Source organism: Sceloporus occidentalis, unplaced genomic scaffold (genome assembly GCF_023333645.1).
Source record: "Sceloporus occidentalis isolate IW3139 unplaced genomic scaffold, rSceOcc1.0.p SCAF_3, whole genome shotgun sequence".
Taxonomy (NCBI): domain Eukaryota; kingdom Metazoa; phylum Chordata; class Lepidosauria; order Squamata; family Phrynosomatidae; genus Sceloporus; species Sceloporus occidentalis.
In genome coordinates, this window is record NW_028316983.1 from 116,214,850 (window position 1) to 116,503,207 (window position 288,358).

General features: G+C 41.4%; 4 protein-coding genes across 7 annotated transcripts; 1 reads left to right on the forward strand and 3 right to left on the reverse strand.

Moving 5' to 3' along the window:
* Window positions 1-998: 998 nt before the first annotated feature.
* On the reverse strand, window positions 999-2,330 carry IER5 (immediate early response 5). The gene has a single exon (XM_089515904.1). The coding sequence runs from the start codon at window positions 2,288-2,290 to the stop codon at window positions 1,688-1,690; it is 603 nt and encodes a 200-aa protein (XP_089372030.1). The 5' UTR covers window positions 2,291-2,330; the 3' UTR covers window positions 999-1,687.
* Window positions 2,331-14,699: 12,369 nt separating this feature from the next.
* On the forward strand, window positions 14,700-35,598 carry STX6 (syntaxin 6). 2 transcript variants are annotated; one of them, XM_089515906.1, is made up of 8 exons: window positions 14,700-14,888; window positions 21,374-21,543; window positions 22,130-22,224; window positions 25,944-26,006; window positions 27,114-27,236; window positions 28,711-28,817; window positions 30,533-30,627; window positions 32,088-35,598. In XM_089515906.1, exons 1-8 carry the CDS (start codon window positions 14,854-14,856, stop codon window positions 32,159-32,161), a joined length of 762 nt encoding a protein of 253 aa, XP_089372032.1. In that variant the 5' UTR covers window positions 14,700-14,853; the 3' UTR covers window positions 32,162-35,598. The 2 variants fall into 2 exon arrangements, with proteins under 2 accessions (XP_089372032.1, XP_089372031.1); XM_089515905.1 differs by lacking the exon at window positions 14,700-14,888 and adding an exon at window positions 15,427-17,443.
* Window positions 35,599-43,885: 8,287 nt separating this feature from the next.
* Window positions 43,886-102,398, reverse strand: KIAA1614 (KIAA1614 ortholog). Of its 3 annotated transcripts, none has more exons than XM_089515907.1 (11): window positions 102,259-102,398; window positions 95,630-95,735; window positions 90,275-91,273; window positions 81,707-81,770; window positions 73,873-74,016; window positions 69,827-71,544; window positions 66,163-66,349; window positions 55,023-55,299; window positions 53,367-53,485; window positions 52,194-52,378; window positions 43,886-45,788 (listed from the first exon to the last, which is right to left on the reverse strand). In XM_089515907.1, the coding sequence occupies exons 3-11, from the start codon at window positions 91,245-91,247 to the stop codon at window positions 45,595-45,597; spliced, it is 3,861 nt and encodes a 1,286-aa protein (XP_089372033.1). In that variant the 5' UTR covers window positions 91,248-91,273; window positions 95,630-95,735; window positions 102,259-102,398; the 3' UTR covers window positions 43,886-45,594. The 3 variants fall into 3 exon arrangements, with proteins under 3 accessions (XP_089372033.1, XP_089372035.1, XP_089372034.1); XM_089515909.1 differs by lacking the exon at window positions 102,259-102,398 and adding an exon at window positions 96,480-96,525; XM_089515908.1 differs by lacking the exons at window positions 43,886-45,788; window positions 53,367-53,485 and having other exon boundaries at window positions 52,199-52,378.
* Window positions 102,399-107,445: 5,047 nt separating this feature from the next.
* On the reverse strand, window positions 107,446-240,777 carry XPR1 (xenotropic and polytropic retrovirus receptor 1). Its single transcript, XM_089515910.1, has 15 exons — window positions 240,520-240,777; window positions 224,535-224,586; window positions 182,770-182,871; window positions 174,665-174,888; window positions 171,349-171,498; window positions 167,116-167,199; window positions 164,948-165,029; window positions 157,242-157,429; window positions 153,254-153,433; window positions 149,414-149,579; window positions 148,568-148,762; window positions 124,263-124,429; window positions 122,751-122,890; window positions 117,755-117,976; window positions 107,446-113,877 (listed from the first exon to the last, which is right to left on the reverse strand). Exons 1-15 carry the CDS (start codon window positions 240,586-240,588, stop codon window positions 113,817-113,819), a joined length of 2,082 nt encoding a protein of 693 aa, XP_089372036.1. The 5' UTR covers window positions 240,589-240,777; the 3' UTR covers window positions 107,446-113,816.
* Between the last annotated feature and the right edge of the window lie 47,581 nt (window positions 240,778-288,358).

Genomic DNA, 288,358 nt, shown 5'->3' on the forward strand with positions numbered 1-288,358 from the left:
GCAGAGCCACTGTTGGGCAGTGTTGGACTGGGACTTGGAAGAATTAGGTTCAGATCCCCAGCCAGCTAAGAAATGCACCTGGTGACCTTGGGCAAGTCACTTTCTATCAGCCTAACCTACCTCCCAGGGTTGTTGTGAGGATTAAAGAAGGGAACATATGCTCTCCCTAGAGAAAAACAGACTGTAACCATATAAACACCAACACTGCACATTCTCTCACCATAACAGAAACATCAGCCAGCAATGAAATACTACTCAGTAGAGCCCTAATTTCTGACACTATACTTTTTGATGGAGGCACTTCACAACCACTTTTTTCCATGTGGTCCACTGAACTGTAATTCATAGGGTTTAGCAAACCAGCGTGGTGTATTGGTTTGAGCATTGGACCACAACTCAGGAGACCAGGGTTCAACTCCTTGCTTGGACATAAAAATCCCACTGGGGGACCTTGGGCAAGTGATACGCTCTCAGCCTCAGAGGATGGCAACAGCAAACTCCCTCTGAACAAACCCTGCCAAGGAAACCGTGTAATAGCTTTGCCTTAGGATTGCCATAACTTCTGCCATGGCTCCATCCTACAGAACCCTGGGATTTTTAGTTTTGTAAGGCACCACCACTCTTTGATAGAGAAGGTTAAGACCTCGCAAAAACTACAAATCCCTGGATTTCATAGGGTGGGGCTACTGCAGTTAAAGTACAGCCAATCTGGTATAGTGCTTTGAGAACTGCACTGACTCAAGAGACCAGGGTTTGAGTCCCTGCTCAAGCATAAAAAGCCATTGTCCTTGTCAAGTCACACACTCTCAGCCTCAAGAGGATGGCAATGTTGCCTCCTCTGAACAAATCTCGCTAAGAAACCCCCATGACAGCTTTGCTTTAGGGTTGCCATGAGCCAAAAATGACTTGGAGGCTCACATCAACAACAACAAGATTAGCAGAGACCCCCCCTTTTTCCACCTCGCAATCCCAAACACTGCAAAACACAACGACAGCAGTTAAGCAATGTCAAAATACTTTAATACGTGTCGCACACGCAGGAAAAGTTACGTTTCCATACAAAAACACGGACCCACAACTAATGGAAGAGAACACGGTACAAAGGGAAAAAAAAGTCCATGAAGACCTTCTTTCTTTCTTTCTTTTCCTTCCCAACAGCCTTTATAGAACAAAGGCGGTCAGGAGTCAACCCCAGCCTCCAGGGAACAACTCTGCCAACACAAGGCGACAACAACAACAACAACACACCTCCGACACACAGCACCCGCTGGGTCTGGTCTGAGTTTAGTCAAGTGCAGAGGGCTTTGGGTAGCACCCTCCACTCCCAGCACAACTGGCAACTTCCAAAACGTCTCTTCTTGGCTCCAAAACAGAGTTGTCTCCTCCTCCTCCTCCTCTTCCTCTTCTCCTGTGTGCCTTGGAGGGAGAACTGGAACAAACAAGGGGGAGCTTGGTTCAGACGAGGCGGAGGGATGGAGAGCAAGGCTTTCATGCAGGCTGGGAAAGGAGGGCAGCAGCAGCAGCAGCAAGAGGAGCAGAGGCGGGAAAGTTCAAAGTCCCTCCTCCTCCTCCTCTTTTCCAGTCTCTCTCTCCGCCTCCAGGACTCGAACCCAGAACCAGGCAACCCCAACAAGCCCTGTCTGTCTCCCTCCTTTGCATTCCTCCTTCTAAACGTTCCCTGCAGGGTTCAGAAGGCCACGATGGCGGTGCTGCTCCAAGGGTTCAGGTTCCTCAGCACTGACTCCTCGCCGCAAGCCGCCTCTCCTCCTCCTCCATCTTCATCTTCTTCCATCGGCCTCCTCCTCCTCCTCCTCGGCTTCTTCCCCAAGAGTCCCGAGAAGCCGGAGCCGAAGATGGTGATGAGGTTGGCCACGTTGCCCGTCTCCATCTCCTCCTCTTTCTCCACCATCTCCTTCTCCTTCTCCATCATCTCCTTCTCCTTGCGGGGCCTCTTCAGCGGAGACACCCCCAGCGACGAAGGGGCTTCCTCCTCCTCGGTCCCACCGGCGCTCCGCTTCCTGGGGCAGAAGGGCGACCGAGGAGGGGACTCCCCCCCGGAGGGAGAGGGACAGCCGCAGCAAGGCCACCGCGGAGGAGGAGGACCCTGCTCGACCTCGGCCAAGAAAGCCTGGCGGGCGCTGCGGAGGACCAGCGAGACCAGGAGGTTCTTGTGGAGCTTGACGCCGCCCCGCTGGCCCCGGGCGCTGTACATCTTGCCCAGGGAGATGCTCACGATGCGGTGCGCTTCCAGGCGGCACTCCGGAGACGAGGAGGACGACGACGCTTCCATGGCGGCTCCGGAACGCTCACCTCTTCATGCTTCTCCTCCCGCCGCCGCCGTCGAATGGAGCCCGCCCGCGCCAAACGCGCGGCTTTTATACCGCCGCCGCTCTGCGCCGCAGCCAATCAGAGCGCCGGGATGGATCGTGAATGTCGTAGCCCCGCCCTTGTCTCCCAGCGCGCGCGCCAGCCGCCCCTCCTCTCGGCCAAAGGGGGCGGGGCGAGAAGGAGGGAGCCTTAAAATTTGTTTTGAACGCGGAGGGCGCCCCAACGGCCAACCCTCAAGATGGACGCCTCTTAAAAGGGGCGAGGCGTTCGGGGGGGGGGCCCACCTGCAAAAATGTCGCTGTCAAAGGGCTCTGTGGGAAGTTGGGTGTGTCAAGGCGTTTTTCTGACTGAGGGAAAGCCTATCCTGGGTTTTTGTGGGGTTTTGGGCAAGTTTTTTTTCCAGAAGGGGTTGGCCATTGAAAATTGAGAGGCTGAGAGAGTGTGACTTTAGCCCAAGGTCACTCAGTGGGTTTCATGGCTGAGCAATGAACCGAACCCTGGTCTCCAGAGTCATTGTCCAACACTCAAACCACTAGGCCACACTCTTAGTATCCCTTACAAAAGAGCCAGGAGGACAGATCACTGTCATGAAGCACCTATCATCTGGCTAATATTTTATCCCAAACAAAAACAATTTAGAAGAAGAACTTAACCAGAGAATAAGGCAAAGGTGCAAAGAAAGCACACTTTTTATGTTTTTGATAAGATTTAATATAAAACATCAACACCATCATGGATTGACAGTTTGGCTCAGTGTCAGAGTCTGGAAAAAGTGTATTGTTGTTGTATACCCCAAGAGCAACTATGGCCAGCACAGAAAACTGATGTAAATTCTTGGCCGTGTAAACATGCCTGATAAAACATGACACACAGTCAAAGTACTTCAAGGATATAGCTGTGTTAGTCTGTAGAATCACTATGAAGACAGATCTTGTAGCACCTTTGAGACTCAATGAAAGAAGGTGGCAGCATGAACTTTCGTAGACTTCGGTCTACTTCCTCAGATGCATTTGGTGGAGTGGAAGCTAGGGACAGACATATATACATGTCTGGTTTGTGAGGATGTCAATTCAAATTACAAATCTTTGTGTGTGGAAATGAGTCAAAATATTTGTGTGTGTATATGGATATGTGTGTATGTTTCTGTACACACACCCAGTTAGCCCTCCATATCCAGTGATTTTTTTATCCATGGATTCTGTGGCTTGAAAATCTCTTTGAAATAGATAAATACCAAAAAGCAAACCTTGATTTTGCCATTTTATACAACAGACACCATTTCACTATGGCATTGTATTTAATGGGACTTGAGCATCCACTATGTGTGTGTGAAAGAGAGAGACTTCTTAAAATGTGTAATGACTTTATTTCTCATTACCAGGTGAATCCTTTCAATAATAATAATATGTGATGCACATCAGAATCATAAACCTAGAGACAAAAACCATAAATGTGAATTTTTATTACAGCTACAGACACGCTACCAACCACTTGAGGTGCCACGAACCTTCTTCAATGGGATAAAAAAGACAAGGTGGAAAAGCTGGGATGGAAAATGAGTTATCGCATTTGAGTTGAGTAACAATACCTTGAGAACAGGAAAGGCGGACTGGGAAGGACAGATAACGGAAGGAAACAATCCCTTCCTGAAGAAAAGGCATGAAAAATGGTAGTTAAGAAGACAGGACAGTTATCAAGTGGCGTCCTTCCTTTTCAGGTGGATCTCATCTTGGCAGGACACAGCATACCTATTGTCACAACTATAGTAGCATATTTTGAATTACCTTCCAGGTTGTAAATCAAGCACACACATTTTCCCACAAAACATGGTGTGAGATAGGTTGTTGTAGGCATTGTGTCAGTAAAGCACTTTAGCCTAACTAGAGTTAGTCCCATTCAGTTAATGGGATTTATAGGAAGATGTTCAGGCAGTAGATTCAATGAGTATACAGTTGGCCCTCCTTATCCACAGATTTTTTTATCCATGGATTCAAGCATCCACAGCTTAAAAATATTCCCAAAATACTTTGTTTAAGGAGCTTAGGGAACCATACATGGCTCCACTCCTTTATTGTCACTACAATCCTACAAGGAAAGGTGAGATGTAGTGACTGGCTCATTGCCACTCACCAGAGCATCATAGCTGAATAGGAATTTGAATCTGGATGTATTTGACACTCTGCTCAATACGGTGCTGCATAATGGCTTTCTTTTGTTGCATAACATATCTCACCTTCTTACACAGACCAAACAGAAGCTGCAAAATTAATAGGGTTGCCATAAATCAATAGGCAATTTAAAGGCATATAACACATAAATACACCATAGCTACCCTTCTATTCTATTAAAGGGCTGTTGTGGGGCAAAAATGTAGCTTGGGTTGCCTTGGAGGAAAGGGAAGTCATAAATGTCATCAGTAAGGCCAGTGGTAATGAAGGCAGGCAAGACAGCAGTGAATGAGGATGTCACTGGTTCATCCCTGATCTCTGCAATTGCGGAAGATCCCGTTATTCAAAAAAATGGCTGCTCCACAAACACTTTGACGACAGAAGAGAAGCGGGATGCCTCAATGACGTTTTAGAAGTGTGACACACGCTATCACACCTTCGTGCTTTAGAAATACCAGGAACATTTTGCCCACGCTAAGTGCTTCTGTGTGATAATACCCTAGGACTCTTGAGGTCAGGGTTTGATTCCCAGCTCAGCCAAAAAACAACAACAACCCAACCCTGGGTGACCTTGGGCAAGTCACACCCTCTCAGCCTCGGCGGCGGTCAATGCAAACCTCCTTTGAACAAAGCTTGCCAAGAAAACCCCACGGGGTCTCCATAAGTCGGAAACGACTTGAAGGCCCACAACAAAAGACACCTTAACATGAACGGTGTTGAAAACCCAAGGCGGCTGCTTTCTGAGTCTGAGGAACAGAGCGAAATGCACTGTGACACAGCCATCTTAAGAAGGCAAATGTTTTGGTACTATTCTCTCCCCGCTTTGTTCCTGTGGTTCTCATCCCTTCATGCCCAGACTGATGTAATGCCTGAGTAAGTTTCAGACAGAGTTACTCAATCACATGGTTCCTTGGGAGGCCAGAGCCCTTTTGGGTGGCTTTGTTGTCTGTCTGTCTCCTGGCTTCCCCCTTCTCTTCCAGGGACAGCTAGAAAACGCAGCCTCTGTGTATGTGTGTGAGCTTGTGTTGTGTGTTGCACAGGCTCACACGTGCCAATGTTTTCTCCCAGGCAGTGCCTGCGATTGGTCCAGGCTTGTTTCTGTAATGCTGTGCGCCTCCTGCCTCTGTGCAGGGATTGGGTGGAGTGGGGTCTGGAAGAAGGTGCATAATGCACAATGCGCTTGCACACCCAGCCAGGCACCCTTGGAGATGCTGGGGGCTGAATAGCACCACACATCCATCACCCTTGCATTGTCCTCTCACTGTGGAGCTCCCTTTCCAGGCCTCTTTCCCCCCTCCTCAGGTCACAGGGGGACAAGGCAGAGGCAGAGGGGTGTGTGTGTGTGTTTGTGTGTGTAATGGGTGTAGCCATGTTTGCTAATCTCTCCTGGGATCCAACTGGTCTGGAAGGGTTGCACTTGCACAAACAATTCACAATCCACCTCCTCCTCTCCAGTGGCTCAGCTGCTGTTTCCCAAAATAGCTCCTCAGTGGAGGCAGGCGGGGAGGCAGAAGCTGAGACAAAGGTGGCATTTTTCATTTTCAAAAGAGAAAGAGAGGCAGAGCAGTGACCCCCTTCCCGCCTTTTATATATACAAATATATATATATATTTGTATGGAGACTGCAGAGCAGGTGATGATGGAGAAGGGGAAACCTTTTTACAGAAGGGAATAAATCAAATCAGCCCACCCGCCCAAAAGGAAAACAAGCCATAGTATGAAGAGCTGTGGGCAGGAAACAGCTTTTGGGAGGCCTTCCCAATTGCAGAAAGGTGTGCCCCATGACAGATTTGTGGTGCTTCTAAATTTGGGTTTGTCGTTCACTTGAGAAGTCATGTAATGGCAGGGGAGGATGTAATTTAATTCAGTATTTGTGGCCTGGAATCAGGATTCGATTCCCAGCACGGGGACGGCCATGAAACCCACTAGTGACTGTGGCTGTATTACACTCTCTCAGCCTCAGGGGAAGGCAATGGCCAACCTCTTCTGAACCAATCTTGGCAAGAAAACTCCAGCATAGGTTGGAAATGACTTGATGTTATACAACACATACCCAACACACATCAAGGCTGGCCAAGAAGCCACTGTAAGGCTTGTATGCCTGTGTGGGTCCCTACACTTTTGTCCAGAATCAATGCCAATGGAGTGACAACAAATCTATAATCCGGAGTGAAACATTTTGTTCTGTTGCAGTTGCAGGAGGGAGAAGACACTACATACAAAGGTCCAAAACACACTTCTTTCCAAATGCTCCACATCCCAGTGGTTAGAATTAGAATCAGTAGAGTATTTATGTGCAGCAACTCACAACACAACTCACCATTAACCTGTGGTAATTCTTGAGTGTCCTGCAAGATACAATCCTGCCCACTAGTTTAGGTGGCTTTTTAAAATAATTGTATATATTTCATGGTCAAGAGTTAGCAAATCACTCTGATTCATGTTAGTTTTGCATGTGTTTACAAATGCATTCCATCCTGTTTCATATCAACCTGTGAACTTAGAAAGAAACAGCCTCCACAAATATTCTCATGTAAATACTTTAATATGAATTCATCCTAACATTTTGGCACACATTTTTGTCAACATTTTTAAAACCCAAGGACTGTGTCACATAATATAAAGAGTGTTAAGTGTTCCAAGCTGCATATTAGCAGAGGAAGTACAGATCGGAAGAGTTCTCTTAAACATGCAGACTGCACCAAATTTTCATCTCCATTTTCAGATGCAGTCTGCTTCCCATTACCAGCTGCTAATGATAACCAAAAGCACAGGGCCTTTGTCTTGTGCCCTGCTAGATTTTGGGCATCTAAGAGGCACCTGGTTGACAACTACTGGAGATAGTATGTAGGACTTATGAACCCTTGGTCTGATCCAACAGGGCTTTCAAAATATATTCTTAGTTAATGTTTTCAGCTGAGCCTTTTCAAACCAATTTTAAGTTGGGTGGGCAGTGGAAATGACAGGTATATGATCATGCAGTATTTCAGGGGCAATGTGTGTTGGAGTGTAGCTCCCATCTCTTCAAGTACCATATATACTCAACTATAAATCGACCTCATTTATGAGTCGAGGGCAGGTTTGGACCCATAATTATGGATTTTGATATGATTCGTGGATAAGTCGAGGGTAAATTTTAGGGCCATATAACATAGGATGTAAAGGATGAAGCAAAGGAAAACAATGCCAAACATCTTACAAAATTCCAGAAGGCATCACTGTTTGTGCTCATATTAAAAGCTGGATTGATGAGAGAATAGAGAGAAGTCAGTGCTTCCAGGACAGATTGCTCTCTTGCTTTTTTCACCAGGGGATTATTCCTTTTTATATAAACAAAATATAAAATACTTACATTGACCCATGGATAAGTCAACTCAGGTTTTTGGGGTCATTTTTTTGACTAAAATTTCTAGTCGTATACATGAGTATATACAGTAAATGTAGCCAATACAAGGGATGATGGGATTGTTGCCCTGGGTCTAACTCTATAGCACTAGTATTGCACCAAAGGCACATACCTCTGTGTTGGTAGTTGACAACAAAGAAAATATAGAGTAAACATGCAGATCATAAATTCTGTATCGATATCTGTATCATACTGTGTTTTGCCCCCAAATACATTGCTTTTATAACATCAAATCTTTGTTTTGCTCTCCAGGACATTTCTGAGGATGAAATAGGTCCAGGGAAGGTACCCACAATTAATATTCAGTTAGGGGGTTTTATTAGCTCAATTGAAAGCAGCAAAAGAGCTCAGGCAACTGAAGTGGAGATCTAGCCCTAGCATACTGGGTCTAAAAATAGAACTCCAGTGTTAAAGGTTCAAATTAGTTTTATTTATTAATCGGAAGGACGACACCAACCATGCAAGGACACTCTCTCAGACACTCATTCCAAGAAGCAACGATATTGAAGGCTGTAGCAGACAGTGAATTAAGGGGCACAGAGGGCAATACTATAGCAATTCCAGCTCCATTCAGAGGGACATCATGAAGTGGTAGTGGCTGAGTAAACTGTAGAGTCAAGCAAGATATAGACAAATGGGTTTGTCTGACCTCAAGCAAGACCAAATTGGTGGTGCACAAGATAGCATATTTATAACACAAAGCCTATCCTGGGACAGAATTTGGGATTAGAGTGGATTTTCCATGAGAGAAGAATGGGAAGGGAAGTTGAGAATGGCCAGACAATCAATGCAAGTATCCTTAGACAAAGAATATTGCTCCAAGAGGGACGTGCTCTTGGCTTTCTGTTTCCTTGCAAATATGACGTTTATCATCCTCAGTCACTCCCATTAGTAAAAGGATTGTGAAGATTCTCACCTTGATCGATCTCCCATCTTGATCGATCTATGTGCTCTTGCACCTCTCCATGCTGAGCCTTCCAGATCCCCTAATATGGTTCCAGATCTCCATAGGTGGTATGGCTGTTTCCTTGCGCTGGGGGCGCATTCACATCTACGGGGCTTAATAACATCCCTTTATTAACTTAATATCAAAAAAAGACTGGGGGTAAGAGAAGGATGGATCTTTGGGTAACAGTAGTTACAGTCTCATATGATTTGTAGAAGGGGCACACAGAGAATCAGGACAGAATGGCTGCATTCAACTGTCACAGTAAATATTGTTTATTATTTAATTATTAAATTGATCCAATGCTCTGTAGCCGGGTGCTAAGCAAATGTTTAAATCACCCCTTCAGTGAAACAAGTTAGCACTGTAAGAACCAATAACACCCGTTCCCAAAAAAGAGGCTACATACACATTTAAATTAAGCAGCAATCACATAATACAATAATGCTAGGCTAAAATAATCATGAATTTTAAAATTTAAGATGTTAAAATAATTAAGAGAAAAAGACCTGGTGAACAAAAGGACCACTTGGTAGTGGAAAGGTGTTGGGTGTTGAGTAAGGAGAAGATTCCACAAACAGAAAACGTTCTTTCTCATATCCTCGGTTGTAGTGGCACTCACAGAAGGGCCATATAAACCATGATTTATTGTGACAGGAATCACCTTGCTCTTTACCGACCCTCCCCTTCTCTGTTGTCATATGGTGGGAGAAAGAAGGTTTCTTTTTGTATTGTGTGAGTCCAGCAGAGCCTCTCCTCCCACAGGTATTACCAGAATTGCAGCCAACATCTCCCCCAGATTTTTCTGTACTCCACTGCCTCCCTTCTTCACAATACAACAACTAAATAATTACAAAGAAAGGAACATTTTGTAGTGCTATTTTAACCTTATGCAGGGCAAAATTAGAAAATGGAAGGCACGATTTAAAAAAAAAAAGTATGTGATCGAGTTGAAATACTTATCGTTGTGCTTGGACCTTCTCCATCTAAAGCCATGGAAATCTTTACAGCCTGCGGCAACCTTGCGAAAAGAAGACACTGCCCCAGGGCTCTGAACAAAAACCTGTGCCCAGCCAACTTGATTAGGCTGCTAGAAGTCGTCGCTCTGCCGAAAACGCCAGGGCAGTGGTCTTCTAATAAGCACCATCTGTGGCACACATTTTATTGTGGAAACCAGTTTGGGATTCCAGAGTGTCTGTGGAGATTAAAGACTCCCCTCTGCAAAAGGTTGGCAACAAAGATCTTTCCTTAACAAGCTCACTGCCATGGAAATAACTTTTTAAAGAATAAGATCAGAGGCGCCAAAAGGATGAGACAGAAAAGGCTGCTTAAGCTGCTGAGTCTGTTTCTATTTCTTCCGTGATGGAGTACCTGGTGCTACAGCTGCGCATCTTCATGGTTCTCTGCCTCCCTTGAGAGCATGTCACAATAATGAGCAGAATCCCATCCACAGGAGACTGTCTTTGAAATATTCTGTGTGGTGCCAATTTATATATTTTTTTCTAATGTGAAGAGAGGGAAGATGTCCCCCCGTCCGTGTTTAAAAGAAGGGCCTTAGTAACGTATTCAGCTTCCAATAATCAAGTGCTTTGTGACAATGGAACACCTGAGGGAGACGACAGTAGGCCAAGCCTTGGGAGTTCCACTTCAGTTCACAATGAAAGCAAATAGGTCAGGCAAAAACTGAACAAAGGGAGCCAGGATGACAGAAGGTTCCATGAAAAATCAAACAAGGGCCCAGCAGTCTTGTTGCTCTAACAAAAATGAGGGAGGGGGAAAGAGGCATGAAGGGACCATTTTTGCTTTTTGCTCACAAAAGCAATGGAAGTGTGGCTGACTGTGACCAGCAAAAGAGGGGAAGGAAAGGACCTAAGTCTGTAACTAGTGGTTTGTGACCACAATGAGGGGAGAAAAAAGACACTTTGAATTTGGAGATTGCATAGAGTTGCTATCTAAAGTGTAGTACAAACTCTGATGCAACCTTGGTGCCGAACGATGAAAGCTGCTTGATGGAGAGCATGGTGGAGGATTAGTAGTTTAGGCTACTAACTGGCTACTTGACTTTAGTGTGCTCTCCTCGTGTATTTGTGACAAAGACACCATCATAAGTCTGTCTCATTGGAGACACTTTCTTTATTGTCATAGAGTTTCTATATCAAAGTATAATAATTCAGTTATTGCATCTGTAAAAGAATTTCCTGCTGGACAGAGTTATGCCATCTTTCCAAGGACAGTTCAGAAATTATTTACAATGCAATAAAATTGAACTTCCTGTTGAATATTCTACCCAAACTGCTATGATGCACTTTTCGAAAGATGTTGAGTGGAGTTCTGAAGCCACATCAATAAAGACAGAAATATAGGGGGAAAATAAAGATACCAATGCATGAAATGTTTACAAGGCTAAGAAAACACCATGATAGGGTTGCCATAGGCCTGGGATGACTTGAAGGCAAACAATAACAACAAAGGAAGTCCTATCATAGAGTTTTCTTGGCAGCATATGTTCAGAGGAGCTTTACCTATGCTTTCCCCTGAGGCTGAGAGAGTGTGACTTGCCCAAGGTCATCCAATGTGTTTTCGTTGCCAAGTGGGGATTACAAATCCTGGTCTCTCAGTACAACATTCAAACCACTGCAACACAATGGCTCCAAGGCTGACCAAATTCTATCAGATTAAATGCAAGGATTTTGGTTTAACTCTCATGTAATAGTGTTACTCAAAAGGGTAGAGGGAGATTTAAGGTCTTCAGCAACAGGGACAGCATTTTCTTGATATCTTGGGGAAATTCTTAGCTCAACAGGAGGCCTGCAAGAGCTTGGGTAACTTAAGTAATTTTCCACTTATGTATACCAGTACTAACTGCAAAGTGACCCTGGTTTCAATGAATAAAAGAGTTTTATTTAGAAGTGTGCAAAGGTACATACACCAGATCAATATAACTTCAGGAACCATACAAAGCAAACAGAAAGAAAGGTGTGAAAGGTTGAATAGTAAAAAATTGGGAGTTAGACAAGATTATAATTACCAGTCCTGGTGAGAGTTCCACAGAAGATGGAGAATTGCTGAGACAAAGTTGGAGGGTGATACAGACAGTGGAGCTCCAGTTTGTGTGGCAGAGCCTCGCTCTGTAGCAGCTTTATTTGCAAAGTTGCTATGTGTGGAGTGGATATTTGTATCCTGTTTTGCACCTTGAGGGGTATTTAACATTCCCACATGGTGTAACAAAGACCTGATGGTCTTCCTATGGAATGGACAATAGGATTCCAGAATGACTGATGGTGTGACAAAACATTGATTGGATTTGAGACACTCTCTGGATGGTTGGATAGGAAGGGGTGAATAGGGACACAGCCCAGGATGAGAAGGAAATACAGTTTTTAAGTGCTTTGCTTCAGGACTTCCTCAGTCCCGATTGCAATAGGATATGTGGAGAGACTCGGGGAGATTGAAGGGACCAACAAACACATTTAACCGTTATTTAGTGCTCTTCAGGTCTTCCACATGTCCTTGGGCCAGCGTGCCTTTCCCATGTGAAACTTCCTAGTGTTCCAAAGGTCATTGTGACTTTATAAAAACATGTCTAATCCTAGACAGCAAAATATGAGAATATGAAACCTAATATTCAGCACGAGGGTTGTAGGGTATGCTAACATTAGGATGAGACATTTTACTGTTCCAGAGTTGGATCTTATTTTGGGAGAAAGGCAGGGTATAAGTGTAATAAATAAAGAAATAAGTGTTCCACAGAACAAGACCTATCAGGCAGGCATTCCATGGCATTGTCACTTGTTCAGTGTCCCCTGATTTCAGCCATCTGCCACATACAGTGTTGTTGTCTTGTAACCCTGTCAACAAAAAATGTCTGGGGTAAAACTTGTCCCACACTTGGAGTAAAAAGAAACATACTGGGACAAAAAATGTCCCATTCCGAACCATGCTGTTGCAAAGCAAAATTGATCTTGTTAACAATTTGTGAAGCCCATTCAAAAGAAACTGAAATGTCATCCACAGAGGGCACAATAAAATATACTGAAATCAGGAAATTCAGTTGAACACATTTTCCTTTCTTTGATGAAATTTTGTTCTACTTTTATTCCCTCTAGTCTTGTGTTTTCTGACTCTCGGGGTTAATGTGTAAAATACGCAAGATCCCACACAGAAAAGCACTCCTTCAGACGTGAAGCATTTTTATAACTTGCAATATCCAGGAATCCTCATTGACTTTTTAAAAAAATACCCCACAACTCACACAGTGATTTTTTTTTAATAGTGCATGAAGGATTAATGAGATGTGGATTATTCTGAGGAGTGGGACATGATTTGCAACACTGGTGTTCTAAGTTTGTTCTTCAGTTCCAGAGATTTGCGTTGAAGTTGTGACTATTCAACTTGCATACAACCAACATATGTACGTTGTTATTCAAAACATTGGGGGAAGGATTGGGGGTCCTCACCAACTGTATCAGCATCTCCTTAAATGTTTGGGGAACTGCTTAGCTCAAGTAGACTTGCGTGAGGCTGGATAACTTTGAGGATCATTTCCACCTACTGTATTTATACCAGAATTAACGATTGGAGCACCCCAAGGTTGGTGAATAAAGAAGATTTTTATTTAGACATATGCAACAGTGCAATCAAACCAACAATAGTAATTCAAGCAGCATCACCTTACAGAGCTAACCAAAACAGAGATATGGAAGTTGGATAGCAGAGGCTTAAGGCGTAATATTTGCCTGCCAAAGAGGAGGCTATGGAAAGCGGAGTGTGGCTCAGACAGTGACTGAGGGCAACGCAGCGAGTGCAAGAGGCTCTCTGTGCGCACTGCGTTCTTCCTCAAGCAAGTTAAGGAGCGACTAGGGATTTTAAACCTTAATGTAACTTTTATCACAATATTTTTAAACGCTTTATATTAGGACTGTGAAAGCCAGTACGCCAAACCTCCAACCTTCTTTATTTCCTGATTGCAAAAATGGCAATTGCACCTTAACTGGTAATAACTAGTTGTTATTAGTTAGTAATTATTAGTTATTAATAAACTAGTGGTTGGACTAGTTTAATCATTCTGTTTAATGCATGTCATTTATCTATTTATTTTTTAAATGTTTTTAATTGTACTTTTTGTTTGTTTGTTTGTTTTTTCATTGCTGTGAAGCCGCTCTGAGTCCCAGTCCTGGGAAAAGAACGGGATATAAATGAATGAATGAATGAATGAATGAATGAATGATTAAATAAATAACATATCATGAATATATTTATATATGTATATTCTATTTACTGTAGCAAAATGCCAGCACGCACAAGGCATTTCTTTATCACCACATGAACCACTTTTCTTAGCCAGGCTCAAAATGGAGGGCATGGTGGAACTCCTCCTGGACAGGAGGGGCTGGAATGTAGGACGTGTCTTGGAAAAAGGAGGACACCTGGTCGTCTGGGTCCAGAGGAGGAGTCCCAAAAATGTCCTCCATTTTGAACATGATTTAGAGGCATGGATTTCTTTCCTTTGCAGTGACATAATATTTGGTCACTCTTTCTAGACATTTATAGTGTTTTAATTTTGCTGTTTTAGATGATTTGTAAGCTGCCTTGAGTCCTTGTACTGGCAGGAAGGCGGGGTATAAATAAACACAGACATATTATTGTTGTTGTTATTGTTATTGTTGTTGTTATTATTCTCCTCTGTCAGAGAGAGAGAGAGACCACAAACTACAACTCCCAGAATTCCACTGGACGCAGCGATGGCAGTGGCAGCGAGGGGCGGGGCCCCCGTGGCTCCCCTGTCACGTGACGCGAGGCCTTCTCTTTCGTCCAATGGGGAAAGCCGAGGGCGGCCCCGGGTCACGTGAGAGGGGCGCCTATGGCCGTGGAAGCCTGCCGGGCGGCAGGAAAGAGTGGGAGGCCGCCGCGGCAAGGCGAGGGAGGTCCTCCTGGCCGGCCCAGCGGAGGGCGCGGGGGAAGCTCCGGAAGCGTAGCGGCGCGTCGAGGGGCGCCCGAGGGAGGCCATGTCCATGGAGGACCCCTTCTTCGTGGTGAAAGGGTGGGTGGCGGGAGAGGAAGGGGAGGAGGAGGAAGAGGAGGGACCCCGGGCGCCCCTCAGCCAAATGGGGGGCGGAACTAGGGGCAGCCATTTCCTCGCCCCTCTCAGCCGCCTCTCTGAGCATTAGCCAGGCCCCAGACTCAGGGTAGTAGGAAGCAAGGAGGGCGGGATGGGACACACTAAGACCAATGCCAGCCCTTGCCCATAGGGAATCATTGGGGAATAGGGTCAGAGAACCCTAGAGTTGGGAGAGAGCCCAAAAAGGGCCCTGATCCAGCCCAAACCCCTTATTCTGCCATGCAGGAACTCTCAGTCAAAGCATCCCCATTGACAGAGGGCCATCCAGCCTCTGCTTAAAGACCTCCAAGGAAGGAGACTAAAAGGGAGTGTGTTCCACTGTCAAACAGCCCTTACTCTCAGGACGTTCCTCCTAATGTTGAGCTGAAATCTCTTTTCCTGGAGCTTGCATCCATTGTTCAGGGTCCTGTTCTCTGGAGCAGCAGAAAACAAGCTTGCTCCCTCCTCAAGGTGACATCCCTTCAAGTATTTAAACAGAGCTATCATATCACCTCTTAGCCTTCTCTTCTCTGGTCTAAACATCCCCAGATCCCTAAGGCATTCCTCATAGGGATTCATGGTTTCCAGACTCTTTACCATTTTAGTATTCCTCCAAGTTCTCAACAATCTTTTTGAATTGTGGTGCCCAGAATTGGGCACAATATTCCAGGTGGGGCAGAGTACAGTGGCACTATGACTTCCCTTGATCTAGAGAGACACTATACTTCTATTGATGCAGCCTAAAATCGCATCACTTACTCATAGGGATACACTGGAGAATAGGGAAACTATAGGGGAATACTTGCTTATAGGGAATCATTGGGAATTGCTTGCCCATAGGGAGACATTGGGGAATACTGGCCCAAAGGGAAACATTGGGTAAGTATTCAACATTTCTCTATTGCCAAGTATTCTCCAATAATTCTATATGGACAAGCATTCACCAATGATTCTCCATGGGCAAATAATCCCCAATGTTTCCCTATGGAGAAGTATTTACCTATGATTCCCTATGAGCAAGTATCCTTCAACATTTCCCTATGGGCAAGTACTCCCCAGTGTTTCCCTATGTTTGCCTATGGGCAAGTATTCTCCAATGATTCTGTATGGACAAGTATTCCCCTATGTTTCCCTATGGGCAAATATTCTCCGATGATTCTCTATGGGCAAGTATTCTATGTTTCCCTATGGACAAGTATTCTCCAGTGTTTCCCTATAAGTATTCTCCAATGATTCTCTATGGGCAAGTATTCTATGTTTCCCTATGGACAAGTATTCTCCAGTGTTTCCCTGTGGGCAAGTATGGTTTCCCTATGGGCAAGTACTGTCATTTGTTTTAGTATGTCCCCATGGAAATATAAACCCATGCCGCTTAGTCAGGCTCCAAGGAGGAGGACATTTGGGAATTCCTCCTGGACAGAAGGCGATTGAAGTTCGGATGTGTCTTGGAAAAGGAGGACATGTCTGGTCTCCCTGCCCTAACCACAAAGGAGGACAAGTGTAGGGCATTCAAGAGAAAGGGAGGGCCTGATGGAACAAAACCTAGGAACACTCATATAAATGTAGATTCATGTTTATAAATGTAAATCTGTGCTTCTTAGGCTCAAAATGGAGGACATTTTTTTTTAAAATCCTTCCTGGAAATGTAGGACATCTCCTGGAAAAGGAGGAAGGCCTCTGATCACCCTGGCGGGAAGGGAGTTTGGGGTTTTATTTGCACTGGGGCTCCCATAATCCCCCAGTTTTGGGAGCTGTAGTCCCAAACTGTAACTGTTCTGTGAAACAGTGTCTCCTTCTTTGGAGGTTTTTAAGCAGAGGCTGGATGGCCATCCGTCAGGTAGGCTTCAGTTGTGAGTTCCTGCATGGCAGGGGTTTGGACTGGATGGCCTTTGCGGTCTCTTCCAACTCGGTGGTTCTAACTTGCCTTGCTCTCTGCTGTTTGGGAGTAGTCCTCCAAGATCTCAGGGACAGTCCCCTGTTGAGGGACCTGAACTCTAGATACAGAGGTCGCCCAAGCCAGGCTTATTTGCTCAGCTGCCTCCTAGACCCAGGCCATTTATGGGCCACATTTATGGGTCTCAGGCAGAGGCCCTTCACATCTAAATCATTTGGTTGGCGCTGACCAAACCCACTGACTTATAATTAATTGACTGGGTTTGTTTTTGCTGCTAGATGATGTGTTGGTGGTAGATGTAGATTCTATTGATTTTTTATTTAGAAACAGGGTTAAGACAAGTTCATGGAGGAAAGATTTGTTGCATATCTATCTCACCTGTTGTTTAAGGCAAGATGCATGTCGTCGTCGTCGTCCCCCATTTTTTTGCACCCAACAGTCCTCTGGGGGGGTGGGTGTCAGGACAGGAGGTAGTGGTTGCCCCAAGGACAGTGAAAGATTGACCCTGAGCCTGCCTAGTCCTTGTCCAACATTCACCACGTCACAAAGCTGCTTATCACAGCTAAATGAAGCCTCCATGCTCAGAGGCAGTGTACATTTCAAGGTGATTTATGTGGAAAAACAGGTGGGAAGGCTACTGGTTTTCTCCCTCGCTTGTGAGATTTCTGCTTACGTCTGATGTTTGAATACAGCTGTGTCCACACTGCAGAAGTAATCCAGTTTGCTTATCCAACTGCCATGACTCATTGCTGTAGAATTCTGGAAACTGTAGTTCTGTGAGACATTTAGCCTTCTCTGTCAGAGAGCTCTAGTGCAACAACAAACTACAGTTCCCAGAATTCCATAGTATTGAGCCATGGTAGTTAACTGTGGTGTTAAAATGAATGATTTCTGCAGTGCAGATGCAGCCTGGGTGACTCTTTGGTATGATCTAGCAGAGCTGTTCTTAACTGGTTTTAGAGTGGCTGGATGAAAAGTGTTAGTGACACAGGAGAGAAAACCAAGTGGAAGGGGAAGAGACTTGTGCTGTAATACCACACTATTGGTGTCTGAAATCAGTTATATAGGTATTTCTCATTGAGTTCAGTGAAATATTAAAGTATGCTTTTTACTAGACTTCATGTAATCAAGTAGGTAATAGCGCACACACACTAAGGCTGCAGTTCTACATTATGAGAGCATAGCATTACTATCTTCTGGGGAATTACCCCCATAAAAATAACGTGTTGCAACATATGTTCAGGAATGGGTCCCATTGCACATTTGATAAGCGCAGATTACCTTTTAGAGTGTACACATGTGCAGTGGTTCTACATGCGCAACTCCACTTTCTGCTGCCATCAGCTGATTATGGCCATTGTGCAATGCTGAAATAATTGCTGTTCCTGTGTTGCACAAGTTACCTGTAACACATCCAGCCCTCTCCCTGCAGTGTTACAATTCTACTGTGAATAGCATCACTTTCCCATTATTGAATGTACTTCATTTTGTATGTATGAAGATTCGGTGTTTTGTCTCCTTTTCCTCCTCACATTAAATTAATTGTCTTTTCAAAAAAGCGATTGATAAAACTTACATGCACAAGGGCCATTTACTGTGTGAATAAAGGTTTTGTCTATAAACCATAGTTTTATGAATCCACATTTCTGTGAACGTTTTTCCGAGTGGTTGGAATTAAAGGCTAAAATGTGATTGCTTGTTGTCTGAATAAGTTCACAATCATTTTCCATCCCTTGTATTTGCCATTCAGTATACATTGTTTATTCTGGTAAAGATTAGTATGTTGAACTGGTCTATAAACAGGCCACTGTAGGGTTTTCTGTTTCCCCCATAGGAGACCAAGGTTTGCCTGGTATGTTCAGTATTGATAGAGGCATGCCACTATACTACAGGCATGGTATTCAACTTTGGGGATGATCAGCAGAATTTTACACATACAGCTGAGCTCCATGAATTTTGAGCTAGCACACTTTTGCTTCGCTAGATTCAACTGTCAGGTAGCTGGATAGAAGAAAAAAGTTGGATCCACAAACTGAGGTTGTAAAGGCAGAACTTTATATTCATCAAAGGTTAGCAAGCAATTGTGAAATAGATTGTGGCTTTAATAACAGAATAAGAAGGTTATTTCACAACCAAATGTAGTCCTTAACAAGGTCGTGAGTGTTCAGAGATGTTTGTTGGATGTTTGGGGAAATGAAGGAATAAGCCATTGTTTGTCACAGGATGATGATTTCATGAATGGAAAATTTCCTGTGTAGTGGAAATGATGTTATGGAAAGTGAAGCAGAATAAACATATCATCTTGGCACATCAGGCATTGTTTAGCCATAACAAAGTGGGGTAGGCAAGACCATGCTTCACATAAAGCTTTTGTGGTAAGCTGTCACTGACATGTTTATTGAAATCCTGACTAACACACTCACTACCTCTACCATTTGATTTCTAAGGATAGTTTTTTTGGTTTGCCTGGTATTATTAAATGCACACACCCTTCATCTGCCAAAGTGCCAGTTTATTCTGATCTGATGTTTCATTTTCCCTTCAGACACACCAGTGAAATAACAAAGAGACAACTGTTTGAGTATGAAAAATGAGGAAGGAAGCAGAAAGGAGTCTTGTAGCACTTTTAAGTCTACCTGATTTATTTTAACATGAGCATTCATGGATTACGATGTTGTGAATTGTAACCCACAAAATCTTATGCTACGATAAATCAGATGGTCTTTCTTTCCTTTCTTGTTGTCTCTGTTAAATCTATTTTACAAGCTTGTCTAGAATGAGAAAAAGTCAAGAATAGAGCACATGCTGCTTAGAGGAAGCATGTTAACACCAGCATGGAACAGAGATAGCTAGAGGTAAAGGACAGGCATTGGATTTTTGTCAGTGTCAGAAAACTAAAGGAGTCAGGTCTAGGTGTTGTAAAACGGTATTTGTAATAGCTTCTTCCTGCCAATAGAGAAGCGAGCATGGATAGCTATGATTAATGAAATAATGATCTTTAATGTCTAAAAAATGAATCTGACATTTTCTACCTGAAAATGGTTTTTACAAGGCTTCTAGACTGGAGCGGGGAGACTTTGGTCATCTAGACATTTTAGACTTCAACTTCTGTTGGTCCACTCAGTATAGGCCATGATAAGGGGTTAGAGCCACCATGGTGTAGTGGTTTGAACACTGGACTGTGATGAGACCAGGGTTTGAATCCTGGCTCAGCCATGTAAACCCACCGTGTGACCTTGAGGAAATCACACTCTCTCAGCCGTAGAGGATGGCAGTGATAGATCGCTTCTAAAGAAACTGGCCAAGAAAACCCCATGATAGACTTAGGGTTGCCTTTAAAAAGGTAGTTAAGATGGATCTTTTCCGGCAGGCCTTCTCTGGTGGATTTCAACAACTAATTAGACTGTCCCTCTGTCTGTTTATAGCCTCTACTATTACCTGTCTGTTTTATAATTTTAATTTAGGTTGCAATTTTTAACCCAAAATATTTTTAGACCGATTAATTTGTTGGTTTTGTAGGGAATGGGGATTGTGATTTTATGACTTTGTGCTTGTGATTGATATTTGTTTTTTGTTGGAACCCGCCACAATCCGAAAGGGAGAGGCGGCCTATAAATAATAATTATTATTATAAGTTGGGAACAACTCGAAGGCACATAATAACACAACAATGAAGCGATTACTGAGATTGAGGTCCAAAACGTCTGGAAGGCTAAAAGTTTTCCACTTCTGCTCTAAAGCCACCATATGCACTTGTGAATAATAAGTTTTAGTCTCTTTAATCTGTGAGCAACTGTTGTCCTCTAGATGTTTCTGGCCTATAAATCCCATCAGCCCTGGTCAGCATATTCAGTGGTGAAGGACTGTGGGAATTGCAAATCAAAACTATCTGGAAGGCCACAATTGCCCACCTCTGCTTGAGATTACTCTTCATTTTTCTATTTTCTTCTATTTTCATGATAGCTATTTTAAAAATATTTCCTTAAGGACCAAAAGCAAGTTAAGCTGTGTATGTTGATCATTCCTCCTGCCCTGTAACACTAGTGGGCCTAACTGATACACTCATTTAGCATACCTTTCTCTGTTGTTTTATAGGTGGGGGGATATAGCCTCCAATTTAGATATCAGCTAGCCTGTGATGTAGACATAGGACCAAATTAGCACAATCTCATTTACTTTGTCTCTAACTGACAAAGAATAAACAAACTGCACTTTGATGCACATGGCTCCCAAAACATGTTCCTTTTGGTGCATTGTGAAGGATTACACACACAAACACACCCCTTTTCTGTGTGCAGCAAATCTTCCAACAGGAGGGTATATATGAACTGGCCCATAGTCTCAGCATAAATGCACCAATGTTATCAAAGACCAAGCTTAAAATAGTTTATATTTGAATGCAGGCACGTAAGGATAAGATACTTATAAAAGTTCAAAATGTTTACGGATAGCAAGTTGGTATCCTTTGTAGTGATGATGAGGTTTTATTTCATTTTAAATAGTCTTTAATTTATATATTTTCTTTTACTTCCAGGGAGGTTCAGAAAGCAGTGAACACTGCCCAGGGGCTGTTCCAGAGATGGACAGAGCTCCTGCAAGATCCATCCACAGCTACAAGAGAAGAAATTGACTGGACCACTAATGAGCTAAGGAACAATCTAAGGAGCATTGAGTGGGATCTTGAGGACTTAGACGAAACTATTAATATCCTTTGGGTTCTCTGATCAATTGATAAATGAACCTGGTTAGTACTCATCCAGGAAACCTGATAATCTTGACACTTGTTTAATCTGATAAGTATGTCTTGGTATAATGGAAGTTGGAGGTGTTGCTGTGAGCAGAAAGTTACCTCTCTCGTGCCTCGAGTTATCCTGTAAAGTCCCTTTGGATTTGCTCTCCTTTGTCTCGTCCTGTTCCATGTATTATAGTTACCAAAAACAGAACGTTATTAGGCAAAGATATACAATAGCTAAGGCATAATCAGCCAGCTGAGAACATTAAATTGTTCAAATACAATCCGAAGCAATAAAAGTACTTTTAATATTACATGTCGGTTCAGAGGAACCTAGAGCAGTGTATTAACTGAAAACAGAAAATAGAAGAATCATATTAAAGGAGCACAAAAAATGTACATACACTTTCTAAACAAGTTCTAAAAATGGTTTATGGAATGTACTACTACTTTGGTTTTTTTTTCCTTATGCAGAAAAATGATTATTTTTAAAAGGCCATGTTAATGATTATTAGGGCAATCTATGTATCAGACAGTTTCCTTAACCAGCTATTCAACGCATTGTTGAAGCTAACCCTCGGAAGTTCAACCTTGATGCGACAGAACTGGGTATAAGAAAATCCTTCATCGCAAGCACACGACAGGTGGTCAGGGTAAGGCATTTGAGGACATAACCATATTATACAACAGAAGTCTTGATTACTTGTTAGAGCAAAGCAACCTGTAAGTGTCTTTGAGATGAAGAGGACGTATGAACACGAAAGCTCCCACAGCTGAACACGAACAAATGCAGAATATTGATTGTTGAACATGTCTTTTCCAAGGACAAGTCAGGCAAAAAAGAACTAACAATAACTATCTGTGTTTTAATAAACCCTGAGTGTTTGGTCATGAATCCATCTATTTGTCTGGACATTTAAGAGCAGTTAGTTGGTGCTATAATAACCTTGCTGATTATTGTTTCTTGGTCTCATTTGTTGTTTAATTATTGTGGTCTTGTTGAATGTTCTAATGCTGTTGTTCCCTCCCCTGGATTTGTGATATCAAAATTCCTATGAGATTTCCTAAATGTCCTATGAAGAGTAGGATATAAATAAAACTAGTAAATGTGGGAATATGTGGGCCTTTATCTAAGATGTTTTTCTGTTCAGATACCTTGAACGGACTAGAAATACACAACAAGGAGTCCTGTTTCGGGGTGTGATCAATTTCCTCCTTCACTCCAACATAGAATCTTTCAATTTTTCTTCTGTCTCTTTGTTGGAACAAAAACTTGGATTAAGGCTATATTGATAAGTTTCCCCTAAAGTCTTATTTGCATTGTATCCTTTGACTGCTTTTGGTACATCTCTCTTAACTTATAAATACCACTCCATTTCTCCATAGATTTTCATTTTCTGAGTAAAACACTAATTACCTGACTGAAAATGTCCGATTCCTTTCTACATTTACCACATATCCAGTATTGCAGTGTTTGTATGTTCTATTTCTTGATTCACTATGTCTAGCTTCCCCTGATTCATGCTTCTCACATTCCATGTTCCTATGATATGCACTGTGCATATGTATTCAGAATTTACTTTCATCTCTGAGCACATCAACAGCTGAACATCCTTTTGGCTTCAGTCCAGTTGTGTCATTAGCCACAGTGCTACATGTAGTTATCCTCTGTTCTTCTCCTGAGCTCACTGAATGTCATCTGACCTGGGATTCTCATCTTCCGGCACTATATCGTGTTTCATTTTGATTGTTTCATCCTAGAGTTTTTGGGGTAACAGACATTCAAAAGGGGTTTACTGTGCCTCCCTCTGTGCAGTACAGTGTACCCACGTTATATGCAGGCACGCTTTATGCGGTTGAGCATACGCGCTCAAGCCGCAGGGCGCAAGGGGCGGCACGTCCCATTCAAATGAATGGGCATGCGCACCTGTGGCGCCCTGCACGCCACCACTGCACCACACACGAGCCCCACTGTTTCTAATGGGGCTTGAGCATAGGCGGAATTCGCCTTACGCAGCAGGGTCCAGAACGGATCCTCCATGTAAGGCAAGGGTGGACCGTACTAGCAAGCATTAGCTATGGTGCCACTGATGTTTGGGAGATCCTCCACCAGTGTCACCCCCCACTCCTGCTGCTGCCCAGTAGCTGTTTGCACATTTAATCTGTTTCCCAAATTCCTCATGCCTCACAGGAATACACAGTCCCACCAGCATAGAAAGGTAATGCCATTCACAATGCCCATTGGTTAAAAACTACACAGCTAACCATTCTTTGTTTCTAAGTCCTTAGTACACTTGTTTGAATGATTCCTAAGTATTTCTTACAGAGCAATCTTATACATGTCCACTCTGGTCCAAAACACACTGCAGAAATAATCCAGTTTAAGACCATTTTAACTGCCCTCACTCAGTGCTAGGGAGTCCTGGAAATCGCAGTTTGTTGTGGTACCAGAGCACTCTGACAGAGAAGGCTAAATGTTTCACCATACTACCGTTCCCAGAATTCCCTAGCATTCAACCAGAGCAGTTAAAGTGCTCTCAAATTGGATTATTTCTGCAGTGTGTTTTGGACCTCTGAAGGAAGAAGAAGAACAAGGAGAAGATATTTATGCTATTTATTTATATCCTGCCCTTCTCCCAAGGCTGGGACTCAGGGCGGCTTACATTAAAAAAATCATACAGTTAAAAACATACAAAAATAATATATTAAAATAGAATTAAATTACTATAATAATTAAAACAAATTCAATGCTAAAATCAAGTTTAAAAAGATTAAAATGCTTAAAATACATTAAAACAATAGGGCAACACCCCATCACATGCCTGAAAAACTTTCTGTTTTAAAAGCTTGTCTAATCAAGTAGCCCTTAGCCTGCCGGTGGAAGGATAACAAGGATGGGGCCATTCTGGCCTCCCTGGGCAGGGAGTTCCAGCGTCTAGGGGCAGCCATGGAAAAGGCCCTCTCTCGTGTCCCCACCAACCGTGCTTGTGATGGTGGTGGGATGGAGAGAAGGGCCTCCCCTGAGGATCTCAGAGCCCAGGACGGCTCATATAGGGAGGTATGGTCTGACAAATTGCCTGGACCTAAGCCAAATAGGCTTTATAGGTCATTACCAACACTTTGAATTGTACCCAGAAACAGACTGGCAGTTAGTGGTGCTGTTTCAACAAGGGTATTGTGTGATCTCTATCACCTGCCCCTGTTAGCAGCTTGACTGCAGCTCTTTGGATCAGCTGAAGTTTCTGAACACTCTTCAAAGGCAGCCCTATTTACAGTACATTATAGTAGTCCAAATATGATGTAACCAAGGCAAAAGTGATGTAACCAAAGATCAATTCCTGGATGAATTTGTATGGGTAGCATCACTAACAACCTTGATAATATAACTTTTGTGTGCTAAAGTGTCCATGGAAGTCTGTCTGTGGACAAAACAAAGCAAACAAACAGCTTCATTTATATACCGCTTCATACTGAACTAGCAGTGTCTAAAGCAGTTTACAATTTTAAGCTAATTGCCCCCAACAAGCTGGGTACTCATTTTAGCGACCTCTGAAAGATGCAAGCCTGAGTCCTGACTAGTATTAAACTTGCAACCTTATGGCTTTGAGTGAGTTGCTGCAGTACAGGCATTTAATCACTGTGCCACCAGGGCATCAAGGAGTTGTTCTCACAGTTTTTAAATGTGAACAGATGAAGATATGATATAAAGGCTGAGATCATCTAATGGCTTTGCATTGTGTAAATATTACAGAATTGTGTATTGATTGTGCTATACAACACTTGTGTTGAACGGCAACATTGCATAGCTGAAAGTAGACCCAAATATGTAACCAAATGTACAACCAAATATTTTTGTTTATGCAGATACATGTGTACATGTGCATATGCATGCATATCTATATCTGCATGTGCAGTGGCACCAGATTCACAACTCCACTTCCACAAACTTGAACTGAAAACAAATACTCTGCATCAGATAAAAATGTCCAGCTGCTTCCATAGGGAAATCTATGTATGTGTAAGCCTGCATCTACATTGGGAATTAATGCAGTGTGACACTGCTGTAACTACCATGGCTCAGAGCTATCACATTCTGGGATTTGTAGTATCGTAAGATAGCATTCTTTGTCAGAACTCTGGTGCGTCAAATCCCACCATTCACTAGGATAGAGCCATGACACTTAAAGAGGTGTCAAACTGCATTAATTCTGCTTTGTGGCAGCACCCTATGGCACCAAAAGGATTGTGGCCATTTCCTGTCCTAGAGATAAAGCAGTTTTGCTTTGTAGACCAGTATATATGTTAGTTATAATCACCTTATAATAATAGTTTTTGTGTATTTGTGTTTTTATTTTTGTTTTTAATGAAATAGGATATGAAGGACCAGATGTCAAATACTTCTGTTCAAGCTCTGGCTGAAAGGAAGAACAGGCAGGTCAGTATATTGCTAGATTGTCTAGTAACTTGACTGCAGAATATACTAGATGTGGTTGAGGCATCTGTACTAGATGTTTCATGTTTAAATATTGTGCATTAGGCACACTTCTAAAAGGAAATCTAATTTCAGGTTTGTTAAGGCAGCAATATTTACAATGCTATACAGAAGATTTCTAATGTTTCTACAAAGGTTGGAACATTTATGGACACTGGGGTTCCTTTATAAATTCAGCATAACGTTGTAAGAAGGAGTTTTTGTTCAGGCTAATCTTTCCTGACAAGGCACATGCCCAAAGACAGTAACTCTGCCTTTCTAAAAATAGTCATAGTTCTTGCAGAGCATTCATTTGTGTGAAACAGCAGCAAGAGCTCCTTTTTGTATCTCCCCTGGGGTGAAGCAGTTATAAATGAGAGCAATGCCCCCCCCCCCCCAAGTTCAGGATGATGGTGGTCTAGGGGGTCTCATGTCTTCAGGATGCAAAACAACAATCCTATCCATGGAAGTATCCATACTACATGATTGTCAGTTTTGTAGTATTTCAATTGTCATGGCTTCTTTCAGTAAAATCCTGAGATCTGATGTTTTGTGAAATACTTAAAGGCCTGTGGCAGAAAGCACTAATGCAGTTGTTGAAGGGAGTGTAGTAGAACACTCTAAATCCTTCAAAGACTACAAATCACAGGATTTCATAGGATGGAGTCATGGCAGTTAAAGTGGAATCAAAGTGCTACAATTTTTGAAGTGTGGATGCACCCCATATGTCTTTACAGATGCATGAGCCAATCTTAAATGAGTTTTGGTCCCACATGTTAAAGTTTCAAACTGTGGCACATTCTTGAAAATGCAGTCATGTCTTGTTTTTTTGTTCCTGCACCACCAAAATTAAACTCTAGAACTTAGGCTGTAAAAATGGAGCTCTCTTATTGAACATTTGTTACCCTTCTTCAGAATCTGTTTAACTAGAACAAAGACTTTAATTGCCAACGTTCCTCATATGGAGGAAAAGTCACTTCCATCACTGCTCAGAACTCTATAGTGAAAGAAGCAATCCTCATTTAGTCACCACATTTAATTTTTATTTCTCATTTATTCATTGATATATAGGTACTTCTGGGTGAAAGTGCAACTCATAACTGGAGCTCTGTGCCTGACAAATATGGCCGTTTGGATCGTGAAATGCAGTCTGTGAATTCACACTTCATTGAGGAGCACCAGGCACAGCAACAGGTAGGATATTTCCTGTGTCTCATCCTATACAGTCTCTTTTTGGCAACTTTGTGTATAGTGCACCTAAAGGTGGAGTGGGGGAAAGGCAGTTTTGTTGACCAGATGCCAACTGACTACTAGTGTAATTAGGATTTGCAGTGAAGGTCTTGCTGTAAGAATGTCATGGGATTACATTGTGAGATTCAGAGCAGGCACAAATTGCAAATCCCCAATTAAGGAATAAGTATAGGGAGAACAGAGCAGGGAAGAGTAGCAGGAAGTTGTAAGTGATAGAAACAGAGAGGTTAGGGAGGATGTCTGGTGGTTGTATAGCTGCCAGGTTGAGGAATTCACAGAGAAACAGTGAGGAGGGCAAATTATACTCTTTTCTCTCTGTTGTAACCCAGGGCAACAGGAGCCTGAGCACTCTTTACTTTAATGCTGAGATACATTCATCCTGCACACACCTGGTGTGTTGATATTCAAATGACTAACAAGGGTTGAGGGATATGGACAGCTTTGGTATTAACAAAATGTGTGAAATAACCCCTTTCTTTTCTGGCTGCTCGAAGAGCCCAATTTTCAAATCTTATTTCATCAGCAAATAGTTAATACCCAAATATGATTTTTGGGGTGCAACAAATCATATCTAAATAACATGCGTAGCTTTCTTGTACCTGTTTGGATCTGTTGTTAGCAAAGCAGGAATAGGCAGCTGTCTATTCAGAGTTCCTATCCAGGTCCTATGCATGGTCCCCTTATCCCAAATGCATATTCTTCCCCTTTACTATTAGCATCAGCCACTACATGCCATGCACACACCAGCAAAAAGGTTCTCTGAACCCATCTTTCCATAGCATCTTTCAAAGAGGCCACCTTTTTAATGTAAGTCTGTAGGGATTCACTCCTGCCAGTTCAGGATCCCTTTTTATGCTCCAACATTTTCTAGGGGCATGAAGGCAATTTTGCCATGTTCCCCCCCCCCCCCTAACTATCTTAGACCCCAAAGAAGCCTCTTTTTGCTAACAAAAAATGATCTAGAAGCTGACTTCCAGGTTATTTCCTGTTATTAAAAGCAACCCTCCTGTACCTGTCCTACTGAGAGCCAAGGACCTGCCAAAAGTGTTCCCTTAGAGGATGCTTAGGGGGCAAAACCCCAATTTTTTGCAGTGGCTATGTGGAGGCACAGGTCACCAAATTTTAATTGTGGACCAGTGTGCTCCCCTAACCTCTTGACAGGTGCCCAGTCTGATTTAGAAGGGGGGAAAATCTGATAAGGGAATTTGAACCATATGTTTTTCCCTTTGAATCTTTTGGGGGTGGGAGGAGATTTGTTTTTTCTCCTTACAGGTAGTGTCTCCATGCTTAGGAAATTAGGATTGTTTGTGTAGGAAGCTGCAAGAGACAGTCTGGACACACAAATCAACTGTAGCTGGCAATGTGATGGTAACTATATAAACTCCTCCTTATCCCCATTCCTGTTTTTGGCTACCAGTTAATCATTGAGCAGCAGGATGAACAGTTGGAGCTGGTCTCTGGCAGCATTGGGGTATTAAAGAACATGTCCCAGCGCATTGGAGGAGAGCTAGATGAACAAGCAGTGTAAGTACTCAACACATTTTAGTCACTCAGTGCACAGTATATATCTCTTTGTTCCAGCCTCCTTGCAGTAAACGTTCACTTTGTTTTTGACATTGTGTGTCATGGTTGTGGGCTTCCCTGAAAACAGTGATTGCCCACTATTGGAAACAAAGGTCCAGAACACACTGCAGAAGTAATCCAATTTGAGACCGCTTTAACTGCCCTGACTGAATGCTAGGGAATTCTGGGAACTGTAGTTTGGTGAGACATTTAGCCTTCTCTGTCAGAGAGCTCTGGTGCCACAATAAATGACAATTCCCAGGATTCCCTAGTACTGAGCCAGGGCAGTTAAAGTGGTCTCAAACTGGATTATTTCTGCAGTGTGTTTTGTTCTGGATTAGATTCACATTTGGTCTGTCCCACTAGAAACTCCTCTTCAGTTCTCAACCAGCACCAAAAGCAAGCAGTTTAGCTCAGTTTAGTAGGGAATGAAAAATAGATGTTTCTTTGAAATGAGCTTTGAAATGAGCTCTAACAAGTGATGTATTATCTTTGTGAAGACAAATTTCTCCCTATAGGAAAATTCATAATCTTGTAGAACTTAAAAAGTAAAACTGTTGGTCAGATTTTCTTAACCCAGCTGAAAAGGTTAACTGTTCCACAAGTGCACTAACTTCTTAATACTGTCTCTGTGTTGTCAAACAACTCTTGTCCAAGATGTCTTATGAGAAGAGAAATTAGTGAATCTGGAGGTTCACTTAACTTTGGTAGAAAAGTAATTTGGGCTGACTAGTTGTGAGTAGGCAAGCGGCATGAGCAAGGTTAAAACAGCCCCTGTCCCATGCAAGGCTGGCAATTTTTCACCAGTGCTTTACATTTAAATCCAAAAGCCATCAATACCATTGAAAAACAGGTATGTGTGTTTTTCCTGCAGCTTGTATTTTGACTCTGAGGCTTCCTACAGGCTGTTTTGTGGCTGTTTAGTGAAAAGATCAGCATGTAGAATATAGTGGTTATCAAGGATCTAACCCAGCAGAAGATCTTTTAGATTTTTGCTTTCTTCCTTAAAGTGATACTTTAAAAAAACAGACATAGAAGGAGCCAGTTTATTTGCCTTTCTCTCCTTCAGGGAGATTTGAAACAGCCAGCATAGATCAGGCTAACACGTGTTTCCTCTATACTTCTGTAGACTATACTAGAGACGTACAGTTTGCCAGCCTTATTCTGTGTAGCCGCTGACATCTCCTGTTCATTTCCTTAAACATCATGGAAGCAGCAGCAGCCCCATTCTAGAGGGGCAATAGAAAGTGAGGAAAGAGTAGTGTGCATGTGAGCTTGGAAGCTCAACCATGGAGAGGACCAATTGGAGTAGCAGTGGGCTTCAGAAAAATTCCCAATGGCCAGGTAAGGAGAGGAAAGTGAATGTGTGTGACACCACACACACATGCACTTCTGCATTTCTCTCTCCTCACTTTGCCTCTGTGGACAGCAACTACTGCCTCTGTGAGGATGATGGAAAAGAACACAAGATGCAAGGAAGGCACAGAGCCCTGAGGGAGAGAAGCAAGGGAATGGAGGGGGGTAGTAGCAGGGAATCAAAGATTTTAAATGTTAGTAAAATGTGTGTTTGTGAGGTGTCCTCCCCTTACTAATTTAAATTTAAAATTAAGTCTTAAACTTTAAAAATTAGTCTATTGCTTTGTCTGACACTCTGTCCCCCCTTCCTGTGGTTCCAGCATGTTGGATGATTTCGCTCATGAGCTGGACAGCACGCAGTCACGACTAGATAATGTTATGAAGAAGCTTGCAAAAGTATCCCACATGACCAGTGGTGAGTAGCACAGAATCTAAGAGAAACACGTTAAATCTCCTTTTTTTGCAGGGGCTGAACTAGCAGGCCTCAGAAAAGCTCTCTTTGGATTTTGCTGGCTGTGGGATTCCAGGAAGTCAAGGGTAATTACTTTAGTGCAGTGGTTCACAACCTTTTCTACGCCCCACATGCCTAGGAAATGTTTAATTAGTGTTTGCACCCCCTACAAAAGTACTATCACATTTGAAGATGAAGTCTAATTTCTAATTTTTGAACTACAAATTGAACCACATACAATATTATGGGCAAACAAACTGAACTTAAAAGTATAAGCTTAGAACACAGTGCATTAAATGTAGATCTAAACTGAGCAATTAGATTCTAATTTATTTCAGAGGGGAAAATTGAGTGATGACTTGTGACACTCAAGGACACAAGCCACTCTGTCACACCACCTGAAATTCCATTTCGCACCCCCTGGGGTTGGGAACCCTGCTTTAGTGGCTTTTCAGCTTTCTGACGTCTACTGATTTCTCAAATGTTCAGTTTCAGTTGTGACCATTGTATCCTGGTGTACCGATCAGCCAGTTAATCTAAAAGGTCACTGTGAAGCTTGGTGAGAGGCAGATGTCTTTGTTTTCCTAAAACAATATGAGTGGAACTCTTCAAATTTTCAATCCCACATTTTTTAAATGTTATCTTTTAAGGATTCCAAAAGCAATAGCTCAGTTACATTTGAAAGGTGGAGGTGTCTAAATCTTTCAACAGAGTAGCAAGTAAAGACCTGGTTGGGAAGAATCGTTTCTTTCAAAGTGAATTCCACGGAAGCCTTGGGAGTTTGTTAGCTTACCAGTAAACAGAAAATCAGTAATGCCCCCCCCCCCCCCAAACAGCTTTGCTACCATTGTAAATCTTCTCTTGTAAAAATTCAAGTGGAGGAAAGTGCTGAGAGTGAACTAAGGCATTCTTTAGCTTCATTTGGGGTGATTGTGAGACCATTTGAAATGTGTTGTTCCTAAAACATGCTCAACAATCCTCTATATACAAAAATTCCAAACAAGCATGGAAGGCATTCCTTAGAACAGAGCTTCTGGAAACCATTACTGTAGAACACTGGGAAAGGGCAACAAAAAGAAATTAAAAATATTTTCTAAACTATGATGAGATTTAGGTTGGTTTGATTTTTAAATTAAGGGATGGCCAAAAAGAAGATATCTGTCAAACCCTTTAGATGTATCACCAGCAACATTTTGTGGAAGATTTAATGTTTAGGCAAAAAAGGGAGTTTATCATGGAGCATAATTTTGTTCCAAATTATTGTTCAAAATAAGTTATATTGAAAACATTCTCTATCAATATCACATTATCTGTTACTTCTGAGTTTCTGGGCTTTAATATGCTAGAGCACTACTAAATGCAAAGGAATTCCTTCTTTATCCTTCCTGAAAAACAGAGGACTAACCATACATACTCTTTTGCAGATCGGCGACAGTGGTGTGCAATTATCATTCTCTTTGTTGTTCTGCTGGTGGTGATTATCCTGTTTTTTGTGTGATGACAAATTGGAGCTCAAATACTTTAGCTAGCTCCTTTCTCAATGAAATCTCAGACGCTCTTCCTGTCCAACAGAGAAGATTCCCATTATAAAAACCATGTCTTGGGAGCTTGATACTGTGCTCCTCTGTGGATGGACACCAGTGGCATGACTGAATCTCATGGTTCTTCTGCTCATAATCCTGATCAACTTGCTGAGGAAATAATAGAATACTAACAAATGCCCAAACTGTGCTGTCACAGGAAGCACTTCCTGCAGGTTTTGAACACGGCTGTTTTTCTGCGCTTTTCTCTGAAGCAAGTGGATTGGAAAGGAAGGAGCCATTTCCATCCTGTTGCAGGTGTGAACCATTTTCAGGAAGTATTTCAGATGCCTTTCTTCTCCTTGTAAAAACAGAACTCCTGGCAGTGTTAAAAGCCACATACAGACACAACGGCCCTTGTGGGAAAGCATTCAGTTGCCTCAGAGGATTCTCTTCATAAGCCAGTTTACACAGCACTGCCCTGCAAATAATCATGGAGCTACATGGGCCAACAGTCACTAAATTCACACTGGTTTTTCTCCAGAACATTATTGTGCTATCAATCCACGAAGGCTAAATACCTCTGTACCCAATGTTAAAACTTCATAGAGTGATACACATTTCATGTCAAGCAGATCTGGTTCTATAGCAGGCTAGGAGAAACCTTGGGCAAAATCTGCTATACATGTTTGAATTGTACCTATACTGTGCTATCATGCCTCAGGCTGCTGTAGTTTGACTTCAGTTTTCAGAGCTTTAACCTCAGTTTCATTACACTGCAAAGTGGGAAGCCAGTAAGCTTACTGTAGCTAAAGTCTTGCTTTTTTCTGTGAATTATTTTTGGCTTTGAAAGTAAGCCTGGTGAGAAGAGATCTTAACCCATAGGGGGTCTGTTCCCTCTGGATGCTGCTTTTCACTAACAGCTGCTTCTGTCTGGTGACTGACTGTGTCAGGTCTAAAATTTAATAGTTTAAGGGAAAGGTGGCTGTCAATCAGACAGGGCATCATTCTCTCGTGTGTATTAAAACATGTACCTATTAAAGAAAGGTACATCTTATTAGATGTACAAGCATCCACAAAGATATCAAGAATTGCACTACCATGTTAACAGTAATAGTGAAGCTGGTCCAAAGCAAAGGGGAGTCACAAAGAAAATGAAAGCTAGTAATTCCTGATCTTTTCAGTCCTGTGAGGATGAAATAAATTGTCCTCCACAGTTTTAATGTATGAATCATGTAGGATAGGTAGGAACGTGGTGTGGCTGAAACAGCCAGCACTTCTTCCTTTGAATAGATAAGAGGGGTTTGGCCTCTTGGAGCTTGTGGGAATGCTTGAGTGAAAAGATGAATGATGATGGGCAGCCAGAGAGGAGAAGTCTCATTGCCTCTACTGGCCTGCAATACAGAGCCATGGAAGCCATGGAAATAATCCAAGAAAACATAAATTCATACAGGCAGCAGACAAGTTCAGTTGGCCTAGCCAGCTCACTCCATGCCCTGAATGCCCTAGAAGTTTCTTTGGTATACTGGGGTTTATGGAAAGGTGGAGAAAAGTCTCTCACTGGGCGAGTTCCTATAGAAGGGAGTTTCCTGAAGGTAGAAATTCTGAACACAACTACTTTACTGTGTCATTAAGCTTTTTTCTCCTTCCCTTCCTCTTCATCTCATCCATGATGAGTGGTCAGGTATCTCCCTCCAACTTTCTCTGTGTTGCAGAATGTCTGCTTTGTCTAATACCCTCTGAAACAGTGTCAAAAGCCTGGAAGTCCACTTGGTGGTCTGGAATTAATCTCTGTCCTCCAGCCCATCACTTGCAGAAGTACATTCAGTTTCAATGTTCATTGAGGCAATTTGTACACAGTAGCAAGAACTGAGCCTAGCTCTGGTCTTTTAGCATTCCACTGCATCGTTCCTCTCATTTTTATTTCTTACTTTTTTGTAGCATTTTGTAACATTTTAAATGGATTGCTTACACTCCACCTCCTGTATAAATACTGTAATGCTGTCTACTGTATCTCTTAGTGACTAAGTGAATGAATGTTGTTTTCCCCTTTACATTTGTCGTTAATGCAACCCCCGTCCCCCATCTAAAGAGGGTAAGAAAAGTCTCTGTGGCTCTCAGTGTCTCCCTTTGAGTGGCTGCCTTCTTAGTGCTGCTGTAACAAAGGGGACTTTTGTTTGCCTCAACAATTCTGGTCTGGCTGGTACTTCAGAACAGGCAATGCTTTTGTTTTGAACTAAATTCCATAAAAATACGACTTCTAGACATGAGGATACCAATATCGAGACTTGCTTTCAAAACAGTGTACAAGTGCTGTTCATCCACTCTATAGGGACCCATCCCCTTTCACAAGAAAACTGCTCATTTTAACATCATACTGTTTTGTTTGTGCCTTATTGAGAGCTTAAAAATTTAACTGCTAATGGGATGAATCCTGCAAAACTGTTACACATGAGCAAGTTATAGGAAAAGACACCTGTTCCCAAAAAGTAAAGCATGACTTTAGATTGGTATTAGTGGCCCATAAGATATGATGCTGAGAGCCAGCATGGCATAACAGTTTGAGTGTTGGATTATAACTCTGGAGTCTAGGGTTTGAGTCCCAGCTCGGCCATGAAATCCACCTCTGAACAAATTTTGCCAAGAAAATGATAGGGTTGCCATAAGTCAAAAATGACTTGAAGGCACACAGCAACAAAAACAAGAAGGTAACAATGCTGGATCTCTGCTCTGGGAGTGGTTGGATCATTTGGTCACATTTACTGCAGAGAGGTGTCAGATTTACTTGCTTTTGAAGGAGGTTGCTGGATTTATCCCTGTATGAATAAAACTGCTCTGGCCATGCCTTTCATTCTTTAAACTAAGTTGTATAAGTGGTCTCTAGTTCTCTTTCAGAAAAAGTGTGCCTCACTCAACTGTTAACATTTTGGAAATGTGCAAAGCCCATGGCTTCTGTCACACTACGTAATTTAAGGACAAGGAGGTACATTCCAGTTTGTTTGGGGGGGGGGGGGGATCAACAAATAGACTTTCTTGACCTGCTTAGGCAAAGCCAGTGTGTTTTGTACAGCAACCGTAATTCATCTAACACTGCTTCACTGTTCCATTATTTTACAGATGTAAAGAAATTTAAGAAGCCAGTGGCCTATGTAAAAATAGCAGTAATAGCCAGCAGTTATGCTCCCTAGTTGTAGAGTATGCACAAGCTTAGAAGGTGAAATGGGTAGAATGTGGCTTAAGCCAAATTGTTCCTGTCTTTTCACTATTCTGGGTTAAGTTAGTATTGTGTATGGCCTCTTCACTGAGGCCTTTTAAGGTGCCGTGAAAGGAGAGGAAAGTTGTGTTTGCATATCCACTGGAATCCATGGGAATTTACCAAATGTTAGGATCACCTTGGATAGTGGGGGGGGGGGGGGGGGGGATTCTTGATTTTTTTTCAACTATCTTTTAGTCCACCAACACAGGGCGACCCCAGACAACCATGGTAACACATGGCAAATAATCCTGTGCCCATTAGGTGAAGAGAGGCATTGGCAAAAAGGACCTTTTTTGTATAGAAGAGGGAATGTTGGTGTCTCTGTCCTGCTGAGTTAGTTCCCTTTGGTTGAAGCTAATGTAGCAAGATGGCTAAGATCATGAGCTGGAGATTGAGGAGGCTCCAATTCAGATCTTTTCTCAGCTATGAGTTCGTGAGAATGCCTTATGCAAGCTGCACCTTGCCTCAGCAGCTGCAGTTTAAGAGCTGCAAGGAAGAGCTTATTCTGTCTGCATCAGCCCCATATATGTATTTTTAGCTGTTTGTAAAGAAAAGCAAATGAGCAAGTAGTTGTGAGGCTCAAAATTTTATTCTTCACCCTTTAAAAAAGGAGATTCATTATTCATAAACATGTAAGAAGGGATGTTTTTAATATATTTCCTGTGGAATTGCTGGCAGTAGGTCATCTGGGCATTAATAGACCATTTCATATGACAAATTAATCAGGCATGGTGTTTCTGGATATGGTGCTATTCTGTGTAATGTTAACATATCACTTGGTAGGAAAGGAAAAACAACCGAATGGGAAAGTGTTTGCCATTTTGGGTTTCCTACAGATTATCATCCACCCAAAAAACCATGTGGGCAAGGTAAATCACTTTTGGGGGGAAAGTGCTCTGGGCTGCTATGTAAGGTACTATGTACATACATAGTACTGCACAAATAATAATGCACTTCAGTTACCTGCCCACATCACTTGAAAACTACGCTGAATTAGCAGAGCACTCAAACTTGCTCAAAAAACATCTGTGGATACGCACTGAAATGCTCTGTGAGGAGAACTGTTGGCCATCATTTCTGATGGGAGAAATGGTGATAAGTGACTGCAGCACATTCAGGTGAAAACCTCCAGGCGTTGTCAGAGGAAACCGTTGCAACTAAAATAAATAGTGCAATTATGAAATTTTGTCATCCACTGTTTATTATTCATGCTGTCGGAATCATGTTATGGTTACTTAAAAGAAACAAAAAAAAAATGATCTTGCTACAGTATTAAAGATGGAGATTGACTTACCACCTATTGAGTTTGGTTGCTTTTCAATGGGTGGGAGTTTTGCAGCTGCTGGGAAGGCTTGAGAAAAACTGGCTTTGATTTATTTTGTTCCAGGTCTAGGCATTTAAGACATTGGACATCAACCATTCGTACTGCCTTGGTTTGATACCCACGCTTATTCCAGGGAGCATAATCTTCCCCTGCTTCATTTTTTTTTAAAACAAAACAACTTTGAATCCTGTGGGGTTAGTCATAAAGGATCTGAATTGAAACCAGGGCATCCTCTAGGGACAGCTATATGTGCACCCACATATACATTCATCAGCATTTCAAGACATTCTTCTGGGATTCCTAGTAGTACTTCTAACCCGATTATTTATTTCATACCTTTTTCCCAAGATGAGACCCCAAGCAATACATGTTAAAACAAAATAGCCCAGACAGTATATAATAGAGCTTTGCTTGGAATAGGATATGAGAGGCTAATCTGGGTTAATTGCAGTTAATGTGAAGGAGAAAACAATATACAGAAAGTTTTCTGGGGGGAATTTCTGCTGAAGCAAGAGTGGCCTGCTACAAAATGGTCCAAGGTACCCTCAGCAAGAGGACTCCCGTGTCAAAGTCCCTGCCCACTCTTGTCTTTTCCCAGGATAATGGAGGACTCCAACGGGCCCCATCCTCCCCTAGGTTTATTTTCCCACTAAATTTCCACATTCTTTGACTCTGGCACAGTGCAGAGCATGCTTACTGGAGAGAGGTTTGGAGGGATACATGTTTTGTGCTGCATATTTTGTTGTTCATTGACATATGCTAATGCCTGGCACCAGTTTCTCAGAGGACCCATTTTGGTTTTACCATCCTGTTGGCACTCAGCAACTACTGACAGAGACGGGTCTAGCTATTGCGAGCAGGGGGAGAATGAGGGCATTGCCCTCCTCCATATAAGAATTCTGCCCCATCACCTACAACAAGAGAGCTTACTTCAAAAACAACAACAACAACAACAAAATCTGCCTGCGATGATTCCGCTTAAATTCATAAACACAAAAACCAGGGACGTAGCATTGCAGAGTGTGAAAATCATCCACTCCTAGGACCTCTTTACATTGCTGTGTTCACATCCCCTTGGCTACTTTGCATGCCCAAAGGAGGTTTCTAAATACTGAAGTTTTAAGTCACTGCAATAGTAGAAATTTGGAGACTGAAGGATCATTTCATTGGGAGGGTGCAGAATTCTTGTTTGGGACAGTAATGTCCTCCTCCCGCTGGGCAGACGGACTATTAGAACCAAGAGTGAAACTTTAAAAACTTTGTTCCAGATCTTGCCCACCTAGTAAACCTCTCAAGTGGCATCCCTGCCCTTGCCGCCTCCAATGGTATTTCTGTCAAGGAGAGCCACAGCATCTGAGTCAGAGCAAGGCGGTCTCCCCGCCTGCACCAGGCTCCCTTCAAAGTGCCATTCAAGGGGAGAGTGGGAGGCCTTTTTGTGCTGCTTTACAAGCTCTTTCTTGAAATGAAAAGCACCACAAGAAGCCCAGAGCTCTCTCCCTCCCCCATAATAACACACTCTCCCTCCCACATGCACATACACAAACACACTCTTCTGGGAACTGCCAGGCAATCTGTCCAGACACCCTGGAGTCATTAGCATTGGCCTATGCGATTCTGGAGGGAAAAGGGAGAACAAAAGCCAAAGTTACTCATCCTGGGAGGAGGGTGAAGGTTGGCCCAGCTGGGAGAGCGGAGGCAAAACCAAGGCTCGGCAGGTGGCTCCTTGGCTTGGCTGCTAGCCCAGAATGCTTGGGCACCAAGCCTGGCTCCTGCTGCCTCTGTCCTCTGGCTCTGTCTTGTGCCAACAGGAGCCATGGGCAACTGGAGCAAGATGCTCCCTAGTTGGCTTTGCCAGGCCTGTGGGAAAAGCCAGCATAACAGGGAGTCCCATTTTGAAGGAGTTACTGTGGCAGCTACAAAATGTGTTGTGGGATAGCAGGGAGGCATGCCTGAAAGGAAGGGATGAACAACTTTCACTGGCAAAGCACTAGCAGCTGCCTCTTCCCTGTGGCACAAGTAGTATAATAGAACCGCAGAGCTGGAGGGGACATTTAATCCAATCCCCTGCCATGCAGAAACACACAACTAAAGCACTCCTGAGAGAGAACCGTCTAATATCTGTTTGCAGACCTGCAAAGTAGGAAAATCTACCATCCTCCATGGCAGTCCATTCCACTCTTGAACACTTGGCTCTTACTCCCCCCACCCCAAGTTAATACTGAAGCATAGGGCTGTCCCCTTGTTCTGTCACAAGAGGTAGGCCTTGGTGGTGTCACGCACAGTCCCAAAAGTACCAAGTCTAACAGGAAACATTTGTTCTCTCTCTCCCATACTAGGGCCTCAGAGTCATCCACTAAAACTGAATTGTCAGAGATAAAGGGAAGCACTTCACACAGTGCATTGTTGAAATGTGGGATTCACTGTCACAACTGTATATAAAGTGATCTTGTAGCCCCTTTGAGACTAACTTTAGAGGTAGTGTCAAATGGGCTATAAGATCTCTTTCTATACCAGTTGTACAGACTAACACAGCTGTATCTTTGAGTTATGTACATAGTCATGGCTGCCAGTTTGCACTGTATGGAAAAGGGATTGGACATAGGAGTGTGGCTCTGGCATGGCTTTTGGACTCTTAAGATGTATGCATCTTTTAAACAGCATACCTCCAAAGTGACCTGAGAAGCAGCTTTATTTTGGCCTGTCTGTTCGGACCCATAGATTCATCTTGGGTAAGCCACTGAGCCTTAAATTGCTGTTGTAATGATTGTCCAGGATACCCCATATAAGCGGCCAGAGCTCCTCAGAAGAACAGCAGGATCAAGTGTGAAGAATAAAAGTAAGGGGGTTAGGATCCTTCCCTTCACCACAAAATGGCATTTAAAGATTTCTAGGGGCATCCCGTTAAAAGGAACAACTGGAAACTACAATAGACCAGTTCAATGAAAAGACTGCTAATAAGTCAATTGGAAACACCTAAAAGCAATATAAAGGCCTAACATTCAGAATCAATTCTGTCCTATTAGAAACCAAATTCTCTGAGCCTACAACAGAACAGAAAACCAGAAAGGCTCCCCTAGTCTTAAAGAACATCTAACTATCAACTTTGGTACTTAATACCAAATATAGTACCTGGGTTGTTCTCTGAATGGTGAAAGCTGGAGAAATTGTGGTGCAAAAGGCACCTGTTTATCTAGGTTTTTCCAAATGCACAATAGCAAATAAAAGTTAATGTTGACCCAAAAATTGGATTACTCTGTTTGAAAATCAGTGCAGATCCCTCAAAGATAAATAAATAATTAGCTTTTTTATGTTTAGCCGCAAGGCTTGAAATCACTTCAAAGTGGAAAACTCTGAGCTGTTTATCAATAAAATCTTGGTCAAAATGGCTTTGGAGTGTCACTTTGATGGGAAAACTTAACTTCTTGTCTTTGACATATGAGTGACAGAGAAACTTTTCTTTTTTTTGCAATTTGGTTTTCTTTTATTGACTTCTATTAATCATTCTAATGATTTTATTGCCCCTCTTAAATCACGCATCAACATGTAGAATGATGCTATTACTAAGAAGGACTCAGGTAGTGTATTGCATATGATGCAGATTTCAAGACTGTGCTGTGCTTTGTATATCATCAAAATGGATATTTGAAACATGTTATTTGGTACTTTATCTTTGTGACTGTTTAAATAAAGTACAATAAAGTTTTATTTTTTTAAAAAAAAGATAGGGGTGAGATGGAGGGCTAGTGTAGAAACCCACACACTTAACCTTAATAGTATCTTGCATTTTGAATTGAGTATGATCAAGGGGCATTTCATGTCTGAATATATATTGTGTGTCTGTCTCTTTTGGTATGTTCTTAGATCTTAACCCAAACAAAATGGTTACAGCATCTGCTTGGAGAACCCAGGCAAGGCCAACTAGAGGTTAAACTCCAGCTGTTCCCTTCCTTCCTTTTCAGAAGGGAGCACTTAGAAGCTCTGTTGCCCATCTGGCAGGAGCATCTTTCTACTGTGACCTCTGGCTGAAGCTCCCCCCTTGCCTGCATCAGTGCACAAGTGATAGTGCAGGCACAGATCAGGATTATTAAATATCCCCATTTGCTAGAAGGCCAGCTGTGGCAGTCAGAGGAGAGAAAAGGGGAGAGGAGAAAGACCGTCATATATTCTCCAAAATACATAAGAAAGTATCTATAGGATCAGCATTAGCCCAACTGGTCCAGAACAAGTAAATGACCCCTACTTAAGCGCCGGTGTAATATGTTGGCTTCAAACACCCATTCACCAAGGTAGCTCTCATGAGTCAATCTCCATCTCTCAAGCTAACCTATCATACAGGGTTGCTGGGGAGGAGAAGAAACATGGATCCTCCTGTTCAGTCCCTTACAGCAAGGATGACAATCATGCAGCCTTCCAGATGTTGATGCACTGCAACTCCCAGAATTCCTCACCATTGACTGTACTGGCTGGGACTGATAGGAGTTGTGGTCCAACATCTGGAGGGACATACGATTCACACCCTCGCCTCAGAGGAAAGTCACAGCCTTAGAGGAACATCACACTATTTGTCACATTTAGCTGCTCATGCTCCAGCATGAGCAAGCCATACCCAAGAGCTGACCTAGAATTTCCCAATGCCATCCAATGAGGCTTACACTGTAGCCATGAAGACACTAATTTCCTTCCTTTAGGTATTTGGGCAGAGACAGATCAAGCTCTGCTGGAGCCTTAAGCTGTGTCAAAATTAAAAGGCCTCCAAAAAGTGTGTGTTATAAAAAGTATTATCAAATAAAACTTGAAATTTAGTAATTAGAGCTTTTGTTTCTATATTGTGAGAAAGGCGGGATATAAAAAAATAAGATGATGATGATGATGATGATGATGATGATGATGATGATGATGATGATATTCATCAGCCTAACATATACTGATGTCCTAAACTGTATGTGGGATAGGACTATGTGACAGTCTTATTCAAGCAGACCACTGAACAACCATCACCAGACCATGGGGTGCAACATCCAACTTCTTTGCTCACCTTTGGTAACAGTTTCTCTAGCTCGGAGGAGGAAATCACATAGTTCTCCAGATGTTGGATTGCAGCTCCCAGCATCCCCCACCATTGGCTATGCTGGGACATGCATTATCCCCATCCATTCTGTAGTATACCTAACCATGAAGCAACATGTGTATATGGTAGGCTTCAGCCTGAGTGAGTTCCCTACCTGTGTAGCTGATAGAGATATATCCTGGAGTCACTGCAATCTGTATAGTCTTTCCCAGCTGAGTACAAGCTGGCCTTGGGTGCAGTGGAGGCTAGCTTTTCCCCACAGCTTTGGAAGAAAGCCTTTGCTGGCTGGCCACTCAGAGTTTAAAAGCTGCCCAGCAAACTTCCCTTTATTCAACCATTCATTGCATTCACCTGAGAAGGATCTCAGAGAACCCATTTCCCCAGCTTTTAATGGACCATAGCTTAGAGCACTGTGGATAGCAGTTGTGGGTTCAAAGTAGTGCTGTCAGCTTTTCAAAACAGCAATCAGGAACAGTCTAATTTCAAGATATACAGGGCTATTAACAAATTTGTGTTCTAAATACAAATTAAAATATCCATTTTAGTCATGCTTTTCTGCAAAATTAACATATTGTCCACATTTCTGTCTTTATGAAAAAATAAGCTGTCCAACCTTCAAATAGGAGGCAGCCTTTATAACAAGGGATTCCTGCCAGACTTATAAAGGAAACCTTTCCAGCCCCTCAAATCAAGCATGTCCCTTATAAAAAGAGACACCTGGCAATCCTAGTTTAAAGCCACATCCAGGCCATGTAGACCTTTAAGAAAGTGTAACTGATCCCCCCACCTTCAGGGAAACAACAACAACAAATGGCTCTGTACCTTCTCCAAACAATCCGATTGTTAACACTGTCCCGTCACAAAAATCCAGAAATGAAAAGCAGCATGATGATTCCATGTTCACCCCTTCTTAAAAGGTTTTCTCTTGTAGGAAAAAATGGTGGAAGAAAGGAAGGGGAAACACAGGAGGGCTGCAAACTGAAAATGAGATAGACATGTCATAAACTTCCAGGAAGGTGACCATGCGAATTAAAGCCATGTCTAGAAGCATGCATAGCAGGCAAAACATGGTAAGGGTGTACCACTTGTAGTGGAAAAGCAGGGTCTGAGTAGGGAAAGGAGCTTAACAGTCTGGATAGTCATGAGTATCCCTGCACTACCCAAGGCCAGTTGCTCTCTTTCCCAGTTTGAAGTCCACCACAGTGGGTTTGTGAGGATAAAATGGGGTAGCCTAAGACGTTTCACCCCAAAAGTAGGGCGGGATAAAGACAGTGAAGTAGTACAGGTGTTGGTCAAAGGGGTGCCCCACACAAGTATATATTGTATCTGATACGTCCTGGCTGTATTCCTCTTTAAGACCATCCCAATCAATGTCATTACTTTTCCAAAAGCTCTGGTAAAAGCCCCCCCCCCCCAATAAATTCTGAATTTGTCAGTGCTGAGGAGCTCTTGGTTTATTCATTGCATGGACTGGAATCCTGCTTATCTACACTCTGTAGGGAAAGAGCAGCTGTTAGATTTTTCTGTATAAGGCACAATAATTTTTTGAATTCCTTCCTTATTCCTCCCAACAGGGACAGGGCCATGTGTTATCTCAGGTAGAAAGTGTTCACAGACCAAGAGGGCAGACAGGATCTGTGGAGAGCAGAGGCTGCTATGCCCATGTGCCTGGCTTTCAGAGGTTGCAGCCTAGCCCATCTCCTCCGATAACTCACCCACAATGCTTTACTTTGAAGACACCTCAGAGCAAGGTATTGCTGAAACTGCTGCTGCAGAACAAAGTAGTGGATATGGCTTACCAACCCCCACCAAATCTTCTTTTCCACATTTCACTTCCCGCAGAGCAGAGCAATGGGGAGAGGGCCTCCCACTATATTTCAACACCTCTCACATTCTACAGCCAAAGGCAGTCAGCCATGGATTAAAACACAGAAATTCCTAGGTTCCCCCCTAAACTTCACATTGTTTGTGTGTGTCGCCCTCAAGTCGCCTGTTGACTTAGGCCAACTTCATGAATTCCATAGGGTTTTCTTAATTCAAAAAGCTACTTTTCCATCTAATTGAGGCCAAGAGCATAAGGTTGTTTAAAAAAATAATTTAATCAGAGAATCATGACGAACCAAGGTAGAGAGGCTACCCAGTACTGCCAAGAGCAGCTCATGGCAGTACACACACAACAGCTATATCACAACAGAGACCTCTCCTGTCACAATCAGGTCTTCACTGCAAGGCTCAGGAGTGAACCTGGTCATTTGAGCTGGTGGGAATCCAAGGCAGTTCCAAGACAAATGATTAAAAAAAAACCAGTAAGAGCATATTCAGGCCACATTCTCCCTAGACTGGTAAGCCTGATTTTGAGCTGTACCATTTCAGACTTGCAGGCAGTTCACATAACAGAATGTTTCTCCATACCAAAAGTAATTTTTAAAAATTACTTGCATGCCAGAAGAAAAGTTTTCGGCTACTCTTTTCACCAGACTGATCATTTTCTATAAAGAAACTAATGAGCATTCAGTTTACATGAAACTCACCTGTAGTCTGAAATGCTCCAGACCAAACACAGTTTTACTATGTCATGAGAATGAGGACATTGTCGTGTGCTAAACTTGATGGATGGACAAGAATGTGATGGCCAGGCTACAGTGCCTTGTAGGGTGATGGGGCTGCCTGGCCATTACTCAGAAAGCTTCCTCAGAAGTGAACACAATACTTCAGCAGGCCCTTGAAACTGGGGACAGTTACCAATCTCCTGTTCGTGGACTGCTTCTAAGAGGACAAGCCAGGGTCTTCTTCAGACAGTCAACACTTGTGAACATAATGCACAGAAGCAGATGATCCTCAATAGAGTGCGCTGAGCTCTTACTGTTAGGAAACAGAGTGTCAGTGCAAGTACAGTAGCAACAAAACTTATTTAAAAGTGATTTAAACTTTTGTGGCTCCATAACAGGACAACAAATGATACACAGATCGGAAAGCTGATATTTGCAGTACAGAGGTGCCTGTTCATAGCACAAAGAGAGACCAAGAGCTGGCCCAGTCTGAAATAACAATCTTCCGGAGAGGGCAATGTCTGCTTTCATCTAGGGATGCTGTTACCATAGTTACCCAAAACAGAGTTGACGGCCTCTTAACTCCTGGAAGCTTCCTGAGGAGAATATCTGTTGGCAGTGTGTTCACATTTTGCTTCAGCATGTGGAACAGATGCATTTGAAGAGATGTAATTTGACGAAGGGCAATGCTCATAGCAAGGACAAATTGTGAGCCTACATATCTTTGAAGAGCCCTTATGTACCCACTTGGCCTACTGTGTTTAGAATATTGATTTAAGATGATCCAGTATCCTTCAGATTTTAAGGGGGAGAGTGAGGACTTGGGGAGGTGGGGAGATACTGTTCTAACCAGCGCTTTGTTAAATGCTGTCCTGGTCACTTCATCCCACATGTGCAGGAAAGCAGGTCGGTGCCAAATCTTCCCTGCTAGTTCCTGTTTCTTGGCAGTGGGGGTGGGGAGAGGGAGAAGGGCAGAGGGAGAGCCATATTAACAGATAAAATATTTAGCATGTACCAGCTTGCAACACAAACACAGCCCACAAGATTGGGCTGTGCCACTGCCCAAGTCCAGGTCGGAAAGGCATTGATAACCGAGATGTGAAGTAGGCTCTGCTCAAATTCCCAGGCAGGCCCAGTAGGCACTGGAGGCTCTGTGTTGTGCAGCAATAGCTTCACCTTCAAGCAAGCCCCTGCAGACATCCTGGGCTTCTTTACTACCGCCGAAGAGGCCTCTGCCTCAGCACTCTAACTGAGAGGGTGTCTGCCCACAAGAGAAGTTCATTGATTTGGGCCAGGCCCAAACCAGCCACCTTGGCACCATTCACTTCTAGTATCTCATCCCCAACTCCTAGGAGGCCTGCATAGAGCTTAGCTGTGTTGGGGTCTGCCATCTCTTGTACGTAGATGCCTGCCAAGAAAAAAGAAGAAGTAACTATCGCATAATGAGAATTAGAAGGACCATCATCATCATCATCATCATCATCATCATCATCCTTCTACATGTACAATACATGGCCAGAGCAGGCATTTTCATATGCAAAGTGGCAGGAGCAGGCTATCTTCAATTAAGTTTGGCAATGCCCTTCTAACTTTCAAAATAAAGGCTGGAAATTCAGGGAAGAATGAGAAAGTACTCTGCAGTACCCTGTGACTATTAGAATAAAATGGATGCCAAGTGGTAAATAAAGGGAGGTAGAAACTTTGAGACAGACAGCGATGCAAGCTGCAGTTTCTCTTGCACTGAGAAAGAGAGGCTGGACACTGGTATGGGTCAAATGTGATGGTCAAAAGGTAAGCCTTCAGCTGGTCACTATCTATGCTATTAGCTATTTTATACTTGAGCAAAGGAAAGCAAACTGTTAATCAACACACAAATGCATCAACACAGGAGGAAAGGGTTCTGATATGAGGAGCTGGATAATAGCAGGGAAGGGTAATGTTTATATCAGTAAAGGAAGATTTTATCTCTTTAGCAGCCGAAAAACTTTCTGGATAGGGGGAGAGGGAGTAAGAAATTAGAATCTGTCTGGCCTGGCAGCATCCCAATTGATCACTGAAACCTTCTAGGGTGGAGACAATGCCTGAGAGGCCCAGGGTTAATGCAATGAAAACATTCAATTTTTAGAACTAGCATGCTCATGGCCAGGACAAACAGTGGTCATCTTAGTCATAAATACTGCAACATTCCCAGAAGCCTGCTTGGGAAAAGAACCTGGGAACATCTGTTTTCAGTTACTCCTGCCATTTGACCTACTTTTGGATAGTGTTTATTTCAAAAAGATTGACAGGGGGATTCTAGTGCAACAAGACCCTTGGGAGAATTCTGGAATCTGAATCTGCTCCAGGGCTGTAGGATATGACATCCCAAAGTGGCAAGTGCACTGAGGGCAAAGCCTGGAAAAAGTGCAAGCCCCACAGTCAGCATGGCTAGTGGCCAATAATTTTTCCAAGCTGAAACTGAGGCTTACAGGAGCATGATGATGAGCCCAACGCATTAGGGAATATATCAAGTGTCATGCTTCCTAGCAGCAACAATAGTCTAGCTGAAAGTACTAAGCAACAGCACAATCTCAATTCAGTTTCACGTTAGACAAAGAAGTGAACTTCTTAGAGCCTTGGTGGCAGGCGAAGCCATTTCTGAGGGCACATAGAGAGATGAGAGGTTGGGGGGAAGAGTAGGAATAGGCGAGCACCTATTCCTCGCCTTCCCCCTGCCCTCCCGTGCCTTCAGCTGTCTCCGGGGAAGTCTCACCCCCGGAAGGTGGAAGTCCCATCCCTGGAAGTCCCGCCCCCTGGCACTGGGTAACACCTAATGCAGGAATGCTTTTGCATTTGGGCTCTCGGTCTCTGAAAGGTTCACCACCACTGTCTTAGAGTATAGGAAAGTGATGATTTCAATCTGCTTGTCTGATTTCATCTCCCACAGATTAGCACTCCAATATCTCTGGTCCAGAGGCAGAGCAACAAAGATAATTGTGGCATGTCAATTTAGACATTATTCCAATCTGTAGCAAACTATAATTTTAAAACCTAGTGTAAAGCTTGTGATTCTGGGTGATGCTTGAATTGCATTATGGAGATGGAAAGTATTTCCAAAGTAATTTCTAAAGTAGCTAAAGTATTTTTAAAGAAGTTATGTGAGTACAAGTGCAGTCTAAAAACAAAGATGAAGGAGACTCTCAGGCTCCCTATAAATGTGTGTGTGTGTGTGTGTATGTGTGTATTACTCAACCCAAATTCAGAATCACTTTGTAGAAGCAAAGTCAAAACTGGAATTTCAAGAATGCCTCTTGGGGAAACATTATGTTTGAAAACTAATTGGGCGCAATCTCTGTTTTAACCCCTTGTACCTCTACAGGTCTCCTTCTTTTTCTGGGATTAGCGCCATCCCACTTTCCTTTTACAAAATGAAAAAGAGGCTGAAGTGAGGCAGAGCAATTGCATAAGCAAAGGCAATCTGTTAGAAAGAGGCATAACATTATCTCGCTGCTCAAAACACTGAGACCACTAACATAGGAAGTTCTCATAAGGCAGTACAATAGGACCTGTTCTGGCCTATCCCTTTGTCAGACTAGCTGGCTTCCAGTGGATGGAACTTGTGGTGGTGCACAGAAGATGAATTCCTATTTGAGAGGCTATTAATTCAGTAAGCGTTACAGACTAAAGTTCTGATAAACTGGCAAAGAAAAGGTCTTTTTTTGCCTTTTCTTGTTGGGCTCTATTGGTACAGGAGGGTGAACTGCAATGGGGTTGGGACCACTTTTCAAGTTGGCCATGTACTTGAGGGCTACACTGTTGTTGTTGTTTTTAAAGGCTTTTTAAAATATGTTGAATTAGCTACACACATGCACATGATTTAAAATCAGCTGAAAATAATTAAATGCTTTATAGTATTACATTTATTTTTTAAAACAAATTTTTTACCATAAAAGCTCATTTTTTTACTATAAGTTCATACTTATATTTATTTGTAAGTGAACGTAAAATGTATGTAAATTGAGTGTAACTAATCAGTATTGAACCAATAGACAATGGTGAACTTTGTTCTTTTTACCATGAATTTCAGTAGCAAACTTGTACTTGTGTGCCTTAAAGTTGCTTCTGAAATATGATGGCTCTAAACTGAACCTATCACAGGATTTTCTTGGCAGAATTTGTTCAAAGGAGGTTTGCTTAGCCTTCCTTTGAGACTAAGAGAGTTAAATGCCCAACGTCACCTACTGGGTTTCTATGACCAAGTAAGGATTTGAACCCTGGTCTCCAGAGCCATAGTCCGGTATTCAAATCATTATACCACACTGACTCTTGTAGCTTGCTATGTCAGTTTTTTGAAAACTGGGGAGTACTGAAAGACAAAAGAAAGGGCTGGGGGAACATGCCTGCCCCATTCAACAGGATTATAGCAGCCTTTCCTTATTATTTATTTACTTAGAATATTTATAGTGGCCTTCAGTAATATCCTGTGAAGAAATCAGAGGACATAGGAGAAGCCAGAATGAAGTGGTCAGTATTTAGAACAAATTCAGTGGGCTTGGAATTCCACTATTTTTAGGATACAGCAAATGATGTCCATCCTGCCTCCCCCTAGAATGCACCTGATCCAGGAGCCATGGAGTCTAAAAACTTCTGTGAACATGTATAAATGTCCACTGAGTCAGCATGCTGCGGTGGTGGTGGCATACTCCCTACATTGTGTATGTATAAATTATTTCCTTTGCAAGACAATCAGTTCTACCATTTCACAAGAAAAGGGCTGCTGTGTTCTGCATGGGTTGGCTGATGCTTGTTGGCATAACAAAACCCACATCTATCACTCATCCTGAGAGGAGGTTGGCAAGCTGTTTCCAAATAATTTTTCTTTTAAAGGTGTTTACAAGTGACAAATATGTAAATTGTTTCAGTGCTCTTTTTAAGAAACAAAAAGTGCATTTCCAGGCCACTCTGGTGAGATGGAAAGAGAGAAGGCAGCATAAAAGCATTTATTAATAAGTTTTAAATTGAGAAATATTCAGATGATGCCTCCTCTTTTCACCTATTTGAAAAGGTCTGGAGCAGATCAGCATGTAGACCAGTGAGGAAATGACAACTTGAGCTTCCAGAAAGACACTCTTGCAAAGAGAAAAAGAGTTCAGATCAAAGAGTATAAAGAATGGTTTATTTCTGGGGGGAAAAGATGCATAGCTAGACTTCCATATACAAGAAATGTGAGCCAAACAGGAGCCTCATAAAGGATCAGACTCCAGATCTTTGCAGAAGTGAACTTTGCAGACAGTGGACTTGTTTATGCAACAGAGTAATAATTGGTGCTTTTATTTATTTTTTTCTAAACTGGAGTGAGGGGGAAGAAAAGGCAAGAAGCAGAAAGTTGATGGGATTCATTTTCTGAATTATGGATACAGCAAGTCTGAAATATTGTGATGAACAGAGAAAGGCTCACAGACAAAGAGCAACATGCCATGCTGTATACTTAGGTATACAGCCTTAAACTTATAGAGATAGTGAAGCCGGAAGAGCAAGAAGCCCTGAAAAAGACATCTAATGCCCTTCGATCCACTTCAACCACTGCAATGTTCCATAAGTGATTATGCTGAATATATATATTAATCTATAGTTACTTCCACACTAGCTGTTGTTGCTTTTTACTTTATGTCATTCACTCACTCAATTATCCTTGAGTATTGAAATGATACGGCTCCCAAGCAATGTTTTCTTATGGTCATCTCACTTCCCCTTCTCCTTCTCCCATAAGGGATCTCATGGCAGTGTATATAGAGTCCTTGGGTTGTCTCCTGGCAGTGAACAAATCTAGACTTGCTTCATCTCAGCAAGCCTGCTGCATCCAATGCCCCCAGATGATGTCTCTAGATTGGTTTTGCATGTGAGAACTCACATAGCACCACTGCCATGCTCTCTCTGCCACAGAGTGAGAGGGCATTTGTAGTTTGTCCTGGCCTATGTCCTTTTGGAAAAACCTGGTGATGATATCTTTTCCCAAGGATTTCTGCTTTCTTGTTGTTTTATCTACTTTGTTATCATCTGTTATGTATAGTGCACCTATCCTGTCATGATAACTATCCAGGGTGTTTATTTGCCATTTTAAAAATACAGTAAAACTGGATCCATATTCGGTTAGGTCCACTGAAAATCAATGTGAAGAATTCACCATGACTTTTTTTAATTAACTGAGAACTAAGTGCATATTCCTTAGTGGGATCTAGTCAACTTGTGCATATGTGCAGAAGTAGAATTCTTTTAACACAAAAGCAAAGTGATTATTTTACGTGTGTTTTGTCAGCTTCAACAAGGTAGGGATGTAAAGAACAAATATACTGTAAGTATTAAAACCAATACTTGGCCAGGCTAGCCCTAAGTCTTTTTATTCTGTGGTTTTAATTCATCTTGTTTATTATGATTTTATGTTTATTATATATTGTAGTTCAGTGATTTAGTGTTCTTGAAATATAATACACTTGTCCCTCCAGATTCACTGGGGTTAGGGACACAGAACCCCCGTGAATGTGGAAAAACCACAAATAACAAAAACACTATGTTTTTCCCTGAGAGAACACCTCTCTAGGAATCTCTAGGTCCTCCAGTACAACTCTATGATCAACATCTGCCAGACACTGACCACAGAATTGCACTGGAGGAGCTACAAATGCCTAGTGGACTGTTCTCTCTAGGTCCTTCAGTGTGACCTTTGGTTAAAGTTGACCATAGAGTTGCGCTGGAGGACCTAGATATTCCTAGAGAGCACCATATTAATAAAATCCGTGAATAATCAAAGCCGCAAACATCAAGACCACAAATGTGGAGGAACGCGTGTACATTTATGAAAACAAACAAATAATGTTCAAACAAAATTCTCAGATTGCAATTCCAACCTGCACATTTCTCTGTATAGTGCCAGCTCACACAAAGGCACTTTTGCAGATGTCTTTGTAGTTTTAAAAATGTGAAGGGGGTTACTAAATGTGAATATGGTTACCAGCACTGTGCTAAAATGCATTTATTAGATGTGGGATATTAGCAAGACCACATGCATGGACCACACTTATACTATATAAACTCATGCATGGACCACATTTATACTATATTTATACTTCCAGATGACGGAAATTGATTGTCTTTAAAGAAAGTTCCTTGTATGGCAGCACAATACATTATCTCCTATCTCTCAAACCTGCCTCTGGACTAAACTAAATGAGACGTTCAAGATCTATGATCAGATATCCTATCTCCTTCCATTTCTTTCAAAGGTTGGATGCTATGGAAGAGAAGGTATGGTTGGAAAGAGAGTATCTGTGAGTTGTTTGTTTGGGTATAATCTGCCCCCAAGAGCCAGCATGGTGTACTGGCTTGAGCACTGAACTACAACTCTGGACTGGATGACCTTGGCAAATCACATTTTCTCAGCCTCAGAGGAAGGCAAAGGCAAACTCCTTAGGAACACCAGAAGTCAGAAATGAATTGAAGGCATACAACAACAATCTGGCCCCCTAGGCTGATACAACTGGCCATCATGTTATAAATTGGAGGATTCTGTACATTTAAAAAGTCCCTAAGATCTATAGCTTAAGTAAATGCATGTTTTCCCTAGGATACAGTTGAAAAGGTATATACAAATTATAAAATAAAATTAATAAACATCTGCCAGCACTGGGGGTGGGGAGCTATGCTAACCAGTAGCATGAGCACACATAATATAATTTCCAAAACCCAGAGACACTGCAATAAAAAATTAAGTTGTGAAATAATGATATAAATATTCAAGATTTCAAAAAATAAAAAAAAAGATCACACAGAACAATACCTGTGTCTGGACGGCCATTTCCTGAAGAGACACGAAATCCAAAGTTTCCCTGAGGAGAGCGCTGCAGTTCTAATTGGCTAGTCCCATCTGGAAAAACCTCTACCACTCGGCCAACAGTTCTCACTAAGTCTGGGGAACCAATGTCCTCCACGCTCAGAGAACGGCGTTGTTGGGACCCTGCTTTGCTGGAAGGAAGGAAGAAAGGAAGAAAAGAATCTGTATGAGCTGAAACACGAGTTAGCAAAGTACATGGCTACTGTATACTGTTCCATGGCTTGGTTTTTAGCTTCCATGCCTTGCTTTTTAATGAATATTGGTCCTAATGCATTCAGTGGAGTTTATTTCCAATGAAAAGTGCCTAAAATAGGAGAATTATTATTCCCATTTTCTTCCAATCCTACTCCAAGAATGCTATTTCTTATCTCTAGTACACTTGACTGTCAATACAGGTATCAATATTCTATCCATCATATTCTTCCATGCCTTAATGAACACTATCAGAATTGCTGCCAGAATCTAAATTCACATCTGAATTTGGATAGTTTATTCTCAGAGGTTTAACCAATTCAGGCTAAAAATATGTAAATAATCATTTCTAGAAGCATATGGTTTTAAATGACATGTACATGCAGCAATGTAAGCTGTACATGATGCTAAAGATGCTGGAGGAATGGCCATAAGAACAGTAGCTTTTCCTTTTATTTAACTAACGTTAGATGAGTAGTATGCTTGAATTTGGGCAAACTGCAGTCAAACTGACCCAGGGAACAAAGTAACTTTTCATGAACCTTTTTCTCTTAAGCAGGGGTGCTAACTGTGACCCTCTATAAGGTTTTCAATTGGCTAGAGTTCATGGCATAAAATTAAATGAATGTATTGAATGCAGAGATACGCATTATGATGATAAGATATAAAGTGTTAACTGGCTAGAAGACAAAACATATTACTTGTCTGAAATCCACAGTTTAGAAAAGTTACCTTTTAAACCACATTGCCCAGAACTCCTAGCCAGCAGTGGCCATACTGGTCAATGGATTTTGGGAGGTGTTGTTCCAAAAAGTAAATTTCCCACACTCTCTAAGGATTCTGTAGGACCCAGACTTTGCAGGAAGAAGTGGCAAAAGGGAAAAGGTCAGGGCCATAGACAGCCACTCTCAACTTCTTCCACCTCACCTGTTAGGATTGGCTTCATCTTCCCCCAGCAGATACAGACTAGACCTGTCAGTTTTACCCAATAAGGATTGCAAATTTTGAACAGAAGAGGCTTTTCTTGGTTGTCTGAAAGGTGACACCTAGTGGGAAAACACAATTACTGAAAGTCAGACCAAGAGCAGAATGATACAGAATGAACGTAAGCAAAATTACCATTCAAAACCTTAAATAATTTACACACGCATTGCCCAATGTCTTGCATATTGGCCTCTTCAAGATGCAGGACAGACTTGCTTTTATTAGAAGATTTTAAAGGACTGTAGATTTTTTAACGTACTCATATTCTGGGAAACTACAAATAACCCTATTGCCATAACGTATAGCCAGGTTATGCAGTATCAGGCAAAATGATATGAAGATTTTAAAATGCAAGCTTTAATAGCAGCCACGGAAAGCGAGCCATAACATAATGTGGCACAGCAACACTTCTGAAAGATGCTCAGCCCCTTGGTGATTCTCCAGGGGTTTAAAGAAAAAAAATCTTGGAAACCGGAATGGTGTCACCAAAAACCATCTGCCTATAAGCCACTGTGTTACAAACTTGGGAAGCAGACAGATGAGCCAAAGTGGGCATTTCCAGTCAGCTAGGATGTGGTTCCTCATTCAGCCATGGAAACCCACTGGGTGACCTTGAGTGAGTTACACACTCTCAGCTCCAGAAAAACCTTTGATAGGTTTGCCTTAGGATTGCCGTAAGTCAGAAATGACTTGAAGGCACACAACACAACAAACAGACATTGAAAAATAGAACAGAATTATGAATCCCTAAATGTGCACGACAAATGAAATATATGTATGAACATATACATCTTGTCTGGTGATAGAAACAATCTTGGTCAGGATAGAGAATTCACCTCATTTGTTATCCTGTACATCTTGGTGGCTTTAACTGATTAATCATAATTCCTTACAGCAGTGGGTTTTTAAACTTTTTGTCTTTATTAATCACTTTTTAAATTGACTCATTTCCTAAGAAATTCCCACAGAATCAAAGCATATTGCTGAGGATTCTGGGGAAAGTTCTAGGTTGCATGCTCTGAACTACTGTGCTTCATTATTGCTCCCTCATGAAATGACAGTCTGACACTGAACTGTGGTCTTCAGCTGAAGAAATGAGACCTACTTTAGGGTCATAACCTCATCTAAGATGGATTGTACCAACAACACTACCACAACACAAAAATATATAATAAAGAATTAAGTGGCCATGTGTTAGAGATGCTTTAGTGGTAAACTTCCTTTACTGGCAGCATGTAGGACTAGATGATTCTTGCAATTTCTTCCAACTCTACAATTCTATGATTCTGTGAAGACCATTAACCTAGAAACCCTCTTAATATCTATGTGACTATATATTCGAAAACTTCCTAATATCCGTGTGACTATATATTATAAAGTGTGTGTGTATGTGTTTTGAACATGTGCCGGAGGAGTGCAATCAATAGAGATGGGTAGTTTTTCAAGGACAACTTGCCCACCATTATTCCCAAGGGGAATAATGTCTCATGTCTCCCTAGAATGTTGTTTGAAAACAATCTTACTAAATTAACATAGGTTCTTGCTCCATTTTGACAACCCAAATCTACAGCAACTAGCAAACATACACTTTTAACTCACAAGCCGCAAAGATTGTAGGGAAGGGGCTTTCTTCAATTTGGGTGAGCTGGTAATGCCAGGGCCTGGTTCCTCAGTGGGTATTGGGGTTCCTGGCTCTGGGGCACAAATCTGCTCCATACTGTAACACCGGAACCTGCCCAGCTTCTGCTTGGTGTTCTGACTCAAAGTGGTGAAGAATTTCTTTAGTCCTGATGTGGAGGAGGAGGAGGAGGAAGAACTACCCCCTTTCTTGGCATATAGCTTCTTCTTTGGCTCTGGGTAGATTTCTAAGGGTTTGCTGGAAGATGAAAGAAACCAGACGAGACAGTTATGAAGCAGGAATACTCCCAACTTAATTTGTCAGACTGTAATAAATGAGTCATGGCTTTACAGAGAATTCTAGGGCTTGAAATAAGGAGCAAATTTACTTTATATCCCAACTTCTCCCTGTATAGGATCCAAGGTGATAGAAGCACCATATTTGTATTCAGATTCATCATATTACATGAACATCTTGGGGGCTATAGCAGTCATACACTGCTTTAACTTCTTACTGCACTTCAAGTCTAAAACTGAAGAGGCTTTTTTAATCTCCTTTCCAATGTATAGTGGCAAAGATTTTCATCACAGAGAGGCCAAAGGACCAAGTGATATTACTCTATTCCTAAAGAGAAGCTAGCCAATTTTTCTCAGAAGATCAGGTTTCACGGGATTAATCTTTTTCCCTCTTCTATTCTGTATGGCCCCATTCCCACTGGGCATATAAAGCGATGTATTTCGCTGCGATTATGACTCGGATTTTTTCCCCCGAGTCATAATCGAATCTGACCCATCGTTCCCATTAAAAACGGGTGCAAACAGTCCCGGGGTTTTTTACCTGTTTTCGTTCCCATTGGTGTTTTCCCTGTGGTAATTTGTAGTGGTTATTCTCCCCGTTCCCATTGCCCTTCCGGGACCCTTTTTTTAAAGCAGCTGTCAATCAAGCGCTTAAGCACTTGGCATCACGGCCAATCAGTTGCTTTACTCCTCCGGGAAAGGGAAAAGGGAGCCTCTATTCATCCTAAACTTCTTTGTGTCCCAGGCTCTTCTGTGTCTCCCCAGACTCCCTCTGGAAGAGAGAAGGAGCCTCTATTCACCCCAAACCCCTTTGCGTCTGAGGCTCTTCTGTGTCTTCCCATAGTTCCTCTGGAAGAGAGAAGGAGCCTCTATTCGCCCCAAACCCCTTTGCATCCCAGGCTCTTCTGTGTCTCCCCAGACTCCCTCTGGAAGAGAGAAGGAGCCCCTGCTTCCCACTCCACCAGGGGAAAGGCTATGCGAACGTGAGAAAATGGTGCCGGTAATGCAGGAAAGAGAACAAGCGGGTGACACTCCCAGGCACTGCTCCTCCCATCCCCAAGTTCCCGAATCAGACACCCTTTCATTCCCATTTGTATGCCGCAAATCAGACTCAGGAGGCACAGGAAAACTTGATGAAAGTGCACTGTTAAATTAAACCGGTTTATCAATCACTGATTCGGGGTTTTTCAAGATAATTCGATCACATGGGAGTCAGATTCGAATTCCAATGGGAACGATTATCGGAGCAATGCGGATCGAATGCGTGCTCAAATGGGAACGATGCACCCATGATTTGCATCCTGATTCGCATTATAAGCCAGTGGGAACACGGCCTATGTCTGAGATGGTATTATGTTATTTCAGACTGCAGGTGGAGAACTACCTGTTAGAATGAATGATACCATAGAAGGAGGGTAAAGATACAAAAGTCAATCTTCTGTTCCACCAGCTGTTGTTTTGACACAACAATTATTTTGCAAGAAGAATATCTATATCTATGATCAACTTAAACTGAGTATAGTTATTCTGTAGATTGAATGGCTATTATTATTGAAAGAGTTTAATATATTAGGTATCTGTGCCAAAGGAATAACTATTACTTTGTGTAAAAAACAGCCTCTGGTCTCTGTTGATAACTTTGCAATGTTTATATAGTTCTTATGAAAGAAAATAACAAATCTTCTTTACATGCACTATCCTAACTTCCATCTGAAAATATATTCACATACAGGGCTTTGGTATCTTGCCCCCACCCCCGCCCCCTGGTTACTTCCACTAAAACCTGAAATGGTGCCTCTTATTGTTTCATGGCAAATACGTCTGTGTTTGAAAGCTTGCCACCCATTCCTACTTGTCTAGATAATCTTATCAGACTTTCCTTGTGATCAAAATCACAAGGGAATAGGAAATGCCATTATGCAAAGCATTAATCACCAATCCTTTTTATGAAAAGAGTCTATATAGAGAGTTGAGTTTAGAAGATGTTTGATATCAAAAGGAGGTCTGGTATGCTGGCCTGCTCCATAATGGGAGATCCCAACTAAGGTTCTGAAACTGTCCTCAGTTGTGCCTACAGAACGCTATTATTTTTACAGCACTATTAATACCCATGAGACTTTATAGGCTTATATAAGCAAAGACAAGACCCTGCCTCAAGAATCACATGAAAAATTTTACAGTAAAGGGAGGACAGAGACAAGAGAAATGAGAATCAGGAAAATTTCCTTTTTTTGGATTACACTCAGCCCTCCGCATTTGCAGCTTTGACTTTTGCGAATTGAATTATTTGTGGATTTGATTAATATGCTCTCTCTGGGAATCTCTAAGTCCTTCAGAGAAATTCTGCTGGATATTGATCAGACTTGCACTGGAGAACCTAAAGATTCCTAGAGAAAACACTTCTCTAAGCATTTGTAGGTCCTGCAACATGATTCTATGGTCGAATTCTGGCAGATGTTGACCACAGAGTTCTGCTGGAGGACCTAGAAATTCCTAGAGAGGTGTTCTCTCAGGTTAAAAAAGTACTGTTTATTTATTTGCAGTTTTTTCACTTTCATGGGGGACCTGTGCCCCTAACCCCAGTGAATGTGGAGGGACAAGTGTATAACTCACAGAATTGGAGCTGGATTGGTAATGCCAATCTTAGAAAAAGCACCTTTTCCAAGCTCTGTAGGAAGACTTCCAAGATTTAAATGACAGCAACATATAATTGAAACTGTGGATTTTGAAGATAGATTTGAGGCACAGAAGGATAGAGAAAGAGATATAGTACCACCTTTAGGAATACCAAAAGAGGTGCAAGCCACAAGTGTGGCCCCATGCATACTTTTTTCTTTTCTGGCTAAGACAGTGGAGTGGATAGCAAAGAACATCTTATTCTCTTTTGGAGAAATAGGAATTGACTGCAGTTACAGAAATCAATATCTCTCTCAGAACCAGGATGACAGCATGACCTTCCAAACATTGGTTCAAAGGCCCTGCTTCCAACATGCTCCCCCTATGGCTCACATGCTTTCTGTCACATAACTGAATGGGAGCCAGTAAAAACTGAGTTTATCTGTCTATCACTGCCCCTTCACCTGCATGTTGTTATCATGGGCTTTTTTTCTTGGCATGATGCCCCAGTGTGACCGATTTTGTCGGTTCTCAAGAGTTAATACAGAATACTGAGAACTGGCTAACAATTTAAAGATTAGCAAAACAGCTATTGTTTCAATAGGGACAGCCTCCTCTTGCATTTTTTATTTCTCAGCTCAATAATCCACCCACACCATGTAAGGTACCTGACTGTTCCCAAGCATGAGGGTAGCCCACTCAGTGTCAGGATTAAGCACTGCAATGGTCTTCCTAAGGAACAATCCTTTACTTTCCCCATCTCAAGAGTGAATGGGAGCCCACATGGCACTTTAAAGGGATGCTGGCTAAGGCACTAGCAGTGTGATGACTACTAAGCCCTAATCCCCAGCATCAGCTGCTGTGGATCAACTTTCAGCACTTTGGCATAAGGAAATGATCCTTCATCTGCCTAGCCTCAAAAAGGCTCATACCATTTCTTTCAGAATTTTATGGGACAAGAGTCCAGACAACCATGTCTTCTACTTGTTAACTTTATGGTCTCTGTGCCTCACACAAATGGGAACACAGATAAAAGAGTGGGGCAAACCACGATTACCAAAGCCATCACAATGAGATTAGAATGCAGCCAGCCTTGTCTTGGAGGAACTTGGTGAGGTCTCTCTACTGGTATAGGAAGGCAACAATTCTTTTACTACCACCCCAAAAGCCTTCCTAATATGTGGATTTTTCCTACTTTCTCATTTCATTATCGATCCCTGTTGTATTCACTGCTGATGCTCTTACAAACCCCTATATGATTCATCTCTATTACAACCTAACTTGGCAGTAGTATTACCAGGGCTGCACCAATTCAGACTAAATGCTGCTGACGCTGAAGGGATTTTGCATTTGTTTAGTTTATTTTTTTTACCAGCTCAAATTAGATGACAGCATGGTCTGAACTAAATGCATGGTTTATTTTGTTAAATGTGCATGTCTTGGCTAATAAGTTAGACATTTAAAACTTTGTATTGAAGGAAACAATAGGGTAGCTTTATAAAATTTTAGACATAATCCCTGGGTAAAATAGAAGAGGCTTAATTTTGAGGACCAAGATGTGTAGCCATAGCAACAAATTTCTGGGGATGTTGGCAGGAACAGAGAAGCAGGTCAAGGCAGATTTCAGGGAGGCAGAAATGGGAAGGGTAACTAGATTCAGAGACAGCTGGCAGAACCAAAAACAAGGCGTTAGCTGGCAGCAACAGTGAAAAGCTACAGCTAAAGGGGCATTGCTGTGAGAGCAACAAACCCACCTGGATCTGGGTGAAGGACAGTTGCAGCAAAAAAGACAATGGAAGAGAGGTTGTGACAGAAAGCAGAAACACAGCAAGCCCTTTATCCTTACGAACAGGGAGCATTATGCCTCATTTTACACCCCCTGCTACAGTATTCCTCAGTGCATACAGGTGCAGCATTGGGAACCAGCTAAGAGCAGATTAGGATTGGTGAGCAGAAATAAACAGGTAGATCTGTCTCAGACTAGGAAAAATCACAGACCTTCCTCGCCCAGTAATGTCTGCTCAGACAATGTCTGCAGCAGCTTTAGAAGGGCCTTAGGCAAAATTGTTTCCAATAAACTGCTTCTCTTGATCCTATGAAGTGAAGAACCTGGTGCCTTCTCTATCAAAAGCAAATGCTAGAGTTACAATATTGCCTCAAGATCTAATTTCAACCCCTTGCTTAGACACTGGGTGGACATGGGAAAGTTTTTCACAGTTTAAATCAAACTTGCAGGATTGTAGAAAATCCATAATGAGAGAAACAGGGGTTCACATTTTTCTGTTGGCCACTCTGGTCACGGCAAAGCCTGGCAAGCACCCAGGTCATAGCAGCAAGCCACCTGTCCAGCTTCTGGGCCATTCCCTTGGGGAGGTATATGGCAAGGGAGGGGGGAATATGAATGGGCTTGGGTGCTACTGTATGTGTAACTGTCAGAATGAATCCATCTACTTCTGTAGGTTCAAGGTTAGGAGGAATGCTGGTCATTGGTCATGGTCACAAGGTGGTATCACACTGTCCAAAGTGAATACAGCAAGCCAAACTCTTGCAGCCTTGCTAATCCCATACAATTTAGAGGGATGATAAAATGTGATAAACAACAGAGTGCAGCCATACTCCAAAAGGATAAATGTTGAACAATGTTAAATTGGAATGTGGGCAAACATGTACAACCATCTTTGTGTCATGATTTTAAAAACAAATAAGGTTTAGAAAAGTTTCTTTGTTTTTTAAAAAGAATTTTCAAATTATGATGATAACAGCAAAGACAGCTCCTGATACGTCACAGTTCCTCTCTTTGACACTTTGGAAGCTTGTTTATCTTTTCTCTTCCCCCATATTGTGCATTATCATGAAGAGTGAAATATTGGAGAAAGCATGCAAACTAGGTAGATTGAAAGATACAAGTAATTAGTTCATTCAGATCACAGATTATCTAGAATAGGCTTTTTCTGGCCACCTTGAGAGATCTCAAATAAAACTGCCAATGGAAAAAAAAAATAAGCACTGCATCTTCTTGCACTCTGTAGAGGTTCCCGATCCAACATGAAGTGGTGACATTGATGAAGGCTTTGCCCAGAATCAAGACCTGGCAAGAGAAGTAGCATAATAGGGGTTGCCCACTCAGGTTGGATATTTTGAAAAAAATGGGTCAGATTTTGGGAGCAGAGGAGCTTTAACTGTTCAGTATTTGATCTGATAACCTTCTAGGGAGAGAATGCCGATGTATCCACAATATTCTCTGTGATGGTGTAAGTGCTTGAAGTAAGGATGGGGAAGAAGAAGAGAAATCATTGTTTTCCAGTACAGAATCTTTGTTTGGTTGGCTGACAGGTTTTGGTACTAAAACCAATGTTGTAGAAGCACACCCAGAAGCAACATAAAAATCAAAATCAGTATCAAGGAAGCAAGTAATGATTACAATGATAAAGGTGCTACTAAAGTAGATGAGACAGATGGAAAAGGCAGATCAGCAAGCTGAAAGGCTTGAAGTATTGGTTTCGAGCTCAGCTTCGGTAGGACACTTGGTATCAGAGCAAAATAAAGCAAAGTAAGAAGATTAGAGTTCTGCAACTATAATGGATGTGGCATTGTTGCAGATGGCTGGCACTAAACTCTTACAGAGATGATGGAATACAGGGGTGAAGGTGTAACTCTTCTTCCTCCATACATTGGGACCAAACAGAGGAATAACCTTTTATATGGGGCCTTAACCCTGGAGACTGATGGGTAATAGTAATTATTATTATTATTATTAATTTATTTATACCCTGCTCTTCACCCAAAGGGCTATCAAAAGGCTAATATTCTTGACAGTAATCTTCCATCCCCATATAATCATCATGAGCAAATCCACAATGATGCTCCAAACAAACCAAATATGGGGAGTAACCCCTTGAATATTCATATTCTCTCCTATAATAAGGAGGCCGATATTGCTCTTGGTACCAAGGAGATCATAGAATCATAGAATCGTAGAGTTGGAAGAGACCACTAGGGCCATCCAGTCCAACCCCCTGCCATGCAGGAAATCCAAATCAAAGCATCCCTGACAGATGGCCGTCCAGCCTCTGTTTAAAGACCTCCAAGGAAGGAGACTATCACCTTCCGTGGAAGTGCATTCCACTGTCGAACAGCCCTTACTGTCAGGAAGTTCCTCCTAATGTTCAGGTGGAATCTCTTTTCCTGTAGCTTGCATCCATTGTTCCGGGTCCTGTTCTCTGGAGCAGCAGAAAACAAGCTTGCTCCCTCCTCAATATGACATCCTTTCAAATATTTAAACAGGGCTATCATATCACCTCTTAACCTTCTTTTCTCCAGGCTAAACATCCCCAGCTCCCTAAGTCGTTCCTCATAGGGCATGGTTTCCAGACCCTTCACCATTTTTGTCGCCCTCCTTTGGACACGCTCCAGTTTCTCAATGTCCTTTCTGAATTGTGGCGCCCAGAACTGGACACAATATTCCAGGTGGGGCCTGACCAAAGCAGAATACAGTGGCACTATTACTTCTCTTGATCTAGACACTATACTTCTATTGATGCAGCCTAAAATAGCATTGGCCTTTTTAGCTGCCGCATCACACTGTTCACTCATGTTCAACTTGTGGTCTACTTGGACTCCTAGATCCCTTTCACACGTAGTTTCATTCAGCCAGGTGTCACCCATCCTATATCTGTGCATTTTATTTTTCCGCCCTAAGTGCAATACCTTACATTTCTCTGTGTTGAATTTCATTTTGTTAGCTTTGGCCCAGCTTTCTAGTCTATTCAGGTCATTTTGAATCTTGATCCTGTCCTCTGGGGTATTAGCTATTCCCCCTAATTTGGTGTCATCTGCAAATTTGATAAGTATGCTCCCAATTCTGTCATCCAGGTCATTGATAAAGATGTTGAATAGCACTGGGCCCAGGACAGAGCCCTGTGGGACCCCACTGGTCACTTCTCTCCAGGATGAAAAGGAGCCATTGTTGAGCACCCTTTGGGTTCGGCCAGTCAACCAATTACAGATCCATTTAACAGTTCCTTTGTCTAGCCCACATTTTACAAGCTTGTTTGCAAGAATGTCATGGGAAACCTTGTCAAAGGCCTTACTGAAATCAAGATATACTATATCCACAGCATTCCCTTCATCTACCAAGCTGGTAATTTTATCAAAGAAAGAGATTAGATTTGTCTGGCATGACTTGTTTCTCTGAAACCCATGTTGACTTTTTGTGATTATGGCATTGTCTTCTAGATGTTCACAGACTCTCTGTTTAATGATCTGCTCTAGAATCTTTCCTAGAACTGATGTCAGACTAACTGGACGATAATTGTTAGGATCCTCTTTTTTCCCCTTTTTGAAGATGGGGACAACGTTTGCCCTTCGCCAGTCTGCTGGGATCTCTCCTGTTCTCCAGGAGTTTTCAAATATGATTGCCAATGGCTCCGGATATTACTTTTGCCAGTTCTTTTAATACCCTTGGATGGAGTTCATCTGGTCCCGGAGACTTAAATTCATTTAGATTAACAAGGTGTTCCTCTACTATCTCTTTACTTATTCTGTGCTGAAATTCCCCTATTCTGTCCTCTGCTCCATTATCCTCAGGTTGAGCACCCTTTGCCTTTTCTGAGAAGACTGAGGCAAAGAAGGTGTTGAGTAATTCTGCCTTTTCTCTATCTCCTGTTAGCATTTTGCCATCTTCTCCACGCAGTGGCCCTACCGTTTCCTTCTTCTTCCTCTTGCTGCGGACATATCCAAAAAAGCCCTTTTTATTGTTCTTAACCTCTCTAGCAAGCCTGAGTTCATTCTGCGCTTTAGCTTTTCTGACTTTACCCCTACACATGCCTGCTATTTCTTTGAATTCCTTTTTCGTGATTTCCCCCTTTTTCCATTCCTTATACATGTTCCGTTTCAAACTTAGCTCGGTTGAAAGTTCCTTAGTCATCCATCCTGGTTTCTTGAGACACCTCCCGTTTTTCTTTCTCACTGGAACTGTTTGAAATTGTGCCTTCAGTATCTCTCTTTTGAGAAACTCCCATCCATCCTGAACTCCTTTATCTTTTAGTATTTCTGACCATGGAATTGCCCTCAATACTTCTCTAAGTTTACTGAAATTCGCTCTCCTAAAGTCTAGGATGCGTGTCTGACTCTGCCTGGCTTCTCCTTTCCACTGTATTACAAACTCCAGGAGAACATGGTCACTTCCACCTAATGATCCCACCACTTGCACCCCATTAACCAAGTCATCCTTGTTGGTTAGGACCAGATCTAAAATAGCTGACCCCCTTGTTGCCTCTTCCACCTTTTGGACCATGAAATTGTCTTCCAGGCAAGTGAGGAATTTGCTAGACCTTGAGGATTTTGCTGAGTTTGACTTCCAGCAAATATCAGGATAGTTGAAGTCGCCCATCACTACTACATCTCTCTTTTCTGACTGTGTGGTCATCTGTTCTAGAAAGATATCATCCAATTCCTCAGTCTGACTTGGGGGTCTGTAGTAGACTCCCACCGTAACACCCTTGTTGTTTCCCTCCTCTTTGATTCTTGTTTCCCTCCCCTTTGATGCCTAATGGGACTTTGAGCAGGACAGCATTTTCAAAATGAGTCTTGTTTCAATGCAGCTGTACTGAAACTGAGGATTCGTCATGGTGTGAGGAACCTTTTCAGAGCTCACTCTTCGTATAAAAAGCAATAAAAACAGCATCAGGCAAATCAGACTAAGGTTGTTGGTACCTAGATGACAGGCTCTATTATCTCCCCAGCCTGCTCACAGCAAGCCGCAACAAATTGATGTTGATCAGAGATGATCAATACTAAAGACCTGGCACATGCCCTTTACTTCTTACTGAAAGCAAGGTACTCCATATTCAATCCAAACTTTTTTCTTAACACCTTTTTTTGGACACCTTGGTTCTTTTCTTTTTGGTGGCATCTTCAGAAGTAAATTCATAAGACTTATGCCTCTTCCTAGAAGAAACCTCCAGAGGCCTTCCTGGAACTGCAGGGACTTCTTCATGAGAAATATGAGGTGAAGTAGCAACCAATATGGGTGCAGTACAACACGTGCTGGTCAAAACATTTTGTGTCAGTGGTGCAAGAGTGAAGGTGGTGCCTTTCAACAATGACATTAAAACTAAAGTAGCATCAAATGCTATAGATACTTTAATTGCAGTTTTCTACAGTAGACAAGGCAGGAGTTTTAGCAACTAAATCAGCTGAACGTAAGAGCCTCTTCCCAAGCAACCAGGCACAGCTTAAGCTGTCTTTTTTTAAGCCTTGTTTTGAAAACCCATGGCAAATGGAGCAGGATTGGCTCTTACATCCTTCCCTTAAATAATAAATAATAAAGATATTAAGAATGCCAATCCAAATGAATAGTCTTATTTTCACATGAAGATTGTAACTTAAAAAGTGTCTTAGAGGCTGTCTGCTAATATAAGAAAAGACAGGAGAAAATCTTTTCTCACCACAGTGAAAAGCAACCAAATAAAAGAAAATGTTAATCATAGAACAAAAAGTTAAAATTTATAAGGTGAATTGTTCAGCAATGCAGAAAACGTTCCTTGTGTCACTGCTAGCGTGGTGAGCAAAAAGGAACTGGGGAGATTTACCTGAGGCACACTTAAAGACACGATGTTAAGGCAGTGAAGACAGGGTTCCCACCAAAGACCGTTCAGTTCTAGAATGTTGTGAATGTATGCAGGTGCCACAACCCATTTGTGTGTATTCATACAGACCATGAAGAAGACCATGATTCACATTCTCCACATGCTTTTCTGCTATGTCTTATGCAGGCAGGGTGGCTTTCTCAAGAGAAGATCTTTCTTTATCCATGGAGACTCTCCACAGCAATTTGAATCTTGGAGAATGAGAGCCCCAAAGGTTCTTCATAAAGCCACCCTCCACACAAAAAGGAGCGGACAGGCACAGTCTGGAGAATGTCTTAAACCAGGCTTCTCTAACCTGGTGCTTTCCAAATGTGAGAAACAAAAAAGCCCATCACCACCAGCTAGCTAGCACGAACACTTGCTTGGGAAAGGCTTAATCGCACTGACAAGATTTTAACTTTGGAAGGGAAATTCGAAGATTGAGTGGAAATTTCCAATATTAAGGCCTTGGGGATGCTAACAGTAGAGTCCTACTTTAGAAAAATGAGATTTCATCGCATGGCTTGCTCCATAAGCATCTGTGCCCCCACTTCCTGATAATGCATATCATCTTTACTTACCACTGGACTGCACTTGTTTGGGCTGACCTTGTCTTCTGTGCTTCTGTTACTGGAGCTTCTCTACTAATTGATTGAGCACAAGTGGTAGGGTTGGTCTCCTCAGTTGTCAGGGAGAGATTGATGGCAGTAAAACCAGTGGCACTGGGATTAACAGGGGGAGCACCAAATGCTGAGGATGATGGAGTTCCTGCATCAACACAGACACACTTCCATTTACTGCTCTTGGATAATAGACCTGTGCATTCTGCAAGCATGACAGAACTTAATATGTAACAAGACAAAAGATCTTATGTCAGATGATGTTCTGTCCATTTCTGATAAGTGAATGGAGTACCCTTTAGTTTTATATTACTGTATATGCCCATGTATACATCTAGGATTTTAGGTCAAAAAACTGACCCCAAAAAACTGACTCTTCTTATCCATGGGTCAATGTAGGTACTGTACTTTAACTTTAAAACAAGGAACCGTACCCTGGTGAATGGCAAGAGTGTCATTTGCCCTGGAAACACTGAACCCTCTCTATTTCCTCATCCATCCAGCCTTTAGTTTGAATACAAACAGTTATGCCTGCTGGAATTATATAAATTCTTTGGCAATGTTTTCTTTTGCTTTGTCATTTACATCCTTTGTTAAATGCCCCTACATTTTACCCTCTACTTATCCATGGGTCATATCAAAATCTATAATTCTGGTCCCAAAACTAGCCCTCAACTTATACATGAGGTCGACTTATAGTTGAATCTATATGGTACCTTAACTGCCATGTTTTCCCCTAATCAGAGATGTGGAACATATGACCCTCAAAAGTAGCTAGATTACAACTCCCACCATTTGTCACCACTGGCTATACTAACTAGGACTGATGGAAGTGCAGTCCACTGACAACTAATTTCCCACCTCTCCCCTAAAGAATGCTAGAGAGATATAGCTTTCAAAGGGCACTGAAAAATTTGTTAGAGAACCTTTGCTTCACTCGCTTCCTCTGAACTAAAGTTCCTGGAGTTAACTCAAGACATAGATCAACAAAACAGTTTATCAATAACATAAGCATTTACTTTAAGGCAGACTTAAAGCTTCTGCATTTGCAGAAAATGCCAGACATAGAACAGGCTGAGCCTCCCTTATCCAGAATTCTGAAATCTGAAATCTCCAAAACCCGATACATTTTTCATGGGTGGCTAAGATAGTGACCCCTTTGTTTGCTCATAGTTCATTGTACACAAATTTTATTTCACGCATAAACTTATTAAAATATTGTATAAAATTACCTTCAGGCTATGTGTATAATGTACACACCACACTGTGATAGTGCTATTATCCCACTTTAACTGCTCTTGCTGCCTCCTGTCAAATTCTGGAGTTTATAGTTTGGTGATATATTTGAGCTCTGTGGCTGAGAATTCTAAATGCCTCTCCCTAAACTGCAAATTCCAGGATTCCACAGGAGGCAGCCATAGCAGTTAGAGTGGAATAATAGCACTATAACAGTACAGTATAATATTCAGGATATGTGTATTTCATGTTTAGAGTTGGATCCCATCTTCAAGATGTCTCATTATGTACATATATAAAAATACATGTATTCCAGAATCCAGAAAAATCTGAAATACATAATGTTTCTTAAGTACAAGTTAAGTATAAGGTATACTTAATCTGTAGTGAGTAGGAAAAGATCAGAAAGTAAGCCCTAACTACTGTTTTTATATCCTATAATTTCAGGAACCTTTCTGTCAATATTTTTAAGGCCTATCTGCAGATCTGATTATTAAGAATTTTGTGGTACATTTATGTTAAAATAGTATGTACAATGGGCACACCACTGTAATTTGGCAAATACTATATCCATTAAAAGTGATATGTGCATTGCAGACTATAAGCACAAAACAGCAGTGTGGAGTTTTGGTTGTGTCCTTCTATCGATCACTACTCAGACTGTAGGACACAGAGAACTCAGGCAGTTCACTCTGTCTGTCCTAAGAATTCTCTCCCATTGAATGGCACTCCTCTGACTCACCTTGGAGGACCAAAAACAATTGCAGAGAATTATTTGGGGTGGAAGGAATATGTCCAACATGAGCAAAATATGGGAGATCAAACCCTCCCTAGTGAGATAGTATTGGTAATGTTTGCCTTCAGTTAACACCTGGAAAAGATATTGAACAATACTACACTAACCTCAACATTTATAAGAAAATATGACTTTACAAGTGTAAGACAGGGGCCGGAACAAGACCGGACTTAAAAGCCCGCTTCTGGGAGGCTTGCAGGCACGGCATTTTAACACCACACGCCTTCAAGACTCCCAGAAGCCACCCACCCAACCACATGGGGGCAGTTTCAAGACACTCCGGAGGCACAGCATTTTGACAGCGCATACCACTGGAACAGAAGTTGCGCCAGGGCTGCCTAAGGAAGCCGCTCCCATGTGGTTTGCTTAGCAACTTCAAGGCATCTTGATGATGTGTGGTGTCAAAAAAAGTGCCCCCAAGCTGCCCAGAATCTTTTCCATTCCTATTTGGGCTGGCAGTGGCAGGCGCCTTTGTGACCACAGTGTGTGTTTGCCATGGTCCCGAGGCATCTTCAGCGGGGACAGCTTCAAGCTGCCCCTTCCTGTTCTGGCCCTAAGACCTATTACATTTCCACTTATCCCTGGAAATGAAGAAACACCATAGACCTATTTAGGCAAACCCACCTTCATATGTGATTACCACACTGCAATGGGAAGAGGGGAAAGACTGGCCCTGCCATTAGGCTGAGTAAGACAGTCCTCTAAGTAGCTCTATTGGGAGCATCATCAAAGGGCAGTAAATTGTTCGGTGTTTACATTATTATTACAGTGAGCTCTCCACATTCACTGGGGTTAGGGGCACAGGATCCCTGTGAAAGTGGAAAAACTGCAAATTTAAAAAAAAATCACTATTTCTTTACTTGAGAGAACACCTCTCTAGGAATCTCTAGGTCTTCCAGCACACTCTATGGTCAATATCTGCCAGAAGTTGACCACAGAATAGCACTGGAGGACTTGCAAACAACTAGAAAAGAGTTATCTCTACGAATCTCTGGGTCCTCCAGCACAACGTCTGGCGGACACTGACCATAGAGTTCCACTGGAAGACCTAGAGATTTCTAGAGAGATTATTCAAATCCACAAAAGGCAAAGATGCAAACATGAAGGGCTGACTATACTTATTTTTATCATTGGGGAAAAGAGACATAGTGAGTGAATTTTCACTTCAGGGACTAAAATAACATTATTGGTCTTATATGCCATATAATGTGATTAGAAGTGGGGTGCCATCTGCTGCTCTAACTTTTGGCCACAGTGGGAAGCAGAATACTGAACTAGACGGACCTCTGGATGGAACCAGCAAAGGTCTTATATTGAAAAGTGGGTCGCAGTGTGCATCTCCTCTCACAATCTGACCTTTTGCTTTTGTTTATCCGCTCAGTCACTAGCCACTTCAAAGCTATTCGTAAAACAATCTAAACCTATGCAAAACTAATTTATGTACAGATTAAAACATGAAAATAAGCAAAGGCATGCATGTTAGAATGCTTTGAACGGACCAATCTTACTTGCATAAATTAGCTTAAGAATGTGATATCTCTTGCTGGAGAGCCTCCCCTAGTGCAATTGTCAAAAGTCAGCATGATTTCTTACCATGTTTTTTCCTCATCTTCTGGCTGTCCTGGAATTGTTCTTTACTCTTCACCATAGAAATCACTGAAGTTTTTGACTGGTGCTTTGCATGGGTATTATTGCAATTATTAGTGGATAAAGCCAACAACTGACTCTTAGAAAGCATCTTTGGGCTTTGCATGCCACTCTGCTCCTCTGTCTGAGACACGCAGGCATGCTGAATATTGTGAAGAGAACAAACTGGCAGTTCATTGGCTTCTTTCACCTGCCCAGGATCCTGAACATCCAGCTTGTAGCTGCCTGTTAAAACAGCTCTCCTGTAAGGCATTGGGGAGGAGAGGGCTTTTCCTGTGGCAGTGAGTGTAGGTACTTGATCTCCTAGGTTGAAGCTGGCAGCCACTTCCTTATTTAGCTGCTGAGAAGGATCCTTTACTTGGCTTAAGTTGTTGGTTGGCCTGTGACTAGAGCTCGATTTTCTGTTAACAGAGTTTGTTAAACTATCAGGAGCCAGATAGGAAGGCAACTGCTGAGAATTGACAGTGGGTATGGGTTCCCTAAATTGGGCTTTGGGTCCTTTCATGTGCCCTTGGGCTTTGCCTTTCTTGGCCAATGGATATAGATCTACAGGTTGATTGCCTCTGGTATAGACTTCCGCCTTGTTAGAAGCTATTTTATTTTCTTGGCTTTTTATTTCAGAGGCTCCCTTCACATTATAATTGTTTGCTTCATTAGCACTTAACCCAGTTTCCACTTTGTTAATGCTAGGCACATTATCTTGGAATTCCTCATTATGGGCATTGTAACTGGCATTCCCCCAATGCCTGTCCCCCTTATTCTTCATACTCTTGGTTTCCTTCTCTGAAGAACAAACTGGCCTAGAATCTGGACCAGGCACACTGTGCCACTGACTTTTGAACATTGACTGTTGACTATTAGTACCGGTACCAGCTTCTTCGCTGTCTGTCCTGTAACTATCTGATGTGTCAGTGGTGCTATCTAAAGCTGAGTCAACATCATCTATACAAGTCACTTCCCCAATATAAGTTTCCTTGATGCGTTCTGTGTAAACACGCTGTCGAGAAGGAAGGATCCACAGTGGAGTTCCTTTGGGACCAAGAGGCCTTGTTCGGGTGTCCTCCTGAGAAGCACTAAGCACCTTGTGTTCATTGGCAATGCCTAGATGTTTGCTTCTTTGGGAGACATTACAAGTCATATGCATGTCATTCCTGGTTTGATTTACACTGACATCAGGGTTCCTGGCTGCCAATTTGTTGACATAAGACCCACAGGCACTACATTTCCCTTCTTTGTTGACCACCAGAGGCATTCCCTTCTCAGAGCGCCCCCTGTTGCTTTGATGAGTGAGTGCCCCTCCTGCCTGCTCTGTGCTCTGCTCTTCCCAGACAGGCTTACAGATGCCATTCTCTTTACGCTGGAGGTCACCATTGATATAATCTGAAAGATCCGGTTTGGAGACCAGTGGGCCACGACCCAGAGATAAGAGAACTGAATCCAAGACTCGCTTCTGACGTTGCTGAAGACGTTCCAAATAGCGAACCTCAGCATCCCGTGCAGATTCATCCTCAAAACGCACACGGGATGGGGATGGCCCTCGTGTCCTCTGCTGCCCACAGCTGGACTCCCCACTTGACGAGTCACTCAAGTTTCCACTGGCATGGGGGTCTCCATCCTTCAGAACAAAATTCTTTGCTTCTGCAGCAGAAATTCCACAGGCATCCCTGAGGCACAAAATAAAGAGAGAGGAAATATGAACATGGACTCTGGAGGTACCACTTTCGTTTAACGAAGAATAATTAGGAGCAGATGTTATTCATGAAGTGTGTACCAAAGCTGAATCTCCTTCTACCAAGAAATATTGCATGTCTCCAACTGTCTGCTGGTACATCACACTGACATGACATGTATTCCTTTACATCGGGATCCTAATTATATGCCAATACCTTCTTCAGCTGCATTTGAAAGATAGCAGGAACAACTAGCTATTTAGAGGATATGGGTGTGCACTCAGTAGGGGGGGTTTCAAAAAACCTATTATAATCAATCCAAGGGCTTCTGTTCTACAAGTCAATGATTTGAGTTAAAACTGTGAAAAGCAGCTGCTAGCAAATTATGGGGCGAATGGGACAACAAATGGTATTAAAATGCAACCCTATTATATTGAGTACAATTTTAATGTATGCAAAAGCAGATCTTTGAGTTTTTCTCCTCTTCTCTGGCAAGAAAAACAACAATAACATAGAACAGCTAGTGATAATTCTCAGAGGAAAAAGAAACAGTAGGCTTTACTCTAGTAGGAATGAATACCCATAAGCCAGTTTGGGGCATTACATCTCTGAGAGCCACATTTGATTCTAAGATCCAGGTGTTCATTTTCATGGGATCCTAAACATCTCTGGTACTTATAATAGTACATTTTATTTTACCTGAAGGTAACTGTGGGAAAAGAAGAATATGTAACAACTGTTTGTGTTGGCCAAGGGAAATTATTATTGGTAGAGGATGGAATATGTTTTGTTTTATTCTTCTTCTTGTTGTTAGCTGTCTTCAAGTTGACTTTGACTCTTGGTGACCCTGTGAAAGAGACATCTCCATGACCCCTTATTCTCAGCCTCTCTGTTTAAATCCCGTAAGTTCAGGCCTGTGACCTGCTTGACTGAGTCTAGACATCTGACCTGTAGTCTTCCTTTTTTTCTACTGCCCTCTATGTTTCCCAGCATTATTGTCTTTTCTAATGAGTCATTGTTGTATTCTATGGGTTGTTTTTTGTATTGTTTCACAAATGTCACAGATCTTACTGTTGATGCCTTTCTAGTTTTCATGAAATAAAAAGTGAATCAGTATAATCCTCCAGATACAATAAGTCTGCATAAGCTTCTAGAATGTTTGACATAAGGGAAGAACAATGTGCTCTTCTGCTTTATGATAATCTTTGATGTGCTGGGCATGTGAGAGTGCTTGTGATATGCACTTCCAATGCACAACTGAAAATAAGTATACAAGTCTGTTTAGCATTTTTTGAAACAACCCGTGTCATATTCCCCACAATGGCTGCCCAAGGATTGAGATCTGCTGGAGCAGCCCTCTTCTGCATCCCATCAGATGAGGTAGGGAAAGTGAAAGGGCCTTTTTGGCGGTGGCACTCTATTTGTGTAATGTCCTCTCCCTTGGCAGTCTGACTAGTGCCAATCCTAGTTACTTTTCAGAGCATCAAGTCAAGAAATTCATTTTTATTGAAGTGTTTGGAGACTAATTAACTCTGTGTCTATGTTTGTGTGTTCTTTTAAACTCCCCTTTAAAAGTTATTTTAACAGGTCTACCTTCAAAGCCATTTGAAATGTTTTGTCTTCTTTCAATTGTTTGCTGAAATTAGTTTTAAATTATCTGCACTATTTATATTATTTTATTTGTTTGCTGCCCTGTGATCTCATGATTAAAGGGCAGGATAAAATATTTAAATAAATAAATCTATACCGGAAGCCATCTAGATGTCATAACTGTGCTCATTTTTTTCTGAATTTTATTATAAAAAGTCATTCATCTCACAGTTGATAAATTGTAACATTTCACTCATCTTTCACCCCATTCTGTGCTTATAGTCAATTTAAATGTCTCCTTAATGTCACAGTTCAGGTTCCATGTACTTCATTTTTTGAATGGATAAACGTATCTTGTAATTCTGGGGTGTTCTATATTTTTAAAATTCTTATACAAGACTTCATATCTAAACATTTAATGAAAACAAGATAGTATCTATCAACAAGAACTAAACAACAGTATTCAATTTGCACATCAAAAGGTACAGTGGCGTTTATATGATATGGCGGGACCATGCAAGTGAATCATTGTGAGAAAAGGTATGAGTAGTTTAAAAGTATGAAAAGTATAAATAGGGAAGAATGCATTTTGTGTGCAAGTAAAGTGCAAGTTCAAACAGACACACACACACACACTGCAAATACAACAAAGTCTCCTTGTTGCATTCATTTTCCCTGCTCCCCCCCCCCCTTGAAAGCACTGACCACCCTGCATGAAATTCTTGGTCTTACCTCCTCTCTTGGGAGAAAGTAGGCAGAATGTTATGGCTAGCTCGGAGGGGGTTCGTCCTGGCCTTCATACGCGCTCTCTGCAGCAGTTGCTTAGCCTGCTCATGCCTGGGGCTCAGCTCCAGCTCCTGGTTGGGAACAAAGGCCCTGCAGGCAAGGCAACAGGGAACAAGGAGTGGGGGATTAGGAGAAAAAAATAACAAGGATTAAGAGTGGTTTAGCAGTGACGGAGACAGCAGCAGCAGCATAGTGAACAGACAACATGCTCAATGAAACTGGGTTTACGGCCCTTAGAGAAGAATGAGTTGACACTAGGTGGCATCTTACTCAGCTACATCAGTACCACAAGGGATATCAAGGTACACCGGTGATCAAACTGGCCAGGATATACAGATGTAATAATTCACTATTTTCTTTCTCAAAAGAAGCAATAAGTAATTTCAGAAATTTTCTTCCTGTTAGGAGAATGTCTTCAAAAACTGACAGTCAAGACAGTCTTGACAGTCAGTTCAAGACTTATGCTATGCAAAATTTGCATGTACAGTCGGCCCTTCTTATACACAGATTTTTTATACATGGATTCAAGCATCCACGGTTTGAAAATGTTCAAAAAAAGTATAAATTTCAAATGTAAAACTTTGATTTACCATTTTTTAGAAGGGACACCGTTTTGCTATGTCATTATACTTAATGGGACTTGAGCATACACGGATTTTGTTATACACAGGGGATCTTGGAACCAAACCCCAGCATATAACAAGGGTCCACTGTATTTATTTTGCACAAGAAGTTGCATTTACAACACTGCAGGCAAATCCACATATGAATATAAGTTGCCAACTACATATAAGTTCCCAACTACAGACTTATAAATTCCCAACTACATATAAGCCATATAAGTTCCCAACTGCAGATTTTTCTGTGTATCAAACAGCATTTTCTATTTTCTTTGCAGAAAATGCTGTTTTCTGCACACAAAAAACCACAGGTGAATTTTATGCAGCATAAGTCCCAAACCATGAAGATCCTTGTCAGTCCAGGATTCTTCTTGTCAGAGTTTCTCAAAACTGGACATAACACAATTTAAAAAACACACCTTTTCAACCCCTTTTTTCAACCCCTTTCAAATAGTATTTCCATCCATACTGGGAATGAGCAACTATGGGTAACAACATAAAAACAGCCAGCTAATGATCCTAAGTGGCCATGCATATTAACAAAAATTGGAGAGGGGATCTTTTGCACTGGAGTAGAAAACTAAACATTATTGAAAGAAAACACCTTTATAAATGGTTATAAATAGGATTTATAGATAACTACAAAAATTCCTAACATCCTAAGCTTTGAAAGAGATACACAAGTATTCATGAGGATAAAAACTTTTTAAAAAAACCCAAACAATCCTGTGCTACATTGTGTCTAAGGAAAACTTTAAAATTTATTCCAAGCAAGGGATAGGAAGGGGCATGAGTCATATGGCGCATATGATGTCAGAAACATTAGCACCATCTTGAGGGGGAGAGAGGCCTGTTATGTTTTATTTTGACTTTGGATTATTGTATTGTACTTCCTGTTGATCTAATTTGGAAAAGCGGTATATAAATAAACATTATTATTATTATTATTATTATTTAGCACAGGTGCTCAGAACAGCCAAACACATCTCAAATGAGTTGAGCATTAGTTGTGTGGCTAGGTGCTAGCTCTGGAGTTTCAAGTATTCCTCAAAGAACAACAACAAAAACTACAAATGGATTTTACCACAAATAATGGGAAGACAAAAAAGTGAAAAAAGTGAAATATCTACAGTGAGTGATAAATGCTCCATACCGCAGTGCCCATATTTTCAAAGAAACTGCTTGATTACGCCGCCTTAAGGTTCAATGCAAAATCAGCTCCTCAAAGCAAATACACACATGCTCACAAACCGATGCAAGCCAGAATATTGTTGTTGTTAGCTGCTCTTGAGTCGACCTCGACTCATGGTGGCCCTGTGGATGAGACATCTCCAAGACTCCCTGTCTTCTTCCACTGCTCTACTTAAGTCTTGCAGACTCATGCCCATGACCTACCTGAATCTAGCCATCTGTTGTATAGCCTTCCTCTCTTTTTTTCTGCCCTCAATCTTTCCAGTATTATTATCTTTTCCTAATGAGTCATGTCTTCTTTTGATGACCAAAGTATGACAGCCTCAATCTTGGATTCTAGGGATATTTCAGGCTTGATCTGTTTTTGCTGCCCATGGTATCCTCAGCACTCTTCTCCAGTATCGCATCTCAAATGAATTGATTTTTCTTTTTATCCACTTTTTTCACTGCCTAGCTCTCACATCCATACATAGTGATGGGGAATACCATGGCTTGGACAATTCTATATACGCAGCTGTATATCTTTACTCTTTAGGATCCTTTCTAGCTCTTTCATGGCTGCTCTTCCCATTCCAAAGTCTTCTTCTTATCTCTTGACTGCTGTCTTCATTCTGATCAATGTTTGATCCAAGGTATGAGAAATCTTTGACTATTTTAATTTCCTCATTGTATAATTTGAGTTTATGTAGATCCCCCATGGTCATTATTTTTGTTTTATGTTCATCAATAAGCCTGCCTTTGTACTTTCTTCCTTGACCTCACTTAATAATTGTTCCAAGTCTCTGATGTTTTCTGCCAGTAATATTGTGTCACCTGTGTATCTTACATTGTTGATGTTCCTTCCTCCTGTCTTCACACTTCTTTCTTCTAAGTCTAACCCTGCTCTTTGTATGATGTTTTCTGTGTACAAGTGGAACAAGTATGGTGATACAGTCACCTCAGGCGCACGCCCCACTCAGATGAATGGGATGCGCCACCCCTTGCGTCCCCCTCGCGGCTCCCTTGCAGATTTCAGCATATGCTGAAAGCCGCGTATAACACAGGCACAGTGTACTATGCAGCCTTCAACTACATACACACAGCCTTGCTTGGCTCCTTTGACAATTGGAAACCATTCTGTTTCTCCATAAATACTCTGACCAAAAATCCACAACAAACTTCAGGTGATACAGAAAATTTATTGAAGGACTTGGGAATAAGTATTCTTGCCACGTCTTTGTCGAAACTGAGGGTCCCAAATAAAGTCAGAACCTTAAAATTCCCCAAACCCCTCCCTTTGAGTTGATACCCTACTCTTCTGCCTTTGATGTAGAATCCCTCCCTTTGATCTGTAGGAGGAAAGGAAGGGGGGTTTGATCATTTGGTTCCTGGCTCTTCTACCAAATAGAGATCTAAGGCTGTATACAGGTTTGGTTTCAGATTCCCAACAACCCCTCATAAACTGCCTAACTGCCATGCCCTACGTGACCATGCTCTACGTGACCATCCGGCTTAGTCCCCATGGCGGCATTCCTCCCTATTCTCAACGTTACTGTCTATCTATCTATCTATCTATCTATCTATCTATCTATCTAATTGGCAGAATACACCCTGAATGCTTGACTGAAGGTGGATTCTGACAGTTCTAACAGTGGCCTCTTGTCCTGAACATAGCTTTCTCATCAGAACTATCAAGTATATTGGTACTCCCTTGTCTTTGAGAACATTCCATAGCTTTTCATGATCGATTCAGTCAAAAGGCTTTGCTATAGTCCATAAAGTACATTCTGATTTTCTTTTGGAATTTTTTTGGTGTGCTCCATTAGCCACTGTATGTTTGCAATGTGGTCCTTAGTGCTTCCATTTTTCCTGAACCCTGATTGCATCTCTGGGATTTCTCTCTCCAAATGTAGTTGGAGTCTGTGTTGCAATGTTTTTAGAATTATTTTGCTTGCATGGGAAGTTAGTGCTACGGTCCTGTTGTCCCTTTTGTCTCTTCCTTTGTGGATGGGGATGTATATTGAGTGTTTCCAGTCTGTGGGCCAGTGTTTTGTATCCCATATATGGTGGCATATTTTAGTTAATACTACAGTTGATTCTGTATGTGTGGATTGTAGCCGTTCAATTGGAATATCATCTGTTCCTGGTAATTTGTTTTTCCCAATTTCTCTTAATGCAGCTTCCACCTTGCTTTCTAGAATTTGGGTTTCATCTTCATATGATTCTTCATTCCATTCAGAATATTCAGCCAGAATATATTAGGCAAATATTTAATGCTTTTTACCACAACGAACATAGAAACATAGTTCTTCACTACAACCACAAACAGAAGAAAATATACTTTCTACAAATGTAGACAAGGTCTTAAGTTTTGCTTTAAAGTTACTGCCTCGAAACATGTTGTTGTTTCTATTCAAAAATACTGACTTGCACCATGAAGACTTTGATCACTGGTTCACTCTCACTTAAACAAGCATTTGTTTCTCTTTTCCTCCTCAAAGAAGGTCAGAACGGTATTCGCAAGTTTCTAATCATTTATTCTCATAACCACCCTCTATGACAGACTGAGCAGAGAGACATTGACTGACTAAAGATCAGCCAGGGAATTCCACAGGTGAGTATTTATTTGAATTTAGGATTCTAGCAGTGAGTCCTGTGCACATTTACTAAAGAATAAGGTGCACTGAATTTAATGAATAAAATTCAATTTATCTGAGCAGGATTATACAAAACAGTGTCTCCAGTTTTTATACCAAATCAGCTCTCATTGGTAACATCTTCTTATACTGTCTACTTCAAAAACCCATTTTTTTCGTGATACATACACAAGCTCTTGATCTCTTGAGAAGTGCTGTACAGTACATTCCGTATCCTGTTCATTTTTGTACACATCCTAGAACACTAGAAATGTGGGTGCCATCAACCCTCACTTTCCACTTTCAACATATGACCCATTTTCCTTTTCTATCCGCCTCCACTCAGCACATCAACATGCTCACCCAGAATTTCCTTACTGGCCCCATCTATAATCCTGGTGATTATTTTAATCAGCTCAGAGCGTCACTTCACATGGCCTCACTTTAACTCTTTCAGCACAGTCTCCACAGGTTTCACCGTGCACAACGAAACTACTGATTATTATTTGCTATTTGACATTTTTAATTTGTTGCCTGTTTTATTGAACCCTTTCCTGTATTATGTATTATTTATATGTATTATACCATTATTTCTTAAATTGTATGCCATGGGCAGGTTTACTCTTATCTATTTTACTGTTTGTATGTACAGCGCTGTGCAAATCTACAACACTATATAAATAAATAAATAATAATAATAATAATAATAATAATATGCACAAATATTTCTTTTCAGCTTAGAAAACACAACAAACTTCTTTGTTTATAGACAGGACATCCTCCAAACTTTCTACTCTGCTTAGACCTTATGTATGAGTGGAAATCAGCAAAATGGCCAAGAAGTCACACTACAGCATCAGATGCACCCAAAAGTGCTTCTATTTGCCTTATAGGACAAAGAAGGCAAGGTGGAGAGGAGTCATATCCTCCCACAGGCAGACCTTACCCAGACAAATGCAAACCTTTCAGCAAACAGAACACAGGAAGCCATATTTCGCCCCAGAGCAAATTTCTCCGAATGCAAATGCATGTGGTGAGGCACTTTAAGAAAAGTGAACAACAACACCAGCAAGGCAGAAGGCATTATATGTGTCTGCTTGAAATGGTCAAGAGATACTACCTTCATCATGAATTTAAAAACATTTAACCCTGTAGGAAAGATTCCAGGAATTAGAAGGAGGCGCAGTGAAATACCTCACCAGAGAACATCTCTGCCCATAGGGAAGATATTGATATCCTCTCCTTAATATTCTGCTTTTATTTCTAAACTTCCTCAGAAGCATTTATTTCCTTACATGTAGAATATAAATGCATCTATTTACTAAATCAATCAATGTTCCTCATTTGAATTTGTGCAATGGCTATGAGCCAGGTCCTGGGTTCAAATATTACTTCAGGAATAAATAAACTAGTATTGGATTTAGGAAGGAATGATTATGAAACACTTAGGGTATTAGATTAAAGGTAAAGGTAATGGTAGGTAAAAGTCTGAGAAAGGTATAGGTTTGTGTAATATTTGTATTATGAAAATAAGGATTATTGTGATAATAAGGATTTGATGTATGATGTTTTTTATAATTTGATTTTAAATGTTTTATTTGTTGGGAAATAGTGCAAACAAAGATTATTTTTTAAAAAAGAGAACAAATTAATCAGAAGGTATTCAGGAAACCATAATCTCCTAGTATGAGTCTTCCAGAGCCACAATGACCTATTTTACAAGATTTTTACAAAGATTATTGAGAATGAAAATGAAGCATTTTGACCACTCAAAAGCATTGTATGTATGTAAAGTATTTCCCAATCTAATAATAAGACAGAGATTTACAAAACAAAGCAAAACATAAAATGTACAAATGTATTTGAAGACATGCAGATTCAATTCTTAAGTTTTTGCCATTTGGAAAATGATTTCAGATATGATAAACCAGGACTTGTTTTGCTTATTAAATATTAAATTATTAGAAATAGAAATTATATGCAACTGAGATGGAACATTTTAAATCATCCCCCCTCCAAGGCTAAACATTATCTAATGCCCCTGTTAACCAAATTATTCACCCTGTTTCAATCTTCATACAAAACTTAAATCATGTTCAGAAATCAGGGACAGAAGTCAATTAAAGGGTTGGCAACTCAGGATAAGATATTAAAAAAAGGTACCAACCTATTGAGTGTGGAGCAAGCTTGTTTTCTGCTGCTTTGGAGACTAGGACACACAGCAATGGATTCAAGCTACAGGAAAACAGAATCCACCTAAACATTTGGAAGAAAGCCTCCTTCTTTGGAGGTCTTTAAACAGAGGCTGGATGGCCATCTTTCAGGAGTGCTTGAGTTGTTTATTCCTACATGAAAGGGGGATGGATTGGATGACCCTTGTGGTCTCTTCCAGCTCTATGATTCAATAGACTTTATCTTATGGGGAAAATCAAGGATTTAAACAGCTATTATCCTGCGAAAACTTTGCAATTGCGATTAACATTTTCACACGACGTCGTGATTAAAGTGCCATCATCCTGAGAATAAACCCCGTTTATCCCGTGAATGATTTGTTCCTGTTTATTTCCTGTTTATTGACTGTTCATTCCAGGGATAATGGCTCTTTAATCACAATGTGTGTGAAAATGTTAATTGTGACTGTGCGATTTTCACGGGATAATCACTGTTTTAAAACCCCAATTTTCCACGTGTGATAAAGTCCTATGTAAACACTCTCATCTTTGTATCCATAACAATTTGTTCATTCCTTTTTGTTGTTTAACATTCACTATAAATATGGTTTGAGTGCTGGACTACAACTTTGAAGACCAAGGTTCAATTCTTCACTTGGCCATGAAATCCACTGAGTAACCTTGGGCAAGTCACATGCTTTCACCCTCAGGCAATGGCAAACCTCCTCTGAATAAATCTTGCCAAGAAAACCCATGAGAGGGCTAGTGTCGCTATAAGTCAGAAATGACTTGAAGGCAAACAACAGCAACAACAATAATTAGCTAAGCAGTATTCATGATAAGTTCTGTGGTCATTACATAGGCTAGGGATAGGGAACCTCTGGCTCTCTGAAGTTCCAGATTTCCACTTCCAGCAGCCCCAGCCACTATTAATAACCAATGAAAAGGAATTATTAAATTATGAAATGTTTGCAACGCTGTCTCTGTGTGGACTATTATCAAGGAGAAAACCACTCTGTGTACATGGTCTGATACAAATCTATTCAGGTAATGTATACATCTGAGATGGCTAGAGTAGAGAAAAGTGTTTATGGGGAAGAGTCTGCATTCAGTTACAATGGACTGTGGTTCCTTTTTCTAGCAATGAAATAGGACTGCCTCCCACTTCGTGCTGTAATCTTACCGGTAGCCTTCAGAATCCTGCAAGGATACACCAGAATCCCAGTCTACATCGTTTGCCAGAATCCCTGTAGACACACAACAAGAGAAATACACAATCAATTTTGTATATCTGAACAACATGAAATATAGCTGGAGATGAAAAACACAGCTCTTCTAAGGAAAGGACACTTCATCTCAGTTCTCTTCCCCAGCTTTTGTGTCCAAATCTGCAGTTCTGTAAAGCAGGAATGTAATTCTTTACCAAGTCTCTTCTTGGAGGCAGCAACAAGTAACTGAAGCCATTTTCTTCTCACTGTGAGAAAGTCTTTAAAAATTCACACAGTTTTCAAGGCTATTCACAATTTGGGACTTTATCCGCATAACATTCACACAATGTTGTTTTGTGCAGGAGACAGCATTTTCTGCATTGAAAATAATATTTCAGTGCAGAAATATTAATTCCTTTGCAGAGTAAAAGTGTAATTGGAGCTTTGTTCTGTGTAAAATTCCATGTGGTTGTTTGGTACAGAAAACAGCTCTTTCTTTTTGGAAAATAATATTTCAATGTAAAAATATTAATTCCTATGCAGAAAATATTGTTTTCTATACAAATCAATCATGTTCTAATTTTATGCAGAACAAATCCCCAATTACAGCTTTTTCTGTGCAGGAATTAGCAGTGGCACTAAAGAAGCTTCGTGCCCCGCCACCTTGGTATCCAGCCCTCCTCCCTGCTGTGCGCTGTTCTGCTCATGAATAGAGAGCATCACACAGCAGTGAAGTGAGCAGCACCCTTTTGGCCCCATCCCCAGAAGCCCCCCCCCCCAAAATTCCCAGGAGTCTTGCCCCCTGCACCAAGTGACACCCTGGGGGGCAATGCGATTGAGTGGGAATGAGCTTCCCTTGCTTCCTCAAACCAAGTGATTCAAAGTGCAGAATACTGGCCACTGGACCTATCACATTTGCCCATTCATGTCTTAAAGCGTGATCTGGATTTGCAACTTATTGTTTGGACTTTTGCTTGTTGTTTTTTAATGTTGCTTCTGGCTCCAGCAAATCTCACAAGATATGAACATAGAGAGTAGGAAAAAAGGACTACACAAGTATCCCCAAGCGAGATCTGCAATTTTTTCTTTGTTGTAATGGGTTTGCTCCCCAAACTGGGCCCATGGTCATTCCCACCCTTCCACCCCATGGCACCTGTACTCTGCTAGTGCTCCAGTACAGAATCTGGATGTCTAAACACATTAATGCATGCATTTTTAATTCTTAAAAAGAAAGCTTGAGGCCTCACTGTAACCACCATGACCTTTAAGACAAGTAGCCTTGTCTGGAAAAATAGGCTGGAAGACACTTGCTGAGACACTTGTAAATTGCCTGATTAGCCAACTAGCTGAAAACATCACAGACTTGGAACAATTGCTAAGGAAGTTCAAGGAAGAAAGTGCAAAGGCAGGCTTACTGTTGAACATAAAGAAAACAAAAAGAATGACTACAGAAAACTGATGCAGATTCAACCTAGACAACGAGGAAATAGAAATAGTAAAAGAATTTTCATACTTTGGATCAAATATTGATCAGAGTGGGGACTGCAGTCAAGAAATCATAAGAAGACTAAGAATGGGGAGGGCAGCTAGGAGAGAACTAGAAAATATCCTAAAATGTAAAGACATACAGTACAACTGAGCACAAAAGTTAGAATCATACAAGACACTGTATTCCCTATTGCCAGGTATGGATGCGAGACCAGGACAGTTAAGAAAGCGGATAGGAAGAGAATTAATTCATTTGAGAATTAACTGGAGAACAGTGCCGAGATTACCATGGACAGCCAAAAAGCCAAACAAAGCAGGTCAAATCAGAAATCTCTCTGGAAGCCAAGATGACAAGATTGAAGCATACTTTGTACCACATCATGAGGTACTTTGGCCACATCATGAGGAGGAATGACTCACTGGAAAAAACAGGGAAGGTAGAGGGAAGCAGAAAGAGAGGAAGGCCACATGCCAGATGGATGGACTCTATTAAGGAGGCCATGGGTATTTGCAGGGCCTGAGCAGAGCAGTGGAGCATCAGAAGTCTTGGAGATGTCTCATCTACAGGGTCGCCATGGGTCGAGATCAATTTGAGGGTGGATTACAACAACAACAACAACAAAGCTGTCTAGGCCAGCTTGCTGTTCTCCTAGACGTTTACCTGTGCCAATCAACTCGCCATACTCCTACTTAGAATTTTTGTTCTGAACAAACATGTCAGTCCCCTTCCCAGTATTTTGGGGGCACATCAACTCTTTATTTGGCAGACAAGATTGGTGTAGATAAACACCAGTGTGGCACCACTAATTTTCAGCAGTACATGTAAGACACAAATGAAAAACTTATGACTTCAAACATACATGAACACACATCAGGAAGCCACAATCCAAACTCAGTTCCCAGGAATAGGCAAAAAATTGTAGCAATTCACATTATTTCTTGGAAAAGTTCTCTTTGTTCACATAATTTGTTTTTCAATTGTTTTGCTCCTCTCCAAGTGGGAGTGGCTAGAGATGTGAAGAATTCTCTGTGCTGACTCTGTGGGGATGCCAGTGTCAACATTTCCCATTCCTTCCCCTCAAATAATCCTAACACCCAAACTGTACAATGCCTTACTAGGCTGATATAATCCTTCTTAGAATAAAAACTTTATTCTCTGTTTCACTTTTTGGGCGGGTTATTTTTCAATAATGTTGAGTTAAATACAGTGCAATAAAATATGTGTGTAATCAGCATTGCTGCTTTGGAGAAAATAGAAAATATCTTATTTATTTCATCTCATTTCTGAATGCTTCTCAAAACACAATCTAATATACATTTATTATTGATTTCAGAGAGATATACTCCCAGGTAAATGCTCTTAAGATTTCAGTTTTTACTCTTGGTGAAAGCAAGGGTGAGAGGCAGAACAAGAAAGTTCAGCCACAGCAACAGGGACTGGGACTGCAATAAGAATTCCTGCTTTGGGACAGAAAAAAAACCAAACTTATCTGTCCTTCATTTTATATTTGAGGGACAATCTAATGCCCTTTGATTTCCATTTATATCAGTGGAACTTACTCCCTCCTGCACTCAGGAACTATCCCTTCTGCCCCTTCCCCTAACAGGATGGAAAGAGAAAAACTGAAAGGGATCCTGTATATGCACACACTAATTTCAGCAGAGAAAGCATAATCACAACAACTGATTTCCCTCCAAGAAATGAGGGAGGGAGGGATGGGGTAGGGTAAGCAGAAAGAGGAATATGGTGGGGGGAAACAGGAATTGCTGCTTCATGAAAGCTCTCATGGTGTGGAAAGGTGTGCAAGGGTGTGCAGACATAGGCCAGAAACTGTGGCCAGGGCAATGAGGGGAGACAAGACTTGCTAAGGAGGTAGAATGTCATCAATATGGGAGGAGGAGAAAATGGAATGAAGGATTTGGGGAACAGTAAACCACATACCCCAAAGAAACAATGGACTTTATCACACGAGGGAAATAGGACAAAATGAGGTTTAAACAGCCAATTATCCCATGCAAAACGCGATATAGCATTTAAGATTTTTACATGATGTCACTATTAAAGAGACAATAAAGAGGCCATAAAGAGGCGATAAACAGCAACAAATCATTCATGGGGAAATCCTGAAAATGGTTTATTGCTGTTTATGGCCTCTTTAATAGCGATGTGTCTGAAAATCTTAAATGTGATATTGTGTATTGCATGGGATAATCAGCTGTTTAAACCCCCAATTTTCCCTGTGTGATAAATTCCAATGGCAGTTGGAATTACTTTAATTTTTTTTTTACTTTTATCTTCTGAAGGAAAAGATGCTGATGAGAACCAATGACTCTGGATGTTTGCATGTAATGTGAATAGAGAATTTAAAGATGCAAACGCCAGTATATCATCATGTACAGTTACCATAACTTTGAAAATTTGTCCAGTATCTACTACATGAAGCGAGAAACTAGCCTAAGTTAGGAGCAGATAGCTGTGGGAATAAAGTACAGTCCGCCCTCCGTATCCATGGATGTGCCATCTGCAGATTCAAGCATCCACAGATGGCAAGCCTGCAGTGAAATGGTGGAGGAGGAAGAAGCAGGAGAAGGAAGAGGCAGGAGGAGGGGGAGAGGAAGAAGCGGGAGGAGGAAGAGGCAGGAGGAAAAGGAGGAGGAGGAAGTGGCAGCACAGGAAGAGGCAGGAGGAGGAGGAAGTGGCGGCAGTGGCAGAGGCGGCCACTTGCCACCAGCCCCACCACTGATGAGAGCAGAAGGGAGGGAGAGAGGGAGGGAGGATAAGTCCCATTGTTCCCAATGGCGGTGTAGCTGTGTGGCCGCACCACCATTGGGGACAATGGAGACATGAGCATCTGTGGATTTTGATATCCGTAGGGGGGTGGAACAGATCCGCCGCAGATACCGAGGGCTGACTGTAGGAAACAAAGCATGATCAAAAACTATCTAGCAAACTGATAGGTGCTACAGAGTTCCAAGTATTTTAATACATAGTCTGCATATGTTTACAGTTAGGTCCAGAAATGTCCTTTGTAAGAACAAAAGAAAACAGGAATTTGTCATGAATTCAAGTTGTGTGCCAGATACTAGATACACACAATACTGTGTGTGAATGGTGACGCAAGCCGACAGGCAATGTTCAACCCACTATTTATCCAGTGGTCATCTCTGTTATTAAGCCAAGGGAGCCAGTGTTGTCAAAGACAGCTCTGTGGTCATGTGGCCAGCATGACTGCACAGAATGCTGTTGCCTTCCCACCGAAGTGGTACCTATTTATCTACTTGCACTTCTACATGCTTTCAAACTGCTATGTTGACAGAAGCTGGGACTAGTGACGGGAGCTCACTCTGTCTTACTTGACTGAAATTTCAGGATTAAGACCAAACTATTAACTAAGGTAAATATATACACATTAGACTGTGATGTGGATAGGACTGCAATCAGCATTATTTCTGGATACATCCAAATTATTTTTGCATTAGCAAGATGTCAAAATAATAGGGAAGTGGGGTATATGGATGAAAGGTCTAAGTCTAATTATGATTATTATGGTACATAGACACAAACTGCATACAGTAAGTAGAGTCTGAGGATCAAAACAAATTAGATGCTGTGCTCATAATTAGAAGCTATTAGCATGTTTTCTCATCAGTAACCGCACTGCTTCAGAAATACAAGTCTGGGCAATCAGATTTGCAAATTAAGCTTGTGTTTACCTTCAACAAGCCATCATATATAATGCTGATGAATTATCTCACATTTCTATACCTATATTTTTCCCCTTCCTGGCATTCTCTGGAAACTTTTTGCTACCTACAAACTAATTTTTTTACACATTTTTATCTCTTTATAAGGGAAAGGAAGAAATAAAAATGTTTCACCATGAATATTCTACTATTCTTTCAATAGTAAGGAGTGTCTTTTTGTAATTCTTCTGTCTAAGGTAAAAAGAATATAAGGGAGGAATGTAGATAGGCAGATTTTCCCTCTGCTTTGCATTATAATAGAATCAAGGAAATGAGTATTTACTTATGGTTTCCTCCAGCTTTCACAGAAAACTAGATAAACAGGGGAGATGTTCCCCCCCCCCAACACATTTAGAACAAACACATAGTTTAAAGAATATATATGTATATATAAATAAAGAAACTTCACAATAATCATTGTCTGCCTGGAAGAATGATTATTTCAGACCAGTAGCAATTGTTTGATTTCTAAGTCTGCATTTTGTACAGGCTTATCCACCCTTCTCTTCTCATTCCTCAGCAGGTGAAACCGAGTAGTACCCAGACAGTTTTCGTTTCAACACATGTTGGGTATGTTGATCATGGCTTTACCTATTAGAAAAAGTCTTCAAATAATCAAATAGAAATGACCCTTCCCTTTGCTAACTGGTAAATGCTGTGATGTGCACCGGTTGTTATCAAAGTATCATAAACTGGAATGTATTGAAAGGGGGTCTGATACACCGCTCCTCCCAAATAATATGTTCCTCATAATGTAGCTTTTCCTAAACAATAGACAGGCAAAAATGGCTCTGGAAAGGGTTTGTTTTGCAAAGAAAAGGGGGAAAAAAAGAGTATTAGATGAGGCATTTCCAAGAAACTGTATGAAGAACTTTCTCTCAATTCATCTGGCAAGAACAAGCTGTAACACAATCTAAGAAAGGACAAAGTGTGGACATGGGTAAGCAAGATGCTCTGTTTGACTGTGGCAAGAAGCTGAAATGTGGCATTGTAGGATCCTATGGCTAAAACAAAGCATAAGACATGCAGAATACATGTCTTGAGAGAGACATATCATGTTTGAAAGAAATAACATGTTTTCATGATCAAATAGTATTCATTGCATAAAGGAACAGTCCTTCACATTACAGGTTCTGCATCCTGAAATATTCACTTTGAAGAATAGCAAGCAATTTTTGCTTTCACTGTAACCACTTGCCACTGCCTCTGCCAATCATATGTTCCTTCCTGTTACAGGGAATATCCACTATTCATTTATATGGGAGTAAATCAAGCAGTGCAACTAAGATATAGGTTTCTCCCTGATGATCCCAGGGCATGTTTAGTCCTCTCCTCGCTATGCGCAAGTCAACTCCAATTTACTTTGTCCCACATAACTTACTGTGAATTCAACTTGTTCCTATTTTCACATTTTCTTTTGACCACACTGGCATGAAATGGAACTTTGAAAACTTTTTTGAGGATTTTTTTTTTGGGGAAGGGACAATTAGATAATTACACATCAGGAACACACAGAAAGAACATAAGTTACCTGAAAAGGTACATTCTTTGACTGAGGGACTGTCTACATAGGTGAAAAAATGTGTGTTTATTTCACTTTCAGCTCTCTTGGAACAGACGAATGTACCTTTCTCACAATGTACCTGTTTCACAATGAAATTGCTTCTTTCACATTTTAAAATTCTCTTTTTACGCTGCAGTTTTAGGGAGGAGAAAGATTGTTTACATGTTTATCAGGATCAGGGTGCAATTAAGGTGGGGGGGCTAGCTGAATGGCTAGACTAGTCTGGCATGCTTGGTGTCTGTGTCTGTGTCTCCTCTGTGTGTGTGTGTGTGTGTGTGTCTGTGTGTGTGTGTGTGTTCAGGGCATAGTAACTAAAGGCTAGCTGGGCTTCTGAGAGATCCCCTCCATCTTTGCAGAGGTTGGGGCACTCAGTTGCATGTGCTCTCCTTCGCTCATTCATGCATTCACTCACTCAGGTGAAGCGGGAGGAGGAGGAAGTGGGCAGCCTTATCTATCATTAGTTCCATTTGCTGTGATACACTTTGATGAATAAAACTGCCCATCTCCTTCACTGCGTCTGCCAGCAATGGAGCACTTTTCCCTGGTTGCTACTGCCTCATTCCCACCAAACCCTTGAGGTAGCCCCTTAATGTCTGTGTCTCCTTTGTGTGTGTGAGGACCCGAGAGAGAGCCTTCTCAGTGGCTGCTCCTTCCCTGTGGAACTCCCTTCCACAGGAGACTAGGCTGGCCCCCTCACTGCTGGCCTTTCATAGGCAGGCAAAGACATTTTTGTTTAAACAGGCCTTTTGAGATTTGGCAGGCTTGGTTTTATTGGGAGATGAGATGGTTGGACTTGGACTTTTTAATTTTAACTCTGTACGTTTTTTAAAAAAAACTATTTGAAATTTTTATATTTTTATGGTTTTAATTGTACAATTTTATCTTATGTTTATATATGTTTGCCGCCCTGGGTCCCATTTTGGGAGAAAGGTGGGATAAAAATAAAATAAATAAAATAATAATAATAAAATAATGTTGTTTTACTTTGGAGCAACTTCACCAGCAAGGCTCTGCTGGAGATGGGGTGGCAGCAACCTGGTGAAGCGTTAAATTGCCTGCACTCAGAGAGGAGGAGATGGACAGCTTCCGTGTGTGCATAAGGAGACATTTAAAAACACATTTTAAAAAAGGAGGGGGAAAGGATTAAATGTGGGAGGCAACCAATCAAACTGCAAACTGGCAAGACTGACATGTAAATAATAAAGCTATTGGTTGCTAGGTTTGGGCATGCCAAGAAGAAATAGAAAAAGTTCACTCCCTTTGTACCAATTTGAATTTGGACACAAATAGAAGTGGCAGGCAGTACAAGTTAAGTCTGGTTTATTTCAAATTGGTGTGGCACTAATGTGGGGTCATTGTGGACCAGGAAAATATGAGGTGAAACACCTTTTATTTTTGGTCAGTATAGACAATCCCTGAGTGAGTCTTCAATTTTTCTTTTAGTGAAGCCTGTAACTGTGGTGTGATCTTTATAGATTGTAAGCTTTTCTGTCTTACAGCCTTACATGAGAAGATGCCTAATATGTCCCTTGCTCAATTTCTCTCCCTCTCCAGGATATATACAGGAAACAGAGGAAAGAGAAAGCAATGATTGAATGGGGAGAAGGAAAAGATAGATGCTATGGCTCTCAGGTACAGTACTTTCTAAGTTCTTCCTGTATATCTTCCTCGCTTTGTATGCTCACCCCATCCCCAAATTACAAGAATAAATCACTTTCAACAACTTCACCCCCTCAAATACACATACCATTACTGGGCTCATCATTCCCAAGGACTGAGGTTTCCTTCTTGTGATGATGTAGAGTATGCAGTTCATGTGAAGAGTAGCTATTAAACTGTGACATGCTCAGCATCTCCTGGAGGATAGAGCGGTTCTTCTCCACTCTTTCTGCCAGGGACAGGGAGGTGGCATTGCTTCCACCACTGCCAAGACTATCCCAGCTCTCTGTCCTCCACAGCCGTCCTGTTGTCACCATCCCACAAGTATCATTTTTGCGGACAGACGAACAGCTTTCCAAATCCCTGGCTTGAACTAGATGGTCTTCTCCACCATTCACTTTTTCAAAAGATTTTTGGAGGCAGGAAAGGTCCTTTAAGGAGCTAGCACCATAGAGACCACTTCGGGATGTTCTTTTTGTAGTTTTTCCTACATAGCCTTTTTTATCCAGAATATTTCTTTCTGGAAGCCTACGGAACTCCTCAGGTGAACTCCAGGCAATGTTTATAGATTCTTCTTCTGTCTTAGATCCTTTCAGATTGTCAAAATCATTGACATAAGAATTTCCTGGGATTGATTCCAATGATTCTTCCTGCCTAGAATGTGGATAATAGTCAGTGCTGTCCAGCAGCACATCTGTCAGGTACGTGCGAATCTGAGCCTGCGGTTCCACTACTGCATCCTGAGAAGTAGGATCTGTTGGCGACTTCCCCTTCCAGGCCTTACCTTTCTTCAGAGAAGCCCGTTCCTGGGATGGTGCTTCAGCTTGCCTGTTAATGGTATTCTTCTTCTCTTTTAGTGCTTTGACTTTGGATTCCAGAACGGAGGTGCCCCTGCTTGGATCCCCTGAAAGCCCAACTGGAACCCATGCTGGCCCATTGGGGCAATAATTGTCTATATCTTCAGGACTCTCAGGGTGTTGTTTGGATCTAGAAATATTTTTTACACATTGTTTCATGCTTTTCAAGACTTTCCTCCTTTCAGTAGAGAAATTTCCATCCATGTTTCCACTTCCAGCAGGCAATGGACCTTTCATGACGAAACAAGAAAAGCAATGTGAATGAATCCCTGCTTCTTGGCCAGGGGAAATTCTCCAAAGTTAATGCATACTAGAATGGGTCTACTGCTTCTCTCTCAAGAAAGACACATGCAGTATACACCTCTCTTATACTTTTGCACTCAAAATACTAATAACTATGTATTATAGCCAAAATTCTGCACAAAGTAAGTCCATTCTCTAAAATATATATAATTTGTGTACAACTGTATGTTTATTGGTTGTGGGGGCACAATTGCAAAAAAGCAATCACCTCAAGGAGGCTACAGATTACCCTCTTTCTGTCTCATCTGTTACTGGTTCTCAGGTAAGTCTCAACAACTGAATACTCTCCCCCCCGACACACACACACACCAACAATAGGCACATATGTAAAGGCTGTTGGATTTGTTGTTGTTGCTTTCATCCAGATAATATTGCAAGCATTGCCTGATTTTTTTTAAAAGGTTCTTAAGAAAAACACAAATGCATCAAAACACTGAGCACATGCCCAATGATTTTCAAACTTATAAAGTCAATATGTACCTACAGTAAGTCTCACAGGATCCGTGGGTCTGCTCCAGTTCAAAGTAACAACAGGATGTAAGCTCAAGTGCTGTCTGTGGCTCAGATTAGCCTTTCTTGATTTATAAATGTACAACTTATCATTTCACCTATACAGTCCACCCTTCATATCTGTGGAAGATCCATTTGTACTTCCCCACAGATAAAGAAAAACATGGGACCTTGAGTCCCATTGATTTCAATGGCTGGCGCAACATGCATATGGACACGAACATGGACATGTGCATGTGCTGCCATTGAAAGCAATTAGGCTTGCTGTCTGTGGATGGTTACATCCGTGGATGACAAGCCTGCAGATATCGAGGGCCTGATGTATTTTATTAACTAGGTGGAAGGAACTGGAAAAACCTCTGAGTATTCCTTGACTAAGAAAATCCTATGAAATGTATGGAGTCATGATAAGTAGACATGTGTCTTGAAGATACACACACATGCACACATCTAGCTTCAAAGATTGAAAATGAGTGGGGAGGTGTTGGGGGATGAACTTTGACTACCATAGCGTCTGAATATTAAAAGACCCATTGGTTGCCAGAAACTAAAGATTTTTCAGTTCTTCTACCCCACCAAGAGAATCAATATGGTGTAGTGGTTTGAGCGTTAGACTAGAAGCCTGGAAAACAGGGTTTGAACCTTGCTCAGCCATGGAAACCCACTGTGTGACCTTGGATAGCTCACATATCAGAGGAAGGTAAAGACAACCCCCTCTGATCAAACTTTGCCAAGAAAACCCCATGATTGGTTCACCTTAGAGTCCCCATAAGTCAAAAATATCTTGAAAATATACCAGAATCCTACCATTACAGTTACCAGTTACTCTAGCCATCATGGGCTAAATTTATTTAACTGTGTCCACAGCATGCTTCAAACATTTGGAATTCACTCTGGAAAGGATTGTGGAATAGCTCATGGATGGGGAAGTAGGGACAGAACAGAGGAGGCATTAGGAGCTTCTTTCCCATACTGGGTTATTCCAGCTGTGCAAAGCCAACAAGCATGGCAAAAGGAGTATCTTGGCAATAGGTACTTTCAGCCTCCCTTTGGTATTACCCATGATATTGGAAATTGATTACTAGTCTCTTATTTGCAGGAATCTTTGAGTCAGCACTCAGTTAGTGAACTGAAGAGACCCAAATGTACATTTAGGTCTATCTCAATCTTTCAGAAAGCTGCCCCTTAAAGATTAACAATACTTCTCTCCTTTCAAAACAGTTATTTTTGTGCAATGCACACAGCTAGGTAACATCCGGTGAGTAAGAACATAGAGATATGAATTCCATAATTACCCACCAAAACTGTATGTTTTCTATAAACACGGGTACTACTAAGAATTGCACACTGCTTATTTTTGTTATGAGTATGGAATCTCATCCTTCACAATGCCCTAAAGGCATTGGGTTGGAAAGGATTCAATAGCATCACCCAGAAAACAATTTACTGGATGTTTTGGGATGTGACTGGGATGGTCCACAGTTTTCTGTGGGGATAAAATACTAATTCTTAGTTGTTGTTTTTTCAAACTTTGTTTAGTTTGTATTTGCACCATGCACCTTAGCTAATAGTATTCTGTGCTTATAGAACACTTTGGGTGAAATAGAATTCATTCTCTTAAAGAGAAGACTAGTCTTCTTAGTATATAATCTCCCATATGACCTCCAGAACACTAAGGCTTTCTCTCAGTGCCATCACCATCACTCTGGGAGAAAGGCAGCATATAAATGAAATAAATAGATAACTACAGTTGGCCCTTCATATACACTGATTTTTTTATACACCGATTCAAGCATCCACGGTTTGAAAATGTTCAAAAATAGTATACATTTCAAATATCAAACCTTGATTTTCCAATTTTTATAAGGGACACCATTTTGCTATGTTTATATATTTAATGGGACTTCAGAGTGGGGAGTGGGAGAAAGCAACTGCAGTCTGGATGTTGCTGGAAGGATGAGGCTTCCTTTGCCTTTTTAGAAGGAAGAGTGTGAGGGGGAGGAAGAAACTCAGATCTTTCTGTCATTTTGAGGAAGAGATGTCTTTTACCTGCTAAGAAAGGGGCATGAAGGGGAGGAAGAAACTGGAATCTTGGAGCTTGTGTTTGGCTGGAATGGTTTCTTCTCCTTGTTTAGGTGTGGGACTTCCTTCACTTGGCAAGCCTGCTGGTGACTGCAGGAGATGTGCTGTCTTTCCTCCTGTTGTGTTCTCTGCACCTGCTGCAGAAGGCCTAGCAGGAGATGTGCCTCTCACTCACTCATCAGAGGTGCTTTCTCCATCTTGGAAACCTGCTTGTGAAGGTGCAGCAGAAGAGGCAGTCTAATGCCAAACCATCTAATACAGCCAAGCCCTCTAGGGATCAGCAGTTGCTGTCTCTTTTGGTCCCTCTGTAGAGTATCTGCAAACATCTGCAGCCTAGAAAAGGTAAGCTCTGACATTTTATGCAATAAGCCACTTTAATTGCTTGTGGCTTACATAAAGTTATTAATTTTATGGCTCTATCAGAACACCTTCTCCTGGTCTCAAATGATACCCAGTGAAACCAGCTTCCCCATTTACATCAGTCTCAATTTAAAATGCAGGTCCAGGAATACAACTCCAGTGTATACTGAAACACACCTATATTTTAGGATGACAATATATGACCTGCCCTGGGGGTGCCAGGTAAAGCTACCAGTCGAATGATGGGTGTGACTGGAAGTAAAGCAGAGATCCTCAGAAAGATTCTAGAAGCAATGACAAGAGAAAGATGAAGATGGTGTAGCAATGCAAGAAGTAGGCTGGCTTTGAGACATTATAGGGATAGTGTTCTTTGAAATCATGGTGAGGATCAGCTCCTATTCACAACTATGTTTGAATCATCAATCCTTTCAACAATTTCATCCCTCTGACTATGGGCTACTGCTGTGATTGGAATAACAAACTGAGCATTATTCCAGTGAATAAAACTATGTAAAAGAGTGACTCTCACAGGAATGTTATAAGAAGAAAAAGAAAATAGGAACCATTTCCATCTGATCATAGAATCATAGAGTTGGAAGAGACCGCCATCCAGTCCAACCCCCTACCATGCATAATATTGTTGGAGTGTATGATTGAAACCTCAGTTTGGCTTGTGGGGAGGTTGCCTTCCAAGGCCAGCTCCAGAAATGGGCAAAGACACATGTTTGCCAGGACCCAAGCAATGGGACAGCTGACCAAACAGTTCCACCATCCTCAGTTTGCATAAACACTACAGAAAAAGCAGAACAAGAAAGCAGAGTTCTTACGCACAATGTACTTCAGGTTAAGAGGTGTATGGTGTGTGTGTGTGCCTTGACTGAGGTGCCACTCCTATCCCCAAATCCTTTATCTGACACTTCTTGTCTCTCATTCTCCATCCAACCCTCCATTCGAATTGGCAGAAAACATTTACATCCGTATGCCCTGGTGGAGCAGTGGTTAAATGCCTGTACTGCAGCCATTCACTCACAAACCACAAGGTTGTGAGTTCAATCCAAGCCAGGGGCTCAGAGTCAACTCAGCCTGACATCCTTCTGACTTTGCTAAAATAAGTACCCAGCATGCTGGGGGAAATTAGCTTACACTTTGTAAACTGCTTAGGGAGTACTTAAGAGCATTGATGAGTGGTACAGAAATGTACTTACTAGTGCCATTGTTATGCCTTTGAAGGCAGGAGAATGCAAACAAATTTCACAGGAAGAGAAGAAGGGAGGTCACTGTAGAAGAGCAATAAAGTTACTACATTCTGAATAAACCAAAGGAATACATACCAAGCCTCCTTGGATCAGCAGCAACCTTGCTTCTGTGAGGGAAAAGGGAACTGCATCGATGTGGGCAGCCGTGCCACAGAGCCGCCGTTCTGCGAAGACATTCCTCCTAGATCCACCCAAGCAAAATAAAAACATTTAAAACACTGTGGAAATCACAACCCAAAATCCAGGCTGAAGTTAGTCATCCCATCTCTCAAGGGTCCTGAAAAGAAGAGCAGCCGATGAGGCCTAATTGATTTATGACGCATAAGATATTTCTTCCGTGTGGCTTCTTTTTCTCAAACGTTTGGGCAATGCTTTTCTTTTAGCAGCGCACAGTATTCGGACCAATACTATAAAGCAAAACAGTTTCCCCTCTCAGACTCCTTACAGTCCAAGAGACGGTAGTTCGTATTTTTTTTAGTTTAGTTTGCTTTTAAAGCAGTGCTTATGAAACTGGAAAGAAGCCCTAACTGAGAGAGAGAGAGAGAGAGAGAGATGGCCAGCAAGCGAAGGAAGGCAAACAGTCTTTTTTTTTGCAGAAGGGAGAAATCAGACACAAGGAAGCCTCAGAGCTAGGCCTTAGGAAAATGAAAAATACGGTTTCCTGCTTTCTGAGTGTGTGTCTGAAAGGAAGGAAAGGAAAAGGAGGGGAGAATAACTCAGCTGGAGTTGGAGTAACTAACACTCCTCAGCAGCAATGTGACCTCCCTTCTCTCCTCTCCTCTTTTCTTCTCCCTCCCTTTCTCTTTCTCTTTCCTCCCTCCCTTGGCCTGCCTTTGCCTCTGCTTTCTCAAGCCAGCTGTGCACAAGGCAGGCCTTTGCCTTGGGAGCTGGAGCTGGCCCTATAATAATGCAAGACGCCGCATACCAGGGAATCCAACCCAAAACCACGGCCCTTGCTGGAAGGAGGCCTGCCTCTCTGGAGTGTCATGGAGGGACCTGTGCAGTTGCTATGGGCACCAACCAGCCCCAGAGAAAGGGAGGCCAAGGAGAGGAGGAGGAGGAGGAGGAGGCCTGGATGGAAATGGGGGAGAAAAGTGTTAGGAAAAGGCTCAAATTAGCTGAGAGCAAGGGGGAAAACACACACACTGAGTATGTAACTGTACACTTCAGGGCCAAGGCTACCCCCCTTCCTAGTCTACCAGAGGGAAATTTGGAGAAAGAAAAGTATGTGGAAGAAGAAGAAAGGAGGAGAGGGGAGGCAGGGCCAGTTCTGGCTGCCATTCAGGAAGGCCCCCCTTTGTTTAGTCTCCATCTTTGCAGGGAGCTGGGTTGAATTTTAAGCACCGTCGGAGACCCACTTTGGGATAAAAACAGAGCTTTAAGGATTCTGATATGATTAGGATACGTGTTAAATCAATTTTTATAGTCCCTGTATTTACGGGGTGAGCAGGCATCCTCACCGCAGAGGAGGACAAGGCGCTGCGAAAAGGAAAAGGGAGGACATGGCCAAATAAAGGTCCAAAACACGCTGCATAAATAATTGAGACCGCTTTAACTGCCCTGGCTCAGTGCTAGGGAATCCTGGGAATTATAGTTTATTAGTCCAAAACACACTGCATAAATAACCCAGTTTGAGACTGCTGTAACTGCCCTGGCTCAGTGCTAGGGAATTCTGGAAACTGTAGATTATTAGTCCAAAATACACGGCATAAATAATCCAGTTTGAGACTGCTTTAACTGCCCTGGCTCAATGCTAGGGAATTCTGGGAAATGTGGTTTTCTGAGACATTGAGTCTTCTCTGGTAGAGAGCTCTGGGGCCACAGTAAATTACCATTCCAATAATCCAAACTGGATTATTTCTGCAGTGTGTTTGGGACCAAAAAACTACAAAACACTACTATAAATGTAAACTCATGCTTCTGAGTCATGCTCAAAATGGAGACAGAAGGCTGAAATGCAGGACAGGTGCTGGGAAAAAAGGAGGTAATCTGGTCACCCTGTGAAATTTGCTTCAGTAAAAGGTTAGGGTTTGGTAACAACAGGGGGGTACGACCTGCAGATTCGCTTCCATACTTTATGAAGAGGTTAGCTCTTTATAAACATTCTTACAATAGCTATGTTTACATTAGTTTACAATAGGCCAACACTTATGCCTAACTTTTTGTAATTCTCCCTTTAAAAATGCTCAGGGCATCTTACTATTTCAGTGTCAAAACCAACAATAAAATGTTAAAGGGGCTGCAGGTAAAGTGTTTCCATTAACCATTATGAGAAATTATAATGAACCACTGGCTAGGCAAATGGATACAGGAAAAATATATTTCTCTGCACCATGGAAGAAGCTGCTCAAGAAGGTACAAAAGGAGCCTCTCTTGGCAGGGAGTTCCAGAGTCTATCATCTAAAGAGGGTTGTCAGTCCCAAGCTGAAACCAAATGCCCCTTTTGGCAAAGCCAGAGCAAGGGATGGAGGAGGACCAAGAAGGCACTTGAACAAAATGAGCAAGTCAGTTACAGTTGGCAGCATAGCTATCCACACATTGGAGCATCCGCTGCTCACCATGCCCCATATTATTTAATGGTAGTGCATGCTTGCAAATGTGCTGATGCACATACTCACACATTCTTACAATGTGTGACTGTCTGCACCAGTACGTTTGCAAGGCTTGTGTGGTTGTGTTTTTTCCCATCGTTAGGGGAACCTGAACCCCTTCAGATGGGAAGGGTCCACTATACAAAACTCTCATTTTCACCATAGAGCGATTATTCCACTTTAACTACCATCCTAAAGAATCCTGGGGCTGGCAGTTTAGAGAGGGGCATGTACCATTTTCACCTTTCCCTAACATCTGGAAGATGAGGAGGGAGAAAAACCTGGTCTCTAGGTGCAGCAATGACAGAGAGTGGGGTGGCCACATTCCCTGTAGTCATCTGGCTCATACAGAATCAGCTGGATGTGGAACTGGCTCTCTTTCTCTAGCTCAGAGGAGTCTAGCAGTTCAGGAAAAGAATCAGAATGGAAAGCAAAGACTGTAAGCCACCATGCCATACCTTGAGCCTTATAGAACTACAGTCTGACAGAATATGAAATTTCAGACCATAGCACTGGCTACAGTGGCATCCCCACTATTATTGTCAATTGCAGGCTACTGGGAAGATAGTGGCCAAAAGGACGTACTTGGCCCTCTCCTTCACAGTAGCAGCAGAGGTTTCCTCATGAGGAGGTCTCTGCCACCATGGCAAAGCCAGGGGAAGCTTGTTTGACCCTCTCCTTTGCTGCTGCAGCAAAACTAGGAGGATCGCAGTGTGAAGAGGGTCTGACTGGGTGTCACACCTCTTCTGAAGTGTCACCAGGCGTGGGCCACACACCCTGCACCCTCACATGATACTGCTGACTCGATAGAATATAGAGTTACGGACAGCATGATAGGTAACAGCCTCTTACCTAAAACTGCTCTTTGCCAGTGGCATCACTAGGAGGTACGTTGGGTTCAGACCACACCAGGTGACATCCTAAAGGGTGGTGACACCACTTCTGCTCAAACACCTGTATTTTGGCAGAAACATTGTGGCATTTGCCTGTATCTCTTCAAAAAGCTTTAAGAAATGGTGGGAGTGATGTGAACCTCTGTGGGAGAAGAAAGGAGCTGCCCCAGAATTTTTTTAAATTAAAATTTCAAAATTTTAATTTTTTAAAAAAATATATTATTTTTAAATTTTCTTTAAGAACATTACATTTTAACCCAGTCTTCACTACATATATGTAAATATATTTAGGTTATGCATATAATATTATAATTTGAAGGTATAATTTTAATTTTACTAGTAGTTTATGTTACAACTATTAGATTACATTCAGTGGTGTATGTGAATTATGATTTATAAGTAACATTAGTGCAAAAAAAAAAAAAGCATTACTAAGGATTCTGTATGGTGTGAAATGGGAGAAGGAGATCAATGAGTAACCACACTGAGTGATACCAACCCTAGGGATGCCACTACCCTTTGGTACCCCAAAGGACAGAACAGACAAGTGCACTGTCTGACACAAATCCTCAAATGGAGCTTCCTACCACATTATCTCAAAATTATCTTTTCCCTTTCAAAAAAAAGAAAAAAGAAAAAAGGGAACTTCCCACCACACAAGTCATTGTACAGAATAATAAAAACTAGTCAATTTATTTTGCCATAACAGAAATTCTACACGTATATCTACCCTTGGCCCATAACAATAACAATAGATTAACACCAAAAAATTCACTACCTTTTCATTAGACCAAAAGTCTGCTGCCTAAGGTAACTGAGGCCTCACTTTACCTAATGATAGGGCTAGGTTTTGCTTACCCATTTCCTTGGTCTGGCTACTGCAAACAACAAAAAACGTTATTTCACTATTGTTACAACTGGACACAGTTAACCAGCGGAATCAAGTAGCTTCTATCTTCTTCACTTAAAGAACTTGCTAAGGAATAGTGGGAGTTGAAAGTTGCTTGTCAAGATAATCTCCCATGTTCACATTCTGGTACATAATAGAGGCTAATGCATAAAACCTACATTAACATTTTCTGATTTTATATATTGGATGCAAACAAATTTTGAATTTTGGCCTTGTGGATCAAGGTATTAAGCATATGCATGAAGAAAGTGGCTGCTAAAAGCCTCTCTTAATTTTGCCCCCCCCCCCCAAAGAATTCATGCTGACCTTCTGTCTAAATCAGTTGCTGCTGACATGAGGCAAAGTAGTATTCTGCATCCATTCCTGTCCAGAGATGCAACTATCCATCTTGTGCCATTATGGAACTATAATCATAGCAATTGCAATAATAATAATAATTGGAATATTTAGTGGAAAAGATTGACTTCCTGCTTCTCTAAAGTAAATGAAACCTAATAATTACTACTGTTTTCCTAATCAGCCCTGTCATTAGATAGCATGAGATTTCCTCCTTTCAGGTGGTAGATATAGGGAGGCAGCCACGGCAGTCATAGATGTGCTTCCTAACTCTCACCTTTCTGAGCCACTCCCAGTGAAGGCAGTGATGCTTGCTGATTGACTTTGGTGGCCAGCCTACTCAGTTCCTCCCAACAGTGTCAAGAGCAGAGGCCCAATTGAGGAGCAGCAAGCCCAGGCCATGAACTGAGTAGCATCCTATGCATTGTTCTGCACATGCAATTGTTCTGCACTGTGCAATTCTTCTGTTTTGAAGAATACAGATGGTGAGCAAGTAATAGCCACGTGTTGGAGGTCAGAGCTGCTCTGTGCCATGCACCCCTAAGCTAGCCTGCTGCCCTCAAATGCTATGAAGAATGCTTCCCTTTTGCGGCCCCATCCCCACTGGCTTATAAAGCGGATCAAGACGCGGATTATGGAAGTATTGTTCCCATTTGAGTGCGCATTCGATCCTCATTGTGCCGATTTCGTTCCCATTGGAATTCGGATATGATCCCCATGTAATTGATTTTTTCTGGGAAAACCCAAATCAGTGGTGGATAATCCGGGTTAATTTGACTGTACTTTTTGGGAGGTTTTTCCTGCACCTCCCGAGTCTGATTCGGGGCAAATGAATGGGAACGACAAGGATGTCTGATTCAGAAAAAAAATTCAAGTCAGAAACGCAGCAATATAAGCCACTTTTTTGCCCAGTGGGAATGAGGCCTCGATGATAGTTTCAAACACTTGTTTGGGGAGATTCTGGAACAGAGGAATGAATATGACGCCATCTTGTCCTTTTGCAGCAGAATACCTTGGCCACAATCTGTCTTCAGCTTTGCCATATTAAAAATACCACAGCAATAGGTGCAGCCTCGACACAGTAGTCATGTTCAATAATTGTTGATATTTGCCTAATAAATTATGACTTATGGTGACCCTAAGGTCAACAAGTCTTTGACAGTCTGAAGCACTACATCTGCATTATCTTGCAAGCTATACACCTATGCTGTCAAATAAAGCATATTATAGCTATGGATATGGTGGTTGGGACCAACAAGGTGTGATTATTATTTTTATTTATTTAGAGAGTATCATCAGTATGCACAGAGCTCTACAGAGTAAAAATGGATAGGGCCTCGCTCCAGTGTAAAAGCACACAGGGGAACAGCAGAAGGTGGTAGAGAAATGGAAGTAAGAACAATATGTGGTTGTTTCAGTTGCATGTGCTTAGGCTCCATTACAGGCTGGGTTACAACAGGAGTGCATACATGGGGCTTGTATCAAAGACTTTTTAATTCAATTTGAAATGGGGAATATTGATTTGATGGGCCTTATCTAGTGAAAAGAATAAACTGAATAAGAATTTTGTTTCAAAATGCAGTTAATTTTTTCTGGAAAGTGAAAAGCTGTGGGACAGTGCAGACTTTAAATTACAGATTGCATTGTCCAATGTAAGTTAAGTAACTTTATTGCACTAGTATATGGTGTTGAAGGGGTGAGATTTGGAACTACAGTGTCATAGCATGCCTGTTGCATGACTCCCCAAAATCACATATTGCTCTTCTTAGGTTTTGAGATTAACAGCTCACTGCCTACCTTTTTGTAGCTCTACATTTTTAAACGCTGCCATATTGGGCATACTCAGGTCCATAAATAACAGTCCAAGAATTCCCAAAATGTAAAACAGTTCATCAAGCAGTGTTCATTCTCCTTCTTTACTTCAGGGTAAGGAGCAGAAACAAGGTATGCATGTTGTAAAGAAGTAATTCTTACCTGAATTAGCTATCATGCAGCCATCCCAGTTAAATCCAACAGCAAGTTTTGGTTTGCTGGGAATGGAAAGAGAAGGCAGGGTGAATATCACCGAATGTAATAGAAACCTTCAGTCTTTATTCTAGTTGCTTCTCCTGCATTGTTCATTGCAACCATTGCTGCACAGCATCTGTCCCAAGTTGCTGTTTAAGCTGTAGCTTTTGATATTCATGATTGGTTTCATAATCCTGATCAAAAAAGGAAATCGCTAGGATTATGAAATTGTTTTAATCCAGCGCTGCCCCATACATAGCTGTTGACTTCAGCGTATCAGGAGTGCAGCACTGGATAGGCACTCCCTTTAGTACCCCCTTCTAAAAGTGCTCCCCCAGACACCAGCTGCTTCACAACAGCCCCGGGGAAATTGTGTGAGAAAATGAGGCATGCCTCCCCGCCCCTGGCCTGGCCTTTGCTAGCTGGCTCCAGTAGCAAAATAGAATGTTTCAATTTCCGGTCAAATCTCATCAGACAGAAGGAAACCAGGGATTGATTTGTCACTGATGTTTGCACAGATGCTATTTTTGTCAGAGGATATATGCAACAGTCTAACAGGGAAGATTACAATGTTTGGAGTCGCTGCTGTGGTAATTTAATGTGGTCTTATAGCTGTATGAGACCCTCTGCCTAATTTCAAGAGCTGCCCGCATGGGATGAGAGTGAAGGGGTGGCTAAGTGAGAGTAATTAATCATTAGTTTTGGAACTAGTTGGTTTCCATCCAACATTACATACTTCTGCAGGCTTACTCATGGCATATTGACCTCTTTGGTTAACAGCATTAATGCTAGGAGACTGTTTTTAAATAGGAACACTTTGCAACCGCTAAGTGAACAACTGTATTTTCCTTCCATGCTTCATTTGATGGTCCCTCCTCAGCACAGACCACTGCTTGAGACAAAAGCACCACCACAATAAGCCATTGAAGTATTTGTTTCAGGGGGTCATTGCACTGCACTGTTAACATTTCTGCTGTTATTCTCCAAAGAGGGATTTTAAAGTTCCACACACTTTATAGTTAAGCAATTTTTTATTCTCATCTGCTCAACCCAGCAAAAATAGTTCTGGTTTTAATGGAATTTTACCCTTAAAATTGGAAAGTGTTACACTACATGATCTTAACCACTAGAGTGTTATATGCTCACAAGTGGAAAAGCTTGGAAATTCCAATGGAAGAAAACTGGATACTGAAGGTCCTGGAAATAGTGGAAATGGAAAAGCTTTATATTCTGATTAGAGAGAAATCTGGGGGCGGGGAGGATGAGAGTTGTTTTTAAATTTCATTAAAAAAGATGAAATAAAATATTTGTTGGTTTTGAATATTGATGCCTACTAGAATCAAAGAAGTTAATTTCATTAGTATTTCTAACTATAAGTTGGGGTGTGTGGGGACTAATATTGTTTAGTTTCTGATTTTAGAGAAGGGGTGGGGGATAACAGGGTAGTCAGGGATAATATTTGATCATAACATAGTTTTTCTTGAATCTTGTTTATGGTCTTATATGTTTGTAGTGTATTGTAGAGTATATTTATGTTTGTTGGATTTGTTATACAGTGGGACCTCAATATCCTCAGACATGCCATCAGCAGATTTGAGCATCCGTACATGGCAAGCCCATGTTGTCCCCAATGGCAGTGCATGCACATGGCTGTGCCGCTATTAGGCACAGCTTCCATTGTCCCCAGTGGTGGTGTGTGCATGTGGTCGCACTGCCATTAGGGACAACAGGATTTCACCTGAAGTCCTGCTGTACCTAATGGCACCATAACCGCATGCAAGCACCGCCATTGGGGACAATGAGACTTGGGTATCCACGGATTTTGGGATCCATGTGGGGCGAGTCCAGAACAGATTCTCTCATGGATACCGAGGTCCCACTATGCCACATAATCATTTATGTGCTGTTCTTTTCCTTGTGTTTCCTTTTCTTTCACTTATATGTTCCATGTATATTGTGGAATGGACACTCACGAGCTGTCCACAAAGTCCCCCACTTCCAGTTCCTCTCACGCCTAGTGGACAGACATTTTAAATCACTGCCCAGTTTACTGTCTCTTCTGTTGTGAATTAATAATTACATAAAGAGAAATGGCTAGGTGTATCTACAGCTGCTATAGATTGCCGCTGCCAAGTGAGTAACTGTCATGGGCATCCCCACCTTCTCATCCTAGAGACAGGAGGGGAATGACCACTCCTTATCCCTCACAATTACTGTTGAATCTGTGCTCATGCATGTAGCAGCTGCTGGCATACTTCCAGTGATTGCCATCATTAGGATTCTATTTAATATAATTGTTACTGTCTGCCCCACTGCTGCAACCTTACAAGTTAAAAGCATTCAGTGCTAATTTTCTGAAAACAGCACTTTGCAGACTCAGTGCAGGAAGAGAGCTTCCAGCGTTCTTCTGCTGTTTCTGCAGGCTGGCAGCTACGGTAGTGATAGCCATGTACACAGAAGCCTACCCCCGATCCCACATAATTTTAACCCTTTCTGCATTTATAAAAAATATCCAATCACAGCTGTACATTTCCTCAACCTCACTTGCACACTCCCTGTAAACATGTTTTAAGGGTTAACTGTTTTAATCATGTTTTTAATTATAGTGAAATTTAATTCTCTTTTACCTTTTGTAATCAATGTTTTAACTGTTTTTTTAAACTATAGTAAACCACCCTGGATCTTATTTTGGGAGAAAGGTAGGTTCAGTGCAATCAATCAATCAATCAATCAATCAATCAATACTTTTGAATTATGCAAGGAGACTGTCCTATGCAGTAAGCCCTGTGTATTAGACAAGCATTACTAGCATGAGGTACAAACTGGAAATTTTACATATTCTGACTCTTTTAAAGGCATGCATTTCTCACTGTTGATGCCGGTATGAGTTATTTTAGATATCGGTAAACGGGAAGTGAGGAATGCTACTTACCTTAACACTTTCCTTGCAACATAGATTGTCTCCAGTGCCCAATTAAAGCTGAAGTGTGAGCTGCTTTGACTTTTTCATCATGAAAAAAATCCAACACCTTGCATTTGGAAAGGAAATCTGAATACAGCTCTTGGGAGCAACTGCACAAACATAGCCAACCATTTTACATGTAATACTACAGAGATGCCAATTTGCTATCAGGCATGTATTTGCAAGGGAGCCAAAGCCAATCATGGTTCCCTGACAAACATACTTGTGTGTAGATGTTTCCAACTAACAATATGTTGCACCATATTTTACTTTAGTGGCTCACCGGTTAAGACACTTACTCTGACAAATGCATTCAGCAGTTCAGCAGTTTGAGACTCAAGTGCTGCAAAATGGAGCGAGCTTCTGTCATTAGTCCCAGCGCCTGTCAACCTTGCAGTTCAAAAGCATGTAAAAGTACCACTTTGGTGGGAAGGTAACAGCGTTGCAGTTATGCTGGCCACATGACCATCAGAGTAGTCCTCAGACAATGCTGACTCTTTGGCTTAGTAACAGATGAGCACCGACCCTACAGTTGGACATGACTAGACAATGACATCTAAGGGGAAATTTTTACATTTAATGTACTGAATCCTTATTGTTTGTTGTTGTTAACTGCCCTTGAGTTGATCTTGACCCATGGCGACCCGATGGATGAGACATCTCCAAGACTCCCTGTCCTCAACTGCTCTGCTTAGTTCCTGTAAATTCATACCTATGACTTCTTTAATAGAGTCTGACCATCTAGCACACAGCCTTCCTCTCTTTCTACTTCCCTCCACCTTTCCTAGCATTATTGTTTTTTCCAGTGAGTCATGCCTTCTTATGATGTGGCCAAAGTACAACAGCCTCAGTTTAGTCATCTTGATTCTTGGGAGGTTTCTGGCTTGATCTGCTCTAGAACCCATTTGTTTGTCCTCTTGGCTGTCCATGGAATCCTCAGCATTCTTCCCCAGCACCACACTTCAAATGAGTTGATTTTCTTCCTATCCACTTTCTTAACTGTGCAGCTCTCACATCCATACATGGTACTGGAGAATACAATGGCTTGTACAATTCTAATTTTCATGCTCAGTTGTATAACTTTAGGATCTTTTCTGGGTTTTTTTTTTATAACTGCCCTCCCCTTTCTTAGTCTTCTTATGATTTCTTGACTGCAGCCCCTGCTCTGATCAGTGTTTGATCCCAGGAGTAAGAATTATTTTACTGTTTCCGTTTCCTCATTGTCTAGGTTGAATTTGTGTAAATTCTCTGTGGCCGTTATTTTTGTTTTGAATCTTTGCTGTTCACTTAATTTATAAAGCAAAATTTGCTTGAATGCTTAAATACCATTAAAAGCTGCAAATCCTATATCAGTAGATATTTCAAGGTTTCTGTTGTAGAAAAGGAAATACAGTAAGTACAAAATAGTCTTATAGCAGCTTTGACACTAACTGAAAGAAGTTTGTAGAATAAGCTTTTGTAGACTCAGACTACTTCAACAAATTTTATAGACTGGTTCTATGAAAGACTATGCTACAAATATCATTCTGTCAGTCTCAAAGCTGAAGGAAGTTTATTTTGTATATTGGTGCAGACCAACATGGCCATATGTTTGCATACAGTGTGTACAAGTGAAACCCACACCTGAAAGATTTCTGTTTTATATAACGTAGGGGTCAAGGAGAAAGAGAAAAAGGAGGTGAGAGATTATGGCTAAACCCTTTGGGACTAATTTTAACCTTTAAAAAGGGCATAGCAGTTCTAGTAAGATCTGAACATGAAGGATTGCATAGATGCCCAACACTATCATGGGAAGTAACTATGCTGTGCACTCATCTTCACTGTAGTGGACTAGATTCAAATAATAACAGGTATGGCATGCAAAGGACTATTAGGAAAGCATCTGCCAAGGTGATCACGCAATACAAAAATTGTATTCCTTGTCCAAACTCCATAATCGAACATTATCAGCCTTTTCTGTTTAAGGAAACATGTTGAACAATGAAAGAAATCTACTGTGTGTAAGGCTCATTGAGATCAAAGAAGCATACTTGAAATTGACAAATCCTATTTGGATACAAAAGACTCACTTCAGAATAATATCTTCCCAGCTGGACTGTGCCCCATGTGATCAACCTCTATGTGTTCAAGAATAAAATTTCACAACAGGAATACACATACATACCCTCAAAAACAACAGAAGAGACAAGAAGTAATTGGAAAACAAAGCTTGTAATAATGAAAAAGACAGATTAATAAACCAATCACTTTTTTCCTTTTAAAAACACAAACCACATTAACTTTTTTTTTTAATACAACCATCTAGGAACTATGAAACAGTACCACATTGTGCATTTTTAAACCTACTTATCAAGAAAGTTAATTCCACACTTCAGAAAAGTCTTATATCCATTGGGGGGGAGTAGGGGAGGGAGAAGGAGACAGCTAATAGCGCAATCACAGAAAACATCATCATGAGTCCAAGCAAGCGGCAAGTCTTTGTCCTCACCTTTTCCACTGAGCCAGAAGAGGCATGGAAAAGGTATAGAGAAAGGAAGAAAGTAAAGAGAAAAGCACCCACAAGAGGACGAAATCACATTCCATAGTTACTTCTGACACCTACAGTTCAGGGCTTCATAGTATATAATCATCATTTAGACCAACACACTGGAAGGGTGAAAAGGAATGGGAATGAGGAAGAGGCCAAAGAAAGCAGCAGGGCAAAGTTGAGAAACAGAAGGCAAAATCATTGCCACTTCTAGGCCCCATCAGAGGAATCTTCATAATATGAAACTACAAGCTAAATAAGTTGGGAACAGATTTGAGGTCTAGAACGGCAAAAGGGCTCACCTACTGGCCTGTACAGATTTACAGGGAATTACATTTCATAGCCTAGTTATCAAACCCGCAGTTCCCTTTACCCCCACATCTACTCCAGTGGTGCAAGGGGTGGGGAGTGGTTCTACACACCCCAAAAAAGAAGTGCCAGAACTCCTTTAGCACCCTGATTGGGTTTTCATTATACATTAGTAGTAGAATGGGGTCATCTATCCTGCCTCCAGGTGAGTAACATCCCTCTGGACCAATTTCATTGGTGGGATGATTAGGGAGCGGCATATTGGACAGAAATGTTATGGAAGCTATCTTTCCTTTTCTTTCCTTACTTAAAGAAATCTTTCTCCCTTTGCCCATAACCACCTGAGCAGGAAATATGAACATTTGTTTAAGGCAGAATGGTCCTCCCCACACCCCCTGATCAATGGCTTGTATGAAGGCAAGAGGATGTTGAGCTTGAGTGATTATCTGATCCAGCTCAATGCTTGTAAAGTCTAACTGATGCTCAGAAAAAGTAAGAGACAGCAGAATGGTTACACTGCTATGGATCCTAACCCCCAAGATTTACTTTCAGGGGCTGCACCTTGGCACACATAACCACTAAAGTCCTGAAAACATTGCTTTAACAGGGTCTAAAATCAATCGTTTCAGCTCATGCTCTGGATGTCCCTGTTGGAAAACTCTAGCATTCTTTGCACTTGGAGGGAAGGGAGTTATTACAAAGAACAGCTGTATTTTATAGCTGGAAAAATACCTGCCCTGGTTGCATTCTCTGTCCCCCAAGTGCAGATGTACAGTAATGAAATGCTTTGTCGTCAGTAATGTTTCCATGGTTCCTCATCGATAATGTTCCATGGGAGACAAAATTCATCTGTAAATGGAACAGTGAGCCACATCTGTGTGGAGAAGATTGCAAAAATCTAGATCAGTGGCTTTCAAACTTCCTATCCTTCAAGGAACCCTACTGCTGAGCAACACTTGTACACTACATTTGATTTGGGAGAACACTCTAGGGTACTGATAGTCAACCTTTGGTCATGGAGATATTCTGGACTACAACTCTCAGAAGGCCCAGGCAGCAGGGCCAAAGGCTAGGAAACAGTTGGTCTAGAGGACACCCATAAGCATGATGCTTGCAAACACTGTTAGGTTTTACTGTTATCTGACATGAACATAAGGCAGCATTTGCCAGCAGCACTTACAAGATCAAATATAGAGGACAAATTCAAGGAAATGTGTATGCCATTATGGAAATTCTCAGTGAGGAACTTATGCTTCAGAGTCCCTGCATCCTTCAGAAGTCATCTAAATAAAATGTTTCTCCTTTCAACAGAGATTCTCTTCAGTGTCCGAACCAATTCATCACAGAGTTTACAATAGGGATGGTAGCAAGACAATCAATTACTAGATCCTATGCAAGTTATTTTAAAAAAGTTTTAAAATTGCAGCAAACACAGAGTCCCTGCTTGCTTCTGACAGTCAAAAATTAATGAAGCAAGATACTAGCAAAATTGTGAGTACGAAAAGATTATTCTAAAATTTCTTTGCTATATGCTGCAAGCGAAGCCTAATTGCAGAGATACAGGAGGAGTCCAACTGCTCCCCACAATCTGGCAGCCATCACAAAGGATAGGCAGAAAGCTGCCAAACACATTTGAACTGAGACAAAACAAACTTGTTGCCTGAAGACAAAGTGCAGAGGTTTCCTTTGAAAAAGAAAATGTAGTGAGAGGGCTTCCGTGCACCTTCTGATATGATGCTTTTTAGTGTCTTAGCACAAGGCAAATTCTACATTTCTGCTTTCATTTCTATGACAGTTAAAGTTGGTTTCAGAAGGTTACTGTTTTCCATGGAGTTCATCAACATTTTTTTGGTCTCCCTGTTACCTCAGATCACACAAGTTCTGTCAATTAAAAAAAATCCATAGCACCGGTTTATCCAAGTCGGATGTTGGAGAAGTGTACATCAAAAGCACCAATCCCTCTTTCAAAACACCTTGAACTTAAAAAACAAAAAAGATCTACCTACCTCAGAAGAAAGAGGGCATTTCCCCTAGCTTTCACTCCAGGAGGAGAATGGGAAAAGTATCTTAGCTATCCTACTTTTCTACCTTTCAGTTTGAACTGTATCAAGGATTCAGGGGAAACTGCTTTTTGTTGCAGTTTTGTGGGGCTGTGAATGTTCACCACATGAGTTTCCCATTCTGTACTGATGATCTACTGTATGGTCTATATTGGAGACGTTCTTGAGAAGACTCATTCCTTTAAAGAGATTTCAGAATCATGAGTGACTCATTTAAAAAATATCTGAAGCAGGACCTCAAAGACCTAACTTGCAGTGAGATCATAATGACTCAGATGAAATCTGGAAGAGATGAATCTCAACACTGATTTGACCTCTAAGTCCCTACTTCATACCCACTATTAAGAAATATGAGATATCCAATACTGAAATACAAATTTTTGATCATGCATAATAGGATGGAATACCCAAGGTTACAGTGGGTATTCCACTCATTGGAGACACCCATATTCCTAAAATCGTAAGACTTTAAAACAATAGCACAATGGCACTGATCCTGGATTTTGTATTAAGAATTTGGTTAAGAATACTCCTCTATGTTGATATCCAAGACAGTAAAGGTGGTACAATTTGCTAGACATAAACATTCCAGAAAGAACTAGATATATTGCACTGGAGACAACAGCATTTCTGAATGAAAGAGGCACTGTTGCTTGTTACATGTATATCCATCTCTACAATCATGAAGGTCAGGAGGGTATTTCATATTTGTAAGTTTTCAAAAACTTGTTTGACCTGAGGCAACACTGCAACAAAATGAACTCTGCACACACCAAATACTTGACTCTCATCCACCATTTTCAGCTTTCTTTATAACAACTTGCTGTTTCCAGCCATAGCCATTCAATTGATTCTACCTCAGATAGTTTGCCTGTTAAGATTTTGTAGTGGCAGCCTGCACAGTCTTAGTCCACATTCTGTCAAATTCCTCTGCCAGATTGCAGTTCCTCTCCTGTGCAAATTGGTAAGTATTTCCAACATCACATACACTGGGTTGGAAGAAGTTATAGGTGAGACATGATTTGCTGATTGCCATCCCACACTTTCACATTTCATCATATTGAAATAGACAAGTAATTGCCATTATTCTCATTTACCAGTTTTTTTAAAAATCCTTTGAAATACTTATAAGGATATCTTCATTGCAGATGCCGTGTCTAACCAAAAAAAGGCATGGCTAGATTGGCAGCTACTGGTCCCAAAAAGAGATCCCACTTCTGGGGACCAGAAGCTGCCAACCTACCCATGACTTTTTTGAATATGTAGGATTTTATACAAGCCTATAGTCTGTCCTATTGGAGCAGCCTCAAATACCAAGTGAATCTTGTTACAGGACAGAAAAGTTAATACACAACCCCATGTTTTCTGCCATCACCAACATGGCCTTCCTTAGGCTTCTAACAAATTAAAACTTGGTGTTATTTTCCAGGCGATCTTTTGAAAAGTTAATACACATTGTTAAATCACTGATCTAAAGTCTAACTTTGTGGCTCTCTTGCCAGCCTAGGGAGTTGCAATTACCAAGTTCCTCTGAATTATTTTGCTTTGTTTAAGATTAACAGATTTAAGTCTTTAATTCCTCTGGGCTACAGGAATGTTATGCATGCTATTTTCAATGTCCTACAGATGTAAGTCTTGTGAATGATTGGGGATAGTAGGTGGAGACTAAATGGGTAAGTATGAGCACAATTATGAACCTGGAGAAAGAGACCAAAGAAAAAATCCTCCTTGCTTAAAAGTGTGCCTCTGATTTACAATCCCAAGGCGATTCCATGGGAGAAATGAATGAGCAAGACATGACACATGAAAGGGCTAAGAAGGAGACAGAACAGTCCTTGCTGTAAAGTCTTGGATTAGAGACAGACCTAAGGAAAATTGAAGTAGCTTCTCCCACTATATGGTGTTGACCTCACACACGGCACAAACTGTGTCACAGAGCACAAATAAGATTTCATTTGCTAACATCCAGCACAAATGCTTGGCACACACAACACAGGCTTGCGACTACAACGAGCGGGTATGGTCATCTTAGACATTCATGCTGCTCTATCCTACGGGCTCTGGAGGCCAATATGGAATTTTAAAAAAGAATAATCAAGCTGGAAATTGTTTCTAAAGAATTTCCTAAGCTGTAAGGCCATCTACCCTAAGTCCAACTAGCAATGCCAGTCATAATGCTTGTACAAGTTAGGCCTAGCAATCAGATGGAAAATGAATCTTTTGGGTAGATAGGGTTAAAATAAATGAAACAAAAGCTAACCTGAGGATGGTCTTGGCCAATGATTGTCAGACGAGGCTTTGCCAAAGTATGGCAGAAGTTTATTTTTTATTTTTTTAAAAAAAAAAACATTAAAGAGCCCTTTCTATTGCAATACCAGCTTCCTCAGTCTTAGGAGACTACACTGCCTCCTGCTTACCTAAGTGACAAACTCATGTGTGTCTGCCTGTCTCCCATATGAACTGATGAACCCACCGTTCTGTTTCCCCAACAAGGCAGACCTTTTCCTAACTCGTGTTCCTCTATTACCTACCTGAAGTGAATGAAATCATACAGGAGCTCCCGATTTTAAAAGATGGGATGATATCCTACTCAGCTCAATAAAATGAAAACCATTTTAACCTACAAACAAAGGCTTTTGTTTTGTTTTGTTTTTTTGCATGGGTATCTGATGTACTGCACTGGATAAGTTTGAACTAACCTTTCTCCATCAGAAAACGGAAGATAATTGGTGCTATTGCTCCACAGTTATACATATGTGGATGAACTGGCTAAGAAAGGCGCCCAGCTTTCTGAGGGACCACCAGCAGCAACAAGTAAAACCCACTAAAGAAACTTTGGTTTAAATTAAACAGAAAAAGAAGAAACATAAGACAGGTTAAACCGGTGCAAGTTCTCTCATCCAAGAGGTATTTTAAAGGGCTTAACCTTGCAGCAAGAGAGATCCAGGATCTACATCCCCTTCCCCCCCTGCCACTTGCCTTGTTTTTAGGGAGTTACCACCTTCATTGCACAAGACTCAAAACCATTCTTGTATGGTTGTTAACTATCATAAATAATGTGAAAACTATGTGCAACAAATACATCATATTTCAAAAAAAAATTATAAGAAAGTTACATCAAATTAAAAAGTAGCTTCGTGAATGAAGGTACTGCTCTAAGTGCACTTTCCCGGCAAGTGCAGCCAGTGCCTTGGCGCTGGATATGAAGGATAACACCAAAAAACCAGAGCGCGAGCCAGAGTTAAAAACGCAGATCCAGTTTCAACCTGTCAAAACTGGACTGAGCAGAGACCGAGTGAGTTCTCGGTAGAGTCCCATTTGGGAGTCCCGACGATGCTTCTTCATCCAGATTATTTGTCCTTATAGAGATTGTAAACAATCTTTAAGACAGTTCATTCCTTTAGTGTCCCTCTGATTGGCAAAACAAAGTTACATTTTATTTTAAAAACAACAATTCAAATTAAAACCAGAAGAAAAGAAAAGAAAACACAGTGAGCTTGGTGGAGTCCATAGGATCCGGTCCGGAAGAGCTCAGAAAGTGTGTTCAGATTTTTCTCCTGTTTTCCACAGAAATTACACCAGAGGCTGGGTTGGTTTGGGATGGGAAAGGGGAAGGTAGTAAAACAAAAGAACACAAGGGATGTGGAACTTGGTTCTGTGGGTATTTTCATGTGTTTGCTTCGTCATCTGTGTCTTCTATTAACACCTTGGTGTCACGGGATTTGGACCTGCAAAAACATAAATTTAAACGATGCTGAAGAGAAAAATGTTGCCATGCAGGATCAGAACACAAGAAACAGGCAGAGGCTTTTGGCTCTGCATAGTCAGCTGTTAGGCACCAAACTAATAGTGTGTATGTTAACAGCCCCCTCTGCTGGGTAGCTGCTCATATGAAAAGAACACACAAACCTTTTATGTCAACATTGGAGCATATGGCCCCACAACAGAAGCAAAGGTGAGTGACTCAAATCCAATTGTTAGTCCCACCTGGAAAAGATCCACTGTATCAAAGAGAACTTGTTAAGTCAACACGTATATAAGTTCTACTGGTTCAATGGGTCTGCTCTAGTTGGGAAAGTAACAATCTGATTTAAGTCTAAATTATCTATTAGACCAAGATCTCCATCCCACCCCAAAAAAGCTTTTTATAACCCATGACCATGAAGCACAAGTGAACTGGCATTTAAAATTTGCAGTATCTCCACTGAATAATTCCAATTTTTTAGTACCTTACATGTCTTAATTATGAGATTATGGATGATGGGACAGAAGGAATGTACCTATCTGGCTACAGTTTAAGAAATACTTTGAATATGACACAGTGAAACTGCCAGAGCACTCAGTTTTGTAACACTGCAGAACTTAAGTATATGTAGACCTGACCAGATACATGCTGACTGGCACTGGGTCAAACCATCACAAAAACAGTTTGACAAAAGAAACTACGTAGTAGATAAAAGTAAAATCTCTACATGAATTATGTTATATAGACCAAATTTAAAATGTTTCAATCTTTCTGGTATTCTCTTTAAAAATATTCTTATTATAACACAATGTAACAATAAATAAAATCTACACAAACCCAAATAGAATGATATAAAAGTGATTGTAAATTTTAAATGCTAGATTTTGCTAAGACAGCTCCCTTAAGGACTTTCCCCTAATATCACTCATTGCGAACAGAAAACGTGCAGCCTTTGCAGCCAGACATCTATTTTGCCCATAAACATGCAGATTATGTTTTAATAGACAGCTATATATACATTCTTCTTCTAAAATCTGATGCAAGTGTTGTTCCCTCAGTGCATGAAGCAAATATGATTATATGTACAAATTCTTCCGCCTGTTTTAAACCACACAGGCACCACCAGGATATTGACTATTCCTGCATCTTTTCACACAGCTGAAAGCATCAGAACTAAATGAACATTAATAAAGCTTGCCCTATCTTTGAATTCCTGCCAATTCTTTTAACGACAAAAAGAAAAAGAGTAAGAGACATTTGTGTACAACAGTGATATTTTAGAATCTGATACAATTTTTGTAGTGAGTTGGGCCTCTACCATCAGGCAGATGGGTTTTGGAGTTCTTCTTCTCAGCCAAATATTGACAGCTATCCAGTGGTGAGAAAAAATTAACTTGCATTAGTGACCTTGTTGGATACTTTTTGCATTCACTTTGAAGTTTGCAGCTGGAAAAAGTTATGAAGAATGAGCACAGACTGGGGGGAGTGAACTTTTCTGTTGCTAACCTGCTTGCCAGTTCATATTGTTATGCGTGGGAGAGGAGGTGCACCACAGCCCAAGTACTACCTATAAATTACAATGCTGGGGAATTTGACCACTGGTCAATGAATAGCTTGGATAGAATTTGTTGGGCAGGGGGCAGTTCTACCATTGAAAGGAGATGCTGGACCTATCAGTGAAAGGGATGGAAAGCTTCTCTGCTGTGTATCATTTGCTGCATCATTTACCTATAGCAATATTACCTATATCAATAAAGTGTATCAGTGTTTATCACAGAAAGAACCCTTGGAAAGGCCTGGAACAAGACAGCTGTTTTTCCGTCACATTTCTGTCTCAAATCTTTCATGCCCATTCCCAGAAAAGCATAATGTCACTACAATAGATGAAACACCCCTCTTCGAAGAATGACTCTTCATTTCCTCGAAGGACCACAAATATAATTAAAATAGTTTTAAACCAATAGTTTCACATCTTTGTATATACTAAGTTTTAAATTTCTGCTGTAACTAGTTCAATTCTATATAAATCCAAAGAAACAGAAGGGAAAATGTTACCAATTGCTGTGGGGCAACTTTCCTTTAACATAGTTTCAGTGATGGTACTATTAGAAGAACATCCCTAACATTGCTAAAAAAATTGCAATTTTTGTTTATGGTTATTTATATTCAAGTTTTTTCCACTTTCAATGGTGGGGCCATGCTCCCAACCCCCACAAATAGGCAGGGCAACTGTAGTCATATTTTTATGAAGATTTTTTGAAATGTGAAATGTTGCAGCATTAAATGCAAGCTTGAGGGAGAAAAGAGTGTGCTAAAGTTATAAACTGCAGCAAAAAGGGGGGAAACCCTATTAATAGTCATCAACACAGGTTAAACAGCCAAGCCAATACCATTAATAAAACATCATACCCTGCTTCAATTAAGCTGCTTTATGAAATTTTGATGTTAAAAAACTCTGGGCACCTATCAACTAGATGTGCATCCGACAGCTGCTGAATGTTGCTTGAGTATGTTATAACTTCTACACTGCACTGCACTATTTACATAGCAATTTAAGGAAATAACTGTACCATCTTCTGGGATATAGGAGATACTGTGAGGCAGACAGAAGTAAATGAAAAGCAGTGGTGCCTATAGACACTGTAGCTGGACACTGTAATATTCAGAGAAATGCAAAGTTCTGGGTGGACATCAACTGTAATGTTAAACTCGATGTCACATGGACTGGGTGTATAGATGTTAGCTGCTTACTATGTCCCTGATAAGGAAACAAGGTATGTAAATGTGTTTGAACAGATTAGGTAAAAGAAAGTAGCCTTGCTCCCCTGTCACATACAGACTTCACACTTTGAGATCTGTGTAATCTGTAATATGAACCCCCTTGCTGGTTTAGGTCTCTGTAGTCGGGTATCTTGTTTTCACACTGGACAATGAGATGCCTGCAGGAACAATAAGCCTCACTTGATCTCACTCTCTAGCAACTGGTACTAGTGCCTCTGATCCAGGAGCTACAGTAGTATGAAAGCATTTATAACTACATACTATTCAAAGTTTGTGTGTTAAAACTCTCTTAAAATTAGAGACACTGCATGACACCCTCTGCAACCAAGGAATTCTTTCATTAAATAAAAAGTCAAGCCAATTTTGCTCACTGTAAATTAATTAATTAATTAATTAAAGTTGTGCAAAACTGGTTAGACAATTTTAAATGAAACAATTCCTTGGCTGCAGTGAATGCAGTTACAATGGTTAAAATTATAACCTTTAGCTGACATAAATGATTTAAGCTTCTGCCTAATAAAAATGGTTAAATCAAACAGCATCTGCACAATTTGTGTAGTTTAGTTTGTTCATTTTGCCTCCCACAGACTTATGGAACCCAGCTTCATAGGGCTGTGTAATTTTGAGATCACTTCTTAAAGAGTGCATTGAATAGCATCTTATAGTACATCTAGAAATGATCAAAATTTAGAAACTTCTTTGAAGTGGGATGCGTAAAGCTCCCACAGTTACATTCTGAAACAGTGTAAACTTGCAAGGATTGTATCACATGCTTGTTCTCAATGTTTCCAATTGCTCATTCTTGTCACTATGGACTGAATTAAGTGCTCTTCAGATAACGGTAGCTTTGCGTTAGCTTACTATATTTCTAAGCTTAATGAATTAACACTGATTCCTTCTTCTTTAGAAAAATGCCTTAAACCGTAATTAAGTAAGCAATGCACTTCCTTGTTCACAAACTCTAGACAAGCTGGGTGTCAGAGTGTGGTTTCATACAGCCATATTTGTCTCAGTGCTCATCAAGCTGAAGTTCAGTTCAAAATGGAAATATTTATGCTACTGATCAACAAAATACATACTGTGAAGCAAGACGTGGTCTATGCAAGGACACACTCTGGCTACGCTTCCAGGCCCGATTTTTCTGGCGATTTCGGACACCATCCTCCTGGTCCATCATCTGTTCAAGCAGGGTTTGATCATCTGCATTTAGTGGTGCTACTGAGATGTCCCTGACAGCTCGGAATTCACCACAGTTGTTCAGGTGCTCATTCTCCAGTCGGAAGAAATTCCACACAAACCGCCTAAGGATATAAAGACAACAGTAAGCTAAAAAATCAAATTAAAAAAGAAAGCATTCATGTAAAACTTTCCTTTCCATTACTGAAATCCAAGAGAAAAGCCATATGAAATAAGAAAGCCATTAATAGATTAATATTTCTGCTTCTCTTAATATCAGATCTCCGTAACAAATTCCATAGCCACCTGATTAATATAATTATATGGCAACCTATTTTTCTCATGTAAGATAAAGACAATTTGCATACCTGTCACAATTACTGTTGTGTGCACTCACACAAATGAGTTATGTGGCAAAGGTACAGTGTGTTTATGGAGTCTTTGTCAAGGACCTCTATGAGTCATATAGTAGTGGCTCCTAGCCTCGTTCTCATAATAGTAAGCATAGCCTCACTCATAACGAGTGTTGCTAAGCTGAAGACCTGCTGTACCTGGAATGATGGGATTCAGAAGAGACTGACTGAGCATTCAGCACCATGGCATTTTGGTGCCTGTGAGGCTTATGACTTTTGCAGAGCAGACAGTGCACCCTGGAGTGGGACCTGAGCAAAAAGAGCACATGCAAGATCTCAAAACCAACCAAGAATGGGACTGGCAAAAAGAAGATTGATGTGAGTGCCTTGAAGGTGGAGCCGATATATCTAGTAAAGGTCTGGATGCTGGAGACAGCCTAGCAGAAGGCTCTTGTCTTGAAGGAGGAGATGATACAGTCACCCTCCCAGCTAGTGAGAATTCCAAGATTTCACCCTGTGAGAGAGTACTGTGAGAGAGGACAACCACCACTAAGTCTTCCACCATGTGAGCGGGTGAGGCTTGTGACTGCATAGCACACAAGTTGTCTCAGGACACAGCTTCCTGAGTCTGCTGAGAGATACCTTCTTGGCTGTAAGAAGCAGATTTGGACTGGACATGGGCTGTTCAGTACAGACTGAAGAGACAGACTAATGGTGCTCCTTAATTCTCAAATACTTTTTTTATTGTGCTTCTTCTTAGCCACTTCTAGCTCTAAGGACCTCCCTGGCGTTGGGGGGGGGGGGAATGTACATGTATGTCACTTGACTATCTGAACTTGCATGTGCAACCTTGGGAATGGTGCGGTTGGTGTCAGCCAGTTATCATTTTGCCCCATGTGAAGCAGAAGATCCCACCAACAGGTGTGAAGCAGACTTTGGGTATTGTTCTGTTATTTTGATGCCAACAGCCATCAATGTTGATGGTCGAGCAGATTTTTCTGTGCTGTTCAGCCCGAAAGGAGTGTTTTTGACTCTAACCCATTATTCTTTCTTGCTTGGGGTGTACAGGCACAAGAGTGGATGCAAGCAGAGACCACATGCGCCTCATCCAAGCATCTTAGGCATCTTCAACGTCCATCCTGTCCAGGAATTTTGGTGCTGCAAGAGATACACTTTTTGAACAATGTCAGGGAGAAGGTAGGCCCTGAGGTCAAGTGGGACATTGACTGCCAAATGCTAGATGGTCCATAGAATTCTAAGAATTGGCAAAGCCAGAGTTAAAGTGGCGAATGGCATAAACAAAAGAAAAAGTAACGAAGAGCAGTTCCTCACAATGCTGCAGCAAATGAAAAGGAACTAGTGGTTTTGGCAGGATGTCCCATACATAGGGTTGCTGGAGGTGGGCAGGGCTACTGCTAAAATACATTTATTAGTTTTTAGAATGTCCTGAATGGAGTTCTGCGCAGGCGCAAGATTGTGTGAGGAAAAGAGACGACAAAGAACCAGCACTTCAGATGTGCCAAAAAACAAACAAATTTTCAGTGTAGTGACGGCTCCCATGCAGTGTTTACCTAGAGGAAACCTTCCCCACTTTCTCATGAACCTAAATGGCACAATCTCTTTGCACAGTAACTTACTACAAAATAAACACATGTATAAAGTAGTGAGCATCTTGGAAGAAAAAGTGGAACCAAAATGCCAGATTACAAAGTATTGCTGAACAGGGCTGACTGAGGCCTACAATAGACAAAAACCCAATGTTGCTTAAAAAACTACATGTTAGGAATAAATACCTGTAACTTGCTGATCTTTTCTTTAATGTGTACATTCTCATTAAGTGTAAAAAAAATGCAACAACTTTTTAGAATGTACTGTGAATGTACTATGTAGTATTTTACATAGACTAAAGTTCCACAGGTATGTTTAACTGCCATAATTGCTGTTGATGGAAATACTGCAGTTCTCTTTACCAGGTGTCTGAATATTCTGGTATATTCTGAAAAATTGTGCAATGAAGAAAATAACACAGAATGGAGGGCTCACTGTACAAGAACGATTAGGAACAAGACAGAGCAATAGGGTGATGTAGAAGATATTAATGATTCCCCTCCCAATTATGTATCATGGACCACACAGCCCACTTGATTATTTTATTGTTAACAATGTATTTCAATTGACAAATTTTAATTGTAACATGTTTAATTCTTTTTTAAGGGGGGACAGGGATATTATATGTACAATTTATTGTATATTGGACTGATTTTTAGATGTAAGCCGCTTTGATTGTTTGGCAACAGAAAAGCAGGGTGTAAATAAAGTTGTTTTGTTATTATTATTATTACTACTACTACTACTACTACTACTACTACAAGCATCCACAGTACATCCTCTTTAGGATTGTGAAATTAATGGGCAGGTTTACTCGTATCTATTTTATTGTTTGTATGTACAGCACTGTGCAAATCTACAGAGCTATATAAATAATAATAATAATAATAATAATAATAATAATAATAATAACTGGTGGTCAATTTATCTGTTATGATATAAGTCTTCTGTCTCCCAAGGGGGGACCACTCACCAAAACCCTTACTGTTCTATTGTAGGTTAGCTGGAGTTTCTGGGTATTTTTGAAAGATAGCCTCATTTAGAACATTTTTGGCCCAAGACAGACAGGCCAAAAGCGCCGTCTTGCCACTGAAACTAGGGGTCCCGAGCGCACAGCAAGCACACGCTCCAGAACCCTAGCACATGCCAATGGCGCATTGGTGACGTGCAAGTGGTGGCCTAAGTTCTTTTTGGGGCGGAGGGACGCCGGGCAGTTTGGCTGCTCCAATGTCCCTCCGGAGGGAAACAGGCCACCTCCAGTCCAGCCTAAATCACAGGTATGTACCGGGCCTCAGTTAATGTAACCTGGAAGAGTGAGAGCCAGTGTGGCACACTCTACAACTCTGGAGACCAGGGTCCAATTCCCAGCTCAGCCTCCTCTGAACATATTTTGCCAAGAAAATCCCACTATAGGGTTAAGGTGGCCATAAGTTGGAAATGACTTGGAGGCACACAACAGCAACAACAACCTGGAAGGAAGATTACATGTGATACCATGGCCAGGTCTTTTCTCTCCGTAAATGGACACAACCGGAACACCAGCAATAGCTGGGCAAAAGAATCCTGGCCACAAGATCTAGGAGTCCTAGTAGACCACAAGTTGAACATGAGTCAACAGCGTGATGCAGCAGCTAAAAAAGCCAATGTGATTCCAGGCTGCAGCAACAGAAATATAGTGTCTAGATGAAAGGAAGCAACTCTATTCTGCTTTGGTCAGGCCTCACCTGGAATACTGTATCCAGTTCTAGGTACCACAATTCAAAAAAAGATGTTGACAAGCTGGAGCATGTCCAGAGGAGGAAGGCCAAAATGGTGAACGTTCTGGAAACTGCCCTATGGGGAGAGACTTTGAGAACTGGGTATGTTTAGCCTGGAGAAGAGATGGTTAAGAGGTGATATAATAGCCCTGTTTAAGTATTTGAAGGAGTGTTATATTGAGGATGGAGCAAACCTGTTTTCTGCTGCCCCAGAGAATAGGACACGGAACAATGGACTCAAGCTACAGGAAAAGAGATTTCATTTAAACATTAGGAGGAACTTCCTGACAGTAAGAGCAGTTCGACAGTGGAAGACACTCCCTCGGAGAGTGGTGGAGTCATCTTCTTTGGAGATTTTAAAGCAGAGGCTGGACGGTCATCTGTTGGGCGTGCTTTGATTGTGTATTCCTGCATGGCAGGGGGTTGGACTGGATGGCCATTGTGGTCTCTTCCAACTCTATGATTCTGTGATTCCTATTTTAACCGTAAAAGATCCTACCCAAAGTCTCTTATTACACCCAATAACTATTTGTGTTTTTAATGTCTCTTTCTACAATACTACAAAGCTAGAAACATGCTATTATAGGTTTTCGGCTTCCTAGGTTGTTCATTTGAGTGAGTGGGTGCAATTACATTTCTATACCGCTTATCAGTGCACTTCAGCACTCTCTAAGCGGTTTACAAAGTGTAAGCTAATTGCTCGCAATAATCTAAATACTCATTTTAGTGACCTCGAAAGGACACAAGCCTGAGTCAACCCTGAGCCCCTGACTGGTACTGTACTCAGAACCTAATGGTTTGTGAGTGAGTGGCTGCACTAAAGGCATTTAACCACTGGTGGATAATATGGATAAACAAAAAAGCGGGTTCTGTATAAAGGCAGTAACATGTCACTTGTGATTGCCTTGAAAGTCTTTCAACTGTAGTTCATGCATCTTCTATCCTTCTATCCACTATCTTGAGGGAGAGAAAGGCAAGCCAGCTCTAATAGGCCTCCGAGGGAGAGCAGATCGGCTGAACTTTCCCCCTTCCTCACTTCCATTCCCTTCTCCTTTTGTGTCTTGTCTTTTTTAGATTGTAAGCCTGAGGGCAGGGAAATGTCTAATTAACAAATTGTAAGCCGCTCTGATAGCCTTGGCTGAAGAGCGGGGTATAAATAAAATAAAATAAAATAATCTTACCGGAAAACCTCAAGTGGGGCGAACACTGTAGCAATGATGTCCCCAGCATGAGGGTGGATTTTCATGGCAGTGAGAGAGATCTGGATAGTCCATGCAAATCGCAAAATCACATCCTCTACAATGGCACAATAGTAATAGGCCTGAAGAAACACAAAGAAAAAGGAATTTTTACATAGAGTAAGGTTATCTCCCAGATCCATAGCCTCCAAAAAAGTACAGAACAAAAGAGGTATGCAACCCTCTATTTGCGTGCATACTTACTGTATATATTCATGTATAAGCCTAGAAATTTACATCAAAAAATTGACACAAAAAACCTTATCCACAGGTCAATGTAAGTACTGTATCTGAACTCTTATTTAAAAAAAGAACCATCCCCTGTGAAAAGCAAGCATATAATCTACTCTCTCGTCCATCCAGCCTTAAGAGTGAGCACAAAGAGTTATGTCTGCTGGAATTTTGTAAGTTCTTGTACATTGCTTTGCTTTGCTTCATCTTTAGATCCTTTGTGATATGCCCCTAGGTTTTACCCTCGATTTATCCATGGATCATATCAAAATCCATAATTTTGGTCCCAAAATTTGCCCTTGACTTATACATGAGGTCGACCTATATTTGGTAATATGGCCTCTGTGAAGGTAAAACAGTCATATTATTTTGCTGCTAGATATAAATGTAGTTCAGGAATTTCTGAGATGAAGTTCTAACAGTTCAATGATACATGAACAAAAATGGTCATCAAAGCTTCACTTCTTATGGTTTGACAGTGAGCTAGTATGCTTTTTACTCCAGTGTTGTTTTCTAAATAACCTTTTACCATAGAGCAAGGAAGTTTCTACAGCACAAATGACCACACCTGCTCAAAAATAATGTAGACATCTGACAAAAGTTATATACACGATGTTTCCAATAAAGCAGATTAATTGGATGGATGAACAGAGGTATTTTGAAAGCTTGCATCTTGCACATGAAGTTTTGTGTATTTTATATACCTTTTTGCTGCTGTACCAGAAATGTACCACTTGCTAGGTGCCATATACTCTTCTCCCAGCATCTGTCAAAGTTTCTTGCTTTGTATCAGAGATTTCCCCAGGGGAACATCTTTTTTTGTTTGTTTGTTTGTTGTTTTGGTTCATACTACTTAGAAGTATAGGTGGATGTGTATAGGTGTGTGTGAAAGAAGGAGAGGCAGAGCAGAGCAAGAGGGAAAGACACAAACACATAAGACTAAGTGTTAAGGAGGCTGGGTGATAAAGAGGAGACTACTAACAAATCTCCTTCATCCCTCTGGCCCATTCTTCAACGTGGACTTCTGCTTACTGGCCCAATTTTAACTTCTCTCCTTCTCAGTACACCTTTTTGGTCAGCTTCAGTGTTTAAAGTGAATGGGACTCATTAGTTTAAACAGATGTGTGCAGTGCCCTTAGCATGCACATGTTCCAGCGGTTCCACACCCACTCCTAAAACATTTTCAAACTATCATCTCTACAAAAATCATGTGCATATACGTACTTTTTGAGGATACACAATCTCTTCCCGCAGGAAAGTATTTTCACCAGCATTCTTATCAAAGAGGCCCCAGTCCATCTTCAAATCCCAGATAAGGGTGTAGCAGGAGCTGATAAAATAGAAGACGATCCACAGGTAGAAGAACACTGTGGTGTCACCATGGTCGTGCGCTATAAGAAAGAAGAACAGTAAAGTGAAATAAAACTGAACAGAGCTCACTCAAGTAGGAATGCAGTTTGGCTAGGAATGCCACTGGATTTGTTTTACACAGCTCTTTTTCTAGCATTTTATAACAGCAACACGTACTCATGTTAAACTTAAGTAACACAATATATAAAATATAGGCCTCAAAATCTAAAAAACGAGACGCATGCAAATAAGTGTTTTCAGAAAGACATGAATTCAAGAGCTGATGAAAGTGTAGATTGTTAAAAGACAATCACCTTCACAATGCAACAGAGAGAGATCAACATTGGTGTCTGTCGCTATCACAAGGGTAAAAGAGAAATAAATAGTATTTATGCTGCTGACGTTTATTATGATGATACTGAAGAGAGATGTGAAAACAGATGTGAAAAGAGGAGGCAGGTTCATGTTACTGGATGAAATGTTCAGGGAAAGTTACCACTTCCTTAAGTGGTTACAGCTAGCCTAGTTTCAAAAGGACAGGTACAGAAAACTTTATAGTGTGGGAGTTTCCATTAAAAGAGACAGACTTATATGTTTGTCTTTTGTGAGCAATTTTAATGATATAATATATACCACTAAAGTGGAAACATGCAAAATTTCAGAATGACAGGATTGGCTTTCGTTGTTTTTGAAGGGGCATATAGAGAAATGGTTTACTTTCCTTCACTATCTTCCTTTGGAGGTGAGGCCTAATTCTTCGAAAAAGAAATTTCATGCTGGAATGTCTGGCTAAGGATTTTGTAAGATTTTAGGACAGGTGTAGGGCTAAGGATTTGGAGGGACCAGTTTAAAACATTATTTTCTATTCAGTTGGCACCAAAATCACAGAATATGCAACAAAGCAGGGTAAATGACTAGTGTGGAATATACAATGGCAGAGGAAAGAGAATGAACATTTTCCAAGTAAGTGTAGAATAAATATCCTTCAAGGTGCCATGTACTCCAAAAAATAACTAACCTTTGAAAAACAACAACACTTTCCCCCTCTTGAGAGAGAAAGCAGCTAAAACACCAAAAGCCCTGGAATAGTGCAATAATACATTTTAACATCCCTCTACAAAAGAACTGTGATTAGAAAACCCTGGTAAAAAATGCCTACTGTGTTTAGAAGGTAGAGTTGCCTATCACAGACTTGACCCCACTCCCCCAACGTTTTCCTGATATGGAAGTAAAGGAGAAATGTACCTGTTTTTGAAAACATACTCTTCTCTTCATCCATCTGAATCTAAATTGTTTATGAATCTTCAAGAGCGTTTAGATTCTGATTTGGTCTACTTTAGAGGAGCTCTTGTTTTGATTCGCTTATCAATTGCATCTTCCTAAATCAGGTGAATGTGGCTCTTGATCTGAGATTCATCTGAAGCCAAACGACACCTCTAACATCTATTTTGTGTCTGTGTGTTTAGAATGGAGGCAATGGCAAAGCGTGTGTTTAGAGTGGCCAAGTGAAGCAGAAATGGGGAAAACCACTGGGGAAAAGAGTCAAAACTGGCGAGCTTGCAAGTTTATTATTTATTTTATTTTTATCCTACTTTTCTCCCAACACAGGTCCCTACGAAATACAATAAAAATCTTATTATAACAAAGGTTTAACAATAAACAAAACAATTCTAATAAATGCACAATGTTAAAAGGGTTTTAAAAAAGTGAAAACATAATTAAAAGGCTATAAGGACAACATACCATGTTAAAATACCTTCCTGACACATGGGTTAAGAGCTGAAGGCCTGCTAAAATAAAATCTTTGCACACCAGAGAAGAGGCCAACCTAGCCTCTTTCAGGAGCGATTTCCATAGCCTAGAAGCAGCCACATGAGAAGGCTCTGTCCTGTGTCCTCACTGTCTGTGATAGCGGTGGGACTGAGAAAAAGCCCTCCTCCAAGGATCTTAAAATTCAGGCACGCTGATAAAGGGAAATATAATCTTTTCTTATAGTCCCCCCCCCCCCCCAGATTACAGCAGTTCCTACAGCCTCCCAGTTAACTTCTCACAATCCTAGCTGGTGATCACAAAAAACACCCCATATTGGAATAGTTTTGAAAAAGAAAAGTGTTCAAAAAGTATATACAGTGCAACAAAGAAATACCAGACTTGGTTGTAAAAACTAAACAGCAATCATTGTGACAACTGCACAATTGTAAACTATTATGGTGTATTTATCTGACAAGTATAATTATTTCATAAACATGAAATACTACCTATGGGATATTTTATTTAAATTAATTAATTAAACCAGTCATATTCTCTTGCCAATATAAAAGGCAATTGACCCCATTCCACTGTGCTGCCCATCAAACACTCAGGTATCTGTAATACTGTAGCACAGCTATTATCATGAATGCAAAATAATTCCAGAAATTAGAAAATTCCCAAAACAAAATACTTTATACTATTAAAGCACAATTAGGCTGTCATTACCATTTTGTCCAGTAGGTGGAACTACATGCTCCACTCATTGAAACACAAGGCTTGAAACCTTCAAGCCAAAGAATTTGCATTACCAGCAAAAACTTCATCATTCCACATGGCAAGTCTAGACAATGTGGGGTAGTAGGCTATATTTCAGAGGAAGAAACTGGCTAAAGCACATTGAGTATTCCTTGCTTAAGAAAACCCTATGAAATTAATGGGGCCGCCTTAGATCGACAGGCGACTTGCAGGTGCACGCACACAGACACATCGTACCCTTTACAAAAAACAGTGGTGAAACTCTGCTACCTTGGAGGAAACAGAAGATTGCCTCCAGAGTTATTTATACAGTAGATGATTATTATTATTATTATTATTATTATTATTATTATTATTATTTATACTCCACTCTTCAGCCAAGGCTATCAGAGCGGCTATGCAATGAAATAAGTGAAATTTAAGTTAGTTGTGAATGCTCTGTTCTAATAACTAGTCTGGCTCCAACCCAAAGTCCTGTGCTATCTTGAAAACTTATAGATTACTGTGACATAAGCATACATTCATGCAAAAGTCAATTTTTGATTCGCCCCCCGAATCAAACCATCATACTTTTAAGGAAAGGATCTGTGAATGCTAAAGCTGGGATTGTCTCATTCCAATTTGTCCATCTATTTACAAACATTTCACATAAGCTCAATGTGCCATATACAGTACTGTCCATTGCTCAACTTCACTGGCACAACCAAATGGAGATGATCACTAAGGCACAGGGTTCTGGTGCCAGCTGACTCCAAATGATGCTAAGGTCCAAGGAGGCTCACTAACCAGTCGAGAGACAGCAGTATGTTCCAAAGCATGATCCATGATGACGCCCTTGACAAAACCAGACTGCCAATGTTCAGTAGTGCTTCAACCTCCTCCCCATTGTCCCTTGTGAATATGTCAAACTCAATGCATGGGTCTTCAAATAAAGAGACTAGATTTTGTGCCAAAGGTGTGATAAATATATATTTGTTAGAAAATGAAAAGAAAGTTGGCATAATGCTATCTCAGAACTTTAGTGTTAACTGAAATATTAAAAATCATAAATATTTGTACACTGGAGATGTTTCCAAGCAAAATAAAGGTAATGTCAGATAAACCTAGCTCTAATTAGAGCTACCACCACCACTTTCATGAGATAATTTTGGTACACTTGCTGGTGCAGAAATATCTTTGCTTTTGTCCACATACTTGGAGAATAATGTCCCCTTTTCCTCTTCCCAACCAACCAGCAGAATGAATATATCAGGCTTCAGTTTTTGCTGAAGCAGACCCTGTTTTGACATTAATGCAAGCCAGGTTAAAATATACTATTTTAAACCACAAACAAAAGAACTGAAGTTGGTTTGCTTAACAGATGACTAGAATTTATTTTCAACTACAGCTCCTAGTTTGCAGAGAATGACAAACCAGGAAATCAGCTGAAATTAAGTTTTCATGTATTCCTCTTTCTGGTTATAGTGGAGTGATGAGATATGAGAAAGAAACTTCTGTCTAGCACTTCACGTGGGTTCTTTGTGCAAAAAGTTCTTTTTCCTACTCATGCAAAGAATCCTAAATTAAGGTTTACTATGTGCACTCTCCTTTTATTTGTCTATTTATCCTTATTTTCATTTTATGGGAACTGGCAAAATGTTTCCCTTTGCAACATTATAAAACGTTAAGGACATCATAAACATTCTTCTTAACGCTAAATTTGAATACATCAAAAGTTGAAGGAACATTATCTAGAAAAGAATTGTGGACATAATATGACAGGCAAAATAAGTTGGTTCAAGTTCTACAACATTTCACAGAGATATAACTTACATTCAAAATAAAACTTGTTATACATATAGCAGTAATTAAGAACAGCTGTATCTATTGCATTTAACAGTCCTACACCAAAGAACCGCAAAGAGTTTAAAAACAAACAAACCTGGTTCTATTATTTATTTGGTTTGGGGATTTTGTATAATATCTAGCCTCTGGAAAGCATCTTTCCACTGTGATAGTATCACTTACTGCACATGTAAAATCTGATTTTCTTGATGGCAGACCACGTGAAAAAATTACTCCAATGTGGATTAAGGCAGCATACCTGCCATTGCATCCCTGGCTGTGTACTGCAAAGTGTTAGCCATGTGTGTGTGTTGCCAATGGGTAGAATTAAGATGACCTTACACCCTACAGTCAAGTCATGTTATACATCCTGGTGTCAGAGAACAACCTAAGCAGATAGTTTGGGTAGCTACCACACACTGCCAAGTGAATGCACCTTGGGCAGAAGACTCTTCAATCATGAAAGGCTGCTGCTAGTGAACTAGAGGATTCCTTGAATTCTCCACAAAATTTTACTTTTACACACTACAAACATTTATCCATTTCAAGTGTACAGCATTTACACATCCTTCCTAGGAGCCTCCCTAAAAATCTTCAACCTCCCTAAAAATGACAGTGAACTCCTGTGCTCTGATACTGGGTTGCTGAGTTTCTCAGGACATCACCGAGACCTAGAATTGCAAGACTCAAATAAAAGTGAGAGTGTTTTCTTAAAAGCCTACAACAAAAACAAACTTTATCATGAAGGAAGTCTCAAATTAAATATAAATCATGAACTTCAACAATGGCAACTAAAATGGGCATGTTCTTATGAGAAAAGGAAGAGCCAAGGGAGTACGCTACTAACATCTTCAAGCTTGACTGCTAATAAAGAACAAATGTCAATCCGCAGAAGCTGATTTTCTTCTGCATCCCTAGGCCATAATTCTCTTCAACAGCACTTGGGCCCAGTGGTGTCCTCTCATTATATTACTGAGCTGTGTAAATACTAATTCATGCTAACCAGAAATAGGAACCAGAAACCTCCCCCCCCCCAAAAAAAAAATGTAACAAAAAACCTCCTGGGCTCCCTTCTAGACCTGTTTACCCATAACGCTATCATTCCACTCCCAAAATTCTCTTTACACAGATTTAATTTGTCATCTTTCTTCCCTATAGTTTTTCCTCATTAATATTCAGGTGATGTAGCACAAAGATGTGGCTCTAGGCAAGCAATTATATCCCAATCACCACTAGTGAATCCAAGCAGTCCTTTTCAGTGTTGTTTGGAGGGGTAGAAAATCATGGCATTGGTATTCTATCCAGAGACCCAAAGTACTATATGACTGATTCATTTAGAAAAAAATTCATGTTTCTTATGCTTGTAGTAGCATCTTTTGTGTGTTGGGGGGGGTAGCTTATGCTGCTGGACATATACATCATGAAGTCTTAGAAACAAAAACAGGGCATGTGTAAAACAGATGCACACCTGACATTCTTTGTGTTTTTCTGGCTGATTTCCAAGTATTATCTGACATACTATTCCCCCCACAAATAGGCAGCTCCATCCTGTTACTATAATAATTTCTATTATGATAATTCTCGTTAAGACATTTAGGTTTAGTTAATTTCTGCAGTACTTAAATTCAATTGTTTTAAATAAATAAATAAATAAATAAATAAATAAATAAAGTTAAAAGACTGAGTAAAAAGAAGACTTGGACAAAACCCTAGAAATGTAAAGTGCCAAAGAAGGTGCCAAAAACTGTGCCAAAGACTTGAACGTGCAAAAGACTGTAGTGTTTTGTGGCACTAAGACAGGCTTTCTAACTCATGGAAATTAAGTAACAGCTACTCAACTTCATAAGGCAAAGAAATATTATGCCCATTATATTTTCTTTCCACTGTCTACATATGGGCCTAAATCTAGTCTTCACTAAAGTAGACCCACTGGACAAAAGAAATTTGCTAAGTCAACAATCAATGATGTTTCACTTATTCAAAAGGTCTACTCTGTGACCTGGATGTAGACCCCAATCATTTTTAAGCACTTGGTTTTTCCGGTGCAAACTAAGGTGGAGATGGGGTTCATATGTTGCTTAGATTACAGGCAACTTCAGATAATCTCAGGTTCTCTGTTTAAACATCTTCTAGATCTCAGTACTGTGAAGAACATGTACCTCTTCCCATAAGGCCATCTCACTGCAAGTAAAACCAGCACCAGCACTTTCAAATTATAGAACAAACATTTATTTTGCCAAATGTACATGTCCAAGAGCCAAATACACTAATAATGTAATTGAAGAAGTGACTGGGTGTGTAATATCTCCCCCACCTTAATAGTATTTCTGTGTAGGACAGCTGTCCAGAATGACAATACACACAATATATATCCAAGACTAGGGTTTTATGTCAGTGATAAGGCACATATACATTTTGTATGCTACCTAACACTTCTTAATAAGCCCCAGTTATGTTCTATTCCTCTTGTTCCTCAGTTATCCATACCTAAGTGGTGGGATCCTTAGGTGGAAGTGACCATGTTCTCCTGGAGTTTGTAATACAGTGGAAAGGAGAAGCCAGGCAGAGTCAGACACGCATCCTAGACTTTAGGAGAGCGGATTTCAGTAAACTTAGAGAAGTATTAAGGGCGATTCCATGGTCAGAAATACTAAAAGATAAAGGAGTTCAGGATGGATGGGAGTTTCTCAAAAGAGAGATACTGAAGGCACAATTTCAAACAGTTCCAGTGAGAAAGAAAAACGGGAGGTGTCTCAAGAAACCAGGATGGATGACTAAGGAACTTTCAACCGAGCTAAGTTTGAAACAGAACATGTATAAGAAATGGAAAAAGGGGGAAATCACGAAAAAGGGAATTCAAAGAAATAGCAGGCATGTGTAGGGGTAAAGTCAGAAAAGCTAAAGCGCAGAATGAACTCAGGCTTGCTAGAGAGGTTAAGAACAATAAAAAGGGCTTTTTTGGATATGTCCGCAGCAAGAGGAAGAAGAAGGAAACGGTAGGGCCACTGCGTGGAGAAGATGGCAAAATGCTAACAGGAGATAGAGAAAAGGCAGAATTACTCAACACCTTCTTTGCCTCAGTCTTCTCAGAAAAGGCAAAGGGTGCTCAACCTGAGGATAATGGAGCAGAGGACAGAATAGGGGAATTTCAGCACAGAATAAGTAAAGAGATAGTAGAGGAACACCTTATTAATCTAAATGAATTTAAGTCTCCGGGACCAGATGAACTCCATCCAAGGGTATTAAAAGAACTGGCAAAAGTAATATCGGAGCCATTGGCAATCATATTTGAAAACTCCTGGAGAACAGGAGAGATCCCAGCAGACTGGCGAAGGGCAAACGTTGTCCCCATCTTCAAAAAGGGGAAAAAAGAGGATCCCAACAATTATCGTCCAGTTAGTCTGACATCAGTTCTAGGAAAGATTCTGGAGCAGATCATTAAACAGAGAGTCTGTGAACATCTAGAAGGCAATGCCATAATCACAAAAAGTCAACATGGGTTTCAGAGAAACAAGTCATGCCAGACAAATCTAATCTCTTTCTTTGATAAAATTACCAGCTTGGTAGATGAAGGGAATGCTGTGGATATAGTATATCTTGATTTCACTAAGGCCTTTGACAAGGTTTCCCATGACATTCTTGCAAACAAGCTTGTAAAATGTGGGCTAGACAACGTAACTGTTAAATGGATCTGTAATTGGTTGACCGGCCGAAGCCAAAGGGTGCTCAACAATGGCTCCTTTTCATCCTGGAGAGAAGTGACCAGTGGGGTCCCACAGGGCTCTGTCCTGGGCCCAGTGCTATTCAACATCTTTATCAATGACCTGGATGACAGAATTGGGAGCATACTTATCAAATTTGCAGATGACACCAAATTAGGGGGAATAGCTAATACCCCAGAGGACAGGATCAAGATTCAAAATGACCTGAATAGACTAGAAAGCTGGGCCAAAGCTAACAAAATGAAATTCAACACAGAGAAATGTAAGGTATTGCACTTAGGGCGGAAAAATAAAATGCACGGATATAGGATGGGTGACACCTGGCTGAATGAAACTACGTGTGAAAGGGATCTAGGAGTCCAAGTAGACCACAACTTGAACATGAGTGAACAGTGTGATGCGGCAGCTAAAAAGGCCAATGCTATTTTAGGCTGCATCAATAGAAGTATAGTGTCTAGATCAAGAGAAGTAATAGTGCCACTGTATTCTGCTTTGGTCAGGCCCCACCTGGAATATTGTGTCCAGTTCTGGGCGCCACAATTCAGAAAGGACATTGAGAAACTGGAGCGTGTCCAAAGGAGGGCGACAAAAATGGTGAAGGGTCTGGAAACCATGCCCTATGAGGAACGACTTAGGGAGCTAGGAATGTTTAGCCTGGAGAAAAGAAGGTTAAGAGGTGATATGATAGCCCTGTTTAAATATTTGAAAGGATGTCATATTGAGGAGGGAGCAAGCTTGTTTTCTGCTGCTCCAGAGAACAGGACCCGGAACAATGGATGCAAGCTACAGGAAAAGAGATTCCACCTGAATATTAGGAGGAACTTCCTGACAGTAAGGGCTGTTCGACAGTGGAATGCACTTCCTCGGAAGGTGATAGAGTCTCCTTCCTTGGAGGTCTTTAAACAGAGGCTGGATGGCCATCTGTCAGGGATGCTTTGATTTGGATTTCCTGCATGGCAGGGGGTTGGACTGGATGGCCCTTGCGGTCTCTTCCAACTCTACGATTCTATGATTCTATGATTCTATTTTACCACTACACTTTAAAAAGCATTGCAAGTTTGAGTAATATGCTCATAGATGTTAAAATGAAAGAAATTAATGGTAAATATTTTCATACATTTGCATGGTTTACTATATATTGGGAAGTTCTAAAACTATTAGTAAAACCACAATGCAAACAAACAGAAAGCAGCACTACAAGAGGTCTCATTCTTTAGCATTAATATTTTCCACATACTTGGGGATTAGAACTGTTCAGAAGTAGCTGGGCCTTCAGAGTTCAGATTTAAAGAGCATGGTTTAAGTGTACTATTCTTTGCACAGCTTTAAATGCTGCTGTTGCACAAGAGCTACCTGTGTACAATTTGCGAGAAAGCAGTTGTTGCAATAACAGCTTCATTCCTAAATAGGCTGAAGTATCTCACAATCTTGTGTGTCAGTTACCTTTTAGAGTTTGTGAGAACAGAGCTATAATTTGTGAGAGTCCATTTGTGGAAACACAAAAAAGTAATTTCAGCAGGTAACTAGAAAGATGAAATGCCAAAAGGCACAATAATTCGAAAAGTATCTCAAGAGGCAAGGCACAGCTAGTAATTGGGTCATCCCTTTTTTTAAAAAAAGCCTGAAGAATTAGACAGTTCAGTTCATTCAATTCCAACAATTCGTTCTAGAAAGAAAATCAGAATGCTTCCTTTAAATTTTCTCTTTATATGCACTATGTAAATAGCCACCATGCAAAGAGAAACATTTCTGAAGTAGACACTGTTAACACTGAATCTGCTCTCTGTAAATATCCTTTGTTTACTCTTGAATTATCGTACAGAAAGCAAACCATGCGTTCTGCACAATGCAGCTTGGAAGAAAAATCAATGTCACCTGTTATTTCAGAACACAATGGCTTTGATAAGCATTCTGGGAGGGTCAGCCACTGCAGGTAGCTGTGGTTTCTCATGACTGTTAAAACCAACATAATAGGTTCAGGAAATCTGGGAGGTTATCAAAAAGCTGCTTTAGTCTTGATATACAGTAAACAATATAGTAAGATAACAGGCTTTCTGGCTTAACATTAATCTTCTATGTATTACCAATTACCAAGTCAGAAGCTTTGCATTTATCCAAGAGTGCCAAACTATATGCAGTTCAGTTATAGGTTACATTTCTTGGATGAAAGGTGAAAGAGTAAAATATAATTAAAGGACTTGGGAACAATATGCTGAAGAATTATTGCCCCATGTTACCCGTAACAAACAGCCTTACAAGAACTTTTATCGGCATCTTGCTAACATCAAAACATAGTAAAGAATGCAAATTCTTCTATACTTGATACACTTGCAGTTTGCTCTGCCTTCAAAGAACTCCAACCAGCTTACATGTGGTTCATTACTGAGGCTTTTCTTGGTGGTGGGATTATGTGCTGCTCTGAGGCAAGAGGCTATGCTGAAGGCAGCAGTGCTGCTGGTACGGTCTCCCATGTCAGACAGGCTTTTGCTGAGGAGCCAGACTAAATCTGCCAAACAGCTGCTGCTGCTATTATTATTATTATTATTATTATTATTATTATTATTATTATTATTATTATTATCCTTTATTTATGAAGCACTGTAAATTTACACAGCGCTGTACATACAATCTTTTTAGTTAGACGGTTCCCTGCCCTCGGGCTTACAATCTAAAAAGACATGACACAGAAGGAGAAGGAAGTGGTGGAGGGAAAGGGTAAGAGGTCCAGCAGTTCCTCTCTACCTCAGAGGCCTGGACCAAGGCAGATGGACTGGAGGGAGGGCTTGGGTTCTTAATGGATGGTTAATCTTCATCCAGGGAAAATACATACTCTCAAGTAGGATAATACATATACAATACATAGCAATACAGGAAATGGTTTGATAAACAGGCACCAAAAGAACATCAGATGGTAAGCGACAATTATGCAATGCCTGGGAAGGCTTCTCTGAACAGGATGGTTTTCAACTCCGTTTTGAAGCTGGTTAAAGAAGTGATGGCTCTTGCTTGTGGGGGAAGAAGGTTCCAGGAGTGAGGGGCAGCAAGTGAAAAGGGGCGAATCCGGGATGGGGCAGAGGAAATCCTGGGCTGAGATAGCAGACCTTGACTACCAGAACGGAGGGCCCTGGTGGGAAGGTGAGGAGAAAGGTCTGATAAGTAAGGAGGGGCCAGTCCATGGAGGGCTTTAAATGTCGACAGCAGGAGCTTATACTGAATGCGGAAAGGGAGGGGGAGCCAGTGAAGGGATGCCAACACAGGAGAGATGTGGTCAGAGCGGTGGGTGGAAGTGATAATGTGTGCAGCTGAACGCTGGACAGAGATTAAAGGACGGAGGTGAGAAAGAAGAAGCCCAGCCAGGAAGACGTTGCAGTAATCAAGTCGTGAGATCACTAGGGCATGGACCAGGATCTTGGCAGTGGAGGCAGAGAGATATGGTCGGATTTTGGCAATATTGTACAAAAAGAATCTACAAGCCTTGGCTGTGGTCTGGATCTGAGGGATACACGACAGAGAAGAGTCAAAGATAAAACCAAGACTGCGGGCTTGCTGGACTGGTTGAATAGAAATGACAACAGCAGCAGCAGGTGTGTATGTAATACTAGCTGAGGGTCTCCCAGAGACAACAGCAGTGGCACCATAGTTAACACTTATTAGTACTGCAAAGACACAGTAAACTTTCTTTTGAAGATCTTTTACTACAAAAACCTATAGTGTGACAATCCAAAAGGAAACAACAGATTGTGCCAGAAGATGATGCTCCCAGGTCAGAAGGCACTCAACAAGCTACTAAGGTACAGCAGATGGCAACTATGAGTAGCACTGTGACTAACGGTGGAACTGGACTCAGTCTGAAAGGATATTTAGCTATTAACATGCTAACTAAATAACATTAATATGACTTCAGGAAAAACCGATCCATATAACCTTAATCGAGAGGTGATCGAGAGGGCAGTTGCCTTTCAGCTTCAAGGAATCTTGGATGAGACGGATTATCTGGACCCATTTCAAACCGGCTTCCGGGCGGGCTATGGAGTTGAGACTGCTATGGTCGCCTTAGTTGATGATCTCCGTCTGGGTATGGACAGGGGGAGCGTGTCCCTGTTAGTGCTCTTGGACATTTCAGCGGCCTTCGATACCATCGACCATGGTATCCTTCTGGGTCGCCTGAGGGAGTTGGGTATCGGGGGCTCTGCTTTGCAGTGGTTCCATTCCTAGCTCTCGGGCAGATTCCAGATGGTGGAGCTGGGGGACTGTCGCTCCGATAGGAAGGCCCTGACATCTGGGGTCCCTCAGGGAGCGATTTTGTCCCCTATGCTTTTTAACATTTACATGAAGCCGCTGGGAGAGATCATCCAGAGACACGGGGCGTGGTGTTATCAGTACACTGATGACACCCAAATAGTTTTCTCTATGTCTCCGTCTGATGCAGTAACTAAGGATGGCATCTCTCCTCTTAATGCTTGCTTGGAGTCGGTAATGGGCTGGATGAGGGAAAACAGACTCAGCCTGAATCCAGAGAAAACGGAAGTACTGGTGATTGGCTCTCCTGGTCTGGGTAAGAAAATTTTTCCACCTGTCCTAAATGGGGTCACGCTTCCTGTGAAGGACTCTGTTCGCAGTTTGGGGGTGCTTCTGGACTCATCGCTTCACCTTACTGCTCAGGTGGATGCGGCGGTCAGGAGCACCTGTTATCAGCTTCGGCTGATACGCCAACTGCGACCCTTCCTTGGCCGGGGGGACCTTGAGACCGTTATACATGCTCTGGTAACCTCTCGATTAGATTTCTGTAATGCGCTTTACATTGGGCAACCCTTGTACCAAACCCGGAAGCTTCAATTAGTGCAGAATATGGCTGCTTGGCTGGTTACTGGATGTTCCAGGGCCAACCATATAACATCAGTCCTAAAAGATCTCCATTGGCTGCCTATTCGCTTCCGGGCCGAATACAAGGTGTTGGTTATCACCTATAAAGCCCTAAATGGCTTGGGCCCAGGGTACCTGGAGGACCGCCTCTCCCCATACAATCCGCCCCGCACTCTCAGGTCGGGTGAAAGACATCTTTTAAGAGTTCCAAACGCTCGATATGTATCACCTCAGAGGGCTTTCTCTATTTCAGCCCCTCAGCTCTGGAACTCCCTCCCCAATGAGCTCCGTACTTCCACCTCCCTCGATGCTTTCAAGAAGAACTTGAAGACTTTTTTGTTCTGCCAGGCTTTCCCCCCGTGAGCCTTGTGGTCATTCTTTTCCCCGTGGCAATGTTTTTGTGTATTCCATTCTACACAGCCACTTGTATAGGGTGTTGTTAGGTTTTTTTTTTTTTTAACTGTTCTTAATTATTAACTTTGTATTATTTCATGCTAATGTTTCAATTGTCTTACTCTTTGATGTACACCGCTGTGATCGCTGGAATAGCGGTATAGAAATAAAATTTTATTATTATTATTATTAATCCAAGTATATGCTTTGACTACAGAGGCTGAAGAAGAAGAAACTGAATGAATTTATGCTGGAAACCAGGAGGAAATTGATCACACTCCAAAACAAGACATGTTAATCAGAGGTCATTGTCCTGCCGACTGCATCTTTTACAATAGAACATAAAAAAATGTAAGTTTGTGAGTTTACAAAATTTACAAAAAGCAAGAAAAAACAGTACTGTGCCTCTCTGCAAAAAGAGTCAGCCCTCTCTTCAAAACATGCAAAAGCATTTAACGTATAAATCCTCCTATGGCTGCATGCTTTCAAACATGACTCTCTTCTCCAAAGAAGCTTGAGCAATAGTTACTCCCATTTCTCCCAAAGTCTTGCAGGAAAAGCCCTGAGGAAGGACTAATACATCATAAAATGGTCAGTGTTCTTTCTTGTAAGCTTTGGCACAAAGTAACGGAGATTTCATCAAGTGAGGAAAGGAGCAGAGAAATCTGATTCCAGCCTTGGAAACAAAATTATGCAATAAATTTTTCTGGCAAAAGGAGATTCTGAACTTCTTCACCCTCATTTCAAGATGTCCCTTTTTATGAGCTCTTTCAGTGTATTTTTCTCTAGCTCCATGGGTACATTCCTCACAATGTTTTGTTAATTTCTTCTTTAGTATCTGCTCACTCTGCAACTTTATCCACTTTTGTCCAATTTCTTCCTTTCCTGCTTACTGGCCAAGTGCAGTTCTGAAGCAGATCTACTCACTCCTTTGTGTGGCTCTCAACAGCTGAGACTCTGCATGTACTGTACTACAGGTACATCTGCTCCCTCCTGTATGCTACATGCAAAAAGCACTGCATGTACTGTACTGCAAGTACATCTTCTCCCTCCTGTACGCTGCATGCAAAAAGCACTGCATGTACTGTACTGCAGGTACATCTGTTCCCTCCTGTACGCTACATGCAAAAAGCACTGCATGTACTGTACTGCAGGTACATCTGCTCCCTCCTGTTCGCTGCATGCAAAAAGCACTGCATGTACTGTACTGCAGGTACATCTGCTCCCTCCTGTACGCTACATGCAAAAAGCACTGCATGTACTGTACTGCAGGTACATCTGCTCCCTCCTGTACGCTACATGCAAAAAGCACTCCATGTACTGTACTGCAGGTACATCTGCTCCCTCCTGTACGCTACATGCAAAAAGCACTCCATGTACTGTACTGCAGGTACATCTGTTCCCTCCTGTATGATACATGCAAAAAGCACACACAAGCTAGCATCCTATTAGTGGTATAAACAGGTGCATACATGTAGCTGGATACAAGATTACATCAAGCACTGACACCTCTGGAGGACACACTTGTAGACCTTCGTGTCTGACTACAGGGACGTAGCTACACATTTTTGGTGATCCTGCTCTGGCTAACCTTCAGGCATGGAAGGACTGTGGGTGAAGGACTTCAGTTGCTCTACAGTAGGTCCAGAGATGTTAAATGGCTCAGCATAGCACAGTACCACATGTGAAGCCAATATTCTACAGTGAGCCCTGCTGGATTACAAACATCGTTCTGGTGTCATGAGAAAACATGGCTTTTTATTAAAGACTTTGGGATCTTACTGATTTCATCCAAACTTGCACACAGTTCAAACTGAACAAAACTGACCAAACAGCTGAACAAAGAATTGTCATACTTTGAATATATCATGAGAAGACGTGACTAGAAAAGACAATGGTGTTTGGTAAAGTGGAAGGTAATAAGAAAAGAGGAAGACCACATTCCACATGGATAGACTCAATCAGGGAAGCTATGATAGGGTGACTTCGTGGTTTCTCATTCATAGGGTCTCCATGAGTTAGTCAACTTGATGGCAGTCAACAACATGTGTTTATAAGGGATGATCCCAATCTGTCATAACACAGGAGACTCTGTATAGAGTGACTTCATATAATAATAAACTTAAGCAGCTAAATGGTTGTATATTAGAACTAATCTGGAATCAATAGATTCAAACAATCTGAATGAAGTTGGCTCAAGCACCAGCGATATATACTACGGAAAAGTAAAAAGCGACAGAGTAAATTATTGTTAGTATTCTTTATTCCTTATTTTTCCTTTTCCCAAAGTCTATTTTGTGTCCAAAAAAATCTTTTTTATTTTATTTTAATTTATTTTTGGCTCATTATCCTAAGTTATTCTATGTTCCCCGCACCTGCCAGAAATTTGATAGCATCTAACCCTTTCCATTACAATGAAACATTATTTTATTTTTTAAAAAAGGAGTTGTAAGAAAATTGGCAAAACTGGGCTTTCATCTTCAGTAATTGAAGTCAATGTTTTTGCTTTTCCCCAAAATAATCTAATAACTCCTGATATTTCAGAGCACAAATGGTCCTCTCAACCCATCTACCTACACACCACTAAGAAGTCTTTTATGCATGCTGGAAGAGCAAGCGAAAACTGAGCCAGGAACACAAGGGCTTTTGACTTATGTGTTCATCAAAAATATTTCCAAAGAGAAATACTTGAGTCATCAATTTTCCTGCTGTTTTTCTGCCCCCAGAATTGTGTTCAATGACTATGAAATCTCTCTTTAATTTTGTTTTGCTTTTAAAATCCTAATCTTCCAGAAAGCAGCAACATTGGGAAGATGATGTCAAGCAAGTTTTTCAGTTGAGTAAGTTACTATGTTCCCACAATTAGTTTCACAAACTGTCATGGCTGGTAGTCATATCAGAGAAGCTATATGCAAAATAAATAAAATAAAAATATAAATAAAGAGTAACAAGTAAGGAAACAAAATGTACCCAATGCACGAGTGATACAAGATATGGTTATGAGCTTCAAGCTGTCCAAACAATAATCTACTTAGTTCTAAACTGATAAGGTTTCGTGGCTAGCTTTACCGATTTGTTTAGTAAAATTGAAAAAGCAAACAGGAAACTACTTAAAATTGACAATTCAAATTGCCATTTTTTTCTTGACAATTTAAATTGCTATGAGTTAAAAAGTCCTATCTATCCTGACTGGAAACACAGGATGTCTCATACCAAATCACACCATTATTTCATTTACTGGAACATTCTCACTAACAAACTGCAACTCTCCAGAATTTTAGGCAGGAACCTTTCCTAGCCTTAGCTGGAAATTGCCAGGGACTGAAGCTGGTACTTTTTTCATGCAAACCTGGGTGATTTACTGTCACAGACATTTCTGCCTGACTTGGTGATTTGGGACTTCTTTACTCTAAATGTGGCTGTGGGCTATGACTGCTTGTCTAAGTGCCTACATGCTCCACACCAGTATATTTCCCAACAGATATTATTTATTTATCTGATGCACAGCTCTCCTTCTGAGTCTTCTGGGACTCAGAATTCCTAGCTATATTTCAGTACAGTATATGAGGCTACTCTGTAACTTTCTGCTGCTCGGGATAGTGGGGAATAAAAATACAACACATTAATATCAGATAAGAATTTTGGATCACTGATATTCATGTTACACTTATTATTTTAGCAATAGCACTGAGTAGGGAAAATGCGCTGCAACCTTGGTTAAGAATTTTTCAGGCTGGAACATTAAAATCTGCAAAGTACCCATCTGAAGAAACATAGTACTGAAATCAAGACAAATAGCAATCATCTTCGTGTAAGTAAAAAAATTCTAAAATCCTAGATCTGAAGATATTATATGAAGCAAGTCCTAGATATTATATGAAACACGTCCTGCTGATTTCAATCACAATTGCACTCAAAGGGTTTGGATTACAGCCACCGGCAAGGCAATTTACACAAAGTGTCTGATGTGTCTGTTCAAAACTCTGTTCTGCAGGAGAAAGCATCCAGCTAAATCTACATAAAATTATAAGCAAGAGATTCATACTCTGGAAGGGAGCCAGAATTTTCCTTGACTACAAAAATCAGTCAAGGAAAACAATATCATCAAAACGGTGGCAACATGTTCAGCAGCTCTCACACAAAGGGATGATGGCAACCAACAAAAACCTGACCTTCTAAGAGAGGATTATTGCTTTCTAGGCTAACTGTTAAGCGTCTCCACTTTTCCCAGAAGTCAGCAACTGGAATATAAGCGCATTGGGGAGGGGGTGCTTTTAAAAAATAATGAACATACTTCTGTTACCACAGCAACCATTACAGATCTGTCCTTTACGCAATTCTGGCAGTAAGCAACAAGGTACCCTTCCCCCTTATTTTCACACGAATGCCCCTTCGGAAGCACACCCATTTTTAACACCAAAGAGCCGATTTCCCAATTTCATGTTGCTTTATGTTTCTGCAGGTTATTATATGTCAATGGCATGGGATGCTTCCTTATATGTGCTACCCTGATGTTTTCACTGTTGGCTCCAAAGTAGGATACATAAGATTATACCTAGTTTCTCGCATATCAGAAAGCTGTGGGAACATAGATAAGCCTGGAATATTGATGAGCACAGCATGAAAGACTCAACGGATGATAAGGGCTTTTCAATTATAACACCCCCCCCCCAAAAAAAAACATACTTCATAAATGGAAATTATTGCTCCTAGTGAGGGAGATTTTCCAAGTTTTGCACTATTTGAAGACAACCTGTGCCTCAAATCTTTATGTTTCTTGACATCCAGAGTCCAAATCCATTTATATCTAAGAGAAAAATACCAACCTTGAACCTTAATTAAAGAGTGGCACTGAAGATAGCTGACACAATCTCCTTACCTGCCTAAGTCTAGTCATTCAGTCATGTTGTTTTAATTCCTGTTGTGGCTGCCTTGGGTCTCACATCAGGAGAAATTCAATTCAATATTTTTCAATTAAATATTTTTTTAAAATAACTGTTCAATCATTACATTTTGAAGGCAAGTTAGTAATAGGCCCCAAACTTTTTAAGACTCAACATTTGAAATGCTTAAGAACTTGCAGAAAATCCTGATTTAATGTAAGCAATGCTAAATACGTACAACATATGTTAAAAGACCAATTATATTACTTGAAGAGTAATTTATACTTTTAAAAATATTTTCAAACTGTGGATGGTTGATTCCGTGGATAAGGAATCTGTGGATGTGGTGGAGGACAGACTGTAAGTCTTCCCAATGATGTTTCCTTTGGAAAGAGCCAATGGGGACTGAACTCAATTGGACATCATCTCTTGAAGGCAGCCTGAAAGAAGGGCCAGCAAGGATGGAGAAGCATTTTTGCTGGTTTGGCCCCAATAAACACAGTTCTCTGGGAACCTTGGCCATGCTGCTGCTTGAAGCACTTATACTCTTCCTCCTAATTATGAAGAGAAAGAAGTAGCAGAGGTCACTTTACAACTACCAGGATAATCTCTGTCCAGCTCTGTAGCTTCAAAATTGGGAGGATGGCTAGACATTCATCAGAAAGCCTGTTCCTAACATGTGCATTTATTCTTGAATCTTGCCATTTACCTAGAGTAGGAACAAGCAATTGCATTGCTCACGCAGTGATCTTCAAGGGGCACACTCCCCCAGCCCAACACAACATTTTCATCATTTTTAGCCCCTAAATGTCCCATAATGCACACTTAGAGTTATTGGGGGAGGTGGGGAGACCATATTTCCCACCTAGCCCTTTTTGGCTCAAGGAAGGACTCCTTTTTCCAACTTCTATGTCACTTTCTTTTGGAAAAATGGCCTTTCCTGGGGCTAACTCTGCGGGGTTTTGTGTGGGAAAAACCCTTGGGATTTTAACAAAAATTAATTAAAAAAATTGGGAGGCTACAAAATGACCAATGGAGGGTTGTACATATGTGGGCCACACATTGTCATTGGGCAGACTCCACTCTATTCACACAAACACACACACACACCCCCCTTAAGGTATAAAGCCTGCAAACCTAATCCAATTCTGACATTAAAAAACAAACAAACTTATAGGTGTCTATTGATTCTCTGCATCAATTAATGAGGAATATACCAGAGAAAGTGATGCAGTGTGAGCTTCTGCCTCAGAGCCAAGGTGAAGCACAATGATCTTTGGAGCAGAGGCAATCCTGCACCAGCACTGAATAAAAAAGGCAGGTTCCATATTGAATATTTTTCTTCAGTGCAGAACCTTATAATTCACTACTCCTCATGCGATATTGTGTAATCTTTCACATGATTAACATTAACTTTAACAGTACAGTTCGTATGCAAATATCTCCCAAATTCTGTATCAATATTTGGATTTTATAAGATTTTTTCAGCTACCAATCCTCTAAGGTTCCATAGTGAACCTACTTTTCTCTATAAAAAGAAGACAATTAGAAGCTTCCTAGAGTGGTGGTAGTAGTTACATTAACAACAACAACACTGCTGCCAGCACCAACAAAAACAGCAGCAGCAACAGCACCGCAGAATCTGCAGGCCCTCAAACTCAGTTTCTGGTATACCTATAAATGAATAAAATATGCACTCTCACCAATACAGGTTATGTCTCCCTTATCTGGAATTCCAAAATCAAAATATTCAAAAAACCAAAACTTTTTTCATGGGTGGTTGAGATAGTCACACTTTTGCTTTCTGATGGTTCATCATACATAAACTTTGTTTCATACACACAATTATATAAAATATTGTATAAAATTACCTTCAGGCTATGTGTATAAGGTGTACACAAAACATAAATGAACTTTATGATTGGGCTCGAGTCCCATCTTCAGGGTATCTCATTATGTATGTATATGCAACTACAGATATTCCAAAAAAAATTAAAAAATCCCAAATCCCAAATATTTCAAGCACTTCAAATAAGCATTTCAAATAACTGAGACTCAACCTGTATGTGCCCAAATCAGCATGTGTTTGAGAACAGACTAAAACCTCTTGTCTGACATGGGAGTTGAAGGGAAAAGAACAAAGACAGACATCAGGGCTGCCTGAAGCATAAGGAACTAAAAGCTTTATTCTTCTGCAAAAAGCACAAAAGCAAATCATTGTGGTTTCCACGGAGATGTCGGCACATGATGGTTCAGAGACCTCACTCTGTAGATTAATGACTTGGAAGCAATTTCCTATCATCCTGAGTTTAAAAAAATGCAATACAATAACAATCATGCATGAAAATCAAGAGGCACTTTTCTAGCACTGGGCACCTGCCTCTATATTGATAAGATTATGGTCTTGTTCCAGATTAATGCAGTACAACTGTCCAACATCTAAAGGATAGTAACTACTTCACATTTTCTGGAAACACTGATATATTTCCCCACATATCTGTTATCTGAATTCTCACTGTTCTTAGCAAATATACATGTGTAAAAGGATCTCCCACCATCTTGACATCACCTTCTCATTCACATTTCCCCCTTAAAACTGGAAGTTATATGTATGCATCATGATGCTTCACAGGTTTTCCTAAAAATATTATATACCCTTAAGAAGACCATAAAAACAAACGTATCCAACCAGAAACAAGCAAACAACTCTCTTCCAGTACCAAGATTTAAGAGATGCAGAATTCATTTTGCATATCCTAATATAAATGTATATATGACAAGTTGCTTACCTGCAACAAGGGTTCTTTGAGTGGTCATCTGTGCCCTCACACAATTAGATTCTTGTGCTTGTGCAGAGACTCCCTTCAGAAAGTTCCAGAATTAAGCAGCTTGGCAGAAAGACTTGCCCCCTCCTGCCTACTGCACATATCCCTGCCCATCAAACTACTTCTCCATAGTTTTTATGTCTTCCAAGTAGTGGCCAGGAACCTGAAAAGGGGGAGGGTGGGCAGATATGTGTGAGGGCACAGATGACCGCTTGAAGAACCACAGTTACAGGTAAGGAACCTGTCCTTCTTCTTTGTGGTCTCTGTGCCTCACACAACTGTGTGACAGTGACCTGATTGGATGGATCAGATCACCGGAGAATGAAAGAGAATATAACCCGCCTGAAATTGGAATCAGCCCTGGCTCTGCAGTCCAGCCTGTAGTAGTGGGTGAAAGAGGGCAGTTGTGATCAGGTACCAGCCCTGCAGAGTTCTGGTAGGGGAATAGCATGGAGTAGTGCAGCTGAAGAAGTTTCCACTCCAGTTGAGTTTTGTCTTAGGCCAGTTAGGATTGGCTGCTTGGGTAATTTACAGGCAAGTCTGATGGTTTGCATGATCCAGCCAGAGCAATGCTGGGTGGAACATGTTGTCCCTTCTTTGGATCCTCATAAGAGTTGAAGAGGTAGTCCATATGACAAAGTGCTGTCATGTGTTCAATATAGAAATCAAGGAAGTGTAGGGACCTTTCCAGAGGTGAGATCGGTTATGGGTAGAACATAGGGAGGACAATGTCCTGATTGGGATGGAACTGTGACACAAACTTAGGGAGGACGGCAATGTTTGGTTGGAGGACACCTTATCCTGGTGGAAAATGGGATAGGGTTTATTAGACCATAAGACCATGAACTTGGCGATTTTCCTTGCTGAGGTGACTGTGGTCTGCTATAAGAAAAGCTACCTTCCATGTAAGTAGCCACTTGTCAATTGTGGGGAGGGGCCCAAAGGTTTTATGTATCAGTTGGGAAAGTACCAGAGATAGTGACCAAGGAAGTGTAAGAGCCATCACCAGTGGATAGAGGTGTGCTTGGTCTCTGAAGAATTTCTTGACAACAGGTTTTGAGAATTCCTATTGCCTAGGGAAGTTGGTAGCCTGGGGTGTCAGAAATGGGAGTGCCAAAGTGGTTGTGTCTCCTGCCTGTGGAACCATTGTGGTCTGGACCAGTGGGTCAAGCATGGCTGATAGTAGAAAGGGTTCCATCGGTACCGGCTGTGTAAGTAAAACTGGCCTTCTGTATCCAGATTCAACATCATGGCTTAAAATATATATATATTTAAAACAATTCCAAAAAGCAAGCTGTGTTTTTGCCATTTTATATAATGGGCATCATTTAACTCCACTACTGTATATAATGGGGTTTGAGCATCCAGGAATTTTGATATCCATATGGGATCCTGGAACCAAACCCCAGTGGATACCAAGGGTGTTTGTGAAGGAGGAGCATAGATGCAGATGATGTCAGCATCTGATTGGGTGCCTAGGATGAAGCTGAGCAGCCTGATGATTCCAGTGTTTGAAATTCTCCTTCAGTCTCAGGTCTACCTTCTTTGGTAGTCAGATATTCGTCAGGTGAGGCTGCTGTCTTCCTACAGGGCCTGGAGTAACTGAAGTGAGCCAGTTGCAGGGATGAAGTTGAGACTGATTCCCCTGCTACAGCCACTACAGTAGCCTGTGAGTTGGAGGCAGTTCCACTGAGACTGAGTTGGGTATCAAAACAGATGATGGCTCCAGTATGGAGGCTGAGGGCTTTGGTTTCCTTGGTTTTTTGACAGTAAAGAAGGCAGTAAAAAGTGGCTGGTTGGTTGCAGCCTTCTCTATGACCTGCAGCAATTTCTCCCAAAAGTGGGGTTTGAGCCTGGACATCTTGTTCTTGAGAATCTGGAAGCTGTGGCAAATTCTCCACTCCTCCCACCAGCAGACCAAGCACAAAGAATGACTGTCTGAGGCTCAGACTTTGCAACTGCAAGAAGTATAATGTTTAAAGTGACAAGTAGAGGCCATAGGCTATGGGAGACAGGGCAAGGGGACGATTTAGGGAGAAACTGGGTGGGGGGGGCAGTTGGAAGAGAGGGTGACAAAAGGAAAATGCTGGGAGGCAATATAAAAAAGGAAGAAACAGAGAAGAAGCAAAGGAGAGTCTACTCAATGAGAGAACACTAAAGGCAGCCAGTCTGCTGTCAGACAAAGAGAAACTGGGGTGAAGTAGTATAGCTATTCTGCAACTCTCTGAAGGGAGTCTCTGTAGAGGCACAAGAACTCAATTGTGTTGGAAACAGAAAACATGAAGAACTGCATTCATTTATGCTCACCACTCCTATTTTCATTTTCTTTCTTCCTCTATCTTGTTGTTGTTTGTTATTGTGTTCCTTCAAGTTGTTTTCAACTTATGGCAACCCTAATCAGGGGTTTCTTGGCAAGATTTGTTCAGAGGAGGCTTGCCACTGTCTTTCCTTGAGGCTGAAAGCGTGTGATTTGCACAAGGTCATCCAATGGGTTTCATGCCTGAGCTTGGAATCAAACCCTGGTCTCCAGAGTTGCAGGCCAACGCTCAAACCGCTATGCCATGCTGCCTCCAATTTTCATTAATTTTGATTACAAACTTTTTGAGAACAGAAAGATGTTTTTTATTATTAAATTGCAAAATATTGTACATACTGAAGCTTGTTGTTAACTGTCATCAAGTCAGCTTTAACTTATGGCAACCCTATGGAAGAGAGGCCTCCAAGACACCTGTTATAAACAGCCCTGCTCAGGTCTTGCAGACTCAGAGCTGTGGCTTCCGTAACTGAGTTTATCTACCTATAACATACTGATAGTACTTTATAAATAATAAATAATTTAGGAGGAGGAGGACTTAGCATTCTGAATAAATAGAAAATAAAACACTGTTGTTTTAGTGTAAAAGCATCACAGACTGTCAATTTCACTGAGGTACCATCACAGGTGTTAACATTTCATAGCAAAATAATGAAATGAAAAGAAAAAAGGTGAGCTATTAACTGAGAAGCTATTAACTAAGATATAAACAGTATTCTCTTCAGTTATATTCCCCAACTCCAGCTCAAAAAGAATGACATACCATCAATAGTTCTAAGAACTCTCTTGTAAGCTGGCTCTTAAGTTATAAAACTGGGATCAAAATTAATCGCTCTAAAAACAATACCTTTGTGGGTGCTGTAGAGGGCTGCAAATGTCACCATGAAGAACGTGGTAGAGTATTTGCCAGCATTAACCAGGTGAGGAAAGGCCCGTTTGGTGTCACGATATCGGCGCAGGCACTGGACAAATCTTAACCAAGCAGGAATGCACTGAACAACTGCTCGCACACCATAGGCGTAGGTGTTGCAGACCTGATTTTCTAAAAGAAAATAAAACAAAATGTCAATGGATAACCCAATGTCTAATATTCTTTTCAATTCCCGAAGTATGAGTACAGTTATTATTACAGCTGGCCCTTGCTATCTGTGAGGGATCTGTTCCAGACCACTCCATGAATGGCAAGCCCATGGTGAGGCAATGGAGGAAGAGGAGGAAGAAGAAGCAGGAAGAAGAGGAGGAGGAAGAAAATGGGAGGAGGAACAAGTGGGAGGAGGAGGAGGAAGAAGAGGAAAAGATGGGAGGAAGAAGAGGTGAGAGGGAGAAGAGGCGGGAGGAGGAGAAGGAAGAGATGAGAGGAGGAGGAGAAAGAGGAGGAAAAAGTAGGAGGAAAAGGAGGAGGGAAAAGTGGGAGAAGGAGGAGGAGGAGAAGAAGGCCACTCACCCATCTGCCACTGGTGAGAGCTGGGAGAGAGGGAGGGAGGAAAGGAGAAAGGGAGGATAAATCCCATTGTCTCCAATGGTAGTGCGGTCACATGAATGCACTGCCATTGGGGACAATAGAGACTTGAGCATTTTGGAATCCATAGGGGAGGGGTCCAGAACGGATTCTCCACAGATACCAAGGGCCAACTGTATAACACACAGGTGATCACACATGGCAGTTACTAAATCTATCTTATCAATGACATACCTGGATTTTCCAGTAATGCATTTTTTGCTGTCCACTGGAGCTCAAAGCTATAGAAACAAATCATGTATTCGAGATCCATAAGTATCACAGCCAGACTGTTAAGCTGGTCAGCGAGCCAGAAATCTGCAAAGCCCACCTTGTGGAAAGGGGCGGTGAACACCCGGAACTGCAAAAGAAAACAAAAAAGGGGTGAGGAATAAAAATTGGTACAAGGATAGCATTGTAGAACACAAATATAGCCCGCCATCTCCAACCATGGGCTTATCATCCATAGATTTAAGCATCCATAGATGGCAAGCCCAACTGCCCCTAATAGCCGCACGTGTATGTGCCATCACTGAAAACCGCAGGACTTGAGGTCCTGTAGTTTTTTTCCTCTGTGCGAGGTGGGGTGGAATTCTAGAGCAGAACCCCTGCAGATACTAAGGGCTGACTGGACAAAAAAGGTGGCATAGGACAGAATACAATAGTGTACTTTTATATTTGACAGAACACAATTCTATATACAACCCCAGGGGAGTTGGGATTTTCTTCCCCACCACATCTGTTATACTAAAAACATGCTTCAAAGGATTTCTCACACTCCTCTGGAGTAGATGTTTAGGATGCTCAGGTTTAAACAATAGGGGAGGATCATGATTTCTGGCAGAAGTCATGGGATTCAGTAAAAATACACCAATGGATCTTCTTTCTAATGGAAAACCTGCATTATAGAACTATTTTGATCATTCAAAATAGTACATAATTGAATAGATTAGTTTTTGCAGTTGTAAAATACAGTATATGGCTAATAAAACATTTTTCATATCCTATCTATATTAAGGTGCATGAAATTTGCTTGACACCATCGGCCACAACTGGAAATGTTTTTCTCTCACATGTTTCTGCTACCATGATGGCTGGAGGGAATTTGAACTAGTAGTAAAAACAGATACTACTTTATCTCTACTCATTTCCCCTTCAAGGTCTGAAATCAGCTATGTACCTCTTAAGCTAGACCATTTCATGCTCCATTTACTTTGGATTACAGTTCTTCCTGCCTGGTTAGTTACAATAACCAACATACCAATGCTATTAGGAAAAGAATATCTAGTCTTAATGCTCATTTTGGCACAATACAGAAAAACATGGGATATGCAAAAGATTCCTTCATAGTCCGAGAGCGCAGATTCCTTCTGAATCCTTCCATATTTCAGTTATGTAAATTACATACAAGGTTCATGACTAACAGCCAACAGTTGTGCTGTGGATTAATGATTTAAAAGCACAAGGTTTTGTTTTACATATAAACTATGAAGAACGAGGGCATTAATTCAGCCTGGTATATTTTCCTTTAGGAAGCCACAAGCCCTAAGCAGACAGTTGACAAGTTTACAGATAAAATGAATAATGCATACTTTTCAAATATTCCCATATATAGCTACATATAGATATAGAATATATTTATTAAAGACCAGGGTTAAATTTGGGCAATCACCTTAACTTTATAAACTAAAAACAATCATCTACGCTTTCACGAACCATGTTGTGTGTTGCTCCTTTTCCTTTCCCTTCTTTCCATCACACTTAAGCTGCACCTTCAAGATCCTGGTATGCACTATGCCATAGTTTCCATCATAGGAACCCTGGCTCACTGGCACTTAACCAACCAGGATGGTGACATCAAATGACAGCTACCCAGTCTACACGTAACAAAGAATTGAGGCTTAATGCAAACTGGGATATCAACTATATAGGCAGCAGGTAACAGGAGGATTAAAGGAGGAGCATGCAGCTAGAATACTTATCTGTAGTGTCAAAAACAATGGTTGATGAAACTGTAGATTGAGGTGGGGAAGGTCGAACTTTTGTGCGGGGGGGGGGCGGGATGGGGGGGAGAGCGACATGGTACTTCCTACCACAATATTTTTTTTAAATGACAAAACTCCTTGTGACTTTTTGACACTAATAACAATTTTGCCAAGTTCTAGAGGGCTCATGACTTTCTCTAGATTGGAGCAACCAAAATGACAGGATTAAAGACTAAGAAAAGCCATTACATACTATCTTTAACAAGCAAGCAGAAATTAGCACTAGCGTTGAGGGCTATGGGGGAAACATTTTTTAAAAAATCAATTTAGCTGAATAATTACAGCTAAAGAAGCTGTGCTCTAACAGAGATGTTGCCTTTCTTTAATATGAAAACCTTCATTAAACAAGAAAACCGGAATAAAGTTTCTTAGTTCTCCTTCAAATATCAGCAGCCACTTCCTGACTAGCCACATTCATGTGTCTTATGACCCTAGAACCAGCAGTCTAGAAGGGCAAGCCATCTACCTCTACTACTGATTGTCACAGAACCACAAAATTGTAGAATTGGACGAGACCACAAGGATCATCCAGTCCAACCCCCTGCAGGAACTCACAATCAAAGAACCCCCAACAGATGGCCATCTAACCTCCGTTTAAAAACCTCCAAAGAAGGAGACTCCAGTTAACCAATGCTGATGTAATTTTTCATGCATTGAAAAATAAATTAAAAAACAATATTTGACGAAATAAAAGAACCAGGGATTCAAAAATTAAGTTTAAAACGTTTTTAAAAATTGACTAGAAAGGCATGAGAGGCACCTACTTTATTAATACTCAAGAAAAAATTAAAAGCAAAAATGTTTTTAGAAGTTCTATATATTCTAAGTGAGGCTTCCCTTTGTTTGTTTTTTAAAAGAAAAAAAACAAGATACTGTTGAAAAATAGAAAAACAGAAAAATCATGTTTAGAACTGAAGCCTTTGACTCGACCAAACTGAAAACAGGCACCAGACCTACTATGGATATTCACCCCTGGAAATTATCAGACAGGGACAGGATCGCTTTCCCATCCTTAACCTGTCCTTATCATGATCACGCAAAAGCATTTCATACACATCGTGCTTATCTTGTCATTATCCTGTCATTGAAGTGGAACTGTATTAACACAAACTCCTGTTAATACAAAATGACAGGACAATTCCATTTCAATCACAGAACAATGACAGGATAAGTGACATGCTATATGAAAAAATTTTCACGATCGCGCCATAAGGACAAGAAAAGAACAGCACAAGGACTTCCTTTTCCTTGTCTGATAATCATCCCTGCTCTGGCCTGCCCCAAACAGCCTAGGTCAGTGATGGAGAACCTTTTACAGACCAAGTGCCCAAACTGCAACCCAGACCTCACTTATTGATTGCAAAGTGCCACGTCCCTCTGGCTTTCTAGTAAGAAACTCTGGCAAACTCTGTGCTAAGGCAATAACATCTGTGCCCACAGAGAGGGCTCTGAGTGCCACCTCTGGCACGCGTGCCATAGGTTCGCCATCACTGGCCTAGGTGTTTGTTTAAATAGTCAAAGCAAGATTAAGCTAATATTTTAAACCCAACCACTTATTATTAACACTGAAATCAATTGAATATTCCTAAGCAGATTCTGAATAAAGCTCCACTAGAAGTCTCAAGATGCCTGTGGTATTTATTGGTTCTGATATTTCCCACAAGACCACATGTTTGAAGAGTTAAGAGTAACATTCTTCTTTCTCTTGCAAAAATGAGAAAACAGCATCTCCCTGGTGCAGAGAATAAAGAGTGGGATATAAAGGAACCGTGTAAGCATTATTAATACTCTGAAATCTGACAACTGCTACAAACGGCCAAGACTATAGAACACATACAATGTGCATTTTGTGCACATTGCTTGTTGATAAGCAGGACAGTCAATTCACCAAGCTATACATGAAGAGTATTTTGCTACTGTAGCTTCTGTTGGGGCATGAGCAGAAAAGGGCAAATAGTAGTTTATAGGTTTGAATCAGACCTCAACGTACCAAGAGTTTGAGCAGCCAAAAACGAGATTTGTAGTAGAACGTTTTTGTAGGGTTTATGAGAAACAGCAACATAAATCCATATAAGATAAGTGGGTTTGTCTGTATAGGAAAATCAGTATCTTGACCATATATACATGCCAGCAGGCTCAGGCACCACAATGTCCCAAGAAATCCAGCAACCTAGAAGGAAGAAGAAAAGAGAAAACAATTCATTTGTAAATGCAATCCTTAAATGCAGTAAATCTGAACTGTTTTGTTTGACATATAAAAATTAAATTTCCAGAAATTTATAAACCTCAGAGAAACAGGTATAGAAAACATGGGTTTTTAAAAAGATATTTATACAAGTTGTTTTATCAAGACTATGGGCCTGAACAGACAGGCCAAAATAAAGCTGCTTCAGGTCACTTTGGAGGTATGCTGTTAAAATGACAAACGCATCTTAAGAGGCCAGAAGCTGTGCCAAAGCTGTGCTCCAGTCCTTAGGATTGGATCATGGTTTTGGTGTGGCTTCTGGCCTCTTAGCATGCATGCCTCATTTAAACAGCATACCTCCAAAGTGACTCGAAGCAGCTTTATTCTGGCCTGTCTGTTCGGGGCCTAAATTAACTTACTTTGTTTAAGAACATGAAGTACATTTGAGGGGGAAAGAAAAATCACTGACGTTGAAATTATCTGGACTTTGAGTGGCTGGAACAAAAATAACACTAGATCTCAAAAACACTAAGCATTTCTCAAATGGCAGCTCTTCTTGCCCCATGAGAAACTTTATGAAATTAACCAAGGCTTTAAAAGCAATTTATAATAATAACTTTATTACGGCCATTAAAAGCAGTTTGTGATATGTCACTGGGGTCTGATGCTCAGAGTAAAAATAAAAATCCTACTGAGTATTCCCAAATATTTTACCATGCCAAAGTAACTCAGGAGCAGCAGCTACAAGTGCTGCTATTAGTTCAGAGTAGTTCAAAATTCATGGTACTGCCTGGAGAAAGCAGGCCTGATCAGAGTCACTTTTGCTTTAACAACATCCAGCTAGATTGCTATAATGCATTCCTTATGCCTTTAAAAAGTACTTGGAAACTCCAACTTCTCTAGAACAGACTGTGATTTTAGCGCCCCAGAAACCAGCCACAAAGAAGTCCTATACTTCCAAATGGAAGAAATTTGCTGATTTTCTCTCCGCGAGAGACCTTTTTCCATCCCGTGTGTCGACGCCGACGGTACTGAAGTTTCTGATGACACTGCTAGATTTGGGGCTATGCCTCAACTCCATTAAATGCCATCTCTGCCAACAGGCCTCGCCTGAAAGACCAAGAGCCCTCCTTACGACCACCATCTTGAGGGGGAGAGAGGCCTGTGTGAGAGAGCAGATGAGCTGGACTTTCCCCCTTCCCTACTGTCATTCCCTTCTCCTTTTGACTATCCATTAAGAACCCAAGCCCTTCCTCCATTCCATCTGCCTTGGTCCAGGCCTTGGAGGTAGAGAAGAACTGCTGGACCTAATTCTCTTCCCCACCACCTCTCCCTTCTCCTTTTGCGTCGTGTCTTTTTAGATTGTAAGCCTGTGGGCAGGGTACCATTTAACTAAAACAGCGGTTCTCCTCCTTTGTTGGGCCGCGACCCCCATTGGGGATGAATGTCCCGCCCGTGGCCCCCCTGATAGGTTGGGAGACCAGGAAGGGGAGGGATTTTCGGCTGCATACAAGCCCCAGCAGGCTTTGCGGCCAGAAGTCCCACCCCTTCCCAGCCTCCCAACCAATTAGGGAGACCACCAGAGGAGAAGGGGCGGGACTTCCGGCCACAAAGGCCTCCGGGGCTTGTAGTCCCGTCCCCGTGGTTGCTTGGCAGCAGCGGGGAAAACAGGAGGAGGCAGCTCCTACCGTCCCTTCTTCCCCACGGCTGTCAGGCAGCCGCGGGAAGGGAGGGAAGGAGGAGGAGGGACCCCCGCCTCCATTCCCTGCCTCCCCGTGGATGCCTGCACCCGCGGGAAGGCAGGGAGAGGAGGAGGGACCCCACCTCCATTTCCTTCCTCCTTGCGTGTGCCTGTCCCAGCGTGGGCTCTCGCAGGGATAAGGGAAAGGAGGGAGCCCCGCCCCCTTCCCCCGCGCGATGCTTGCTCCAGCGCCGGCACCAGCGGGGAGAAGGGGAGGGGGAGGCATGGGAGGGAATTCCCAACCTGGCAACCCCCCAAAGGGGTTGCGACCCCCAGGTTGGGAACCCCTGAACTAAAAGATTGTATGTACAGCGCTGTGTAAATTTACAGCGCTTTATAAATAAAGGTTAATAATAATAATAATAACAACTATAATAACAATAACAGTCTGCCTACAACTAGGTGGAATCTTCACAGGAACAACTCCTGTGAAGAGAAGAGGAAGTACAGCTTTGGACATTTCTCTCACTTTCATTGACTAGCATACCTGCGGTCTTGGGGGAAACCATTTCAATCTCCAGTTGCCTCTGGATGTGGTTGGACTACAACTCCCTACCAGTTTCAGCCAGAATATCAAATTGTAAGAAATGCTATGTGTTATAGTACAATAACATCTGGAGGGCCATAAAATTATCATCTATTTTAGAGTTATCCCAGCAGCATAAACATGCAAGCTATGCAAGCACAAAATGCTCAGGCTTAGAGCTGAGAGATGCTTCTCAAAACCGGTTGACAGCACAATTAGGGCTGTCAGATGAAATACAAGACAGGGTTCATGTGCACTTAACAGGTGTGCAAGAGACAGGATTTCACATAAGCAACATCACTGAAATTTCCTTTTCCACACAACTATTAAAGGTCCTGTATTTCACACCTAGAAACAGTAAGCATGATGGCTTGGGGGGCGCGGGTGTGTGGAGGAGAGGTGTCTTGTTCCCCACTTCCTCTCAGCTGAAATTCCCTGTTCTGAGAGCTCTGGACACTTCTACAAGACTATGAACAGGAACCCTCCTCTTAGCAGCAAGAATAGACTATAACATTTTGTTACAGATCCCTGTTTTGTATGGACTAGAACAAATGTAGTGGAGCAACTGTACAGATGAATCCACCTGCCTTTGAAATAGCAAATGAATCCATAAAATAAAAAGATTTCCACACTCCAACTGTCACTTCCTCTGTAATGTCCTTATGCCCTTGTTGTAAAATAAAGTTTGCATACACTACCTTGGGAAAAATCATGCTTGCAAATTAAAATGCATAATCCCTTGGTACAGACAAGAGACAATGGACTCCCTGCAACCCCCTGCTGGATAATGTGTTTTCAATATGGATAGTAAAAGCATTACAATTAGTACTGTAACTGAATAAATGACATTTTGTCTGCTTCCGTGATCAAATATTAGTTTCACACTGCCTTGCACATATTCCTGATGAAGTATATTGAGGGGGAGGGGAGATGTCTTGCACACTTCAACACTACAAAAGGCAATCTTTGTTGGAGAAAATGTAACTAAGGTCCAAAACATACTGCAGAAATAATCCAGTTTGAGACCGCTTTAATTGTCCTGGCTTAGTGCAAGGGAATGCTAGGAGTTGTAGTTTGTTGTGGCACCAGAGCTCTCTGATACAAGAAGGCTAAATGCTTCACAAAACTACAGTTCCCAGAATTCCCTAGGACTGAGCCAGGACAGTTAAAGTGGTCTCAAACTGGATTATTTCTGCAGTGTGTTTTGGACCTATATCAATTTGATCCAATCATACAAATATTGGTAGCACTAGGCTAGATTTCCAACTCAGCTATGAAACCCAGTGGGGAGAACTTGGGCAAGTCACATGCTCTCAGCCTCAGGGGAAGGTAATGACAAACCTCTTCTGAACAAATCTAGTCAAGAAAACTCCATTATAGGTTCACATTCAAGTCAGAAATGATTTCAAGACCCACAACAACAACTACAACAACAACAACCCATAGATCATCATCTATGGAAAAGGGACAATGCTTTTGACCACTAGTCAGGAAGCTCTGACATTTTACTGAATTGTACTACATACCTCAAAGAGATGCTGATGGGACAAATTACTGCGGGGATTGAGTTCAAAGATGAGGACATGATTCACGCCAGCTTGTCTCCAGCCATATGTATTAATGCCAAGTAGAAAAAGGAATTCTATAAGGAGAAAGCCACCTCGATAGATTCTTATGAGTGGCCAGACTGTTGATCCTTTCATTTTAAACACACCTATCCAAAAAAAGAATAAAATCAAACATGTGCAAAATGGCATACATAATGAAGACTGTCAATTTCCAGCTCTTTTATAAGAGGCCATAGTTCTACTACACATGTAAAAAATATCAATTAAAATCCGAAATATGATGCCACTGAACTAAGTCATTAAACAAAAGCCACTTGCTAAGCAAGCTGAAATGCTGAACCCATAAACCCCAGATTCTACAAGAAGTTATCTTTGATGTACTGGGGAGTTTATCAAACGGGAGGAATTTCTCTTAAATTCGAATGAAAAGAAAGTGGGACCAAAACACATTCACTTAAAGTAGCTAGTTTCACGCAATTACATGAATACGCATTGCATTCGAACTGGCTCCCCATTGCCCAAAAATAGCATGCCATTGCCCGAATTTGCGTGTGGCAGTCTATCACGCAATAATGTGAAACCATATGATTGCGTTCGGACTGGCTTCCCATTGCCCGAATTTGTGTGTAGTGGGTTATCACGCAATAACGTTAAACCCCATGATTGCATTCAGATTGCCATCGGATTATACTTCCAATTCCCCTTGTCTGATAAACTCCTTACGGGCATAAACATCAGTTCAAATGTTTGAGGAGCTTGTGTGCTTCTTTTATTTGTAGAATCTGGAATGCTGTGTTCATTTTTGTCATACAAGAAAGGAATGAGGCTTCACATTAAAAAGCTGTTAATTTTGTAGAAGGCTGAAGGGGCATAGAGAAAAAATGTTTTATAACCCAAAAATGAGATGTATTCAAATCAATACATTCTGTTCAGAACCTACATTTTGTTATGTCCTTAGATATTTTAAAAACCACCTTCCTTCAAGAAAAGATCATTAAAAAGAACCAGGTTGAACCAAGGATCAACCTGGGTCAGCATTCTGTTTGGCCAACAAGATGCCTATTGGATGCTGACAAGCAGGACATTTCTTGTTAAATTTATACAAGATTCCATCAGTATAAATAGACCTACACAAACCTATATTGAACTCTGCACAAGGTATTCATTCAAGAGATAATGATTTGCTGAAGACCAAGATTAAAACAAGTGGTTCTCAGTCATAATCACAACAGGCATTTTGCTAGAAACAGCTTCCTCTCTTTCAGATATTCCAGTATGAGCATAATATAATGCACACAGATAAACTATCTTTTTAATGTAGTTTCCAAATGGCCCTACAGTCATTCATTTAATTATTTTGTTTTAATTTATTTTAGCTTCTTACTACCCATCTCTTTTTTCCCCCCACTTCCTTGTTACTGCCTTTCTCCTACCTAAGCCTCAGGTTATTTTTCTTATTTCAGAACGTCTATCCTTTTGTTCCTATTGTCCCCACTTTTCAAAAACTTACTGTCTCCCAATAGTTTGAAAAATCTCTTCTCCCCATTAAACTCTGATCCCTGTTGCCATTTTCATTTCCCCCATGATCTCTTAGTCTCGTATGTATGTACATACTACAGTATGACTCCCGTATCTGTAAGGGGTTGTTATTTTTGTTGTTGTTGTTGTTATTATTATTATTATTATTATTAATATAGCGCTGTAGATTTGCACAGCGCTGTACATACAAACAATAAATAGATAAGAGTAAACCTGCCTATGGCGTTACGTTCCAAGACCCCACCCCACCACCATGGATACCCGAAACCACGGATAATAGGGAACTCATTACAGTGGGCCCTTGTTATCTACTGGGGTTTGGTTCCAGGACACCCCCCCTCCAAGGATACCAAAATCCATGGCTACTTAAGTCCCATTAAACACACTAGCATAGTGAAATGGTGTCCCTTAAATAAAACAGCAAAATCAAGGTTTGTTGTTTGGAATGTATATCTTTTTTGAATATTTTTCTAGCCATGAATGCTTGAATCTGTGGATAAAAACATCCGTGGATGTGGAGGGCTGACTGTATTTTCATTATGACAAATGATTTATGGCCCAAACATACCATAGAATCACACTGGAGGACCTAGAAATGCTTAGAGAGAACTTATTTTTTTCAACATGGATAACTGAAACGACAGATACCGAATCCATGGATATAGGGGTCATCCTGCAGATACATAGTGGGGCTTGGTCTCACTGAATTCAGTGGCATGCACTTCTGGTAAACAGACACAGAATGGCACTGAAAGTAGACAACAGAACAAAAGGCTTCCAAATCTGAAGAAGTTTTAATTCTTTCTCTCAAAGATTTAATAATCGTTTAAGAGGAGGGTGGCCAATTCTGGCAGTTCCGGTGGCCAATTTTCTGCCTGGGAACCTCCAGGTGGCCACTAAAATTGCCAAATAAATAAATAAATAAATAAATAAATAAATAAATCCCTCCCAGAAATCCATCTTTGATGTTACAAAAATTATATTTTTAAAGCAAAATGTTGGGGGAGTCCTCTGTGACCCGCTTAAAAGATCACTTGCTGCTTCTAGAAGTGCAAATTTGCTCTTTTTGTTCTGGGGAGTGTGAAAGAGCCAAGAGATGCAAAAACAGCTTGGGAGAGGGCACATGTGGCTCCAGAAGGATATTAGACCCTTCCCTGGTTTAGGGTATGACCTTCAGCTATTCAGCATAACACAGTGATTTGGTTCCTTTGCTCCCTCATTATCAATGACATCTAAGATGAATTTTTGACAGATACTTGCTTCCACTATTTGTAAACTACTTTCTCCTTGGGCCTTAAATTCTCAGTTTTTAAAAAAGCAGTATGACAGTGCATACTGGTCACCAGCTCAGTTAAATCAGGCCATTCAGATAGCTCACACAACTGGCATCACTTATTATGTTATATCTTCACTCAGGCAACTTAAAACAGGAATATGAATAATTATTCATCTGTAATTTGTACATTTACAAGAGTAAGCACCATAAATTATACATTCTTCAGAGACAAATGAACATTATTTCAAACCTGTTACAGTTGGAAAGATAAAGACTATTCAGAATCTTCAATACATGCTTAGTAAGGATGGAAGTGATTTTAAATTAACAAAGATAAAAAAATCGAGCACACTTCAAACCCCCTTACAATTAGTTTTTCTGCTGCCTTGATTTCATCCCCCAAATCCAGAATTTCTATAATAGGCAGGCTCACACCAATTTGATTCCCCTATACTTCATTATTGTGGGCATGAGCCTGATCCTTTTGTTATGTGGGAGATAGAGTGGTACAAAATGAGGACAGGGAAAGCATAACATTATCCAGGAGGAATGGAGTAAAAAAACCCAAATCCTCACTGACATTAATTTTAAAATGTGCATCTTGGGGGGGGGGGGGGGGTGTTCTATCAGGAAAGCACCCATAGACTAGAAGTGACTTTAATTTAACCAGTATACATTGGTTAAATGTTGTTGTTGTTATTATTATTATCAAACTTTATTTATATAGCGCTGTAGATTTACACAGCACTGTACATACAATTAAAAATCGATAAAAATGAAACCTACCAACAGCGTACATTCTACAGGATAATAACAAAATACATATAAAACAATAGTTAATAATATAAAATAGCATTAGATAAAATAAGCAAGCAACAAATTGAAAACACTGAATATCACATATCAAAGCAAATTATCAAATAACAGTCAGATAACTGTCACACAATGCCTGGGAACGCTTCCCTGAATAATATAGTCTTCAACTTCGTTTTGAAACTGGTTAAAGAAGTGATGACCCATGCTCGTGGGGGAAGGAGGTTCCAGGAGTGAGGGGCAGCAATTGAGAAAGGATGAATCTGGGATGGGGCAGTGGAAATCCTAGGTTGGGACAGCAGGCCTTGACTACCAGAACAGAGGATATGAGTGGGAATGTGAGGAGAAAGAAATTCAGATAAATAAGGAGGGGCCAACCCATGCAGGGCTTTAAAAATCAGCAAGAGGAGCTTATACTGAATACGGAAGGGGAAGAGGAGCTAGTGAAGGGATGATAAGCATCAAAACCACAAGGTTGCGAGTTCAAGACCAGCAAAAGGGCCCAAGCTCGACTCAGGCTTGCATCCTTCCGAGGTCACTAAAATGAGTACCCAACATGGTCAAAGTGGTGAGTGGGTGTAATAATGCGTGCAGCTGAATGCTGGACAGAAATTAAAGGACGAAGATGAGAGAGAGGAAGCCCTACCAGAAGGTGTTTACAATAGTCTAGTCGAGAGACCACCAGGCATGGACCAGAGACTTGGTGGTAGAGGCCGAGAGAAATGGACGGATTTTAGCAATGTTGTAGAGAAAGACTCTACAAACCTTGGCTGTGGCCTGGACCTGGGGGATACATGACAGAGAAGAAATAAAACCAAGACTGCGGGCTTCCTGGACCGGTCGAATAGAGATGGCTGGATGAGAGCCTATGTGCTAAAGAAGAATCAGGAGTTGGCAAAGATGTTAAATAATTCTTTACTAGGTAAAGGTAAAGGTAGTCCCTTGACATGAATATTTAGTAGCAACCAACTGTAAGGGGCAGTGCTCATCTCCATTACTAAACCGAAGATCCAGCGCTGTCAAAGATGACTACAATGATCATGTAGCCAGCATGACTGTACCGAATGCTATAACCTTCCCACTGCTGGGTATGTATAGCCTGGAGAAGAGAAGGTTAAAAGATGATATGATAGCCCTGTTTAAATATTTGAAGGGATGTCATATTGAGGAGGGAGCAAGCTTGTTTTCTGCTGCTCTAGAAAACAGGACCTGGAACAATGGATGCAAGCTCCAGGAAAAGAGATTCCACCTCAACATTAGGAGGAACTTCCTGACAGTAAGGGCTGTTCGACAGTGGACCACACTCCCTCAGAGAGTGGTGGAGTCTTCTTCCTTGGAGGTCTTTAAAAAGAGGCTGGATGGCCATCTGTTGGGGATGCTTTGATTGAGAGTTCCTGCATGGCTGAATGGGGTTGGACTGGATGGGCCTTGGGGTCTCTTCCAACTCTACGGTTCTATGATTCTATGAAGTGGTCCCCATTTATCTATTTGCATTTGTATGCTTTTGAGCTGCTGGGATGGCAGAAGCTGGTTCTAGTGACAGGAGCTCACTCTGTCATGCAGTGCTTGGGCTTTGAATTGCCAAACCTCCCACCTTACGATCATCAGAATTGGCGTCTTAACCACTAAGTCCCCTAAAATTCTTTACTGCATCTTGTGAAATTATCAATCTTCTAATAAAATAAGTAGCTTGTACATAAAAGCAGCAGTGTTGCAAGTCAATTTTTGGATGTATGTTCTGCAAAACTACAGCAAGCCCATATTACCTTTCTTGCACCCCCACCCTAAGCTTGCCTTTTCAGTCTGCCTCTATTCATTTTCACTTCAAAGCAAAACCTGTCATTCAGAATGTGGCTTATTTCCATCTAAGTGTGAACAGAACTGAAGCCATCCTTTGTTTAGTTGCAAGGTGATGTCTCCACTCAGAGACTCAAAAAACTAAACAAAAAACACAGCTACCAAAAATGTGCCTTGGGATATAAATTTAATTTAAGAGTTGGGAATTAGCTGGTTACTACTGAAGCAAAGAAGATGTTTTTTCCAAAGTTAGGAGGTCTGTGATGTATTTTTTTCACTTACTTAAGTGAACCATTTGGATTATTCAAGTCTTCTCAAGCACCTTCACACAAATAATTTCGATCTGCTTGTAGTATGCCTATATTTGGAGCTCTGGGTTTTGGGTGAAGATTTGGAGTTTTGGGTGAAATGTTGAAGAGTAAGCTAGCAGAAGTACACTCATCCCTCTCCATTCACGGACTTGGGAGGTTTTGGTCCTTCACGGACGGCAAGCAGGGAGGGACAAAATAGGGCATGCCCCCATTATAACCAATGAGGCTTGAATATCTGCAATATTTCTGATTCATGGAGAGAGTCCGGAACAGATCCCCCACAAATTGGGAGAGACAAGTGTATATTCAAGGCTGTGAGTTTCTGTACAAGTTCTGGTTCTTATCTACAGAGCTGCCCAGATACAATCCAAAACATATTCATTTGGAAGCTAGTTCTCCAGTTGAAATACTGAAGATCTGACCAAGGAAGACTCACAGCATCAAAAGAATTCCCTATTCCTCAAATTGTATAAAGCTGCATGCCAAATCTCTCTTAGTTTGCTTAAATCTTTTGTAAAAGAGCTGATGGATTAACAAGGATATTTGAGAAGTAGCTTCTCTCCTTCTGAATGTTTGCATTTTCTCCCATTTCAAATTAAGAAATGAACACAAATAAACAGTTGGCTCTAACAATATCAAGAATTCCCAAATATGCCAGTTATATGATATGAAAAGTTCAATGAAGGCCAATTTTAAAAAGGCAATCACAAGTATATGAAGTGAAAATGGAAAATTCTAATTACACTATACAGAGGGTAAGTGGCAGATGGGGGTAATCCAATAAGAGGTTCTTTATTCAGTAGGGAAGGATAAACACTGATTATTAATTGTTTATATAAAACGCCTAAAAACACTACATGCTGTATGAAAGACTATTGTGCATTGTATTAACACCTCTCTATGAATTATTTTGACACATTTATTTATTATCATGCATTTAAAATGGCGTCTATGTAACTAGGAGACAAATTTCATAATTTCCCCAAAATACAGACAATATTTGGAATATTTCAGCATTAATTACTTTTACATTACAAGTAAGAAATTTCATATAAATTAAGGAAAGTAAACTAGATTATGTAGCAGGTATCCATTTTTTCCCAAGTGAACAAGTCCACTAAAACTCCATAAAATAAAGCAATCCGAAGAAACTTTTCAGTGATTAAAAATAGCTCTGTTTATACTTCTAAAAGCACGCACCAACATTCTTTCATGCAAAAACAGGTGTAGCAAAAACAACCCATACAGTCGGCCCTCTGTATCCACGGATTTTTTTGTCCACGGATTCAAGCATCCACGCCTTGAAAATATTTAAAATGTGTATCAATTCCAATAAGTAAACCTTGATTTTGCCATTGTATATAAGGGACACCATTTCACTGCTTCATTGTATTTAATGGGATTTGAGCATCCATTGATTTTGGTATCCACTGCAGGTCCTGGAACCAAACCCCTGCGGATACCAAGGGCCCACTGTACATTCTGAAAATATTTCATAAATTAGAAAGCTGAAATGAACAGTGAGAGGGATCTTTTCAAACAAATTTCATAAAGGAACCAGGATGACAAGTTCAGTATTTAATACTTTTGTATTAAAACAGGCATATACTGTACTACTACTACTAACCTATTAGCTTGACTATTGGGTTTGAAAAATACCAGTCCTTCAAAATATCACTACAACATTAATCCTGAGGAAATACTAACATTCATTTACAGTGTAAAAACATACTTTGTCTGGTTCTTTTGCTAACATGGCTGTCTAAAATGGCCATCAGTTGCAGGCTTTATGATAAACATTTTCGTCACATCATGAAATCACATTCGTTTAACAGTGAAATCAGCCATCAGATGAACAGGTCACCCAAATCCACCCACCACTACCACCATGAACCCCTGACATTGTAGGATTATAGTTACAAACCAACCTGAAAGTATGAGGGTAACATTCAGCACAATTAATATTCCACAGAACAAACCAACCCTGAAAGTAGTCCATGCTGGTGCAGGCTGCAAATAAAACAGAAAACAGCTTGAATTTGTTGTTGTTTGGAAAAATCTGTTTGTTAGTTGAAGTAAACCGTTAAACTTTTAATACAACCAGATGTTAGTCAATCTGACTTAACAGAAGTTTCCCACACAAATACTCAAGACCATCTCAAAATTGTAAGATTTTGTAAAAGTAGAGAATGTTTTCAGATTGTTTAAAAATTTCAAAACTGTTTTAAATTGTTTAAATTGAATTTATGAAATGACACTTTGAAATCTGATGAAACAAGGCAAGATATAAATATTTTATTAATGCTGGTGTCCATTTATATGTTTTTAACAGACTTCATATTTTAACTGATCAACTTCTGATGGACTAATAAATTATGTTAATTTGTGCAGTATCTCCTTCATCTTTCTCTCACATAAATGATTCCTTTAACACAGCCACATAAGCCAGAACACAGGAACACTCCCTGCCAAGGAGATTCACAGCAGAATTCTCCTGTAAGAATACCTTTGATGCTCATTCAGGTTGCTCCTGCACATTATGCAAGAGGCAACGGGGAAAGGGCTGAATACTGCTTTCCTCCATGTCTAATTTTTCCCCGTATGAAAGTCCTATATCTGCTATTTGCCCCACTGGAAAAAAACAGAGGTAAGTAAATGTAGAATATGTTTAGCCAAGAAGAACGGGGGGAAATTGCAGGATTCAGATGCACAAGGCTGATAGAGACCCCAGTAGGTTCACACCTGTAATTACTGTCAAAGGTGTTTCTATCAAGTACTGACTGTGTGTGTGTGTGTGTGTGTGTGTGTGTGTGTGTGTACCTTACCAACCCAAAAACACCAGTTTGTTGTTTACTTAAAGGCTTGTGCCATAATAAAAATATTCTGCACCTTCACAATGTTGAGCATCTTGTCTATGTCAAGGGACAATAATGCCAGTTAAATTCATTTCAGTTCCAGGTTGTTACACACAAAATATGGAAATGTCAAATGGGGGAGGGGTGTGTGTGACTATTTCTTCATACATGGAGGAGCAGATTTATGTAGGAGAAAATAGTTCAGGTGGGGGAAAACTAAAAACTCCACCACAAAGTCATCAGGCTGCTTTTAAGTGAAAATAAATACAATGCTGTATCTAATCATGGATTTTCTTTGTTAAAATACCATATGAGCTTCATCACATATATAGATGTGAACAACAAAAGTATATAATGGATAAACATCAAAGGAGCTGTTAATGATGACAGGGAAGAGATTAAACAGCAAGAATGCTGCTGAACACAAATGATAACCAAGTCAATACCACCTCCCTGGAATTGCTGAAGCTACCACTCATCCCTGTCTCTCTGGACAAGCTTTTAATGCTTCAGGGGGAGAACCAACTGATTGCTCGGCTGACTGAATGGCCATCGTTCTTTATCTCTCACTATGCAATGGCCAGGACTGGATGCCATGCATGTCACAAAACAAGGCAGCTGCCACCCTCTGCAGCCATTTGGAACTAAATGGAGAGTGATTGGTAGCTGCAACACTGCCTGGACCAGAGTCTGTACTACTGGGAAGCCTAGTAGCAGCAGGAAGAAAAATATGGGGATCCCACGTAAAATGTCAGCACCAGCATGCCTTAACAGCTGCCCAAGTGTACAAGGTACCTATATCTATCCAGAATAAATCTTTCCCTATGCCTGAGAGTGACAGAAGTATATTTAATAAGTGTACAGTTCTATAAAATATTCTGTTACCCTTTATACTGCAGGGAGGAGGTTAGAAAGCTGTGGGCTTGTTGGAGAATGAACAACACAGGTGTCTAAGAAATTAACCCTTGGAATTGTAGAGTATATTAATGCTAGATAGAAATCCCCAGGTTTTAAAACAGACATTAAACATTTTCTGGGTTTCAGAATTTTCTCTGTTGGTACACATTAATAACTTTACTTTCACATCCAAGTGCTCTGAAGTAAAAATCAAACTGAAACATGAAAGAGGATTCAAGATATGGAGCTTCACCCATGCCAGCCATCTGAATGGCAAATGTTAATTTTGCACAGTCGCATATAAGGGATAACATATAATTAAGTGCTTCTAATCAGTCTATCACCTGTGCTGCTCCAAGTGGTGGGACACGCAACCGCTTCATGGCTTTCTGACGGTCTCCATCTTCCAACTCATTGGTCACCACAGTCTAAGGAAGAAATAGAAAAGAAATAAGCAAAAAAGAAAAGGAAGGAAATTACAACTGATTTTTCTGTTTTTCAAAAAGGGAGGCATAAGGAAGCCATACTTACAAGATAAAAGCTGATTTGCTATTCACTACCATACCAGTACTACTTTGTTGTTGTTGTTAACTTGCCTGAAAAAGAAAAAGGCCCTCCCTCTATCCACCATCAGCCAGAGGGAGAGATGGGCAAGCCAACTTCATCGGGCCTTGCCTGAAAAAGAAGGGCCCTCCCTCCAGTCCATTTGCCATGGTCCAGGCCTCAGAGGGAGAGAAGGTTTGCTGGACTTTCCCCCTTCCCCACTTCCATTCCCTTCTCCTTTTGTGTCTTGTCATTTTAGATAATAAGCCTGAGGACAGAGAAATGTCTTATTTAAAATAATGTAAGCTGCTCTGATAGCCTTTTGGCTGAAGAGCGGAGTATAAATACTATAAATAACAACAACAACAACAACAACTGCCCTTGAGTTGACTTCAATGCATGGCTAACCTGTGTATGAAAATCTCCAAGACCCCCTGTCCTTAACCTCTCTCTTGAGGTTCTGCAGGCCCTGGCCTGTGTCCTCCCTGATCAAGTTTAACTACCTGGCATGTGGTCTTCCTCTCTTTCCACTGCCTTCCACCTTTCCTAGCATCATTGCCTTTTCTAACAATTCATTTTTCCTCATGATGTGGCCAAAGTACAACAGCCTCAATTTAGTCATCATGGTTTCCAGGGATATTTCAGGCTTATCTATTTTAGAACCTATTTATTTGTCTTCTTGGCCATCCACAGTATTCTCAACACTCTTCACCAGCACCACATCTCAAATAAGTTTATTTTCTTTCTATTCGATTTTTTTTTCACTGTCCAGCTCTCATATCCGTACAAATACAGTTGGACCTTGGTATTTGGGGTGTGAGTGTGTGTCTGCTGCAGATTCCGCCCCCCCCTGCAGTTACCCAAAAAATGTGGGACCTCAAGCGCCATTGTCTCTAATGGTGGCATGACATGCATGCACCTGTTAGTGCAAGCACCACTATTCAGGACAACAGGGCTTGCCATCCACAGATGCTTAAATCCACAGATGGCAAGCCACTGGATACCGAAGCCTCATTGTACAATGGCTTGGACTATCCTCACTTTAGTGTTCAGAATTATGTCTTTATACCTTATGACTGTGTCCAGTACTTCCCATTCCTAGTCTTCTTCTGATTTCTTGATTGCAGTTTCCATTCTGATTTATATTTGAACCATAGTATTTGAACTCCTTAATTATTTCAATTTTCTCTTTGTCTAGGGTGAATTCTTTTTGATCTTCTGTAATTATTTTTGTTTTTTAAAGTTCAACCTTGGCAATTTTCTCCTTGACCTTTTTCAGTAATTGTTCCAGGTCTTTTGTTTCTGCTAGTACTATTATGTCATCTGTGTATCTTAAATTGTTAATGTTCCTTCCTCCTACCTTTACTCCTCCTGCTTCTGAATCTAAGCCTGCTCTGCATACAGCATTTCTTACATACAGATTGAATACGATAACAGTATGCAGCCTTGCCTGACACCTTTGCTGACTGAGAACCATTTTGTTTCTCCATATACTGTTCTGATGGCAGCCTCTTGTCCAAAGTACAGGGTCCACATCAGGACAATCAAATGTGGCACTCCCATTCCTCTAAGTGAAAGCCATAGCTTTTCGTGATCTATGCAGTCAAAGGCTTTCCTGTAATCAATAAAGCATATGCAGATTTCCCAGCATATAAGGTTCCATCATCTTCTAGCGTGGGTTAGCTCCTCTCATTTGCTCCTAAGTAAGCAGGAAAGAAACATAAAACCCATGACTGGCTTCCTGTGGAATGGGCTACCCCCCCTTAGGATTTCCTGCCTACGTTCCTAGTAGGACATGTTTTTAAGAGGTAGCTGTTTTTCATCATCTCTTCATCTAAAGCTTCTGTTTGGTCATGGAGATCCCTGGCCTCCCCCCTCCCTTTTACTGGGGTTATGGAGACGTTACTGGCCAATAAGTGTTAGATGCGCTGGGCTATCCTCATATAGACATGTCCACTCTGCTGCTGTCTGAATCACCATTTAAGTTTTCTCAGAATTTGTCTCTGGGCTTAGTCAAAAGGGGTCATAAAGCTATGATTCTTTCTTCCCCAGGGACACAATCTCAATCCGTTACAAGGCTCTGAGGTAGTCTCAGACACTGCTACGGGTGACAGACCACGGTTCCCAGGGATCCTGGTTATGGCCTCGACCGAGACTTCTCTACCAGCCCTCCGTAGTGGGCTGCCCGACATGGTCTCCCGGACCGAGTGGGCTACAATGACTCCTTTCAAGACTCAGCTACAGATGCTAGGGTGCCATGGAGGCCCTCCTGAGCTGGGGGGGGGGGGTCCATCCTGGCTTCCAGATACCTTTTTACCCGTTGGTCCCACCAATCCCTCCTCACAGTGTTCCACTGATGTTATAAACTCAACCACAGGGATTTCCTCAGGGTAAAGTCTGTGTTTCGTGGGTCTCGGGCTATATGCCTGCCTTTGGCCTGCCGCCATCTGGTGTAAGATCTGATAGGCTCCAAAACATGCCTGATGCTTCAACTCAGTATAGGATTACTTCAACGATTATTCCATTTGTCAGTCTTAGGAGGCTCCGTTTGCCACCCTCCAGCTGTGGTTTCTGAGTAACAAGGGTTCACCGCCTACCGTGACCTGACAGTTTAGGGTCCACTTCATTGCCAGTCACCAATCTGCAGACCTGCTCCTTCCCCAGGGAGGATGGTGGCTCATTTCACCAAGAGCGGCTGCCACATTCGTGGCTCGGGCTACTAATATAGCCCTGACTGAGGTCTGCAGGGCAGTTACGAGGAAATATCCTTCCACATTCATCAGGCATTTCTAGCTCAACGTCTACCAAGCCACGAAGGTGGCCTTGGGAGATGGATACCTCAGCGGGTGGTTCCAGGATTCTCTATTGATAGGTGTACCTCCCTCTTTATTTCAGGAGGGCTTTGGTAAATCCCACTATAGAGAAAGATGGGACCTTGTCTGCTGGGAAAAGGAACATTGGTACTTAACATTGATACGTTCATTTCCAGCAGATAAAGTTCCATCATCCTGCCCACCCTTGGGTGCTGATGGAGGATCTGAATACCACCTTATGAGTCTCTTTCTCTTGTTTGGTCATTGACTTGTGGTTAGGGCCTTGCCCTTTGGCCCTTTTCTCCGTTTGGTGTCTACCTGGATTGATATAAGATACAAAATAGCTTACTGTTGACATTGGTCAGTGGTGATGTTCACTTTGGCCAGCTAATAACTGGCTTCCTAAGGAGGGGTGACCCTAATCACAGGGGGCCAGGCATGGCTGTTGTGTTTATTTCCTGCCTACCTAGGAGCAAATGGGAGTAGCTACCCCACTCTAGAGGATGATGGGACCTTATCTGCTGGAAAAAGGTATCACTGGTAAGTACCAAAGTTCTTTTTTCTTTTGGAATTCGCTGGTGTGCTCCATTATCCAACAATAATGTTTGCAATGTGATCTATAGTGCCTCTTCCTTTCCTGAATCAAACTTGCACCTCTGGAATTCAGCTGGATATGGTAGGTGTCTCTGTCATGTATTATGTTTCTCTTCTAATTGGAGGGCATTCCTACCTTTGGATTGAATTTCTCTTCAAATTCTGAAATCTTGTGGAAGAGGTCTCTTGTTCTCAGCTTCTATTTCTCTGCAATGATTGTTGTGGCAATTCTTTTTATGCTTACACACTAATCACTGAACAGTAGAATTTTCCTTTTGTTTCTTTCTTTCTTTTACTGCTTGTAGCATTGTGTCTATCATCCATTGTTTCTTCTCCTTCTTTTTGGTCGGAATTCCTCTTTGACTATGTTCTTCACTTATATTGATAGTTCTTCTGGCTCCTGGTCAACTAAGCTTAACAGTGTAGATCTATTTCTCACATTAACTTTGAATTATGTTGAAAATTCTAACAGAATTAGCCCAGCTGAAGGGAAATGTGTCAGAAATTCAAAGGTTTAGTCAGAAAATTACCTTGCCAGTGGATGTTGTTTAACAACATTTCAACAATACAGAAGCATATTTTGGCATGTTTAAACAACAACAATACATTAAGATCAACAAACTCTACCTCTGTTTCAGAGATGAGCTGGTTGATTTTCTTGCAAGTATAGAATGGTGCCACTTCAACATGAGCCACTCTCCAATCTGCACCTCGGGGCGTCTCCAGGATCTTGTCATGTTTCTTTAGGATTTTACGGAATCCTGTGAAGTTTAGATTCTATAAAAGAAAAACCCACAACCAGATTATTTTCTTTTGACAATTAACTTGGTAATTAAACTTAAACAATCAGAAGGAACTTTTTCTGATCACATTTCGCAGAAAAAAGAAGAGAAAGAAGAAACATATATGCAACATCATTGGCCCATTTTTTGTAGCATATGGGATTAAGTTAAGAAACCAGACTCTTTCACTATTATACCATGACATATTTTACTACATAAACAGAAAATTCAAGTCAAGATGAAAAATTTTATTTGCTTTAGTGGTTTCCCTCAAAACCATACACATCTAAGATGTGTAATATCATTTAGAATATGGACCCATCTTAGTTACCATGTATACTCATCTATAAGTCAAGAAATTTATGCCCAAAAATTGACCCCAAAATCCCAGGTTGATTTATTTATGGGTCAGTATGATAATGTGATAGCAGCTCTTTCAGATTTTCCCATGCACTTGGCAGAGCAGTTTATTTCTCTCTTGAGCCAAATGGAAAGAGTCCTGGGTGACTGACTGCTTTTAAACAGAGTCCCTCTCCTACCCACTGTCTGAGCAGTGAAGGATGAAAGCTGAAACACTGAAGCAAAAAGCCTCAATTAGTCTCTTTTGCCACACTCACACACACACAGAGAGAAAGAGCTTCCAAGTTTTAGTCTCGATCTATCCACAGGTCATGGCAAAATCCATAATTCTGGCCCCAAAACCTGCCCTCGACATATACATGAGGTTGACTTATAGTCAAGTATATACGGTAGCTATACAAACACAAGATCAAATTTGAAAGAAAACACAGAATGCTAGAATATTGCACCTATGCAAAAGGTTACAACAGCTCTGCCAAACTGATTTTCATTTTAATTATACCTGGAGTGATTCAATACTGGAGTTTAGCAATATGGAAGAAAAGAGAGAGGTAACTGAAAATAGGAATCTAATGCTTTAATGATCCATAGAGAAACTTTAATTACTTTATCTTGAAGAAACCCAGCATTTCCCTCCCTTAAGCCCTAAATATCTTATTTTATAAAACAGGGGGGGGGGGGGGAGATGAAACAAAGCCATGATTTTAACCATAGATTTCCCTTTGTTGAATAATCTTGCTTGCTATGGGAGTAATTATAGCTTTTTACATGCCTCAGAAAGCTGAAGGCATTGTCAAATCTAATATTACTACATCACATGTGCTTGAGTTCTTGCACAGATTTTTCTATCCAACTGCATCATTTCTGAAAATCAAAAGTTCAACACAAAAAACATGAATCTCAAATATTTCAAAGAAAAGAAGAATGACAGTTCAAAATGGGGGAGCAAACATGTAGCTTAGACAGATCAGTATGGTCACATACAGACTAACAGTACTTTACTCAACTGTTTCAATGCTTTGTGGTCAAACTTTGGTGAGAGGCTGAGCTTTTCTTTGCCTTTGTCTTAAATTTGTGATCAGTGTCACAAATTGACACTGCATTTTTCTGTATCTTATTACTCTCTGATCCCACTCTCAAAACAACATAACTGAGATATACGTGAACTTTTATAATAACACGATCAATGTGTCTGAAGAAATAAACTGAAACCCATGAATATAGCAAAAGCAAGTACATTTCCATTTCTTCTTTTTCTTCTTCTTCTTCTTCTTGGCTTTACTTTGCGAACTAAGATTCAGGAAGGACTCATCCGTGCTTTCTACAAGCTTGTTGATGAAGTTGGATGTATCCTTCGAGCCTGTGCAATGGATTTTTCTGGTGGAGCACAGCGTGCACAGAACTGGCCTCACCCTTTAAACCAGAGGTTCGACTGCTGAGGCCTTGACAAGCATGGACGGTGGCAGTGAGGTCCTCAGGTCGTAGGTTTGATTAGAGTTTCCTTCTCTTAGATGGTTGACCTTACAGGGTTAGACGAGCACCATCTGCCCGGGTTTCGGATTAGAGTTTTCCTTCTCCTAGGATGGTTGCCATAAGGCTAGAGAGCCCATCCTGCCCTTTGGCGCTCTTGGTCAGACCCTTCGGTTGTGACCTGTCTGGCATGGGAGGCCCTACCGGTGGCTATTATACCACCGCCAGCATAGCTCACAACTTCATTACGGTACGCAAGCCTCTCCCCCACACAGTCAGAGCATAGCTGGAGATGAATAGGAGTCCGGAAGATGACAGTTAAGGAGGGAGGAGCCTCTTTCTTCAGGCTATCCCTGGTGGAGATGGGCCTGCCTGATCACTCTCTCTCAGGCCAGAAGATGACTGTTAAGGAGGGAGGAGCCTCTTCCTTCAGGCTATCCCTGGTGGAGCTGGGCCTGCCTGATCACTCCCTCTCAGGCCAGAAGATGACAGTTAAGGAGGGAGGAGCCTCTTTCTTCAGGCTATCCCTGGTGGAGCTTATATACTGCTTATAGAAATAAGAGAAGTAAACACTCCCTAGTGGTTACAATGTGTAAGCTAATTGCCCCCAGCAAGCTGAGTACTCATTTTAGCAACTTATGGAAGGATGCAAGGCTGAGTGGACCTTGGAGCCCCTGGGATCAAACTCACAACCTCATGGCTGCAGTACAGCCATTTAACCACTGTGCCACCAGGGCTCCCTCATATGATAATACATCAGTCTTAAAAATATTGTCAGATTTCTCATTTTCTCTCATCCTTGTTGTAGTGTAGATTTTATAAGACACACAAACTGATCAAGTGTGTTACACACCCCTATTCTTGAAGGTAAAGTATGGTACAGACGTAAAATATCTAATTACTTTCCTGCCAATGGGGTAGAAAGAGCTGGGGTGATTTTGATCATAAAAACAGCTCAAAGGAAGTGTATTAATCACCCTGCTCAATACATTCCACTCAAAGCCAACTAAGATTATCTTTTTGACTATGAGGTAGACTACTGGAAATCAATTATGGATTTAAGCTCTCCATCTGAGTCTGTGGCTTATTCATAACTCCCCTATCATAGTGTAAAGAACAGCGTGACTTGAGGTTGCATGCTCTCATTGAACAATTTCCTGTATGCTGACTCAGACAGATGGCGAGCTGGAGCCCTATAAATCAAACAAGAGTAACCTCAAAGGAATAATGAAGCCACCTGTTAGAAAGAATAAGGTTCTCATCTTAGTCACTTAAGCATATGTTTAAATGAAGATGCAATTTAAATGTGTCTTAAGGAGCATAGTTGGTACCTGATAGTTTTGCAGTAGGATGAGGCTGAGGTAGAACTCACTGAAGGCCAGTTTTAGATCTCTGATGTTCCTGTGCTGAACACGCTCCTCATGGGACAGGTGGAAGACTGGCTTTCTACGTTGCCGCAGAGTAGTAATACCACTGGTTTCTTTCTGTGCATCCAACGTTGACTGCAATTCATTCTGCAGTGTAGCAAACCTACGCTGAGCTTCTGCAAGTTTTTCTAAAGGAAGAAATATAAACAGATGTAGTCATACAGCATAATACCTAGGTTGAACATCAGAATATCTTACCAGCAACACTGTATGCACATGTATCATCTTTCCTTGTGGAGGACCAAGCTTAATATCAGCAGCTGTGGAGAAAAGACTAGAGTTCTGTTGAATTTGCTTCCCTTTCCAAACTTAGGTGTGAAAGTGGAGGAATTTTTTTTTGGGGGGGGGGGTTGAGAGAGGACAAAATGTTCACGTATTTTATACAGTACACTGTTGTGTCTTTCCCAGACCTGCACTTAGGAAACTTTAAAAAAAAACCAGAACCTTCTTCATAAGCCCAAAGCAACCAATCAGTGACAACTGAAGTCATACCATGGTTAGATTTACTTGGTAAAATGTAAAAATCAGTCAGAGTGAGGATAAAGCATCTGTTCTCGCTGTGATTGGGGAAATGTTTTCACCCTACTGAAAAGTCTCCTGAACAGTTGCCAAAATAAGGAGAGAAGAAATGTACTTCCTTTTTCAGCTCAGACTACTGCAAATCCTGATGGGCTTTGTTAGTGAATGTATACTGGGAAAATTGCCATCATTCTCTAGTTAGTCTTTTAATTCAAATTCAGCCTTTACTAAAACAAGCTCAGTTAGAAAGTAGGTCTTGCTTTTATGTTTAACAAATGGCTGTTTGTGTTTTCTGAAGGAAAACTAGTTCCTACTTTTTATTCTTGAGCACATGGTTAGAATATGAGAGAAAAACTTTTTATTGGGAACGAATTTCCACAGAAATGGAGCAGTGACTAGAAAGAGATGAGTCTTCTCTATCACTATCAAAACTTGCACCAAGCTGACATGGCCTGTTGACTAGACCTCAACCAGTCTGATATGGAGAGACACAACAGTTGTGGCAATTCGCCAAGCAAAAAAGGCAAAATGAGCATCAGAAAGAGAAACTTTTCTGCCAGAGCCACCAGAGACCTTAAAAAAGAAAATATAGACCACAGAATAGAGTGTCACTATCAAAGAGAGAGGGGAAAATAGGGGGAGAGCACTAGGAAAAGCATGAAGTAAAGTTTTGTGTTTTGTGTAGACAGAACAATAGAAAGAAAAACCCATTGGAAGGAAATAGAAATATAAGTTTGTGGGAAACTACTCAAGACAGAATTAAGAAAGGGATTTGCTCTGGTGGTGGATGAAAAGAAACTGAGAAGGTGGGCAGTGTCACAAGCAGTAGATGGAAGGGCCGGGGTGTTCCCACCAAGCTATTCTGCTCTAGAACTTTCTGACTGGGTACTCTGTACAGCCACAAATCCACTTGTGTGAAGCACAGAGACCACGAAGAACACGGTTAGCAGAAAGATCAGTATATGAGTTCTAAGAGACTGAACATATAAAGCAAAATATGGAAATTAACCATATGAATGTAGACCCTAGTCTTAATTCTAAATGGTGCTTAGGAACAGTTCAAGATGTTAAGAGTTGTTTAAACATTTGAAAACAGTAGCTATAGTGCTATCAACTTTAATTCATGGACTAGAGAATTGACTTATCTGTTTCTCTAAAATAAAAAGACTGGTTTAAAAAGTAAGTTAAAAGGGAATGTCAAGAGAGAAGAGAGCCAATTTTGTTCAAAATGCTGGAGGTGAGTACTTAAAATCACAGCGAAGTGCCACACGTTATACAGGACACCAACATAATGAACTACCAGGATCAAACTAGCTGTTAGAGAAAAAGAAGCCCTTTAGGACCTAAGTGGGCAAAGTGCTGCCTTGGGCCACACTCAACCCCGTTTGCCAGCTCAGAAAAAGTGAATTTCATTAGGAAGCCTCCAGGAGATTAAATACATGGAGGAAAGGGTTATCAATGGCTATTAAACATGATGGCTATGTGTGAAGTAGGTGTCAGGCTGACCTGGCTTCAAGGCAACCAATCACGATTCAAAGACACAGTGGGGATATGTGGGGGTGATTGCAAAGTATAAAAAGCAGGAGTATGTATCTGAGGAGATGGAGCTGAGAACTGATAGTTGGCTGAATCAGAGGAGAGTCAGTTGGGAGTGACTGTGTGCTGGATGTCTAAACTGACTGGATAGAAAGGTCTGGCATAAGTCAGGCTGAATATGGTTGTATCTTTAGAACTAAAATATGGAACACGGTAAAATATTTACTATTCTACAGGATATAATAAAGCACATTAATTTCTCCTGTTAACATGTTAACTCTGACTGGCTTCATTTACCCTAAATGGTGGTCACACTTACCGTAAAGAACACAAAAGCTAACACATTCATTAATCCACAGTGAGATCACTGGAGATCCAGTCACCCCAAAATCCAAGGAGGGATTCTGAACCTTGAGCTAGGTTGAGAGTGGCAAGCATATAAGGCTAGGAACTGTGGGCCAGCCTTGGGAAGGCCAACATTGCACTATTAACTCTGTTATTTGAGGCACTATGCTTCTGAATAGCAGATGCTATGAAACACAAGCCAGATCATGCTGGTGTGCTCAGGTTTGGGTTATGAGGTTCCCAAAGGGGATCAGGTTTGACAACTATGGAAACAGCAATCCTGGACTAGATAGGCTCTTCTTATGTTCCAATATTTTAAAAGACTTCATTTCCAACAACTGGAATAAAGTGAAATAATACTATCTGCACATAATACAGAATGCTGTCAGCACAGCACATGTCTCCCAGCTTAGTTACAAATTCAAAACAGGGCAAAACACGCAGCCAGCTTCTTGGTGACAGGAAACATCACACTGCCAGTAAGCCACAGGTTGAGATCAGGATGTGCTGCATTCATTATTCAAGGAACCAAATTTTAGGCACTTTACTTAAGGGGGAACAAAGTGGACCCTACTGTTCATCAACATTGTTCCTGTAAGCTTTCTATGTTGTGTTGTCTGAGGAAAAAATTGATACTTGAGTCACGGTTTCAAGACAGTAATTATGAAAAAATACCAAATGCAAAACATGCATGCAGAGGATCAAGATATCAGTGTTTGTGTGTAACAAATGTTTCTACTTAAAATCCAGTACAGTACCTCATCTAATTCAACTGTGGCCTCAAAGTCTCAAACTCAGCCACTCAGAACAATGAACTGGAATCCAAAGCCCACCTGATGTTTGTTGTTTACTACAGACTTTGCTGCTTGCTGATTGTGTTACCAAAAGGGAAACCTCTCTGGTTAATAGATAGGAAAAGGAAAAGTGATACCTCCTAGGATGCTTGCCAGAATTTGTTACTGTCAATCACATTCCCAGACACTCCCTGTTAGTTCCTGACCTGGCAAATGAACTGTCAATGCCAATGACTTCTGTAAATCTGTAAGGCTGACTGTGCAAATGGATACTCTCTATATAAACAAAAGGTCAGGTGTCAAAGGAAACTAGCAACCAACTTGTGCTTAAGGTGTCTGCAAGAAAGAGCATCACCACTGTGCTAAATCCTTCCTATAAATATTAACAGAATTGTATTCTAAACATAGCAGTTTAATGACTTGTCTATGCAGGGTTTACAGGAAGAGATTACAGGCTAAAGTCTGTCTCAAAGTCACAACACAGACCCACAAGCACTGTTGTCTTCTTCAAGCTGACAGAGGGTTAACTGTCGTGCTCAGGAGGAAATGTTCTGCTTATGCTTAGAAGTATACAAATAATAACCATTCTTAGATAACATAAAACCCATAGCCCAGGTTGAAAAAAGAAATGGTGGGGCCACTGTGCAGAGAAGATGTAGAAATGCTAACAAGGGACAGAGAAAAGCAGAATTGCTCAACACCTTCTTTGCTTCATCTTCTCCAAAAAGGAAAAAGGTACGCAACCTAAGGAAAACAGAGCAGAGGACAGAATAGGAGAAATTCAGTACAGAGTAAGTAAAGAGATAGTACAGGAATACCTGATTAATCTAAATGAATATAAGTCTCCAAAACCAGATGAAGTACATCCAAGGGTATTAAAAGGGCTGGCAAATGTAATATCGGAGCCATTGGCAATAATTTTGGAGACTTCCTGGAGAACAAGAGAAGTCCCAGCAGACTGGAGGAGAGCAAATGTTGTCCCCATCTTCAAAAAAAGAAATAACAGAGGATCCCAACAATGACTGTCCAGTTAGTCTGACATCAATACCAGGAAAGATTCTAGAGAAGATCATTAAACAAAGAATCTGTGAACATCTAGAAAGCAATACCATAATCACAAAAAGTCAACACGGGTTTCAGAAAAACAAGTCATGCCAGACTAATCTGATCTCCTTTTTTGATACAATTACCAGCTTGGCAGACAAAGGGAATGCTGTGGATATAGCATATCTTGATTTCAGTAAGTCCTTTGACAAGCTTCCCCATGGTACTCTTGCAAACAAGCTTGTAAAATGTGGGCTTGGATTTGTTACATGGATTTGCAATTGGTTGACCGGCTAAACCCAAACGGTGCTCATCAATGGCTCCTCTTAATCCTGGAGAGAAGTGACCAGTGGGGTGCCACAGGGCTCTGTCCTTGGCCCACTGCTATTCAACATCTTTATCAATGACATGGATGAAGGAATAGAAGGCATGCTTATCAAATTTGCAGATGACAGCAAATTAGGAGGAGTAGCTAATACCCTAGAGGACAGAATCTATTAAATGACCTTAACAGATTAGAAAGTTGGGCCAAAACTAACAAAATGAACTTCAGTAGGGAGAAATGTAAGAAATCTACCTGTACTGAGGTAGAAAAAATGAAATGCATAGATATAGGATATGGACACCTGGCTTAATGAGACTGTGTGTGAAAGGGATCTAGGAGTCCTAGTGGACCACAAGTTGAACATTGTGTGATGCAGCAGCTAAAAAGGTCAATGCTATTTTAGGCTGCATCAATAGAAGTATAGTGTCTAGATCAAGAGAAGTAATAGTGCCACTCTATTCTGTCTTGGTCAGGCCTCACCTGGAATCCTGTGTCCACCACATTTGAAAAAGGATGTTGACAAATTGGAGTGTATCCAGAGAAGGGTGAAGAATGGTTAAGGGTCTGGAAACCATGACTTATAAGGAAAGACTTAGGAAGCTGGGTATGTTTATCCTGGAGAAGAGACAGTTAAGGGGTGATATAACAGCCCTGTTTAAGTATTTGAGGATTGCCACATTGAAGATGGAGCAAGCTTGTTTTCTGCTGTTCCAGAGACTAGAACACAGAACAATGGATGCAAGCTACAGGAAAAGAGATTCTAGCTCAACATTAAGAGGAACTTCCTGACAGTAAGAGCAGTTCAACAGTGGAACACACTCCCTCAGATAGTGGTAGAATCTCCTCCTTTGGAGGTCTTTAAACAGAGGCTGGATGGCCATCTGTTAGCGATGCTTTAATTGTGAGTTCCTGAATGGCAGGGTTTGGACTGGATGGCTCTTGTGGTCTCTTCCAACTCTATGATTCTATGATTCTACTTGACACAACTCCTTTGCAGGTGTAACATTTGTGTGTGATCAGCGCGTTACAGATGGCCCAGAAGGGGGAGTCTCGCGCCGCTGCTGGTTGCTGCGTCCGGGAACCGCAGCATCCAAACCGTGTGGTTCCCGGACGCAACAAAGAAGGAGCGCGAAAATCGCGCTCCTTCCTCGGCCCTGGAAGAGATGCCGCAAGGCGCTAGTCGTGCACTTCTGCCATGCGATGTGTGGACACAGAGCATCGGCTATGTCAAAATGGCAGCGGCCATGTGGAACGGCCGCCATTTTGACATAGTCATTACGCGCGAGGGGCAAGGCGCGTCAGGAAGCGCCGTCCCTCATGCGTAATGACGGCATGATGATGGCACCTCATGGGCCCGTCTGTAACGTGCCATCCTTAGGCTCTTACACTCCCCTCTTCTGTTAGCACAGCAGCAAGATCAGAAGGTTTCACCTATAAACTAATCAGACTTGCTCATCATATTCCAACTTGGTGTCAGGTAAAGGATAAAGAAAAAAACTTCTGACTGAAACTGAACTTCCACAATGTTCCCAAGGAACCCAGCCACCTGCCTAAAAGGCTGACTGACAAAATGATGGAAATTTTAGCTAGCTTTGTGGTTCCATCCAAAGCTTAAATCAAATGAGAAATAATTCAATGAAGTATAAATGACTTGAATATCTGAAATATTCAACTGTATTATCTAAAAGTTTTGCCTCATGTACATTCTTCAGAAAATATGGCAATCTTAAACCCTTTGGGTTTTTACTCCATAAACTCAGAACCTAATTTTAATTTCAGACTAAAGTGAGTCTTACATCCCACAAAGATCCACATGCTTCTTAAGCACTCATGATATCACTTGCACAGCTTATTTAAAAATCCAGAGTACCTAGAGAGGCATTCAGATGCTACCCCACAACCACAGAAAGGCCCTGCCTTAACAGTATGGCAGTTTGAACCCCAAAAGCTTCTAGAAATACTGTAAATAATTAGCTTGAATGGAAAACACTGTTCAAGTTACAGAGCAAGAAATAGAAAGACCTTAATGAAATGCTCAAGCTCTGTAATGGAGAGTATGCATGCTTCAGTAACTCACCCTACAGACTTCTAAAAACATAAGCAAAGCAGGCTGAAACAAAAGCCAAGCAAGCCAAATGCCCTGATGTCTCACAGTCATGGTTAAGTAGGCAAAGAATGATTTTATAAAATACATTGGCGTTTATCACACTGAGGTTATTGGAGCTAAGATCAGGGGTGACTGCGGGTCGAACAATGCGAATTGACATTATAACGTGAGTGTTTTATCACACCTGGTTGCCCTTCCGTTGCCCTTCCGAATCGAGGGGGAATCGAATCCAAGACAAGTCACGTGATGCGGATTCAGGCAAAGCAGAGTGAGTGCAAATTGTATTACCACAGCGGTGCATACCATGCAGATTCATCAATTCGAATTGGGACCCTTGCGCATGCTCAGTGGGGCCCTGAAGGCATCCTGAACCTTTGCACTTCCGGGGTGAAGAAGGGAGCCTGGTTCCACTTTCACGTGAATGACAGTGTCACCTTTCTTCCTCCCTTCTATTTTCCCATCCCTGGCAGCCAAATTCAAAGAGGTCCTCCGTGTCAGAGCCCCATCCATTTCATCCACATCCATATCTATCCTCCTGTCAGTCTCCTCATCTATTTCATCTATATCAATCCTTCTCTTTGTAACAGTTGCCTTCTCTTAAGTTGCATCCACACTGGGGAGATAATCCGGTTTAACTCCACGTTAACTATCCTCGCTCAGTGCTATGGAATTCTGGGAACTATAGTGTCCTGAGACATTGAGCCTTCTCTAGCAGAGAGCTCTGGTGCCTCAGCAAACTAATAACATTATTATTATTATTATTATTATTATTATTATTATTATTATTATTATTATTATTATTATTTTAAAATAATAAATTTAATGTCTCCTATCCACATTAAAACATGAATGCATTCATTCAGGGGGGAGCACCGGAAGCAAATGGGGCAAAATTGCAGCACAGCATCATGGGAAATTTGCAACCCAGGGGTTTTGCGGTGGTGTTCCAGAGCAAAGCAAAGTATCATTCCACACCAGACCAATTCGCAGTGAATTCGAAGTGAGCCTCAATGCGAATCCTGTCAACTCACTTATTTAGCGGACTCTCCCAAATGAGGAGCCAGTAAGGATTCAGTCCAGAAGCACCACGGAAGCGCCACGGGAGGAGCTCCCATTGAAAGGAACCAGGTGTGAAAATACATTAACGTTATAACGTGAATTTGCACTGCTTGATCCGCAATCACCCTGGATCTGAACTGGAAAAACCCCGTTTGATAAACGCCATTGACTGTGTATTGTTAAGCCACTGTTTCCAGACCAAAGTGTCAGCACAATCAAGCCAAAGATTAAGATTCTTGCACCCCCCCCCCCCCCCAATAGCTAAAGATATGTGTCTTACCCGAATAAAATGTGTTTATTTTGGCAAGTTCCTTCTCGCATGTTTGAAAGAATTTTTCTTCAAACTTGGCAAAATACCTCTTCACTGTGTCTTCATCTGTGACTGGAAGAGGAAAGAGAGTAAACAAATGAACAAAATCCATGAGAAAGAATAAAGACAACATAAATCCATCCAGTAAATGTATCTGAGGAAAGAGACTGAAGGCTAGGAAAGCTCATGCTGCCAACTTCTTTCTTTCAGTTAGTCTCAAAGCTCCTACCAGATCTCTCTACATACTGATTCTACAGACTAACACATCTGCATCTTTGAACTCTACAGAAATCAATGTTACTTTTAACCTTAATCTTATGGAGTAGTAACTGTGAAAATGCTTTTCCGGAAGACAAACTTTGTTGTTGTGCCCCTTGAAGTCACCAATTTATCTCAACCCTAAGGCAAACCTTGTTGTTGTTGTTGCCTTTGTTTCCAACTTATGACAAGGTTTTCCTGGCAAGTTTTTTTTTTCACAGCGGGTTTGTCATTGCCATCCTCTGAGGCTGAGAGAGTATGGTTTGCCCAACATCACTAAGTGAGTTGTAATGGCTGGGCCAAGATTCAAACTGTAGTCTCCAGAGTCATAGTCCAATGCTCAAACCACTACAGGGTTTCCTTGGCAAAATCTGGCCAGAGTAGGCTTGCCATTGCCTTCCTTTGAGGATGAGTGTGTTTGACTTGCCCAAGGCCACTACATGTGTTTCTATGGCTGAGTGGGGATTTAATCCCTGGTCTCAGAATCATAGTTCAAGACTGACATCATTCTCTCTCTCTCTCACACACACACACAGAACAGAAAAATTGTCAAGAAAAATAAAATCAGACACCCAGAGGAAAAAAATTCTTCAACCTCAATGGGTACTTCTCTTTGAAGTTTTCCCACTGCAACTGTTTAACTCAGTGGTTCACAAACTGTTGAGCACAACCCTCGGGGGTGCATGCAATAATTCATAGGGGTGTGTGTGCAAGAAATTGCTTGGCCTTCCATGTCATCCTCCTTCTTTGGAGAGAAGGAAGACAACACTAAAGGAGATCTGTGTGCCTGAGGTACAGCAGGGCTGTGTTGGTGGCAGTGGTGGCAGCTCATTTTCCCCTTGCTCTTGTTATCGCCATATACTTTCCTGCCAAAAGGAGGTCCATACCTCCTTTTCTCACCTTGGCACTGTAACGCCTGCACCTCAGTCTCATGAGACCTTCGTCACATCCACTACCAGTGTACAAGGCTTCCCCCTACACCTTCTAGGGTGATGCCACTGCTGCAGAAATATCCTTCAGGATCATCATTCCAGGCAGTGGTATGTATGGGGGAAGGCTTTCAATTCAGCGGCAAAAGTGCTGTGGGAGCAGCCTGAGAGAAAGGAGGCATCATGGTGCCAAGGTGGGAAAGGGAAGTAAGGGCATCTCCTCTCTGCGTTGTTTGTTCCTCTTCAATCCTTCTAAAAGTATTATTATAAAATGAACAGTATTTGTTTTGAAAATGAAATGTTTAGAAGGAGATGAAAATTACTGTTCCACCAGCTATGGTAACAGCAAGAAGCAGCCTCTATCACTACACAGAGTGCAAAAAAAAAAAAAAAAAGGGGGGGGGAAGAAATTGCAATGACAATTACTGTCTCTGGGCTTCACAAAAACATCATTAACAGTCAAGAACATCAACAGTGTGTGTTTATAAAATGTTAAAATATGAATATACATAAATGTGCAAATGAAAATATGCACACATGTTGCGCTCAACATGGGGTGGGGACAACAGCTGCATGCAGATATAAAGGGATTGACAGGTGTAAAAAGTCTGAGAACTACTGGTTTAACTGTTGCAGTGGGAAGGTGTTAAGGAAATTCCAAAATAATGCAGCCAGACTGCTGACTGAGATGGTTATAAGGAGCATATAACTCCCATGTTGAAACAGCTTACTGGTTCTTGATCTGTTTCTGGGCTCAATTTAAAGTGTTGATTATGACCTATAAAGCCCTGGATCCTGGCTTGGGTCCAGACTATCTGAAAGTCCATATCTACCCATATGAGCCTGTCCAAGTGTTATATTTGGTGGGAGAGGCGAGACTTGCTCTCCATCATGCCACTCTCCTAGGCTTGTCTGGTTAAGAAGCAGAAGAGAGCCTTCTCAGTGGCTTTCCCTATAGACCCCCCCCCCCAGGCATGACAACAACAACAAAGTACAAATTGGCTTGATTATCTCTTGATGGTCCACCCACACACACTAAGTGCCTCAGTTACTGCTGCAGTGCACTGTGGCTTTGGTTAAAGATCCTTGACATATGTCACTTTGATATTTGTACATGGGTGAGACAAAGGAATGTGGAAAAAACAAGATTGCAATGTTAAAGTAACATTTGAGAACTGATATGCAAAATACATGCCCTTGTGCACCCAAGAGGGTTGGCCTCCCAGATAACAGAGATGGCTAAGTAAACATCATTGGAGAACTGTAAAATGGTAAGCATTTGGCTCTTGAATACTTGCCAGTACTAAGAACACTGGTGTATTTATGTTTTGTATTATGTAATTAATCAAGCTTTCTATTTGCATTTGACTTGAAAACTCGACCAGTGGAGCACATCCCATATTTTTAATAAGTGATATATATGGGCAGGGTGGGCGGATGTTACTGTTAAAATGCATGTGTTGTTAACCATCCTCGACACACCAAATGGTAAGGTGGGGTAAAAATATTATAATAAATATCAAGTAAGGTGCTCACTGCAATTTTGTGCCAATACAAATACAAGAACTCCTCACTGAAAGATTCTGAAAGTATTACATATAAAAAGCTCAGCCCCTTTTCATGATTATACAGAAAAAATAAAATGATTACTTAACAACTAAAAGACATTTCATGTATCCGAAGATTCTGTTTTCAGTGAAATGTAAAACTGAATGTCAGCACAACTAATAATTCTGAGAACAAGCCCAGAGTCAGGTTGGAAAGGGCCATTCACACCCTTATTACAAAGTACATTTCATCTCTTGAACGCTGACAGAAGGGAACACAGTGGACCCTTGTTATATGCTGGGGTTTGGTTCCAAGATCCCCTGTGTATAACAAAATCGGTGTATGCTCAAGTCTCATTAAATATAATGGTATAGCAAAATGGTGTCCCTTATAAAAAATGGAAAATCAAGGTTTGATATTTGAAATTTATACTTTTTTGGACATTTTCAAACCGTTTATGCTTGAATCCATGTATAAAAAAATCTATGTATAAGAAGGGACGAGTGTGTGTGTGTGTGTGTGTGTGTGTGTGTGTGTGTGTTATCTTGCCTCAACTGAAGGCTAGGCTGGCCCCCTCTCCACTTGCTTTTCATTGGCAAACTAATTATTATTATTATTAACCTTTATTTATAAAGCGCTGTAAATTTACACAGCGCTGTACATACAATCTTTTTAATTGGACGGTTCCCAACTAAGATACTGTATTTTTATTTAAGCAGACATTTAATATATAATCATACCAGGATGTTTTTTTATGGAGGATGTGTGTTTTAGTCATGCCTTTTAACTTTTGCATATTTTAATGTAATTTTGTACTGTTTTTAGATGATATTAACTGTTTTAATTTTTACTGTAATTTTTCCTAAATGTTTTTTTTAATCTGTGAGCTATCTTGGATCCCTTCTGGGAGAAAGGTGGCATACAAATGAAATAAATAAATGAAATTAGCATTTTTTTTTCAAAATAAATAATAGACTACCATAACAGACTATACATCACATCAAGCAATTTCTAAAAAATTATAAACCACTAAAATGTTGTCCACAATTGCAACTAACAGAGCCCATGCACTTCCAGGGTCACAGATGGTCAGTTGTGCACCTTAGGGTTAATATAGATTGCTAGTCACATACTAGTCATCATTTAATTACTGAATACTATGGGATTTTCTGTTGCTTTCCTTGTTCTGCCCTCTATTTTGCAAATGCTCTTTGCCACCAACTTCATGGAGTCGCTAAGCAACATAATACTCTAGACACACAAGGAAGTGTGGCTGGCAGCTGGCCACACTTCCTGGGTTGTGTTATGTCCATGATTATTTTCAAGTGGAAGAAGCAGCAGGTTTTGAAGATGCTCTGCATGCTCTATAGGAGCTTGTACAAAGTTAAAGAATAGACTGCACCCCCTCCAATCACATTGCATATAATTAATTTAAGAAACCATACTCAGTCCTTCCAACATACTGAAAAGCAATGCAACTTATTACTCCCTCCCCATGAGTAATGCAACATCTTGCATTTTCTCCAACTTGAATGAGTAACAAAACAAATTAATTGTATAAAGTAACATTAGAATCCTGGTTTACTGAAGTGCAAAAAGATTTCTGAACTCCTGGTGAGACAAAAAGAACCCGAAGAGAATTGAATGCAAACTCAGCATGTTAAGTGATTATAAAGTACTGGCTAACTGTTCAAAGATTAAAAAAAAATACAAGAAACTGTCATCCTGAACAAGTATACCCACACAGCATTTTTTGGGATAGGTCCCATGCATTTCCACATGCGGATGGGTATGGATACGAGGCAGGAAAAACAGTGGCTATCCCAAGGCTCTCTGGTGGGGTTATGATTGAAGCTATACTGTACACCAATTTGATAGCTCATACTCTCTGCCACTATATAGCATGAGCTGTGCAGATTTATGCAAACATATACCGACAGTCCGGGGGGGGGGGGGGTTCAATACAAAGCAAAGCAAAGCTCTGATTTTATAGTAATAGCTACTGCATAACTATATGCAGTAAACAGCTAATAGAGCTGGCTTAAATTAAAGCTAAACTGTACAAAAGCTCTTCATAATTCAATTTTTAATCCAGTTTCACACAGATACCTATTTACTGGAGCCAAACTAAAGTACAAGCAAGATAATCTGCCCACAAAAGATGTCTCTTTACTGTCTCTATAGTTCAATAACCTAACTGTGCTGGAGTTGTGTTGCCCAAGGCTACTGTGCATTTATTTTGTTCAAAGAGCAGGGACAAGGATGCAAAAGCCTTTCCACGCTGCCAAAAAGCTGGCCCTGGGTTAAGCTGTTCCATGACGATGGTAGAGTTTTCAAAAAGTACCTAGTTACAGCTTTCAAAAGAAACTCTTTTTCTCTTCTAATTTATTATTTTTAGTGTTTGCCCACAGATAGGGCATCTGAGGAAAATCAATCAACATTGCAGGCTTTGTGGTATCTCTCAGATGTTGTAATGTGGAAACAGATCCAACCAGATGGATAAAATAATGTCTTTTTTTATACTTGTTATTAAGATTTTCCACATACTGTATTATAAAGGGCTTTCCAGAGATATCACCCAGACATCTGTAAATTCCCTTAAATTATATACTTCTTTTTTAATCTTTATGCTCCAGTTTTTTTCATCTTGCCTTATCTTGTTGTTTATAGTTTAGTTGATATAATTGTTTTATATCTCTATTAGTATTTCAAGTACAAAAATAATCAAAAATGGTGACAATAGGCATCCTTATCTTCTATTTCTATAGAGACAACATGGAAGAAGAATGTCCTGGGATCCAGTCATAGAATCATAGAATCATAGAATTGTAGAGTTGGAAGAGACCACAAGGGCCATCCAGTCCAACCCCCTGCCATGCAGGAAATCACAATTAAAGCATCCCCGACAGATGGCCATCCAGCCTCTGTTTGAAGACGTCTAAGGAAGGAGACTCCACTACACTTCGAGGGAGTTTGTTCCACTTTCGAACTGCCCTTACTGTCAGGAAGTTCCTCCTAATGTTGAGGTGGAATCTCTTTTCCTGCAGCTTGCATCCATTGCTCTGGGTCCTAGTCTCTGGAGCAGCAGAAAACAAGCTTGCTCCCTCCTCAATATGACATCCCTTCAAATGTTTAAACAGGGCTATCTGACCTATATCCTTGCAGTATAGTTTCAGGCTTTATATCTTGGGTTGCCTTGGTGGATGATCTTCACTGAGACCAAGGTGTGGCACCTGATAGGTTCAGCTAATTTTATTTTATTTTTATTTATTTATTGTTGTGTTTTGTTATTGATCAAAGTATCCTTCTGAGTCATTCTGGGATATGACTGGATCCCAGAACATTCTTCTTCCTTGTTGGCTCTACAGAAAGCATAAATAATAGTCAATGGTGAGTAAACAAAATCATGTGAGATTCAAAAAAACACCATTACTATAATTACCACCCCCCAAAAAAAACAGAAAGAAAAAAAGAAAGAAAAAAAAGTTATACTGCAAGACAAAGGAATACAGAAGTGAGATTATTGATCTGCTATGAATCAGGCTAAATCTAGCTATAAATCCTAGCTACATGTGCAAAGAATGGGAAGAAGGAAAGCTCCCAAACATAACAAACAAACTAAAATTAAAGATTCACAAGATAGTGATTGCGGGGGGGGGGGGGGACTCGTTGGTCTCCTCCAATTATATGATTCTATGGATGACAGTACCAACAAAAATAAAGGTTATTGTTTAATGTGTGGTGAAGGAGAAAGTGAAAGACACAAGTAGAAGAATCAGATATGTTCTAGGACAAGGTAAGAATCAGAGTTTGAAACCACTGAAGATTATTTAGTGTACCAGTACACAAACTTTACAACAACAGCATGAACAATATATGAATAGGCTGTGTGGTGTCATGGAATGAGTACAGGATTGGGACTTGAGAAATATAGGTTCCGTATTGAGCCATGACACTCACTCTCTCCCAGTCTCACAAGATTGTTTTAAGAATAAGAAGAGGAAACTCATCTATACCATTCTGAGCTTGCTGTAGGAAATGCAGGGTAAAACTGTACCTACTAAATAACACATAGGGACACACAAAAATGCAAGTAAGATATGCAGAAGGTAAACTGAATCTATGATCTTTGGGTGATTTATAGTATAATGGAAAGGATGTCTAACTCTTCTTCAAAAACCAAATCCGTCTGCCTCTATGAATTACACTACTGAAGTGAAAGAGCATTTGGGGTCATGAAGAGGACAAGCTTCTTGAGAAGGTAAGGAAGACAACGTGCCCTCTCGATCCTTGCCCATCATGGTTGACCGTCCAGGGTGGGGCTGCAGTAAGAACATTATTACAATCCATAATTAATGCATCCTTCATGGAGGGGAAATTTCCATACAAATTAAAACATGCAGTGGTCAAACTACTTTTTAATAAAAACACCCTGGACCCCTGGTGAGAAACAATTATAGACTGGTCTCCATTCTACCATTTTTGGGCAAAGTGATCAAGAGGGTAGTTGCCTTCCAACTCCCGGTTGTCTTGGATGAAGCCAATTACCTGGACCCATTTCAAACCGGCTTCAGGGCGGGATACGGAGTTGAGACTGCCATGACCGCCTTAGTCGATAATCTCTGTCTGGGCATTGACAGGGGAAGTGTGACCCTGTTGGTGCTCTTGGACATCTCAGCGGCATTCGATACCATAGACCATGGTATCCTTCTGGAATACCTAAGGGAATTAGGAATTGGAGGTACTGCGCTCCAGTGGCTCCATTCCTACCTCTCGGACAGATTCCCGATGGTAATGCTGGGGGACAGCTGCTCTTCCAAAAGAGAACTGACATCTGGCATCCCTCTGGGCACCATCCTGTCTCCAACGCTGCTTAACATTTACATGAAGCCACTGGGAGAGATCATCTGGAGACATATTTGGGTGTTATCAGTACGCTGATGACACCCAAATATGCTTCTCTATGCCTCTGACTGCTACAGTGACTAAAGATGGCATCTCTCCTCTGAATGCTTGCCTGGAGTCGGTAATGGGCTGGAAGAGGGGGAAAAAACCTCAAATTGGATCCAGAGAAAATGGAGGTACAGTGGACCCTTGTTATACGCTGGGGTTTGGTTCCAAGATCTCCCGTGTACAACAAAATCCGTGTATGCTCAGGTCCCATTAAATATAATGACATAGCAAAATGCTGCCCCTTATAAAAATGGAAAATCAAGGTTTGATATTTAAATTTATACCTATTTTGAACTTTTTAAAACCGTGGATGCTTGAATCCATGTATAAAAAATCTGTGTATAACAGTTGTTCCCAACCTGTGGGTCGGGACCCCTTTTGGGGTCGCCTAAGACCATTGGAAAACACCTATTTAATTACAGTTATGAAGTAGCAACGAAAATAATTTCATGGGTTTGGGTCACCACAACATGAGGAACTGTATTAAAGGGTCACAGCATTAGGAAGGTTGGGAACCACTGGTGTATAAGAAGGGCCGACTGTACTAGCGATAGGTACTCTAGGACCGGGGAAGGAAATCTGTCAGATCTGGCATTCAAAACAAGTTATTTTGTGTGGCACTCTTCAATTCTAATTGCACTTCTTTTGAACCAGCTTCAGTAGATGGAAACTAGTATTCTAGTAAAACCCTAAGTTCATCCCACTAGCTTGAAAACTGCTCATTGTTAGTTTACAGCACAGGAGTTGTGCTACTTGTCTCTACTAATATTACAGGAAAAACACTGTAAGCAGACACATATCTTGTGTACCTATATTAGTTTATGAAAGAGCTTGGGGGAGAGGAAATAAAAGTGTTTCCTTAAGTAGAAAATAGTACGCCAAGGACTCAAATTCAAGTTCCACAAAGAAATAATAATTTTGATTGCACTGATAAACCCTTTTTAAAATTCACAGGGAACAACATTTCTGGGTAGTGAAACCAACTGAAATACTCAGCTAAGAACAAAGAAGGAAAAATGTTGTTTTGGAGAAATGAATTGTTTGCTCATATTGGCCTGTTACAGACTGCCAAAATAAAGCTGCTTCGGGTCTCTTTGGAGGTATGCTGTTTAAATGATGCATGCATCCTAAGAATCCGGAAGCTGCAACAAAGCTGCACTCCAGTGCTTAGGAATGGAGTGTGGCTTTGGCGCGACCGCCGGACTCTTAGGACCCATGCATCATTTAACTAGCATACCTCCAAAGAGACCCGAAGCAGCTTTATTTTGGCAGTCTGTAACAGGCCATTGTTTCAGATACAAAAGCAGACTGTAAACAACCCCCACATGTCTGCAAAGATATTAAAAGGAAAAGAACTAGAAAAAAAAGTTGTCCACAGAATGGAAAGCCTCCAGGAAGAACAAAATCTTGTGGTTCTGCCAAATTCCTTACCTTGTTTTTAAGACTGAGTGGCCCAGATTTGACTTTTTGACTCCATACAGATTTTGCCTGAGTTGGTTTTAATGTTCTTGATTTCCTTATTGACTGAACTGCAATCCCCCAGATGCATGCACACCATCAACACAATATTTCCTTTCAGATATTGTTGCCACTTTCATTCAATTTTGCAACAATTTTGTCTGCAGCCAAGTCATAGGCTAGGGCAGTGACAGCAAGTCTTTTAGGGGCCGAATGCCCAAACTAAAAGTACAGTGGGTCCTTGTTATACGCGGGGGATCCGTTCCGGACCCCCCCCCCGCGTATAACAAAATCTGCATATGCGCCGCCATTGGGGCAAAAGTTCCTTCTCCCTCAACTCCCTCGCTTCCCTCCTCCCTTCCCTCCCTGCCTCCGTCCCTTCCCTTCCCCTTACTTACCTTCTCGGCGCAGCGGCTTGGCCTCCGCATCTGCCGCTGCGGGGGAAGCCGGGTGGCAGCGGCGGCGGCGGAGGCCAAGCCTCGGCTTCCTTGCCGCCGCCGTGCAAGGGCGCGATGGCGGTGCTGGAGGCCTCTTGGCCCCCAACAGCACCGCCACCGGGCCTTTGCCACAGCGGCGGCGAGGGAGGAGGGCTGCCGCGCCGGAGGCCTTTAAGGCCTCCCGCACCGGCATCCGGCCTCCTCCAGGCCGCCGCTGCTGCGGAAGGGGCGGGTGTCGGTGCTGGAGGCCAAGAGGCCCCAGCACCGATACCTGGCCCTTCCGTGGCCGCGGAGGCCTGGAGGAGCCCGGGTGTGGGTACTGGAGGCCTCGCAGGCCTCTGCTGCTGCTGCTCTCCGCGCCTCCTCTTCCTCACCTCCGCGCCTTTTTTTGGAAGAGGAGGCGCGGAGGGCAGCAGCGCCGGAGGCCTGCAAGGCCTCCAGCACCCACACCCGGCCTCCTCCAGGCCTCTGCGGAAGGGGCGGGTGTCGGTGCTGGAGGCCAAGAGGCCCCAGCACTGACACCCGCCCCTTCCTTGGCCGCGGAGGCCCAGAGGAGCCCGGGTGCTGGCGCTGGAGGCCTTGAAGGCCTCTGGCGCTGCTGCCCTCCGCGCCTCCTCTTCCAAAAAAAGGCGCGGAGGTGAGGAAGAGGAGGCGTGGAGGGCAGCAGCGCCAGAGGCCTTCAAGGCCTCCAGCGCCAGCACCCGGGCTCCTCCAGGCCTCCGTGGCCACGGAAAGGCCAGGTATCGGTGCTGGGGCCTCTTGGCCTCCAGCACCAACACCCACCACCTCCCCCTGGAGGAGGCCGGATGCCGGCGAGGGAGGCCTTAAAGGCCTCCGGCGTGGTAGCCCTCCTCCCTCGCCGCCGCTGTGGCAAAGGCCCAGTGGCAGTGCTGTTGGGGGCCAAGAGGCCTCCAGCACCGCCATCGTGCCCTTGCACGGCGGCGGCAAGGAAGCCGAGGCTTGGCCTCCGCCGCCGCCGCTGCTACCTGGCTTCCCCCGCAGCGGCGGCGGCGGAGGCCAAGCCGCTGCGCCGAGAAGATAAGTAAGGAGAAGCAAGGGAAGGGAGGGAGGAGAAGGAAATTGTCCCTAATGGCGGCGCGCGTGCACGCGCGTCCCCATTGGGGACAATTTCCCGATTTGCCATCTGCGGATGGCAAATCCGCGTATAAGGAGGGCCGACTGTACTTCCTGCACTGGGTATTACCTGGTGCTGGGACTTCTCCCCTTCGGAGGCAGGACTTCTGGGACCGGACGTCTTCCTCCCGTCCTCCTGGGCCTTCAGTTGCCTCTCCAAAGACAGCTGAAGGCCCGGTGGGAGAGGGAAGGAGGAGGAGGAGGAGGCAGACGCCTCTTCCTCCTCCTCTCCCCACACTCTCCCCAGTCTTCAGCTTCTGGAGAGGCAGATTGAGGCTGGGGAAGGGGAAGGGGAAGGAAGAGGCACACACCTCTCCCTCCTCAAGGCCATCCTCGGCCTTCAGCTACCTCCAAAGAAGCAGCCTGAGGCCGGGGAGGGTTGGGAAGGGGGAGGAGGAAGAGGTGTGTGCCCCTTCCCCAGCCTCAATCTGCCTCTACACAGGCTAGCTATTTGTTTGAATTCCCCTTTGGTGATTTCCCCATTTTCCCACTTCTTATACATGTTCCATTTAAAACTTAGCTCAGTTCTCTTCCTCCTCCTCAGCCTTCAGCTACCTCTGGAGGAGCAGCTTAAACCAGGGAGGGTCAGGAAGGGGGAGAAAGAGCTGCATGGCTCTTCTTCCTCCTCCCCTCGCCCTCCGCGTGCCGGGGTAAATGGCTTTGCGTGCCATCTCTGGCACGCATGCCATAGGTTCACCATCACGGAGCTAGGGCATATTAAGCCACTGACACTAAAAGGATATATAGGTGCATCATTTCAAGACTTTATGCCAGAGAAAACAAGGCAGGGCTGGATGGTCCCATCCCTGCTCTCCTTTTGGCTGCAGGTAAAAACACGTTTGGACTGTTGGGCTTTTTAAACTGATGAGAGTTGGGCTTTTAAATGTTGTGCAAGTCAGACCAAGGTTTTTATATAGTTTGTAATACATTTAAATGTCTTTAATGTGTAACTGTTTTTACTTTTTAAATTGTTTAATTGTTTTTAAACTGGTATTTGTACTTTTTAAAATGTTTTGCATTGTTTTTAAATTTTACTGCCACCCAATATTGGGAGAAAGGCAGGATATAAGCAAATAAATAAATCTCTAAGATGCAAGACCTTAATGGCACTCGGTATTTAGCTATTCAGTGCTTTGGAGACAATTATGATCAGTTTACTGGCATAACTGAGTTTTAGACTCTGCAAACGGAAAGGATTATATAAAGTGCTATAGGGTAATACTATAGTTACTGTAATGCATTTAATTTTTAGTCAACTACCCGTTAACTAATGTGTGTTAATCACATACAAGTCTATTGTTCTAAAAAAAAAAAGCAAACCACTTGCAAAACAGGTGAAAGAATGGGATTATACCATGGATCTCCTCTAAAGTGGCAAAGTGTTTACAGTCCATCACTTACAATCTATCCTAGTGGCATCACTGGGGGGAGAAAGTGGGTGTGGACTGCACTTTGTGACATGACCAGAGGAGGATGACAGTGTCAAGGTAGTCACTCACTGTCCATCTCAAGACCCCCAGGCACTCCCCTCTGCCATCCAGGACACCTCTTCTGGCCATCCGCTGCAGCTGCTGGTGAGGCTGGGCTGCTGCCGCAACCTGGCAGACCATTCTAGGTCTGACAGAGCTGCTAGTGGGGTCAGCACAGAGCAGGAGACAGCAGCAGCAGTGGTGGGCACACATTCCTTTCCCCAGAAGGGAGCACAGGAGAGGGCAGCGGGAAGGAGAGGACAGCAAGGCAGGCAATGGTGTGCCAGGCAACTGGGTGAGGATGGGGGTGGCGGCAACGTGAGCAGGAGAGGAAGGGCCTGCTGCTCCTGCCATGTCTCCTTCTGCCACACCCACTGCTCTCTTCCCAGTTGGCAGAAAAAATCAAAAACACATTCACACACCAGGCAGGCAGGCAGGCACACACACACAGATACATGCACCACCTTGCAAGAGGCACTATGACAAGAGAAGCAAGAGGCTGTTCTTGCCCTGACCGATTGCTACTACAGCCCTGCAGGTGGCCTGCCCCCCCCCCCCCCCCAGTTTGTTTGCTGTTGCTGCTGTATATGAATCTTCTCTCTGGCTCCCTTGAGAGGTGGGACAGAGCTCCAGTACATTCTTCTTTGGTCTGAGCATCTTCCTTATTTGCTGGGTCCTAAAGCTGATCCAGTTTTGCCTCTGATCCTTTCACCTATTTATTATTTTCTTTTTTCTTTTTTCTAGGTCAAGCCTGAGCAATTGCTGTCTCCTTTGAGCGCCTGCCAAGAGGTTCAAAGGAAGATCCTCTGGGTTGAAGGATCAGGGTTAATCTGCCCCCCCTCTTTTTTATGAGGTAGTGGCAGCTTCTCATCTTTCTAGCTTTCTACTTTTTTGTAGGCATAGAGCAATCTAGCTTTCATCCCTCCCACCCCCCCCCCCCAAAATGAGCCCCCTTGTGAAGTTTTGGACTGCAGTTCCCATTATCCCCAACTATTTGGCCATGCTGGTTGGGGCATTAGATTTGTGAGAGGCTGGGTTTACCAAACAAAGGGGCAGTTTTCAAAAGTTGTTCTTTTAGACTGGCACCCACCACAGGAGTGTGTTTATCATTTGTGTGAATGTGTAAAGCCTAGAATACTTAAAGTAGGGATCAAAGTAACCAGGATCACTCTATGAGTCATCAGCTGCCAGTCCCTGTTAAATTTCCAGGACAGATAGAAACAATTGTAGTCACAATGGTCACGAACATGGTGCCAGCCCCAGCTCCATCAGATAGCTTGAGAATCACTGGCCTAGAAAGATCCAGATAGAGAAGCAGTTTTTTCAGGGTGCCTTTATAATCTTAACTGTTGGGGAGGAGGTAGCAGTCTTTTATGAATGGGGGGAATGGGAGACAAGGGGAGACTTTCCCTCCACATATGGGTCTTTCTGAAACCTAATCAACATGGAACCATACTTACTCTGTATGTGTGAGAGAGGGGAGTGATAACAGATAAGCATATAATGTGTTGATGTTTATGAATGAAGCAAGACTTGAGCATGTTAACAGGTTTTTCTGGGAGTTAGTCCAAAAATATATTTTTTCCTGCAACTGCAGAATGAATACACTCATCCCTCCACATTTGCAGCTTTGACTTTTGCAGATTTGATTATTCAAGGATTTTATTAATACCTGTATGTTCTCTCTAGGAATATCTAGATCCTCCAGCACAATTCTATGGTCAAGTTTAACCAAAAGTCACACTGAATAATCCAGAGATTCCTCGAGAGAACACTCCACTAGGCATTTGTAGCTCCTCCAGAGCAATTCTGTGGTCAATGTCTGGCAGATGTTGACCACAGAATTGCACTCGAGGACCTAGAGATTCCACATATTTTTTATCCACTGATTCAAGCATCCATGGCTTGAAAATGTTCAAAAAAAATATATGCATTCCAAAAAAATAAACCTTGATTTTGCCATTTCATATAAGGGACACCATTTTACTATGCCACTGTATTTCACGGGGCTTGAGCATCCAGATTTTGCTTTCCAAAGGGAGTACTGGAACCAAACCCCAGCGAATACCAAGGGTCCAGGTTCACTGTACAAAGAACATTAGTAAAGATTCTGTATTGTCTGGTATGGAAGGAGTTCCATGGGGTGACACCACAAGCTACTGCATTGGGTGACACCAATGCTAGTGACAGCAATGATCTATCCACAATATGAATCACCCCACCCCATCCCTAGCAATGCCTCTACTCTTCCGTCCCCCTAATGGATGGCTCTGTGCACGAGAGAGCGGTATCTAAGATGTCTTTTAGTGCTAAACTCCATCAACTGCATTAACCAGATTATAGAAAGCTTGTGCCGACTTCTTCAATTGCTGGTTTACAGCAATCATGCCCTCTTTTAGCTTGTTATTTCTATTGCAGTTAACAGAAATCCAAAAGAATGAGAGAAGCTGTAATAATGCATCAATAGAAATGAAGAATGCTGTGACATTAGCCATCTCGCAGCACACAAAAGTCAAAAACACAATGACATCTCAGTATCCCTGGGGTACTGTTAATTGCTACAATTAATTCTGGGTTGTCCACTAAACTCATTGCTCATTCAAACCTGCATAATGAAGTGGCAAAGTACTGCCTAAAAAGTTTTGTACTAGCTTATTATGCATGTTGAATCATCTCAACAAATAGGAAAGAGTAAGAATGACAGTAGAACAACCTACTTCAGTAATGTTTTAATAGAACATTTCACTGTATAACCCTGTTTACAAATAGCTAGATTACCACCCCAACAGGTATCTCACTATTTAAATGAAGTCCCATTTGACAAAAAGCTGGAAAAAGCAAAACAGTGCACCAAGATATAGTATCTAGTATATAATATCTTGTACGATTTTCTCAGAATGAAACGGTTTCGTTCACACACTTTTAATGCCAAGACACAACCTAAAACTGTCCACTTGCTCTAGTAATGCTGAATGGCCTATTTAGAATCTGATGTTGCCTGTCTCTGGCCAACCCAGTTATGGGATAGAAAACAGAAATACAAGAAGTGCTACAACAAACTCCTGCTTGCTCTACTGAACTTGAACATTAAATAATCAGTGTACAATGAAAAAGTAGGGCAGGAGCTAGCCAACAATTATTCTACAAACATTTTTTCCCACATCAAGTTGTTCATAAGGTTTTCACAGTTCCCTCTGCAGGCAGGCTGTAAATTATGTGCCATATTTAACCAAGAACTGAGTTCCCGATAAGGATTTATACTATGGTGCTAAAAAAATTTTTTAAATGTGATCTGATGTCGACAACACATCTCTTTGAGTATCACAACTCTACGAGATGAAAGCAGGGGGATATAATGAACAAAAATAATCTGCTTATAAGCAAGTATCAATAAAATTTTATTTCTGCACCGCATGTCCTTGTCTACATTAGGAAAAGGTACATGGGCCACAGAGCAAGATAAAAACAGGGGGGGGGGGGACTCTCAAATACACACTTTGAGCCACCTTGGGTCCCTTTCAAGGGAGAAAGGTGGCATAGAAATCAAATAAATATATAAAATTCTATCTCTGTAATGTCACACCTTTAATAGTAGGTGAAGATTTTTTTTTATTTTAAAAATTTGCTGATGTTAAAACTTGCACATTTTATACGATAAACAGTTATAAAGGAAGCCTGTAGAACTCTGGAGACCAACTAAGTCTCCAATTTCTCAGAAGCTTCTAGCATAAGCTTACATAGACTTCAGTCCATTAAATGCCAGTGGATTCCAGTCCCTAAAAGCTTATGCTAGAAATTTCTTTTTCTCAGTTTCGTCTCAAAATTACTACAGATTATTAATTTTTACATGACAGTATGCAAGTGTGAGCATGTACATGTCTTTTCTTCAAAAGACAAGTCATTCATATTATACTTTCGTGAATAGGCATGGAAATAACCAAAACAGTATTTTTCTGGTTTGTAATTGAAGTAGTATGCTGGTATTGTATTAGTAAGGATGTGGAGTAGCTTTAAAATATTTAAATAAATAAAAAGGTCTGTGCAATCAGCTGGAATCCTTCACCGTGTCACGGAGCATACAAATTCTTGGTCACAAGTAACAAGATCTATCAAAACAGAACAGTCTGTTCTCAAATCTCAGGTTGGCATTGATGACTTTCTACTTTAAGAATGTCTTGCATATTGCACTGCCAAGTACTCAGATTTCCACCTTCACATCCATATCACTGAAAGTACTATTTCCGGCAATTAATTGCACAACAGCATTTCGTTTTGTTCTCAGCTTTACATCAGGACAGAAAGGTAATAAAGTTCTAAGGAAATAATTTTAAATTTTTTAAAAAATTCATTTTGCAGGGAATTTTAAAACCATCAGGTTGGCAGCTGTCTCTGTTTCCCTTTGCAGTCAGCAAGTGCTGGGGGGGGGGGGGAGAGCAATGGAAGATGCTATCACTATTGTAAACCCTTTGCACTTTAGGGGAGGGCTTAGAAGCAAGTACCATTTCTTCATTTCCCCTGCAGTTTGGAGAACAGAAAAACTCTTGCTATTTTTTCTGTCCCTAAGTTAAGCCATAAAAAGTCTTACTGTAAGACAGCAGAATTGCCTATCCCTGTTGAGATCATCTGGGATGCTTATTCTCTTTTCACCCTATCTGTTCAACTTGTATGCAGAATTCAGGCTTAGACACAGAAGAAGGGGGAGTGAAAATAGGAGGAAGGAATATCAACAATCTAAGATATGCAGATGACACCATAGTACTAGCAGAAAACCTCAAAGACCTGGAACACGTACTAAGGAAGATCCAGGAACTACTGAAAGCCGCGCAATAGAACAGGCAATGACGCAAATGCCCGTGGTGCGCATGCTGCACCTTGCCTCGTGCATGAGCCCTATTGTTTTCAATGGGGCTCAAGCATACGCAGTATTTGCCTTATGCAAGGGGGAGTCCAGAACAGATAACTCACATAAGGCAAGGACACACTGTGAAGGAAATCCCATACCTGGCATCAAACATTGATAGAAGTGGGGACAGCAGTCAGGAAATCAGAAGAAGATTAAGAATGGGGAGGGTGGCTATGAAAGAACTAGAAAAGATTCTAAAATGGAAAGATATACAACTCAGCACAAAAGTTAGAATCATACAAGCCATCATATTCCCTTTTACCATGTATAGATGTGAGAGCTGGACAGTTAAGAAAGATGATAGGAAGAAAATCCATTCATTTGAGATGGTGTGCTGGAGAAGAGTGCTGAGGATCCCATGGACAGCCAAAAGAACAAACAAACGGGTCCTTGAGCAGATCAAGCTGGAAGCCAAGATGACCAAACAGAGGCTGTCATACTTCAGACACATCATGAGAAGGAAGGACCCATTGGAAAATACAATAGTGCTGGGAAAGGTGGAGGGAAGTAGGAAGAGAGGAAGGCCATATGCCAGATGGATGGACTCTATTAAGGAGGTCACGGGTATAGGGTTGCAGGAACTAAGCAGAACAGTGGAGGACAGAGGGTTTTGGAGATGTCTTATCCATAGGGTCGCCATGAGTCGAGATCAACTCAAAGGCAGTTAACAACAACAACAATACAGGAATATATAAATGTGTGGAAATAAAAATGGCTTATACAAACAGCTTACATAAAAACAGCTTCATAGATTATACAGAATGTGATTCAATACTGCAAATATTTCACTCTTTAATAGTGTACTATCATCCCTTGGAAACAGACAATGGTGTATTATCATCCACTGGAAAAAACAAACTGATAAACTGTCCCGGGGTGGGGAGCGGATGCTTTCCTCTATTTCTCCCCTCACATTGTTATGGGAGGGGGTCGGCTCAGAGATGTTCATCTGGTTCAGGAGTCCCAGGGTTGGGTGTTTCTAATGTGTCAGAATCAGAGGTTAATTGGCTAGCAAATGGTTCCTCAGCCCCTGAGCCCATTTCCAGGCTATTACTGGACTCCAGGGCCATGGCAGCCTGCAAACAAACAGAAGTTTGAGATACTGCTTTATGTGGCATACCTAATTTCATCAAGTAGGGATCATTGCATTACTTACTCTATGCATTGTAAGGTATGCATGTAAATATCTAGTGCTCTTTGTAACATAGGAACTATCATACAAGCGATACAAATGTAGCAAGCATATTTTAAATACAGCCATTAAAGAGTGACTTATATAATTAAAGAGAACATCTCTGTACCAGAAGTAATAATTTAGTCTGGTTAAAAAGTTAGGCCAAACTAGCCACATAATTATAACAAAATTATGTGACTGACTTAGTCCAATCATGATAATTGTGTTAAAAGAGCAGGGTATATTACAGATTATTTGCCTTAGTTTCTTGACCATTAAAAATCTCATGAAACATGTTGAAACTCACAGAATTCTATTCACCAACTGCATTGTGTGTTTTAACAGGTTTCATTTGATTTTTTATCATCTTCAGACAAAACTCTAGAACACAATTTGTAATTTTTACAACTGAAACTATCACCTAAGAATCCAACTTTTCATGCTTCCCATTATATGTCATTGGAAATCAACAAATGGTTCCACTCTTCCCACTAGGTTTATCTGCATTGGGTGATAACCAACTATTAAATATCTGAGATAAGAGATTTTTTAAAAACTTAGCTCAAAGCAGAATGAAAACTATTGTTCAACCTTAAATACTAAAACAAGTAATATCTTATGGGCAATTCTAATATTATCGTAATATGTTCCTGAGCAAACACATGTTGTACAATTAATTAACAATTGTAACATAACATTTACAAGAAACCTATAGTCTTACAGGGGAACAGATTAATACATACTTCCCTAGTACAGAGGGAACCTGGTCATGCATATTTAACATAGAGTCCAGTACTTATAATGGAGACTGAGCAAATATGGGAATGAGATTATAGCTTGCTCAAAGGAAGAACCAATAGGAGACTAATGCTCAGTACAGAAGTGCTTAACCTAAGAATCAGATTGCAGCAAAGGAGTCAAGCAGGCCATAAATGATTGTCTTACTTATTTCTTTGGAACAGAAGAAGTCACAGGCAGTTAGTTTGCTGGACTCTAACATAGCAGCTATGGAGGAAGCAGACTCTGCTGTACACATGTAAATTTTTACACAAATACAAAAGTACAGTACTTGCTGAATCAGCATTCATTTATGTACAAACTTTTAAAATTTAACTTTATAGCCCACATTTCTCTCAACTTCAGATGACAAATTTGTAACAACAGTATGTCACACTCTTTTTTCCTCCCAATATTCTCACTAGTGACTGTTTCGAACTATATACATTGAAGGAGTTTGGTTGGCCCAGAACCACTAAAGGATGAATTTTGTATTTTGTTGATTTTTTAAAAAAATTAAAGTATAACTTCCATAAACCATTAAGTCTTACAGTAAACAACATTACATGTTTGAAGGGAAACCTTTTGATAATGTCTAATGCTACCGCTCATATTTACCCATACCTTGTCAGTGTGAGCCTTCAAGTCGTTTCCGATATATGGTGACCCTAAAGCAAACCTAGCACGGGGAGTTTCTGGGGCTGAGTGTGTCTGACTACCCAAACGTACCCAGTGGGTTCTCATGGCCAAGTGGGGAATCGAACCCTGATCTCCAGAGTTGTAATCCAATGCTCAAATCACTACACAATGATGGCTTTCTATCTATACCTTAGTCAGCTTAAAATCAGTTATATCCAAAGAGCATTTTAATTACTCTAACTCCAACATGATGATGTTTTGCTAATGCAACGTGACTATTTCCTTGAAGCTCTGGGCTTCTGAAATTTAGCAATATAACAATCAGTTTGAATATATGTATCTATTAACATTTCTGACCATGGTAGAGATTGGGTAGGCTTACTATCATTAAATTGGCAGTTCTTTATTTTATTTCTGACACTACTTGCTATAATTAACATGAATACCCAACAGACAAACATAGAGAAGATTCACTGCACTCTACCAATTAAGTGGGCTAAAATTACCAGTTGGACATTTTTAAGTAGACAAACTGGGCAGCAAAGTTTTGAAGTTGGCGCCAGAAATCATAACATCCCAAGCCAAAAAGGCAAACTCTACAGTAAACATGCCAGATATGATCTATGTCAGCCATTTACTCATTTGATTTGGATTTTCAGCAGTACCCTGCAAACTAAATGAAGGGGTTTTCTGAAGTCGTTTACACTGAACAGGTGAGTTATAATTAAAAGTATGCTGCCTTTTCTTTTTTTAGCCCAAGATTTTTAAGAAAGTGGTATAAATATACTTTCCAGATTTAACAAAGCAAGGACAGCTAACCATTGAAGGGAAAAGAGATGAAGACTTGAAAGGAATGTTTTTTAAAGTTATTTTTATACTCATACCAAAGCCAAATTGAATCAGCTTTTTTAGCTTGCACTGAATTCACCACCCCCTCCCAAACACCTATTGAAGTGGTTCTCTTAACTTTTTATCTTTGTGATCCCTTTTCCTGTGGACGTCTTTCCTGCTCAAAGTGGTGTATGGATAAAAAGATTTTGTTTGTTTAATGTGCATATTTTCATTTGCTCATTCATGCATATTCCTACCGTATATACTCGACTATAAGTCGAGAAATTTTTGCCTCAAAATGGCGTCCAAAATCACAGGTCGACTTATCTACGGGGCAATGCGGTACTTTGACCAAGCCTCTCCCCAGCCGGGCTACCTCTGCAAGAGATAGCCCAGCTGGGGAGACACTGGCAAGGGTGACCGATTGCCCCTCAGCCCCCCCCCCCCCGGTTCGGCTCCCTCCAACGGGAAAAGCCCAGTGAGGGAGATGCTCATGCGCCCTACAGCCCCTCTTCGGCCAGGCTCTTTCCCCCGAGAAGGGGCCTGGCTGAGGAGACACTGGGGAGGGCGATCACCTTCCAAAGAAGCCTCCCTTCAGCGAGGCCCCTTCCCTTGGGAAGGAGCCCTGCCGAAAGGACGCTGGGGAGGGTGATCGCCTTCCCCCAAAGCCTTCTCTTCGGCGAGGCCCCTTCCCTTGGGAAGGAGCCCCGCTGAATGGACACTGGGGAGGGCGATCGCCTTCCCCAGAAGCCTCACTTCAGCAAGGCTCTTTCCTCAGTGAAGGGGCCTGGCTGAGGAGATGCCAAGTGGGGGTGCGACCGCCCAAAAGCCTCTCCCTTGCTGGGCTTCTTTTGCAAGGAAAGCCCAGTGAGGGAGACTCTGAGGAGAGCACACCCTCGACCTATGCATGGGTCATACGGAAATCCATATTTTTGGCCCCAAAAGTTGACCTCGACTTATACATGAGGTCGACTTGTACATGAGTATATACGGTATTTTAACACTTCATAAGGAAAATATCAAATTAGAACTAAATTCAGTACTTAGCACATGTAAATTTTACACATACTGTCTCACACAGAACCACACTCACGTACAACAATGCTCAGATATGTGCTTTGATTGTGAGTTCCTGCATGGCCAGGGGTTGGACTGGATGGCCCTTGAGGTCTATTCCAATTCTATGATGCTATGAGAGACTATGAGCGTGAAAAAGTGTCACACTGTGTGTGTGAGAGAGAATCAGCATGTAGGAGAGTTTGAGAATTTGTGAGGAAGGGAGCGAGACCATGACTTGTGTGTATGTGTGTGCAATATTTAATTGGTGTGAGGGAGAAAGCAAGCAAGCGAGAAAAAACACACAGCTGAATGTGTATGAGTATGAGAGAGGCTGGTGTGTATCACAAACAAAGAGATAAACGAATGTTATCAAGCACTTTTTCAAACTGAAAGACATTCTTCTCAGAGAAATGGGTCAGCAGGTCAGAGAGTTAGTGTGAATTAATCCCTGCAAGAGTAAGCGTGTGAAAGAAAGAGTGAAACAGTGTGACTGTGTGTGAGCTAGAACAAGCACACATGTGATAGTGTTTGAGGGGACAGAGAAACAGGGCCGCTTGAGAGCTGGTACCTCTGGGCTCCCAAATCTTACGCTACCCCCAACACCTCTAACTGCCCAAATAGCTTCTTTGTTCATCCTCTCTCCTTGGGCACCATTCATCCCTGCCTCGCCCACTCATCCCCCCTTACTGGACCAAAGGAGCAGCTTTTCACATGCCTCCTCCTGCAAGTGGGAGTCCCTGGCTGAACCACCGAGTAGGAGGGTGGAGATGGCAGCATAGAGCAGCGGTGAGCCCAGGTACATGTTCTGCTCCAGTGGTTCACAGGAAGCAATGCACTAACACCACTCCTCCTTGGCCTAACAGGCTGATGTGTAGTTTGTTCAGGAGTAGAACCACCGAAGCCACTTTTTCTCTGCATCCAAAGGGGCTCAGCCAGAGCCAGGTGCTGCTGTTGGGGGCCACAGCAACACTGTCTTGCCTTCAGCCAGTCTGCACATAGTTGCACTGGGGTGCTGGTTGAGCCTACAGCAATAGCTCATCCTGGGAAGTAGGGCAGTAATGGGACAGGTGGGTGAAGAAGCAGCAACTTGGGATGGGCCCTGCAGAGGCCATGATCCAGCAAGCTTTCCCACTTTTCTCCTCCTCTTCCTCCCTCAGGGAGTGGCAGCTGCTCCAAAAGTCCTCCTTGTCTTTCTCCCCCCCCCCCCCACCCGGGCAGAAAAAGATTGGGAAGAGGAGGGAATCAGGGCCTACAAGTCTCACACACCCCTTAAGCAAGACTTGCACCTCCCCTACAGTCTTGCCCCACCATTTGAGAACAGATGACCTATTGGAAACAGAGCATATAAACTGTCACATAGACCAAAAGACCCTCCCTTCCTCACTGAACACAACAGTGCATCTTTCCAAGTTTGTTTTCATCTCCCACAACTCAGGCTGCAATCTTCAGCATTTACAGTTGACTAAAACACACCAACACCTCCACAGCATCTAGCTGTATTTAGCTGAAAATCCAGCACTGTGCACAAATATGTAGATTCTCATATATGAACTGGGACAGTCCCCATATATGAACTGGGTGACCAGACATCCTTCTTTTCCAGAACATGTCTTATATGGTATATATTATGAAGTCTAGAAATTATAGTCAAAATTTGGACCAAAAAAAAAACTGCATCAACTTATCCATGGCTCAGTGTAACTACTGTACTTTAACTCTTATTTTAAAAAGGAACCATCCCCTGGTGAAATAGAAGAGTGTAATCTGTCCTGGAAGCACTGACTTCCCTCTATTCTCTCATCCATCCAACCTGTAATATAATGACAAACACGCCTGCTGGAATTTTGTATGTTTTTTGGCATTGTTTTCCTTTGCTTCATCATTTTAGATCCTTTGTTACATGCCCCTAAGTTTTACCCTTGACTTATCTATGGGTCATGTCAAAATCCATAATTCTGGCCCTAAAACCCGGCCTCGATGCATACATGAATTTGACCTATAGTTGAGTATTTACCATATTTCAACTTTCTCTCCAGGAAATTTCAAAATGTCCTCCATTATGAATTCATATTTATATTGGTGTTTTTAGCTTTTATTTGGTAATGGCCTACATTTTTCTTTAATGTTCTACATTTTCGGTGCCTTGTCCTCTGAGGTCAGGATAGCTGGTCACCTTGAGATAGGACAACAGTAACATGCAGGAAGGATTCTATTCCAATCTTATAATCACAACAGTGAAGAAATATTTCCAGTAGTTAGGCATCATCATGAATCACCCTTGGACACAGAGATACCTTCCAAGTTTTTCAGTATCAAATGACCAATTATTTCCACTCTGCACAGTGAACACACATCCTTCTGGAAGTGGGAGGGCAAAACAGGGAGCGACAATGCTCTATGCTTGCTTTTAATTGTTATAAACACAAAATTTGCTTTCCTCCCAAATAAGTAAATGAAGTGCTTGTAATGGCACCTGCAAATACTGCAGCTCCAGCAACAGCACAGACTTATGTTAACACACCACAGAGTGATGACTGCAATGAGTACATGTAGCAAATTCCCAGACTACATGAAAAACATCCTTTTAAATGGATTAACAGTAGCTACCCTGCCTGTTCCAAATAACTAATGCATTCTTTTTTTATTATTTGTACTCCTCATTCATAATACAGAAGCAACCAATTCCACACTGTATAATGTCTTAACTTGCAAATGATAACTGCAGTATGTTACTTGCTTACTTATCAAACAACTTAAATTTATACCGGCCTGGTTCAAAAAGAGCACAATGCAGAAATGTAAAAGTGAACTCAGTGTTTGGAGAGCAGAAATGTTCAGACTTCTAATCCTAAAACAGATGCTTTTCCAAACTGAATTTATATTGGAGTGAATACTCCTCTGAAGTCCAAGGGAGTACAGGTCCTTCATCAGACCTCAGCAGGTTGTCCCATCTGATTTCCTCTCCTATTTATTTAAGGTAAAATGAACCCCATATCCTATTTTGGGGGGGGGGGGGGGGGTTTGCCTTGTTTTTTATTCCCAGAGCCAAGAGTCATCACTTCTGGCTTTGGGGGGAGAGCTAAAAAGGGGGGGGGGGTTGAAATTGCCCCCATGCATTTTGAATCAAAACAATTACAGAAGAGACTGCAAAATGACTTTGGAGGCTGTGTGCAGACCGTGCTCTCCTATCTGGCTGTATGTTCTATCAAGTTCCTATCGACACCCATCTCAGCAATTACTCAGAAGAGAAATAAACTATTACTGAAAGCACATAGATTAACAGATTTCCAATGTGAGAAAATAACAAGATTATCATTTGACTTTTATTCCTATGTTTTTCCCACTGTCTGGGTAAGCTGTTAGATCTGAAACTCTAGTTGCCAGAAAAAGTGAAAGATGTACATACAGCAGTGGCTCCCAACCTTCCTAATGCCATGACCCTTTAATACAGTTCCTCATGTTGTGGTGACCCATACCCATGAAATTATTTTCATTGCTGCTTCATTAACTGTAATTAAATAGGTGTTTTCCAATGCTCTCAGGCAACCCCCATGAAAGGATCAAAGGGGTCCCGACCCACAGATTGGGAACCACTGACATACAGTATACAGTCTGTCCTCGCCTTACGCGGGGGATCCGTTCCGGATCCCTCCGCGTAAGGCGAATTCCACCTATGCTCGAGCCCCATTGGAAACAATGGGGCTCGTGCGCGGCGGAGCGGTGGTGCGGGCGCGCGCTGGGCGCAACGGGCGCGTGCGGCCATTCAATTGAATGGGACGCGCCGCCCCTTCCGCCCCACGTGCACGCCGCGGCTTGAGCGCGTATGCTCAAGGCCGCGTATGGCGCGCCCGCATATGGCACGGGTGCACTCTATATCACTGGGAAAGCAGGCTGATATTGATAAATGAAAGTCTTCATGAGGTGTCATCACAATCATTGCTACTACCAGCAACAACGAATTTTTAATTAACAGCTTGTTTTGTGCACGACCTACGATTCCTGACTTGTCTGGAGAACAAACCAGGAATCCTGATCTAAATGTAGGTCTCTAAGCTTGCACTTGCTAGTGTCTTCCTGGTTGGTTCAAGTCATTTCTGCTGGCAACAGGGGTGAAATGGGTGTGATCTGGCAGTGTGCAATAGTACATTTACATGTTACAGATTGACAATCTTTGGTGGAGCCAGTAGAATAGAAATTTACAACATCACTTTGGGAATTTAAACTGGTAATTAAGTTTTTGGGGTGATTTTTGGCCTTCATTCTTCTAACCTGTGCTGTGGGAAGATTGTATAAAACTTTTCACAGTACCAGTTCTCATGAAAGTTAAATAACTTGCTCATTCTCTAGTTTGTCAGCTGTTATCTGGCTTGGCAGCTTCCAGTCAGCAGAATTCAAAGGAGAGAGAAAATGCTTCCCTCAATATTGCTTTCTGTTTTCAAAGAGCTTCAAAGTGTAGCATTGGTGAAGATGCTTACTTCCAACTGCTTGCTTATCTTGGTCTTTCAGGTTTAATGGATCCTCCTGTGTATTAAAACTAGGGTTGGATGGAGGAAGTAAGAAATAAAGTCCATCTGATTGGTTATTTACAATCAAAACCATGAGTAATACTTTGTTGCAATTTGGAAACTAATCAGTTTATTTACAAAAGGTATATCTAAAGGTGTTGAGAAAAGTGATTGAAAAAAATTAAAGGCTGGCACCACCCCCTTTGGCCATGTGGTCACTGGTAGATTCTCAGAGTCAAGGAAATTTAATGTCCATTTGCAACGCAAAGGAAATGCTTCTTGGAATTCAGCATGTGCCTTCCTTTGTGATTCCAAGGAAGCATCTTCTTTGAGTTGCAAAAAGACATTAAATTTCCTTGACTTTGAGAATCTCCCAGTGACCAAAGAGGGAGGACCAAAGGATGGTCGGGAGAGGTACCTGCAGATACCTCTCCCGACCATCTGAACCAAGACCAGAAACAGAAAATGCAGGCCTATGACTAACATCTTCAATTTCTTTCTCCTATTTGCCTGATGAAGAAGCCAGAGTGACTTCAAAAGCTTGCAACATGTAACTGTGCATTTTGGTTGGCCCAATAAAGGTGTCATTGGCCCAATACAGACAGGCCAAAATGAAGCTGCTTTGAGTCACTTTGGTGATATGCTGTATAAATGATGCATGTGTACTAAGAGTTTGGAAGTTGGGCCAAAGCTGCACTCCAGTCCTTAGGACTGGATCATGGCTTTGGCAAGGATTCTGGACTCTTAGTACACATGCATCACTTAAACAGCATACCTACAAAGTGACCCGAAACAGCTTTATTTTGGCCTGTCTGTATGGGGACATTGTTTGGATGTTATTGGATAGATCAAGGGAAGTAATACTACCACACTATTCTACTTTGGCCAGGCCTCACCTGGAATACCATGTCCAGTTCTGGGCACCAAAATTCAGAAAGGATGTTGACAAGCTGAAGTATGTCCAGAAAAGGTTGACCAAAATGATTAACGGTCTGGAAACCATGCTCTATGAGGAGAGGTTTAGGGAGCTAGTCTGGAGAAGAGAAGGTTAAGGGATGACATGATAGTATTTTTTAAGTATTTGAAGGGATATTATACTGAAGATGGAGCAAGCTTGTTTTTTGCTGCTCCAGAGAATAGGACCTGGAACAAGATTCCACCTCAACATTAGGAGGAACTTCCTGACAGTAAAGGCTGTTTGACAGGGGAACACTCTCCCTTGGAGAGTGGTGGAGTCTCCTTCCTTGGAGGTCTTTAAGCAGAGGCTGGAAGGCCATCTGTTGGGGGTGCTTCGATTGTGAGTTTCTGCATGGCAGAATGGGTTTGGACCAGATTGCCCTTGAGGTCTCTTCCAACTCTAGGATTCTATGATTCTAAGGTTCATACCAACAAGCTGACTGGTTATGGTTACAAAGGAGTTTTATTCCAGAGAAACTGCATATTCCCAAAGATATCATCAAATTTGTTAGGTATGCTTAGCACTGTATTACCATCAGCCCAATATATGTACCAAGAATGACATTCATTGACTTGGGAAGGATAAAAGTGTTTGTGTGTTGGCTAATTCAGGTATGTTTTTTCCCATCAAGATATCTTCTAATAAGGTAACCATGACACCCAATGGAAAATACAACACACAACATTTGCATTTCAGTTGTCACAGATATTTTATGATGGTTAGACACAATTAAAAATATTAAACATTCTAACTCTGTCCAAGGTGCATCTCCTGCATTTGTCCTCCATTTGCACCTGTATCTCTCTCTGAAGTTTATCAAACGGGAAGAATTTCTCTTAAATTCAAATGAAAAGAAAGTGGGGCCAGAACGCATTCACTTAAAATCGCTAATTTCACACAATCACGTGAATACACATTGCATTCGAACTGGCTCCCCATTGCCCAAAAATAACATGCCATTGCCCGAATTTGCGTGTGGCAGTCTATCACACAATAACGTGAAATTACATGATTGCATTCAGACTGACTTCCCATTGCCCGAATTTGTGAGTAGTGGGTTATCACGCAATAACGTTAAACCCCATGATTGCGTTCAGATTGCCATTGGATTATACTTCCAATTCCCCTTGTCTGATAAACTTTTCTGTGTGTGTATTACTAAGTAATATTAAATGTCATGTATTTATAAGTTTTTGTATTCTATGAAACCATTTCCCCATAAGTTTGGTACAGATTTTTTCTTGCAGCATCTAAATTGGCACTTGTATAACATTTGGCTCAGGTGCTGCTTGGATGAATTATTAGATAACATTGCTTCAAAGTAAGTTTATTCTCTGTCTACACTGAAAGCAAGCATGATGTAGTGGTTTGAGCACTGGACTGACTCTGGAGATCAGAGTTCAAATTCCCCACTTGGCCCTGGAAACCAACTGGTGACTCACACACTCAGCCCCAGTAAACCCTCTGACAGGTTCATCTTGAAGTCTCCCTAAGTCAGAAACAAAGGCACACAACAACTGCCCACAGTGCACAGGGATTTTTTTAAAAATAAATCTGTGACAAAATTATTACAGATCTACAGCATTTGTTCCATTTTCTGTGGACAAGGAAAAGTGACAGCTACTCAGAACAAATGTTCTACTTTGCATGAACACATTTTCTGCCTCTGGAATACAAATACCACAGATTAAGGGATTTAATTTAAGTTTTTAAAACTGTCAGGATAAAGGGTTTAAAAGTTGTTCATTTCTTCCAAAAAAGAAACCATTTCACAGATTTTCTCCCAATTCTCAGTTTCTCCAGTGGAAAAGTTATAAAATTGAAAAACTAAAACTGTTTCTATATAATAGGGAGGATCAAGAAAAACGTAAAAAATAATTTTGCTGAGCCTTTTTTCTGTATTTTCCCCCAGCTCTTCACAGATGCACCCTAGAATTTTCTTCAAGATTGAAGACAGATCACCCCTGAAGGCCTATGTATGAAACCTGGAACCAGCCACAATAAAGAAATTAAGAGAACATATGCAAAGTACAAAGAATATCAACAATTGCTGTAATTATTTGCCATTCTCACCTCCTCTATTTCTAGCCATAATAATAGTTGAGAGATACATATCTATTGGGGACAGAAGGCAACACTAAAATATTAATATTTTAATGGCCAGATTTCTGGGCATTTAATGCCACTTGGGGGACCTATCTGACAGACAGTTAATTATTCCAGTGCTAACAGACATTTTTCTTCCTCATTGCTTGAAAACATATGGCTGATAGGAAAAACACAGTAAAATTAATCTGTTTGGAACACAGGAGGTTATTTTTTCATAGGTGGTGATGTCACATTAATAGGTTCTATTACAAAATTTATACTGATCATTTGGCAGGATTAATGAAGCAAAACAATTCTAGCAATCTTAAAAGACAGCAAATTCATAGAAAAACACTTTTTGAGCTCATGAGAGCTTGCCAACATCTCCTAAACATTCCCTTCCCCTGAATGATTTACTCCTGTAGCACTGCATTTTTGTCATTGCTGAGTGCCTTCAAGTCATTTCCAATTCATGGCAATCCTAAAATGGATTTACTATCGGGTTTTCGTAGCTAGTTTTTTTTGGGAGGGTATGCCATTGCCAACCTCTGAGGCTAAGAGAGTGTGACTTGCCCAAAGTCACCCAATGGATTTTTGTGGTCAAGCAGCGATTCGATTCCTCATCTCCAGTCATAATCCAACACTCAAATCACTGCTCCACATTGGCTCACTCTATAGTGCTTCACATGTATACTGTTATTTGAAGTGTGTGTTTGTTATGCATCTCCATCTCCAAATGCATATTGTGCAAAATCAACAGATTTGAATATGAACAGCCGCTTCCTATGTTACTGGTGGCATTTGTTGTTGTTTTTTATTGCATCCTGACATGAATGTATTTAATATATTTTATACTAGCAGTTTATCTGCCTTTGCTCATTTCAATCAGTTTCAGACTTGTTTGCTCAACTACTAAAAACATTCATTTTTAGCAAACTGAAGACTTTTCGATTCTTAAGACTACATCCTTTGCCCAAATAGCTTTTAAAAAGCACAATACATTTCATTTTCATCAAGAACTACATTTTAGAAAAACCTAATTTAATACACATTTGTTGTTCCATTCCTCCCAGCTCCTTGGTAAAATCCACCATTGACTTTTTTTTACTAGTGTATCATTTAGCTTGTAAAATACAAAGATTAATTTATATTCCTTTTACTGCTCCCCCTGCTACTTGAGAATGTGTGTGTATCACCCAAAGCATGAGACAGACCTGACCTGCAGTTCACCTTCATGTTCACACGAAGGGGGATCAGCCACTGTTTCTTTAACCCCTTACGACTGCAACCAATCTGACACCTGCAACACTTACCAGAGACTAACTCATAATTTGCAAATTTCCACTTTGAAACTGAGTCTAAACTGGAGACATTGCAACATTAACATCCAGCCAGATTTGAGACTACTAGATGACTTCTTTGCATCCTCTGTTTTTTGGACTACCCAACCAAATAGAAGACTTTTAAAGGTTATGTTACGTACACCCCTCTAGCATCTTCGGTGGTGCAAAGAGAGGAGAGACAGCTTACTGTGGTAGAAGCACTGGGATCCAGTGGAAATACACCAATGGATCTTGACCTAAGAACTTTGTGTGGACCAAAGCTGTAGGATCCACATGCACTTCAGAGCTGTGCTTAGTAGACTTCAAAGCCACAATGATAGTTGAACTTCCCTTAATACACAAGCAGCTATTTACAGGGTGTCTTAACACCTACTACTGATAGGTATTTGCATATACTGCCTCAATTACCATACAGAAAAGAATAGCCTAATAAGCTATAGTGCTATTTTTATGTTTCCCATTAGGCTTATAAAATGTTGTTACATCTTGCTTATATCTGCAGTAATATATGCACTGACTGCCATTTCTGTAACCATAAAAACAAAAACATGCACAAGATGCTTAACTTAAAACTAGACATGTTAATATGGACCCTCTTCAGTTCAAAAACCATAAGTGTACCTGTCTTCTTCAATTGAAAAGCTTTTACCACCAACTTATCTCAGATATACTTCCAATGAGGCACTGAGAACAAATTAAGGATGCTTCCTACACAAACATACATAGAATTAATCTCAATGGGACACAATGGGGCTTCAAACAAACATCTAAATAGGACTCCCATGAAAGCTGACTCTGTGATGTTGATAATAAACACTCCACAGTTCTGTATCTAGGTAGGCTTTCCCTCATTTTCTGGATATATTTGTAATACAGCAGGCACAGGGAATAGAAATAGAAAGAAAAAAAACAATTGCAATATAACAGCAAGCAAAAATTATTATGGAATTTCACATAAGAGAATTTATTGGAGTTAAAATGGCAACTGATCCTCAACAACTGTTATTCTCTAAGGCCATCCTCTTTCTCCTCTCCACTACTCTGCTTGACCATTTACTTTAGGTCACCAGTGAATCATTCCCCTAAAGCTGACAATGTTTTTTATGATTATAGCTTTATGGAAATTAAGAGGCTGCACAGTAGTATTTTAGTACTAGCTAATGGTTAACCAAAGGATTATTGCTCTCAACCAGACAAATCACTACACTTTAGTCTACCAGGCAACAGAAATAAGGTGGAACCTTCAGGCCTATATTCTAATTCAATCATAGCATCAAGAAAGGGAGAGACACATTATGAAATCGTGATATAAAACAAAGCTGACTATGAACAGCTTTGTTTTATATCATGATTTCATAATGTGTCTCTCCCTTTCTTGATGCTATGTGTACAGCAAGAATCTACATACTTGCTCTTTTCGATCACCTTTGTTTAGTACTCCAGTTCTGCTGGACTGTATGTCCCATCTGGATCACATTTGTAATAACATGAATATTTTTTCAATCTGAGAAGATAAGCAGAGCTAACCATTTACGACACAGTAGCATCTATGCCAGTTAGGAAATTATTAAAATAACCAGCATCAAATCCTACCTTGAGTTAAAGAATTATTCATGTTTCAGTTCCTTGCCCAAGAATGATAAATGTGACACTGGACAATAATTATCAGGCATCACTGCCTCCCCCACCACCACTTTAATCTAGCAGATACCACCCCTTTCTTCAAAGATATGATACCCATTCCAGCTCTGGCCAGGTTCACAAGGCAGAACAGATTCATAGAACAAGGGGCACCATTCCTCTAAGCAGTTTGTCAAAGTACTTGGGGTGTACAAGCTAAAATATATCCATAACAGCATAACCAGACAGAAGTCACTGTTGAAACAAGTCACAGTTGTAGCGAAATGGTAGAATTTCATTGCCGTCACCAGACAAAAATCTAATATGGATTCTTGTATTCGGTTGTAACATGAATGTCACCCATTTGTGCTCTAATTGTCAAGCCTGTTCACTGCCTCTGTCTTACCATAAAACCAGGATACTTATGTAGCTTTATGACTGAACTGAGATTAGAGAGTTATCATATTGAGACTTTCCATTTCAAAACTGGAATACTGTCTTGTGAGAGGTCTGGAATAAGGTACAGAAACTAATACAACTATTGACCCATGTTTATTTTAGGCATGAGAACCTAGCTCACATACAATCCAGCTTCAAGGAAAGTACAGCTTCAAACCTATTACTGGTAATAAAAAGTTTTAAAACCATTAAATACGTAATCCTATTAAAAGGACTGCTTTATTGTTTTATTATACTGTCTTATCAAGAAGTTTTATTCATATTCAACAGCAAACAAAACTAAACATAACAATGACATATATTACATACAGCTGTTGTATGCCACACAACAATTGTGGCATACCACCATATGCATATAGCACAAAAGTATGAAGCTGAAATTAAAAACAAAAATGTTGCCTGAGACTGTGCCTTTTCTCTATGACTGGACTACAGCCATAATCCATGCTTTTGGCAGGCTCCAATCATGTACAGATGAACCAAGTAACCTTCTACTTCAATTATCTCACATTTATCCTTGACACTCTTGAGGGGACCCAAGGACAGGTACCCTTATGGCTTATCATCACGCTTCATGCTTAATTAGCAGCATGTATATAAAAACAGCAGTGTTCAAACAGTGCAGCTCCAACCCCAACACCCAGCATAAATATATTACAGTATAAAAAGCACAAGAAAAAGTTTCACATCTACTTCATGTTGGTAGAGTAATGTTTGCAATACTGCTTTTATTGATTACACAGTTCCCTTTCAACCCACTTTTCCAACCTACAAAATGTGCATTTAAAGTTGTTTGAGTTATGCCAAAGGGAAGATACACTTTCAATCCAGGGTAAATGTTATTCAGTGGGGTACCTGGCAGGAAAAGGTGCACAGATGAAGAGGAGAAAACTATGATGGATCAGACATTAAAAATCTAGTTTTCTTTCTGCAGCTCATGCTCACTCTCCTGTGAATGCATCTACGCTGTACAAATATACACATACACTTGCCATGAATTCAGTGTTAATTGGAATACAGTCGCCCCTCCTTTTTCAGAAGAGATCCATTCCGGACCTCCTCATGAAAATGGAGTTTCGCTTATATTCAAGCTCCATTGGCTTGAATATAGGCATGGGCACATGCCCCATTCTTTGCCCCTCCATTCGTCCCTCGCACATAAGCAAGGCATGCAAGTCTGAAGAATGGAGGGAGGGCTATATATTCTCTAAACAAGACCCCAAAGAAAGTTCATTAAAATATATCCCTAGCACATCCTGTCTGAAATATTAGGGAGCACTTTTGTCTCCAGCATTTCATGATGTGAGGCAAGTAGCAATTTCCAGGTCTGAGTCAGAGGACTGATCCTTAACACTTACATCTCACCATATAGGTAGAATTCAAAGATATAGCCATGTTAGTCTGTAGAATCTGTAGAGAGATTTTGTAGAACCTTTCAGACTAACTGAAAGAAGGAAGTTGGTGGCATGAGCTTTTGTAGACTTCAGTCTACTTCCACCAAAAGCATCTGAGGAAGTAGACTGAGGTCTACGAAAGCTCATGCTGCCAACTTCTTTCTTTCAGTTAGTCTCAAAGGTGCTACAAGATCTCTCTGCATACTGATCTCAAAATACAGTTGCATGTGCACATCTCCCTCCCTCCCTCCTGCTCAAACACTTACTGAAGAGCCACCAGAGAGCAATATCAAGTCTCAAGTCTAAGGTCTTTGGATTTGCTTTTTGAAATATATTGCTTTTAGAATTCTACAGCAAGCAAATTGATCCCTACCCCCCATTACCCTATAATTAACAATATAGTTATGATAATATATGACTGTATTTAACATGTTATATCACCTATAAATAAAATATCTACGTATCTATATATGCAGCCACTCACATGTAATGCCTATTTTTAGTCGCTCTATTTACATAATACATTAATATCTGCCATGCCAAAAATCCAATTGATTAGCTGGAGGGCTGTCTTCACAATTCAATTCACTAGGCCCTTGGTATTTGTTGGGTTTGGTTCTAGGATCCCCCTTGGGTATCAAAATCCATGGATGCTGAAGTCCCATTAAATACACTGGCATTGTAAAATGGTGTACCTTATATAAAATGGCAAAATCAAGGTTTGCTTTTTGGAATTTATATATTTTTTTCAATAATTCCAAGGCGTGGGTGCTTGAATCCATGGATACAGAGGGCCAACTGTACAGTAAAAATGGATACCAGATAACAAAGCTATCATCATGCAAAAATGTTTAAAAGAAGAAAAATTGCCATGTTAAGAGTCATGTCCACATTTTCTATCAGATCACGTCACGTTTTCCTGTATGTTTTTGTAAAACATCTTTTGCCTGATGAAGAAGCCATTGGAACTTTGTTTGCTTGTATGATGTATTTTGTGCACTTTGTTTGGCAAATAAAGGTACTGCTCTTTTACAGATTTTGGATCACACACATTCTTGATGGATCTTCTCCAAGCTAGAACAACACATATTGAGTTTTTTTTAAGATCTAGGAGCCACCCATTACTGTGGTCTACAATATGGACTCCATTGCTAATTACGAACAGCTTTCTGCTCTCCCTTTTGTGTTGTTCAGATGTAAAGAAAAGTTTTGTATTCAACAGCTGTGTATAAAAGAAATTCAAATACAGCTTCTCACAGAGGAAGAAGAAAAGCTGCACTTTTTGAAGTTCTAGAATGGTATGTTGTAGTGCCCATTACCAAAATTATATGCTCATAATAAGCTCTTTTAGAAAATGTTAATGGTCTATTTACTGCCCAACCTATGGTCATTATAATTATTGGCATTTACACACATGCCAAATTCAATTAAAATGAATTTTATTGCATTCTAACAATCTTTACAACTGTGTCTATTAAGTATTTTTGAAGACTTTATTCCACTATGTATATAAACTTTATTCTACTATGTGGAATACATTTAGGTAGTTTTCTCATGTTCTGGTTCCCAAGATATGTTGAACTTCAGCTCCCATAACTCCTGACTGTCGGTCAAAATGGCTAGCCTTCTGGGATCTGGAGTCCAAAACATAAAGAGGACCAAAGGTTGGGAACCACTGTTCTATGACAGAACTAGACATCTCAAGGAAAAAGAGGTGTCCCAATCCTTGTTTACTTCAAAATATTCACAAATGCACATAAGAGATATTCACGGGTGATATAAAGAGTGGAATGGTGTTATGTACCTTTCTCCTGTCCTCCACATCTCCCTGGGGGAAAAAATCTCCAATCTTGTTCCAATACAGAAATCAGCACAGCTGAAGAAAATGCAGGAAATATTTGATGGAGAGAATTGATGGGGGTGAGGGGCTGAGCACCTTCCTGGCAATTCTTTTTAAGTGTTCTCCACATTCATATCATTTCAGCAAATCTGGACTCAGAAATGCTCAACAATGTGCTTACTTCCATTTTGTCTCCTTCATACTTTTCCATCCCTCTTTATTCTTCAGTATATTTCTACACAATGTACAGACATTAAATCAGTCTCTGTTCACAGGCTCACAATCTAATAATTCTAATCTCTTACTCTTATCAAATTCACTTGTCTCCTTCACACCCAATTCACCAGTGGATGAGCTTACATGTGTAAATTTAAATGTGAAACATGTAAGTTTTCCTTTCCAAATTCACAAGGGATAACCAAATCTCATATCTGCAAAAGATTGGCAAGAGGAAGCCAAATGTTTGACTTAACTCTGCATGTGCCCTTGTTTACTTTAAAACTGTTTAATCATAAAAAAAGTAGCTATCCAAATGTTCTCCTTGGCAGTCCTCCTGCGACATTCACCACATGGTACGACCTTTTAAGAAGATTAACAAAATGAAACTGCCATTGCTATTACTGACAGCATCATTAGAGTGTGATTTTTCCCCACCATTATATTTCAAGGAGTCTTAGTTTCACAGAATGATGGTGAAAAGAAATCCTCTTATCTGGCTAAAGGACTGTATTTGAAGCCTGTTTTGATCCTTCTCATTTTCCATTATTCAAAGAGAAGAAACAAGATAGACTAAATTATTCATTTACTGTGTTGTAAAAAAAAAAGCATGCAGGGTAAATAGATTAAGCAAGAACTGACAAGATTTACATTTTTACAGCAAAGACATTCATACCTCCTTGACAACATATTGCATGTAGATCTGTCAATGGCAACTGACCATATTAAAACAGCAGACCTTTAGTCACTTTAAAACTTTCAATTAACTGCATCTCAATATACAGAGACAGAATACTGCAGTGGTCTGAGTGTTGGACTAGGATGCCAGGACTGCAATCTCTGCTTGGCCATGGGAACCCACTGGGTGACCTTGGTAAGTCCCACTCTCTTAGCCTCAGAGGCTGGCAAAGGCAAATCCTCAACCCCCAAAGAAATCTTGTCAAGAAAACCCCATGACAGATTCGTTTTAGGGCTGTCATAGGTCATAAATGACTTGAAGGCACACAACAGCAATGCAGTAGTATCGGTTAAATTATTTAGTGGAAGGAAATGTTTAGATTATAACAGGTTCTCCAGACTAAATTACACATAAAGAAACACAGATTCCAAAATATCAGACTAAATCTTGCTGGCATTTAAATAATGTCAGATAATCACTTCCATCACAGCGAGCTTTTCTGGTATAAAAAAAACCTATCCATGCAAGACCTAGTATTGAGGTTTCAGTGTTGGACTAGGACTCAGGAGGTCTTGACTTGAATCCTCCAATCCTAGAATCATAGAGCTGGAAGAGACCACAAGGGCCATGCAGGAAATCACAATCAAAGCATTCCCGATAGATGGCCATCCAGCCTCGGTTGAAAGACCTCCAAAGAAGCAGACTCCCCCACTCTCCGAGAGCGTGTGTTCCACTGTCAAAAAGCTCTTACTGTCAGGAAGTTCTTCCTAATGTTTAGGGGGAATCTCTTTTCCTGCAATCTCCATCCATTGTCCCGGGTCCGATTCTCTGGAGCAGCAGAAAACAAACTTGCTCCATCCTCAATATGACACCCCTTCAAATATTTAAACAGGACTATCATTTTACCTCTTAGCCTTCTCTTCTCCAGGCAAAACATACCCAGCTCCCTAAATCTCTCCTCATATAGCACGGTTTCCAGACCCTTCACCATTTTGGTTGCCCTCCTCTGGACATGCTCCAGTTTGTCAGCATCCTTTTCGAATTTTGGTGCCCAGAACTGGACATGGTATCCCAGGTGAGGCCTGACCAAAGTAGAATAGTGTGGTACTATTACTTCCCTTGATCTAGACACTATACCTCTATTGATAGAATTGGATTGGCCTCATTCATCTGTAGAAATCCACTGGGTGACCTTGAGCAAGTAATGCTCTCTCAGCCTCAAAGGAAGGCAATGGCACCTTCCTCCCAAGAAATCCTGTCAAGAAAACAATTTCTCCTTTGGGTGACCATAAGTCAGAACTGACTTGTAGACAGAACAACAAAACAGCAGCCTAGCAGAAGACATATATTCAACATTTCTGAGCAAGCTATGGAGAAAAAGAAGAAGCCCCTCTTAATGGCTAGCATAGAAATGTTGGTTAGTAGCCTCTTACCAGGCCAGAAAACCAACAGGCTGGTGGAACATATTATATCTTCCTCACCAAGTTCTCACTAGTTGCAAATGATCACAAAAACCTTGGCAAATGGAAACACATTTTTTAAAAATGCAAGCGCAGACACTCCAGACAAACTGCATATGCCTCACTCTTCTTTTCAGTCACCTTCTGACTTCTAAGTTTGTTCCTCCCTGCCTACACTTCCCTTAAGCTGTTCTGACAACATTTACACACTGTTCTGTCAATAAGTTTCTTCTGGAGGGTTATCATTTTCATTTAAAAAGCAGGCTCTTTATTAAATATACTTAATATCATCACTAAACAAAAAGCACTAAACATTAACAAAGCTAGTAGACTATATGGAAAAAGTGATAGAAGTACTAAGTAGATAACCAAAGTCAAGTTTGATATTTTCCCCTCCCCTTTTGTTACATTTGAAGCCCCCAACAGACCATTTAGAGCTGCAAAGATCCTAGGGAAAAATATTAAATGTAGACTGAGGCAATTCAGGCAGATAATCAGAATGAATAATTTACAAGTGCACTTTAAACTTCACTGCTACTGAGAAAAGCTGGATTCCAAAGAGCTTGGGGAGATACAGACCCATCTACTAACCAAGTAGAAATAATCAGTCAGTGTCCAGCAACCTGTGTTACAGAGGACAAAAAAACCCCAAACATTTTTCTTTAGAAGGATAGGATTTGGTGCCTTTGTCAAAATACTTTGCACTAACCCCTAATCCACTCCACCCCCACAATCAACACATACCATTTCCTTTTAAAATATTAGCCCCAAAGCAAAGTTATTGGCTTCTTTTTGTAAGAAAAAAGAGGCATTCACACAAGAGATGAAGCCATAGGGCTCTATCAAATCTTAAACATATAAAACACTGAATTACTCTATGTTTACTTCACTGTATGCCAGAAAATCCCCTAAGAAATGCAGGCAAGTACAGGCAATGCAGGCAAGTTCTGTGACAATGCAAATCTGCTATGGCCATCAGTGGTCATTTGGGATACATTGAGTAGTCAAAAGGTCAAAGTAAATGGTACTATTTTAATATAAAGCCAATGAATTTGGTATGTTGTTACTTTGTCTTTCCGTTAAATAAAAGATTATTTCATTTCTTATATACTCTTGCTCATAGCTTCACCTGACTAATGCCAGAAAATGTAGGTCTATTATTTCAAGTTACTATATAGAAAGAGCAGGATGTGGTGGCTTAGTGGTTAAGATGCCAATTCTGGTGACCGGAAGGTTGGCAGTTCAAAGCACGAATGCTGCATGATGGTATGAGCTGTCACACACACAACTTCTGCCAACCTAGCAATTTGAAAGCATGCAAATACAAGTAGATAGATAGGTACCACTTCGATGGGAAGGTAACAGCATTTGGTGCAGCCATACTGGCCACATGACCACCAGAGCAGTCCTCAGACAACGCTGGCTCTTCGGCTTAGTAATGGAGATGAGCACTGACCCCTACAGTCTGTTACGACTAGACATTCATGTCAAGGGACTACCTTTATCTTTTATATAGAAAGAAGCAATAACTCAAAGAAATATTGTTATAGGAAGCTGTGTTCAAGTTGAGTATGTGAGCATTAATATGTAACAGTAAGTAGCCACAATGTACTTGCTATTGCTGTTATTGCTTGCTAAAGGTTTTTTTAAAAGAAAGATTAAGTTTCTATATGCACACTTCATTTTCCCCCAGAACAATCGGTTACAGAAAGCCATGTGTTATGAACCAACTGCAGCTTAGAACAAAGCCTATATAGTACTCAGCAGAGTCAAAGAATACAATGAAGTCAGTACTACTAAGCAACTGTTTTAAGCATATGAAATCTCAGACCTAATGGCACAGAAAGAAACCAACCCACTTAATTGTTCTCATCTACTGCTTTTGATGTATCGTTACTTGTGTCTGCTCACTGAAAAGATGAACTGTGCAGACACATCAAGATACAACACTTTGAATGTTATTTATTAGCAGCTTATTGAAAACTCAAGATATAAAGTAGTTGTATTTCATTCAAGCACAGCATAAAGCCTACTTCCACTAGAGATCCTGATGGCTACAGCTGCTCCTTCTTCCCTGGCTGTACAACAGCTGGATGGTGGTAGGATATATATATGTGTGTGTGTGTGTATCAGAGAGAGAGTGTGTAACTGGGGGAAGTAGAAATGCATCTTGGCACTGTCCAACTGCTGTTCCACAGCTGGGACAGAAGAAGCGGGCATCAGTCTCCTGGACCTACTTGAGCTACAGGCAAGTGAAGGTTGTTCCTTTTACCCAACTTCTCAGTGGCAGCAGGATAGTACCCAGGAACAGTTCTACACCCTACCACTGATTCAGCTGCAAGTGCATATCCCAGCACCATCCAGCTGCAATTGAGCCGAAAGGCAGAAGGAAGCGCACAAGGAGGTATACCTCCTTGCACAATCTGGAGAAGCATTTATGTTGCTGAAACCCACAGTGAAGTCTGTATTACCGGTCAAAGAGAGAAGCCCTTATATTCTTTAGGCGCCAGCCTCTTACATCACCTGGGTCTGGTTCACAGTAATAAATTTATGGAGCAGGGGAAGCTATTCCTCGTGGACATTGCAGGCCTTATTTAGACAACATGAGGTATGAGATGAGGATTTTCATTTCCCTAATTCCTCAGCCTCTTCAACATGTGTCTCCACTGACAGTTCCAAAAGCTCAAAACAATCTTCCCTTCTGAAATTTACAAAACTCAAGGAAGATGGGCATGTTGTTGTAATGGGAACTTTTCAGGAATGGTAATGTAATTGTTGCTTTGCTGCAAAATGTACTTTGTAAACTCTGTTGAATAAAAATACACAAATATTCTACAAAACGTAATGGCTTTATTAGTTATTTCCTAATTAACAGATACATGTTTACATGCTAAAGCTTCAGCCAATCAGACCAGTTGTTTTGTTTTTTTAGAAAAAATAGCTTATTTAAAACACTTCCGATTTGCTCTTCTCAGACTTTATGTCACCAAACTGGTTCTCCCTAAGGTAAGAATGTCGAGTCATTTCTAAGGGTTTATACACCTCACTAGCAATTTCTCATAGTAATACCAATATGCATGAAGATTTTGAATAGTACCAAATCCAAAACTAACACTTGACACACTTATGTGATTCTTTTTCTTTTAACCAAACTACATTTACAAGAAAATAAGATTTGAGGGTTGGGGATAATTTTAGTCTAATTCCTCCATATTCAGTTGTTAAATGTTTTTGTTGGCAGAGAAAACAAGATAAAAACTGTTATACTAATGGAAAAGAAAAAGACAATTTATTATATGCCCATGATTGAACATACTGAATTTCTACATACTAAATCCAGCAGAACTTTGAGACGTCTGACATGGAAAGAAGCACACTGACTTCTGGCACCTAATTTTGGAAGCACATAGTTCTGTGTAGAGGTACAAAGTGGTACAGAAAAAAATATTGCAGACTCTTTAAATAAATCAGGAAGATATCAGATATGGTGTAATACAACCTCTTCTTCATGTCTCTGCCACACTTAGATGATTTTCTTTAAAGAGAAGTAGGGTCTCAGTGCTCAAAGTCAAAACTGCTTATGAAAAAATTATAGTTTGCTTACCTTCTATGGAAGGGGCCTGGTCCTGAGCTGCATACAGCATCTCTTTGAAAGCCTGCCAAAAGGGGGAGAAAGATACATTTGTCAGCACAGCACATTAAGTCACTTTGATCTGCCTGTCTTAAATTGAGGAGCAATTAAATTCCTTTTATCCCTTAAGGCTGACAGAGAAAATCATGGAATGTGAAGCTGATGCTATTATATTTACCAAAATAAATATACTAAACAAAATAAATACTGCACATTTTATCAGAAACATTTATAACAGGCAACAGCATGCTGTACAAGACAAAACTGTTAGCAAATGGGGAAACCTTGGAAACCTAACTACTTTTAGTCAGGTTCCTGTTTTGAAGAGACTACAGCCATAATTGTAGGAATCACCAAAAGATTAAGGAGTGGAGACATATATCAGATTGTATTAGCATCATGAATCACTACAACAGTGTCCTTTTGAAGAGATTAAGGCCTAAATCCAATTCTTATTCCCAAATAGTGTAAACCCACTGAATCAACAGAACTTATTTAAGCATTGATTTACCAGGTTCCCATGGATTTTGTGGGCCCACTGCAGTTGGGATTTAGGCCTATGATCCTAGGGTATGTTCCCAGAGTTACAATTCAGTTGACAATTCACAAGACAGTCATGCTGCAACCACAGTTTCTGAAGCTGGATGGGCTCCTGAGTTTGTGATTACAGTATAACATTGTTTTATAGAACTAAATACAAAATGTTGTATTGTAAAAAGATTCGACACAATAGTTTGCAAGCTTCTAATACAAACAAGACCAATTACAGTCTATACTCAAGCATTTCCACTGGGAGCAAATAATTTTGTAGACAGGGTAGAAAGGAACAAGCTTCTCCTTCGTCCCAGGTAACCTGTTGACCACACCAGCTGTACAACCCCTTCACTATGAGCAACTGTGAGCCAGGCACAACTGTCAGATCACAGACTCAACCAAAAGTTGTCAGGTACCAATTAATCAGAAAGTCCCAAAGTGATGACTAAATGGAACAGCATACTCTGGTGCTGCCCAGTGTACTATGAATAGGCTAATAATTTAAATAAAAAAGAACAAGATATTCTTCTGGAAAGATAAGTTCAGTAGTATTATATGCATTGCATTAAGGCAGTGATCCCCAAACTGTACCCTTTAAGAGATTTTGGACTTCAGCTCCCTGAAGCCTCAGTCATGTTGGCCAACAGTCTGGGATTCTGGGTCCTGAAGTCCAAAAATCCCTTTAAAAGTACAGATTGGGGACCACTGCATTAAGGGATTGATGAGTCCACTGAAAAAGCCAACTAAGACTTCTCATACAGCTCCCCCAATCACTATGTTTTCAATGGGATTCTCAAAATGTCCTCATCATTCTGTTCACCATGACCAGACAAGAATACTGTCCCCATTTTACCAACAGAACAAAGTTAAGCAAAGAGGTGCTCTCTGGCCAAAGAGAGATAGAAGTACTCTCTCCTGAACCAACAGGATCCATTTCAAGCTTAATGAGAGAGCTTGTAAGACAGGCTGGTTGCTGCCAGCTGAGGGACATTCCTCCTCTATCATCAACACACAACATTTCTATGACTATGATGGATAGTGTTCCCTCTGCAGTAGCCAGCACAAAAGAAGTGCACTACCCAAAGGAAGAGAAAACTGTCACTACTCCCTGTCTATGAAGCTAGAATGGCCCACTACCAAGTTTCCTGAAGGAAAGCTGTCTCTTGTACCAGAAGGTGTCTAGATGACAGCAACCACCTCACTTTGACAGTTCTGCAGCAGTCTCAGAAGTAGGATTGAAGTGAGAGCTGGGGGCTGCCAAACCTTTCAAGACATTCTTCCTTAAGTGGGGAGAGTGTCAAAAAAGGGGTATACTGCAAGCCTTGGAAGCTTTCAAAAACACTGCATAGAAGAGTCACAGCCTCTACTTCCGGCCAGCTTGCAGAGGAGTAGAGGTACAAGCCAATCAAAGGTTATGAGGCCATGATCATGTCCACTTTAGTTGAAAAGATGTTAGAATTTTAACTGAGCACCTCTGTTGGAAGCCAACAATATCCCTAATCTTGGCTGGAAAAGTAACTGCTGCTCAAAAAACAGTATCCTACAATAAAATATACTCTAGAAACTAGTCAAGAGAGTAGCTTGTATTTAGATCTTGATCAGCCCTTACACCAGAGTATAAGTATGTGTCGCCTGCAGGGCTAATCTGGCCTACAAAGCATGAAATCTAGCATCATCTATTCCTCCCCAAAGCCCCACTTCCTTGCCGTGCCCTGCTATGTCCTATCACAAATTGGAGGTAAGTGGGAATTCCATTGTGCGTTCAAGGCCTGTTCTATCCATCATGTTGATTACTACATGATACTAAGAACCGATGCTTGCATTTTCTTGCTTTCTTTTTCCTCCCACCTGTCTTTTGAGATAGAACCCTGGAGGAAGCGGCTACCTGCTTATTTCTATTTATCTGCAAGCTGCTCTGGAAGTCTTTGAAGGAGGGCAGAGTATGACTATCTCAACTACATACTTACAAAATGGGGACCACAGAATGTCATGTCACCACAGTTGTCATTCCCTGATTCATCTGGGTGATTTTTTTATGTTTCTTCCATGCCTAATAGCTACCTGACCTCTGAAACTGGTACAGGCAGTACTTAGTCACTGTACTTCTATAGTAAGTTTGTGTGTGTGTGCGCACGCATATATAGATAGCATCTAAAGAATCAGGTAAAAACTTATATTTACATGAATCTGATGTGATCTTTTTTCTCGATGACTTAGATTGGGTTTTTAAAAACCCAATCTACCTTATGTTTTGATACCAAAACAGCTGGAAGAACTTACATCCTAATAACTTCTAAACACTGTAGAACTATATATTTTAACTTGGCAAATGCAACCTTTTCCCAGCTAAACCCTGACCCCATAAGGCAGCAATAAATGACCCAAAGGGAAACAAACAGCTGTCATAAAACAACTTTACATAACTGCTAACTAAGTTTAAAGTTTTTCAAAGTAGGTACAAAGTCTAGTAGGAGGGTTTTTTTTTGGGGGGGGGGCAGTAGGTAAGGAAGGTTGTGAAAGAGAGGGGATAATAATAATAATATTTTACAGTTCGCTAAAACACATACATCAGTAATAAAATACTGATGGCTCTTAAGTAAATGGCTCTTAAGGGTTTAGCAGCCAAACTATACTTTTTCAATTAAAAACAATCTGTGACTCTTACTACCACAGTTACTGCTTGCTGGACTCCATTTTAACTGTTTCCCAGTACATGTGTATTTCAGCAACAGTGTTGCATTGCATTATGCAAAGAGCTTAGTGTAATCAGGACTCCAAACTTTTATTTTCTTTTTTGCACATATGTTATATTAAAGACTCCAAGTGCCAACAACCTTTGCTTTTCTATTACCTTTTAGTAAATTAGACAAGCCACATAAAGAAATAAAAAGGCACAACACTGGTGATGGAATTATAGTTTATAGCACAACAAGAGTTCTTTAGCACCTTGTAAAAATAATTCACACTGCTGAGATCCAACTAGCACTACATTCACATTATGCCCGGTAAAATTTTGCACTGATCCATTAGCTTGTAGAAAGCATATTCATCCTTGCTTAAAATGGTGTTGAAGAGGGGTACACATTTCTTTGCTTTTATTTTAACAGTGACTATTTAAATAAAAACTAAGGCACTCATTTTGAGGTGGTGGGATGTAACGCGTTCCCCATTCTTTACTCTTAAACCAACAAAATGTTTCAAATCTTTAGGAGGGAAAAAAAGTGACCCACCACAATAGATCCATATTGACTGTCAACATATATCAGGCTAGTGAACCCAATTTCTTTGTTTTAAAGCCAGACTGCCAAACCATAATAACAGTTTGCCTTGCTTTTAAGCCATACTGCCCAAAAGGGTTTAATATACGTGTGTGTGTGTGTGTGTGTGTGTCACTATGGCCCGTTCCGCACGGGCATAAAGTACGCGCCAAGCGCATACTAGGGTTAGAAAGGGGCGTCCTTTCTGGATGCCCCTAACCCTAGTACACGCTCAGCACGTACAAAATGGTGGCGCCCGTTCTAACGGGTGCTGCCATCTTGACGTCGCGGACGCCTAGCGCCCGCACATCACACAGCATAAGTGACGCCGCGAGTGCGCGACTAGTGACTTGCGGCACCACTTCCGGGGCGCAAAAAGAAGCTGCTTTTTGCGGCTTCTTTTTGTTGCGTCTCGGAATCGCACGGTTTGTCCGCTGTGGTTCCCGGACGCAGCAACCAGCGGCACCGGCAGAGTGACGTTTTTGGGCGCTCTGTAACGCACCTATGACACCTAATAAATAGAAGCATTTTACACAACAGTGTAGGTTTAAATTTAAAAGAATCATTATAGATAATATATGTAAATCCTCTGTGAAATCTTGAGCATGAACTGAATCCAAAGATAACAAAATCAAGTTTACAGAATACTAAACTCAGAGCTTAAAACTGTGCTGTGGTAGGGAGGAAGACAATATTTTGTCAGGCAAAAATCAGCAATTGCTGGGGAGAAAAGACCAAGTGTTAGAGAAGGAGCAGGGCAAGCAGGACTAGAGAACAACGGTGGAAAGAAAAACACACATGGGGTTAAAGGTCTCTGCATTAATGCACAGAGCATGGGAAATAAGATGAACTGGCACTCCTAATACAGCACAATAAATATGATATAATAGGTATCACTGAAAACTGGCAGGATGTTTCATGACTAGAATGCAGTAATTTGGGCCGGGGGGGGGGGGGTTAATAACCTATTTCAACGAAATAGACCTAGAAAGAAAGAAGGGGGGGTAGCTTTATATGTCATGGGTGTTTATATTTGTGAAGAGATTCATGACTTAAATCCAGGAAGCCAGGTTGAAAACATTGGTAAGAATTAAGGAGGAAAGAAACAAAAGGGATGTCATTGGGGGAATCTACTACAGATTCCCAGGCCAGACTGAGGATATGGATGATGCTTTCCTGGAAGACATGAGCACACATTCAAAAAGGAGAGTATTAGTGGTGATGGAAGATTTCAACATGTAGTTTAACATGTTGGCAGTCAACTTCTGCCAAGAAGTTGACAGAAGAAGAATTCTTAACTGTCTTGCAGACAATTTCATTGTACAGAAGTGGAAGAGGCAACAAGGGGATCAGCTGTTTTAGATCTGATCCTAAGTTCACAGAAATCGGCTTTTTTAAAGTCTAGAATGTGTGTCTGTCTATACTTAGCTTTTTCTTCCCACTGTATAACAAATTCCAAGAGAGCATGGAGGAAACAGGGATATTACTGTGGGAATCTACTACAGACCGCCAAGTCAGACTGAGGAATTGGATGATGCATTTCTAGAACAGATGAACATACAATTAAGAAGGAGAGATGTAGTACTGATAGGTGACGTCAACTATCCTGATATTTGCTGGAAGTCAAACTCAGCCAAAACCTTAAGGCCTAGCAAATTTCTCACTTGCCTGAAAGACAATTTCGTTGTCCAAAAGGTGGAAGAGGCAACAAGAGGATCAGCTATTTTAGACCTGATCCTAACCAACAGGGATGACTTGTAAATGGGGTGCAAGTGGTGGGATCCTTTGGTGGAAGTGATCATGTTATTCTGGAGTTTGCTATATAATGGAAAGGAGAAGTCAGGCATAGTCAGAAACGCATTCTAGACTTTAGGAAAACTAATTTCAGTAAACTTAGGGAAATACTGGGGGTGGTCCTGTGGTCAGGAATACTAAAAGTCATGCCAGACTAATCTGATCGCTTTTTTAAATATAGAGTTATAGGCTTGATAGATGAAACAAAGGCTGTGGATGTAGCATATCTTGATTTTAGTAATGCTTTTGACAAAGTTTCCCATGATATTCTTGCAAAGAAGCTAGTAAAATGTGGCCTAGAAATTGTTATTGTCAGGTGGATTTGTAAGGCTGACTGACCGAACCCAAAGGATGCTTAGCAATGGCTTCTGCTCATCCTGGAGAGAGGTGACTAGTCGAGTGTCACAGGGATCTGGACTGGGCCCTGTATTATTCAACATCTTTATCAATGACTTGGGATGAAGGAATGGAAAGCATGCTGATTAAATCTGCAGATGATACCATACTGGAAGGGGTTCCTAATTCCCCAGAGGACAACATTAAAATTCAACATGACCTTGACAGATTAGAGGGCTAGGCTAAAGTTAACAAGATGAATTACAACAGGGAGAAATGTAAGATCCTACACCAAGACAGAAAAAATGAAATGCACATATAGGATGGGAGACACCTGGCTACACAACAGTTCATGTGAAAGGGATCTAGGATTCTTAGTAGACCACAAGTTGAGTCAACACTGTGATGCTGCAGCCAAGAAAGCCAATGTAATTCTTGGTTGCATAAATAGGAGTATAGTGTCTAGATCAACAGAAGTGACAGTGGAACACACTCCCTCAAAAAGTGGCGGAGTGTCCTTCATTGGAGGTTTTTAAATAGAAGTTGAATAGCCATCTATCGGGGGCATTTTGATTGATGTTCCTGGTTCACAGGAGGTTGGACTAGATGACCCTTGGGATCTCTTCCAACTCTATGATTCTATTGTAGCTAAGGATAGGAAGGATCATAGATTACAATTCAGAGCATTACACATTTATGACCATACATGAATTTATGGAATTTACATCTAGAAATTTATGGAGTCATAGATTTAATTTAGAAAATAAATCAAAAGGTTTTAATTAGTAACTGTTCCTAGGACTAATAAACCATGCGATCTCCTATGAATAATTTTAGAACGATCCCTACTCTTGAAGAAAACAGAATGGTAAACAGGTGGCAAATCAGTTTTTTATTAATAATGTAATAATTGTCATAATTTTATTGAATTATTGGATTTGTATTGTTGTTTTAACTGCTGTAATCCCACCTCGATCTGAAGGGAGAGGCGGGAAATATAAATAAATTTTTATTATTATTATTATTATTATTATTATTATTATTATTTTAAGAGATGCATTTAATGGATTTACCCACTGCTGTGGTTTACATGTTGTGTCAGAGACCTGTACACCACCTTATGCCAATCTATGTCCTAAAGGACATTTCTGAACATTGTAATGTAATTTATCACATAAACAAATCATCCAGTAATTTCATCAATCCATAGTATAGAGAATATGCATTACAGTTGTTACCTGAAAAATTATCTTTTTAAAATAAGATATAGTATATTATGGGCAAAGAGCCTACCACAATGTGATTTATAAAAATTAAGCAATCTTTAATCATCTTGTCTTGAAGAGAAGAAGATCCAAGAAAACTAAAATTGTCTCCTAATCTAACAGAAAACCGTCAGGAGAGGAAGGTAGCTAATTAGGAAATTATATTGCCAAGAAAGCAGATTGCCTGTCGTCCTTATTCCTTACCATTTGATGATTCCCCCACCCACTGCAGTAACATTTCATGCCAATGCTATGCCAACCTAACAATTCTTGCCAACATTTTTTTGATAAATATTAACTCTAGAACGCATAACGAAAACTATGCAAACACATCAATTTGTAGTATTTAACCCATTACTAAAACTTTGTATACAGAACTGCATTAAGAATTTTTTAAATTAAAGCTATTTGTCATTTGATTATCAAGGAATGTAAGATGTAGGATGCTAAACACAGGATGGCACACATGAAGGGAGAGGGATGAAATGTTACACTTAAACTGGGGAGAAGAGTAGTCAGGAATATTAGGTGTATTCTATTTCAGTTCATCAGAGTTTTCTCTTGGTGATTTTGTAAATCTATATTGACTATGTGGAGCAGGTGACTATGTCAGTTTCACCGAACTTCTGTACATTGTAACTCATAGCTCTCATGTTGTACAGCCACCGTAAGTGTCAAAGCAAAACAGACACTACAGCTGAAATTACTTTCATTGTCTCCAATCGGATCACTACTAATAACTGAGTTTGTGCTGGATCTATTTATGTTCACGACTCAGATCAACACATCACTGCTTTGCACAAGCAAAGAACGTGCTGGAGGAACTACAAATGCCTAGTGGAGTGTTCTTTATAGGAATCTCTAGGTCCTTCAGGGTGACTTTTAGTTAACGTTTGTTATAGAGTTGTGGTGGAGGCCCCAGATATCCCGAGAGAGAACATATTAATAAAATCAGTGAATAATCAAATCTGCAAAAGTCAAAGCCACAAATGTGGAGGGACAAGTGTATTTCTCAAGCCAAAAAATAAAAACCTCATTAGCTGATAGATAAAACCCTACAAACAGTTAAGAAGAGACAAGAAGTGAAAGAGACAGAAGCTTAGACAGTGGTGTACAGAAAGAAAGAGAGCTATTATAATAATCAGTACAAAGAAATAAAAGACATCAACAATAGAAGAAACCTCTTCAACAAGATCCAAGAAATCAAAGGGAAATTCAAACCAAATGGGGATACTCTACACACTGTACGATCAAGAAAAAATAAAAAGACAATTGAAGCAATACGCTTAAGACAAGATGAAAAGATGACGACCCTTTTATTGTTGAACCCACAATTCAATCAAGTAAGACCCTTTTATTGCTGAACCCACAATTTTAGAAACTGCAGTGAAACTTGCTGTCAAAGCACTTGGGAGAAATAAATCACCAGGAACAGATGACATACAAACAGATCTGCTATAAGCTACAGACATAGAATCCATTCAAATTTTAACTAAAATACAGAAAACAACATGGACTATAGACTGGTAATGTTATTCCCCAAGAAAAGGAACATAAGAGATTGCAGATCTATTGGACCATTGCATTTACCTCCCCTGCAAGCAAAGCAATGCTCAAAATTTTGCAACCGAGATTTTTACCATGTATGGAGGAAGAAATGCCAGATATCCAAGGTGGCTTTAGAAAAGGTACATGCACTGTGGATCACAGTTCAAATATACATTGAATAATGGAGCACAGCAAAAAAAATTTTTTTTAAATCAGCCTGTACCCTACAGATTATAACCAACTTTTTGACTATGTAGATCAGAGGTTCTCAATCTCTGCTCTAAGGAGCCCTTAGGGCTCTGCATGCACTTCCCAGGTGCTCCATGGCTGCTCCAGGAAAATGAAAGAAATAAACACTGAATGAAATTAGAGAATAAGAAACAAAAAATAACTCTTTTCCTAAACACCATTAATTTGTAAGACATAGGGTAAGCCTCTTAGGGGCTCTGCCATAGAAACTGATTCTAAAAAGGGCTATGCAAGTCAAAAAGGTTGGGAAGTCCTGGTGTAGATCATCATGAAAAAATATGGACTGCTTTAAAAGAAATGAGTATGACATAACATTTGGCTGTCCTGATGTGCAATCCATGCACAGGACAAGAAACCACTAGCAGGACACAATACAGTCAGCCATCCTTATCCAAGGTTATCCAGTGGGTTGCCATAGCCAGATGAGGATTTGAACCCTGATCTCCCAATGTCATAGTCCAACACTTAAATCACTACACTGAGATGTCTCTCAGGACATCATACTATTAGCAGAAAAATAGTAAAGACTTGGAATGACTACTGAGGAATGTCAAGGAAGAAAGTGCAAAAGCACACAGCAGACAATTTACATATCTTTAAAGTAGATGATGGGCTATTTGTGGATGAAAAAGTGAAAGTTTTTCTATATCTTTGTTCAGTAATTAATCAAAATGAAGACTATTCAAGAAAACAGAAGATGACTAGGACTTGGCAAGGCAGCTAGAAGGAAGTAGATAAGATCCTCAAATAAAGATACATTATTGAATACCAAAGTCATAGTATTTCTGATTTCTATGTATGGATGTGAAAGTGGGACAAGGAAGAATGCCGATAGGAAGAAAATCAACTTGTTTGAAGTATGGAGTAGATTTCTCTGGATACAATGGTCTGCTAAAAAGACAAATAAATGCATCTGAGAACAAATCAAGCCTGAACTCTCTTCTGATACAAGAATTACCAAACTGAGGTGACCATCCTTTGGCTATATCATGAGACAACATAACTCATTAGAAAAGAAAATAGAATGCAAAGTAGAAGGCAGTAGGTAAAGAGGAAGGCAACATTACAGGTGGACTGACTCAATTAAGGAAACTATAGATTGTTCAGGGCTGTTAATGACAGGGTGCCTTGGAGGTCTCTTATTCATAGGGTTGCCATAAATCGAAAATGACTTGGTGACAATTACCAGAAACAACAATGAGATATCAGTGTACTGCAATACCCAGCAGCACAGACATGTCCTTTTAAAGATGGGACATGTTCTTTTAAGAGAACTGCCCCATAATGTAAAGTCGTCCAAAAAGGTGTGACTTTCCAAAGGTTACTCAGCAAACTTTATGGTCATAGTATTAGAAACTGTGTCCCAATGGTTTGGGCCTGACATTCTACCTAAATTAACAAGCTGCTATAACTCATGGAGACATGGCAAAAAGCTGGGATTCAGTTTCTTTTGTTTACGTAAGATAAACTTATAATCTTGGACAGACATCATAAAGCAGGGGTGTGCAACTGTGGGGCTCCAGCTGTTTTTCCAGCTAGAACTCCCACTAGGCCTGGCCAGCCTAGGCCATACTGGGTGAAGGCATGGGGTGAGACCAAAAACATCAGAAGGGCCACAAGTAACCTGCCGTTAAGAAAACAATTAGGTCCATAATTTTAGTCTCCCCCCCCCCGAAATATCTTGTTAAACTAAATATAAAAGTGGTGACTTATAGATATTTACTGATAAACCAATAAGGATATCATAATATTGTTCGAGTTCTGTATTTAAGTAATATATTACAGTGTATGTGGTACAAATTAACACAAAATTTACATTCCAGGTCTTTAATGCCTTGAATCCTATGGTGGGAGAAATCCTATGATGGGAGAAAGGTTGGATATAAATTATATAAATAAATTGGCTTTGATTTTTTTAAAATAAAGCTACTTTAGCTATGGCTCTAACCCCATCAACCCAGCTGTTTACTGCACCCCAAAAACCATTTACAAAACTGTCAGTGTTGAAAAGCCAAAGACACCGACACAATAGCAATACAGAACAAAGACTGTGCCACTAAAACATCCTGTTCATATTATGGTCACAAAAAACCCTGCTAGTACTTCCTCCTAGCAAGAGTGAAGGGTCTGGAAACCATGCCCTATGAGGAACGACTTAGGGAGCTGGGGATGTTTAGCCTGGAGAAGAGAAGGCTGAGAGGTGATATGATAGCCCTGTTTAAATATTTGAAGGGATGTCATATTGAGGAGGGAGCAAGCTTGTTTTCTGCTGCTCCAGAGACTAGGACCCGGAGTAATGGATGCAAGCTACAGGAAAAGAGATTCCATCTCAACATTAGGAGGAACCTCCTGACAGTAAGGGTTGTTCAACAGTGGAACAAACTCCCTCGGAGTGTAGTGGAGTCTCCTTCCTTAGAGGTCTTCAAACAGAGGCTGGATAGCCATCTGTCGGGGATGCTTTGATTGTGATTTCCTGCATGGCAGGGGGTTGGACTGGATGGCCCTTGTGGTCTCTTCCAACTCTACGATTCTATGATTCTAGCACCCCTGGTTACATAGTCACCGAGTATTACCTATAGCATTCCTCTGATAGTATATCACCAATCAACTAGGTTTATATCGAACTCCCACAGAGCCTTTACAGCAGCTGCTCTCAAACTGTGGAATGGTCTTCCGGAGGAGATCCGTCCTATTACCTCCTTGGAGGTGTTTAATAGGGCACTTAAGACAGATCTCTTCCGGCAAGCTTACCCACCTGACCTTATGTAAGAAATACCTTCTGACCATTGTCTAACTTTATTGCATTGCCACCTGATGATGAGTTAGTTTTTAAGATTAATTGTTATTAATTTTATTGATGCGTTTTTATATGCATTTTAAGTATTGATGTATGTATTTTAGTGGACTATAATCCTGCCTCGATCCATCTGGGAGAGGTGGGAAAATATAAAGAAACTATTATTATATATGTAATCAATATGCCAAATATTTAATTCTTAATACTGCAGTAATGTTCTTCTTCCATGTTTTTTCACCACTTCCTCTTTTTAGAGAGATATTCTATCCAAATATTAGTTGTTGTTTTGGCTGCTGCGTGCTTTCAAGTTGTTTCCGACTTACGGCGACCATTAAGGTAACCCTGATTTTACAAGCTAAGCAAGGTGAGCCCTGGGTAGTATTTGAATGGCAGACCACCCCATTCAAGATTAATTGAATCCTATGAAGGGAAAAAGGTTGGGCCCTTTCTGGTTGGGCCCCAGTTGCTGTGGGCTATATTTCAGAGGAAGGAACTGGTAAAACTATCTCTGAGTATTCCTTGCCTAAGAAAACCCTATGAAATTCATGGGGTCACCATAGATTGGCAAGTGACTTCAAAGCACATGTAAAAAGTAAACCTATTGTGGGATTTTCTTTGTTCAGAGGGGTCTTTGCTTTTACCTTCCTCTGAAGCTTAGACAGTGTTAATTGTCAAATGTCACCCAGTATGTTTCCATGGCTGAGTGGGGGTTTACCCTGGGTCTCCAACGTTGCAGTCCAACGTTCAAACCACTACACCACACTGGCTCCATCAAACATCAGTGCTACCCCTAAATAAAGGCAACTTACACAGACATTTGCTTTTTCTTTATTTTCAGTAGAAATTTATTTTTGCACGCTGATTGAGAGCATTCATATATATGATTCCCTTCTCAAGAATCCAAGTGAAAATTCCAGGATGCTAGATAAAGCTAGAACACACATGATTACTTGCTAAGATTCAGATCTCTGTATGGCAAAACATTTTAAAGCTAATGTATATTTTAAAACTCCTCACGTATTTTGGGAGGACTCTGCTTTCATTTGAGAAAACGTATGATGGAAGAACAGACAGAAAAAAATATTGCAACTTAACGGCAAATGCCTCCTTCACATATATGAACCCAATTAGAATGAAGCAGAATACTTGACTATAAACAGATTTGATAATGACATTAGTTTTAGATCATAGAATCATGGAGTTGGAAGAGAGCACAAGGGCCATCCAATCCAACTTCCTGCCATGCAGGAACTCTCAATCAAAGCATACTCAACAGATGTCCATCCATTTTTTACAAATTCAGAACATGCAAAATAGATATCCATGCTTGAAAGAGGTAACAGAAATTAACTTTTATTTACATGGAGAATATGTTGTCCTCCAAAGCAAGTGTTCTGTACTTTTGTTCACATTATTCCACCGATCTCTTATACGGATGGGCGTGGACAGCTTTCTGAATGGCTTTAGGACAGGATCAAGCCCCTCCACCAAGAGTCCACATTTGCTCCAAATAATCTAGCTTGCATGTGTCTGTGTTTGTGTCTTCAAGCTGTGACTTGTGGCAACTCTGAATTTCATAGGGTCTTCTTAGTCAAGAAATACTTAGAGATGGTTTTGTCAGTTCCTTCTTCTAAAATAGACCCTGGTATTCATTGGTCTCACATCCTAGTACAAACCAGGCCTGACCCTCCTTAGCTTCCAAGATCAGACAGGATCTGGTACCTTAGGGTATTTAGCCCCCCCCCCCCCTAAAGGTCTCACTTACACTCACAAAAGCCTCTGCAAGTATAACTGTACCACCAGCAACACATCCCAGAATATGCTTTTCCAGATGCAGGATACAGGTAGCCTTAGGTCTAAGGCCCCTTTGCTGAGAGGACACATGAGCCTGAAACTGGCATAACTAGTCTTCAGAAACATACAATGTGCAGGTAGCATACATTTGCTCCTTCTCCGCACACCCCACAACCAGCTGGGAGGCATTTTTTGAACACAGAGAGATAGCATGCTACACACACAAAAGTAAATCTGCTCCTGTACACAGCCTTCTGTGCTTTGGAAAAGATGGCTGATCCGCTGCTTCCTGCAAACACACCCCTGCACTTAGGAGTGCATTGAACAGTACAAATAAAAACAAGGAAAACCTATTAATAAGCATGTCCAGGTAGGGACAGACTGTTCAATACTAAAGAAATGCCTACTATGGGGGAAATGTCTACAGAAGAAAGATACAGTGGTATTTGCTGGGGTTTGATCCCAGGATCCCAGGATCCCTCGTGGATGCCAAAATCCACGGTTGCCCAAGTCCCATTAAATACAATGGCAGAGTAAAATGGTGCCCCTTATATAAAATGGCAAAAATCAAGCATTGCTTATTGTAATTTATGTTTGTTTTTTTCCAATATCTGCAAGCCATGGATGCTTGAATCTGTAGATAACAAAAATCAATGAAGAGGGAGGGCCGACTGTGCCTACTAACAGGGACAGAGATGTGTATTTTCACACAAGGGGACGAGCAAAGGATGCATACGCTCCTGGTAGAAAATCTGTGATATGTTTACAACGCTGAGAAATGGAAAGATGTTATAATTAGAGGAATGCCTCAAAGGAATAACAGGCAGGAAAGCAATCAAAACGGCAACAGGAGGCAAGACGAAGCTGTGGATACAAGGCTTATTAGAAACCGAATCCAAATCCACCAAACCCAAAGAAATGCGTAGAGAAGCAGGATGCTCAAACCGTGGGGGAAGCAAGCACACTGCAGAAAGACCTTATATACTTGTCTATAAGTCAACCTCATGTATAAGTCGAGGGCAGCAAACGTAACTGTCTGTGCTCACACTAAAGGCTGGGTGGATGAGAGAACGGAGGGGGGTCAGTGCTTCCAGGATGGATTACATCCTTGCCTTTCAACAGGGGATGGTTCCTGTTGTTCAGTAACAGTACAGTACTTACACTGACCCTCGGATAAGTCGACTCAGGCTTTTAGGGTCAATCTATTGACTAAAATTTCTAGACTTATTCAAGAGCATATGCAGTAATCTGGTTCGAGACCGCTTTAACTGCCCTAAGCAAATCTGGGAGCTGTAGTGTCAGTTGTGTCAGTGCCACAACGAGCTACACTTCCTAGTACTCCCTAGCACTCAGCCAAGGCAGTTGAAGCAGTCTCAAAAGGGATTACAGTATATGCCCATGTATAAGTCTAGAAATTAGGGTTAACAATTGACCCAAACAACCTGAGTTGTCTCATCCACGGGTCAATAATCCCCAGACTGGGTTGTCTCTGCAGTGTGTTTTGGTCCGTTGGATGGTTTTCCGAAATCGCCACCACGCCCACAAAGATCTCTCTCTCTCTCTCTCTCTCTCTCTCTGTTGCCCAGATCTTGCCCCAGGAGCAAGGCATGCAAATCCTTTCCAAAGCCCAGGAGGCAAATAAAGACAAACAAGGGCACCGTTAGAAAAAGCAAACCCAACAACGGATCAAGTTATGAACACTCAGCGCCTCCCCCCCCCCCCAAACGGTGCCCTTTGATTGATTTTGGACCGCAGTTCCCAGAAGCCTCAGCTACGCTGGCCAATAGCTGGGGATTCTGGGATCTGTAGTCCAAGATCAATTGGGAAGCACTGGTTCAAACATTGAAGGGGGCTGTATATCAGGATAGGGAATAAGGAGCCATTTGGTCTCCCTTCCTAAGCTCCTAACCCTCCTGGGTTTTTCCTTTCCCAAACACACTCATAACCCTAAAGCGGTCTCAAACTGGGTTATCCCTGCAGTGTGTTTGTTGTTATGATGATGATGATGATGAGCCCTGAGCCAAGGGCAGTTTGAAAGACCTCTGGGATCTGTCATCCCTGCAGTGTGCAAAACCTAAGGGAGGGAAACACAGCCTCCTCCTCCTCCTCTTCGCAGCCGCAGAGAGAGCGGCCTTTGTGCCCTTCAGCAACAAAGGAGAGAAGGCGCCCCTCTCTGGACGCATCCACACTGCAGGGATAACCCGGTTTGGTCCCGCTTTATCTCTTTGTCCAGCTCTCTGCTATGGAATTCTGGGAGTTGGAGTTTGTTGTGGGGCCCAGGGCCCCACAACAAACTCCAACTCCCAGAATTCCATAGCCTTGAGCCACACAAAAGAGTTAAAGCGGCATCAAACCGGGTTATCTCCCCGGAGTGACTCCACTACCTCATACTGGATGTACTGCTTCCTCCACTCCGGGGTGATGTGAGCGGAGAGGTGCTCGGCGAACTTCATCTTGCCACTGCCTTCCTCTCCTTCTTCTCCTCCTTCTCCTTCCTCAGCTTCGCTTCTGAAGGCGGCAACGGTTCAGCGCCGCCGCCCACTGCGGCCCCTCTGCCTCCGTTGCTGCTGCTGCTGCTGCTGCTGCTGCTGCCACCGCTTCTCCTTCTTCAGCAGCAGCAGCGGCCACCTCCGCCGCCATCTTCCCTCAACCCCTTCCCACCCGCCCACCCGACTGACGTCATCGCTGTTGGCCACGCCCAGCCCCTCAAGCAACGCACGCCCCCCCGCCACGCCCTCATTGGCTGCTCCAGAGACACGCCCACTAGGGCCCTCCTGAGGCGACTTCCTTTGGAGCAGTGTTCCCCCAAAACTGCTCTTGGACTTCAGCTCCCAGCGTCCCAGGCTATTGGCCAACACGGCTGAGGCATCTGGGAGATGGAGTCCAAAGTATCTTAAAGGGCACCGTTTGGGGACCATTGACTTATATACTGCTTCGTACTGCACTGAGGAGTCTCTAAGCCAGTGGTCCCCAAACTGTGCTCTTAAAGTCATTTTGGACTCCAGCTCCCAGAATCCCAGGCTGTGGACCAATATGGCTGAGGCTTCTGGGAGATGGAGTCCAAAGTCTCTTAAAGGGCACAGTTTGGGGACCACTGAGTCATATACTGCTTCATACTACACTAAGCAGTCTTTATATACTGCTTCATGCTGCACTGAGGAGTCTCTAAGCCAGTGGTCCCCAAACTGTGCTCTTAAAGTCATTTTGGACTCCAACTCCCAGAATCCCAGGCTATGGACCAATATGGCTGAGGCTTCTGGGAGATGGAGTCCAAAGTCTCTTAAAGGGCACAGTTTGGGGACCATTGGTTTATATACTGCTTCATACTCCACTGAGGAGTCTCTAAGCCAGTGGCCCCCAAACTGTGCTCTTTGAGGGGATTTTGGACTCCAGCTCCCAGCATCCCAGGCTACTGGCCACCGTGGCTGAGGCTTCTGGGAGCTGTAGTCCAAAATCTCTTCAAGGGCACACTTTGGGGACCACTGATTCATATACTGCTTCATACTGCACTAAGCAGTCTTTATATACTGCTTCATGCTGCACTGAGGAGTCTCTAAGCCAGTGGTCCCCAGACTGTGCTCTTAAAGTCATTTTGGACTCCAGCTCCCAGAATCCCAGGCTATGGACCAATATGGCTGAGGCTTCTGGGAGATGGAGTCCAAAGTCTCTTAAAGGGCACAGTTTGGGGACCACTGGCTTATATACTGCTTCATGCTGCACTGAGGAGTCTCTAAACCAGTGGTCCCCAGACTGTGCTCTTTGGAGGATTGGGGACTCCAGCTCCCAGGATCTGAGACCATTGCCCCCCCCCCCCCCCCCATGTATAATGGTATATGAATTGATGTTTGGAGATTGTAAGGAACTAATAGGGATGACAAGTCTCTTCTGAGGGGGCTTCCCATTGCCATTCTCTGAGGCTGAGACAGTGTGACTTGACCAAGGCTACCCAATGGGTTTTCATGGCTGAGGTGGGATTCGAACCCTGGCCTCCCAGTGTCCTAGTAGCCCGTTGTTTCCCAAATTTTAATCCTCCAGATGTTTTGGACTTCAAGGCCCAGAATTCTTGATCGCTGGCCCAACTGGCTAGGGCTTCTGGGAGCTGAAGTCCAAAACACCTGGAGGACCAAAGTTGGGAAACACTGTCCGAGTCCAACGCTCAAACCACTACGCCACGCTCGCTTTTGGTATCAGAGATACCAAAATTGGTGTTGGAGAAATGAAGGCCATCATCCTGGTACTGGAGACCAGGGTTCAAATTCCTGCTGAGCCATGAAACCCACTGGGTGAGCATGGGCAAGTCAAGCCTCAGAGGATGGCAATGGCAACCCCCTCTGAACAAAGTTTGCCCAGAAAAACCCTTTATAGGGTTGTCACAAGTCGGGCATGACTTGAAGGCACACAACAACAACAGATTTTACACAGCCACACCATTTCTGTTCTATTTATCTTCTCACACAGTGTGTGTGTGTGTGTGTGTGTATGATGCTTGAGATTCCAATATCGATTTTAGGGTGACACCTTTATTAGACCAACACAAAGGTAATAGTACAAGGAAAGATAAGCTTCTTAAGGTAAGCTAAACCAAGGTGGAGAGCAGGCAGAAGGCATGTGTGCCTGGTTCCTGTGTTTTTAGAGATCATTCAGCTTAGCCTCAAACAGGAGATGGGCTGGTTTCAGGTTTCATCTTGGCCTGAGAAGAAAGGGTTGATCCCAAATTTATTTGCATATAGACATACACACCAGGAATGGAAAGGGAAGCTCTCAAAGAACTAGAAAAGATCTTGAAGAGTAAAGATATGCAATTAAGCACTACAGTTAGAATCATCCAAGCCACTGTATTCCCCATCACTATGTACAGATGTGAGAGCTGGACAGTGAAGAAGGCGGATAAGAGGAAAATCAACTCATTTGAGATGTGGTGATGGAGAAGAGTGGTGAGGATACCAGAGACAACCAAAAAGACAAACAAATGGATCCTAGAACAGGTCAAATCTCCTTGGAAGCCATGACCAAACTGAGGTTGTTGTGCTTTGGCAACATCATGAGAAGGAGAGAGTCATTAGAAAAGGCAATGATGCTGGGAAAGGTGAAAGTAGTAGAAAGGAAAATTGCATGCCAGATGGATGGACGCAATCAGGGAGGTCACAGGCATGAATTTGGAGGACCTGAGCAAAGCAGTGGAGGACAAGGAGTCTTGGAGGTGTCTCGTGCATAGATAGGGTCTCCATGAGTCGGGAACAACTCAAGAACAGCTGACAAGAACAAGAACACACACACTGGTGTGTGTATGTGTGTGTGATAGATGTTCAGCTCTTTTTGGGAACCTTCTCTGTCCTGGGTGACACACACCTGGCATGCTCAATATTCACTTTTTATTTTCCCTTTGCAGCTCCCACATAATTACATATGGGATGTTCACAGCAAACCAAGCTACTCTCCTATGCTTGGCCTATATAACATACAGTATTTCAGATAATGGATTAACATGTTCATTTCTCTGGCTGGCTAAGGACAATTTCACATCACAGACTGATGAAGAGTGATTCCCACTGAGTTCAATGGGATTTATTCCTAAGTGTGCTTAAGACAGCAGCCATAAACAGATCACAATCAAGAGCTTCCTGATTTAGTCTATAGAGTCATGGGGACACTGTTAAATGTACAAATGAGAAAGAAGACACCATGATGTGGTTGAATGAGGAAGATGGTTCTGATGTTGCTTCTGGACTGGGGTGCCTTCCAGATATGCTGTCTGTCTGTCTGTCTGTCTGTCTATCTATCTATCTATCTATCTATCTATCTATCTATCTATCTATTTTATTTCTCCCAGAAAGGGACCCAAGGCGGCTCACAAAACATGTTACACTACAACTCCCATCACTACCCCACTGAGGATTATGGAAATTGTAGCCCAAAACATCTGAAGGGCACCAGGCTGAAGAAATCTGATGGAGGGTAAAAGGAGATATACATTTTCATCATGTCTGGAAAACTCAAGCAGAAAACAAGTTGTAAATACCTTTTACTTTTGCACTCAATTAGTAGGTGACCTGAAGACAAAAGGATATTTCAAATGTGATTAATAAAAACCACAGACTGAAATATTTCAATCGTCATGATCACCATCAATTAACGTGTATAGCACATGTTGAATGCCCAAAGCACTTTCCACAGATTACTTTAGTAATCCTTAACATGATATTGTATAGCAGGTCAGTTTTATCAGCCCCACATTGTGGGTGTTGCAGGGGAGAGAGCTAAGCCTCAAAAACAGTGACTCATCTAAGGCCCGTCTGCAAGTTTACAATGGATGTCAACTGGGAACTGGGTTATGGCTGTCTCTGGCCAACCAAACCTATTCTTACCATCCACCAGGACTAGAGGTACACTGCTGGTATGAACCCTCAAATCCCATATGGTTAGAAGCTGTAGGGAACACATAAGACAACAAAGCAAAAATGGTGGGGGGGAGGAAACATATCCCCTTGAAACATCACCAAAACCACCCACAAACTGGACTATGCCAGGTCTCACATTCATCCATGGAGGGAGCCTTTGGGAGGAAGAACCATCAGATGATCTGCACATGCCCATCACATTCCCCTGCATTGCAACATAAACCCAGTCCACAACACCCTCCTTTCAGCAGCGTTGCAGTGAGACGGAGAACTGTGCGATTAACATTTTGTTACAAACATCCCTATTGAAATTCAGCACCAGACTGGGGAAAACATGACATTTGAGGGTTGGACAGGGAGCTGGAGAAGGAGAAATTGACCCCAATCTTGGCTCCCTGGTATGGGATGGAAGGTTTGAGTCCCGCAGAGGAAAACGAGGCAACATGCATTTAGTATGCCTCCCCTCCACTCAAATAACAGGGGCAAAAGGGAGTTGTTTGGGTTATTCAAACGCATTCTGTAAACACCACAAAACAGCTCCATAAGTGCTGTTCACTCTCAGGCGCAAACAGCAGCTAGATCCATCATTAGGTAATTCTGGCCCCAAACACACTGCAGAAGTAATCCACTTTGAGACCACTTTAACTGCCCTGGCTCATTGCTAGGGAATCATGGGAATTGTCATTTGTTGTGACACCAGAGCTCTCTGACAGAGAAGGCTCAATGTCTCACAGAACTACAGTTCCCAGAATTCCCCCTCAATCTGGGTACTCATTTTAGCGACCTTGGAAGGATGCAAGCCTGAGTCTAGCTTGAGCCCTTTTTCTGGTCTTGAACTCGCAACCTTATGGTTTTGAGTGAGTGGCTGCAGTACAGGCATTTAACCACTGCGCCACCAGGGCTCTATTATTATCCATCCCTCTCTCTTTCATACACCAGCAACAGCATCCATCCTACTTGTCTACTTTGCCTCCCACAACCCAGGACACTGGTATGAACAGAGAGAAGGTCCACCACCACCCTGGGCCCTGCCTCCCGAGGACATGAAGCCAGATCCATCTAAGCTGTGGGGAAGCAAACCCTCCCAACAAAGGAACACTACATGCGGCAAAGTCAACACCTTTACTGTGTGGCTTATAGAATCAAGGAAACCTGAAGGGGGGGGGGCACATGTAAAGCTACCAACCAGTCACCCCAGCAGTGCTCATGTACCATGGACAGTGGCTCAACAGAAAGCAAGGTGGAGGTTCGTTTAAGACACCAGTTCCATGCAAAGAACTTGTACATGTGTTGAATAGCTTTTACAGAGCTTGTAAAGGAACAAGAGCCTGCCTGAAGCAAACAGTGTGGGGAACCCCACAGACAAACAGCCAGGAACATTGGCACAGAATGGGGTGTGTATCCCATGCCTCTGGGAGATGGGCCTGTGAAGAGCAAGGGCAGATATGGAGGGAGAGGAATGAGGCCTAGGCAGCAGTTGGAGGACATACTCCTTGTATCTGTACACAGTTAATAGCAGGAATGGTACTCTCCAGGTGTCCAGTCAGTGTGTTGATATAATAATAATAATAATAATAATAATAATAATAATAATAATAATAATTTATTTGTATTTTCCCGCTTCTCCTAATGGATGAAAGCGAGATTACACCCAAAAATCTCCATACAATGGCAATCATATCTAAAATACACATCATAAAACATCAAACAGTATAAAATCTCATTACAGCAATCACAGGGCGGCGGTCAGGTTATGCCATTTTAACCAGAAGTAGGGTTTTCTATAGTTCTTTATAGAAGGTCAGGTGGGTAAGTCCACTGGAAGAGATCCATCTTTAATGCCTTCTTAAAAGTGTCTAAAGTCGTAATAAGAAGGATCTCTTCCGGCAGATTGTTCCATAACCAGGGGGCCAAAGCTGTGTATGCTCTTTTAGAAGTAGCAGATAATCTGATCTTTGGGTAGTCTAGTAAGTTCTTCCCTGTTGTCCTGAGGGTGCAGGGCGGATTGTGTAGGGAGAGGCGTTCCCTCAAGTAACTCGGGCCCAAGCCAAGGGTCCAGAGATGGTGTAAAGCTGTTCTGTCAAAAAAAAAAAAAAAGCATGAAAATGATCTGAATGGGTATGGGATTTGGTCATGCTACTGTTTCTGCCAACATCATCACCTTGTGTTGTATGGCTATGTCATCTGTGTATCTTTGTCATGGAGGGTTTGCAACTGAGCAAATTCCACCCAGTTCATGCTGGTGACAGATCAAAAGCTTTGTTGATACAGTTGGGTTTTTAAGAGATCCAAAGGCCCTGAACTGACAGATTTCAAGGACACTTTTGTGTCCTTGGCCTCCATTCACTTGAGTATAAAATAGTCACGCTTTTTGTTATATAAGCAGCTTAAAGTTTCCAGGGGGGAAAAAATACAAGTAAATGTTAATAGCTGGCAAGAAGATAGGTGTGAACTACATCTGGCCAGCACATTTCAAACTTTTTTTGTAATTGTTGTGTGGAATTGTTTCCGACTTCTGGTGACCCTAAGGCAAACCTATCACAGGGTTTTCTTGCCAAGTTTTGTTCAGAGGAGTTTTGCCACTGCCTTACCGTGAAGCTGAGAGTGTGTGACTTCCCCAAGGTTACCCAGTGGGTTTCATGGATGAGCAGGGAATCAAACCCTGGTCTCCAGAGTCATAGTCTGGCACTCAAACCACTAAGCCATTTCCAACTTTACCAGCCCATATTTATATGCTGTGTGTATTTTATTGCTGTTGTGACTGACTCTTTAAGCAGAGCATCATCCTCCATAAAAGATTTATACATCTCTTATTGCACAGGACAATTTTTCCAGTGGATTATGTCCTCAAATGGTTTAACTATTTGTTAATCCATCTAAGTAAAACCAAACTAAATTCAATCATTTTTATCTTTAATTTGAAACTCTCCTGTGCACTAGACTGTCAGAACTAACACACACTCACACTCAGTACCACAAAAGACCATCTCCATCTCATTTCTTACTTTGCTGCATTTAAACAGTTCCTCTACTTTAGGAACAAACAGTTCCCGCAGTTTGGTGAAATGAGTGGCCAAAGAAAAGTGTTCTGCTCATATTTGGTCAGGGAATTTAGGACATAATTCTATACTCAAGATACACTAGCTGGAAAAGGGGAAAGCCCTACTTTGCACATTTGACTTGAGAATGAGAACCATGGAACTGAGCCAACAATGGCAGATCTGCATAGCCCCGAGGTCATAGTAGGTGGGCAGCATGAGACATAAGGTTCCAGAAGGCCTAGGCAGTTGGCTTCTGGCAGCCCTAGGGCAGAGACATGGCTGACTTTCGTGTGTTTTTGGTCTTCGCTTTCATTTTGTTGCTCTTTCAAAGAAGTGTTGCTACATACTACCTGTGGTTCCAGCCATGGCCTCTGAGAATTGGCTGCTTCGGTGCCTTTCATGTGTTCACTGTCATTATTTTTGGTCTCACTCGGCTATACAGCCTATACCGCCACCACCACTACGTATATGTGGCACACCACCTAGTGAGGCAGGTGAGTAATCGCTGGCGTCTCCCATCTCCATTTTTGGAGACTGGAAAGGTCAGCACTTTAGGGAAATGTAGTTTTCTTTTCAGTCCTTTGAGGCAGTAAATTTGGTGGGGGAGAGAATGGAAAGAAAAAGGAGAAGAAATGGGGGGGCAGAACCTCCCCATCCTTTCAGAGTTCTTTTGCTGTTTGCTTTGTGACATATAGTGAAATTCAGAAATTTAATTCTTTGGGATTCAAATTGTTAATTTGTGATGTGCCTCAATGGGGAATCCCAAACCCTGATTTCCTTTAACTGAAGGATTTGGTGATCTTCTAAAAGAAATCCAAACCTTGCCAAAACTTCTGTTTGCGACACCATCAACATTTAAAATATATTGATAGTAATTTACTTGTATAAATTGTATGAGGCCTTGTTGTCATTAGCTGTATGCTTTTGTATATTCCATTGCTCTACCCTTCTAGCTGGGAAATACTTGTAGCACTTTGTTTTAAAAAAAAAATACTGTAGGTAGCTGTGAACTTGTAAGACCTGAGGAGAGCTGTTGATAGCAAGGTAACTTGGAGGTCTGTCATTCATAGAGTTATTGTAAGTTGAAGTCCATTTGACAGCAGTTAACAACAATAACAACAGCAAAGCCATATTAGTTGCTTCACTATAAAAACAAAGGAACTAAAAGGTAGGTGATTTTTTTGGACCCTTAATAATAAGTGATTTATTTTAGTATGAAATGTTGTGAGTTAATATCAATTTCTTCTCTATATTTTAATCCATGAAAGATCATGCTGAAATAAATACATTTATTATTCTTAAAGACGCAACAAGACATGTCCCCCTTCTTCCTTTTTTATACTTATACACATGTCAGTGAACGAACATGGCAGACATCAATATGCATCGGCTTTATTATAAACGCTTGATTTTGAAAGCATAAATACTTTTCTCACCAGTCTATCTTAGGGACTGTCAATCCCCATATAAAGTTGGGTATTAAAGTTTTCAGGTACTCTTCTCTGAATGCTTTTCCTTTATGAAGTGAGTTTAGAAGCTAGTAGCAGAAAGCATTCTGAATCATGGTATCCTGTTTCTGGAATACTCTGACCTAGTCCCGGAGGCGGAACAAAGGCCGGGGTTGGGGGAGAACCGGACCAGGGCAGGCAGGGGAGCCCCAAAAGCGGAATTGTGCCGGGGGCCACCAGGATATGGCATCCCTAAACAAAGCACAAATGCTACTCCTTTTCATATGTTGCTGTGTGCCTTCAAAACCTATGGAGACCCTAAGGCAAACCTATCACATTTTTTTCTGGAGATGAGAGTTTGTAATAAGAATCGGTTTCCATGGCCAAGCAGGGAATAGATCCCTGATCTCCAGAACTAAAGAATAAATTCTATTGTGCTTTCTGGGATTTCCTACCAGGCAAACATGCACAGGATCAGAAGACAGTGTATTTCATGCTGTGCTACATACAACTGATTTCATCAGGATTTAAGCATGTTTAGGCTAAAGCATGGCATAGTGATTTGAATGTTGGACTATGACTCTGGAGACCAGGGTTCAGTTCCGCACTTGGCCATGAAACTGAATTTTTTTGTGTTCAACTCCAGAGGAATGGATCCTCACTGTTTAACAGCAATAATTGTCCCACAAGGACAGTCTGGTTAAGAACTAGTTCAGATTCAGTAATCATGGCTGTTGCTCCTAGGTGTAATTTTCTTCATGTTTGGAGGCCTATTGACTTTGACAATGTAAACCTGCCCTATGGCACAACATCATCAGTGGGCATCAGTCACCGCTGTTCTTACACTGAGTTACAGTTGTTCCCCATCGAAGCATTTTGCTTCCATTGGAAATAATACTGGGGAATGGGCACAAAAATGGTGAATATGGGATTACACTTCTATCATTTTCAGGAAACTAAAAATTCCAACAATGTGAACAAAGTAACCTAGAAAACCAAGTAAGTGCTAGACACAGCTTCTGAAAGTTTCATCAGTATGTTGTTGCACCTACTCACACACACAATCCCCACACAGGTGATAACTATTACAATTGTCCTGCAAGGTTATATCTTACTGTTACCCTACTAGTAAAATTGGCAAGGAACCAAGAAAGTTGCAGTCTTAAGCGACAGCAAAGACATTCTTAACATTCTTCACCTAAAGTATATATGCCAATAGAAATTCTTTGTTTCTGAGATGCCATTTAAAATTACCAAATGACTATTTTTGGTTAGCAGACTTGTATGCACTGGGTAATGAATAACAAAACAACTGAGAGCCACAGCAGCAATATATTATGTGAACTTTTTAAAACTGAAATGCTAGTACCAATGACTTAGCATAAATGTTTATTTTAAAAAACAAAACAAAGCACAAATGCAACTCCATTTCATATGTTGCTGTGTGCCTTCAAAACCTATGGAGACCCTAAGGCAAACCTATCACGTTTTTTTCTGGAGATGAGAGTTTGTAATAAGAATCGGTTTCCATGGCCAAGCAGGGAATAGACCCCTGATCTCCAGAGTCATAGTCCAATGCTCAAACTGCTACACCATTCTACCTATCTTTTCCATAGCCAAATCTCTAATCTAAAAGGTACATGATGGCTGATATTCTACTAGTGACAAACACCAAAGTAATACTGCCATATGACTTTTACTGACCAGTGGAGAATAAAAGGGAGCAGTGAAAGAGTGTCTAGCTATATGCCTCTAGCTAGATGCATAACAGCAAAGACATCCTTTGATTATTCCCAGGAATCCTCTGGTGCCAGGGATGACATTGTAGCTGGATGTCTGGCTATAGGCATAGCCAGATGCCTAAACACCACTACCCTGCACTCTCCACTGGTCATTAAATGGCCAGGTAGGAGGTGTCCCTGCAAAGCAAGATGAACCCTGTGGGAGGGAAAAGGGGAAGCAGACCTTTATACTATGGTGCAGTACACATGGGCGCTTTGTGAGGCCCTGACTCCCAAATTAGGGCTTGTTACAGTGCAGCATCTATATGTGCTGAGCCCTAATATTGGTGCCATTACATCACAAGGCTGCAACCTCGTCCACCTGGGGCACAGCCTCATGACATAAGGGCGCCAGAGCGCCCACACACCTCTGGGCAGAAGTGACGTCATAAGAGATGCAACACAGCCCTTATCGCGCCACAAAAAGGAGACACTCTAGATGGCTCCTTTTTTGCTGCGTAGCGTTGCCGCCCTGCTTAGTTGCTTCAGCAATGCGGCGCAGCAAAGAGGGACAGTGTTTCCCTGCCTGCATGTACAGCCCCTATATCTCCCAATCCAGGATCTCAGCCATAATCATTTATGTAGCTATAAAAAGTTTGTAAGGATCAACAAAAAAAGAAGCAGTGTTTATGTATAGAACAACAGTACAGTGTTTACAAACATTTTGTATATTTTGTCTTTAAAAAAAGGTGTGAATCCTGTATTCAGACCAATGCATATATGATGCTCTTATATTAATTTTAAAAATCAGAATTAAAATATGTGTACATCCATTCCTTAGCTATACAGTATGTGCAAACTGAACAGAAATCTCAATTTTTTTCATGAGCAAAACTACCCTGAAGAGAAGGTCAATGTAAGCAATGTGTTTTAGGTTTCAATATGCATGCACGTGTGTGCACACACATGCCTGCATTACTCCCATAATACTAAACAATAAATTCTATTGTACTTTCTGGGATTTCCTACCAGGCAAACATGCACAGGATCAGAAGACAGTGTATTTCATGCTGTGCTACATACAACTGATTTCATCAGGATTTAAGCATGTTTAGGCTAAAGCATGGCATAGTGATTTGAATGTTGGACTATGACTCTGGAGACCAGGGTTCAGTTCCGCACTTGGCCATGAAACTGACTGGGTGATCTTGGGCAAGTCACATGCTCTGAGCCTCAGGGGAAAGCAATGAGAAAACCTCCTCTGAACTAATCTTGCCAAGAAAACACCATGATAGCTTTGCCTCAGGGCCACCATAAATTGGAAACGACTGGAAACCACACAACAACAAGAATGCTAAAATCCAAACCACTGGTAAACCCATTGGATTCTGCATCTTCCAGTTTCAAATGTCTGGTCAGGGATTCTGTACTTTTTGTCTTTTATCTTCTCTCATGTAGCGGACTCATAGGTCACAGATTCACCCCCGCGTTCCGATCCAAGGTGGCCCGGTCAATATCGTTCAGCAGGCCCATGCACAACAAATGGACTTCATGCCGCAACAACTCAATGGCCATATCCTCCAACTCCAGGATCACCAGTGTGCCCAGAGGAACATTGGCACAAGAGAGTTGCGTCTGCCAAGGAAGACCTGTGAAAGGAACATGGCTGAAGAGGGAATGAGGACACCCCCCCTACGTCGGAGTGCACGCATTAGGGCCCAGAAGGAAGCTCAGGAGAGGGGACAAGTACTTCAGGCTCCCCGCAGAAGTGCTCGTATTCAAGCGATGAAGGAACATCGGGACGCCCAGCAGCTACGACGAAGCACAAGAAATCCAGAGTATTAGAATCAACTTGTGTGGTGTAGACAATAACTGATTGACTGATATATTTAGGATTAATTTCTTTGATGTTTTTATGTAGCTCAGTTCTATAAGTCTAAATCTCTAGTATACTTATTGATGTAAACCCACATGATTCCCACTCTTTCTTTCCCTCCTTCCCTCCCGCCTTACCTCCTTACCGTTTCTTCGCTGCTGCTGCCACCTGGGCCTTCTTACCGGCATGGCCGGAGTAAAGGCCGGATGGGGGATTTGGAGGCCAAGAAGCCTCTAGCCTGCCACCTGGCCCTTCTGCGGCCGTGACGGAGGAGCAGCGCCAGAGGCCTCCTCGGCCTCCTCTCTGCCGCCACCTCTGTACAGGGGCCGGGTGATGGGCTGGAGGCCAAGAGGCCTCCAACCCCCCTACCCGACCCTTCCGCAGTGGCGGTGGCAGCAAGGAGGCCGAGAAGGCCTCTGGTGCTCCTGCCTTGCTGCCACGGCCTCCTCGCCACCATGGCCAGGGGAAAGGCCAGTTGCTGCTCCTGGAAGCCAAGAGGCCTCCAGGAGCAGCACTCAGCCTTTCCCCCAGCAGTGGAGGTCGCGAGGAGGTGGAGAAGCAGAGATTCCTAGACTGGTGTCCTCTCAGGTAAAAACAGGGTGTTTTTGTTATTTGTGGTTTTTCCATATTTAAGGGGATCTTGTGCCCCTAACCCTTGCAAATAGGGGGGGGGGGGGGAACGGGAACAAGTGTACTATTGTGCAGTTTGAAGATCAAGGGTATGGCAGCTTCAGTTCTGCCTATAACCCAGTTTGAGACCGGTTTGACTGCCCTGGCCCGGTGCTAGGGAATCCCTGGGAATGGTAGTTTACCATGGGGGCTCAATGATTCACAAAACAATAGTTCCCAGTATTCCCTAGCATTGAGCCAGGACAGTTAAAGTGTTCTCAAACAGCGGAGCACCAGAGGCCTCCTCTCGGCCATCTCCGTTCAAGGGCCGAGGGGCGGGCTGGAGGCTTCTTGGCCTCCATTAGCCCCACCTGGCCCTTGAGTAGAGATGCCAGCGGCAGACAGGAGGCCAAGGAGGCCTCTGGCGTTGCTCCTCCGCCTCTTCGCCACCGCCACTCCGCGTACGGGCCGAGTGGAGCTATTCGAGGCCAAGAAGCCTCCAAGCTACCCCTCAATCCTTGCGCGGAGGTGGTGGGGAGGAGGCGGAGGAGCAGTGCCACAGGCCTCCTTGCCGCTTCAGCCTGCACGCCTCTGCTGCCGCCACCACAGAAGGGCCGGGTGGTGGCCCAGAGGCTTCTCAGCCTCCAATATCCCCACCTGGCCCTCCTGATATGGCAGTGGTGGAGGCATGAAGGCCGAGGCGGCGATAAGGCCCTGGTGCTGCTCCCGGGCCTCGTCCCCGCCGTCTCTGTGCAAGGGCCGAGGGGCAGGCTGGAGACTTCTCGGCCTCCAAGAGCCCCACTCGGCCCTTGCACAGAGGTGCCGGTGGCAACGAGGCCAAGGAGGCCTAGGGCACTGCTCCTCCACCTCACCACTACCACCACTGCCGGGGGAAAGGCCGGGTGCTGCTCCTGGAGGCCTCTTGGAGCAGCACCTAGCCTTTCCCCTGGCCATGGTGGCGAGGAGGCCGTGGCAGCAAGGCAGGAGCACCAGAGGCCTTCTCGGCCTCCTTGCTGCCACCGCCACTGCGGAAGGGTCGGGTAGGGGGGTTGGAGGCCTCTTGGCCTCCAGCCCATCACCCGGCCCCTGTACAGAGGTGGCGGCAGAGAGGAGGCCGAGGAGGCCTCTGGCGCTGCTCCTCCGTCACGGCCGCAGAAGGGCCAGGTGGCAGGCTAGAGGCTTCTTGGCCTCCAAATCCCCCATCCGGCCTTTACTCCGGCCATGCCGGTAAGAAGGCCCAGGTGGCAGCAGCAGCGAAGAAACGGTAACCAAACCCCCAGATTCCATTGGATGGAACCATGTCAGTTGAAGTGGAATCACAGCACTATGACAGTACAGTGTGAAAGGGCCTGGATCAGATGGAGATCTTACACAGCCTGGAAAGCCACTCAAGACCTTGAGGCTTCCAGAGTGGGAGAAGTTTGAAACATCTTCACTTTTCTGCATTTGAAGTCTTGATTTATTCCTGCAATGGTTTGACTCTACCAAAAAGCAGGAGGACCTGAACCTGATCCAGAAATGGTCATTTTGTCACTGGCAAGTTCTTACCCAGGCCTCAAATCACCACAACCTCAACATTTCCATTATCTTCCCACAAATGATAATATTTAGAATATATTTATACATTTATTTATTAAGTGAAACTCTGGCCTCAAATTACCATGCATTTTGCTATTTCGCTAGCTGCTGCTGTTATTATACCATTGTATTATTGTGCGTTCTTCTTTTTTGGACTATTAGCCTCTTTGCAATTTTGTAAAACGATGGATTATAAACATAAATTAAATTTTGAAATCGTATTTTGCTAGTTATCATATCACTATGCACTCACATATGTGCATGTGTACAGAGATTATTTCCAGAAATACATTTGGGAGGGGGGGGAAATCTGTTAGTGAGTGACAGATAATTTCCATACATGTTATTAGAAATGCTGAGAGTTACCCACCCACCCACCTTTGGTGCATGTGTGCCTATGTGTATTGTGAAGTACCATATAATATGAATAGAAAACAATAGCAAGATATCTGCAGATTTAGCACACATGTGCAAATTCACTCCACGTGCTGAACAGATTGATGATAAATAAACATGCATAGATACCATAATGTGATACTGTCACCACATTTGGGAGAAACCAATGTTGTAACAAAAGTCTGCTTTACAGATGTAGTAATATACAGCATAAAACCGACGGTTTGAAGGGAAAGAAGCAAATCCTTTGTTATAAACATATATAATGCTATGCTTCAAAAACATACATTAATCGTTCTTAGTCCATTAAAAAAGCTCTTGCAGGCATTATTATTTATACCTAAGGATTTTCAGTTATTTTACATATGCAATATAATTATGAATCCTGGATAGTTACTTTTAAAATATATATGTACAGAATTACGTTCAGATAATGAAATACTTAAGACAACACTTGAGCGGCACAAAGTCCTATTAACAGAAAAGGATCGTGAATTAATACGCAAAGTACAAGCTGCAAAAGAAGAAGAATTCCAGAAACTTGCCTTGTTACAGGAGGAAAAGTAAGTACATTCTTTCCCTTCTTGCTCAGAAATCATAGAATTCTAAGACAATGGTCCAAAACACACTGCAGAAATAATCCAGTTTGAGACCTCTTTAACTGCCCTGGTTCAGTGCTAGAAAATCTGGGGAACTGTAGTTTATTTTGACACCAGATCTCTCTGACAGAAAAGGTTAAATGTCCTGTAAAACTACAGTTCCCAGAATTCCCTAGCATTGAGCCAGGGCAGTTAAAGTGGTCACAAACTAAATTATTTGTGCAGTGTGTTTTGGATCTATGTCACCCAAGCTGATCAGGTGCTCTTTTAGTACAGGAGAAAGATAACGTCAGCCTTCTTTATCCACACATTCTCCATCCATGGATTCAACCAACAATGATTTGAAAATATTCACAACCCCTCCCCCCCCCCCCCCCCCCATTTTATGTAAGAGACGCCATATTACTATGCCTTTATGTATAGTGGGACTTGAGTATCAATGGATTTTTATAACCATGGAGGCTCCTGGAACCAAACTCCAGTGGATACTGAGGGTCCCATACACCTTTGCCATAGAAAAATGCCAGCATAATGTTGTGAATATGCTGGTGCCGTTCCAAGATGGTTTACCTGCAGGGGTGATAGATCTTGCTGATGAAGGGACCAAAGCAAGGGAGCGATGGATACGTGCGAGATCCTATAAACCAGTAGTCCTCAAAGTGTGCTCTTTAAGGGAGTTTAGACTTCAGCTTCCAGAATCTCGGACCATTGGCCAACATGGCTGAGGCTTCTGGGAGCTGCAGTCCAAAATCTCTTAAAGTTTGGGGACCACTGCTATAAACTATCAGATTCTGATGCTGCACCCATCCGCAGCACCATAGCATGTCAAGACTGATTCAAAACTCAGATGCCAGGGAGCTCCCTGCTCCAATTTACAACATGCTTGTACACTTCTAGCACTGCCACACAGGGCTTTTTATTTGAGTTTCAGTTAATTGCTGTGAAATGTTATGCAATCCATATAACATGTCCGTGCTTCTCTAATTTGAGGTGTGGCATGGCTTAATTAAAATTGAGATTTGGAAAAAAAAAACCTTTACCACAGTGCTAATTATAAATAGCAGACATTACAAGCACTAGATTGGGCATAATTGAGCAATCTATAGCCAGCGTGGTATAGTGGTTTGAGCATAGGATTATGACTCTGGAGAGCAGAGTTTGCATTCTGGCTGGGCCATGTAAACCCACTGGGACTTCTACAAAGCTTATGCTGCCACCTTCTCTCTTTCAGTTAGTCTCAAAGGTGTTACAAGATTCCTTTGCATACTGATTTTCCAGACTAATGAGGCTATGTCTTTGAACAGTTAAGACTATGAGGCTTTTTTTTGGGAGCACACACACACATACACAATCTGGCCTGAGTGAGTTACAACTGCCTAAGCCCACAGATGAGCTACAACTGAGTAGACAGTCAGAACCTTAAAATGTGCACAGTTAGACCAGTATTATACCACTTTACTAACATGGTTCTATTTTAAGGATCTCTGGAGTTTGTTAGTGAGGTACTTGGAATTTTCTTCTAGAGAGTTCATTGCCCTGACATCCTTCCTGTTCACTGATTTAATCCCCAGTCCCTCATCTAGGAATACCTTGGGAACTGAAGTTCTGAGTTGCGCAGCACTGGTTCACTAAATTACAAATCCTCTCTTTAAATGCACTTCGGTGCTTCATGAAACCTGTGTTTAGATGACTTTTGGAGTTTATCACATGGGAGGCATCCCATGCAGAAATGGAATTTAAAGCAGGATTTAAGACAATCCCCCCAAACCTAAGAAGACACACAAAAGCGTGATTGATTTTCAGACACATCAGGGTTAATACAACATTAAGCTGGCTAGAAAGTCAGCAAAACATAATTCTTTTTACTTTGGGGATTTTCCGGAAGTAAAAAGAATCACGTTTTGTCGACTTTCCAGCAGGGTTAATGTTGCGTTAATGCACCTTAACAGCGACGTCGTCTGAAAATGAATGTTGTCTTTTGTGTGTCTTTTCTACTTTCTTTCTGGGTTAATGTTGGGCTAACTCATACGTCATCTGATAATAAATCTGCTTTTGTGGGGTTTTTTTCACTTTAAATCCTGTTTTTGCATGGGATCCCTCCTATGTGACAAACTTTGAGAGAGAATTGCTAAAACAGCAAAGATTTTTACTGAACTTGCTATTCTTAGGTCTCACTATCCTACTTCATTACATAAAGGGGCATACATTTTATTTTGTTGGCACTGAACACAAAAACAAAATCACTCAATAATGGCAGCAGAAATAAGATTCATCTGCAAAAATGCAACTGCCATTCCGTCTGATTTGTGAGTAAAACAATCTCCTTGTTTTGGGATTTACCTATCTGGAACAGCAGATTAGCTTGTGCAAGACTAGTTCACAATGTTGTCTGTTTATTGTATTTGTTGAAAACATTTTAATGAATTATGACTGACTGCCCTTCAACACAAAACTTAGAATCAGCAGTTCAAGAGGGACCGACCTTAGCCAGAACTAAAACCTTATCGTTGCCTAAGACACACTTCCTGAACAGGGAGGGTTATTTTGCTATGTTATTTTTTTTTACAAAGAGAAACCTGAGCCAGGGAAAAAAAATCACAATCTCATGGAAATTAATAGGGGAGGGGGAAGCCATGGTGACTTTCACAGATCAAATGTAGACATTAAGCTTGAAAGGGAAACCATACAAAATTACCACTAATAAATATAAAAAGACAGAAGTCACTGTCTAACAGTGACAGCAATGCCTTGCTGCCGGATTAGAAAGAGAACATGGAGGGTTTCCTGAGTGCTTGTTCAGATCTCCCTGCTGCTGGAGAAAATGACTTCCTCTTTAGTCTAGATATGAGTCTCTGGCCCTCGGTGTTGCTTTTATCTCCAGTTCTCCCTCGATACAAGTCAAGAAACCCCACCTATTACCCTTCTTAGTGCAAACGGCAACATAAGCTTTGGCAGAATTCTCTTTTTGAGCGTAACAGTAGCACACACTTCTATTTACCTGTTTTGTTTGGCTCACAGAGGGAGGGAATAACTGGAATGCACAACCAGAGTAAAAGCTTTGCCAAAGGTAGTATTGCTATTCCAGGTGGAGAGGGTTTTAAAACAAACCCTTTGCTGGTGTCATCAGTTGTGGCTGAGGATGTCTGTTTCAGTTCAGCACTGAATCTATTCTGGGCCTTAGCCTGAAGCCCTGTCCCCAGAGCAGACTAGGTCCCCCACTGACTAGGTCACCAGGCACCAATGGCTGCCACAGCTCATGTGGGAGCAACGCACTGGGGGAAACAGCTATTGATTTTTCATTCCTTAACCATTTCAAAGCATTGATGGTACCCTGCCTCTAAATAAATAAATAAATAAATAAATAAATAAAAATGTTATTGGGGCCCTAGTTTGATTCATGCAGACTGCTGTCTCCCATCATAGGCATTTGATGGAAGATTATAGGATCTGACTCCTAACCATGTTTACATGGAAGCAAGTCCATTGATTTCAGTATTATTATTTTTTCATTACAAGTCTTCTTAGCATTGCAGTACCCCTTTTTATTAGATTACAGGAATAACCCCATACACTAGGCAATCTTTTTGAGCCGGGGGCCGGGTTGCTGTCCCTCAGACAACTGGGGGGCCGAAGCCAAAAAATAAATAACTAAATAATTTTTAAAAAAATTTACATAAATAAATAAACCGGGACAAATGTAGGACAGCATTTTCAAATGGTGGACACTTTTTTTAAAAAAGTGGAGGACACACAAAAAAATTGCTGATTTTTTAAAAAATGTTAATATAAATACATGTTTCTGAGGCGTCTACAGACAATTGCCCCCCTTGCCCCTGCGCGCGAGAGGCCAAAGGCCCCGGCGGCAATCGGCGGCAGCACCGGGCTGGGGCCAGTCCCAAGGCCTCGCCGGGCCGCATCCGGCCCGCGGGCCGCAGGTTGCCTACCCCTGCACTAGAGTTAGGAAACATTCGATCCTCCAGAAACTTTGGCTTGCAGCACTCAGCATGGCCAATAATAAGGGAATGTAGGAGTTGTGGTCTAAAACATTTGAAGGGCCAAAGTTTCCCCACCTTGATACCTTACATCAAGCAGCTGGCTTTTCAGCATCCATAAATCTTATCCAAGAAATTCTCCTTCCAGTACAGCCAGTTGTAGCCTCTTCAGCATATGTGCATTTTCTTTCCATTGACATCCCTTCCATTCACTCAACAAGCTTCTAATTAACTCCCTAAATTCAAAACTGAGAGGAGAGACTGATACCTACATATTTGCTGATGAAGTTTCTGATATAATTTAACAATCCTTTCCCTAGTAACAGTGGGATGAAAATGACCACATAGCACAGATTTCGTATACACATTCCTATTATTCCCCCCACCAAGAGTTTTCATTGTAATTCTCAGTTGTACAGTTTCTCCATTGCCAGATACCTTAATTGCGTTTTAAATTTTAAACAGTGAATCACTAGAAAGTGGATTCTTAAGAGTAATTTTATTTTCCAGAGATTTCACAAAGCAGGGGGGAACAAACTGTTATAGCTGCAAAAGAGAGAGAGAGAGAGAATATACAGTGAGAGTGGGGGGTCATTTGTCATACATGGAAACATATGAAGGTATCTGTGACATTACTGACATTACTGATTTTTAGCCAATGGTACTTGACAAACACAAATGGGTCATTTCCAGTCCAGAGGTATCCTCATTCCTAAAAACATTTTTAAAAGGATGAGAAAGAGAAAGAGCAGGAGACAGGAAGAGGTGGATGATGGAAGAAAAATATTTTTAAAGATGCCATGTTGTAGTTTGATATTACTCTCTTGTGTCTCAGGCTTGGAAAGTCTGAAAACTACAGACTTATTGTGACAACATTGGTGAGTGGTGACATGGAGAGGGAGACAAAGTTCCTCAGTTAGGGAAGGCCATTTTCTCTAATGGTCAGTTCTTTAGGGCTTTTAAAATTTGTTCCCACTGCTAAAGATACTCTCAAAGACTCCATTGATGCTCTCCAATAAGTATTTGTCAACGTTTCTGGTATGAGAGAAAACACTCTAGAACATGAACCACTTTCCTGATAAGTCATACAAAGCTGACAGTGCTATAAGGGCAGCGATGCCAGAAAAATATACTATGGCATTCTTAACAGAATGGCAGTATATCATGCTTAAGGATATATATTTTTTGCAAACATGAACATGTACTGAGTCATAGTGTTTCTCCATCTAGGGCAATGTTGTCTACACAAACTGACATCTCTCTGCTATTTCAGACTGGGCCACACTCAGTCATTCTTGGAGACACCAGGATCTTTTGTATGCAAAACATGCAAACATTGAGCTACATCCCTCCCAAATCACAAATTTCAACAGCCTAATGCAATTTGGATGGCTGAGCATAAGACACTGCTCTACAATGTGTCAGATCTCTGGTCCACTTAAACCAGTATTCTCCAGCAGACTTGACCATGGATTCTCTGAGTTTCAGGATGACAAGCTGTAAGCAACTGTAGTTGATACTTAATACATAATGAATAATGGTTACTGACATCACCAGGCTGCCTGCCTTCACAAAGGCTCCTTGCCTTCAGTTTAGTTGCCTGTTCCAGTTACCTGCTCCAGCCCAGTTGCTTGTGGAAAGACCTGCCAAAGTAGGGAAAAAATAAGTTAAATCAAAGCAAAACATTCCATGTGCTTATGGTGCTACTACTACCTTCTCTTTGTGTGACATATAGAAGTGCTGTAGAAGGACTGTTGTTTCTTTACAAGTTCATGTCCTGAATCTTATTGCCTCCATCTGTCCCAGTTTGACAGGGACAGCCCTGATTATTCCTCTGTTGTCTCACTTTTTCATCTGCTTTTAAAATGACCCTGTTTCTCTCTCCTGTTCCTTTGTTATTATTAACAGAACCAAGTCTGCCTTGATTTATGGTAACCCTATGGATGAGACATCTCCAAGCCTCTCTATCCTCAACCATAGGCCCATGGCCTCCCAGACTGAATCTATCCATTTGGCATGCAGTCTTCCTCTCTTTCTCCTGCCTTCTACCTTTCCTAGCATTATTGTCTTTTCTAATGAGTTGTGCCTTCCCATGATGTGGCCAAAGCACAACTGCTCCAGGTTAATCATATTGGCTTCCAGTGAGAGTTTAGGCTTGATCTGATCTAGTATCCATTTGTTTGTCTTTTTGGTTGTCCATTGCATCCTCAGCAATCTTCTCCAGCACTCTTCTCCAGCACGCCACACCTCAAATGAGTTTATTTTCTTTCTGTCGGCTTTCTTCACTGTCCAGCTCTAACATCCATACATGATGATGGGGGATATAATGGCTTGGAATGGCTTTAGTGCTCTGTTGTACAGTGCACCTGTGCCAAGCTCGGACTTGCTATCCGCAGTTTGAGCTTCTGCGGACAGCAAGCCCTGGCTTTCTCAAGGGGTGCACGCACACATGGTGGCACAAGCAGAAGAGTGTGCCCATTGAGAAGAACGGGACTTAAGGTCCCACATTTTTTACTATCCATGGGAGGATCCGGAATGTATCCCCCGCCGATAGCAAGGGCACACTGTATATTTTTGCACTTTAGGATCTTGTTTAGTTATTTCATTCCCATTCCTAGCCTTCTTCTTATCTCTTGACTGCAGTCTCTGTTCTGTTCAGTGAAATCCTGTTCCTGCTTTCTACTGCATTCCTACTGCCATGGTTGAATGCTATGGAATTCCGGGATTTGTAGTTTTTAGCCTTTTTTGTGGTGCCATGACAGACTACAAATCTCAAGATTCCATGGGATGGAATCATGACAGTTAAAGTATTATCAAACTGCATTAATTCTGCAGTGTGGCAGCAGCCTGAGTTCAAAGTGCAAAAGTAGTTGTATTCAGCTGGGAGAGAGGAGAGGCAGGGCAAAATGTTACCTTTCCCTGTAGGTTCAGACAAAAAGAAACTAGTGCAGCATCTCCTATTCTGTCTGTTCTTCTTCCTTAATAGTTCTTGCCATCTTGACCATACACTGATGTTGCTTGGCCATATGTATCCTGCTTTTCGCATGTGAAATGCTAGAGCCCATAGTGTGCCAAGTAAAACATACATGGCACTTAGATGGAGTACCATTCTTCAGAATACTGGATTTCAGCAACCTGGATCTTTTGCAGTACCACTGAGAGCTCCTAAACCAGCCACCTCTTGCTTCCACCAGAATACTAACGTTTCAATGAATGGCTTTTTAAATTCTGCCCCAAACAAACAACAGAGGTGAATAGTATCTTTTATTAGGACAGCTCAGGTGTAACAAATGGTATGAACTTTTGCACTCTCCAGAACTCTCCATCAGGCACAAGTATATAATAATTAAGGAGTGAAACAGTTAATGGTTTCTCTCCGTTCCCACCAACTAGAGCACTGGCTAAGCAGTGTTTGTTGCCTTTTTTGAAACTCATGGGCTCCTGAGTTGGTTAGAGCAGAGGCAGGGGGCAATATGACAGTATCTGTATCAGCAAAGCTGGAGATTAAATTTAGTTAGCAAAATAATAATAAAAATCAATTGAAGGCAAATTGTGAATGCTATCTAGTGGTTTCAGGTAGCTGGACTCATCGTTGTGGGGCAACCTGCCTTGAGTGTTGAAAATCTTTTCCCTCTGATGGTAAATCTTCTGATGAGCAGTTGTGATACTTTACATAGCAAATTAAAAGCAAGCTGTTTTCTTTTTCTTAATAAGATGGACAAAAGTACCCTTCTCTGATAAGTGACAAAATGATTGTAGCGATCACCTTGACAGGCCTAACAATGCGTGACCTGAAATGCATGCTTGAAAAAGGGTGCTTAACGTTGTTGGTTTCATTTTGAAGGAAAATAAGGGGAAGAAAAAACATTATAAAGTAAGCAGAAAGAGAACTATTTTTCCTTTCTCCTGGCCCTTTGGCAGAGGCTAGAAAGAACCAAGGAGTGTGTGTGTGTGTGGGGGGGGGGGGAGTCTCCAGCCAGGAAAGCACCCCCAAGTCTTTCTCCCTTAATGGTGACCCTCCTGTAAGCCTACTATTTCTGGGGATGGGCATGGGAGCATATAAACTGCCATGGATCCCTTTCTGGGAGAAAGGCAGCATAGAAATGAAATGAAATAAAGAAAAGATGGCAGTTGATGCCCCTGCCACCTCCTCCTCCTGTCTTGCTCATCTTCTGTGGTCACCAAGCAAGAGAGGATGGGGCACAAAGTACTCCCTAGACAGAAGGAAGGAGCAAACCCTTCTGCCTGCCCGCATGTTCTCCATGTGCTCTCTCTGTTTGTCCCCCGCTGGGCAATGCAGCCTGGGGATGATTCACAGAAGCAGCATCCATTTTCTCTCCTTAGTCACTCATCCGCATTCTGCCTCCTCATTGACATGGGCCCAAATAGCTCAATTCACCATTCTAGTCAGTGAGAGAGGTTGAGTGAGCAGGCAGAAGCACTTGGACAGACCTGGGATTTCCTAGTTAAGGAGTCCCTCTCCTCCTTTTTCTGCCCAGCTTCTCCTGAAGATGAAGGGAGATTGTGTTTACTGCATGATCACGCCTCCTTTCTCAATGTACTACCTTTTCTTCCAAACTAAAGTAGCAGTTCTGAACAGCCTTTTTCAAACATGTATTTCATGCCACGTTTATGGTTTCCGCATATGGCAAGTCTCTGCCTTGGAAATTTGCATTCTGGCACTGCTGGGTGGTATGTATGAACGTCTTCTGCATCCTCTAAGGAAAAGTTCCAGGGAAATGAAGGACCTTGCACAATTATTGAGGTGGAGAACTGTAGACGTCATTTACCTGCTGGAAGAATTTGAACTCCTTGCATGATGCAAATCAGGTGTCAAGTCCTGCCAGCAGAGTGGACTGCTTTGGATTCATCAGAAGGAAGCATAGGGTTTGCTGAATTCACCATACAAAACTGCATCAACCCACTATATCAAGTTATAAAACAGGAATAGGAACTGTGAGATCCTCCAGATGCTGTTGAACTGCAACTCCCAGCAGCCCTAACTAATGATTAGGAATGTTGGAAGTTTCAGTTCAATAACAGCTGAATGATCACACATTTCCTAATCCTGTCATAGAGAATGAAGTGATTAATGGCTATTGATACTGATGGCCATGTATTACCTCCATTAACAGACTGGTATCTGGAGATGCCATTAAGGAAACAGCGTGTTGGATGAAATAAGCCTTTAGTATGAGCCAGGACTGATCATCTCATGCTCCTAAGCAGAAGTGTCCTTTGGTTCAGAATCACTGTTTAAAGTGAATGAGGACAATAATAGCTGAAGGACTGGATGTTACAATGAAAATGCCACCATATACCCTCAGTTGAAGGGGAAAGGGGAAGGAAAAATATGGGATTATTCTGATATTGTTGGACTATAGCTCCCATAATCTCTCACGACTGGCTCCACTGATTTAGAATGATGGGAATTGCAGGCCATCAGCATTTGAAGGGCCATACATTCACCAGTCCTGATTTGTAAGCTCACTACTGCTGGTGTCCACACTATCCTTTACTGCACTAAGTATTTGAATGTCTTTCATAAAGAGAGACTATATCCTGAGGGACATCATTTAGATACTCGCTTCTCCAGCAAAAAGAGAAAGAAAAATCAGTGACAGCAAAGTTATGCTTAATATAACAGATACAAACTGAACTTTAGGCATCATAACTGTAACCAAGCAGGATGCACTTGGCCACCCATGTAGCCCCTGATCTTGCCAAGAAAGGCTGTGTTTTTCTTGAGGAAGTGACAGAAGGATCAGAGGAAGAAAAGAAGCTACAGATTTTTCCTGTGTGTTCACCCGCAGAGGGATTTCACCTGCTGAGACGATTGTTGCTCAGAGAAATGGGAGTTCCAGAGACAGAAAAGATCTGAAGGAAGCACTTTGTAATCATGGTAGTGGTGGTGGTTTTTAAAAGCAGGTGGTCTGAGCCAGGAATTACAGAGGATTTAGTGAGTCCTACCACCAAGGAACTGCATAGCCCACACAAAAATAAGGGTGGAGGGAGCAATCGGGAAGTGGCTTTAGGCTCCCAGTCAAACAGCCAATGCTGGCTGCTGTATGTTTGAAACATTATCAGCTGCCGCCAAGGAACGCCACATATTTGTATCCAGGGGACAAGGAGCCAAAGCATGGGGACTGAAAACTTTTGTCAATATTGTGAAGTTACAAGCTTCCAGCCAAAGCTTTGGCAGAGTATTCCCTGGCCCATTTGCAAATTGCATCTCTGCCTGTTTCTTTTTCTTCTCTTCTCGCACTGCTTCTTCTGCCCTTACACTCTTCCTCATACTTCTGCGGGCTGTTTTCTTTTCCAGCAGTTATGACACATTCCTTAGTTCTCCTTTTCCTAAGCCTCTGCTTCTACCTCCTCCCTTCCTTTGTCCTTCTTACCTGCCCTGCCCTGCCCTGCGAGCCAGAGATTATTCCTCCTAACCCATTTTTTTTTTTGTGTGTGTGATATTAGAGCATCTCACCCAAATACAGCCAAATGTCTTAATTCTACAACCAATATGCTTCCTCTTTGGGCAAAGGCTTAGGACAAGAATACCTGAAAGACCTCACCTCCCATATGAATCTGCCCAGAATCGGAGAGCCTCAGAGGAGGCCCTGCTGTGGCTTGCTCAGTGAGTACACGAAACTCAATGGAAGCATCTCAATTGCAGGATTCCTTATCAAATGAAATCATTCCTTTCTGGGATCCTAGCAGGCAGCCAAGATTGTACTGTTCCAGGCGGTCTTTGGTTTTAAAAATTGGCTCCTGAAATTGTTTTAAATCTTCCTTTAAAGAATATATTTTATACACTCTGCATGTGTGCGTGCACCTTGAAGTCACGTGTTGACTTATGTGACCCTTGCCAGTCCCTTTCCTGACACAAGGTCCTGACACAAATTGCCTTCTTTTCTACAGTGTTGATGCATCCATCTTGGGCAAGTTACATGCTCTCAGGCTCAGAGGAAGGCAATGGCAAACCTCCCCTGAACAAATCTTGCCAAGAAAACCATATGATAGATTCACCTTAGGGTGTCTTAAGTCGGAAATGACTTGAAGGCACACAACAGCAGCAACAAGATGCATACCTAAAGTGCCTCAGTCCAGCCAGAATATATCTCAAGTGTGCCTGCGATTGTATATAATCATGCCTTCTTTCCTGAATTATCACTGCTTCTCTGAAATGCCTCTGAAATGTGAACGCTGCCTGAAACAGGATATTGCTGACCCAATGGAAATCAACAGCACGAGAGGACTTGGTTTCCAGACACACACAAATAGTGAAGGCTGCTCACTATGGTCTAAGAGTCTGCATAAGGCTCCTGAGTAGGAGCATGTGATCAGTAACAAAGATAAGAGGCTATTTAAAGCCCAGGAACTGAGCTGTAGAAAAATGAGTTCTGGTTTGCAGCCTGGGAAGGATTCACATGGAACTCATTTCTTGTTTGCAAAATGTCAGGTAGACAGCAATAAATGACTCTTAGATTGTGGTGGGCAAAGTGCAACCCTCCAGCTGTTGTTGGATTCCAGCTCCCATCCAGCTCCAGTTGGCCTACACAGTGAGGTACGTCAATATATAAAAGGATAACGGAAGGAGGAGGAGAAGGGGGGAATGTGGCAGCACCTTTAAGACTAACGTTTAAGACTATCCATGAGCTTTTGTGGATATAAATCCACTTCCTCTACAGATACTTTTTCTTTGATCTGAGATAAAAGAAGAAAAACACAGAGGCAAATAACAAAATCTTCTAAATGCAACCATGAATCTGTGAAGCTGATGGATGTCACAGTGATGCTGACCTAACTCATGTGCTTACCATTATCACAGGTGTACCCAGAAGAAGCTCAGTTACCCAGGGAGCCATGTCCCTGGAGAGCCTCATGAGGTTTTTCTTTGTAGCACACATTTTATAAGGCATTGCCTCTCCCTGTCTCTCTTGCTGTCCCTTTGAAAATATCCAAGCAGATCTGCAGCAGTGCATGATGATAGGCATGTGGCTCCTCAGCTAAGGTACTATCATCAGAATTACTCACCATTTCCTCATTATTCACATCCTTTTGCTTAGTCTGTCTCAGCTCATATGGGCACCGTATCTGGAACTGCAGCTGCAAAAAGAGCCATTGAACAGAAGAACCTGTTTGGCAGGAGAACAAAAATCCTACAGTATTTTGTACATGCTCCATCTTTTTCAGAAAAGATGTCAGTACAAAACATTTTTTTCCCCTTTGTCTGTCATTGACCATTCTCTCTTCCTGGCCCTGAGCAGCCGCTTTCTGTGAAAAATCTGTCTCCCTACACAAATGGTGGCCTGTTCTAAAAGGTCACTATACTGTAATATTGTCGATCAATAATTTAAATTAAAGGCTGTTGCATACCATCGGAACACATATTGCTCATATATATATGAGCACAGCTAATTAATTGATTAATGAAAATACCTGGGATGCTTGAATGGCCAAGAAAATTTGGCAATTCAAACATCTAGCTACAGAAGCAACAAAAACAATAGTTACTCTATTTTTTACCCTTTATTTATTATTATTATTATTAATAATAATAATAAGTTTATTTATAAACCGCTTTTCCACAGTGATCAAAGCGGTGTACAGATAGTGTTTATTATTATTAAAAATAAGTGATTATTATTATTATTATTATTTTCTTATATCCCACCTTTCTCCCAACATAGGGATTCAAGGCGGTGAGCAACATATATAAAACTATACAACTGCCTCATTTCTGTGTTTATTGCTCCATAACTCTCTCCCTCCCCACCTTTCTCTGTATATACACACGCATGCAAACATACATAGTGCATTGAGGCATTTTCAGTATCTAAAACAACTCCCTGTCCCAGAACAAAATAAAGAACAGGTGATTATTTTTCTGAGTCATGGAACATACTAAATATTACTTTTTCCTTTGTATAAGTCTGCTGGGTAAAAAAAAATCTCTTGCCAGGAATGATTCCTACCTTCGTCACAACATGATTAAGAATCTTTATTGGCAAGGTTTTCCTGCATGGAAGAAAGAGCAAAGCCTTTAACAAGCCACAGATTACCTTGAAACTGTTTGGCACCTTGGTAATCTTTCATTTATTATTTACTCAGATGTGTTGAGTCTCCTCAGGTGATGTTCTGTTTCTGTTAAGCTTACATAGTTATTCCCGATAAAATGGTTTGTGGAATCCATTGCATATCCCTCCTTCTGATAGATATCTCAACATTTGGCATTAAACATGAGGAGGCCCTGGAGAGGACGCAATCTGTTTCTGTTGGCACCTCATGTCACCACTGACACTAGCTTTTATAACTCCTTTTCAGCATTGGCATGCCTTCTAGTATTGGGTTTGAGACAAACTCTACATTTGTCCAAAACAAGGACTCATCAGTACAATTCTGCTAAAGCTTCTTGCTACCTTCTTCTTCAGTATTCTTCTTCAGAAATAGTAGTGTAAGAAGCTAATGAAATCAAGCCAGATCCATCTTCTATCTAGTCCAGCCATGTTTACTCCAGAGATGGGAAACCTCTGTCCTCGGCAGACATAGATTTTGGTGGTCCCAAATCTGGCTGTCTGCTTCTTTTGTTGTTGTATCCCATCAGTAATTGGAGCTGTAAGGTTATTTCAAACCCAGGAATTCATCTTTGGCAGACCATTCTGCATCTCAGGAGGGGTTCCATGATTTTGGGTCTGCAGAAAATGAAATAGGCAGCTATAAATAAATCTAGGTCAGAGGGAAGTATATTGTATCCCTCCAGATGTTATTGGACTGCAACTCCCATCAGCCCTAGAGAATGACTTACAGGAGAGGCAGCCCACCAACATCTGGAAAGCCACATGTTTCTCATCCTTCTTCTGTTCTTTAGCAGCCAACTGAGCCCTGCAGTCCATCTGTGCTTGGGACATGTTCTTCCCGGGCATTATTTCCTCTGTGGGCTCCAGAAACAAATCCAGGAAACAAAAAATTTCTGTTACAGCAACTGCAGACAGCCAGATTCCTGGTATGTCAACCAGACCTGGCCATTTTGGAGCCTTTCAGCATTTAGGTACCTGGTTCATGTGTCAGAGGTCTATCTGCTGCAGCACTGCTTTGTCTGAGTAATTATTGGGGGAGGGAGATCCAGTAATAACAATGAAATGGGCTCAAATAGAGGATTAAAGTCTCATTTTTGTAGATAGCCTTCCATCCTACCAGGCACGCTGTTTTAAGCCTGTATGCGTGTCAGGGGGTGAGTGGGGGAAACACTGTCTGATAGATACACCCCAAAGGGTGAAGGTCACGTAGCTAATGTTAAGAAGCCCCAAAACTCAACCCAAACATCCAGTGAAAATGTGACCCACACAGAGACTGTCATTAATGTGTGGTATGCTATGGCATAGATACAGGAAGAAACAAATGGAATGACAGATTCATAGAGTCGTAAGGGATCCCAGGAGAAGTACAGTCCCTTGCCAGTGCAGAAATCCATATTAGAGAAGGCCACCCAACATCAGTTTAAAAAGCTCCCTCTGAACATCAGTAAATGACAATGTAGATGTAATAGGGATAGGGAAAAAGTTCAAAACGAATATTTTCATAATCAAATACATATAAATTTCTAAACATCTTACTGACATATATACAGTCCCTGGGGATCCGTTTTGGACCCTCCTACAGATAACAAAAATATGGGACCTCATGTCCCATTGTTTCCTATGGTAGCACAGTGTGCATGCACATCTATTAAATACAACTGAGTTTGCCACCTGCAGAAACTCAGATCCACAGATGGCAAGGCCATGGAGAAGAAGAGCCCACTGTACATATGTAACGTTAATTTTAAAAAAGCCACTAACCTGTTCTTAAGCATTAATACCAAAAGCAAATATTTCAGTATGCCAGTTTAAAACCCTAGACTGTTTTCTGACAAACACAGATAATACTTGTTTTTAAGCCAATAGTATACAAAGGCTGCAAGTTTATACTTATCCAGCAGTTTGACCAAATATAGTGGGCCTTAGTTCTGTAAGATATTAAAAATTCAACAATAACATTTTGGTTTGCTGGACATGTTCCTGCCATGTGGATCCCCTTCAGCAGCATCCACATAGCAAAGTGGATGATCTCAATCTTTCAGGAGTTATTAGTTGGTCCAGAATTTTCATATAAAAAGTATTTATTTATTTTGATACTCAGATAAAACACATTTCCTCAGTCAGGAAACAGCTGGGAGGCCATCTACTAATCAAATCTGTTCTAAATAGCATAGATTTAGCTGCCTGGAATAAAATGCAGCCTCTAGAAATTACCAACTGTAGATTTACTCAGATAAGATGCCTGGCCTCATATCTCTCCAACCCAAAGTGATCTGATGACATTGATATGATTATGACAACTATGGACCTTACCACACAGGGCACAGAAGTAGGGTCAGTTCGCATTGGCCAATGCGTATTCGCGTTATAACGCATCGTTCATTCACACCTGGGCGGCCTTCCGGATCGAGGTTTTGCGCATCGGCCAATGCGTATTCAGGCAAAGTGAGGCAAGTGCAGATTGGATAACCACACCAGCCCAATACAATGTGTATTGGCCGATGCGCATCGGCAGCTTTGCGCATGCTCTGTGGGGCTCTGAACGGGGGCAACATTTTTAACTTCTGGGGTGAAGAATGAGGTCACTGTTTAGCACGTAATATTGCGAGAATTGCTGCCTTTAGCCACTTATGAAAGGGGTATGCACCATCTGTATATGTGTGTGTGTGTGTGTGTGTGTGTGTGTGTGTATGGACACACATAAATACATACATACATACTTATATATATATACATACATACTTATATATATATATACACATAGTGGTGCAGCCAAAAGTGAGATGCCTTTTTTTATGTGTACACACACATTTGTCTGTATGAGTGTTTATATACACACACACACACACACACACACACACATAGATATACACACATATACACATAGTGGTACAGCCAAAAGTGTCATGCCTTTTTTATGTGTACACACACATTTGTCTGTATGAGTGTTAATACACACACACACACACACATATATATACGAAAACATACTTGCCACAGCCAAAAGTGTGATGCCGTATTTATATGTGTACACACACATCTGTCTGCTTGAGTGTTTATATGTGTGTGTGTGTGTGTGTGTATATATATACACACACACACACACACACACACAGATATACACACATATACACATTGTGGTACTGCCAAAAGTGTGAAGCCGTATTTATATGTGTACACAACAGCTGTCTGTGTGTGTATATATATACATACATATACATACACACACACAAGCTGTGGAGCAGCCGAAAGTGTAATGCTGGACGTATATGCTTACACACACATCTATATATACACACACACACACATATACATATACATCCCCCCCCCCCGACACAAAAGGTTTCTGCTTTATCTTGTTCAGTGGAAAAATCGCTCCCCAGCCCCGGTAGTTGTCCTGAAAGGGGAAAGGGCCACCGGAAGGAGATGGGGGAAATTCCAGCGCAGCATCATGGGAAATTTGTAACTGGTGGTCTTCAGGAGAACCAGCGGATTGGATGTACACACCAGCCAAAGCAGCAGAGGTTTCGCACTGGCCATCAATACGGATCCAGCCGATCCACTAATTTTGTGGACTCGCAAAAAGGAGGAGCCGGCTGCCTTCAGTTCGGAACCCTGCCATGAATACGCATTGGCCAAAGCGTATTCACGTTATATTGCATTGGTCAATGCGTATTCTGAGCTCACAGGTGTGGAACACCAATACAATATAACGCGAATACGCATCGGCCAATGCGAATTGACCCTACTTCCGCGCTCAAAAAATCCCTGTGTGGTAAGGTCCTATGACATCTGAGAGTGGTCCTGGCAAACCAGGATTGACTTTAGCCACCAGAGGAAACGTGATCGAAACTAAAAGAAAGTATGGCAAGTTTATTCTCTTGTAAGGATGAGTGGTCAATAGGGTATTATTATTTTAAATGGACTCTACTTTTTCTAATCCTGCACCCATGACTAAAACACTCTAGGGAAAAGAAATGGCCTTGCTTGAACTAGTTACTGTAATTCACATTTTGTAGGCATAAATAATTTCTGAGTCAATTCTGATTATAGAAGAAAGAGCGGGATATCAATGTACCCAACCCAGTTTTTCAAACATGCTTAAGATATTCCAGTCATTAAAATGTAATAATCACAAATGCAACCATCAAAGAACTTCAGTTACTCTGCTAAAGATTGTGTGTAGCTTTGTATTCCAAGAAAACAAGATAAGAAACTAATTTTAGAGCGATAAATTGCTAAGCATGACAACAACACAGTTAAAACAAACAAACCCAACAAAGCACAGGGAACAGCCAAGGAATGCTTGTTAGCACTGGGAAATGCAACATTTTAAAAGAAAATCATTTTGAATGTGAAATTAAAAGAAAAACAGGATGTAGACACTCCTGCTTCTTCTGCCTTCGTGTCCTAAAAGGGAGGGGGCAACTTGTAATAATGTTAAATCACACAATGTTTCTCGGTAATGGATTATTTCCAGTGGGAAAGCAATTGATATCCGAATGAGCCAACAGTGGTACAACATGGGACAGTTCTGGGAGAGTCACAACATCATGCAATAATCTCTTGGCAAAGACAGGAATAACACAGCATAATTGCATTGTAACACATTCTCATATGATAAACTCCTACACTTAAAGGGCATATCTGGAACGCTGCAGTCTGACTCCTTGCAAATGCTGGCTGAAGGGAAGACCATACAAGTATGGCCCTGAAAGAATAGCAGTGGCTACCAGTTGGTTTCCAGGCACAGTTCAGGGAGTAATGTAATGACACTATAAAGTGTTAAACCAGCATCCATCTAGTTATGTGTTCCTCTCTTATGTTCACTGTCTCATGTACTGTGTGATTAGGAAACACTGCTCATGATCTGAGACAGAATAAGTGGTTACAGTGGACCCTTGTTATACGCTGGGGTTTGGTTCCAAGATCCCCAGTGGATAACAAAATCCGTGGATGCTCAAGTCCCATTAAATATAATGACATAGCAAAATGGTGTCCCTTATAAAAAATGGAAAATCTAGGTTTGATATTTGAAATTTATACTTTTTTTGAACATTTTCAAACCATGGATGCTTGAATCCGTGTATAAAAAATCTGTGTATAAGAAGGGCCGACTGTATTAGATTTAGGGGTTCATTGGTTGTCACATTCCAGTCAGAACTTGGAAGTTGAGTATTGAAAGGAACAAGGTTACTTGTGATGCATTACCGTTTTCAAGTAACGATGGCCAACATGGTAACTTTGTAACTTCCTAACAAGAACAATATAAACATTGCTCTCTTTTTTTGAATGGCAAGTAACATTTACTAATTGCAAAAATGTTACATTTGCAGGGTTGGGGTTGGCCATGTTCTAGAAGAATTCATTCCTGACGTTTCGCCAGCATCTGTGGCTGGCATCTTCAGAGAATATTTTGTTTTGTTTTTAAAAGATATTGTTGACAAGAAAGTGTTAATCGTTTAGCATGCTGCTGATTAATTGCAAGTAATGATGAATATGTTACTTCTTGTAAGTTTTTTTTAATTACATTTTTAAAAATTACTCCTTACCTAGAGAACTTTATCTGAGCAGCTCTCTCCAGTTTTAGGTGAGGGGAGAAAATATTCTGGAGAGCTTTGGTCCAAACACTCATATGATGAAAGAAGCCAGGTAGCTGAGTACTCTCTCCCTGTTGCGATGTGGAGGATAAAGGCATGGTCCTAAAACGTGAAAACTGTGTGCTACTTCTGCAACTGCTGGTTTAAATGCTCTCCTCTTGCCAGAAGACAAGCAAAGGCTATACATTTTGAAGGAGAACCACAGCCAAGTAGTAGAGCGTAGATGCTTTCCCTGTGGGAAAACCCCCCCGCTGTTTTCAGTCAACAAGTACAATGGCTGTTACAAATACATCAGTTGTAGATTTTCTTTTGTGGTGTCATGGCGAGAGGGAATGAGGTACCTACTAAATTCCACACAAACATATTGTTAAAGCCTGAAGTGTCCCTGTTGAGACAGGAGCAGAAGTGGCATGCGTGATTTATTTCCACGTGTTTGCAAGGGTCCCCTTCTGCTACTGTTTGAATGCAATGCTCTCCTCAATTAGAATTCCACAAAGGGCGCCAGTTGTTATCACATTCTTAACAGTCAAGGGACCTGCCAGTTGGATCTGGACACATTTCACATAGATCATTGGACAGTCTGCAGTCATTAATGGTATTCATTGATTAGTAAAGCCAAACACATCCTTGGTAGGTTGAGCCAAGGCAAAAGGTCATGTATTATATTACGATTGCTCCCTTGGGCCCCCCATTCCCATCAGTGATACCTAGAATATTCCAGAAAATAGGGCAGCTGAATTTGTTACTTAAGAAGATTTTCTGTACAGGATTCAAGTACATACACAAGAAATTTTTCTTCATAAATCTGAATTATACATATTTGTTTTCTTTTGTGAGTGTGTCCTGCTTTTAACTGTTTTCAGCCCTTATTAATCTATTCACACTGCTTTTTTGCTTCCTTCCTATCTACTATTTATTCCCCTCCTTCACTGTCACTAACCTTGGCCTCATTTGCTCTCACTTTCTTTTAGGTGTAAACCTATACTATCAACAATGTCACAGTGTGACTTCTGAATTGATGATAAAATAATAAATAATAAAACTTTTATTTCTATCCTGCTTCTCTGTTACAGTCGGAGCAGCTTACATAAAAATACCAACAACAACATCTCAAGTAAATAAACCCACAGTTCTCTCCCATCTTAAAATAGCAATTAAACAGGGAATGATTAAAATAATCTGTTGAACAGACCATGATTTAAAATGTCCAAAATTTAACAACAACAACAACAACAACATGATGTCCTCTCAAGCTTGAGCCACAAAACTATAATGGAGACAAATGAACCCAACAGGAACTACTTTTAGGATAGGTGTCAAGTTTAACTTTGGCAGGCAGGTCCATATTAATTTTGTCCATATGCAGGTACCTTCTTTAAAAACAGAATAATTAAAAACACTGCATTAAAATAACAGCAACCACCAACAACTGAAGCAGGAAACAACCTGAACACCATGAATGCAATGGCAAAATAATAAATAAAATGTTATTAAAACTGACTAAGTAAAAAATGCAATTCATATATTAAGCAAAGAGGATAAATTGTTATTTTTTTTGATGATTTTACTGAAAGAAATATAGCTAATAAATAATGCATTGCAAATCCAATACAGTGAGATATATTGGGTTGATGTCTCCTGACTAAGCAAATAAGAAATCTACAACTGATATAACAACAGTTATAATAGCGTATCTTTCCAAATATCAACAATGTGAGGAAGGGAGAGTAAAAAGACTGGCATCTACATAGCTGATAACCTTGGACCAAGTATCATAGAGTTTAAAGTGGCCTTGATTATCTCTAGTAATCCTTATTTTTTCAGTTAATTTCCCCATCAGCATGATATTCCAGACACTATCTAATCACCAGGAAAGTGACAGGGCATTTAAACCTTTCTGCCAAACATAAATACACGATCAATTCTTTATTAGAAAGAGACTCATTTGCATTATAGAAAAGAGTTAGTAGTCCCAATTCTGGTGATAAAGAAACTGTTTGTGGTGTAATTTTACTGATTTCTGAATGTACCAAATTCCAGAAAGGAAGTATCCACAAGCATGCCCACAACATCCAGCAGCAAAACAAGAGGAAATTATGTAAGAATTTAGTGAGTGAATGAAAGCATATCTGTAAGATCCCATCTCACATCCATGCCATCAGTATACTGTTTTAAAAGTTAAATCTGTGGAATTGTTAGAAGATAACAAGATAACAAGATTGCACACTTAATGGCCTCAGAATAAAATTTTGCTTGTTGTTGTTGTGTGCCCTCAAGTAATTCCTGACTTATGGCAACCATAAAATGAGCCTATTGCAGGGTTTTCTTGGCAAGATTTGTTCAGAGGGGGTTTGCCATTGCCATCATCTGAGGCCGAGAGAGTGTGACTTGCCCAGGATCACCCAGTGGGTTTCATGGCCAAGTGAGGATTCAAACCCTGTACTCCAGAGTCACAGTCCAACACTCAGACCACTATAGCATTCTGGCTCTGTTCAGAAGAAAATACAAAGACAAATATATCTACTTTGAGATGCAGATTAGCCATAAGATATCCTCAGGGGAAGGGCATTTTTTTTATTTCACTCATTATTATATTAATATTGAGATCCTTACAAGCATGATGTATACTTAGAAGTCCTCTCCGTGTGTTTAGTGTAGCATACTCCCAAGGAATTGTGCATAGGAGAGGTGGTATGCAGCCTTTATTATACCCTGTTTCCCCAAAAATAAGACATACCCATAAAATAAGCCATAGCAGGATTTCTAAGCATTTGCACAATATAAGGCATGCCCTGTAAATAAGACATAAATGATAGGCATGGCTATGCAGCGTACCGGCACAGAGCAGTAAAGAAGACGGGCAGCCCTTCTCATCAATTCTTCTGGCCCTCATTTAGGGGTCTATGGAGCCTAAGGACAGTAAGTGGAAAGGGCAAGATAAAAATGATGCTGAGAAGGAACAGCAGTCTTGAGAATAAAAAGGTTGCTGTAAGCCACTGGGTGACCTTGAGCAAGTCACACTCTCTCAGCCTCAGAGGATGGCAAAGGCAAACCTCTTCTGAAGAAACTTGCCAAGAAAACCCTATGATAGGTTCACCTTAGGGTCACTATACGTTTTAGGAGATCATCGCACTTCCTTTCCTCCCAGCTTCAGTGTGGGCTGAAACTTTTGAATTTTTTTTTTAAACGGGTGTTTTTGCACTTCAAAAAGTGCTGGAGAAGTATGGATTGGGGATGGGATGCCAAGATTGGATATGCAATGCCTCCAGACTGGGCACGGAGGCTTGCAAAAACACCAGTTTAAAAAAAAATCAAAAGCTTCAGCTTGCTCTGAGGCTGGGAGAAAAGGGAGTGTGACAATCTCCTTAGAAACATCTTGAAGGTACACAATAAGAACAACAACAACAACACATCTTTGAAAAGTGCAAACCCTCAACATGAGTAATTTTCACATGGTAATGTGTTTGCATGTGTCAAATGTTTAGCTCTCATTGAGGCAATTATTTAGAATACAGAATGTCAAGCACAGTCCTATTTCTACAGCTCATTTGTGTGAATACTTTCTCTGAGTATGTGATACTTTGCTTTCATGGCTTATGTAAAAAAACAGAAAAGAACAAATGCTGCTAGCAGTGTTTGTTCCTACTGACATTTGTGATTGCAACCACTCATTTTCTCACATTTTCCCTCCCTGCTCAAAGCCTCATGTGGCAATGAAAACCAAAACTAGCTACTGGTTGTCAATGGCCTGTTACAGACTGCCAAAATAAAGCTGCTTCGGGTCGCTTTGGAGGTATGCTATTTAAATGATGCATGGGTCCTAAGACTCCGGAGGTCGCACCAAAGCCACACTCCATTCCTAAGCACCGGAGTGCAGCTTTTGGTGCAGCTTCCGGATTCTTGGGATGCATGCATCATTTAAATAGCATACCTACAAAGAGACCTGAAGCAGCTTTATTTTGGCAGTCTGTAACAGGCCAAAGTCTTTATCATACTCTCCAATATTTCACAGATGAAAACTGTGACACATGTGGCCAAGCAACATTAGAATATGGCCAAGATGGCAAAAGGTATTAATGGGGAAGAACACACAAGCTAGGAGAGACTGCATTAGTTTGTTAGTTAGTTTTGTTTAAACTATTTATACTCTCCACTTCAGCTACAAAGACTCCCAGAACATCCTACAGATTGTTAATTTGACAGTTCCCTGCCCACAGGTTTACAATCTAAAAAGACATGACCCAAAAGGAGAAGGGAATGGCTGTGGGGAAGGGGACCAAGTCCAGCAGAAACTGCCGGTTCTTCTCTCCCTCCAAGGCCAGAGCGGTGGCAGTTGGAATGGAGGGTCCTCCATCTTCTTTGAGGGACAGAGCTGTATCTGCCTCTTCTTCTCTCCTTCCAGGCCAGGATGGTGGCAGTTAAGATGGAGGGAGGGCCTTTCATCTGCCTCTGGGCCTAGGCAGGGTGGAGCTGTGCCTGCTTCTTCTCTCCCTCCAAGGCCAGGGTTTGCTTTTGCCTGAGTCTACAGGAAAGGGCAAAACTCTGCCCCATCCTCTTTTCAACTCCTTGCTGCGTTACTTGTGTGCAAACTACTTCTATGCTTTAAATTCAAGTTGCATGAACTGAAATCAGCTGAACACAAATACAGAAATTGGGGGGAAGAAAGAGAAAAAACAAGACATTTTAAAAGCACCTGGCGGGAAAAGGGACAACACAGAGGATTAATCAGGACCATCCGTGTCAAATAGGAACACTTAGAAGCTATGTCTTTACTAGTCAGTGAAAGACAGTGGACTGGTGCAGACGTAATGGTGTCCAGAGCCACCTGGAGAGGTTATGGAGCCTAGGACTGATGTGACTTTGGGAGCTCTGCTGCTGTCTCTTACAAGGATTGTAGGGTGCTATGTTGAGCAACGTGGCAGGAGTGGGGAAGGAGTCAGTAGTAGATCTGAAGCCCTTGTTTTGTAGGGGTCCAAGTCCCATTGTCCCAGGTGTCCTCCTTCCACTAGCAGTCCAGAGATAGGTCCCTCTATCTTAAAGTTAACAAACTGGGAGCCAGTCCTGAGCACATGTTCCCTCTCCCTATCTTATTTCCTTCCTGGAGCACATTCTTCAGCTGAGTGGCATGTTGACCACACAGCAATTAACCAGACTTCCCTTTAACCCATATAAACCCAGATAAACTAATGGTGTTACTAAACTAAGATGACTAAAAAGGAGCTCTAATAAAACATGCTGCCCAGTGAACTAGACCATGGCATGAGATGTGCTATTTTCAGATGCATCCTCAGACGTAACCAGCTAGCCTTCAAATTTAGCCTGGGCTGACAGTTCCAAATCTCTTGTAATTCTTCAAGCCGTTCAACAATAAGATTCCTTCACAGTCTTGCTCTGTGTTTTTAATAGATGCCCAACTTTGTTTCTAACACTGTTCAGTAGAATATTCTCCAGTAACGTTTGAACCTGCCTGGTTCCTGCCTACTGTAAGTTTCTGTGTTCACACCTTCTGGAGCTCTTGCCAAACAATGTTTGGGTTCTCTGATTTCCTTAGGGTTGGCATGATTGGACTCCTGGCCATGGGGCATGGAACCTTCTACTGGTTCTGTGGTTTGGATTTGGGTTTATGAGACTCCTCATCTTGTTTCTGTTGACACTTAGCACAATGGATTAGTTACTGATCAAATGTACCTTCAGTGCACTGACCCTGTATTTGCTGCTCTATGACCCTCATAAGTAAGACTCAGTGCTGTGTAAAAAGGTAAATAACAACAAAGGTCATATTCCCCCACCCAAATCAGACTCTGTCTTGGGCACATCCTGGCTATAACATCTTACAACACAGAGAAGGGGCTTATCTCGCTGGAAAAGCAGTTTATGACCTTTGTAAGGTCAAATTAGCTTGAAGAAAAACAGCCTTACACAGGCCCTCCAAAATGCCTTGAGGCACTGCATGATCTGCTTTCCCTGCTAAATTTTGAAGAAACCTAAATCAATTCCCTCAGCCTTGTCCTTTAGCAATACCTCATTAAGGTAACAGAGCAGAGCAGTTGCTTTGTGGGTGACATCAGGTTAAACCTAGTCTGAAACAATCTTATTTTTAAAAGAACTGTATACTTCAAGGTATGGGATCAGAGGATTGCAGCTCCGGCCTAGTTTACACATATAAAAGGTTTTAAATTATGAATATATTGTACCACTTGAGACTACAGATAGACAAGTCCAGTTCTGAATTCACTTCTCTAGAAAAAGAAAGCATAAACGGTATGGGTGAAGGTCCTATCCCAGTTTTATGTCTATCATCTGCTGCTTTTTTGTTTGCAAGGCAGTAGCTTTTGTAATGTAGTTGAGGATTACTAACTTGCTGTCTGAAGTAGTACAGTTCATTCTGCCACCTCTTCTTCTTCACTTTGTCCCACTGTGTGTGTAGATCAAACTTTTGTCTGTGTAACAAACAGGCACTTTCTAATAGCTTAAGGTCTAGAAGTTGTACCATCCATTTTGGATCTCCCTCCCTGCCTAGTACAGTACTAGGCTTTTTGGCTTCTCAGAAGCTCCACTCTGGTGTGATTTTGGTCAAATAAGATATTTCAGTATGAAGCAAGTCTGATCAGATCAATATGGCAGATTTCTGACTATGGAGATTTTCTGATAGGGGGAAAAGCTGGCATAATTGTGTGATCGTGCTGAAGATTTTCAGACAACGTCGCACTCATCCAGGACTTATTCCACGAAGATCCAGTAATGCTCCAGCAACAAACCATGCATGGGACTTCCCCAAGAATGGTTTGTTGCTGGAGCATTCCTAGATCTTCACCTGGATAAATGCGACGATTCAAACCTAAGAGCCAAAGCAATCAGCCTCCCACCCCACTGGGCATGTCATATGGACTGATCACCAGATTTCTGCAGAGACTGCAAGCATATTTTCCTTTACTTAATGGGAAATCTAAATGTCTCTTCCTTGGCTATATAAGTCTGTTCCTGGGAAATTCTTCTCCATTGGCAAGTAAGTCATTATTTAGTATGTTGGGGGTGTCACTCTTCCCCGAGTTCTTGCAAGTGTTGTCTGCTCTGTTCTGTGACTGTGTAAATGTCATCTTTCCACCCACTCTTGCAGTTTTTCTTCACTGACATTTTCCAAAGTATGTCTGTATGAAGGACTAAGCTGTAGTAAGCATACCATGAGGGCCTGTCATAATTTTGTAGCAGGAAGCAGATATACACAAGAGAAACAACAACACAGCTACGGAAATAGCCTTTATCCCCACCCAGAAGCTTAAGCCATAAAACATTTCTTAATTTTTAAGGTGCTACCAGATTCCTTCTTGTTTTTCCTGCAGCAGACAAAGGGCCACCTACCTGGAAACAGCAGCTATTTCTACCATTACTACTGCTATCACCAGCACTAGAATTTACAATGAATTTTACAAATGTAAAATGCTTCAGTTATATTATCTTCTTGGGGTCAAAGCAGATATGTTATAGGAGATCTACAGTGGGTCCTTGTTATTCGCTGGGGTTTGGTCTGAGGACCCCTATGGATAACAAAATCTGTGGATGCTCTAGCCCCATTAAATTTAATGGCATAGCAAAATGGTGTCCCTTATATAAAATGGAAAATCAAGGTTTGCTATTTGGAACTTATTATTTTTTTCAAATATTTTCAATCCATGGATGCTTGAATCCATGGATAAAAAATCTGTGTATAAGGAGGGCTGACCGAGGGCAGATCACCTCCCTTTTTGTGTGTGTTCTGTCTTTTGGTTATGTAAAATTGCAAGGTGTTTCAACAGAAACATACACACTGCAGGAGGGTAATTTTAACAATTGATTTTAACGCTGTGAGGAATTCGCAAGACACTTTGCAGAAAAAGTCACTCAGATTCACTATGACTTGGATGCTCTAGTTGAGGCAGGTCCAGTGGATATAACCATAGCGCCTGCTTGTCCCATATTATTAAATAAGTTTCAATTTGTGCAGCCTGAGGATGTGGATAGGATCTTTGGAGACGTGAGGGCCACCACGTGCATACTGGACCCTTGCCCTTCCTGGCTCTTGAAATCAGCTTGAGGGGGACTGGCTGAGTGGGTAAAGGGAGTGGTGAATGCTTCAGTGCAGCAAGGCAAATTTCCATCCTGGCTAAAGGAAGCTGTGGTGAAGCCATTACTGAAAAAAGACTTCCCTGGATCCTGCCATCCTTGATAACTATCAGCCAGTCTCTAATATTCCATTCCTGGGCAAGGTTCTGGAATGAGTGGTGGGCTCCCAGCTCCAAGGATTTCTAGATGAAATCTGGCTTCAGGCCTGGCTATGGCTTTGGTCATCTTGGTGGATGACCTTCGCAGGGAACTGGACAGGGAGAGTGTGTCCCTGTTGGTCCTGTTAGATTTCTGAGCGGCTTTCGATACCATGGTATCCTTCTGAGCCGCCTCTCTGAGATGGGGCTTGGGGGCACTGTTATGCAGTGGTCCCGGTCTTTTTTAGAGGGGTGCACCCAGAAAGTGGTGTTGGGGGACTCCTGTTCGACTCTTTGGCTGCTGGCCTGCAGGGTCCCACAGGGTTCTGTTTTGTCTCCCATGTTGTTTAACATCTACATGAAACTGCTGGGAGAAGTCATCCAGAGTTTTGGGGTGCTGTGTCATCAGTATGCAGATGACACCCAACTCTATCTCTCCTTTCCATCTGATTCCAAGGAAGCTGTCTCTGTGCTGAACCAGTGTCTGCTGTCAGTAATGGACTGGATGAGGGCAAATACAGTAAATTGAAGCTTAATCCAGACAAGACAGAGGTGCTCCTGCTCAGTCATAAGGCAGATAAGGGAATTGGGGCTATGCCTGAGCTGGACAGGGTTACACTCCCCCTGAAATCTCAAGCTCGGAGCTCAGGTGTGCTCCTGGACTCCACTCTGAGCCTGGATGCCCAGGTTTCAGCAGTGGCCAGGAGTGCATTTGCACAATTAAAACATGTTCGCCAGCTGCACCCATTCCTTGAGACGTCAGATCTAGCTACAGTGACACATGCTTTGGTTACATGCCATTTGGACTACTGTAACATGCTCTACATAGGGCTGCCTTTGGAAACTGTTTGGAAACTTCAGCAAGTTCAAAATGCTGTGGCTAGAATGCTGACCGGAGCCAGTTACAGGGAGCGTAAAACTCCTGTATTGAAACAGCTTCACTGGCTATTGGTTCGTTTCCGAGCACAATTCAAAGTGCTGGTCATGACCTATAAAGCCCTACACGGCTTAGGTCCAGACTATCTGAAACACTGTATCTCCCCATATGAACTACCTAGAGCCCTAAGATCCTCAGGAGAAGGCTTTCTCTTAGTCCCACCACCATCCCAGGTTTGAGAGAGAGCCTTCCCAGGGCTCAGTGGCTGCTCCTTCCCTGTGGAAATCCCTTCCACAGGAGACTAGGCTGCCCCCCTTACTGCTCGCCTTTCGCAGGCAGGCAAAGACATTTTTGTTTAAACAGACCTTTTGAGATCTGGCAGGCTTGGTTTTATTGGGAGATGAGAGGGTTGGTCTTGGATTGTTAATTTACACTTTGTATGTTTTACATTTTATATTTGCAATTTTTATATTTTTACGATTTTAATTGTACAATTTTAATTGTTGTGTTTTGTGTGTGTTAGCTGCCTTGGGTCCCACTTTGGGAAAAAGGCAGGACAAAAATAAAAATAGATAGATAGATAGATAGATAGATAGATAGATAGATAGATAGATAGTGGCCCATTTACTTGCTACTGGTACCCAGAAATGGAAAATTATTTTTCAAAAGTAATTCCTTCTTGTTAGTCAGTGCAGTGCCATTGCAAGAGCGTTGCTATGGTTTAAATTAGCAATTGTCATTTCTACATTTTACACTAACAATAATCCATTGCTATTACTCAATCCTTGTCATATTGCTTGTTGTGATACATGTTGCATCTTAATCTTTTTGAGGGAAGGATAAGAGAATGGCATCAAGCTTGTATGTATAATCCCGTTCAAAATGTCTCTAAAATTGCCGTAGAATGCTCTTTAGACAAACAAGGAAAAACTACATTTAGAAAATGTTATTCATTGTCATGAGAGGGATGACTACACATTACATTTGCCATATGACTTCATTACACTCTCATTGTTTTTTTAAAAAAGAGTATATTGCTACAGATACCTTCATTAATTGTAACACATTACTTGCAGCATATGCCAGCACTATGATTCCCATGCTGCAGATGGGGGACTGAAGCCAAAGAAACGACAGCTTGCCTGAGGCAACATAATTGTGAACGAACACAGATTTGAACTGGCAACTTCCCTGGCTCACAGAACACATGCTTAGCCACAAGGCTACACCAGCTCTCTTGGAAGGATTTGCAATCAGTCCTTACTGTAGGCTATACTGGTTAAGATTCGTTGGAGTTTATTCATTCATTTTGTATCATCTTACTTCATTTATATGCCACCATTGTCCTGGAGTAGGACTCAAGACAGCTCCCAAAAGAAATGAATCAAAAGCCAACAATAAAATATTAAAAGCAGTTTAAAATCACCATGTTAAACCAGTATATTCTGTGCAACTGATTACACATTAAAAGCCTGCTTAAACAAAAAGGTCTTTGTGAAGTTGAAGGCTTTCATGGCCGGCATCCATAGTTTTGTGTGGGTTTTTCGGGCTATGTGGCCATGTTCTCGAAGAGTTTATTCCTGATGTTTCGCCAGCATCTGTGGCTGGCATCTTCAGAAAATGTAGACATAGAAGATCTTTGTGGGTGAAAAGAAAGCAGGGAGGGGACCAGCCTAGCCTCCTGTGGAAGGGAGTTCCAGAGGATGGGGGAAGCTACTGAGAAAGCTCTCTCTCACATCCGTACCAGATGAAGTGGGACCAAGAAAAAGCCTTCCCCTGAATATCTTAAGGCTTTAGCGGGTTCATATGGGGAGACACAGTCTTTCAGATAGCCTGGACTTAAGCCATATAGGGCTTTAAAAGTCATGACCAGCACTTTGAATTGTGCCCAGAAACAAACAGGTAGCCAGTGAAGTGGTTTTAACAAGGGAGTTATATGCTCCCCGTAACTTGTGCTCTAACTTGTGATTTTGCAAGTTACAGCAGTTACTTATGTTGGAGCTCCTAAACAGTCAGCTAATGCTGCCAAGGCAATTATGTGATGCCAAAGATGGAGCAGATACAACTCAGTGACCTCTGAAACCTGACTCTTCAGAGGTGGAGCAATTAAAAAAGTGACAGACCAATCATGCACTTGGCGTGCTATTTGTATTCCTACACCTGCTGCCATATTACCATGACACCCCCCCCCCCGATCCCAGTGCCAGGGCTCAAATCCATTCTCAGCTGATATGCTGCACTTCTCCCAAGATAAAGAAAACATTACATTGCCTTCTTTGATCTGCAGTGGATGTTCAGTAGCAGACAACCGCTGTTCTGGTATCTGCCAACCAATTGTATCACATGTGGTGCAAGAAAAAAAAGGTGAGTAGGTAGGATTTCTCTGATAGTGAGGATACCCACACAACAGGGAAAGAGAATTGGAGAAACCTTTGCACAGTTGGAGATTTGACCAGACGTTGCAAACAGACATACAGAAAGCTGCCAAGTTGCCTGATTCAGAATTGCTATGCAAAGCCTTTTTGGGATGTAATGGATGGCGGATGAGAGATGGTTTTAACCATGGTTATTTAATGAGAGATTTAGTTATATGCTGGGGGCCCAATTTATGGGTTTGTAGTAATTTAATGCAGTTTTATCTCTACTGGTGAATGATTTGCATTAATTACAGTAATGGCAGAAAGAAAACTTGGCATGTTATTGATTTTTAAAATTTATTTCGCAAAATGCACACAGGCGCATGTGCTAATAATGCTCCACATCCCATTTTCCTGACTGTTGGTGGTAGTGCAGCTAGCTTTTAAGACAGTAGATATATTTATAAAATAATCTTTCTTACAACATGTGGTAATTCATTTTCACACAGGAATATTTCCAACATATACACACATGTCCTACAGGAAGCCAAGACAACCTAATTACAGTCTAAGGAGAAACAGTGCTGTCTTCTTGGACATGCATCTATATATATTGACACAAAGTATTGATTGAGGAACAAGGACTCTGTGTGCTGCAGTGCTGTCAGAAGTAGCATGCATGAAGCCGAACCTGGACGTTTTGTCAGTCTCAGACATCTTGGATGGGATCCTGCTTGCGTGTGAGTGTTCTTTTGTTTCTTTCCTTTCATTCCAACTAACACTCTGTTCTTCTATATCATGTTGTACATCCATCTTATATCCAACTGTAACTGTTCTAAACAGGTCTTTAAGCTCTTGTATCTTGCCACATTCTTCCATTCTTGATCCTTCTCATTGAAATTGATATTTAGGCCTAGGATTATGGTCTGTGCCAAAACAAAACAGACATCGCTCTTAGGCCTAGGATTATGGTCTGTGCATAAACAAAACAGATGTCGCTCTTCTGCCACCACTGTCACCCTTTTCTGTAGCCTATGAAAACACAGGGACTATTTTGTTTGGCTCTGATGAATGAATTGGCATGTTTTTGCCCGGGGTAGAGTGCAGGTTCAGCTACATGACCTCCTAAATAGTCTGGACAAGTTTTGGGTTGGTTTCTTTTACTGCAACCCCCATGCTGGCTGGGAGATTCTCAAAACTGTAGTCCAAACATATTAACATTTCAGAGCTCTGTTTTGAAGTATTTTCCAGATGGCCAATCCTATTGTTTAGCATGCATCTTCAACATGAGCACCACCATTTAGGGAAGTATCCTGTTTTTCTTCTACATTTCCAAGCACATGGGACTATCCTTTGGAAAGACTTCATTTCTCACCTGTCTTCTAGTTTGACAATTTTTGTGAACATGTTTACATACATCTTAGTGAGCCTACCTAATGGGAAGTTAAAGCAGAGGTACAAGCCTTTGTTCAGAAAAAGAAAGGGAGAATAACTCTTTAAAACATTGCTGTGTTGATGCTGAAATAATGGTTTACTCTGTATGCTTTCTTGAGAAATATTTCCCTTCCTTCCAATTTCTTTTCTCTTTTCTTTTCCTTTCCTCTCCCCCACCCTTTAACTTTTCATCCTAGAATATACCAAGAATGTACTCTGAAAGCTTGCTGAGAATCCTCTCTGCCATTGCAGTAAAATCTAAAATGGTCTCTCTCATATTTATAACAATGTGTATAAAAAAGTATATTTATTATATATAAAAATTCAGTATTGTGAAAACACTATGACAGCTTTTGAGCAGTTACCCTGCACTTATAAAACCTGGCCTTTCCTCTGCTCTAGGTTTTTCAATTATTTCCCATTGATTAGTGCAAGGTTGGAAGTGTTGTTATATGCCTCTAAGTTCACTTCAACTTGTAGTGACCCTTTCACAGAATTTTCTTGGCAGGATTTGTTCAGAGGAAGTTTGACATTGCCTTCCTTATTGAATTTCCCATTTCAATTAGCACTGAAACTACTGAGGTCTTTTTCCCAATGAATCATTACCCATTTCTTTATCAGCAGGCAAAAAGCCCTGTCTGCTGAAGCTCTGCATCAAAGGGAATGTCAAGTTCTGTCTGCTCAAATTGGCTTAATTTTGAGCTCTCCATTAAGTTTGTGAAAGATGAGACAGTCTCATACTCTGGGGTCTTTAGACTGACTGGCTCACGGATCCTAGAATTCTTGTCTTGAGACCAGCCACAGGCACAGACGGTTCCTGGTGGTTCATCCAACATGGTGAAAAGTTTTGTGGCACTTTTAAAAATTAATTGATTTGTTATGTCATAAATTTTAATGTATTATCATCCACTTTAGCAGCTGCATGAGGTGTTACTGTCTTGGCAGATGCATGTCTAGATATATACAGAGACAGAAATTGAAAATAG

What these genes read in the sequence shown, in the direction of transcription:
- XPR1 (XM_089515910.1), bottom strand. Translation starts at nt 240,588, where the DNA reads ATGAAGTTCGCCGAGCACCTCTCCGCTCACATCACCCCGGAGTGGAGG. An exon ending in CACCACTTGGAGCAGCACAG is followed by an intron (nt 165,030 to 167,115) that starts GTGATAGACTGA and finishes TTTTATTTGCAG; the next exon opens with CCTGCACCAGCATGGACTAC. An exon ending in TTTGGCTGCTCAAACTCTTG is followed by an intron (nt 149,580 to 153,253) that starts GTACGTTGAGGT and finishes TTTCTTTTGCAG; the next exon opens with TTCCGGGTGTTCACCGCCCC.
- KIAA1614 (XM_089515907.1), bottom strand. Translation starts at nt 91,247, where the DNA reads ATGGATGGAAATTTCTCTACTGAAAGGAGGAAAGTCTTGAAAAGCATG. An exon ending in GAATGATGAGCCCAGTAATG is followed by an intron (nt 81,771 to 90,274) that starts GTATGTGTATTT and finishes GTGTGTCTACAG; the next exon opens with GGATTCTGGCAAACGATGTA. An exon ending in CCCTACAATCTTTGCGGCTT is followed by an intron (nt 53,486 to 55,022) that starts GTGAGTTAAAAG and finishes TTTTCCCACTAG; the next exon opens with GTGTCACCTTTCAGACAACC.
- STX6 (XM_089515905.1), top strand. Translation starts at nt 17,406, where the DNA reads ATGAAGCCTCCATGCTCAGAGGCAGTGTACATTTCAAG. An exon ending in GAGCTAGATGAACAAGCAGT is followed by an intron (nt 28,818 to 30,532) that starts GTAAGTACTCAA and finishes CTGTGGTTCCAG; the next exon opens with CATGTTGGATGATTTCGCTC. An exon ending in AGTATCCCACATGACCAGTG is followed by an intron (nt 30,628 to 32,087) that starts GTGAGTAGCACA and finishes ACTCTTTTGCAG; the next exon opens with ATCGGCGACAGTGGTGTGCA.
- IER5 (XM_089515904.1), bottom strand. Translation starts at nt 2,290, where the DNA reads ATGGAAGCGTCGTCGTCCTCCTCGTCTCCGGAGTGCCGCCTGGAAGCG.